This window comes from Chaetodon auriga, chromosome 9 (assembly GCF_051107435.1).
Source record: "Chaetodon auriga isolate fChaAug3 chromosome 9, fChaAug3.hap1, whole genome shotgun sequence".
Taxonomy (NCBI): domain Eukaryota; kingdom Metazoa; phylum Chordata; class Actinopteri; order Chaetodontiformes; family Chaetodontidae; genus Chaetodon; species Chaetodon auriga.
In genome coordinates this window covers 20,513,120-20,738,477 of record NC_135082.1, presented here as the reverse complement: position 1 = coordinate 20,738,477, position 225,358 = coordinate 20,513,120, and the positions used below count along the sequence as shown (strand labels likewise).

At 41.7% G+C, this 225,358-nt stretch overlaps 1 protein-coding gene across 2 annotated transcripts; it reads left to right on the top strand.

The window, feature by feature from the left end:
* Nucleotides 1-57,200: 57,200 nt before the first annotated feature.
* On the top strand, nt 57,201-222,905 carry enox2 (ecto-NOX disulfide-thiol exchanger 2). Of its 2 annotated transcripts, XM_076739048.1 has the most exons (17): nt 57,201-57,317; nt 69,845-69,936; nt 93,442-93,531; nt 136,007-136,153; nt 168,428-168,559; nt 183,345-183,500; nt 191,855-192,061; nt 194,453-194,686; nt 196,436-196,648; nt 199,575-199,681; nt 203,962-204,076; nt 207,211-207,398; nt 209,419-209,559; nt 214,399-214,455; nt 215,280-215,385; nt 217,948-218,033; nt 222,097-222,905. In XM_076739048.1, exons 3-17 carry the CDS (start codon nt 93,498-93,500, stop codon nt 222,226-222,228), a joined length of 2,055 nt encoding a protein of 684 aa, XP_076595163.1. In that variant the 5' UTR covers nt 57,201-57,317; nt 69,845-69,936; nt 93,442-93,497; the 3' UTR covers nt 222,229-222,905. The 2 variants fall into 2 exon arrangements, with proteins under 2 accessions (XP_076595163.1, XP_076595164.1); XM_076739049.1 differs by lacking the exons at nt 57,201-57,317; nt 69,845-69,936; nt 93,442-93,531 and adding an exon at nt 102,473-102,701.
* Nucleotides 222,906-225,358: the final 2,453 nt, after the last annotated feature.

Here is a 225,358-nt window from a genome sequence, read left to right as displayed (position 1 = left end):
CTGGGGTCAAACGGTCGGTCCACCATTTTGGTCCTGACTGATCGGACAAGGATTGGACAGAATGCAACAACATTCATGGTTCCATGACTTAATCTAATGACGGCAGTGATCCCTTGACTTTCCTTAAAGCACCAGTCATAAGGTCAAGCTTATAATTTGTTCAATACTTGCTAATGTGAGGAACATCGTAAATGCTAATCCCCATCATGTTAGCACTGTCATTTTGAGCATAATAGCTTTCTGACATCAGAATCTAACTCAAAGCAACACTGTACCTCAGTACAGCCCCACAGAGCCGCTGTGGCTGAAGTCCTCATTTCTGCCTTTAATGTATGAGCATTACATTTGAGTCGTAGAGATTAAATCCTTTTCTTTGGACGATAATTTCCTGGTGATGTTTAAAAAACCCTAGAAGGTATGATAGCACAGACTATTAACCCGTTTCTTACGCTGCTTGCTATCCAGTTATCCACCAGCAGCCATCTTTGTTTGGATTAGGAAACAGAGTCAGATCTCGGAAACTGGTTGAAAGTGTTTTATCAGATAGTCAGAAGAGTCTTTGAAGACTCAGGAAATACCTTCAGAACAGCAGGTAATTGAAAGGCTTCCCCCTGGGCCACTAACTGGGCCTAGCATGGTTGAAGACTCTTAATCTTGTTTCTATTAACCCCTCTTGATCCCCATTGGTTTGTAAAGCACCACAAGAGTAAATGTGTGGAAATAATAAATTTTTAGCTTCTGCTGACCTGCACACCCGTCCCACTTATCCACATCGTCCTTGTTCCCTCTGCCCGCCCTCTCGCAGCCTCAGCATCCTGTCCATCGTATTTGTTGCATACCAGAAATCCAGGCAGAGAGCTAATGGTTCAGGACCACTGATCAATAACCTATCTCAAATTAGGATAGGCCTAGCTTCAGCTCCAGCACAGGGCCCAAGTTGTTCATTACATGTAGCTTAGTTGTCACAGTGAATAATGGCCAACAGGACAGGAACACAAGCAGTGTTGTCAAGGTCCTGACTCCAAACAAGTTTCCTTTGTGTGGGAGCCTGGTCAGAAGTACAAGTTGTGAGATTGACAGAGCCTTCCCAGACATGTTTTATGGCTCGACATCTCATGAGGAAAACGTCAAAGCATTCGTTGTTGTTGCTATTAATGTTGATGGCGGTTCTGAGAAACATACTGTGCCAGAGCCCATTTAATTTAATGAGAGAAAATTGCAAAAACAAGATCATCGTGGGAGAAGAGAGGACTTTAAAGCTTTTGTCTCAGTTAAGAGGAGGACCCAGGAGCTTTTAATTTTAATAGAAAAATGTACACCACTTCTCTTAATAGCAGGAATCATGGAGTGGAATAAGGGTTTTTATTTTGAAGTGTGAATTTTCAGGCAGCTGCACAATTGTTTTGTGTATCACAAACATGAACGTCTGACTTCCTGTTTAATGCTTGGTGTTCAGAATCCTTATTGGTTCTGGTCCTTGCACTTCCTTTAGTACAGCCTATTATGGTTTTCAGTGAGTGTTTAGGAGGTCATGTTTGCCAAAGAAACTGGGCAGCGAGTAGAGATGTTAACTAGGCTAATAGATGTTGATAAAGGCTTATACCAACATCAGACTACAATGCATGATATCAGCCGGATAATGGCCCGTGATATCCCCTGATGTGCATCATAGTGGAAGATGTTAGCCCAGAGGTGCACATATGCTCTTCTTTACACAACTGTAAACAACAAGCAAATGAGCATGTTTATTTTTCATTTTAACAAACATGTAACCATTAGACTCATCCTCTGGCTAGAAGCATTACGCCAAATTAATCACATCTGTGATTACACACCTGTGTTTCATTTGCACATGAACGCAACCATACATCTCATTTCTACATACTGGAAAGGAACAAGGCAGATCCCATCTTGATTGTTCAGTGACAATGAATGGTCCCTGCATAAAATCACCATTGAAAAGAACCTACACACTTGTTGTTGGCAGGTGGAACAGTGAAGTCAGTGGCACCTTACTGATCACCCTGGTACAACAGCAAGTCATGAGCAGCAGGAAGCTATGATTGATCTGTGTCTCAGAGGCGGTCTGCCATATCAAGTCACATCATTAGTTTCTGACTCTAAGGCTTTGTTCAGGCTGCCAGTCCAAATCCATTTTGGGGGGAATCCAGATTGATCAGATCAGGGTCAGGGTTAGGGTTAGGGTTTGGAGGTGGTTTGAATTGTGTTTATGATCAGATTTCTGTAGACGTGTCTCACTCCAGCTGCTCTGGCCGCTCAAATTGGACTTCAATCCGCCTTTTGCATCATGCAACCACAAAGTCAAACTCAGAGGGATGAATCAATGTTCTGCAATGTGACTTGACTGTACAATTGTTTGGAGAGTGAGATGCCACATCTCCATTTCCAGCGCTTCCACATTAGAAGTTTGTATCATCAGTGTCTGTAGTTACTGACTCCAACATTGTTAACGCAGTAATCCATGCAGATAGGTTGTGATGTCTGCAAAAAAAAAAAAAAAAACAATGCATCTGGTTTGCAGTCTGAATGTATCCTGTGTAAGACTGCCTAATCTGATCCCGTGACCATTTTAAAAGACAAATATGTTGCATCAAGAGAGCAGGGTAGCAGGTGGACCCAATTGCAGGAGATGGCAGATAGAGAGGATCAAAAACAGAACAATTTATTGAACATGAACAGAATCTGAGACACAGGAACAGATAAGCCAAGCAGATAACTCGACAAAAACTGAAGTGAAAACTGATCTTTAATACAAACTAAACTGACAAGGAGATGAGGTGCAAGTGGAGAGATGGATGGGGAAGCTCAGGTGAAGGGAATGATGTAATGAACCAGGAGAACAGGAGGGGAGATGACTGGTTGAAGAAAGCATTGGGAATAAAGCAGAGCTAACAAGGCTGATGCTGGGCAAGCGTGGAGTGACACAAGCTGGGGAGGAGCACCGTTGTTGCAGTACTGTATGAATTATTTGAATGCATTTCTTTCCACGTCACCAGGGTGCATTCACAAAACAGAGATCCCCCTCTTAGAAACAGTGCATCAACATAAGTGAAGAAACCTTGTAATCGAGCATCTGTCTACCTAACAGACAAGTACATGTTTAAAACCACCCGCGATATTACGAGGAGGTCTTCAAATGATGTGATGCTGTCTGCCAATGGACTGCACTGGCGGAGGATGTTTGCTCACACGTCCAAAACAACTCAATATTATTGTTTTGGAAGAATGGTTTACAACCTTTTCATAAGCTGCATTCTGTCAAACATGTATTATTTTGACAGTATGTCTATCCTGTCTTCATGTATGACATCTTATGAGCCCAATTCAGAAGGATGCTGGAGCAGCCATGGTACTGCATTGTTCTAATAAAAACCCGACACACGAGGAGCTCTTTGCGAGTGCAGCGGTTTCTCTTAAAAGGCATATTATCCCTGAACACATCTGTTCACAACTTCTCCTACTATGTCAAAAAGGAGAAAAGAAGAATACAGTGCCATATGGCAAAGAAAACCCTCTGAAAATCACAGTTGTCCACGCTGAATTGGCATTTACAAAGGCGCTTCTCAAAAGGCAGTGCAGGATGAAAGAAGCCCACACAAAACAACATCAGCAGCATCCATTCATCACAGCCAAAATACCAATTTTCTCAGAACGTACCTATGCTACTGAGATTTTTCATTCATTCTGTCGGATGAGCTTTCCTTTAAAGGGCTTCTAACAAGCCTGAAGTAACAAATGTGTAATCAGTATTAATGGCATAGGATATAGGAGAAGAAAATTCCAGCATGTGCTTCTGTAATCTGTCTCTGACTATAAAGAGCATGTTTAGATTTCAGCTTATATATATGAAAGTGGGGCAAATACGTACTGTGGCTCCAGTGAGAATCCTTTAACAGTCTTTCCAAGCGCATATATTCCATTAAACATACAAATTAACCATGAGAAGAGGATCTAACTTTCTCCTTGAAATGTAAAGATATTACATTTATTCTGCTTTGAGAATGAAATGCTGTCACAGAACTGCTATGCAAATGGGCGGCATGTATGTTCTTAGATTTCAGTTCTCTGCTTGTGACTTTTGAGTTTTACAGCTAATTTACGGGATGGGAAGTGAGTCATAAGATAAAGTGTGTTTAGGATTAAACATTTCATCATAACTTAACTGTAATTTTGCACCAGGTAGGACATGCACAAAGCCAAAAAGCGTGATGAAGAGCTGTGGAGAATGCACTCTTTCACTCATCTTAAAATGTTTCGAGTGGGCCTTTCAAACAAGCAGAAAACAGACAAATCACAGCTGTGCCTTGAATATTAAGCACAGAGGCCAGAAACCTGCTTCAAACACTCATCAGAGGACCCCCTCCATGAACACGAAATTACCAGTGAAAGTCAACATGCGCACACTGTGATAGAGAAGCTTGATTCAACACCACAACACATCTGAGCCCATTCATCTTGACTGGTTGCACAGCAGGGAAACAGCAGCCCAGCGAGGCGCAGAGCAACTGACTCCGCACCAGCTCCTCAGCATCGGATTAATCATACTAACTTTACCAGAACTAATCCATACTTCACAAGCAAGACTCTGGTTCCTTACCTTTCCTGTGGCCGTGCCTCAGTCTGCATTCTTATCTGTGTGATGAAGTACCCCATCCCTTTCACTTGGAAGCAAGAAGGAACTTCTTGTACACTTCCCACTAAGAGCAGAGGCTTGTTGTGGGTCGTGCAAAAGTATCTGTGGGCAAAATGTTCATTTCTGATTATGTTCTCTCCTAAACAAATTCTTATGTATTAGGAAAAACAGTTATTTTAGAAGGATTCACACCAGGTACACAGTGGCTCAGATATTTTAGTTGTACTTAAGTAAAAGCACCTCTACAATAATGCAACCAAAGGTCCTGCATTCAAAATCCTACTTAAGTTAAAGTACTTCGAGTATTGTCAGCAAAATGTTCTTAAAGTACAGTAATATAATGGTGGTGTAGTCCAGCGCTTCCCAACCGAGATGTCAGGCCCCTTCAAAGGCTCACAAGATAAATCTTAAAGGTCATGAGCTTATTAAGAGGAAAGGAAAGAAGAACAAGAAAAATTCTGCCAGAAAAATCTGCTTTCAGTTTTTAGACCTTTCTCTACTCTTTTTTTTTTATTTCATTTTTATTTTTGAACATTTGAACACTAATTTGAAAGTTGAAATGTTTCTTTGGTGGAACCACGAACAACTCATCAACTCATCAGAAATGTTTTTAATCGAGGACAGATAAAAAAGGTTTAATCTTTAACTGTATTTATTGGATTTTATAAACTGAGCATGTCAAATGTTGATCTGAAAATTAACTGAAGGTGTCAAATTAATTTTGTCGAGGACAAAGCTCAATAATTCCCTTCAGAAAGCAGTGGAATAGAAATATAAAGTAGGAGAAAATGGAAATATTCAAGTGGCGGTACTTCAAAACTGAAGTACAATATTGAGTGATTGTACTTGTCACGACTGATCAGAGGGGATAATCTTCACCAAAGCTTTGGTATCAAGCTAAACTAAACAGGAGGCGACTACTGAAAACGTTTCAGTTGAGCTGTTTTGCATTTGTTTTAAATGATCCCACATTGAGCAGCGTGAACAGAGAGCACTTTACTGCTCCTCGCCTGTTTATCGTCTCCAGTGTTTTAAAAAGCTCATGAAGAAATAACTCATTATGGGCATTATTCGTCGAGAATACAACTCGACCTCAAAGTGGGGAGACGTCTTGTACTGTGTTTCACTTACTTTTCAATGAAAAACTGACCACATACACAAGCACGAGGATGATCAGGATGAATCCACACAGTCACGTGCTGACATGTCTGAAGTATTATCATGGTTACCAAAATGTACCAGTTATGCAGATCACTTACAAGATTGCCTATAAAATTGCTTCCCGAACAGTTCCCAATATCAGAAGACAGATTTAATGGTGGTTTAGCTTTTGAAGTCATATTGAAATCACATATCTGGCATTAAATCCTGCTGCTTCGCTTTCACACCACTAACAAACTGAACCAGAGTCAGCTTGCAATCAGAGACCCATGTTTTCAGGTGGTGTCCGTCCAGTTGTTTACTTTGCACCGTAGTTTGAAAGCTTTAACATCAGCCCAAATGAACCAAAGTAAAAAAGGGAAATGCCTGAGTTTGTTTGAACTGAACCAAACCGCTGAGGTGTGAGAGAATTCCAGCGTCAGGATGGCGATCACCTCACACTTGGCCGAGATGAGAGGGGGAAGACGATTTTTAATCTATCTTTAGAGAGGGGCTGTTCGTGAGACCAGTTGGTCCTTTGTTTACAATTCCTCTCACTCACTGAGGCTGGAACTCATGTTGGACTGCGGGGTAATGGCACAGATTTGTTTAGTTAATGAGTCCCCGCTGACGCATTTAAGACATGACAGGCACTGTCATGCTTTCATTCGCTCAAGGAACCAACAACCCAGTGCCAGAAGCAGACGTCTGCTTCAAAGCTGGCAGAGACTCCACGCTGCAAAGCAGATGCCCAGACATAACAAATGGATCCCATCAAAAACAAAATAACAAAGGCTGAAATGGTCTGAGGAATAAAATCAGGGTTTGACAACAATTCAAGCGATTCCAGTATTTAATTGGTAGAAGTCTCATTGTTTGTGACCAGAAAACCATTCCAAAGTGGAAAGTGACTCCTCGTTTACATGCTAAACAATAGAAAAAGGAAGTGCAGAGTCCCACAAGAAAAGTGTTAAGTGTCGGCAACAATAATTAATCGCACAGAAACAATTTTAAATGAGGCTTGGGAGCAAGTGTCATAAAAATGCTTTGTGCCATAGCTGCACCCTTTGGCGAGAGTGCAGGGACATGCCATGTCCATCTGTAACTAATTTACTTTACAAACAACTCACGCTTGACGAAATGATTTCATTTGTCTCTGCTTATTGAATTTGCCATTCGTTACCAACATTTCTTTCTGACAAAGGAGAGCACCACTAGCTATAAACAACAGGTAATCTTTCTGAAACGTTTTGTAGAGGCATATAAGTTGGCATTTATAAAAAAAAAATACCCCGACACTGAAAGCAGCACATGCCTTGCATACCTCAACACACATATACATATAGTCAAGGCTGCACACGATGTATCTTAAAGTCACCACCAGGCAACCACTTCAAATGTAGCATAGCAACAAGGGTTGTGTTAAGTGACTTAATTAGGTGGTCAGAATTAGATACCCGGCTGAAGGTGAAATGCTGTGAACATCCCTGCATTATTTAGATGAAAACACACAGATTCAGCGCTTAGTTTATTCATGTATTACTTGAAGGATTTGTACACATCACTTCCACATTAAGCTTCAGTTGTGATTCTGAGAGAGGCCATTGATGAGTGAGGCAGTTGGTCGGAGAGGGTGATCATGAAAATAGATGGCAGAGACAGTTTGAATACAGTCATTGGTGGAGCATGTTTCTGCCTCTCTTGGGTGCACTTATGTTTGCCAGGTTTGTTGCCTCTCCCTCCATGTGATTCCCTAAAATCTGTGTGGCGTATGTTACAAAGAGCATTTGACAAACGTTGCACTTCACAAATTATGGACAAGGCTGCTCCCATCTGATGATATATTTGCAGATTTTTAGCCTTTTTGGCAGGTACTCCATCCCTCTCATGTTTCTTCTTCTTGTTATAAGTCTTGTTTTATTGGTGGGTGGTATTCGAATGACTCATCACTAGATGTTACAGCAAATGCTCCACATAGTGACACCTGCTGTACCGGAGGGCGATGTGCCAAACACATCAAATTTGCAGTTATGCCTCCTGCTAACTCATTTTTTAAGAAAGGTAAAAAATACAGGAGATTTATGAGAAAGTGTTTAAATTTGAGGGCAGCAGGAGAGAAGGGTGAAACACAGGAAAAACATAAGGGTTGACAGGTCTGAGTAATATTCTCGTGAGCTCCTGTAACATGTTAAAAACTATTTCATCCTCTACAGATCAAGTCAAAAATCTTTCATGATGAGTAAGAAAAAATGACAGTGATGTTGAATATATAATCAAAAATACTCAAATTCCTTCTGGCAATTTGTCAAGTTAGTTGGAGACCGTTGACAGTCTTCGACTCGGCGTTCTCAATCAAACAGCTCCCTAAAGTCTGGCTTGGAAAAGAGCTTCACTCCTGCTTTTTTATGAGCGTGCAGGGAGCCTGTGCACCTTGTTTAACAGCCCATAGCCACATGTTCTCTTTGCATCCATTTCCAGTTAGTAAGATGGGGAAATCATTCCAAGTCTTTTCTCATTTTCACACGCGCACATAAACATACATCACATAGTGTCGCAGAAAGGATGCAGTTTGGCAGCACCTGCCTGAATTTTCTCACAAAACAGAGGAGGAAATAAATAAATGCCACCAACTCAGGAAGAAAAGGAAACCTCTGAAAAAGTTTAAATCATTCCTGACAGCAGAAGTTACAACGAAGAAGGTGAGAGGAGCATAACAAATTGAAAATGAAGCAGTGCTTGACAGGTTTAGTTCTAGTAGTATCCACGTCGCGGGGTTGCAGTTTGATTACTCAGAAACAATAAAACATCGGCTCTTAGTCTCTTGTGTACAGCTCAGGCGCCTCCTCGCCAACATAATTTGCACAGGAGTGAAGGACCTCGTTGTCCTGACATCAGTGTCAAGAGAAATTGGCCTCACGTCCATAGTGAAGTGTTCCTGCAACCAGTTCTGAATGTGTTCTTTCATTCAAGGCTCCAAATGCCGCCATTAGCTTGACAAGCAATTAGCCCTCTCTGTCACTAACTGTTGTTAACAGTGAATCATTACCCCCCCTTCATTAAGCGTAGACACCTAATTCTCATCTAACTGGAGGTGTAAGCCAATCATATTGTTGCGGGGAGGTGCATCAGAGGCTGCTACTACTTTGATGAATCACCTTTACCAAGCGAGCACTGGTCTGCACAGGTTTTACCACAATAGATTCTACTTTGGACACGGGCTAGCAGAGAGCTGTGAGCAGGTGGCTGTTGATGCTGAATAATGCTAACTGCTCACACCTGTGCCTGCCAGTGATGCCAGCAGCTCTGGCACTGACTGTCCTGGACCAGAAAAGTGACACCACCAAAAAGGCACAATGAGGAAAGAAGGCAGAATAACACAGCCCTGAGCATGTAGCCTGCATCTGGAGTTGCATTTGTTGGGATTTATGTTATTTTACATCACCGCAAATGAAGATGTCACTTTACATCAGGTTGTTTGCGGCGCAGTAACAATGGAACTGAATTGCAAAACAAGCTTTTCCGAAGATCAATAAGTGTAAAAAATTTCAGTGCGAGTCGCTTTGAATCAAAGAGCACAGCTTCTCTCAAAGCTAACCGCTTATTTTTTTTTTAAACAAGCACACAGAGAAAAATCCACCATTGATTGATTTCATTACCATTTGTGCTGAATTTACTTTTACTGACTGTAAACTTTCTCCTCTGTTGGTCTTGCTATTGCACTCTTTAACACTCTTAATGTGTTGATTTCAGCACATTAATCTGTTAGCTCAAAGCTGTCAGAAGATATTTTGCAAAATGCAGAGCTGTGTGTACACTGAACTTTTGAAATACGAAAGAGTCTGTAAAGAATATAAAAAGTATGAGCTCTCAATGAGAAGAACAACAGACCTATTCTCACATTGAACTTAAAGCTGTGCTGTCACCTACGGCAGAGCTACACAGTGAGACAGTGCAGTGAGGTGACGGGGAAGTGAAGTTCGGTTTTCAGCAAATAGTGCTTCTTCCAGCTCTCTTGTGGATTCAGACAAAGCTCCAGTTGTTCAACAGTCGGGGCTGAAAACTAAGTCTGGGGACACTCTGGAGGATTATCTAAAAGACATACCCCAGTTTGTTCTATCCCTAAAACTGAAGGAGAAAAGCCAAAGGGAGGCTTGTTAGGAACATATGTTCACCACAGGTTACTGTATGGTTTGAGAGGCTTAATTGTCTCCAAATAAATCAAGTCTATTCCATGCTGTTTCTTAGGGGACCTTTTGGGGTCCAATTGACTTGCAGACTCATCTCACTCAATATTTATGAGCTAAAGCTAATGCATTTTTCTTTCAAGATGTCAGTGGTCAAGCTTTGAGCCTTACCTGCCTTATCAGCGTGAAAATAAGACACAGTGAATGCACAATGACCGGCACCGCCCCCCCCCTCCGTTCTCATATAGCTGCTTCTGGATAGATGCTCCATTAATATGTTAATTGAAAAACAAGTCAGGTTGGACTTATCATATTTTCTATCCTGTTTGAGGAGAAAAAGGTCATGTCGATTCAAAGGGAATCAACTATCTGCTTAAGCCTTCTCTTATACTGGCGTTGTGGATGTTAGCTGAAATAAATGTGCTAAACTCATCAGTTATTCTTCAACCTTGAAGGCGCTTTAGGATTAAACATCGGCCCGTTGTTTGATATGAATCCTTCATCTTCAATTTTAGCAACATGGTCACACCCTCTCCTGTCTTCTGTCAATTTTGGGACCAGATTTTCTCTTCAAGACGTGTTTTCTGGGACCACCAACAGAGGCAAAAGAGGCAGACAGAAATTGGACTGACAAGATGGAGGCTCATTACTCAAACAACACGCATGTCGTGTGTCGTATTGAAGTTCATTATTTCAGAGTTTGTTCAGGGTGAGGAAAAAAGTTTGATGATGATAGCAGCAAACCTCCATCTCGCTGGTTTTTTCACGAGGTCTTTGTCTCTCTTTTGGCTGATCCTGGATAATCACTATCATAAAGCTGGTTATCACCTGTCTTTGTTAACACAGGGGTCTCCAGCTGTGAGCAGAAGAGGCTACATAACAAGCCATATAATCAGAGCCATGAATGAAGTACTGAGATGAGATTGTGCTGGTTTTAGGTTTTAGTTTAGTTATTTCCTGTTTTATGTTGAAAGGGTTTGTGTCGTGTTTTGTTTCACTCTTGTGATTGCGGATTAGTTTCACCTGTCCCTCATTAGCCTCCCTCATGTATTTAGTCAGCGTGTTTTCCCCTCAGCGCTTGTTTCCTGCCTGTGCCACACAGGTTTGTTATTAGTTTGGTCATTTGTATTGCTTCTTCTTTGTTTTTTGGATTTTGCCCCTGCCTGCTCTGGTTTGGTTATTAAAACTCACCTTTTGTTCTCCAGCCTGCCTGATTGTCCCTCATTTAGGTCTTTTTGAACTTCCAAGCATAACAGAGATAAAAGAAAAAAGATCAGTCATGGCGCACACAGTCCAGTCCGCTCCTAGCTGTATCCACACTTCATCGTGAAAGTGCCAGGCTCAGTGTGAAACACAGGAGCTGCTGTCCATATAAAGAAAAAACATCTGCTGGCGTTCATAATGTCTTGTCATTAAACATTACTGAAGCTCCCACTTTAAACATCACTGTGTCTTTGTGGTATTCCTATTTATAGATCATTTAAAGAACAGGGGAATGGTAAGGTTTCTGGAACATCTGAGGTTACACCACAACAGGCTTTATCAGAATAATCTCAGTGGCATCACTGGGTGAAATCCCGCCCTCGCCGAGCTGCCCACCGTGATCTTACTTACCACTGTGCAGTCCCTCATGACGTGTTGCAACGCTGTTTTATAAATCTGCTACGATTAAAAAGCCCTGTAGCCTGAAGGCAATCACACCATCTATCAGGGCTTCTAACCTCTGGTGCAAGGCGCCTGATGAGAGCCCAGAGACCCTTTTAGTCTTGGTTTTGCTCAACTGTAATGTAAATATATTGGGTTGGTAGCTTTAAGGCTGCATGTGTGTTAATCACACTTTGTAGCTCAGGTGCATATTTAATTTCAGCTACATTCTTTAGTGGGAAAAACAGTTTATCTCACTAAATGAAATAAATGCTCATCTGTATGTGGTCAGAAAACAATCTATGGTGATTGATTTTGGTTTGAAAATCTGATCAGCATTGTTTTCATGATCATCTTACAGCTTAAAACACAGAAGATATGCAGCTTGATATCTTAGCTCTGATCCGGTAAACGTCATTTAGCCAGAACAGAAATAGTGATGACCCACAGCCATTAATGACGGCTGAAGTGTTTCACTGTTTGTTCAACACTGCCTTAATGAGAATAAGAGATAAGGCTCTCTTTTTCCTTTAACATTCTTGTGTTTCTCCTCTCACCCCTTAGCCTGCTGCAGTCATTCCTCTCTACACCAGCTCAGCAGTAGCTTCGAGCACCCATAAATAATTCATTGTTGAAACGGACACAATGAATACCAATTCTCTCATATTGCTTGGCACCATCATCAAGGCTGATTGTTCAACCTGAGGTCATTAATGTTATTGGTAGCAATATCTCTGAAATATTAAGCGGCCAGTCTGGACTGTTGACACCAAGGTTAGCCAGAAACCAAGTGGAAACACACTGGTTTTACATAAGCGAGTTGATACAGTTGTAAAGCCTATCACTGGGAGTTGCATGATGAATCTATCATGGTGGAGTCGGTTGCCTGCCTGCTAACTGGCATATTACTGTAGCATAGTCAGAAATTATGTGCTGAGGGTTCCATTTTTTAGACTGTACACTCTCAGCCAGAAGTGAATTTGAGATCAGTGACAAGATTGGCATCAACCACTGGAACAAGCTCAAAAATAGACTTGGCATTGTGCAAGGACAGCCACATGCCCTGAGCCATGCGATTATTAAATTTAGTTACAGCCTTTCAGTTTGAACACTAGCAAGTACCATAAGTGTGTGTGGACACAATTTACCTTGGCTGCTGGATTCATAAATGGGAAACAGTCTCTGAAGTCCAACTCAGCCTGGACCAGCCATGAGCACCTGTTCACAGCATCTGACAGTTCACCAGCTCGGCTCATCCATGCTGCCAATTATTGGCTCAGTCTTTGGAGGAAAGTTCATTTTAAAAAAACAAACAAACAAAAAAAAACTATAGCAGAAGTTTACTTGCTCTTTTTCATGTTGTTGGTCCCACGAGTAATGTAAGCCCAATATAGTGCCTCCTGTTAGCTCTGATTTGGTCTCCACCAACTCCCAAGCTAAATTTCTGTCTCTCTAGCAGCTAAATGCATCTCAATGTTCCCGTTCATCAGTTGCTAGGTGAATTATTGTCTGCTTTTAGCACTGGCTGCATGTTTACTGTGATCTCAGTCTTCTAACTCATAGCAAGAAAGCAAGTAAATGTACTTTCTTTTCCTTCTACAGTTTTTTCCTTTGATTAGCTGAACTTTCTTTTGTCACAGTACATCTTTCTCATCTAAAATGCTTTGATATTGCTGTATAAGGCCTTTAGTCCTCAAATAAATTGTGAATCTTCTCTTAATCAGTCTCTCTATAGTCATGCCTCCATCAGATGTTAATGCAATGCAATATTCTGTCTCGGGTGGACTAGGGGAAATAAACAAAGATGCGTCTTTACAATTGGAACAATATGATCTGTGCTGCAGAATCGCTTTCAGTATACATTTGGTTTTATTTAGCATACGGTGATTTAGAGTGCAAAGTATTATTAACACAGACAGAAGGCTCACATTTCCTTTGACGCTTTCCACTCTGCTTACCATCAACAGACCATATCACATTCACTTGGTCAGCATCTCCACGACCTCCTTTGATATTTGACTCTTCGGTTGACTCTTAATACTCTGAATATCAGAAGAACTGAAACCTGCACAATCTGCGGCATCACCTGTGCGCTACAAACCAAGAAGTGACATTTTACTGAATTGCATCCATAGACGGGCGCCTCCATCCGGAAATTCAAACCACAGAAACTCTGACAACTGTTTGACTCTTAAAGCAAAAGAAATGCTTTCTATCACATTCTTTTCACAATTTAATTGAAGACTAGGCCAAGAAAGAGGAAGAAGAAGAAGAAAAGATTCATGACTTGGAGTACGCAGAATGACATATACAGTCTTTTATTCACAAAGACTTTGAAGTTCCCCTCCAGCAACCTCACAATCAATTTGAAAAACCTCAAAAAGCCTGCAAGTAAATTGCCAGTTCACAAGACAAAGCATGAGTAATAACTGATTGCTGCCAAGTGAAAGAGGCAAAGCTTTATGTCGACTTCTGCACATCTGAAACTTATTTTGACTCGGATTGTGACTGGTTTCTTCTTACTTTGTGAAATGAGTGGTTTCAAAATTTGATTGTGCTGATGATGGCTCTAAAATGTGCCTCCAAGTACAGCAATATTTTTAATTCAATTTGCGTGTGATTTACAGTTTCTGCTGTTGATATTGATTTTCCTCTGCACAGGACTAACCACAGAAAACGCTAATTTCCTCAGATATTTCTGTTCATTATTTCTTTCATGGTAACACTTTTATCACGGTCATCTTAAAAAAAAACTGCAGTCGCAAGGAGTTGTGAAAGGAAGCAAACAAAGTCATTTGTCATGTTATCTGTCACTTGAATAAGTAAGTCTACACAGTCGTATGACTTTATGTTCCCAAAGCATTTTGTTTTGTTTTCCCAGTCCTGCTTGTCTGTTGTATCTACAGTATATCCTGACAAGATAATAACCTATATTTGCAAGATGTTGACATGACAGACTACTCAGACATTACTCAATACCAGAAGGATACAATAACACAGATCCTGCTCTCCCAAGTGCAATATGAATTTCTTCTTCCATCAGCACAGAAAACTCTCACACAGACAGGAAGAGACGCACAAACACACATACACACGTCCTCAGGCGGCAGCTCTGTCAGTGAAAGGGACAACAGGTGTCCATGTCCCGGCACCGCAGTGGTCCTGGAGCAGCTGCGTTTGATACAGCGGGTCAAAAGGTCATGTGACTTCTAAGGCCTTTCTAAAAAGAAATTACCAAAGACATCCTTTTATCCTCCCTAAATCCCCACTGACACCCTGATGGTTCAGCGATGGCAAAGGTGCATCAAGGCTGAAATCTAGCAGTGATCCCAAGGTGTCCAAAGACACCAGATCTTGCTTCCCAGAATCGTGCACCCACAAAATATGGAGTCTTGGGGTGAAAGATGTGGGCGTTGACTAGGCGGGGGTGGTCTATAAGCACATTCGTGTCATTGAGACTGTGATGAACAAGTCAGAAATCCCTTCATGTCAGCCTCCAGGTGTGATTCCAGACCAGAGATATTGGGAACAAAGTGACCATCGCTGGCAGTTACATCTTCAGAAAATTCAACATTAATGCTGACGTAATCATTCAGCTGCACAGTGTTTCATTATGGTTTAACTCCTCAACAAACTCATGATACGTACCAGCAAATGTGACCAATGTGGCAGCTTTTTCTACCCACTCTGCCAACATTGCCTAATTGCAGTATAACAACAAATGGAGGTACGTAATGGGAATTGTACATTCAGGTGAATATGGAGTTTTTCCTCAATCCAGCCAACACATCTCACCTCTATCAGATCCCTATTTCTGACCCAAAACTTCACTGAAGTGCAGTTCTCATTTGCTGCAATGCTACTTTTAAAAGACCTGTGTTGTTACTCTAAAGCACAAATTGCATCAGTGTTGACTCACAGAAAGCATCAGCCTCTTCTCCACAAAGTCACAAAATGAGCATCATGTCAGCATGAGCATCAGCGAAATGTTTCCCAATCCAGCAACTGACAAATGGAAATTAACCCATCGAAACACACACACAGCGAGTCGCTGCTCGATTCTGTGCTGTTATCACACATTCCAATGTGTTAATAGCCCAAAGTCTGAAATTCAGAGTTGGTGCTCATTTATGTAAAGTGCAAAGACTCTGCTGCAGTGTGTTTCCACCTTGTAATCTAATTCTGAATGAGAGATCCTGACACTGAATGACCTGAACTCATGATGAGGACCGGTCCATTGTTTCCTCACTGACTGGCTGTGTAGCTTTGCAGGCTCCTCATCTCAGTCTGGCCCAGTTGACTGATGGATTTCCAAACTCTGCATCAGCCAAAGCTATTAAGTGGTCTGCTGGAGCGAAATGGCTTAACCGTTGCTGAGGTTCTGCAGTTGGCTCAGTAATTCCCGCCTGCTATTGTCTCAGACCTCTGTGACTAAGTTAATTTCTTGCAAGACAAGCACAAACACGTATATGCTGACACACACAACAAATAACAAGCAAGAAATACAGTGAATCCCATTCCTAACAACGTCTTTTGTTCCCCCTCATTATTGGCGCAGGATTCAGACAGAAGAGGTGACCCAAACCGAATGGATTCCCCTCAGAGACTCTTTTTCTGTTCAGCTGCATGTCTTCTGCTGTAAAAGCTTCTTTCATTATGAATCTGCTGCAGGCTTCATCCATCATGTGTTTGAAATCTCCTCGCTCATGATGCTTTTTGTTGATTTTAGATTATTGTATTCCACTCCCACTTGGAGATGATAGCAATAAATAAGATCTGATGATTCAGTGGCATCGTTCCACTGACTTAATATCTAAGAGGCGTGGAAAATGTAACGCTCCTCTGATCCCTCTTCAATACTTGCTCTACCTGCTCCTACATTATTCATGGTCATATTTAAGTCTTGGAGATAAAGCCTGACTTTACATTCATGGTGACAGGCTGGAATGGCCCAGAGGAATTCAGGCCCTCTGTGATTTAAGTGCCTGACATGGTTGGCCAAACACAGAACTGGATTTCCCAGTACAGAACACATTGAATGCAGTTATTTCCCATAAGACCTTGTATACTCACAAGGGGCTCGCAGCAACAGTGATGAGACAAAAGAAAAGCCTGGAAAGGAAAGACAAGTTTCTTTTTTTATTTGAAATGCAGTATGATCACCTCTGCAATGAAAACAGTGAACACTGCTGTAGGTGGCAAAGCAAACTTACATGCATGTTTTTGCAGGTGCAATAACTAAGAATTGGCCACCTTTCATATTCATACTCAGCAACAAACAGAGGGCATTGTATCAGCAGAGTAACCGTTAGCTGTGCAGCTAGCAGTCCCATCAGCTGACTCTGCCCAGACTGTGAGCTCGGAGCACTGGGGGAATGTTGGTGTTTCCACTGTTAGCACAGCAGGCATCAAGGAGGTTTTCAAGGCCCAGACGTCTTTCAAATTATGTCAAACTGTTATTTCTTCAAGTTTTGTTAATAGTTTCAGGACATTCAAGGACCTCCTTTAAAGACACGCTACACGATTCACTTTAAACACCCTGCTGGAAACAGAAAGGATGAACATAGCTCCTGGATGTTTCGAGAGGTTGAAAACTGCACAGGGAGTTTTTAAGTAGTACCCTGTTTCCATAATATCCATGAGAAAACTCAAAAAAAGAGTCTTTGGGTGGTAAATTAGAAATTGCTGTTATCTTTATTCATTGAGGACAAAAAAAAGTGATCAATACTGTGATATTTTGTCTTACCTCTGTATTAATCAATAATAATGAGCGTCTCAACACTTTTTAAGGACAGATTTAGCAGGAGTCATGTGAAGGTGAGAAGAGGGGAGGATGGTCAGAGTTGGTGGTCACGTACTGTCTCTGGTCTGTCCCATCCATTGTAGTGAGTGGGGTCTAACTACAGTGCTGCTGTGTCTGGGGGCCTTATCTGGCTGTGGAGCACCGGGCTCTCTTCTGCTGCTGTCTCTATTGGCATGGTGATAGAGGGAAGGCCTGCCTTCCCAGATAACCCCCCCCCCCCTCCCACAGCCTGTCCGGCTTCCTGTTTGCTGCAGGTGTTGTAGAAAATGCTCCCACAGCCATTAGACATAAATATGTCTGCTGGTGACAAGTAGGCCTCCATGACTGGAAGATAAACGATGGAGGGGGAGAATGGAGGCAGGTATACAGGTATACAGAAGGCAGGGGGGACAAGGTAATGGGGAACTGATGGAGGCATAACGAGAAATATGTATTTTACCGAGTAATTTAGCTTAATATTGAGTCTAAAAATCCTATTAGTTGTGACCAGCAGCTACCACATGTCAGTTTGTTGGTCTGTCCCAAAAGTTTTGGGAAACTTTTCTTTGCATATGCCACCAGATTACTTAAAGGTGCACTGTGGACTTTTCTGGTAAACAAACCAAAGCTATGTTTACATCCAGCGTTACTTACCAAAGAATGTGTATCCGCGAGGACTAACAAACATGTCAAGTGCATTTCCTTGCTCATTAAACATCTGCAGAGTCAATTTATTCAGGCATTTTAAGCTCAGCATTGTTTACATTCATGTTTACGAGCTTGTAGTCTTCTTCTTCTTCCCGGCCTTCTCTGGCACATTGATACTTATGTTGTCGTGTTACTGCCACCTATTGATCAAGGTTTACCAGCACGCAACGTTGCACGCTCATGCACGAGTCCCATGGTGCTACAAGACGTCTAAAACTCCACACAGAACCTTTAAGGTCAGTGATATTGAAATACTTCGGATGACTTTCTTATTTCTTTTAAATCATTTACAGTTAAGTAATTTAAAGCTGCACTAATCAATATTTTTGCATAACCAATGGATCAAATGATGCAACGTGTACACATGACTTCTATTTTTGGGACTGTAATGACAAAACAGCAGATTTGGTTGGATTTGTCACCATATATCTTCATCCAGGTGAACTCGTGTGGGAGATCTTAGAGCAGCGTGTCAGATCATTGTCTGCCAACATTATCAAAACACCAAATGAGGGAATATCTTGAATCTTGAACAAGATTCCAGCAGAGCGCAAAGCCTTGGATAATCTATATGCTAAGTAACATTAAGGGCTTTAATCCTTTTAGGGATTGCTGTGGACTTAGTAAGAGACTTTACGTTGGTTTCCCCTTTAATTTGTTATCCATCTGTACGTTTGGTCGACAGTTCAGCATGTCTGACCCTGAATATTTCCACCACTAATCATTCCGAAATGAGCACACAGATCCTAAAAAGCACAGTGTTCCGGGCCAGAAATCCCAGACTGTATCGCAAATTAGTCAATGTTTGTGAAGTGACTCTTTTTCAAGGTTCCTCAAATCGCAAAAAAAAAAGTATGAAAATGTCCCCAGTTGGCTCTTAGAAGAGTTTTCACTCGTTTTGACACAAGAAAAGTGGAGCTGCAGACAAACTGACTGCTGCTTTATATTGCATTAGCTCAGCATTCAAAATGTCCCTATGTGGAAATAATATTTCCAGTGTAATTGTATTCATCCAGTGCAAATGGTAGAATTGAGTAAGAAACAATATTTTAAGACCCAATAACAGTCTACAGCCTGTTATAACATAAGTTTCTGTAATTTAATGAAGAAAGACAGACTGAGGTCAGACAGAGAAGGAGACAACAGAGGGAACCCCTGGAGTTTAGGATGGAGGAAGAAAGAGAGGGGGATCCTAATCAACGTCTTTCATGAGACTCAGACTGAGCTGTCAGTTTATTAGATCCACCTTCTCACCAATTATACAGTCCAACAAGTCCAGCATCACATGACTTCTGTGGGTTGTATTAATCAGACAAATGAGCACTTTCACTTCTACACCAGTTCTAGCACCTCCCAAACAGATCCGGTCTATTGGCCTTTTCAAAGGTTTACTGGTGTGAAATGACCAGTGATCATGCTCCTGGAGACAAAAATAGCAAGAAACCACAAGTGCGGTTTTGCCGTTAAATGAGGTGGTTTGTTTCCCGGCTTCTTAAGTCCACTTGTTGAGTGTACCTTGAGTATTAAACCACAAATCCAAATGTGGGAAAAAATGTGATTCGCATTTGAGATAAAGCCTCCCAAATGAATGTAACACAATGTAAGAATCATGCAAACAAACACATGGACCACAAACAAGCTAATCACTTCTCAGTACAGTGTTTGTTTTGCACCATAACATCTAGAATGCACAAGGACTTTGTCTTGAATGTACCAGCAAACCGTCAGCTGCATTCATATCTCTGCCACATAAGGCCTTATCAGAAAAACATGCTGCAGACATTGAGGGTAATTTCTCAACAGCATAATTGTGACCTTTATGGATTAAAAACAGATACAATCACAATCAGCAGGCTAATCAATTAAAAGGTCAAGATGAACGACAATCTTGAGATATCAGCTGCACGCTGTAGCTAAGCCGCATAACAAGTGTGCTGATTTAAATACAAAGACAGAATTGTAAAACCAAATCCAAACTTTTAAAGTTGTCCTGACTTTGAAATTTCTCATCTCATCATTTGATACCTTCATGGTTATTTTCCCGTGTTACAAAACAACATTTTTGAGAGCGAGTTAATTGTTTTAGAAGTCAGCCATTCATCAAAAGAGCTGCAGCGTTACAGTTTGCCAGGGAACCGTGCCATCCGTGGACAATCTGAGGTCACTGTGAATGTGGGGGGAAAACATCCACTTCAGTGCCACATCGCTGTGCCAGGCAGCGAGCAGGACACTGAACTGGCAGATCAGGCAACCAGGCCCTGCCAGACTGTCAGCCTATTTATACACAGGACAATAATTTGCACCAGGACTGCTGGTCGACAAGGAGATCCAGAGGGGGCAGGCTGTGTGAAGTTAGCATGGTGTGGAAAAAGGTGATGTAATATAGATTCAGATGACCTGCTGTGTTTTCCCAGAGGAGTGAGCCAGGGACAGTGTTTTCTCCTGTCACCTCCCAGAGCCACAGGGGAGACATTCATGATGCTGAAACATGATGCTCAGAAAACACCTGATTAAAACAAGCATGTACAGAAATCTTGTCTGAAACTGTGCTCACATGTTGGCATGAACAATATCCTCGTCTCCCCCTTAATCCTTCCTGTCTGTCCTCATCTAATTAACACTGGTCGTAGGTAACTAAGTACATTTACTGAAATACTACACATAAGTGCAATTTTAAGGTACTTGTACCTCTACTCAATACAAACATAACAAGCAACATCATCATCACTGTGACTAAACCACTCTACAGTATGTGGAGCAGTTAAAATGAGCTCCACCTTGACCGGCAGTAAAGTATTGCTTACATCTTACATGTTAATGCATCAATAATAATTATCCAGTAATATAATAATATAACACTGACAGTGGCATTTTGCATAATGAGCACTTTCAGTTTTGCATCATGGCTGCTAATTAAGACAAAATGACCAAAATCTAAACAGAATGTCTCACTTGGGGATACATTTGCATTCAAGAGGTTCCCCAAACTACACACATAAATATCACTGAGGGTTTTCAGATCAGGCACCCACAACAAGCTAAGTACAAAATGCATATTATTCTTACGGAGATGATTAATGCATGCATGATGCTTTTTTGACCTGACACCACAGAGATTTGGTCAAATTTAGCAAGAAAAATAAATAGTAAATTAAGAGATAATGTTGACTAGTGGCATGAAACAAGCTGCCAAGTTAAAGTTAGATTATCTGCATGGTCGACTTCACAACCTGAGGCGCTGTAGCTACATCATGCTAGTTCCTGCTTTCTCCTTTCAGGAAAGTGAACTGAAGCATGCTCTGAGGAAGAATTAAGGGAAAAACACTATTTAAATGTGTTTGATTCTCAGCAACATGCACAAAGGAAACTTAAACCGTGAGCTTGGCAGTGTTAGTACATCACCGTCCACCTGTATGCTTTAGGTTTGGTGCTTCAGTTCATTTGAAACCCCTGCTAAAACCGCAGACACAGTTACTTAATGTGCCACGATGAGCGAGTGAAAGGGGGAGTACTTGCTAGAGCTACTATTAGTCAGCCTTTTTAATTAATAGACATCCTGTCCTTTGGCTCTCATGTGAAAAGGAGGAAAGGCTGAAGGTAGAGAGGAGGCAGAGGAGGCTAAAGACATTGTAATTAGTTATTGAGTGGGGTAGGCGCTTTGCTGCAGTGGACAATGTCAGTCAGTGTAACGTAAGAGATTCACTGGGTGGGTGACATTAGTCTATTTGCTTTCTGTCACCTCTCAAGACACACATGGCAGTTTTAGATAGTGTCAGGCTGTCTGGCTTTGGCTGTCCATCAACTGCATTCTCAAATCCAAATGTGGAAAACAGAGCTTAACCTTAAGATCAATGAAACCTCATACCTTTGTAATAATAAATCGATAGTTTTCTGCTGTTCAAAGGAGACCTTGTCAGACCTTGCCTTTCACAGACCTCACAAACAAGACACAATTATTTCAACATGTCTATAATTCAAAACTTCCTCCAAGTAAAAAGTTGAAAGTTCTTCACAAGGCCACAAAAAGTGATCTGATGAACGCGTATTCAGTTAAAAAAAACAAAAAAAAACAGCATATGTTCAGCTAAATTAATCTGAATACTGGCAATATTGCACAAAGCGAAGTAACAACATGTCTATGGGAACATTTTGGCAGCCACATTTGTTATGCAGAGAGAGGGGGGAGGGGAGCTCACTGTTGTTAAGCAGAGAGAACAGGTGGGAGGCTCGTATCTGTGTGTGCACACGCACATGTGCACAGGTGCGATATAAAAATATGTATTCAGCTTGTGTGTGTTCGTGCATGTGGGTGCATGTGGATGCATTTGTCTGCAGGTCCCAGAGGTGCACAAGTGCAAAGGAGAGAAATATGCAGTGTTGGCAGAGCGGACGTGACTAATGCCTGATGCTTGGACGCTTGTAAAGTTTCTGTTTCCCCTTTGGCTCAGAGCTGGACAGTGATCAGAGGGAAGAACAGCGGAGGCTTCCGACTCAGTGAAAGGAAAGATTTGGGGATACAACAGCAGTAGGTCCTGCAACAGCTACTATTTCAAGCCGGGCCCTCATTGTAGACCACCCTAAAACTGGGTTTATTTACACTATTTCAAACGCCCTGAAAACATATTTAAGCTCAAATGACATGATGGGAACAAAGGAGGAAGTATGGAGACCACTTTTTGTATCCCATTTTCAACATGAAGACGAAGCTCCCCGAACATTAGTGAAATTGTGATTTTACACATAACTAAATATACTTTGACCCTTCATGCCTGTCCATCATCACCACTGTGCCTCCTGTTTGTACTGTGTATGATCACCACTGAGGTCATTGGCTGTATCTTCACTTAATTGTTCACCATGTTTATGTAAGTTTAGACACTAGCACGTTAACACTGTATTTCTACTCTATTTATTACAGTATTACAACCTACAGTATTTCTGTTATATTTATATCCTACTTTATTTGACTTTTAGCACCTTGGGCCCACGAGGAACAGCATTTCCTTCAGCTGTGTACTATCTATATGAACGAATCACAATCAACAAACTTGAAACGAAAGCGTCGTTCATGGACGTTCGTGTGTTGTCGCCATGCACAACCAATGAATTTCGTTGTTCAATGTGGACGACTTCTCAAGCAGCTCAATGATTTGGACAGTAAAGTCAGCGTCTGGAAATCTTTACGAAACCCTCGACTGTAAATCAGAAGCCTTAATGATAGCAAGCATTGAACTGAAGCTCGATAACGACAACAGCCTGATCTGACACTCCAGTGTGAGAACAACGTCTCCTCTAAAACCACTACAAATCACATCTGCCTCCTGTATGGTTAATAAAACTGCTTATCGTGATGATGGTGATCAAAGAAAAAAAACAGCATGTTGGTCTCAGGAGAGCCGGGATGCAAACAGCTGTCTCCACTTTTCTTTACACATACAGTGCTATTATGTTTTCTGCAGAGGACAGTCTAAACCATGGTATCACTGTCTCTGAGGCACTCTTTGTGAAGAGCGTATAAGCTGTAACTAATGCCTTTCTGTACGGGTAATAAATCATTTACTAATGCTATACAAGGCATAGGTCCAACCTTCTAATAAGCCTTCAAATCTGCAGTTATGAATGATAATTACTTGTTATCAGATGTACATGTTGGTCCATTCTGGTGGTTTCTCAAAGAGTCATACTGGAGGAGAATTAACACCACCAGGGGGATTTTTCTCAATGTGCACCACAAAAGGTTTTTCTCATTAATGGTTTATTGATCTATAAAGCATTAGCGAATTATTTGTTAACCAATAAAGTTAATAAAGTTACAATGTATAAACCCCTGGCATGTCAGAGAGTGGTACCTTTGAGATATAACGTTCCTCTGAGCTTTATTAATCCAAACACAACACTCCCAGGTGTGAGTCAGTCATAGTATCCCACTACTCACTGCCTGTGGTTTAGCTGTAAATTACATCGTTACCGCTGTCTGTCTCACTGCCGTTGAGCTTCGGGAATGACTGGTTCAAATTCGCACATCAAAGCTGAGCTGTTGGATATATTACACTGGATTTTTTTTTTTTTATGAACTTGCAGTAACATTACTCTGTTTTTTTTATGACCTAAAAAAAAAAGAACCTCAAATATTTGCTGACAGAAGCTTGTGAGATTATTTGCACAGACCATCCCGAGATCTGTGTGTTTATTTTGGGGGAAAAGAGGATTTGGAAAAAAAGGATGTAGGGACGGGCACAAAATCCTGATGAAGTGAAGAGATCATCTTCCTCGGAGAGCAACTCGTGCTTTCTTCTCAAGATAATGTTCTGATTTTGACATAATGAGTTTTCCTCTTGAAGGAAATGCTTGAAATTCTTCTAACCTCGCGACTTGATGCTTTCATTTCAGCAGAGGTTAGCGCTAATCTCACCCAACAAACCCTCACCCACCACGAAAGACGTGTTGTCTTGGACTTGCCGCAGGAGAGGGTCCTTTTCAAATCTCAGGTCAATAAGAGGAACTCTAATTGAAACAGACCAAAAGATCTGGCCGAGGGAAAAGTACTATGTTATTAACTGATCTGTAGATAGACTTGTTGGCTTTTAAATTGAGAGGGAAAGGAGCAGACCTGATGCTAGATAATCCATTGTTCCCCCTGGACATAAGACTGGCTGCTTGGTTTCATCCACAGCTAGAATACAGCCAGCAGGCCTGGTATCACCCAGCTGAAGCAGATAGCAGGTGGAAATAAGAGTGGAAAAGTGCTCCAAGAGACAGTTCAAAGTATTCGACACTAATAACTTGACAGCTTTAATAGATTAAAAATTGACAGGGACGTCTTGCAGGTTCCTGAGGAATAAATGCCCAATGGTAACTTGACAGTAAATAATATCTACTCTGTTACAGACAGGAGTGTGTGTGTCTCTCTCTTCCCAATGTCAAATGAGATAAATATCTTACTGCTGTGTGTGAGCATGCACATGGTGTGTGTGTGTGTGTGTGTGTGTGTGTGTGTGTGTGTGTGTCAGAGACTGCATCGACTTGTGATGATACATGAGAAAAAGAAGCAGAGGGGGAGGGAGAGCGGAGCTGGGCTTGGCACAGATGGGACTCCAGTTCATCTGACGTGAGACCTTTTCACCTTGAAATTCTCCCCAACAGAAGAAAAACTGAGTAAACACTGCAAAACAACACCCAGCCTGGAATCCATGGGCTTAATTTGCTAGAACTTATAATTTCCCTCCTTGTAAAGCAATACGTTTTGGGACATCACAGTGTTGTCCATATAATATTGAAATGTATCCAGGGTAAAATTAGAGTGTGGAATTAATCAGTAACAAGCCAATATGTGGGTCCCTGATTCTATTTTCTCTACATAAGGCAACATAAATCATGGTGAACCTCATTAAATACCCAGCAAGCTCAAGGTAATTTCCCTGGGAGGCCGCTTGGCTCGAATCCGGCAAATCCACACGACTGTCTCTGGCCTCAGCAGGTCCTGGCAATGCAGAGAGAAAGAGGGATAGAGAGGCAGAATCAGAAAGAGGCAGATATAGACAGATTCAGATAGAGATATAAGGAGGGAGAGATGGATGACTGGGTCCTGAATGATGAGCTCTCCTCTGTCTCTCTTCAGCCACTGATAGTGACCAAGGGCACAGCGGACCTGCAGTGATCACACTCTGCTCCTGACTCATCTTATATAATAAGCACTTCAAGCTTGCACTCACACTGTCAGCACATTTTGTACAGTACTCTGCTTTATTTATTTATTTATTTATTTTTTTTTTTAATTTTTGCATTATCTTGATATCAAGCGTTTAGTTTTCTGAACGTCTTTGTGGACGTTATGCTGCATTTACTCATATGGTAAAAACAGAAAAACCTGCTGTCATCCCGACTTGGGAGCATTCATGCATTATTCAAGATGATTGCACCCATTTCTAGCCTTGTAGTAATAATATGCTACATTAGCTCAGTCAGAGGCACTAATGTCAAAAAATTGACTGTTTAACTATATGTTTATACAGTTAGATAAGACCCGGCTCTTTAAGGGAGCTCTCAAAGCTGTTGGGACGATTAATATTTTCTTCATAGCGTAATGAGCGTAATCAGCAGAGTAACAGGGAGAAGTCTGAGTTCATAATAACTGTGCTGCACACCTGTATGTGCGTGATTGGACGTTTCTAGTCAGCTGCCACACAGCTGTGAATGAGCCAGTGATTGTGAAGCATGAATGGAGCAGATGATGCTAATCAGCAAATGCAAGCGCAGTTTCACCGTTCCCCCTGAACTAATGCTGTGCTCCATATATTATCATCATGGTTCGTTGTATTTATTATTCGGCACCTGTTGAGGTGTGGTAACATTGGAAAGATAAGATAAAACAAGATAATCTGTCACTGCAGCTAAGTAAATTGTGTAAAAGTAAGAGGCATCAGTAAAAAAAAGATGTGATAAATAGATAAAGAATAAGTGAAATAAGTTGATTTTGCACAGTTTAGTATGCACTGATGTTTCACATGAGTGAAATTGTCAGTTTTGCTGTGTGTGGTCTGCTGGAGGCAGTGTTGATTGTAAGGTCTGACAGTAGCATGAATGAAGGATCTGCAGCATCTCTCCTTCACACACTGTGGGTGAAGCTCCTGCTCTTAGCTTCACCACCATCCTCCTTTCTCCCACCAACTACATTTTCCAGGTGTGCCAACATTGTTATGTATATTCCTTAGTGACAAACTGTCCTCCACCAATGGTCTGTTGTGCAAAAGTTGTCCTCTATCATACTGTATGGCATGATGTGAAAAAGACAGAATAAATGAACAAATCAAAAAATAAAACAAGACAAAGGTGACACAGCAACTGTCCTCAGCGCCATCGGACCACGGAGAATCATCTGCCTTGTGGGCAAACCTACCTGAGATAAAAGAAAAGACTGAAACATTGTTCTGAACTGAGAACAAAAAGAGCGACAAACATGTTCTTATTGAAACATCACCAGCTGATTGCGTGCATTAAGCATCTGAACACCGTTTCACCCGATACAGACTGTGCTGCTGCTTACTTGTGTGACATGCAACAAGCTTTTGAACAAATCCATAATCCTGTTTTTCATCATTGTGTAAATCTTGATTTGTGCTTGACTGTTTTTAATCTAAAATGTTTTTTTTTTGTTTTTTTTCTGCCTAAATCCTATTTCCCCGCTCTGCAGCTGTAATGTGAAATTTGTGTTTTGGGCTGCTGGATGCGCCTGAATGAGAGTCATTCACAAGTTTGCCAGATTTCTGTCTTCAAATCAACTGCTTTTATTAATTCATTCCACAGTTATGGTTAAGATATCACCAGAGGGTAGAGAAGCGGTCATGAAAACGCAGCGACTCTCAGCAATTTGATCCTTTCCATTAGTCACAAAAATCTGGGCCAAAACAAATTCAAAAACAAAATGCTTGTTTACAGTTTATCACAGCACAATATAAAAGCTGCCTTTGGAAATCATTTGAATTCCATCAGTCAAACAAGACCCCGACTTTGTTTCTTTAACTGTTGCCGCTGTGATTCATCACGAGGCTCCAGCCAGCCCACTCTCACTGGAGACACAGGTCACGTTCACCCACAGAGACACAGAGACGGTGGCTTTCACTCATGTGAAGATTATTACTAGAAAAATGCAGGTAGTGAACTCTTGTGTCATCCATTTTTAATCCACATGTGGTTTATTTGAATCCATCAGGTCAGCGTGTACTCATGGATCTAGGTAACTGCTGAAACCTTGCACATCTCATGTATGACAATTAATATAGATCAAACCAGCTGTAATAAGAGGAGTGAAACCACACCACTGGACTGGATGGCAATAATTCATCATTGAATTTCAAGGCAGTTTCAATTTCATTGCGCCCTCATCAAAAAACATAGTTTCACAGGCACATGCTCAGTTAATATCTCATTCCTTAACTGATGCTCCACAAGGTTATTACAAGGAGCATGCCACAGTATGTGTGTGTGACATATATTATGTGAAAGAAGTAATATGTTGTGGAGTGTTAGTAATAGGCTTCTGAATGGGCTCTAGAGATCTGATGGAGGACTTGTGTTCCCAGATGACATTCACAAAGACAGTACATCCAGTTCGCAACATATTCTTTTTTTTCTTTAACAGCAAGGATGATCAGCCGTTCGGAGATTCACGAAGCCATGCAGGGTGAAGCCACCCGAGACAGGCATCCTGCAAAAATGTCCATCTTTCAGTCTCATTTTCTTTGTAAAGGGATAGTTCGATATGTTCAGACATACGCTTATTTGCTTTCTTGGTGAGAGTAAGATGAGCAGATTAATTATTTCTTGTTAACCATTAAGTTAAAGCTAAAAGCCGGTTAGCTTAGCATTGAGACTGGAATCAAGGGGAAACAGCTAGATCTGTCCAAAGGTAGCTTTGCCTCGCTCAACAATCAACAAGTAAGATCTTGTTAGTTTTTAGTTGTTAGTTATTGTTTTTACACTTTGGTTTTTATGGTGATTAAACAAACACGATATAACATGTTCATATGTGAAGCTGAGAGCGGCTGGTGGGCAGATTTTGCATCCTTTTAACACAGTCAGGCTAGCTGTTACCCCCAGTTTCTACTCTTTATGCTAAGCTAAGCTAACCAGCGGCTCACTACAGCTTCATGTTTATCATACAAACATGAGAATGGCATCAATCTTCTCATATAACTCTCAAATTTTCTTTTAATTGTCCTTCTTTATATTGCTGCTTTCTTTTTTTAAGCTGACTATCTGGAAACAATTATAACTCCACTACAGTCAAGTCGCTGATAGTTTGACAAATGACAATCTTGAAAAAAGTTGATTTCCACATGGCAATACCATCGATGTCACAGAGTGAGGGCATTTTGGCACTTTTTAAATTAATATCGTTAAAATAAAGAGGACCTACGCTGTATAAGTGCTATGATTTGTTTTTAGAAAGCACTGAAAATGTCTGTTAAATTAAGTGCATTTTAATTGATTTTGTTCGATCAATCATTTCAGGATAAGGTGTCACTTTCAATTTTCTGCTTGTGGATATCTGACGTGGGAGCACACTCATCAACTCTAAATTGGTTTGTTGTGACTGACAAGCCATATTGACCAACCGCCGTGGAACAGCTCAGTCCTGCTGGCTGCTCGGGGATTGACTTCCAAATGATCACAGCGTGTCCACCGGAGCCGTTGCCGTTGCAGTAATGACAACAGCGTCATGCACTTCTGCACCCTGCTGAGGTTGCAACCGGCCTTTCCGTACCTCTGTCATCACAGAGAGGCCTCGTTGTCTCTGTCACCTCAGCAGTGGCATCAGTCTGCAGGGACAGAGGAGGAGTGGATGAGGAGGTGTCGGGGGGGCTTTCTGGAACAGTTCCACATCAACACCACTCAGGCCTCCCTTACCTACTTTCCTGTTCGTTTTGTATCGTCACAATGAAATGACCTTCGTGCCTCCTTAATTCATTGCATTGCTCTGAAGAGCTCTAAAAGACGTGGGCATTGAGCATTGAAATTTCAATCATTCAACAGACTTGAAAATAAATTTGATTTGAGCGATAATTGATCACACTCAAGGTTGTACATATTGCACAGTGTGTACAATTAAGTTAATGAATACATTACTGATTTTCAATAGGTTCCACATCAGGACAAAAGTGATTAGTACATACATCAGCACGCATCAGGACAGTGAGTGAATTATTAGCTTATTGATGTGGTTTCGGTGTAATGAGCACAGGTCATTGTGGAGGACTGAGTACCCAACATCTGCGGCTAATAACAGCGCATGAGGACAGGGAGGCAATATGAAAGAGAATTAAGAAAAAAGATCCGGTCTGTAAGGTGATGAAATGCAAATTGCAACAGGAATATGGTTAGCATAAAATCTATTAACATTGGGAAGATGGAAAAATAAATATATAAAGAGGTTTTTATGGAGGGGATGAAAGGTAATGCAGAGTTTAAGGACACTGTTCGGCATGGCTGGTATCATTCGCAGTGTGGTTCACAGGCACAGGGGAAATTAGTGGAGATAGTGCTGCCAGAGTTTCAGCTGAATCGCAGTGAAAATACATTCCAGTTACAGCGGCCTGAGAGGCAATCGCATCGACTCATGCACTTGATGATATCCTGCCAGGTTGGCAGCGGTAGCATTTGAAATGTTGTCAGTGGAGGAAACCTTTGCCTCGATGTACTGTGGTGAAAACCCACAGCGGACCTTTAATTTAACTCCAGTGGAAATCTGTGACATTTTTATCTATACTGTACATGATTGTGTGCTTTCTTTTTCCCTATTTTTCGGCTTGGTGTTGTACAAGCCTTTGTGGGACGCAGTAATGCACCGATAACACAGAATTACGAGGAGAAATATATAAAAATGAAAATGAAAAAAAAGAAATTAGGTAAAAGCGTTGAAGAGGCAAATGCGGTCCACTCTGGTGATTTAAGAGGAGCAGGAGAGACCAAGGACTGCTCATGTCTCCGAAAAAATTACATTTATATACTGCTACAGGGTTCATATACTCTAAAGTACAAAATTAGTTTCTGATGGTGGAACACAGACTGCATTAACAATCAAACTGATCACTTCACATGAATTTGCGTACACTTTGTGACATATTGTTTCAAGATATTGGATAAACATGAGTAATGTTGTGATATTGTTGTCATCCGTGTCACCCTGTGTACAGTATACCTCACGTACTACGGATTGATTAAAGGAAAAATAGTTTGATTTGGAAAAATTGAGCCGCTGTCTCACTATCAGAGAACAGCTGAAAGAGCTTTAAAGTACACCTGTCGCTGTTCACAGGAAGTCAGTTCAATATGTTCATGTTCGGTGGACGTGTGAGCAGAGCAGCTAACTCGCAGATCTCGTGTGCCTCGATATTTTTTGCTGAACTGGTCCGCCTCACATTGTGTGAAATGTGGTAGTTGTTTTTTGGCACCATTGATGTCACTGTCCGAGCTGCGTGTCATTTGCCATACTTATATCATTATCTTATTAAAGGCAGTTGGAGGCACCAGCCTCACATAAAAGGAAAAGATATTTCTTTTTGGCCAGAAGCTGCAGCTCTCATTGTAGTCACTGGAGTGTTGATAAGTTATTTCATTTAAATGGTTTTGCCTAATATACTTTGAAGGAAACCTAATTGCTAAACACTTTGGTTATGAAAATTATTAAAATAGTTTGATTCGGCTTAGAACAAAATGTGGATGTGGTCAAGGGAGTACTCCAGAGATCTGTGCCTCGACAAAGTTGGGACGCTTCCAAGACTGCAGCAGAGACAGGTGTCCTGACTCTTAGTCCCTGGTTTAGATCAAGTTCCAGAAACACAGGATCCTACATTTCTCACAATACAGCTTAATAGCATCTTTTGTTCGACTTACCCTGCCTGGTAAACGGCAGCATTTTTCAAACCCCATGCCCCAGTTTGTAACATATTTTCCTAAATAACTGTAGTCTGCTGAGATAACCCTGAAGGCATCATCAAGATTATTTTCTCTGAGTTTAGACAGCTCCCTGCAGATCCACAAAAGAAATGAAACTACTGGGTAGTTTCAACCTGTTCTCATTCCCAGGTCGTCTGGTAGCGCTCGCAATGGCAAGCAACTATTGACAAATGAACACACTGCCTTATGTCACCATTGGCTTTTTCAACAAAATGTAACTAACCTTTAAGAAGTGCGCTGAGTTTCCTAAACATAACCATGAATATGTTAATCGTGCTGCAGTCAACACAAGTGAAAACAAATGGCACACATTGTCAGTGAACGTTTTGCAAATTTGTGGATCATTACAAATGCTTAACATATATTAGCACATTTGTATGTAAACATATGCAAAGACGGACAATCAGACAAAATGCCAGACTGACAGACACACGTCCAGAGGTGGCAGCATGTGGTCAGAGAACAGAGGGATCCGGTGCTTTGAAGACCCATTTCCTCCCAGCACACATCATGATCCTGTTACAACACAAAGAGCAGCACAGCAACCATAAATTAACCAGATCCTGTCAGCAAATGCGTCACTCACCAGTACAGTACAGCTGTGTCGTCACTGAACAGCACTGCTTTGACCATGAATTAGAGGCTTGATCCCAGAACTATGAACAAAGAAGTGAAGGCCAGCAGTGATAAAGGAGACTGTGAATTACGCTCACTAAACTCAGCTACGTGCCCCCAAAGTATTATGTTCCACTCTCTCAGCTAATCACTAATTACAGCCAAAGGGGGAATGTAACACTCAGTTCACAGCCCAGTGAAATATGCACAGCTATTTATTACACTAAGAGAGGGAGAACAACAGTATTACAAAGCACTGTAGGGGAGAATACTTTCTGTGGACTGAAAAGAGGGTGCTGCTCGTTTTCGTTTTCCTTTTAGTTAGCATATCACATTGGGGTGTTGAGGGATTTGTTTGGATAATCCTACAAATATGCAAATATCCAGGCTGCTTCCTCATTATTCTGAGCATGATAACCGCTGGCACATACTTGGCTTCTTGTCTGGAAGCCCTGTTAGGTAGGTAGTATCCAGGAGCACGGCCTGTTGCATTATTAAGCATTACATTATTAAGCGAAAGCCAAGAGAGGCCCTGCTTTTAACAGTTCAACACTCTACATGAAGCCTCTCTCCAAATCTCAGTTTGTACCCCTGCCAACCCGTGCTGCACCAAAACAGCAGGTTAAACTGATGGCTTGAAACCACGAGCAGTGAGGGGAATTGATGTGGGTGTAAAAGGTATTGATAGTCCGGCCCAGAAGCACATCCCTGTGTTCCCTCTTGGAGCCTGTGAATGGAGCACAGGTCCTCACTCTGCCAGCTCCAAATGGCAGTGCATTGATCAGAAGGTCAGAGCAGATTTGATTCAACTGTCTTATTCACTGCATCACTCCATTTTCTCGCTCTAACAGCTGTCAATTATGCTTCTGGTAACTGAGGTCAGGAGCAACCATGACGGCTCATTTTAAACTAAGGTTTGTAAGGCTGGTAAAGGATGGAGAAGGACTTTGAAGGGAGACAAATAAAGCTTTCTCAGACTGCACGTATGAATGAAAAATGAAATCCAAGAGCAAAATTCTTAGTCTTTTTTTTTTTCTTTTTAAGAAATAAGGTCCTTGCTTTCAGCCAGAATCACACTAAACAGTCTCATTTGGTGGCCATTGATTTGTCAGCTATAAGAAGTGTTGCAAGCCGATGTTATCAGCTGCAGCTAACAAGCTAATCAAAGGTCCAGTGCGTGAGATTTACTGGGATCTATAAGGCAGAATAAGGTAGAAATGGAATATAATATTCTGAGTATGTTTTCATTAGTGTATAATCACCTTTATCACCTCTTATTTCGCTCTTTATATCGTCAGAGGGAGCAGGTCACCTTCCATGAAGTCCACGTTGAGATTTTTGATTTAATTTTCAGCTGCAGAAACAGTAATGTGACTTGAGGAAGGACTGAGCAAATGTTCAATTCCACAAGAAGAATCAGAGAGAAATTTCCAAAATAGTTGGGGCACTGTATAAAACATAAGTAGCCTTTAACACACTGTGATGATTTGCTGATGCATTTGACATATACTCAATTTAGAACAAGATATTTAATGTTTGACCTCATTAAGATATGGATCTGTGATGATTTACTGCATAGTGCATGGATAAAATATTAGGAGAAGGGTTGAGGGATGCAGGGAAGGCAGGATGTAGGGAAGGAGGGATGAATGGATGAGGGTAGAGGGATGAAGGAGTCGGGGAAGAAGGGCGAGGAAAGACATGATGAAGGGAGTGATCCAGGTCACGGATGGATGGATGGATGGATGGATGGATGGATGGATGGATGGATGGAGTGCGACGATGGACCAGTGTGAGCTGCCAGCGTGGAGACGGGATGGAACCGGGGAGCCGCCTCTTCAGATGGTCTTGGATTTTTAATTAAAGCCCCCAGTGGTTGCTGCATTCAAACAAGGGACAAGGGAAAGAGAAAAAGAAAATGGATTGGGGGGAGGGGTGCAAAGACTGAGTCGAAGGGGGAATGAATGAATCTGGCGAGCTTAGGTACTTCTGTGTGGAAAAGAGATGTGTTCGGGGCGTGGTCTCTGTTCCCAAACCTAACTATAAAACGTCATTACTTCATCGACACCTTCGTCAAACGTAGTTTATTTGCAAAAGATCGCATTATTTCTATTTTACACAGCATCTCAACCTTTTTGCAATCACGGTTGCTCCTCTCCTACGCTGCTCAAACGGAGCAGCCAAAGCATCAGTAATGTCGCTGTCTACTCGATGAACTATGCATGCATACATAACCTATAAAGTACGAGTCCCATTGATCTCCTATTCTCATTCCAGTGTTTCAGTCTCATGTTTCTCTGCAGGGGGGCTGTTGGCATGCCGGGCCACAGGCCTGAGAGCCATTCAGCTGTGTCTAATGTGCTCCCCGCTTGTATCAGGTGCCACAGTGTTTACACAGACAGAGGTGAACATTGAGAGTGTCCTGTTTGGTCATGACAGCCACACGCTCCCTCCTTTTCACAGCAGATGAGAGGCAGATGACAGCCAGTGATGTGTCAATCGCTCAGCTATAGTCTCAACATTCCTCCGTCGAGGAGGCAGGAAAACAGGTCGAATCCTTCTGCACGTTAATCCAGATGGCTGGCTGCAATTTCAAAAGCCTCATTGTCATTCTCTGACATTTCACAAGCCCCCCTCTGAGTTTTTGCTTATCTGAGTCACGCCGACTGAAATGAGGGTTGGAGCAATGTGGAATTCAGATGCCTCACCGGATGATCAGCTCTGTCTCTTGACACAAGGAGGACCGTTTTTCTGCCCTGATCGTCTTTGAATGCTCAGACGGAGTGTCAGGCATGAACAAATGAAGAGTATAAACCAACACATTAGCTAACATGAGTGCTGCATAATTTAACACTGATATTTTGAAGTCATTACTAATAGATGCCAGTTGAGGTGGGCGACTAAAGGCTGATTGGATTTCACCAATACCTGTTTTGAAGTGTCCTGTGAAAGCTGAGATTGTTTTTCTTTAAGTCAGGAACAAACTGTATCAGAGCTTTTAATGGAGGTCATGGCTGCAGCTAGCTGGCCCTGACCCCTTGTCCGCTGCCTCTTGAAGTTGTGCATTGAAGATACAGTTTGCATTGAATGTTTGTTGAGTCATCTGAAAGACCACATCTCCTAATGTCTGAATCACTCATGCCCTATAGTGCAGAACGCCTGATGAAAATGCTCAGCTGAACACCAGATCAAGCTTTTTTGGACACTATCCAATATTCTAATTTTGGTTTGACATTCATTTCAGGCAAAATTTTTTTATTATTTCATCGATTTTGTCTGTATCACTCTTAATTGCTCGTCTCTGTTGTTCAGTTTTATTCTTCACAGCAGACAGTTCGACTTGTCATAGTGGGAAAATGCACAACACATCAAAATGAATTTGTAATTCCTTGCAGTTGCCAGATAGGTGTTACCCATCTCTCAGGTCCATGTTCATCCTTTGGAAAATTGGGAAAATCCACATTTTTAATTTCTCTTCTTTTAGTACAGAAGGGGACGCTGCACAGTAGTGGTGGTTTGTCATTCGTTGTGCAATTGTTCACTTCCAAAACTGTAAACTGACTATGTATTACATACATACTGTATGTATGTAGTACATACTGCATGCTGTAACAATGGGGTACCTACTACTGTGTTTGTTGGTAGTATGTAGGCATCTCCGCTGCACCTGTTAGGGTGGGATAAATCACCATGTCATCATTCTTACTGGTCCTAAGGGTTCTGTGACATCATGAAACACACTGACTGGTGTGCAGGGCCTTTAAGTGGTGCAGTAATGTTTAATTATTGGTTTTGTACCATTTAGCACCATATTAAGAGTCGAGTAATGATTTATTAAGTGGTCAGTATGCAGATTCACAGATGTTTTCAGAATCATACACATATCAATTTGTTCTCAGAAAAGTATCATTAGCTTGATGTTGTAGTCTCTGTTTCAGAGTTAATCAGAAATTTCTACTTAGCTATTCACTAATCAGCAGTTAGCTCCTTCGTTTCTAACTACCTTCATGGTAACGAAAAAAAAAATCACATAAAATATCAGATGTTCCACAGTTGAAGGGTCAAAACACAGGTTTGGCCAATGATTTAGCATAATTTAGTAATTAAAAACCAGTCAAGAAAACCAGGTGTTGAACCAGTGGGGGAGCATCGGCACCATCTGCACCACGCGCCGAAAAGTGCCCAAGAGGCCGACGAGGTTTATCAGCTGTCATGTGATGATACATGAAAAAAAAAAAAAAAAAAAAGCAATACCAGTATAAGACAGTGTCAGCTTTAAAACAATCACTTCACTGTACCAAAAGTGACACTGTAATCATGTTTAAAGACGGTGGCAGATCCCTTCCCGTGGGGCAGATATCTAACTCCCATTAGCTTGCGCTGAAAGGATGCCCTCCAGGTTATTTACGACCAGTAAGACTGACCAAGGTGAAAACCAGCAATGATCTCCTTGTCACTTTCGCTAGTTTATATCAAACAGCTCATGCTTCATCACCACCACCACTGATGGCTCAATTCCAGCAGCAAAAATACAATCAGCGCCAACATTGACCAGCTGTCTGTGTGAAAAATATGGTGTTTATGAGCGTGAGGCCAGTAAGTTCCAGGGTCATAGTGAGCAGAAACTGAGTTAAATAGCTCACAGCATTCAGGTCAACCAGTGACGGTCGGCAAAGGAAAAAAATTAAAGCGCAACGTCTCAATTCATGAACATCCCTGTGCAGTGAAATCAAACATGTATGGGTGTGCATAACACCACAAAATGCCTTTTTGCTGTGCAGGATTAGCATAGCACAGTTACCCACATGTCATCCTCAATCAGAGTGACTGCTCAGTCAGAACTGAGTTTTCAGGCTTACTGGTGTATGAAATTCATTTACTTCACACCTCTTCTCAGACTTCATCTTAAATCAGTGGCCATTCAGCTCTGATGGGAGGACTCATGGCATGTGGCTGCCTGCAGCAAATTCAACAGAGAACTTTGCTCTCTAGAAGGAAATATTGGCAGAACTAGATGTAATGTTAGCAGAATCAGATGTGTCTTGTGTTTCATCTTTGGAATAGGAATGAATAATCCTACAAGTGTGTGTGTGTGTGCGTGAGTGTGTTGACACGTATTACTCATGTCTGTGGGGACACAAATCTGTTTACACAGTCACAATGAGGGAACTCGCCTTCCTCATAATATAAATCTTTAAATTTTGGAGTGAAGACTTGGGTTAATGTTAGGTTTAGGTTAGACTTTGGTTTACACAAGTAGTGGTTATGATTATGGTTAGTTTAAGTCTGCAGGAAATGAATGTAGATCTATGTAATGTCCCCCAAAAGTGATGGAAACCCAACCGTGTGTGTGTTTGCGTGCCAGCAGCAGCAGGGAGCAGAGGATAAAAACAAACTCTGGCTTTAGCTTTGTCAGGGACATGTTCATGCCAAAATCTTTTTGCACAGAAAAGCATTTAATGATATATTTATTTATTTATTTGCTTGTTTTGTTTATATCCAGGCACTCTGTTCATTTGCCTGCGTGCTCTAAAAAGGAGCAGACGTGCAATTGATTTGACAAAGACAATAGATTTGTGTCAGCGCATGCATTCAGCTGACATCAAGGGTCAGGGTGGACGGTTGGGTCAGCAAAAAATTTCAATTTGATGTGATAGTTCGCCATTTGTGTCTTTGATGAAGAAGCTTATATATCACAAACAACCCATGACTTTTCCCCTGACTCTAATTGTGCCTAAATTGAGTGAAATTTTAACCAATTTTGCCAATCTTTCTTGCTCTCTGTGACAAATTCAGATTCATGTTATGGTTTGTAGGATGGTGAAGATTATGGAAAAGTTACATAATATTAATAATTATGTGTCTCATGATTGAAGTCACTGCAGATTTTTCTATATGAAACCAGAGCACAATCACTCCCTAACTTCAACCCAGTGACTACATATAACCACAAAAACAGGTTCATAATGTGGTCAGTGAACATTTCACCGATACACTCGCTATTAACATTCTGCATCTCACTCGATATGTTAATTAACAGAATGTTCTCATTATGTTAATAGAAAACTTAATCCGGTTAGTCTTACATTTGCTTCAAAATCGATTTGCTCTTGCAAATCAGTTGTCAGTTCTTGGAGTAGTTCAGGTAAAACAGGTCTGCTGGACATTAATGTATGCATGTATATTAGCATTTTGCTCTAAAGGGGAAAATACAAGACGTGCACTGACTGATGGACGCTGATCAAACCGCCAACTTGGACCACTTCCTGAAAATCAAACTAGAGAGAAATCCAAATGTTTTGTTTTCCCAATGATTTAGCACTATCTAGTTTTCTTTTTGGAGCTGTTTCACCACCATCTGCATTTTTTGTTTTAATACTTTCCAGCAACGAGCAGCTCCTCCATTTCCTTTGTTGCAGTACCTTCTAGGACAGTTGCATCAACCAAGAGCAAGCATGAAAATCAAGCAAACATAATTAGTACACTGACACCTTTGAGCATACTTAATTTTGGCGCTTTTCCAGCGTGAACACCATCGACTCAAAACCTGGGTAGAAATGGGCGTATTGAGCTGAAACACTGCGAGAGAATTTTCAGATGTAGAGGAAAAACGTTCTCGCAGCTGCTGCCATTAGAGTGTGAGATTATCTCAGTATATCTTCAGCTGTTGATGCCTCAGTTTTAACACTTCTTTTAAATGCTTTCACTTTTTAGAGTCACCAAATTTATGAGGCTGGCTGTGACACACGGACTCAATGTGGACTCAATTTAACTGTTCTGGGTCACAATCTGAAAATATTTAATAGCTCGCATCTTAACTCGTAATGGTTTCTCTAATTAGCCGCACATGTCTTTATTGAAATGGCGAGGGCTGCTATCGACTGGTTTTGCTGGAGATTTTGTTCCTCCTGTGGCTTCAGTAATGAGATTTGTTATTGGATGGATCATATGACATGTGATGCTCAGGTAAGGGTCTCTGCAGGCCCTATCGCAGACATGCTAATCCTTTATGGGACAGAGCACAATCATTTCTCCTCAGGCAGCGTCCTTCTGACTGCTGCAAAGTCTCTCTCATGTTGACCAGGCTTTTGCAATCAGGGCAAGTAGCCTTTGGACCGAGGATTCAAGGCCGTGTACTTCATCGTCTGAAAGCCCTTCCACTATTTTATAGGCTTGATTTTAATGGGATATGTCAGCCCGCATTTTATACCCATATCATTACTTTGTGTTCTCTTGTCCTCTTTTTTTCATTGGTTGTGTAACACTGGGTTTGAAATAGTTTGGTAAAGATATATCTTAATATTATATTTCTTATTGTCATTTTATTGCTATGATGACTGGAATATACATAAGAAGGTGAGAAAGTGACAAATTTTACTTCAATAAGCTGTAAATTATCCAAGCAATGGTGGGCTTCTTTTCATGTGAACCAGACCGGTGACACACACTTCCATCGAACATCATCTGTGCTTCGTCACCAGGTTCATGCTGTGGTCTGAAATCAGGGCACTCTGATATTAATGAACAGGATTTTGGTCCAAACAGCTCAACTGTGCATCTTCAGCCTCAGACAGCTGCACGTTAGACCACCCTCCAAACTTTTTGAGCAGAAAAAGGATTAATTAGAACTTGCATGATTTATTATTTACATGTTCTTCATTATTATGTAACTGAATACAGTTGGGAAGAAATCAAAATTACCTGGAGTCTTAATCTGGTGAGTCAAATTCAAGCACCCTCTCTAAATTTCATTCCACCTCTTTGTAATTACTTGTGCAATTAACTCAAACATGCAAAGCTAACAAAAAAATGTAAAGCATTTGATAAATAGTGTTTCAGAGGAGTCATTTTTCTTTGCACCTTCATAGGAAATTAGAAAAGGTGAAACTTACGACGGGAACAAAGAGGGGCCAACAGCTTTGTGTAGTGATCCACTGTACGTGAACAGCAGCCTGTTTTCTGTGATATTCTGAACTGTAATGCTAAGTTTGTTGTGAAGTGACTTTTAGAGTTATTCAGAAGCAGCTGCTCACACAAACCTAAGCTGAGTGCAAACTGACCTGCATGCTTTTAATTTCCTGATGTGTTTGTTTTATGCTTACAGAAGCACCTTGTCCCACAGACACAGTGCAGAGGACGGGGGACTCGTTCAGGGTTGACGGTGCACATGTCTTTGAAAGAAGTCTAGAGACAGACGCTTAGAAATGGACAAAACTTCTAAAATTTGGAGAAACAATTAAGGTTTTGTGGCCCTTGTTGTTGTTTCAGCAGCTTTACTTTCGTTATGTTTTGTCTAATTGTTTGAATGTAATGCAGGTCCTGAGTGACTCCATGAAATCCAGTGCAATAAAAGGTCAGTAGCATTGTCATTAAGGATCATTATCACATCTTTGCTTGTTCCCCAGCTTGGACAACCATGACAGTTTGTAGCCTTGTCGTCACATGACATTAACTGAAAGAAAATATGAATTATGACTCAGCAAGCAAAGAGCATCAGGCTGGTTGGAGGTTTTTGGTTTTTTTTTCATGCTGCATTATGGCTTCCTCCACATGAGTCACAAGATATTTCTTGTGAACTGCTGCATGGCAACCTGAGAGAGCAACATGCCATATACTGAATAATGAATGGCTTCATGTAAATACAATGACAGTTTAAAAGTGTTGGTGTTTGGTGCAGGGAGTGCTCTTTTCAACAATTTAACATGTTTTTCTCCACACTTCACAGTCCCACTTCACAATATTAATGAAACAAGGTTCTGAGGTCACATTCATTTGGGTATCAGCTCATACAGGCTTTCTGGGCAGTGAGAGAGTGGACAAACTAACCATACAGGCTACTTCTGCTCTCACTTTCTTTTTCTTTTTTTTTTTTAAATCAGAGGGAAAGGGCATTGTATGGAAGAAAATCAATGAAGAGTGGCAACAGCACTGGGATCAGGAGAAAAGGTGAAGAGATTTAAATAAAATTCAAAATAGAGCAGTTATTGTGAGAAACAGGGGAGGAAATGGACAAAAAGAGGAATAAAATGGGACCGTATTTAATCCTATTGGCAAATCCACATTGTGGGTGCCCGATGCGGGGCGGGAAACTCTGCCTGACCCCTCCCAGAGCCGGTCCACATACTTCTTGCTAGTTGTTACATCTTGGTGGCCGTCTGTTCACAAAATAAACCAGACACAGGCAGTATATGGCTCCTTTGTGACTGGCTGAATTAATTGCAATAGCCATTAATTACCGTTTTTGCCTCCAGATTTTTGGAGACTTTGATATGAATGACTTTCCTGCTCATAATTACAAGGTACATGATGAGAACGCAACGTATGTCCTCATTTTGTTGTCAATCGGCCTTTAACGTAACCACTGGTTTGACTGGTTTGCATGTGACTTTAGTGAAATCAACCTGGATATTATGAAAAGAGCAGGTGGGTGTGATTTCGTTAATGTTGTAATTAAAATATCAAGTAAACAGCCTTAAATATGTCACATTTTCATCAGAGTGGGTACGAAAGCTGGGCGAGAATAAGCTGATGTAAATATTCCACTTCCACTGCAGAGTGCTGATTATCCTGTCACACTTTTTGACAAAATGTTGGTGATGTTGGATTGGTGGAGTCACCTTGTGTACTGTGCCAAACACTGAAAAATCTACCGGCTTAGCTTTAAATAAAGAAGCAATACTATATAAATAAGATCTATTACACAGAGTTCAGCCGGGCCACTGCAGATGTTTTCAAACTGTGAGAGACATGAGGCAAAGACGCCGCTGCTCTAAGAACAACGGGAAGGTAGTTACTGTAGTTTGACCCATTCACCAATAAAGTCAACATAGTTGCTGCAGCAGCAGCAGCAGCAGCAGCAGCATTGGCTGTGAGATCTATTAGAATTAAGGTACTTTAAAACCCTCAGCTCCCGATATAACTCAGTCAAATCTGAACACGTAGACATGCATTTTTAAAATCAGAGTGACTTAAACTTTCAAAGCATATCACAATATCGCTCGCCAGTGTCCATAAATCCTCTCAGACAAACACCTTCTGACAGCAGAACTTGCCTGAGAATCGTCACATTTTGAAGTTTTGCTCCAGTGGCAGCTGCCTGCACCTTCTTGGGTATGTTGCAAACAGGACCAGCCAATAGCCAATTTGGCATACTTTTAATGGTGCTAATTTGTCAGAATATAAACAAATATAGGCTCTCAAACAGAAACAAAGAATAATACGGCACACAGGGCTCACAGCGTCAGACTCTGAAAACCTCTGGTCTGCTTTATTATAGTAAGTGGAAGTGATCTATTCTTCTTATGCATAATTTCTATTCTGTCTTTTTTTTTGTGGAATCCTGCAGAAATAAAAGTGTCTTTAATACTTCGATATTTCTTATTATAAGCATTTACCTCACTTCACTTGGATCCATGGCCTGGCTCACCAGGTTCAGAGCTCTACCTTCCACACAATTAGTCAGTCGACGCTCCATCACCCAATCAAAAGGCATCCATAATAACCAGTGGGATACCAATTAGAGCGAGGTGCTCATATCTCCTACGCCAGGTTTCATCCTCCTATACTGAGGTACATTAATATGGCTGAGTGGCTGTCACAGACCAGTATATTACACTTTCAAACCGAAATGGGTTGGAGGTTAGAAAATCAAACGGGATTTTGAAGTTACAGAAATGGAAACTTGTGCTATGAATCTGCAAACGTATTCCGGTGATGAAACAAGTGCCTGCACTCTGATCCGCACGCATCATGTCATGATTCAGCCTGCGTCAGTGATGTTTTGCAGAGGCTAAAGATACTGCTGTTCCTCAGACAGACGAGCACTGCCTATAAAAAGTATATTGATTGAACAGAATGGAACCTCCTCACATCTACATCTTTTCTCATCTTGTTGATGCCCTTGAGGGTCAACACAGTGTCTTTGGTAATTGGAAATGCAGCCGAACCCTCACTGTGAAGGACAAAAACAATTTCGGCCAGGATGGGTAATAAATGGGACTAATGTCTCTGCCGTTCAGATGCTGTCTGCAGGGCTGAGTTTTGTGTATACAGCCTGCGGCGGTGGAAATGTTGCTCTTCTGAGGTCAGCTTTGACAAATCTCTGAACCCAGCCTGGCATAAACCTAGAGGCAAAATGAAACAGCGGGCAGCAAATAAAGAAATAGGCACTATGAAAATAACCTATATCAATAACATTGACTAAGACATGTCCACACACAAAACATACACCTCCAAAAATAAGCTGCACCGTTGCAGTCTGTGGTATTTATCCGAAGAAGAGTTGAATATATGGCCAAAGAAAACGTCACATTATGAAACTCATGAGCCAGATGGCTTACAGAGACAGTTTCGAAACCCAAGACACAAAATTAAGCTAATGGAAGGCAACATTTTTTATAGTGAATGGATCAGAGTTTTTACAGGAGGTAAGCAGCACAACAGTCATGAATTAAAATGACCTCCTTTGAGATTTTATTTTTTTTGTAATTATCAAAAATCCCATGATAAATTGATGCTATGAACAAGCCAAAGTCTGATAAAGCGTATTTGTCACACAAGGACACAGTGAGCCACCCCACTGCAGAAAGTGCTCCTTCATTACCATGAACACACACTCCGAAACTTACACTGAGCCTGTCGCACAAACACCATCCTGCTGCTGCATGTGGATTAAAGTTCAGTTTGAATCTGTCTGAAAATAGTCCCCAACAAATAGACTATTTACCTCGGTTTGAGTAATGTTTGTTAAACTCTACAGTGCCCCGCTGTTTTAGGAAATTACTCAGACTTTAAAAGTAAAACTATTAATTCATGACCCGTTTTTAAAGATTTATATCTTCAGTAAGAATGAATGAGCCGGGGCCTGAGTGCCACAGACACAGAGTAGGGAAGCTGGAAAGTTGAGAGATCGACTAATACACGTTGCTTTTGGTCTTTTTTTTTTTGGATCTTGCTGACAAAAATATAAGTAATGCCCACCTTATCCTTTAAGCTTCACTTTTATTGACACAGTCTCAGAGTCATTCTGAGGACACAGTTTGTGGTGGTGTGTTATTCTGTGAAATGTACAGGATAATACAGTGCACCTATTATTTTGCTTATAAACAGATGTTTACCCCACAAACCCCCACTCATCTTTAGAAGCAACCGCTTGGAACAGAAAGCCAATACACTGCAAAAGCACTGCTGAACAACCACCAAACAATCCTCCATCTATCAACTCATCTTCTAGGTGCTTATTATCCTTGTCAGGGTTGCAGTTGCAGCAGGGCGAGCACAGCAGTTCAGGTCTCCTTTGCCCTGCCGAGCTCCCTCCACCTCTCCCCGGGGGACCTCAAATGGAGATGTAACCCCTCCAGCATGTCCTGGTCTGCCCCCAGCCTCCTACCTGGCTGTTCTCCTCCCATTAATTTGTGCTTGAAACACGTCCAAAGGCAGGTGCTCTGGGGGCATCCTAACCAGGTGTCTGAACTTCCTCAGATTCCCTTCTTGTTATGTTTAGTGCGTATGCAGCTCCAAGAGGCTTCTGATGGTGCTGTGCAAAGCCCATATTATTACCATATGTCCAGGCTTACACATGGAATGCTCTGCTCAACAATTAAAAGCCAAATAGTTTGATTAACAGGGAATAGTTTGTCATTTATTGCTTTATTTATTAGCTTTTTTTTTGCTGAGAACTTGATACCACTCTCATGTCTGCACACGAAATCTGAAGCTACAGCCAGCAGCCAGTTAGCTTACATTAGCTTAGCATAAAGACTGGAAACCCCCAGTTAGTTGATTTGGATGCCAGAACCACAGATTTCAGGAAGTCATCACACCTAGTCAAGAAATAGCCCAGCACATAAACTGCTGTAAAACCACAACACACTGTTTTAATTTGGATTAGATTCAATTTAGACTCTGTATGAATAAAACAGAGATATTACATGGTAATTACTGAGCTTCAGAGGTGCTGACAGGTGCACTTTGTTACCTTCGGGCAGAGCCAGGCTAGCTGTTGCCTCCTGTTTCCAGTCATTATGCGTAGTTAAGCTAACTGGCTGCTGGCGTATTATCTTACAGACATAAGAGCGGCATCAATCTTTTCATTTAATTCTCGGCAAGGAAACATAATAAATGCTAAATGCTGCTAAATTTGTATGTGATTGAAGTGATGCAAACAGCGCAACATGTTCAGGTAAAGGCTTCTGCTGTATCAGGTCTTCCTCGGTCTCCGTCTCTAGTGTCCACAGAAAACTTGCTCGGTAAGACTGAATGATAAAGTTATCATGTTGCTGAATTCAGTCGTTCTGCTGCGATCAGTGTGATCATAGGGCTTATTGAATGAGAGAGGAGTTTATCTGTAATCCAGGGGCAATGATTGTAAGATTAGATTGTTTATTCAGTTTTACAGTGTTGTCTTATAGTCTGGTTTTGCAGAGAGAGTGATTTTTGTAATTGCTTTGAAATGAATTTGGGGGGAACGATGAGTTATCAGTTGTACTGGAGGGGTTTATTTTCAGCTGCTGCACATTATTTCTACCAGTAAGACCCATTTCAGTACGTGTCATTCTGTTCAGAGGAAGGATGAAACTCACATTTTATAACTGAACTTACTAAACTCCTATACAGCTCGAGTAATCTTTCATATGTTGCAACACACACACATAAACCAATTAATGAGGATTATTATTATTCTTGATTATTATATTAAGTAATAATAATACATTATACTTATATCGTGCTTTTCAGGACACTCAAAGACGCTTTGTTGTCAATAAAAGATCAGGTGACAATGACAAGGATGCACATCTCATGGTGCAATGGAAGGTCATGGCGCCACATATGCGGGATCATCAGACAGATTAATGAAACACAGCCTGCTGACATGACAGATTTGGACACGACTACTACATCAAAGTCCTCAAAGAGTCCGATCATTTATAGTATAGATGAATATTTCAGAAACCAAACAAGCGTCTTGGTCTGTAACTTTCCAAGGTCTACATACTACAATTACATTTCTGGCTGAGAGCTGCAGAGAGTTGGCACAAAGTCGACACTGTGTATCATCTTTTATCAACTCCAAAACCAAAAACTTTTCCATGAATTCTGGCTAGAAAATAAAAATGCTGCTCTGCACTGATACCAGGTTCCTCCAGGGAAAAGAAGGCAAGGTTGGCCCAAAACAACCTGGTGATGGAGGTCTCGATTGAGGCAGATCATCGAAGCCTTATGTCCCATCAAGGTCAGACAGGATTGTTAAGCTCACAGTATGTCATTTCCTGTGCGAGGGGTCCGGGATTGCTCTGGGTTTCCCGTCATTTTTAGACATTTTAATGCAGACATGTTACATGTTACGCCTTTGAGTTTGACTTCCTAAACATTAACCATTAATGACGTCCTGCTACAGGCAGATATTGCATTGCAAGAGCAGAAACTGCATGAAAACAAAATGAAATTCATCATAAATATGATGCAGATACATTCAGGAAGAACATCTTGTGACTTGACAGATACCTTCATTAAAAATGCGGCCTCATATTATTTGTATCACTACGGTAAATTAATGATATAAATGCAATTTCTTGGAGACAGGGTTAAACACAGAGCACGGTGCCATGAAAGATGAAAGTGTTTGTGCACTGAAGGTGCCACAATATAAAACAAGTATAGCTCCAGAAAATGAGTTTACCAATATCTTTTCTTCTACACAGATATCCAATAGAGAGTATGATGCAGCAGGCTATAATCTGATTTGTCCTGTCTGTCAGGAATGAAAACATTTCTCATAGTGATTTGTGAGAGGAACTGATCATTTGCAGCGACATCCTCTATAGCAAATGTGCCAGCGGTTGATTTTCCAGTGACAGTTATTTGTTGTTGGAGTGTTTGTTTGCTTGCAGAGCAGATGTGGCCCCGGGGCAGCGGTTCAAAACTCTCTGAAAGTGTTAATAAATGAAGTGTGATGGGTGTGGAATTATAGAAACTCTGGTGAAGAAACAGTGATGAATGTTACACTGTGAGAGAAATCTGCACCTTTGTGCCGTTAGTTAGTTATCAGGGGCTGCTGCGGAGCTTTGCATACACAGCATGAAATAGGAAAAGAGGTAAAAAATGAAAGGTGACAGTGAAATATTTTACATCCTGTTGTGTCCTTTTATAGCTAATCAGAAAAGGCATTGCTTGTAGGCGGCTGTGGAAGGTAGATTCGAGTATTTCAATGACATGACACTTCATACTCCTACACATTTCGCACAGAAATATTGCACTTTTCACTCCACTATTTTCATATGATTACTCGATACTTATAATAAAATTAAACAAGTGGTTGCCAAACTTTTTGACTCATTACAAAAAAGGTAGTGTCCCACCAGACTGGGTCCGACCCATCCTTTACAAAACTACCCACTTCTATATACAGTCATCAAAACTAGTCGCACCTCCACCAGCTGCAACGGCGATCCATCAGTATTAACAATGTAATAATATAATATATAATAATTTTTCACATTTTCCTCACAAAGAGTACCTTTACTTTTGATTCTATAGTACTTCTGTGCCTCCCTGTAAGTATGACTTTAAAGGTCATACTGCTTGTAACAGATGCTGCTGTATTGATACTTTAAGTTTAGCAAAGGATGTGAATACTCCCATCACTGCCTGTGGGGACATTTTGCAAGATGCTCCTTTTCGGTGAATAATGTCTCAGGTCTTTTTTACAAAAATATCAATATTTTACCTGTTCCACAGCAAGCTGCTTCACTGCAGCAGCTGTCATGACTTAATCTCTGCGTCCCCTGTAATAACAAAACTTATCAACACTTTTAATTAAACCTGAGAAAATATGTTGCTCCAGTTCTGGTTTCAGATCTACAGGTATGTATGACATCCAATATTCCACCAACTTCAGCTGTAATAAGCCTGTATTACCACAGATCTCTTCAAAGTCATCCTGGCGTGGGTTGAATTCACCTCATCATGAGCCCACTTGCAGGTAAATGCGGGGGCTGCATAGGTAATGATCTGTCATGTTTTTGTCTACGCGTGAGCTCTTGGATTTGGTGTCCTCATCAAAGACGTATCTTCCAGGCATTTTGGGAAGTTCCATCTTGAAAAGCTCTCCGCTCTCAGATTCTTATATTCCCATGCTTCAACACATTATCCACAATTTGTCACACTGCTTAAGGACCCAGGACACATGTTCTGGGACTTTCATGCAACAGAGTTTTTCTTATCGCTAATTTTTACACTTCCCTGCATCTGTCTGTGTCATTTGCGTCTTGCGTGATACATACATAGCTCATGTAATGCACTCTTTTTTATTGCTTTTGCACTAGACTGTCAATTAAATCAATTTATAGTTGTAGCACTGATTTTGAGCCTGTGCAATAAGAAATGATGAGGAAAAATTAATATTTTTGTAGTTAAATACAAATATATGAGCTGTTATCTGGAGTCATTATCATCTGAAAAAAAAAACATGGCTGTGCATTTGCAGATGTAAGTGTCTTTAAACACATAAAGTCATGTACTGAATTATGTTTAAAATGATATGGTCTCATGTTACACAGATCAACATACATATTTTTATTCAACAAATGAACCAAACAAACGAGTCCTTAATAACGCTCAACCTTTTTGATCTCCAATTATTTGGATTACTAAAATGAAACGCACTTCATGCATAACAAATGCAAAGAGAAATGTTGATCTGTCTTGATAAACTGTGTAATTACCCAATTATGCAATAAACCGAATTACAAGTGATACTAATGATGTGTTTGGTCACTTGAAAATTATTCCATCCAGGGTGGCAAATTACTGCTCTGAGGTTTCAGATTGCCCACCGGAACAGCCGTTTTTCTTCCAGTGTGTCAAATGTGTGCAGCAAAGAAGAGTGTGCGATCCGCTGAGAGCAGAATATGTGAAAACGTTAAAAAGGAAGACAAGCGTGAGCTTTCATGTTATAGTCTTAAATAATTCTCCTTGATGGAGAGGGAGCATAACAAACCGGCTTTACATAGCCTCATGTTTTCTTTTGTTCTTCAAAGTACTGATTCAAATGAAATCTGAAAAAATGTAAGCTAGTTATGCAGTTGGAGGAGTCTCTGTGTCTTACTGTGCTGAATTTCCAGTGTTCCTGCATTCGAAGCGCTCTGACCTTCAAATGTGATGAAGTGACGCTCTGATAAACACAAAATAACCAAAACATCTTTTTAGTTTCTATGTTTGCATCAACATCCTCTGATATTTCAAGCATCGGTTAACTCGCTGATATGGAAGGACAGACGTACACCATCTACATGAAAAGGTAAAAGCTAACAGAGGCAACAGTTTATACTACTCAGCATATAAAGAATCCAACCGGTGCCCAATACAAGATACAGGTACGCTGACAACATATCTAACAATATAATATGAAAATATTTATCAGATGAAATATGACATAAGGTACAGAGGTTTATATCTGCTGATGGAAAATGCTTCTTAATGCCCAAATATTTGGACATTGTTCGTAAATGAGTGTTCAGTTAATGGAATTTTCCTCTCAATTTTACCTTTTCCTGTCACTGGAAGGCTTTGTCCAATTTCAGTTTTACCATACCATTTTCTGTCTTTCTTGGGAATAAATTTAAACCTTTTTCAACTGGAAAGGTTCAGCTGGAACTGGAAGGGAGTCGAGTCTTTTGGCTTGAGGCACAGGCATAAGTGATGATGCCATGACAGAAGATTTGAAACTGGTGATGTGATTGACAGTTGTTCTGTGACGTGTCTTCTTCTGTAATACAGAGATCTCAAAGTGAAGTCTGAAAAATGAATAACGTCTGTACAGTCAAATTAATCATATGCAAATCTGAGCCGTGGATCTGTCTAAGCAAACATAGCTTGAGTTGCACCAAATGGCGTGTATCAGCAATTAATTAAACCTTATGAAAAACCAATATCAAAGATCCTTTTTCATGAATATGTTCAAAAGTTGAAAGATGAAGCTTCTTTGAAACCTTGTACACTGGAAGCTCCACTGAACAATGACAAGTAACTTTTAAAAAGCTGAACTTCGCTTTAGTGTGAAATCCACTAAGCACATGTTTACCAAGCCAGCTGGTCTGTGATGGCTTTTTACCTGAGAATACCAGAGGGACGAGAGGTGGGAGAGAGTTAATTGGCAAGTCAGCGCTTCCATGGTTGCTCAATTTCTCCTTTTTAGAAGTGAGCATGAATGAAACTTTTTAATTTTTGTGCAGTTACTTCGTGTCCATATCAAACACCGGCATTAAATCTGTGCAAACATGGCGAGCCTCGAGAGTTTCAGCTGGACACCGTGGGACTCTCTCTTCTCTCGAGGAATAACGCTTTGGGTTACACTGAGAAGACAAGTTTTAATTTTCAAGTTTCAAGCTTGTTAAATTTATACAGCGCTTTAAAAAGCAAACAGGTTTTGCGTAGTATTGGCATAGTGCTCCTCAAAGACAGGCAGACATATATGTGCAGAACAGGTGTTGTGGCCCCTTTCATACCCAATCATGATACCCATGAGCCTGTTCACCTGTGGAATGTCCCAAACAGGTGTTTTTGGAGCATTCCACTACTTTCCCAGTCTTTTGTTGCTCCTGTCCCAACTTGTTTGAAACTCAGAATAAGCTTATATTTGCAAAAATCAGTGAAGCTGATGAGATAAAACACGAAAAATATTGACTTTGTGCTGTTTTCAATTGAGTTTATGTCAAAGAGGATCTGCAAGTTATCACGTTCTGTTTTATTTATGTTTTACACAGTGTCACAACTTTTTTGAAATTGGGGTTGATGAAACAAGTTTAGCATAGTTTAAACATAATTTAAAGCCCTATAATTTTCTATAATAAAGATGTAGCTTCGGGCTAGAAGACTGCAGACAATTCGGCGCCGCCTTGAATGCATAACAAAATTATTCTCTCTCTCTGTGGCACACAGGAATTCTTGCTGGCTTTTTTTTTTTTTTTTATGGCTTTTCCCTGTGCAAGTTATTGTTTCATCATAAATTAAGTGTCATACGTGTAAACACAATAAAAATGGAAGCTAAAGCGGCAAAAGATGAATTCAGCTCCCTCAGCACCTCAGGCTGAAAGAGTCTACAGGGTTTTCTTAGATCAGTGTCTCGGCATAGACGCCTAGAGAGTGTGATAAATCCACAAAGGACTTCACATTTGCCATGAAATCCTTCTCACACTGAACACTGGCAATCAAGGCGCAATCAGATGCAGTGACGAGCGATGAAACCTATCCGTGAATATGACCCTCCAGTGTGAAAGACAGTCAGATGGTTTAATTCAGCAATCATCACCCAGCTCAAATACCTGATTGGGTCCATTTTGTCTGCGCTCACACTAAAATCAACCGTTTGGGAAGAAGGGATTACGTGCACTTCAGCCCCCATTCAAAACAAGAAAACCCATTATTTCTATGGTTTACCACAAGCTGGTGAGAATGATTAAAACAACCTCTGATTGCTTGTAAACACTTCTCATCGGTTCATAGTGAGGCGGCCCTGTTGACTCTTAAGTTATGATGGCCACGGGCTATACCCAATCAAAAGTGGCCTTTATTGGCTGTTGCTAGGATACCAAACTTTCCATATGTGAATCACCCTGGACATGATGAGATTTGTGCAGGCTTGACACTTGAATGCATTGCATCATTCCACACACTATGCACTTCAAAAATACTTGGGATGCATAAGAGTGGGAAATCTAATGAGAAAAGTTGAACAGACTGGCGGAGGGACCACAGACAGCAGCTTGGAAGGAGATTGGATGCCTGCAGGAGGGCTGATATTGAATGCTCTCACATACACTGTTGATGAGAAACGACACGTTTTCTCTGGTCAACAGCAACTTATGTTGTGGAGGTAATCTCCTTTTTCACGTCTCTGCTGGGATGTTTTACCATCAAAGCCCCGTAGCTGACAGAAAAATCTTTTTAACAAATGTTTGAAAGCAGCCTGTCCATCATTAGCCTAAATCAGTATCCTTAAAATACTCCTACAGTTTGGGTAAACAGTTTCTCCCTTTTTCATGTCCTCAAAGCTGCGAGACACATATTACCATTCACGTCACGCTGGAATCACCCAGAATATCCTTTCAAATCTGTGTCTGTCTGTGATGCTACAGAGTGGTTTACCATACATAGCTATGACCCAGCTCAAGTGGGGACGAAAGAGCCACCCTAGTGTGAAATGACCACCTTAAAACACAGGGGCTTCAATTACAAGGCCACAACAGTCAGTGTGGGCCATGCCATAACTGACTGTTTATTAAGAAACTTAATAAAAACCCTAAAACAACACAGAAAATAAAACAAAAGGATGGACAGTCGCACCACAACTGGGGGGGGGGGTCTACTACCCACTGGCAGAGCGCTACGGGTATGCTACAGGTGAATTAAGACAACACAAAAACACACCACAAATAAAACACCACACTAATACACCAAATCAGATCACCTGGTAAAGTGAGTGAACCCCCAGCACCCCGACCACACGGTAAATGGAGGACACCACCAGCCGTGGCACTAGAAACACAAAAGACAAACTTAAACCTACATAAAATCGTACACAGTAAAACAATAAAAACAAATCTAAAAGATGTAACACTAAGACAACATTAAAATACTAAAATAAACAGCAGTCAGTGCTTTGCCTCTGTGTTGCAGTCATGACTTTCTTTTTATCTGTACCACAGGTTATGGCAGACCACTGTATTAATAAAAAGGTTAAAAAACAACTACCTCAGGGTGCTCACACCCCCTACACTACCCAACAATACAAATTATATAAAACCAAGTTAAAACAGCTGTGCAGCCCAGCTTATCAGAGCCACAGATTCTTAACAGTCACATGGAGAGCACAAAGGATAGTCTGAGGAGGATGAGACCTGTCGTCCCTCACCTGCTGCCCTTCAGCCTACTTCACCTCTCCCATGCCTTGCCTGATTGGCTGTCTGCCCCTGCATGGTCCTAGTGCCCACCCTCTACATAAGTTTATTTAATTTTACTGGAAGCCTGCATGAAATGAAGATAAAGGGTAGAAGTCAGGGGGAAAGAGGGAGAAAGAGAGAGAGACTGAATTAGAAAACAAATGTGAACAGAATATACAGTTTCAACATACTGAGAAAGCCAAACCACACAGCTTCCTCATGCTCATCCACCCTTCTCACATGTCCGCAACCTTAGGAGTTGTATTTAAGACTGGTGGGACAGACACATAAGACTGGAGTGGGTATAAGCAGAGCAAAAATACATGTGGGACAGTGCACAAGACACTGGTGTGTGTGTGTGCCAAGACCAGCTCCCTGACCACATGACACTGAAAACAAAAATCTATCAGAGTCTTCAACAAACCTGATACAACACAAAACAATGCTGGTAACCCAAAATATCCACAAAGAAATACTTTTGGGAAATGTGTTTATTTCCTTTCTTGCTAAGAGGCAAAGGAGCAGCCAGATCTCAGATCTGTGCACTAAATATAAGGCTGCAGCTGTACAAAAACAAAGGCGACGAGACTTCAGGAGGTCACCGCTCCCGGCTAAGAAAGTCTAGCATATAACCTTCTTTAAAACCCTTTCAGCCTTTGTATGGATAAAACAAAACAGTCCATCACATTGCTTTCATACAGAGCCAGGCTAGCTGTTTCTTCCTGTTTCAAGTGCTAAGTGAAGCTAATTGGCTCCTCAGTTGTACCTTCAACTTCAACCAGAAACTCTGGCAACAAAAAAGGACAAAAACCAAAACATAAACTCATGTATGGGCCTCCTGAATTTTGTAGTAAACCACAGGCTATGGGCAAACAACAGGCTTACAAGCACTGACACGGCTTCTGTATTCTGATGTAGTTAGAAAGCCTTAGGCTGTGTCATTGACAATTTGGAAGAAATCTGTATGCGCTCTATACAATATATCCACATTATATAACCACAGGCTTGTGTTGTGCAGCTGAGGTTGTGCAGTAGGCGTCTAATTGAAGCAACCTGCTGTGAACCAGGTAACGGTACATCTTCCAGCTGGGAGAGACATGTTAACTGGGATTACTGCTCATTCGGGAATATTAATGGCTCATTAAGCATTAATAGATCTCTCAGATCAGTATTTACACTGTACTAGTTTCTCCCTCCTTGCCGGAGCGTCTGTGACATAGAGACGTGCACTGATGTTTAGTCACACAGAAGAAACAAGACGTCTGCTACAGAGCAAATAGTGATTACCAGGTAGTCCGATCCAGTGCAAGTAAACCAAGGAAGATAATACTTACTGAGCTGTCAAAACATGTCAAATATCATCATCAGCCTGGGGGGAAGGGTGGCTGCAAAAAAAAAAAAAAAAAAGCATTAGCAATGGTGTAATTGGCTGTAAATGGTCCAAAACACTTAATGATGTGGGAGTGGAATGCATGCTGGCACATATGATAATCCCCTTGTAATGAGAATTCACTAGATATCACTGGCTTTGTTCATGCCCCAGCATCTCTGAAAGAGCTTAGCCACCAGAACAGTAACAATAAGCCGTAGAGTAGGAGATGGCATGCCATACAAGTGCGAGAAAAGTGAAATTACACACAAAATGAAATCATTTGCTCAATAAGGAAAGAAAAGTGATATTAGAGGCTTTAGATATCCATTATTGTCTGCTTTTGGATGATTAAATCAATGACATTTTGGTGGTTGACACTGTCATCCCTCAACAAGGGTGTAATTTAAGTGGCGGGAGAGTGAGAAGAATCAGCTTTGAGCTATGGTAGTTGTTAGAGATTAGGATACAGACAAACTAAGCCTTGTAAATCCCATGCCTAAGGTGCCACCGGAACAAAATGAAGAATGAGGAGTGAGGATAAATATGTCACAAAAAAAACAAATGTTTGGAGTGACGTCACTGCCGCTGAGAGAGAAAAGTTGGAAAAAGTACTGAAATCCTTTGCTTAAACATATATAGACTGTATATCTCAATAGATTTGTGTAAAATACTCTATTGCACATAAAGATCCTGCACTCAAATACGCACAGAAGTACAAGTACATAAGTATTGTCTCACAAATATATTTATGTGTATTTGTATACAATTAGGTAGAGCCCTAAAGGTCACTCTGAGGGGCTGAGAGATGATTCTCTTTGCTTTGTTATCAAATAATGGTTTATTTCATCTCTTTGCATCCTGAGCAGTTTTTCAAATGAAACAATCTGAGAAATTTAGAGGATAAATCACTTTTTGGTGTAGCTACAAACAACTAATAAACATCTGAAATGTAATAGATGGCCCCACACAAGCCAAAAGGGTCAAGAAGCACCAGCTGAATCTTCTGCAACAGACTGTATTTTATAAAGTTATCACCTGATTTTCATCATATGCAAAATAACTTGTAACTACAGCCGCCATGTAGTTAATGGAGTAAAAAGTACAACTCTTCCCTGAGGGTAATGGAACAGAAGTATAAAGAAGTATAAAATGAACATACTTAAGCGAAGTACCTCAATTTGTGCTTAGGTGTATTTGACTAAATGTCACTAAATGTCAAACGCCATCACTGTCACAACTGAACATTTAGTTTCACCACGAGCACATACAGACTTACATGGCTGCTTATGAACTGTAAGATGCAGCATATATTCTGTGGAACATGTATGCTTGGATTTTCAGTGAAGAACTAACTTCCTCCTGCAAGGACAACTCATGCAACTTTCATCAAACCCATCTCCATAATATTCTTGTATTAATTTGAATTGGAATTTGAAGGGAACCCATTAAATAACCGTAGAATAATAATGACAGCTGTAAAAGAGGATAACGACTTCTGATAGATACAGCAGATGGACAGAAATGAGTCTTGTGGGTCTTTAAAAACTGCTACAGTTAAAACTTAAAAGAAATTTGTGAGCTGCCAACTCCAGGAGGTTAAATTATATATTTTTGTATAATTAATAAAAGAAAACCGTCCAAAGTCTTCCATATGAAATAAGATGAGAAATAAAAACTGAACCTATCAAATTTGTCCAATCTGGAGTTTCTCAGACATTTTCTGATCTATAAATTCATGCACTAATAGCAGAGCTCAACATTCATTACCAAAAGAGTCAAGACAAATACCTGCACCGTTGAACTGTTTTCAAAAGAGTGAATCATTTTGGACAAACTTTTTCATTCATTGCAAAGTGCACAAACACATAAACAACAACAAGATCAACAAAAAGCAGATTAATCTGAATTATTCATATGACAGGGAAGGAGTTGACATTGTACTGTTTACTAAAATGTATTACTCTGCAGATTAAGACTTTACATACAAAACATGATCCCTTGTTGGAGATTAATCGTCTCCACAGATTATGACATAGTTTGAATTAGCTCTGCCTCAACTAAAACATTAAAATGCTGCTGAGAGGAGGCTACATGTTAGTCTAGTAGTAATTCAATATACTCTGATTCTGCACTATCGGTACTTTTTCCTTGATACATGCTTTTGATACCTACATAATATCACTTAAGTAAAAATTTGAATGCAGGACAAGAGTTCACATTTGTATTCCCTTTAACATGATGTTGTTTTAAAGTCTTCTCTGCCAGCCTTATTTTTTGTGTAAAATACTAAATCCCTATATTTAGCCAAAACCATGCAAGAATCTACTAAAAAAAAAAAGTGTTGTGTATATGTGTATTATACAAACTCCTCTTTATGCCATCAAACAAATATTAGCATAGACAAACCAACTCTGCTAGTGAAAATCCCTCAAGTAAAGGATTTGTTATTAAATCATATTGAATAAATGTTTGGTTTGCCAAACAAAAAGTGCTTATTTGTCTCCAGAGTACTTTTATTAGCTCTAAATCTGTTGGATACACTTATTTTGACCGCAAATTATTTGACAGTAAGCATAAAAAGGAAACCATCCGTAATATTTCGCCCATCTGGGGCCGCTTAAAAACGTCAACAAAAAGCACGTGTCGGCCTCCCGCTTGCCGTACTTGGCTCCGCCATTATTTGACAGGTCTCGTTGCTAACCAGAGGCTTTCCTGGTTACCCACTCAACGAGAACAACAGGGAGACACTTCCAAGTTTCGTGTGGATTTTTTCGGACGGTTTTTAGCGGCACAGCGAGCATGAAGGAGGACAGACGGGTACAGCCAGGTACTTTTACAACATTACTTCCTTTTAGCTTTCGTCTTTCACTTCCGACTACGGTAACGGTTGTTAGCATTAGCTTCTCTCACAGTGTGTCTGCCATGGGAAGTTCACAATGAGGCATACTCTGATAAAAGTTGACGGCGTATTCATATTGTTATCACATACAAACCGCTTTTTTATTTGTCATCGTAAGAGTTGTGTGACCACGAATTTGGTCTAGTTAGCTGACTTTTGTGCCGATACGGAACGTGAAGTTAGGTGACGTAAATTGACTGCTGATCTGACATTAGCTAGTTTGATTGAGCAGTGTGACAGCTTACGTCCCTTTTGAGCATCTGCAGTAAAAAGTCCGCTGTTAATGCATTTTTTCTATTTCACGTTTATGCATGAATCAGTCATACCGATGGTTAGTCCCTGTTTGGAGGTTTGTGCCTTTAAAAGGGAAGATGAGCAAGGAATAGTCCTGTAATGCTCACAACTATTTCCTGTCATGCAGATTGAGCTCTGAGAACAGTTAATCGCACCAACCAAGGCAGACACTTTAACTTGAGCCAGTTTTGTACCTCACCGTTTGTAACCTATAATATACAAGTTTATAGAGGCTTTGCTGTAATAATAAATGCATAAATGTTTGTAAAAGACTGCTACTGTTGGCACAACTTGAATTTCAGTATGTAGCACCCACATAGTAAGTATGGAGAGTGAGGTTTGCTGTTGTTGCTTGGTTGTTTACTAAAGGCTGATATCTGGTTACAGCACTGATCATGTCCGGCTGTGCAGGGCCTGTAGTAGCCTGACGCAGGTCAGCTGAGGTAAGGCTACAGAAGGGTCCATAAATGGTCCTATTCTGGTAACCTGGTCTGAATCTGGATCACTAATGGGCCTTGTTTTAAGTGGGCTGAGTGAAAGCAGAGTGGATGTTTCTCCCTGTTGCATTGCACCATTTCAGGACAATGCCATTGCACTTACTAACCAGCTCATGGAACAGCTGGAATAAATAGTCTGAGTCATACTCAGAGGATCAAGTCACAACTATGAGTATTTTAATTACAGATCAAACTATTAATCAGATTTTAGATTTAATGATTAATTACTTAGTCTACATAATGTAAAATAGTTGAAAATGCACAGCACGTGATATGTTCAGGCTTGTTTTGTTCATTCAAGATGGCCCATTTTCATTATATTTATCCTTGACATCTTCTTTCTTTTGTTGTGTCTCTCAGCACTTTAAAGCACTTTGAATCATCAGTCTTGGCTTTCAAGTGGCATACGAATAAGGATGAGTGGAGTTAAATGGTTAATTATCAAACTGGTTTTCATTTAAGCTAATCAGTTAATTCATTATTTAACTAGCTTTTCAGTAGTGTGGTCTGTAGTCAAATTATTTTGCTTTGAGAAACAGGTTTGCTCTGTGCTGTAAGACAGTTTTATAAGGGCTGTGAGTGATATGGAAATAGTAAGAATCATCATGGTGGTACTTATCTAAATGTTCAGAAGACCAGTGAAGGCAAGGAAGTGAAGAGCTTGCCTCTAAAAATATGGAGGATCATTACTGAAGACACCTCTGCAAATACATTCATTTCCAGAAAGGCTCATGATGAGGTGCATTTCTTTGGAGAGATTTGAAGGATTACTGAGTCATTAATGGTAACCTAATGCCAGTGATATATGGGGTGTCATACAGGTCTGAAGATCTAAGTCCAATAATGAGCTAAGGCATGTCATCACAGGTATAATCCTAAATCTTGACTCCACATTTTACCAAGAGAGGAGCTGCTGATAGCAAAGGTTAATCCTCCTATTGATTAAAAATGGAGGATGCCATTTGTTCTGGCCCACTTCAAGTCCCCGTTTTCAGAAATACAACCAAAATCTGGGCAGGAAAAATGACGTTTGCGGTGCGTTGAGCGTTTCAGTAAATTGGCTCATTCGGTAGAAACAACTGCCGAGTTATTTTCATCTGCTGCAGAGCTGTGATGTGATTCTGTCATTTTATGTACTTCTTACAATCCTGTGTAACCTCGCTAAGACCATGCAATTGCGCCAATGTGCTGAAGTTGACAGAAAACTTGAGTATTGATTAAGCCATTTCTTAGCAAAATTGCCATTTGCTGTCGGGCTGCAACTAACAATTATTTTCATTATCGATTAATCTGCCAGTTATTTTCTTGATTAATCTTTAGTCTATGAAATATTGAAAAATAGTGAAACAGTGACAAGTGACAGTGATGTCTTCAGTTAATTTGTTTTGTCCAACAAAACAGAATGATGTTTAATTCTGATATTTTGGCATTCAGTATTTTCTTGGATCCTGTTTATCATGTGAAGGATTAGGTTCAGGAGTTTACCTGCCTCCTTCTACTTGGACCTGATTTATTTAAGCAGGGTTGAGGACTGCAGGACCAAGATGTAATAGGGGTGCCAATATTCGTCATGTCAGCAGGTTGCGCTTCATTAATCTGTCTGATTGATCAAACATCCATGTGGTTCTGTGACCTTGCTTTGCACAAATAAGAGCTGCACCCATGCCAGTGTTACTTGATCTACTGCCTTGTTGATGGATTTTAGCTCGACTTATTGAAGGCACAGGACAGAGACATATAGACACCAAATCGGAAAGCGCTCAGGAGATTGTACGTGTAACAGAAGAGGAGGCATGATGTCATGCAGTCATGGCTGTGGCAGTAGGATGAAGTCAGAGCGCTCTGTTGCATTGTTTATGTCTGACCAGCTTGGAAAAATGGTTGGCTATTTATTATAGGAGACACAACAGAGAATTAGAAATATGAGTGTCAGCAGCTAACAGTGTTGTGCAAGTTCAGCTCAAAGTTCAGTTCACACTGATTGAAATGAACTTTCATTCACACTCATAGTTCACAATTTTGAGCTCACAGTGAGTCAATGAGGTATTCGACAGATAATTGTCTTGATGAACTTATCAGTCATTTGGTTTATAAAATGTCTGAAAACACTTCAAAACCTAAAAAGATATTCAGTTTATTGTGACAAAAGTAGAAAAATCCTCACATCCGAGAAGCTGGAATTAGGATTATCAATTACATTCATTCAGTCACTCTGTACCTCTGCGTGACTGATGCATGATGTTGTTTTATTTATTACTCAATGCCAGAGTCTTAAAAAAAGGCAGATTAGCCCACGCCTAACATAACATTTTTTAACCTATTTTGAACTAAACCTAGCAATTTATAATCTTCCACTATAACTATCTCGCTACATGAATATCTAAACAAAACAAATCCTATACAACCTGTAAACAAACTGCAGACAGCCTAGGATGCAGCTATTAACCCCATCACATGACTGATGATAACAGCGTCATGATTATAGTTTATTTTCCAGCGTTCAGTGCTCATTTCACCATTTAGTCTCGTGGATGTCATGTCAGTGTTTTGGCTGATGTCCAGGATGGTGCGTGCTCGTGTCTGTGGCATGTGAGCGTGAGCAACAGGACACTGATGGCAGATCACTTAACGGCCATTAATGATATAAATTTTCTGTGAGTTCTCACTTAGTACCTTAAAATGAGGTATGAGTTTTTTTTAAAAAAAAATTGCTAAGTTTCATCATGAATGGCTCTAAGTCTTCTTTGTGAGAGAGGCCTTTCAACTTCCATCGAAAAGAGAATTTAAGTTTTTGTTACAATACGCTTTTGTACTAAACTGCCCCGGCAATCATCGTTTCGTTAAAAAGGCATTTGTCTGCACTGCATTTGAGATCTGTCGCTTCATTTGAATTTTGATGTTAGATAGGGTGACCCTGGTTGCTTGAAATAGAGCTAAACTTGAATAAAAATGCAATAACCTTACATCTGAAGTCAGACACCTTCCCTGCATACAAATTTAGGTTAGTTTTTCACTTTTGAATTAAGGTGTCCTGTTCATAATATGTGGACTGTCAGAGGAGATTAGCAGCGGTGGCCGGTGGTTTGTGCTGTGCGTCAGTGTGTGTGTGTGTGTGTGTGTGTGTGTGTGTGTGTGTGTGAGAGAGAGAGAGAGAGAGACTTACATGAGCACAGAAATCAATCGTTTTGTGATTAAGGGCTGCCTCTTTTCAGGATCAGTGACAGCTTTGACTGAATTAGGTTGCCATTGACCCTTACAACTGCATGGAATAGGTATGTGCATGGATGTGCCTATTCACCAGTCACTGTCTCATTTATATTGTGATGGACAGCACACATTAATGCGTACGCCTTGAAGGGCCAAGCAGTGGAGTTATTGATGATTTATTTAAAATAATCCTTCTTCTGAATGTCTCATCATCGTGGACACAAGGAGAAATATGTTATTTCCTTCTGCAATCCTAATTCTATTTATTAAAATGGATTAGCACAACAGCACACCCACTTTCCACCATATGGTCAATGTTTTTATTACTTGAAATTGCTGCGAGTGGTGGGCAGTCCGTCTGCTTTCAGAGCCCACATATAAAGTGTGTGTCATGTCCTTGATTATCAGTGTGCAATATTAGAGTAGCTGAAAGCTTGTTTAGGAATATTAATGAAGTATACAGGTTCAGATGTGTAGCATAAAATGACTGTTTTTATAGCACACACCATCATAAGCTAGGCAGGCATTTGTAGGTGTACCAGCTGCAGAGTGCTGCCATTGTAAAAATTGCAATTTAACATCTATATTTTGTTAATGCTGAAGATGAAGAGGCTGTCAAAATCCTGTCCAAACCAGACCAATATGTTCTTATAGATCATCACTCATCACTAAAGTGTATGTCATGCAAGAGAGCCAATAAAAAAAAACATGGAATAGGCAAACTTGTCATTTTGACATTTACTGTGTATCGATTGATTCATGTCATCGACTCATCCATTGAGTAACATGCAAGAAAACATTCCACCTTAAAAGTTGCTGGTTGCTGCTGGTAGCCTTTGAGCGGCACAGTGAATAAAAAAATGCCTTCAGTTTATAGCTAGCTAATGCTATCAAGCAAAGACAACATGGCATCAAAACATCCTTTCATTCATCATTCAGCCTTCTGTCAGTTTCTGTATTTGCGATGCAGACATTACTAAACCTGCCTTTTAAACTTGGCCAGCTTGTGCTGCGTCCTCAATACCTAAATGAAAGCTAGCTTAGCTACGATTTCTTAGCCTATTCGATAAGCTTGACCTCTGCCTGCACTGCAGCTTCTCCTCAGAATGCATATTTGAAATGCATGTTCACAAGTAAGTTAATGAAATCATTCAAATTCTGATTGACAACTAAAACCAGATATTGTTACATATAACAGTAGAGTTTCTCCAGAAAGGACAGAGACACAGTTGCAGTTTCAAGCAACTGACATTGTTGACATGATGTTGAGCAGTGGGTGCTGACATATGTTGATGTTTTATCTTCAAAAAATTACGCCTCTGACCAGGACTCCATTGTCCTGGACGAATACTATCTGTGTTTATGGACTGTATTTTCCCATGTTTTTGTGTTTGAGTGACTAATGGGGACAACAATTTTTGAAATTGGTCCGGTATTGAGCGAGAGTGCTGCAGCCGGCAGCTGCAAAGCGGGCTGCAATGTACTGCGCGCCGTCAATGTACGTCCACTAAAAATGCTTGTTTATGTCACTGACAGGCTCAGATTGTTATCCTGAGTGTCTTATGCAAAGGATCCCTGCAGAGATAGACCTTTTTGTTGAAGAGGAAGATCCTTTTTGTGCCGCTATTTACAGGAACAGTAATTTTTATCATCACAAGACACACTTCATTCAAATCGGGCACAAAATAAAACTTTCTTTCCACTGTTCCACCAACAATAACCAACTCTGGTTTGGTTGAAATAAGCCATTAATTCACAGGTTCAGATATGAAAATATTGGGAGGGGAGTAAGAGGGAGGGTGGAGAACAGAGAGGCAGCAGGGATACCTGGAGAGCCAGAATATTTTGCTATCTAATTTTGGAATTATTTTCACCAGGCACAATGACCAGAGAGAGACCAGAGAGATAAATATGTCAGACTTCAACAGATTTCCATCCTAAAATATAAATAGCTGCACCCACAGCTGTCAGTTCCTTATAAGCTTTTTGACCACTGTTCCAGGAAGGTTTGTACCTGCTGATGGCTACTTTGGTCAATGATGAACGTTTACTGTACAAGCAGTGTAAGCCTGTGACATCATCAGCCTTATAATGTAACTGGAAAAACAGCTGGCAAGCCTCATGTTTTTTAGCTGTTTCCCTGCTCTACTTATTGTAAAACTTCTGCACTTTTCTGTGTTTTAAATGTCAGTCCATCTCATCCTTACATCCTTGTATGTTATTTTAATAATGCCTGCACATGATCTCAGTTAATCCCGTCATTAATGTGAATGCTTGCCACCCTCTAACCCTTCACTGACCCTTTGCTTGTTAATGTCAGTCTGATGTTTCTTGCTTCAGTGTTATTTACTTGCTTGTTTGTTGTAAATTAAACACTGTGTCATTGTGTTAAAGTGCCCCGGCAGTATTTTGATTTCATTCGCTAAATCTGTCTGACTAGACTTTCCTGCCTGTGGCCACTTTGCTAAACTTAGCTTAGTGGATGGCATCATGTTGAAAACATTTCCCGTGTTTTGAACCAAATTGTTTTTGTCCCACTTCAGGTGCGGAAAGGTGACATTTCTCTTTATGAGATGTTGTATTGACCCTCAAGAGAAGTTAGCAGCTGGATAAGAGGAGGCAGGCGGTGAGAGGTGCCATCTGAGTGAATCAATAAGCTCTTGTGTATTTTGGGTCTCTACATACAGGATCTACCTGCCAAAAAACAACAAAAGTGAGCGAAGAGAGTCGGTAATAGCGAAATAATATCTATAAATCAGTGCATGGGGATCTTTTTTGTTGCAAAACTATATGAGTAATTTATGTCAGACACAAAATTAGAAACTGAAATGTTATATTTTTGTTACTTCACTGTTTAGTACTCTCCTTTAAACTCAGACTTGTCCTCAAAAGTACTAAAAAGATTCCCACTTCTTTGTTACAGCCACTAAACTAACAAAACATGGTTAAATCCGTTAGTCACCACCATGAATACCTGCCAGCACTTAAATAAGATTATGTCTCATTTGTCTTTAATCAGTACGATGGGGGCCATTATTTGCTTTAAATACACTTAATTATATTTAATTAAGTCCTCTTATTATTAAATATCACGCAGTGCTGAGATCAGCTGGACATTATTTATATTTTGTTATGCAAGAGAACTGCATAATACACACTTGATTTAGATTAGAAAAGTTATATGGACATGTTTTATATGACATCATCAACAGATGGTTAAAGGCATTGTAGGTTAATAATGTGTTGTTAAGATGAATAAGAAACAAAAAAGCCCAAAACAAAACCTTCTTAACCCAAAAAAGATTATCAGGAAAAGGCTAAATTATGAGCATAAACCGGACTGATAAAAGGACTGATCAAATATATTTCCCTTTAAATGGCAATGAAATGTCTTGTCATCTGGGCAGAGTGAATTTTTTTAATTAACTGTTTTTTGTTGCACATCAGTCCAACAACACTCGAGCATATGCATTGTCAGGATTTTCCTTACTTGCAATTTTACATGCACTGCACGGTACAAACGAGGACAAAGAAAATGTGCACATGAAGACATTTTGTTGGCATAGTAACTTAATTATAGTCACCTCCCTCACAGAGGTCTTATGTTACCTTCTGCTCCACTTCACTCAAATGGCTGTTAAAAATAAATCTATTTCGCAAGTTTTAACATCACCTACCTTTTTGGTACAAAAATAAACTAGCTTAAATGACAGTATGGGAGCATACGCTATACGCTTCCCAGGAGGCTTAAAAAATAGAGCAGTGGACTTACTCACACTCTAAGTGCCACATGGGATGCTGTAGGCCTTCGACATAGGGGACGACTGAACAATTCACAGTGACCTTGCAGCATATACTCAGGATAAACATAAGTGCATTCATTGCATTGGTTTTACTTTCAGGGCATCGCCCAATGCTTGAGAAGGCACCTATTCAGTCCTAAACACTGACCTGCTAAACACAGCCTATTTTCTCCTCGGGCAGGCTGAATTGCTGCTGAAATTGGTCCAACCACCTTGCTACAATATCCTTTATCACTCCCTGTGGTCAGTCATTTAGGCTATGTGGCTTTCAGCTTTCGGCTAAATCTCCTCATCAGATCTCAATGGATGTTGATCTCATGTGAAATCTCCGAAAGGTGTGAAGTAAATTAATTTCATACCCCAGTAAGTTTGGAAGCTGCAGTGACATTGACAAGTAGAGGGGTGGATGTACTTTCATTTTAATCCAGCGCATGAAAAAGTGCTGCGTTCATCACAGCCAAACATGATCAGATTTCCGACATGCATGGCTTTTCAAATTCATGTGTGCTGAACAACAGCGTGGGCTGCGTTTTACACCTTGTTTTGCACTGATTACCTAATCATCTGAGGATGACCTCAGAGCTTATAGCCTTTTGGACGGGGCGATTACTTTCACAAATGCTGCATTTTTCATAAAGATGAAAGGCACACTTTTAATCAGGCTGAGCTGATGATGGGTTATAGTTTTGGTGATTGAGCTAAATTTCCAGTTGTAGTGATGAGCTGTGAGGACTTTGATTATGGCAAAAAGTGCTCACAACATCATTCCATACTTTACCCTTGGCTATCATGTCCTGAATGAATGACATGTGCATATTTCAAGCTAATGGGAACTGGAATTAGATCTCACTGTGAATTTCCAAGCCCTTGCATGCCAGGTTTCTTGGGATTTGATTCGTTGTCATCTGCCTGTCGCACGTTTGTGGTTTCATCTGAATATGATTTCATTTGTAGGGTTACAGGAGTAACATACGAAACAAACCTCCTTATGTTACATCCAGAAGCAGGCCAGACATAGTCCTCACACTGGATTTGTTCACGTGGTTGCACTCAAACCTATAAAACACCAAAGCCTTGAATGACTGTACAACTGAAACACAATCTTACCCTGGTAGATTTTTGTATAGATAGGTTTAGACCCGTCACTGTGGCTTTTTGATGAAAGATAGCGGCTGATTAGCTGCCAAGACATTTGAAATGACTCCAGCTCTAAAGCCAGGATACAATTCTGACAGAGCTCTGTGTCTGAAGCAGCCAGACATCTGGATTAATGTGTGAAAGGATTTGACTGGTTTTCCTCCCTTAGAGCAGGTTCTGCAATCAGAGATGGATAGACTGAACCAACATAGCAATTTTTATCTTTTTGTTTCAGCAGGTAACTCAGTGAAAGTTTCACTTGCACCATGAATATGTTTGTTTGCCTGGTGAATTATTTGAAAGTCTTTTCATGTCAGTACAAGACTGAAACTTCATAATAAACAAGTGAAATGTTTTTCAGAGCAAATCATTTCGACACAAAAGTAAGAGCTGTTACCTAATATCAGATATTTTATCTGGTTTCTGTATGGGGGGAAACTAATGTATGTGGTTTGAGGGAAGAGGTGGGCAAGTCTGTATTCATCTATCAATGCAGTAATTAGACTAAATGAGGGATTGCATTTATCTGCTTTGCCAGCAAACTACATGCAGGCTGGGTGCTGCCTGTGTTGTGTTAACTGTTGGTACTATTAAAAGGAAATGTGTATCTTTCCTTCAGCTTTTCAACAGTCCATACAAACAGTACGACTGTTTAAAACTCATTGCTATCATGTCTTTGTCAGGCAGAGCCTTGGACCTTGATCAGGAATGCTTCAGCAAAACCTTAAGAAGACATGCAAATTGTGCTGTACCTTTCAGTGGCTGTTCAGCAGTAAGACAAATGCATTCTATGGTTGAGGCTTGGGGGGGGGGGGGGCTGCCCTCTCTTTTCTCTTGCCATCAGACTTTTTCTTTGTTATACAGAAGCAGCCTTCTGCCTATGCACTGTTAAGCTACGTACTCTATAGAGCTTACCGTTTAAGCAGTGATATCATGCACTCTCCAGAATTTCAAAAATGCAGTAAATTATATTTAATCACTGCTTTAATATGCAGTGTGTGTCTTATATATATAATCTACGGTATGTTTATGGGAGTTGCAGTAGCTAATGTTACTTACAAACTAAGTAGTTTAATGTTACCATAAGTGAGATGCAGGGAGACTGCTTTGTAATGTGATCTACTGTATAAGAAGGCATTAAGGACTGTAAGGAATCTGTATTGTGCTGAGGAAGGGACATCCTTTGAGAGGGGTTGCCAGTTGTGAGAAATTCAGAGGGCAAATACACCAATGAGCAGATTAATAGGGGTGCCTAATTTGCTGAGAGAAACCAGACGTGTGTGGTGTTTATTCTCGCGCTCAACTGATGAAGATGAATATGATGATTGACTCTGATTGGAAAATATTCTGTCTCCTGCTGAAGCTGTATTCTGTCCGAGCCTTAACCTCTGCCTCCGTGTTAACTGCCAACTGTGATGGTGGCCTTGGTTTACCTGGGAGATGACTGGCAGCTGTTGGACTGACAATGAGGAGTGACACAGACAATTAAAGGGCTGGATTCAGCCTGGCTTGACCTTCTGATCAATGCACTCCTATTTAGAGTTGGCAGGCCAGAGAACAGCACTCTTTTTCCAGACTAATAAAGACGGCACAGAGAGCAGCTCCTGGGCTGAACTGCCAATACTTTTAACACCCCCATCGATTCTCATTACTGTTAATGGTTTCTTTGCTAGTGTGAGCCGGATGTTGAGGAAGGTGTGGGTGGGCATGGGTGTAGTCAGATATTTGGCTGGAGGCAGAGTCATCATATTATGACCATGGTCAGTGAAATGGCTCAGACGGTGTTACTTTTCAGTCCTGTAATACGGTGTGTAAAATCGCTATGTGAATTTTTGCAATAATCCTCATTAGCCTTGCTCCAGACCTTTGAATTGCTGCCCCATTTCTGATGTGTTCAACAGTTGAAATAGGTCAGGTGATCTGCCCATTGACCGCCTTTTCACATCTTACACATCTTCGATTAAGAATGCAGACATCATCTATTTAGCTAGCTCGCTACGTAGTTACGCTTGTGAAAAATGGCAGCTGAGAAAAGGCGCCGAATGTGGGTGAGATTGTAGAAGCTGTACAAGTTGTTTTCAGTCCACACACAGAAATAATAACTCTTAAATCAACAGTCTTTCGATGAACTGTTGCTAGCAACCGAAAACAAAACAAGAAAATGAATGTAAACCCAGCTATCGTCATTACATCTTTGTCAGCTGAGAGCAAAAAAATAACACCACACAAGTTCCCTCAGCAAACCAAGCACACCTACTCATCCCTTCATTGTGTTGTGTTTGTGTACTTTTCAGCGACAGACACACTCTGAGTTTTTTCCGATCCAGAGGGGTCCCTTTATCAACACAACATGCATTCTTAACAGCCTGTAGGAATTTGATCCACATCTGAAGAAGCAGCGTTGTGTGTTGCAGTCACACAGACTGTTGTGTGATTATACAAAACACATCAACTCAAGCCTCCACTCTTTGGAGATGTAACCACTGTAATGGGGCACCAAGGAGAACGATGAAAAATGCATCGCAGTGTTTTTAATCCCCTGAAACGATCCACTTCCTGCTGGTGTGTAGCAGTTTCTGGTGCCGTCGAGCTCCCACTCTTACGCTGCAGTAAATAACTCTACATATTTTAGTGGCCTATAGAGCTGTTTGTTATATTCATTCTTTGGCTCTAATTAGTAAGCAGCCTGGATTGTAATGTTTCTTCTGGGGTGTCTGATTCTTATTTTGCTTATCTCAGGACAATCCTCCATACAGTAGTCTGCTGTGGGAGGCTGCCTGAGAGTTTCTCTTCCCCACTCAAATGATCTGGGATTACTGAAACATTGTCTGCTCATCATTTTGGATTTCAGTGCTGCGTTAGAGGCCTTCACACCGACAATAGAACCATGGAAAAGCAATGCAAAGGCTCGTGTAAGTGTGGGCATTTTGCCACAGGATGCAGGTGAAATATAAGCGAACAAGCCCAGGATAGAAGCTTGAAATGCCAAGACGGCGGTTTATGTCCTTGTTCTCCTCTGAGGTTTAATTGTACACCCATGGAAAGTTAATCACGGCAGGAATAACTTCTGCATCATCTCAATGCTGGCCAGGTAGGCAGCAGATTACCACAAGGCTGCAGTGTCCACCCTACAAGGTGTTGTGTCTCATATGTGGGCTTGCTTGTATTTGAGCCCAGTGTATTTTGTCTAATGACCTAACATTGTGCTGTGTGACAGAAAGGGCCAAAACCAACTGTTGGGATCCCTTTGCAACAGGATTTCCCACTGAGCCAAAGCAGTGGGCTTATTGAAGTCAGTGGAGAAGCTGGAGCTTTTGCAGCAGGGCTATTGTCAGTGTGGAAGCCGCCTTAGGCTGCGTTTTAGCATCCAAAACTGAAATGTGCTATATCAAAATGGACTTTATGGTGAATGCTTTAGTGCCACAGCTCTGCAGCTGACTGAGAGCCATGAAGGTAGAGATGTATTCAGGTTTTTTTTAACACTGTGGGCTTCATTTTCCACGTTTGTGTTCTGCAGGCCCAAAGACGGAGCCAGACTTCTGCAATGTGGTGTTCGCCTGTGTGAGGTGGCCTGGTGCTTAGGAGAATCTGTTCGACGACTGCAATGAGGTACGATCCACCGCCGCTTTATGTTGCGTACATGTTTTTTTTGTCTGAGGACGTGGTCTTTCTCATGAATTAAAACATTCAGTTAAGCTAACAACTCACCAGTTAGCAATCTTGCATTTTCAGTATTTCTTTCTCACCTCACCTTTCTCTAATTTTGACAATTTCCATACTAATTTCCAAATTGAACAACTTTAACGGCACCTTGCATCTACAGTTATGGTTAGCTTAATAATGTAAACCAGCTGTGGAGGAAAACAAAAACCTCTGCATGTATTGAATGATCAATTGACATTGTTTCAGTCCTTTTGAGTGACATTCTGCTGTGAAAGATTTTGTTGCTTGACTTACGGTTATTCTTCAAAGGCGGCACTTGTACCTGTAAATTGTTCCCAGCCAAGAGTGCCTACACAACCAGCTGTCATGTAGTTATTGTTTCATGTCTTTATGTTTCGTAAAAGATTTGAAGCGGTTCAGTCTAAGTCGAAAAGTCCTTCACTAGAGAGTAGTACAAGGGGGTAAAACAGTGCTTAAAGTATTTTGCTTGCAGGATATCTACTGTTCTTTGTTGTCCCAGAGGCTCAGGTGCTGCTTGCCTCTCAGGCTGTTAATACTGGAATCTGCCTTCAGATTCAGCAGCAGATAACAGCAGCAGTATCTCCTCTAATTGCCTGTTGCCTAAGAACTACTAACTACAGGAGATGTGGGCTGCATGTCAAACAGTTTTCCCCAGCTACATTCTGTGCCTGCATTTGGCCACGTGCACAAATTGGAGCCCTGCTCATTTGAATATACTGTAAAGTATTTTTCTGTCCGTGGCGTAATTATCTAACCTCTTTTTTTAGTCTAGGAATTGAAGGCATATCATCATAATATCTCTTAGAATTATAAGCTAATTAAAAATGCATGGTGAGGATGGCTGAAAAGCTACACTACACAGGAGACGGATTTGGCATTTAGATTATGTTTCAATTAAGTTTAGGGCTGGGATGGTGCACAGAATTCACGGTTTGGTATGTAGCTTTGATTTAGGGTCACGGTTTGGTTCGTTTTCGGTAGCCTACAGCAAAGAAAAATGCAGAAAGTGACATTTTGTCAGTTATTTTGAAAAATGTTAATGTCAGCAGTTGGTCATAATTCGTGCTGTGACAGTAAAGGCACTCAAATACTGTCATATTGTGAGTAAGAAAAAATAAATAACAAATGTCAGTATTGCTCCATCATAAGACTGTCGATAATTCCTGAACAGCTTGTGTGCAGCCCATCAGACTGACTGCACACGGACATATCCAGGAGATAAACACTCCTCTCGCATTAGTTATTTCTTTGGTCTGAATCTGCAGTGAGAGGCCGCCTGAAAGCTATGAGGAGAGGGACTCGCCTCGCAGTCTGTCTTTGTCTCGTTCCACGATTGGGTTGGTCAGGGGTTGGGGTGGGAAGGCAACACCGAAGATAGAACCGCGACTTGAGGGCCTGGATGTTTGTATGCAGTTTCTGCCTCGATTCCATAACGGTTACACCCATAATTATGTTGTGAGGGAACAGACAGTACAGTCCTATTTGCAATTTTGAAATACAGCACAGTTTTCTCGCAGCCATCTGAGTCCATGTGGCGTGTGCATTCCAGTTGTGGCGGATGCACTGGAGCCCATATGGATTGTATTTGCATATGGACTGTGTAGACTGTAGCACATGGGGTGCAGTTCAAATGTGGACCATATGACACTGGGATGGAGTGTCATATTTAAAAATTTAGTGAGATCATCTCATTGTTTTTCTGCATTTAGCTTTTTAAGCTTTTTGAACTGCGGCAGCTTGAGCAGCAGTCAAACTCAGCATCCATTTTTTTAATAGAAATACTTCTTTTCAAATGTTTTATCTCCCTTTTGAAGTTTAAAAGATTTCTCTGACCGTGATCTCACAAACCAAGCCGAGTTTTGAAGGGAAAACATTTTGGCAGCATTGCACAGTTAATGACTGTGCATCGAATGCCAATTCTCAACTCCTGCTCTCGTCCAAAACACGCAGTCAAGCTCATTTGCGGAGGAGCTGGAGTCAACAATGCTCGTCGCTACCTGTTTCAAGCAGGACTCATTAGCATGAGTCGTCTCTCTCATTCATAATCATGCCGAGTGGGAACTTGACAGTATTAAGCACTGAAATGAAGAGTGACAGTTGTACTTAGCTGTAGTCTTGGTGGCTTGTAGTATGTCGTAATTACATTACATTTGGTATAGCTCACTCTGCCTTTACCGCAACTTAAGAGTGATTTATCTCGCCATCTGTAAAGAAACTGAGATCCTCAACTCCAGTCTTAGCTGGTTGCTTTAATTCCTCATTCTAATTTTACATATGCTAGATTTCCCTGTGATACTCAGTAGACAGTATAATGGCCTAGTTTAATACCCAGTGTGGAAGCAAATGGGTCAAAGCGCCCACTTTTCACTGGGCACTGAAGAATGTCCGTCACTGCAGCTTTTGGGAAAGACTTTCAAGGTGAAAGATTGGATTAGAGCGGGGACTTTCTTCACGCTGCTAGTTCTGCATCGCAGCTTGAGTGCTTTTGTTACTGCAAGTTATTTCTTTAATTTCTGGTCATCCTGTCTCGAAGAACACCCACTAGAGCCAGCTGTAAGATGTGATAAGAGCTTTTTTCTGTTCCCTTTCATCTAAATCATATTCAACACACTGATGCTGTTGTCTTAGATTTTTGCTTAGAGCAGGTCGCGCAAGTCAGCACAACAACTTGGCCACACACACATGCACACACACAGTGCCAGAGGAATGTTCGTCAAACTCTTTGTGGTTATTACTGCTAACAGCTATTTGACATTTGAGAGCAACCCAGATCCTACCGTCTGTCTGAAATGGAGAGGATATTACCTGTTATTCAGTTACTAGTGTAGACGTTTTACAGACCAGGACAAATCGCTGTCAATTTCCAATTTAACATAGTGATGGAGCCATTTTCTATTGAGTGCTATGTGCATTTTTCCCCCCACTGCTGTTCTCCATCATCTGTCTGTTTTGCAAGGTCTACACTTCAATACTCGACTGTAAGAGGGTGAAAGCGTGCGTTAAGGTGTGTAGGGGAGTAATTGTTGAGGTCCATTGCTCTGTACTCTGAATGCTGATATCTTTTTCAGTGAATCTGTAACAAAATACCACCTCCTGTTTAACCAAAGGGACCAACAGCTCTCTTTTCATACCTTATGTCTTGAATGTGGAGCCTTACTGAGTGCCTTAGGCTTTCATTTGGGATTCCCAACAGTGCGAAATAGAGACACATCATTTCAGTAAAACGGCTTCTCCTTACATAGGAGAATCAAAAAAGTGTCTTGATAATCACAGTGTTATAATTATATCAATTTAATTCTGATTTATTAAAGTTAATTAATCATATTATGTCAGCATGCAGTGAGATGGTGCAATTGAACAATGATTTTAAATGTGTGAAATATTTGATCCTATTTATTCCAGTTTTCATCACCTCCTCCTGTTTTTATTAAGCAACAACAACTTTTACTCAGAGCTGAGCTTTTTACTTCGATGTAGTGATTTTTTTAAAGTAACAGTGCTTGAAGAAGAATTTGCAATCAATGTTTTGGGGTTTTTGACTGTTGGTTGGACATATCAAACTACCTGAAGACATTATATGGGTTGAACTATTAAGCCAAAAACTAAACAAATGAATGATATTAATTGTTACTGTCAGACTTACAGACGTGTGAACTTGGTAGAAACTGCTGTAACTGCCACTGATTTATTTTAGAGCAAAGATTTCTTTTCTTAGGATTTTGGTACATATTGTTCACCTCTCATCTAAACCAACATGTCATTCACAGCAGCAGGCTAATATTAGCACTCACCTTTGCTCTTTGTCTATCTTTTTCACAGTCTCTCATGTGATACAAACGCACATACAACACACACACACACACACACACACACACACACACACACACACACACACACACACACACACAGACACACTCACAGTCAGTAAATTAGCTCCACTTAGCTCCACCTGTTTTCCAGGCTCAGTACTAAACTCTGTTTCACCTTTCTGCCTACAGAGAGCAGAACAGATGTGATTGCCAGCATGCTCAGCACCCTTTCACACCAACTAATAGTCTCATTTTCATGACTGTCACTCAAGAACAACATGTAAGTCGAATTAATAGAGTTGTCTCTATTTTAATTAAGCATAATAAATCTTGGTCATTGAGCTGTAATTCCTATTTTTAACCTATTTGCATCATCAGTGGAGCCTGCTGCCAATCTCTGTTTTGTTTAGATATATTGTAACTGCACAATATACAAAGTCAGACCGTCTAAGAAGCAGAATAGTCGCCACTTAGTTCAGTGAACAAATCATGAGAATCTCTGATGTGTTTTTCTCGAGCATTTTCCACAGCAGCAGTTTTGTGATGGTGGTAGCTAATTACAATATCTTCGACTCATCTCTGCCTCCAGCCTTTTGTGTTTTCAAAAAGAAGGCTGGGGTTTGGATATCTAGTAGGCTGAAACGGCTGTTGAGGCACCTACACACACTTCAGCTCGCTCTTCCACACCGACACATTTGAATGCACATAGAGCATCTGTGATTTTAGTTGTTCGAATCAGTATTTGTGACAATGAGCAACACTCTACCAAATTTACGCTCTCATCTAAAGGAGAGTTTGTGGAGCTGAATGGGGAAGGAATGCGAGGACGGGCTCCCCTTCAGTCAAAGAAACTCCTGACAAGTGGCTCTCTGCATGTTTCCAGAGCGATGTGTCCCCACACATTGTTTTCAAGACTCGGGACCGCTTTGAAATTCAGTCACATTGAATGAGGAAGCCGTTTATTCTGAGAATCACCCTTTCTGACATTTGTTTAACGTGCTTTTACATAGTTGAGTTGGAGCTAACAGCTCAGCTGCTACCTGTGCCTCCATTTCTGGAGGCAATCAAAACAAGTGCGATTGGTTGTCTCCGGGTCATCGCTCCTGCAAGTCAGAGGACATTTGCATAAAGTTGAACCTTACTCAACCTCTCCAGGTCAGTCCGCCGGGAGAGTTGAGGGTCTTGAATGCAGCCAAGAGGCTATTTGGAAGTTTTATTCACAAAGAATGTCAGTCTGCGCCTCTGTTGTTTGAGTTCAAATGGCAAGAAGCAAAAAAAACGGTTGCTCCCAAAATGTCAAACTATTCCTCTAAGGTTTTCTCTGAATGTAGTAGAATTTGGTGGATTTTAAGTGTTTTCACCAAAGAGTCGCTTCATTTCAAAACTGTGGTTATATGTTTCTGTAAAATAAAAATACCCAGGGTGCGACGTTGCAGCCTTTAGCAATAACACAGCTCCAAAAATCATTTATGATGGCATCAAACTCCCGAGACACCAGGTGCTTCTACACAAATTGAGACTAGTGAGTATAGCATGTAGATCCAGAATCTCGAGAGTGTGCGTTTGATAGCATCATTCAAATGTATCTGCAAAGGCTTTTTTTTTTTTTGTTATTCATGTAGCAGAGGAGCACAGTTTGTTCAGCATTTCCCACTTGTTTACTTCCACGCATAATCTACTAAATGTCCTTTTCCTCTCCAGTCACAATATCACAGTCTGGCCTCTAATGCCCAGCTGTATAATTTGGGTGAGAATACAATGTGTTAATGCTTGAAGTGAATTTTCAAAGTTCACGACATTAGATATTTGTACCGCTTCAAGTTGAGTAACAGAAAAATAAACTGTCACCAGGGTTGTATGAACTGTGATAATGGGTCTGATATGTAATTTCTGAGTGATTCAAATTCTTTACTTTTATTGGATCTGTTAAACACAGTGACACATTAATTTCACTTGGTGACATGTTCATTACTGGGTGAAATGCTCTCTGAAATGAAATATTGGTGCCACCAAATTATGCGAGCACGCCACTAATGGGGAAATGTCAGCCGCGGCAGGAGCAAAAAATAGTGCTCTTTGGGGGTTTAGTGTTTAAACAACTCATTGCCTGGTTTAATTGCAGTGTGGTTTACTGCAAAACTTGCTACTTTCAGATTTTACAGAGCAGATATGACACAAAGCACATTTTAGTTCATGTCCATGTTCGTATACCCACGAGCCATTAAGCTAGATATGCTGCTGCTTGTCCTGTGTAGATATCGGTTGATCTTGTGAAGTTGCCTCTTGCGCTGTTTTTGATGTTTGACACCAACTTCGACAGCATCACAAATCAAACTCTGACGTGAGCGTAATCAAAGGCTTTATTGCGGTCCTGTGCAGCATCTACAGTATATAGGCCATGGTGTTATTGCCAGCTGGGAGGAGTATTTGTTTTTTAATATTGAGTTGCCATCATAAAATATGTCACCGGTGTCACATTTAATCAGATGCTTGGAAATCCGTTTACAAATCCACTCAATCTTAAAAAAAGGTCACAGCACTGGTATATATTTGCTTTTATGAAACATACACGATCCAGGTCATGGTAAAACAGTAATTGCTTTGTGTTGCTCGGACACATTGAGGAGATTCTCTGGCCGATGAAGGAGCATGCAGTGGGAGAGGAGGACACTGTCATTAGTTGACTCCTCTGGGAAAGCCTTACAGGGAAAAAGAAGGCAGAAGGTCATAATAGTGGCTTTTTTTTTTTCTTTCCCACACAGAGCTGCCTCCCCTGGGTCTCTGTTTCTCTGCTACTGGGCAGTCGTGGTGTAAATTATTGTCCTGGGTATAAATAGGCTGACAGTCTGGCAGGACCAGGTGGTCTAATCTGCCAGTTCAGTGTCCTGCTCCCTGCCTGGCAAGGTGGTGTGGCGGTTGTTTGTCCCCGCATTAACATTGGCCTCAGTACCCACAGATGGGCTGGTTCTTGTATATTGATGAAAAGATGGCCTCAGAGATACTTTTTTTTTTTTTTTTTTTTAACTCTTATACAGAAGAGATACTTCATCTTTCAGTAATTGGAAGGCATAATTTCGGTCGTGATATTTTGTGGAAATACAATATGAGCTAAAGATAGAGCTGCAATGATGAATCAATTAGTTGATTAGTAGGTAATTTTGATTAAACATTTAAGCCATTTTTCAATCTGAAATTGCAAACATTGAATGGCTTCAGCTTCTCCATTGTAAAAAGAATAGCAGCTATTCCTTGTCCTAACATTATAGTAAACTTCATATTTCGACTATGAACTGTTGGTCAGACAAAACAAGGCATTTGAAGGGGCCAACAAACAAAAATATTTTGCACATCAACCGATTATGTCTGTAATCTTTGGTTGCAGCCCTCCTAAAAAACTCAAAGTAATTCCATGATTAGGGCTGCTTTTGTTTCTCAGGACCACATTTGTTTTGATTCCCTTTCTCAAGGCAAATTCTGCTTGTCATTCACGTGAAAGAAGTTGAGGGCTGGTTTCTACTGTTTTCTTCTGTCTCCGTGCTGCTGTAAATTCTTATTTTAAGGAGAGAAACTGTTAGTGCATTCAATTATGCCTCATTGTATCCAATCTCTTGCCACCTGGAAACAGTATGGCTGCTGAATATTCAGCATAACAAGGTTTTCCCCCTGGTGACAGTTTTGGAGCAGCAGCAGCAACAACCATCATTACTGTGTGGTTACAACAACCTGTCTGCCACAGTTTTCCATTTTTGGATTTTTTTGGGGTGTACAGTGATCATTACATGCATTTTTTTCAAGCTTGACTACCTCTGTGCAGTTTTTATGGAGTTTTAGTTCGATTTCTTTCTAAACCAGTGGCCTTTTGTTCAGCCTTTTGTTCAGCCTCGCTTCTAAACATGCTGAGGTGCTTGGCATGTGAAAAACTTCTGTTTGAGTTAATAATGCTTGAGAAGACGTTTCTTTTTATCTGTGTAAACGGCACTTTGAGGAGAAATATTTAGTGTTCTTTGGTGGCCATCTCACAACTTTTCCTTCTCATCTGCCTTGTCCCCATGTTGTCTGTCTCCATCTCCCCCGTCATCTCTTTCCTCCATCTTCAGTCGTTTCCCATCAGAGGTGCCAACATGTCACCAGCAGCGCTTCTAAGTCTAATAGCTATGGGGACATTTTCTGTGACACCTGCAGCAAACATGAAGCCTGCTGGCCTGCTGGGAGAACAGAGGGAGGTTTATCTGGGATGGCAGGCCTTGCCTCCATCACCATGCCAATAGAGACAGCGGCACAGAGCTCGGCGCTTCACAGCCAGATAAGGCCCCCAGACAAAGAAGCACTGCAGCTAGACCCCACTCACTACAATGGAGGGGCGAAAACAAGATATATGACTAATAACCCCTGACAGTTTGCTCCAGTTAAATACTTTACTTTTAGCCTCTGAGTTAGCAGTCTCTGTTGCCTATATACGTTACAGGTGTTAAAACTAAATGTATTCATTATGCTCAACTGAAGTTCCTTAAAGAATCATTGAAGTTTGCCAGAAATGTTTCTACCTGAGCTAAATTTACATTGTGGGGCAGAACTGAGTTGGACGCCATTTAGATGGAACATACAGAAACCAGGAGACACAGCATGCAGTACATAGTCATGATGTGATCAAGCATGTGTAGGAGATGACTGAACTTACATTACTCTGTCAGGCACCAAGGTCAGAAAGGCTGTAGACTTAATCACCACCTATTAATTATTATGATTAGCATTTTTTAGCATTTGCCATTTTGTGCAATTATGTAAATTGCCTAATCACATTGGTGTTTGACTCTGGCATCTGATTAATGGCCACTATATTGTGTGTGTGTGTGTGTGTGTAACATGGCTACAAAACATGTGTGGCAAACATGCTTCATAATAAAAGTCCAGTACATATTTGTTGTTTTTTTCAGATTTCTTCTACTTTTTTCTTCCAATTAGTGGGTGCAGTCACCTAAAGGAAGAACTTTAGGTGTCACTGGTTTCCTAAGATGAATTTATAGTTCTGTCTTAATCCTTGCCTTGGCCATGGAGATGCCACATGGGGACTGTAAGAGCCATGATTGGCTGCCTGTGTTCTCCCCTGCGGATTTCTGTTGCCGATATTGACTGAGAGAGATTGTTGACAGTGAGGTCAGCATGAAGCAAATCTAGCAAAGCCATCTGGACTGCAAGCCCTCCCCTCATAGTGATAGTTGCTCTCCATCACAGTGAAAGAAACGATCTCGATACAAGGGAAAGGAAGTTTCACCTTGTCTCGTTACTACATGAGGCCGCTCCAATCAATCGTCATACCACAAAATGAATGAAAGTATGTAAGCACTTTCACTGTAGGGAATATAATTAGAGCAAGATGCAGCCTGATCATGTACAGTTCATCCGTCTAGCGTTGGGGTGGTAATATCAGCAGCTGAAATCCATTGCTGCTGCTAGAAATCGAAACTTAAAATGTAGACTCCAGCTATGAGAGTCAATCTTCATTTATGCTCTCCAGACCTTGTTTGGTCCGGACCTTCAGACTTTTCGGTTTGATCCGAACCACAATTACAGGCATGAAACCTCTTCCAGACCACCAAACAGCAACCTTGGTCCAATGAAAAGAGGTGGTCTCAGGCCAGATCAGAGTGTATACAAACTGCATGTATGCATACAAAATGTATACAAACCAATCACTTGCAAATATAGAGAGACGTAGCTCATGTACACTAGATGATGACGACAGTACGTAGTATATCATGTTTAGTTCTTTAGTGCATTCATGTAATTGCTATGTGAAAGCAAAGCTAACCGGATCAAATGTATACAGTGTAACAAAAACACAGACCTTGGTTCAGACCTTCAGGTATAAAAACACCTTTGAAGTTCCTTCCTATATGTCAAAAAAATGTTAAGACGATTTGATGCTGCACTGAGCTGCATTTAAAGTCTTGCCGATGTACCACCACACACTTGATTAAAAAAATAGGGAAACGCTCAAGTGTGTTTTCTTTGGTCAGGCAAAAGATGGTGTGTAGACTAAAGTGTTCGATGCATGTTGACACTTACAAAGATTGCAGCCCATTATGGATGAAGGAATTGAATCACCAGGTGCTCTCGCTTGTACTGAATAATTGCATATTTACAGTTATGTTGGCAGCGCAGATCTTTAGTTCTTTTTTCCCACATTTGCAAGGAGCTTACATTAGCCAGTGCCTTCCTAGATCTTCTTTTTGCAGTGTCCCTAGGCTGTGTTATGTGCACTGCACCTTCCTCGTGGGATTTAGTCACAGCCAGAACTCTGGATTTTGGAAATCTTTGTTTGGCTAAATGTGGCAGGCAAACATGAATCACAGTGCCACAAGACGCCAGGGCCATCCAGTCTGTCAACATGAATATAAGGAGTGGATTCATCTCCAAACAATCGGATATGACCAGGAATAACGCAGGGAAGGCTAAGGTCTGCATCCTTTCATGGCAGCACGGTGGCTCAGTGGCTTACACTGTCGCCTCACAGCGAGAAGGTCCAGGGTTAGATTCCAAGTTTGCATGTTCTCCCTGTGCTTGCATGGGTTTAAGGTCAATTCTCCTGTTATTGCCCTTGACTAAGACGCTAGCTTAGAGCTGGAGTTGGTCCTGCACAGTGGCTGCCCACTGGGGTGGGTTGAATAGCAGGGAATGAATTTCAGTACATTCTTCAATCTTTCTAGGTTTGCTTCCTTTTAGTGCCCATTTTCATACCAAAACACACACTTTTCCACAACAGAGCTTGTTCTTTTTCCATTGTTTATAGAGTGGAAATAATGGTAATCAATTTATGTATATGGCCATGAGCAAAATATTTGCAATGCAGACTGTTTTCTGGACTGGGTTAAACTTTCCTAAGTAGATCAAGCCTTGTATTAGGTTCTTGCTCTGAGATAGTGAATGGGTAATCCATTATAGGTAGTTACCATATTACACAGAGCCTCGGACATAATTTTGGCCTATTACTTCTCCTGTGCCAGGGAATGAACAAGACATTCACTCAGACTCCTTGAGGGAAACTCATTTAGCATGGGTCACCTCATCTGACCAAAGTATTTGCTAAAAGCAAAAAACTAGAGAAACTAGAATCATTCAGATGATTCTTTTTTTGTTTTGTTTTGTTTTTTGTTATTTATTGTGCGTGTCGGCATAAGTGTTTGTGCTTGTCTGGCAAGAAATTAACTTTGTCACAGTGGCCCCAGACAATAGCAGGCAGGAATTGCTGAGCCTGATGTTGCACTCGGGGAACAGTAAAGTCATTATGCTCCAGCAGACCACTTAATAGCTTTGGCTGATGCAGAGTTTGGAAATCCATCAGTCAATTGGACCAGACAGATATGAACAGGCTTCTGAGTGCCAGTATGCTTAGTATGTGAGGAAACAGGTAGCAGGACAATGGAGCTACACTCATTATGAGCTCAAGTCATATAGATACAACTAATTGCTTTTTCAAACTATGTGATATCAGCCAATAATGGTTTGATCAGGCGTTACTTTGAGCATTAGGAATGTCAGTAGGTTGCTTAATTCTGTGTAGTGTGCCATGGTATAATACAGCCAAAGCAGCATCTCTGTACTGCGGATCTACCCACTCAGAAACAGGTTTAAAAATCTGTTCAAAATTCTGATTCAGAGTATGTACCGCCAGAGCCCAGAAAAATGACAGCCTTGGCCATTTGTTCAGAGTAAAACAACAAGTTTCCTGTCACGCAACCTGTTGTTTATATGATTATCCTCTCCAGCAACACATTGATGCTCGTACATTCAAACAGCTTACGGTACAGTGAGCTTCGTTTACATCTCACATCTGATTGTTGTCCTGTTGTGGCTCCAGAGGGAGCTGCCGGAAAATGTATAGATTCCCTGAAGAAATGGCCGCACGTGATATCACTTGAGCCAGCGTCGGGTTGTGGAGTTAGAAAGAAGGGGGCTTACCAGACGCCTGCAGCTTGAGGCTCGTGGCTCAAGGCTACGTTAGCCACAACTAGTATAACACACCTGAATCTCCAGCTGAACTGTCCGAGGTCGACTTACATTGTGAATAATGTAGGAGCCAGAGTTTGGCAAGGAAGAAGAATAAGTGGAATAAAAAAAGGCAGTATCTCTGGTTCTACTGCATTGATTTTTATCATTTAATATATAAAAAAAACAGCAACTGTCCACTGTGAGTCCAGTAGTGTTATAGGAGTGCAATGCTAAACGAGTGAAGTATTCTTTTAAAAGTTGCTTTGTGTATGTGTATTATACCAACTTTTGTATTTATGAACCGACAGTTTCAAAAGCTTGAATCCACACCCCATACAGATCTCTACTGTGGTACCTCAGCTCTCAATGAGTCTCAATAAATTATGGTATCACTGAATGAGAAGGTTTTTGCTGAAACAAGTCAAACCGTACATAATTAAAAATTCCGACCTCATACGTGTGTAATTCCCTCCATCTTGTCATCACGCAGACAGGAGGGCAGGCAGCTTGGCCCATTGTGTCAGTCTGTAAGGATTGCTTGTCAGTCAGCCAGACTCCCGGCGATCCTCAGTGTCAGCACTCTGATCTGTCTGGTTAGGATTGCAGACACATTGCCACCAATTAAGTAAATGACCTTAGGTAGCTTAATCAGCCGCGATAATGGTGCTTGGCAATATGCGGGAATTGGTATTCACTGTGTGCCACAATTACAGTGTTTCTCCTTGCTTGACTGCTTTGGGGTGGCGGCGGATGAGCAGGAGAATTAAACCCTCGTTCGACCACCTACCACCGCACCTAATTCTATTCTCAAATTAAACACTTTAAAGTGTCTTTAAATATTTATCAGTTACTTTTTGAAATCCACATGAACCACTCTTCACATTGGAATAAATTAGAGCCACCACACACCAATTGCTTAAAAAGAAAATACATCACTTTTGAAGCTGGTTCGTTCGTTACTCCTGTTATTTGCTTCTTCCAAAGCAGTGGTGAAGAGCACTAGGAGCAAATGCCTGGAGTTGAGTTTTCATTAAAACAAAATTATGACCAGAGTGTTGATTGCATACCAAATTAATCAGAGCACACAAGGCCAGATTGCCTCCTAAGTTACCATATGATTGGTTGCAGACAACGGAGGAGGCCTTTAAAAGTCTATTTTTGACAGGGAGTCCGGCACAGTGCCCGCTCCACGTAAAACACACCAGGGCTGCATTACATCACTGCCAGCAAACTTCACAGAGAACTGTGGCAACAAAACGGCGTCACTGATGTGTTTTAACTGAATATTCTCTGTGTCTAGCTCAGTTAAAACCACAAAAACACAGAGTCCATCACCACGTTAGTGTGTCGTTCTTCACCAAACCTGTTTGCAATCAGTACTGACACAGTTAGCTTTACTTCGCCTGTTTCTCCCCTGCTTTGCTGTATGTGTGGACGGGCTAATAACGCCGCCCTCGGTCAAACACGAGGACAGCAATGTTTGTGTTGCTGCTCCAGAGTGAATATAGGTGAAACACTAGTCGTGGTGCTCACATCACCTGAAGATTGTCCCAGATAACAACACAGAGGTTGACTCTTGTTTTGGAGCAGCGCCGCTCAGAGGCCACCACAAATGCTGATCATTCATTTTCCAATGAATGGATATTTGGTGTTATTTCTTAGCATTAGAAATAAGATTTTTTTTTTTTTTTTTTGGCCTGATGGGGGGTTCCTGTCAGCTGCCTGCCAGGCCTGTGCAATTATAGGGGAAACACTGCATTAATTATGTATACTTTGCTTCGAGGTATGGCTAGATTTGGTGGAGAGAGTAATGACTGCAGCAGAGTAAATGGTGAAGAAGGTAAGTTTTATTATCAGTAGCTTTAAACAATCCAGCTATTTGGTGGCATGTTTGTGTGTCATTTCTATTATTATTCATTCTAATTGTGGCTGATCTGATCAGTCTTTTGGTGTCAAACTATATTTTAATTACGAGAGTGCTTTGCGGAGGTTAAGAAAGCAGAATGTATTATGTAAGCAGAAATATTCAGTGTTCATGAAAGATTCAGCTGATGCAAAATTTCTCGAGCCGACTGGAATAACTTGACTCTTGAGACTTGGAAGCTAGTCATATGTTTTGCAAATGTTGTTCCTGGTTTTTCAGTCCTGATTTAAAATGTAAAATGAGGTAGGATATCTGTGTTGCTGGCTAGTTGTTTGTATGAATTGTTATCGATGCCTGCCGTGAACCTTGTCACAGCTTCATTGCAGTAGATTCAGATATTCTTTCAAAATAAGTGAATTCAAGTGCTGAAACAGTTTCCACAGTTTATCCGTTCAAGTCAACAGAAAAGGTTTCAAATATCTGCTGGTTCAAGTTTGTTTTTGGACAGACAAAACAAGACATTTGAGGACACCTTGGGCCCTGTGATGTTGTCACTTTCTCCACTGAATGATTAATTGATTCATGGTAAAAAGTAATCAGCAGATTACTTAATAATGTAGATAATTGTAAGCTGCAGCCACAGTGAATTTCATGAAGAGCAGACGGCCTTCTTTAAAAGGAGTCCAGTTCTTCCTGCATCCTAAACACCTCTCTGTGTTTGGGTTTAATTGTCAGCATGCTGCGCAGTTTCTCTTTACCTCTAAGCAGCTCATACCTCTTATCAGTGGCGGCTTCGGTGTTGAGACAAGGTAATTAGCTGTTAAGAGAGGAGCCTGCATTGAGGAGCAGAACCGACTCATCTGCTTTTCAATCAAAGGGTGTGCACTCTGGTCAGGGCCTGGAGAGAACACAATGGACTCTCCGGATGAGTCATGCACTGAGAGAACAGATAGTATTACTTCATTATTACGACGAGTGACAGCCAAATTTGTATTCTTTTAAATTGTGGATGCTTACAACATGAAATACATACACTTGAGCACTAATCAACAAAGGACTTTGAACGTTCTTCCACCTCTTTATTTCGCTCTTTATTCTGCATGCAGAGTGTGAACACATGGAGCGGTGCACACTCGGTCCATATGCTGCCACAGGTAGGACCGAAGTCTGTGAAACAGCTGCACGCTCGGCTTTAACTGCATGACAAGTAATTCAGGACACAGACAATTAAACCTATTTTAGCCTACTTTAATGTTAATTCAGCAAAGGATGACTGAGGTAATAGAGTGAGAAAATGGTAGAGAAGTGCTGTACCATGTTATGTTATGTTTTGTGCAGTGCAGAACAGAATCTCCTGCCTGTGGTCATTGATTCACAGCATCCCACACACATTTGCTGTAATACAAGGCAACACCCTCCTGAGGTCAACGATAGTTTTGGTTGCCTAAAACCATTTCAGTCATGGGCATCCTCGCTACAAAGAGCGCCAGCTTGTTTGAGCAGCTTTTCAGAGGTTTCCGAAATCCTTTAACAACTCAATTTCCAGTCGTGACTGTGGAAGGGTTGTCTGTAATCTGACTGTTTGGAATGTGATTCTCTGCAGATGAGCTATCATTTCGACCTGTTTGCACGCTTCCATTTCTGACTATTTTCGTACTTGATGCGAGTTTAATATTCTAGTGCCCTTGTAGGTCTAACCGAGACATCAGAGTTAAAGTTAAAAGGGGGTGTCTGCCTGTAGTGGCAGTATTGGCCTCCCTGTCTCATCCTTTCCCCTGCGTACTTTAGCCTGTTCTCCTACCTTTGCTCTCTGACTTAAGTGCTTGTGACAGGGAGAGCTGAGCCCCATCTACGGCTTCACATGCAAGGCTGCTTTTTCAGCCCTTATTTACCAAAGGTTGGTTGACTCAACACCTCTGCTCTTTTCCAGGAATACCCTGCTGCACATTCACCCAGTTGCCCGTATTCAAGCTAGGAATGAGCCGTGTATTTTAACAGAGGCTTTTGTTTTACAGGATGGAGACAGGAGATAATTATAGAGACCTTAAAAACAACACAGCATTCCTCCTTTTATTACCATGTCTACGAGTCAGTCATTTACTCATTTACTTTAATATTCTCATGAAGGTCCCTCGTTGTCATACTTTCCCTAATTAACATAAAAATCTAATGGCGCACACTTTTTCTTTTAGATTTTTTTCCTGGAGGGAAGCTGATACGCACATTAATACTTTCGCCACCAAAACACTTGTCTCTGCCTCTCCAGCTGATATTAAATCCTGTTTATTTTTCCTCTTTTTGAGTGAAATTCTGTGGGGTTTTTGGTTGTTTTGGCACCACCAAATTATTTCCTGGGCTGCAGCTCACTGTGTCTGTGAGAGGAGAGGAGAGAAAATGATTTCCCCAATCTCCTCATTGGCCATGAATGCAAAGACAGCACGTGTCTATGGCTGTTAAACAACACACACTGGCTCCCTGCCCACTCGTAAATTACGGAGCGAAAGCCTCTCCCAAGACTGCCTTTAGTGAAACAGTTCAGTAAGTGAGGTTGTTTCCCATAACCAGCACCACGGCTGTCAGTTAACGGAGTTTTGTGGCTCGGAGACCAGGACTGTATTTTCAAATGATGAAAAGCGGCTTGGCTATGTTCATTAGTTTCTTTATTGCTGGTATTTTGTTACGTGTGAAATGGTTTTCCTTACTGTACTCATGTCTGAGAGACTCCATTCACTCATCAGGAGTCTAATGATTCAGTGGTGCTGTTGTAACAGAACACAGCATTTAGAGGTGCAGCAAGTTGTCGTTTATCAATTGGTCGATCGACAGAAAAATAATCAGCAACTATTTCTATAATCGTTTGTCATTTTTTTAAACAAAATTGACTATTGGTCGGATAAACTGGTAAATCTGTAAATTGTGATAGGCATTTTTCCCGGTTTTATAAACCACACGATTAATTGAGAAGTAGTCATCAGCAGCAGCTCTAATACTGTAATATCTGTGTCTTGTTCATGACTAAATGAAAACCACTTGAGGATAACGAGCACTCGATGGCCTCTTAGTCACCGAGGGCTCCAGAATGGCTTCACTGGCTGCAATACACAGTCACTTTTCATCGTGTTGCCCTTAAAACTATGATTACACCAAAGCTGTAGACCTTGTGTAAACTTTTCCATACGCCTAAGATGCAGTTTCATTTGTTATTTGAGGATGTTCAAATTGTTATTTGAGTTACACATTTTATTGCTTCCCTCACACTCTGGGGCTTGTTCCCTGTCTTGGGGTGATAGAACACGGTGCAGTTTTGGTCCTCTGGCTATGTCTGTTAACATTGTAGAAGAGTGTTTTCCTGTTCAACATCAGAGTGTTCAGACTGGGCCATGTCTAAACGATGGAAGATGCACCCCACTTGTAACCAGTTTCTTTCTCTTTGATCGTTGTTTGGTGGAGAACAGTGGGCACGTCTGATACTCTCTCTCTGTCCTCTACTTGCCCTCTCTTTGCTCTGTGGCTGTCTTGTACTGTAAATCTGTTGTGCATTTTAAACATTTTTTTTGTGACATGTACAGAGTTAAATCTATAGTTTAACGTCAACACAAGCACACAAGCCGCTCATCAGTTGGAGGAAATGCTATGTGAATGATTCACAGTGCACATACTTCTTCTGTTGCACCGTTTTTATCACTCACTGCTGAATAGAGTGAATGTAAGTATTTTTTAAAATTGTTTACCAAAACTGTTTCTGGATCAGTTCACTATCGGAATGAAATGATTTGAACATTTATGACAGAAAAAGATCGACGACCGTATCTTCAAGAAAAGCACCCACGGGGCACAGATGACTGCTTCAGCGTTTCTCTGTATTTGTTTTTTGTGTTTATTTATGACCGTTTTTGCAGCGTGGCCTCATATTGCAGCATAGTGCTGCTACACATCTCTCCAACATGTTGTTTCCCTGTGTGGAGGAAAGCTTGACAGACTGTCATCTCATCAAACATGTCAGCGGGGGCTCATTAACGACCAAATACTGAACCACATGATTGCATGTTTGTAATGGCGTAGGAAGAGCGGTGGTTATATTTTTAACATATGCTACACAACTGTCATTGTATGCAGTTAAAAATATTAATTACATCGACTGCCGAGTACCCACAGTTGTCAGAAGGAGGACAGAAATAAGGACATCACTGCAAACACGACAATGTTTCTATCCAGTGAAGTGTTTTCATTTCTCACAGCCCACATGTGACATCTGACGACTGCAGATGTTGTCTCGCAGCAGCCATACATGCATCCAACCTAATATATAAAACTGAAGTTCTCACTGAGAATCTATTCTCGACTGTTGATTGTAGAAAAACATTGAACGTGCATGTTTTTACTTAAATTGTCTCATCTTTTTAGCGTTAACGACACCAAGGATCTGTTGGTAATTAGCTTTGAACTTCCTGCCCTTTACATAGAATATGTTTTTAATGCTTATATAAAGGCACTATACTTAGAGCACTTTAAAGCATTGGAAACTCTTTATAACCTTTTCCTGCTCACTTGGTAATGGAATAATAAATTATGGAATGATAGAGGTTAAAGTATGTCTCCAACTAACCTCTCTGACCTTTGCTCACAGCAGCAGAATAAGCCATGAGCACAATGACGATATAAGTAATGACGAAAAGATGTGAAAGATTTGAATGATGTTTTTCCAACACTACCAATTCACCAAGACGACCACACAACTTAAAGTTTAAAACACAAACATGTGGGAGCAGATGCACATTTTGAACACGTGTGTATAATGAAGTGACTGTGGTGGTCAGGTTGTGCTTTTTCCCCACACCCGATGTTGTGGACATATTTTTGTGATTTCCAGACAAATGTAAACACCTCCAAGCCTTCTTTTTGCTGCCCCTGTGTGGGAGATGAGGTACTTCATCACATAGATAAGAACACTGGCTGAGGGACAGCTACAGGAAAAAAAAAGGTACACGAGAGCTGCTTGTGAAGTACCGATCAGTTCTTGTGAAGTTCGTATGATTAATCCAACGCTGCAAATTGTTGCAGAGGGCGATTTGGTTTGTGCCTTCCCGGGCTGCTGTTTCCCTGCTGTGGAGACAAAAGATGAATGGACCTATCAGGGCTATTATGGGGTATCTTCCTTCTCCATCACTATAGAGGCTGGTTGACTCTGATAATCTTCTCCTCACTGAGGAGATCCTCTAATCCCTGCTAGACACAGGTGTCTGGCCTTGCGCTTTCGTCAAGATGACTAATGCTCTGGACTGCGTGTGAAAATATATATGAAAATACATACATACCTACACGAGGCTAAACACATTGTCTGAATGATGAATATATGTAGGAGGAGATGCACAAGAAACATGCAATAGTTTTGAGGCAGTAAAGCTGACATTATTGCCCATTTGCTCTATTGATTTACCAGTTAAACAAGCACAGCCATGAATATCAGTCTTGCATACAATGCTACTGAAAGGTTTTTTTGACTTCTGAACAAGTCGTCCGTCTGGCTGATTGCTTGTATCTTCTTCCTCATTTTGACAAACAATTCAAGTTGCTTTTGTGCTATGAAGAAAATCACATTTTTTTATTGTAATAACGCCCCTGGTCTCACAGGAAGGGTGTCTACATCAGCCTCCCCAGATTCTGTGTTTACGCTGAAGCCTGCGCATTGCTAAGTGTGCTGTTTTTCAGAGACTGATTTCAAAGGCCAGTGTGAAACTTTTCTCTTCCCAGCTTCTCTGCTTCATTCATAATCATTAGTGTACACATTTCCTCAAGTTAGCAACTCGAGCTTTTTCCTCTCTATGGAAGAGTATTTTAGAGCTAAGTGTGTGGAAATGAAAAATGTTGGTAATAACAAATATGATGGGGAACGTGGGTGCCTTAAGAGTGATGAATGCCATTTGTTGGTGTGCCCATAAAGGACTTATAAAACGGATTTCCTTTGCACCCTCCCCATTTTATTTGCCCAAATTAAAATAACTGTCATTATTCTTCCGAAGTTTAGGCTAATGCTATTCTGATGGTGAATAAGTGGCCTAATTTTCTATCCTCACAGTGAGAGTGTGCATTTTCTCGTTGGCCTTGATTTTCATTTGTGGTTGCCATTGCTGTGGTGAATAGTCTGCTCACGTTTGCAGCTGTTTTACTGGCTCTCCGTCGACCACCACCTGTAGGTCCAAAGGTCTGTCAGTGCAAGGGCAAAGCATACCTTTATCCATTGTTCTGCTTTTGTGTTAGACTGCAGATAATACAGTAACAATACAGTAGGGCTGATTTTGTATTTGCTTGGCTGCCATACATCTGATCCTTTAGTTTGTGCTCAAATTTGCACTCATGTGCCCGAATAGCTCACCTGGTAGAACATGTGCACCATTGCCCGGGTTGATTCCAACCTGCGACCCTTTGTTTTGTGTCGTCCCCCCGTTTCTCCCCCCTTCTTGCTTTTCTAGGTTAAGAACCAGAACTCTATTCATTTAATGAGTAACCTATTATCACAAAATCATCTGTCATTGTTATTTTAGATTTTTACAACAGCGTCCTAACAAGGCATTATGTAGAAAACAAAGGCTGCACACCATGATGTGTTAAAAATGGGTTCAGCTGTGTTAAAAGGGGGTCTCGTTATGGGAATAGGATGCTTTTCTTATATAGTTCATTATGAAAATATTCATGCTTCGAGAGCCCCTATCTGAACACGAGCCAGTGTTTTAATCCTGTGTCTCTTTTTCCTAGTTCCACAAGCATTCTTTTATTTCAGTCTGCATTGTTTTCTGGATTGAAACCATGTGGCAAAAAGGAACCAACTGTGCATTCACTCATAAACATCCCCTGTGTTCCCAGGGCTAATCTAATGTTATCACATCATCTCCACTGAATCATATTAGGAGGTCACTAGAGGTCAAAAGTGTTGATAAGGACACCTTGCTCATGAATTTGATTATACTGCAGACAAATACAAGTAAAACTTGGGTAGAACTTTGGTCTGTATTCACCATAACAACATAACAACACAGTAACTGTAATAAACAGTTTTGTTGCTGTGTAGCAGCAGAACACAGGGTTGTTCTTGCTCAGGGGGCCATGGAGGAGATGTGTCTTTGAACCTGAGTTTTGACAGACTTCAAATACAACTGTGATTCCAAACAAGTTGGGACGCCACGTAAAACATAAATAAAAACAGTGTGCACTCATTTGCAAACAAACTGTGTTTATCGACAACGACGTTACAAGTGTTCCCGAGCTCATGTAGTAACATCCTTTATACAATTCTGTGTTTGACAAAGTGGTGAACCTTGTCGTGTCCTTGCGTGTGAACGACTGAGCCTTCCAGGATGCCCCTTTCATACCCAATCATGATACTATCACCTGTTACCAATGAGCCTGTTTACCTGTGGATTGTTCCAAACAGGTGTTTTTGGAGCGTTGCACAACTTTCCCAGTCTTCTGTTGACCCTGTCCCAACTTGTACTTGTGCTTATACTGTATTATCTTTGAACTATTTTCAGCTGAATACATATCAATATGGATTAGCAACTTATTACATTCTGTTATTTTTATCTATCTTTCACACAGTGTCCTACTTTTTTGGAATCGGGGTTGTATGTTGGAGAAGTATAATCCAAAATACAACCCCTGATGCTGAAAGAGGTGCAAATTGCTGAGTTAATCACTGACTGTGATCTAAAAAATTTGCCGATAAAAGATGGATTGATGCATTGTTTTTAGATCTGGGGGTTTAATGACCACTAAGCTTTTCAGCTGTACCAGCTACAAACAGGCAATACACACACCGAATGCCTTCACTGCCAGCAGCAAGGAAAGATGCAGACCTTACCTGTTTTACCTTTTATTGCCTCATTGAAATGAACTGAGACAATTCATTTAACTGATTTATTGAACTATTTACTTTTAACTTAGCTGTACCCAGACTGCCACCAATATGGAAAGAGCAGGCTGCAGTATAACGGTTACACAAACCCATTTGAATGTTCAGCCGTGTCTCTTATGAATTTTGTACGTCACTGCTACTTTGCATAAGCACCTTTTGAAGGAAACACAATACCAGCCAGATTGTGTTTTTATCAGCATGATGACAAAATGTTCCTGTTGAATTCACCTGTAAAGCGTTCATTCCCAGATCTGGATGTTCAGAAGTTCCAGAAGAAATTATTGCCAGTCGCATACCTTGGAGATGTACATAAGCAGCAGTGCCGTACGGTCAAGGGAACGTCTTTGTTCGTCGGGGTTCATGTCCTCTTGCTGAGCTCTTGCTGTTCAAGCCTTACTCTGTGCGTGCTCATCTATTGTGTAGGTTTTAAAAAAGCAGTCTTTGGAGACATACATTCATAGTGGTTTGCAAAGATGCCTTGAAGATGCTATAGTGTGCCAGGATCTTTTTGTGTTCGTCATATTCGGTATGTGTCCACATGTACCTACATGTCAGGCAGCGAGAAGTGATCAAATCCTATCGCTGCCTGCCATGTAAGGAAGAGAATAACTGAGCCGATGCACTAAAATCCTCCTAAAGCTGTGAGATACGATCATGGATGGCTGCTACTTTATGTACGGATGTGTCTTTTTTTTTGGATAAGTATTGAGCTGTGATTATTTTCACTGTCCCAAGTCCACACAGTTTCAGAAAATGGTGAAAAATGTTCTTCACCTTTTCCCAGAGTTTGTCCAAACAGTTGTCCAAATACTAAATATTACAGTTACTATTATCCTCATATTTGAGAAGCTGAGACAACACATGACATAAAGTAATAATCTTGAAGGTTTTCATTGAACTAAATGCCATTAAGTCTAAGTCGATCTGTTGCAGCCCCCCGAATTCTGGGACTTGTAGTATTAAACTACACTTCCTGTTACCACCAGTAACCAAAAGTGTAACCAAATACATCCAAAACTGAAATGTTAAGGATTACAACTTTAAACAGTGATCACAGTTGCTTCCTAATCTTCATCAGTTGTAAATTTCTCAGCTAATTGTTTCAGCCTTATTGCATGATGTATCAATTACGTGTCGGCTGTTTTCAGTAAACGGAAATTCAATTCCAAGTCGAAAACAAACGTATTGATGCTGAAAAAGTCGACACACTTCGTCAAACCCTGAACTAAGGGTAAAATTCCAAAAATACAGAATAAATGTCCTGCTTGTGCGTTCCTTCAATAGGAATTCAGGGCCTGCTGTCAGCAGAGAGGAGCGAAGGTTGGGGATCACTGTGACCTTCTCAGTGGCCTGAGAGTGTGTTGGCATGGCATGACTGATGCAGATTATCATAGCTAGAGAAAGCCAATTATTCTGGTCATCACGGCACCCTCAGGGTCCCTCTTGGTGGAATGAATTGCATTACAGAATTCTCTATGCATCCTGTCTGGCAGCGTTTTGTATTTCCTCTATGCTGATCCCCCCAGTTTGAGTGTTAATAGTGCAGTCAATGGGACCCTCCCGCGCCTCAGAGCCCTCTCTGGCTCCGATGAGCTTCTGCTCCACAAAGCAGGGAGGTCGTGCCTCTCGGAGAAGCGGATGAATTACATTCTCCTCTGTTTGCCTTCTCTCTCTATTCAAGACAAAGCCCTTTTATTTTAGCCCTTCTTAACCGCTCTCAGTCAGCGTCCTTGAAGGACGACGAAATGAAAAAGGCGGGTTCCAGAGTTGTGGTGAAAGAGACTCGTCCGTGGCATTTTTATGAGCAGAACAAACAGCAACTGATCACTTTGTTACCATTGATTTTGTTTCCAAAACAGATTTGCTGCAAGACCAGAGAAGCTGGGCTCACACGCGATGACGCCGCCTCTCTAGGATGTACAAAGACTACAGATCAAGCCGAGTCACAGGTAAGAGGCTGCAGTGTGTGTTAGTGCCGGGCCGTACATTCTAATGAATGCGAAGGTTTCACATCACAAAGAGGATTTGCTGGTCAAATCTTTGCTTCACACACAAACAACCTTCCAAAGCTCTCATTTTATATCTGTCTCAGATGATCTTCACCTTCTTACTTCTTCGTAACCTTTGACCCTGCCTCACACTTCCCTGGATTTGAATTATTCTCCTTTAATCCTGTTAATTTTTGCCATTTTTGTTCACTGTGGTCTCTTTTTGTGCAGACATCAAAATCTGCAGCGTCCTCTGTGTTATTAGTGTCAAGACTTCTGATTCAAAGTGTTAATCTCATTCATCACACATATGATTCATACAGGACATGGAGAACAGTGACACACACACACACACACACACACACACACACACACACACACACACACACACACCAATATCCCATGACAGCTCATTGTATTTATGAACCTAAATATGCAAATACAGCACTGTCATTTGAAATGTGCTTTTTTTATCCAAAGTGACTGAATAGAGTTGGGGTGCTTATATGAAGGGGCAACTCAATATTCACAGCACACCCACATCACCTGAGAAGAGAGTACACTGACTGGGATTCTGGCTCAGTTTATCTTGTTGCAGCCTGTCTGAAATTGTGAGAAAACACACGAGCTTGGGAAAATGGCCACCAATTGCACCAGTTTACTGCCCTCACACTGGATGCTTTAGTCTAGTTATGCCATTAAATACTGAAGGCACTGGGCAATTTGCTTTGCCTGGGTCCAGACCTTTTAATCCAACCCCTCCACTGAGCTTGATGCTTCATAGTCTGGTATCGTGGCATGAAGCAGCGGTTTGTCATCTGAAAAGCAGATGATCCTGCGAGCGCCGCCGGGGGACTAACGATTAGCCGATCAGTGCCATGGACGGGACTAACGCTGTTGTAAAGCTTTAAGCTGTCTACCGGAACCAAGGCAGAAACTGACTAACTAGGCAGTACTGATAAGATATGAATCAAGACAGCTACTGCATTGTCTATTTCACGCCTCAAATGCTTTCAGAAACATACTTTAGTGAACTGTTTTTAGCTGAACTATAAGAAAGTTTGTGACACGGCAGCCATGTCGTAAACGGACAAGCTAAAACCAAGCACAGCCCAACTCGCAGTACGTCATCCACTGACAGGAGCTGTTATCCGGTGTGTCCAGATACATTAGTCTTTAGTGGTTGGTTTGGGAAAATCAAGTCCACCTCTCCCACAGAAATCGCTTAGAGTGCAGGCAATGTCAGACTGAAGGTGGAAACGGAGTGTAACTGGTTGATTGTTCTAATATCAGGCAACGGTTTGCTGGCTGTCCAAACCAGCTTTATCTCCAGTATCCATTCAGACATAGTTTCACCTCTTCACTTTTACAGTACTGCCAAGCAGTTTAATATGCCTTGCATCTCTGACACTTCCCCTTGTTGTAAGTAACATAGACAGTAGCAGCATTGCTATCAGGGTGGCAATGTTGGTCTGTCAGAGGTCGGTCGATCCACCACTTTGGTGCAGACTCAAACATCTCAACAACTACTGGATATATTGCCACGATACAGACATTAATGGTTCCCAGATGGCAAATCCTTCTGACTTTGGTGATCCCTGATTTTTTTCTTTTAACATCAGTATGTTAGCATTGTCATTGTGAGCATGTTAGCATGCCTACGTTAGTATTCAGCTGAAAGCATCTGCAAAGCATTATGCCTTATTAACTGCCACTGCTTATAACTAACACAATAAGTGCACAATACTAAAGAAAAGGACAACAGATACTCATTAAATGCTCAATTAGCTGTAACATAACAATCTTCAGAGAAAGTGCAATACCTGGGCTATTCAATATGCATTTCATTAGGCATGACATTACTGTGTCTCTGCAAGTTGTTATTGTATTTTCAGAAACAATGGGATCCTACAGTGCATTGTCTGCGAATAGAAATTGAACCGAGTAAGAAACTGACAGATTGCTTAAGAGAGAGGAAAGAGAGGGGGAATGAAAAGCGCCTTTCTTGCTGCGCTTTGGCCGATGAGTGTGTCCTTTCCCATTACTCTCACACAGCGCAATATGCAGGTCAGTCAGGTGATAATGAATGCTCTGTCTGATACTTGGCCTTTCTCCCTCCCTCCTGCTTGTCTGCTCTGCTCGCTCTTTCTTCACACTTCTACACTGCAGTTTTCTCCAGTATCTAGCATATTTAGCCTTTAGTGGTTTAATCATCTAGCAATCTCTTCTGCCTCGCAGCTTGTCGTATTGGGCAGTTTAAAGGTGTGAGACAATGAAAGTGTCAAGTTTGTCCGTCTCTTTCTTCATTATTTAAACTGACGAAAGGCTGAATTCTATTCATTGTGAAACCTTCATACAGACCTTTGTCAGGTCTGTGTGAAGAAAAAGAAAAGACACTGTTCATTAGATCATCTGCTTTAGTCTCCGCGGTGAACATGGGATTGGATGAACTAATCAAATTCTGTACACACCAACCCCCCACTGCACGCCCGTCTGCAGTGGGAAGGGATGTAATCATGCATTCAGCCAACATTTCACTAAAATCCAGGCTACTGGGTTCAAGGTTTGATACCTTGAGATTTCTAGTAGACAATAAAATATAAATGATATCAATTATGACAAAAGAACACATGGCAAAAGAAATGAAATGCAAACTACATGTAAGGTATTCAGTCTATTCAGATGGATAAAGGACCAGTTTCTGTTGGTGACGCCTTTTGAATTTAAAACTCTTCTCTCTCTACTCTACTCTGTCTCGTAGTTTTCTGCAGGAGTGCACCAATTGACTGGCCAGCAGTCACAATCACTATTCACTGGGTGAATATTTAGAGAAAATTGGTTTCTTTACTCTGGCGCTTATATATATATTTTCTTGTTTTAGTGAGTGATGAAGTTAGTACAGTTAGCTTGAACCTTAAACAGCCACTTCAAAGGTATGTTTGCCACATAAAATGTACCAATGATGGGAAACATTTTTCTGTGTTTCATCAAATGACTGATGACAGTCCATCAAATCTAGATAATAGTTTCTGCAAATGTCAGGTTTAAAAATTCCACATGATGAAGCAAAGTTTTGGGCAAAGATTATTTTTCTTTCTTTTTTTGAGGATTTGCACATTACTATTGTGTTACCAACTGGGCCATAGTTTGAAGGTTTCTCTCCTTCCCAGAATCAACAAAAATGTCTTGGCCGTAGAATATTTTAAAATCACTATTTTGGCATCTTCTTATTCTTAGATTTATAGTCACTGTTCACAAATGACTACATATTTCACTATTACAGTCATCAGAAGAGAGATTACCAATGCTATGACTAATACTTGGCAAGAAAATAAACTTTAACTACAACCTGCTGAGAAATATAACATTATTTGACATTTTCTGGTTTTCAAGCAAGGATCTCTTCTAAGATTTACAGCTGTTTTCTATCTGCCAGGTATGAATGAATGGTCTGTTGTCAGAGTCAGAGGGAATCAGATTTCCATGTTAAGTTCTCCAAAGTCTCTTTATCCCACAGCCAGATTTTTTTTGTTGACTTCTTGATGCCTGCGTAAGGCTGATGGTGCATTTGGTGCCAGGAATCACAACCAGCTTGCTGCACAATACAGCTGCCAAAATGCACAATGGTGCCCACTTGCTTTCATAAACTGCTTTTGCTTGTATTAGAGTACCTGCGGCATCCCAATGCAGCGTGGTAATGTTGTAGAACAAACTAACACAACATGTCATCTCCTCTTCTTGTGGCCATATTGGTGGCAATGCACGAGTGGTTTTGAGTCAAGTGATTCTCTGGCTGTGAATGATGGTGGGGCAGCAAGTGCTGTTCATGACAGTTGAACAGTGCAGAGGGGTTAACAGTTGTTTTGCGCTCTGTTTGAGACCCATTTCCATCAATATTCATGCCGAGGGAAAATTCTCCAGTTACAGGCCTGGCCTCCTTTTGGATTTAGCCTAATCCGGTTTCCAGAGCAGATGCTGCCGTCACCAGGAAACCTTCAGTAACTCCCTCCTCTTACATCAACCTGAAAACTCTCTCAAACATGGTTCTGCTTCTCAAAACATATCGGATCCAGTTACTTTTTATGGTGCCTTGTTACTCCTCCACAACTCATTAAATTCATCCAAGTAGGAATACACCAGTACGTGCACTGGGACACTGTGAGGCTCACTTAATGAGGTATGACTTAAGCTGGGGAGTCACCTCAACCTTTCCTGTCCAGATGATCATCTGCTAACCATCAGTCAGGGGGCAGGGGTGTGAGGTAAGGAGGGAGGAGCAGAAGAAGGGACAGATAATTAGAAAGGGAAGGATTAAGGAAGATAGAGGTCAAAGATAACTAGCAAGAATCCAAAAGACAGAGATGTACCCCATCCTCATGACACGTTTCTGTGCTGGCTGCCTTCCTCCATAGAGGGCAGTGGAGTTAATGACATTTTTCACTCGTGTCTGGCCGCAAACACACCATTCATTGATCTCAAAATGGATCACACCAAATACCACTGCAGACACTTTAAACTGATAGGCTTTCTGCTGAGCAGAACCTTTTTAAATATCATCCTCTCTCCCTTGCCGAAGGCCTCGTGGAGCAGCTACCTGAACCCTGTTGTTTGATTGGAAAGGGCATATTGATACAGCATGGTTGCACTCTTACCAAGTGAAAACAGGGGTGTTTGATTTGGCAAATTGCAAGCAAGAGGCAGCCAAACAGTGCCAACATCTCAGAGGACGAATAGTGATAAATGTTGTTTAGTGAGAAGGGAAACACTGACTGAAACAAATGCTAGTTAAGAAGAGCACTATGCCTCTCAAAGCACTTGTTAGATTTTTACAATGATAGTTGTTGATGAGGCCAAGCTTTCATTTAATATGCAGTAATTGAATTTGAATAATTCATTAAATGAACCCCTGCTAACTAACAAATGTATTGAGCATGAGATTAGATCTAACTGGGTCGACCATTCTATACATTTCTTCTTGGATATATTAAACTGGGGTGAGCTGGACGACATGGACTCATGATTTATGGAACAGTGAAGTCTTTTTTTTTTTTTTTTTAAATGGAGAAGTCTTTCAGCCAGAATTACTTACTTCACCTTGCATTCAAGTCAGGCAGTTCATTTGACTTAAGAAGGCTGTAATGTCACCAAGCACAGGCATTCTCATACGAACCCATAAAAGCAAACGAAGGCTGCTTTCATCTGCTGAGGCACAGAGTCAAATTAGTGTTTGATTTGAATGTTTTGCTACACTAAGCAAGCCACAGAAAGAACATCATTGTTAAAAAAAAATCGAGACATCAGACAAACATCATTCCCTAGGGACACTGAAATTGAATGAGAGCATGCACTGGCTGTTACTCATTACTACTGGCTGACAGGGGTAATTGAATTCTGCCTGGGAAAAAAAAAAATCTGTTTATTTATGACAAGTCCTTTCTGGTGAAAACGTGGACAGCGAAAAAGACAGCTTTCAGTCGGTTGCTTTGTTATTTTTAATATCGCTAAATACAGATGATAAATAATACTGTTTGTGTCTGCTGATGTACAACTGTCTCTTGAATTTCCTTAAATGTCCCTCCAATATTTTTCAAAGGCTAGGCTGCGGTCCAAGTGTTAGAGGGAGACAGGTTCCCATATTATTGTGTCATGTTTCTGAAGTCTTTCCAAGTATCCTCATTGTAACACAGCCTGAATAATACATTTGGAGCTTTTGGGTTAGCTGCCGAAAAACAGGTGAATTTCACCTCGATTAGTCTTCAGGACAGTTTGTGGGGGATTTGCATGAAAAGTCTGCAAGAACTTTAACTGAACGTAATGAAAAAATCAGTGAGAGGAGACCAAGATGCTCCCCTGTAGTTGATCTTGAGCTGCCTGGCTGTTTAGATTCTTCTTCAGTCGTACCTGTAGAGGGAATCTGCCATCGGTGATAATCTTTTAAGTCCACTTTTCATATTTGAGATGGATCTAAGTAAGAACATTATATGTATAATCATAATCTTCCTTCAACAATGGCTGCCTGTAAACATGCAGTTTTAAGTCCAGGGAATAACAGTGCACATTGAGCAAACAGAAGACGGTTTATTCCTCCAAATCAGTTAAAGTTGTTTATACAGTTAATTTAGGTGTATATCATCAATGGGTGAAAGACACAGTATAGGAAGTTACTGTCATAACAGTTTTTTGTTTGTAGTCGTTTTCTTTTGACTTCACAGTGGAAAAGAAATTGAGAGCAATTTTTAACTTTGGAAAACAGGAATGGCACTCTGGCCTTTGGTAAATACTTTTATTTACCGTTGAAATCATTTTGTGATAGCACTGGAAACAGACTTCTAGGTGGGGCAGAGGAGAAAATAATTTGACCCAGCAGATATTTTCTAAGAGTGTCCGAGGCCTTTTGACCCGAGCTGCATGCGTGTTTGAATGCAGCCTTTGAAACCACAAACAGTCGGTTGCCAGTTTATTAGGTATGTCTAACCAAGGCAGTCTAATACAGTTGTTTCAGTAAATCCCACAGTGCCTTCATGAAGGTTAGAATATACTTATTGATTGTGTTAATGGTTAATCATTTAGTCTACAAAAAGCCAAAAGATTGTGAAAAGTTCTCATCACAATTGAGCCCAAATTGACTTGAGTAGTCAGATTGCTTCTTTTGTTCAAACAAGAGTTCAAAACATCAATGACTCTTCATTTACTTTCACAAATGACATAGAAAGGCAGCAAATCCTCATGTTTAAGAGCTGAAAATGGCAAAGGTTTGGCATTTTTGCTTGATAAATGTTCGAAGGGATTATCAGTTATCAAAAAAGTTGGTGATTAATTTTCTTTCAATCAACTAATCGATTAATCAACTAATCGCTGAAGCTCCAATATAGCTATGGTGTCATTATTGAAAGTTTTAGAGAAGTGTTTGTTAATCGTTAGGGTTGAGGTTTAGAGTTCATTCTTGACCTTGAAAACCTTGACAAAACGAAAAGTTTCAACCTGTTTTTATGCACTTTGATGTGGCAAAATAGTTTTTAACTCATTGCTGAGGCATATCTGTAAAAGCTAAATGTGACAAAGTGCAGGAGAAACCTCTCAATCATGACACACATGAAGCACGTGTCTCAATGTCCACTGAAGCCTCTGCTCCATTGGAGAGACTGAAAATCGCCACAGATAAAAACAACGGATCAGATCTGTGTGGGCTCCTAACCCTAACCCTAACCCTAACGCTTTTACCTAAACCTAACCTTTCCCGAACTGATACGTGACACAAACATCAATGACATATTTAACTTAATGAATGAGAAGTCCTAGATGCACTCAAAATAATGGAAAGTTCGAACATGTAGAGCTCTGGACAACAAGTTTCTGGTCGTTTCAGAGGCAGAACTTTGTGGTGCTGTTGAATTATATTATGTGTTTCTAATATTTTGTCCACCACATTCATATGAATGAGGATTAACGATAGATTAAATATTAGAAACACATCTCAGTGGTTGAGACCTGAATCAAGACCTCAATAAAAATTATATTATAATATTCATAGGATTCATTGCAGGGCTGTTGTATTAGACTGCATTAGTTGTCTCTTTAATAACCTGGCAACTAATCTGTGTATGCTGACCTATACGTGCTCTTAATACAAGAAACAATTACTCAGGAAAACTTTTTCATTTTCTCATGGGAAGATGTTCCCAAAATGAACACACAGCTTACATCAGCCTAAATGAACAGTAAAGCTTTTTGACACGCTGTTACCATGAGAAGCTGGACTGAATATTAACATTGAACAGGCGATGTGCTCCAGAAGCCAGTCTGAGCCAGACTGAAGGGACTTCATGAGATCAGGAGTAAACGACTGGGCTGACCACTGCAGTGATACAGTAGATATGACTCTCAAGCACATTTTTCCCTGTCTCTGTAGCCTACACAGCTTGCATCTAATTATGGAAGCATAATAGTGTTTGCTCTGCTGTTTTCCTTGTGTAATTAATCTTTCGGCTGTGTGTTGATCAAACCAAGACGGTTCTCATAGTCTCAGAAGCCTCAGTCATTTGAAAAAAAAAAACCAAAAAAACAAAAACATATTTATTGTTAACCACATGAGCCTAAGATTACATCAGTATTTGAGTATAATGCTTGGTTAGGTTATAGAGCTGAATGCAGGTATTATTTTCAAGAGGGCAAACAAGTACTGGTCATTAGACGTAACAAGGTCTGACTGTCATAATTCACATGGGTCCAGAACAGCTCTTAAAGAGACTGCAGCTGGAGCTAAATGACTGGAATCCCACTTGTTTCTTTAAATGAATACTTTAATCACTCACACCAACTTGAACAAGGACTCTCCTACTGTATTCATTTGAAAACAGAGCATATCTTTAGCCTCGGGGATGACAGGAATGCCTCTCATCACAGTCTGCACTGGTATTGAACTGATAATCTCCATGCTTCTCCTCCTCCAACTGGCAAGCTGCAGAATGACACCTTCTGAAAAGCACCGCTGTCAAAAGTTTTGGACAAATTGCCTCACTTTTTCGTGTGGAATTCATCGCTTGGCTGCGCCTCGTAAGATGCCATCAAAATCTTAAAGCAAACTCGGAAAAAAAAGAAGAAGCATCGTATTTTAGAGTTCAGCCTATTTGACATTCAGCTGAAGAGTGGGCAGCGTGCGGAGAGATGCCTCTTGTTCGCACGGGGTGACACGCCGTAGGGGCAGCTTGGCTGTAGCTCTACGTGAAAACGACATCCTCTCTTGACAGTTCACCAGCGCTGCTCGGATTCGCCCGTACAGCAGACTGAGTTTTTTTTTTTTTTTTTTTTTTGGACGGTGACTGTAGAGCCCACACCGACACAGCCCTCCACAGTTCGCCTGCGCTTCGCACGTAGCCGAAGCGAACTCGTCTCTCCGCTTCAGTCGCGAACCGGGCACGTCGCGAGGGCGGGCTCGCCTGCCGTAGCTAAAAGGTCCCGCTTCGACTGGCTGCTTTCATTGCAGTCCAGTCTGCCGAGCGGAGCGGACTGACTGAGGGACGAGCCCCGGCTCCATTCAAGGATTTTACTTCGTACACTTCGTCCTACAGCAGAGGACCGACAAAGACCCGCACCTCGCCCTCTGTGGACAATGTTTCTCTTGCAGTACACAGGTACACGTTTCAAGTTTTATCTGTCCTCTCGGTTATTTTGACAGCGGAGATGTGATTTTTTTTTGTCCGTACTTGTCGCTGCAGGCTACAGTGTATCACCGGACGTCAGTCACCGCACGACTTCTGGGGCGTTTTTGCCTCATTTTCTTAATCGCTCACCTCCGCGTTGTTTGATAGAAGTTGCAGCAGAAATGTGAGCTTTTCACGCTGGGTTGAGTTGGTAATTGTCGGGCGTATACCAGCTGTTGAGACCGCAGAAGAAGAGCGGTGCTGCCTCTCTCCCGTGTGGCAGCGTTGTGGTTTTTTTTTTTTCGTGTGGCTCAGCATTTGATGTGTAATGGTGTGATTTATGATGGTAAATGCTCAACAATGATTTACACTTGCTCCTCAGCACAATGGACACGGACGATGGCCGTTATCTTGACTGACAGGCGTCTACCGCGGCTGTTTATGGATGAAGTTTTCAGGATAGGTCTAATCCACGCTGACGCCGGATCACTGCTGGTGAAATGCATATTTTTCACATGCTATTCAGTCCGGTTTCTGTTCTGTTTGGGCAGCATGATCGAGCGTGGTGAGTCACAGTGTAGTGGATAGGCCCATCATGCAGAGGCTTGTTTATGGATGTAAGTTGTTCGGTTTCTTTGCTGCGACGTCAAACTATGAAGCTTTCCGCGGCATTTATTCCCGAATCGCCAGAACGCATGAACAGCTCCATTTGAATGTGACATTTTCTCTGGGCTCACAGGATCTAATTAAGCGAGGATGCTGTTTGAACTGAACCTGCTTACTCTGCTTTATTCTGGCACTCTGTTCACCAGCTTCCTCTGTTTATAGTCATGGCAAATTTACCTCAGATGTCCCACAGCTTTTTAGTTGTGTGTGTGTGTGTGTGTGTGTTTGTAGCCTAATTGCTGCTTTCCTTTAGCTCATAAAAGCAATGACTTGTCAAAGATTAGTCTCATGACATTAATTTGCCATTTGTCAAGGCAGTGAGTATATTGACTAAAAATAAACTGCCACCGGATTGTTTCCTATCCCTCGCTAGAACTTTACAAAATATAATATTCTTCATATACTTTTTGGCATTCAGAAGCAGGCTCCCCAGCTGTCCTAGCAAAGCAAGGTTTCATTAATTTTTTGAAATGAAGCATATAGTTAAGCTAGAAGTTGTTGGGCGCAGTAATTAGAATAATTTCACAGTGCATAATTAATCATTCAGAATTCAAAACACGGCATGTCATCTGATAAAAAATATAGTTTAGGACAAAATGACATAATGCTTTGGTGAAAATAAGCTCTGTCTGGTTGATGAAAATGTGTTTCTTGTCCCTCTCTGATTACAAGGTTTTTGTTTCTCTCGTACACTGTCATTTATCTCGCGCAGACAGAACCGATCAGTTCCCCTCTCGTCTTCCAGAGGCACAAACATGCTTTGAATCAAATTGAGTGAATGGGGGTCGAGCGCCTCTCTATGACCAAAGGTCCATCAGGCCTTGTGACAGCTATTTACCTCCACACTTTGGCAGTTGTCTCTGATCAATCGGCAGAGCATCTTTAGATTGCCTTTAATGGCGCGAGGGAGGGGGGTACTTTGCTTAGATCTGTCAGACGGGAGAGATTTAAAGGTTGTACATAGAGTGCTTGAGAGGGAGCTTAAATATTTCAGCTCTCTTTGGCATAGGATGGTCGTGCTGCAGAACAAATTAAGACTGAATACAGAGCAGGCTACTGTACAATACCAGGAGATTTGGCAGCTTTGGAAACTCTCAAATTTTAATTGGTTGGTGCATGACAATTTGAGGTTACTGAGTGGGATTCCTGTAGCAGGAGCTGTCGGAAAAAAACAAAAGTGACAAAGACAAAAGAAAAAAGTAGAAAAAAAAGCAAAGTGAAAATATGAGTCATGGATGACCTGAAAATGTCAGATTTAGTGAGACCAGCTATCTCAATGAGAGCTCGACTTAGTGGAAATTTATTTGTGACACAGACCCTCAGGATGGGCGGTGGATTAATTTTTATATTCTGTCTGTCCTCATATTTTGGTCATTTATGAAAATGGAGCCCAAACAGGAAACTGTCTCAGCTCTTCAGAAGCTTAAATTACCGCCCTGACAAACAGTGCATCGTGACTGTAAACCTCCCAAAGTTTATTTTGATTGAGACTATTACCATATTGAACACAGGATTGATTTATTTTATTTTTTTATTTTCACATCTGCTGTACAGAATTAACATAATAACCAGTGCAGTGAGTGAGCATCCTTCTCAAGGCTGAAAGTAATACATGCCCACCCACTCAGCAGCAGTGATTCTTTGAATAAAATTGAAGTTATCCAGGACCAGAAAAAATAAATGTGCCAAGTGAATGTAGACCAGCTAATTTATTCATCTTTCTGTTACAATGACGATCACAAGCACTTAACCTGAAAAGAAAAAGCAGTTGGCTTCTGTTTCATCCATGCTTGTGACGAACTCCCAGAGCTATTCACTGACTCAGCCTGCCCATCGGTATTCTGCACCGTCACTGTCACCAGACTGCTCCAAGCTGAGCTGACAGACAGGTAGGAAGCGCTTTGGCTCACTGTCGATGCAAGTTTTCAATCACCTGTTTCTATAAACTGGATGTGGGCTAAAGCAGACCGGGATGCAAGTCTGGGGGAGCCAGTGTTCAAGCTGTCTCTCTCTGCCTGATATACACTAATCAGCCACAGCATTAATCCCACTGACAGGTGAAGTGAATAACTTTGATCATCTTATTACAATGCAGTGTTCTGCTGGGAAAACTTGTGTCCTGGCATTGGTGTACCCTAACCCTAACCCATCCCGCAGTGGTGGTGGCCTCCCCCAGCAGGACAATGCATTGTCCAAAACTGCTCAGGGATGGTTTGAGGAATACAACAAAGCACGAGGTGTCATCCCGGCCTCCCAGTTCCCCCCAGTTGAGCATCTGCGGGATGCACAGGAATAAATCTGATCCACAGAGGCCCTACCTCCCCAACTCACAGGACCCACAGGACCCAAAGGACCTGGTGCAAGACACCACAGGAAACCCCCAGGGGTCCCGTGTCCATTTTCCAACGGGTCAGAGCTGTACACAGTATTCATCAGGTGGTTTTCTTGTTGTAGCTGATTGGTGTACGTACTTTGAATGGCCACCTCTGCTAAGATGCCTGAAATCACAGATTACAGTTAAAGAGAGTTTTTGTATGAGTCTAGCCGCCTTCTTTTATTTTCACTTATTCTGATGACATCTCAATACAATAAATATTCTTTTTTGAGTACATACTAAAATCCATTTTGATACAGAGTTACACCACAGGATGAAGTCTGTTAGTAATGTTCCATAATTTTCCAGTGAAGCCAAGTACAACTTGAAGTTGCTGCATGAGGATTGTGAGATCTCATGACATTGGTGACCAGCTGAGTCCCTTATGGCAGTCTGCACATTACTGAGGACACGCCACATTTAGACCTTTTAACCAAATGGATGCATTTTTCTGCTGAAATGTCAATGCTTTTCCACAACAGGATGTCCTTGTAGTCCCCCTCTACAGCTCCATAGCCAGCACCACACTCAGCTCTGCTTGTTCTTATATCCTTCTCTCTCTAAAAGTAATCCTATAGTTTGGTTTATGAATTTGAGATAAAGGCTACTAACTCTTTTGTCTGTAGATATCTTTTGCCTTTCTTGTTTCATACTGCGTCTTAGTGGTAAAAATATCAATTCTCTGAGGATGGACAATTGATTGTTTGTCTTAACCAATACAGCTGCAACCCATTTCTGGTTGGTGCTGAGTGAATGTGTCATCGAAGGAACCTCGAAGAAGCTTCATGTTTCTCCTTTAACAACCACTCTCATCTTGTTTTAGGGGAAAAAAGTTGCCGTAGAGACTGGTGAAGTTGGTGTGCTATGTTACACTTCAGGTGAAAGAAAGAGTCCTCAGTGGTTCATATTTGTGGACAGAAGTGTGAAAAACACTTGTGTTACCCTCACGAAACAACAGCCATTCATTACAAACACTTTAGGAAGCTCCCGATCGAAACATGCTGTAGATCCTTCCTTGCATCACTTTTTACAAGATGCTTGGCTGCTTTTGTCAAGTTATTCCCCTTCATGTGGTGCTATCGCTGCAGCACACCATCTGTTGGGCTGATGTTTAAGACTGGTGGTGTAATAACTTGATTGTTTCATTGCCTCTCTGCTCATCCTAAATCTCCGTGGCAGGCTAATGTAGGGTAATGATTGTTGTTTATTCCTGTGTCTAATGCTCACTTGTATGTGCCCTCCAGAAACGCCATTTGACTTGGTCTAATTGTTCAGCATTTGAATTACAACAGCAGCATTAAAGTGAGGCTAAAATCCGTTCAGGTTGAAGAAAAGTATATTAGCTTCTGTGGAAGATCCCTTTGAGGATCAGCGGTGTTGGCAGCAGCAGTTCAACTGCCATCTGGTATTGAATAGCTGAGAGAGCTTGGCAGCCTGTAGGCAACCAACTCAGGGGCTCCAACCATATCACTGACAGAGCTCTTCATTTCTAATCACTTTCATGATAAGCAGCCACGCAGGGAACTTTGAAAATGGAGTTAAGGACTCTGCAACTGCATGTTCAGGAGCTACATGAAAGACGAAGTAAGCCATCAGCCTCATTCTGCATTTGCTGTATATGAGCAGTGTGTGAGACGGGATTGTGGCTGCAGTGCTGCTGTGTTAAACCCTGCTGACAGTCCCTTTGAGCAGAGGAGAATAGAGGAGAAGTTTGAAGAAGCTGGATTATGCTGTTCACCAGGGAGTTGCTGTACATCTTCTCTACATTTTCAGATCTCTCAAGAATATATAATGAAAACTTCAGTCTTCTGCATTGGTCTCAGTGTTCATTATAATCTGTATTCCCATGTGTGTTGGAGTTTGTAAAACAAACATTGGAGGCATGTATTCTACATTTGACGCTCTGTCACAAGAACTTTGCTCTCCTGGTTAATGCTCATAATCACCTGTTTATCTCACACACGTGCACACACACTCTTTTACATGCAGTTTTAAAACATGAATTCACTGGTGCTAAATCAGTTCAGCCCCTTTTACACAGTGCTGTTCAAACTCTGTGCTATCTGACTCACCATAAGATGATACACTGTGTCAGCTCTTGATCTTTCTTTTCTTGATCACCCTTTTGGTTAATTTTGATGGCTTGTAAAGAACTCCAGAGCGAATGTTTTTCTTGTTTAGCGAGGGCAGTTGAGAATTGAGAAGTTGAGAGTTGGTGTCTTGATTAGTGCTTTGGGTGACAAACATCTTATCATGAACACAAATATTTCAGTGATGTCTCTGCTGGTTAGGTGAATCGGGCTGCAACTAATGATTTTCATTATCGACTAATCTGCCAAGATTTAGTCAATAAAAAAGTGAAATTGTCCATCACAGAGTCCTAGAGCACAAGGTGACATCATCAAATTTCTGATTATGTTTGACAAACAGTCCAACAGCTAAAACTATTCAATTCATCATAACGTAAGACGAAGGAAAGCAGCTTAATTCTCACATTTGCGAACCCAGAAGGATCAAGGGTTTGGTGTTTTGAGTTGAAAAATGACTAAAACGTTCAGTTATCAAAATAGTTGCCGATTCATTTTCTCTTCAATCAACCAATCAATCACCTCCCTATTCCTGGCAGCTCTAAAATAGATTATCTTGGGTTCACAGGGTCAAAATTAGACTCATCTTGTTCTCCTAACATGAAAAGTGACATCTGTGCTGCACGCTCTTGAACACATTTTGCTGCTCATCCAAAATGCTTTTTTGTAAAAGTAGGACAGTATACAGTAGCTCTGGATGTGTAACCAAACATGTTTTATACCAAGCATCAAGTCCAACTGCTTTTGACTTCTGAAAGGTGTCCAATGAGCTGGGTGACTGAGAATCTTTACAAACATACCATCAGCCTTGACAGTCATATTTGTCTGACTGTCAAACCCTTACATCTCAACATCCCAGCTAACCTGCAGGACTTGTGCTTATGTTTATGTTTTAGTAATGAAGGAATCCACAGCTGTCACTTTAGTGTGCCGACTTACATGTTGCTCTGTCTCCTGACTGTCCCACTTCAGTGTGCTGACGCACAAGAAGACTCTGTGGGTGAAACAGTCATAGAAATATTGCACCTACCTGGCAATGTGACATTCCCTAGAGACAGAATGAACCTGAGTTTTTGTTTTTACGGTGGCACTTTTTCCCTTACCAGCAGTGCCAAGAGAAGCAATTGAAAGCAGCGGAACACGTTGCGTGATGGATCACCAGCGGTATGTAGGACAGTAGTGCTGTATGTCTCTGAAGTAACCTGTGTCCATTGCTGCTTCGGAGACTGTATTACAATACATTTTCTGCCTTAGCACTGAATGATAAATTGAACCACTAAATCTGTTCTGTAGGAGTTGAGCATTGGTTTTGTTGTTTTCTTTAAGTATCAAAAGAATTTGCAAACGCATATACTGGGAATTTATTTGTAAGGACCCCAAAATTTATCGCCGGAAATCTCATGATACTTACTCCACTTTTGCCGCTGTCTTGTGAATATATGGCTGTGCAGGAGTTGACCATCTCAGTCAAAATCTGTTCGTCCAAATATTGATATGTTGAACATTTCCCCTATAGAGTAAATGCAGGAAGCTGAGCCCGTGGTTCAGTGGTTTGGACCAGAGAACAGGGATGTCCACAGAGATTGCTTGTCTGGAAAGCAGCCATCACTCTACTGTAATAGAGACTGAGAGCCCAGATTTATGTGGCTCTTACTTTGGGAAGAAGGAATGGCTTAAGGGAGGAGGGGGGGCAAAATGGTACCAGAATGGATGGACAGAATGTAACCATGAATGCATTATTAATAGAGTAGCAGAGGTTCTCTGTATGCTGTCTGTCTTATGGGGGCATTTTGCCTTTAGTGAAAGACTGAAAGAAAGTGCTTTCATGGGTCAGATGGTAGAATATGTCTGCAGGACTAATAAGTTCATATTCGTGTTTACATGATATCTTGGCCTTCTGTGGAAAGGAAATTTGGAAGCGTTGGGGTAACCCAGGAATTTTCCATTTCCAAGACACATATTTTGTGGTGAATTTTGTTTGGAGCGTTTCTTTCCATTTTACATCAACAAACTCACACTCACAGATCCCCACTGTGCAGAACCTTTCATAGCACCGGAGAAAAAAAACGATCTGAAATGTCATTGGAACTGCTCTGAAAGGTTTGGTGTTTGAGCTCAAAGGAAGCCCTGTACTTGCATGTTTACTGCACTGAGCCTGGCTAAAGTCAGAGCCCCACTGCTGGATAAATTCAAGGCTTTTTCTGTGCTCAGCACATCTTTACTGGCCAGTATTAGTTCACTAGGTTTTTTTTGCCTCTTTCTGAGGAATTGGAGGTCAGCTTTTATGGAAGGATGATACAACACCAGTGTAACATTTTGACCAGGGAGTGGGGTGTAGTTTTCAGCCGGGTTCTTTGAATTATAGCTGTTTCTATTTTGGACCATTGGAATGCCAGTTGAGGTCAGCCTTTGGGTGAACTTCAGAGCTCTACTGGTGACATGGTTGTGGTGAGTTGACTTAAGGACATCCACATGGACAGCTTCAGTTCAATACCAGACTCTTGACTTTGATGGTCTCTTATATTTTTTTAAAAGAAATACAAACTTAAACTATACCTGTATGGTCAATACGTTTCGCAACATTTTGTCACTGAAAGTACACTTTCTTCACATCTGTCACCCCTATTATCTGGACATTATTTTTGGTGGCTAGCTCCTCATTTCATTGTTATTGTTTTGGTTTACTGTTTACTTCTATTGGTCTACAGTAATGATTAACAGTGACTATTTAATGTCCACAAATGTTTCACAGTTTAGTGTTCCTCAAGCACTGGGTAGCAGCCAGTTGGACAGAGGACTACTTTCCAGGTGGTTACGTTTAAAAAAAATACAAGTGTTTATTTTCAATGTGAATAGCAGTCTTCAGTGCGGATGCCTGAATCTGATCAGTACACCATTAGTCTTGTTTTCTTTAAGAACACATTCTTGCTATTTGTTAACCCATGTTTCAAGAAAGCACCACGAGTCTTTGTGGCTAAGGCTGAAATTACGCCATAACCCCTCAGGCAAGTGTCAGTGAACTTTTGGGGGATAATGTAAAACAGGCACTCGGGGGAAATGGTTGGGGAAATAGCGGCTCGGGCTAAGTGAAATACCACTGCACCTGTTTGGCTGTTCTTTCGGGTTTGCATGCTTCACAGTGGTTTAGCAAATGTTGGAAAACTGTGAAAATGGAGTGCCCTTTAAGCACATATCACACAGAAGTTGTTTCAGTAAACATGGGGCACGAGCAAGTAGCCCTGCTTTATTTTGTCCATCCAGGTGTGGTGGAGACTGCATGTTGACAGAGATCATTTGCATTAGGTTGAGCTTTTGTTGACTTCTCCCTGTTGTTCCACTGGATGCCCTTTTAAATTGTAGTAGCTCAGCGGGCTGCAGCGACAGGTCCCGTTCAGCCTATTGCTGTCGGAGGTTTTCAGGGTCATCCTGATGACAAAGGGGTTTAAGATGCGGATCATGTAATCACAATGTCTCCATTTCGAGTCCACACAGGGGCCTTTGTTGCATGTCATTAACCTCTCTCTCCTTATTTCCTGTCAGATCTCCTATAAACTTTCCAATAAGGAAAAAGTGCCAAAAAGCTACATAACCTGTGAGGATATACTGATATTGATGTTAAGGAGTAAAAAAAATATAATCCAATAATGATCTGTCGGCAGATATGTGATCACATGTACTAAGCAGGACGTTTCACAATTGGAAAAATAAACTTGCCAGGGCTCTCTAAGGGATGAACTGTGCAATTGCAACACTGCTTGTAAATGACCTCAAATATGTCTTTGATATTTCTGCACTGCAATTTCTTTTTCCCTTATCTTCCTACACTGATAACCTTCATACCTGGATCTATATCTGCCTCGTCCAATTATCGATCTAGATCTAAAATCTGTGGACTACACTTTTAAGCCTGAGAGTTTCACAGTTTAGGAGAATTTATCTGTCGATGGAGTTATGTTACAGTATCTCAAAAATAATTGAATAATGTAAATGTACCCAAAATCAGTGCCCAGCAATCCATGCCCCCAGCTCCTTGCACTGCATTATTATCAGCACTTTCTCCCAGCAGGACATCTCAATCAGTGTAACATCTTTAAATGCTCTTTGACCCCTCTCTCTTTTAACTTTTGTTTTTGGCTCCCCATGGCCCCTCCACCTTCCTGTACTGCCATACATCAAGATGGTTATTTGATCTGCCCTAGAAGCTGAATGTCGTTTCTCCTGCAGGCTGTGGCCTTAAAGGCATATGCTGACAACAGCTGACTTAACATCATGGCACTGAACACAGCCATTACAGACAGGGAGGTAATTGGTTTCACAAATCAGCCATGGCTCCGGGTTTATAGTGGCACTGGGCTTTATGGGTCATATTTCAGTGACTGGTGGGCAGTTTGTCGAATAGGGGGCTTGGTGGTAACGAGAAACTGGTGCAGGAGGAAGAGTCAGAGCAGCGTCTGAGCTCTCGTTTTGCCTCAGAGAAACTGGTGGAGAACAAATGTGCGGAAAAAGGGTGGATCCTGAAACCTGAAGGTCCCAAACAGCGTCTTGTCAAATATTAGCTCTTGGGTGAAATGGACTGTAATTGAAATGGACTGTTCACTGTCCCTGACCTTGTCTTCTTACAGCCATTTTCTTTCGGTTTATGTGGTCCCCTTTTTGTGCTTCATGTGGAACCTCTGCCTCTTAAGACACGCATTCTGTATATATCTATTTATTCCTGTTCAGTTGCTTTCTCCCTTGTAGACAAACTGAAATTTCTCCTGAGTCACACACAGGTCGATGATAAAGTGTGTGTGTGTGTGTTTGTGAGACTGGGTGGGAGGAAAAGCTGAGGAAAATCCTCTTCCTGTCTCCCTCTCCCAGACCTGAAACAATACTGCAGGTTCTCAGTCATGCTTTCTCTTCGTGTCCCAACAGAAGTCAGGGAGGTAGATCGATATGAAGATTAATTATTGTGTCCAAGTCGAGGGCTGCACCAACAACCTGCATTTTTCAGGCCTCTAGTGAGTGTCCAAATGCTTTCCTTTCTGACAACCGTTGAGCTTTAGCTTGTTAGTGTGGTCTCTGGACCGAAGCTGTGCGGAGAGAAAATTGGACCAGGCTTCAGGGTAACGCACTGGGGCTCAGTGCAGCTCAGCTCAGTACCACCAATCGACAAACCAGGGGTCCCATAGCTGTGTCTGGGCCTAATAGGACCTTCTGGATGTTGGGTATTTGGTGTTCTCTGAGGTATCAGAAGTGGTGGGGTGACTTAGGCTGTGGTCAAATGACATGTTTCTCTGAGGCACCCTGCCTTAAAATGAACCATTTCCTTGGTTTGATCTGCATTAGATCAGTTTTATAAGTCTTTTCCAGTCACAACTCCATGCTAAGAAACTTCTATTCTAATGTATGAGCCATAAATAACTTAAAATGGAAATGAATCCTAATTTATAATGCATTGTACTCTTTTGGTCCGCTTGTCCACATGAGGATTATTTAGAGGGTTTGAGCAATATATATCATCAATGTGTTTCCCTTGAAGCTCATTGATATATTGTGTCCTGCAATGTGCTGTATGTCATGCCAGTAAATCAACAGCATGTGTTCGGGGCAGGGAAAAATTGGCCCACAGCAGAATGATAAATTCCGAAGGCCACTGGAGAATTTAGATATTTTGTAAAGGCGGAGATGTGTTGAAGTAATCTGATGAATCTGAGTAAATCACAATCAGGTGTCAGCGGTGATTATATAAACGGCTGCTGGGCAGAGCAAAAAAAAAAAGATGATGTAAAGGTTGTCAAAGTGGCATTTGTGTCTCAACTGAGTCCATGCAAAAAATTTGCTCTTCCATACCCTGCGATCTTATGGAACAATGACTAACAGAATTTCAGTTTTTCCTGTCAGATTTAATCATTTTAGTGAACAGATGTGGTCATGTTAGGTTCTGTTATGTTGCAACTCACATCTATATGCCTGCATTTACTTTGTTTATGATAACTTGCTGGAGTAGAGTCAACTTGAAAGAGGATACCACTGAATATATGCTTATTATAGTTTAGTACTATTTTTCTACAGTTGAAAAATTGACCATGACAATAAGCCTGAATGGAAAACAGCTGATGGCTTTGGCTTTGATTTGATACAGAAACCCACTTTATTGAGCATCTACAAAGTACATGTTTGATTCAGGGTCAGTGGAGTAGCTCAATGTTGTGCAGAAGAGCCTGTCAATAATTTGTGTCTTTGATCCGCTCCTCTCTCGCTTCTTTCTCCTCTTGATCGGACTATTCAGAAATGTAATATAATGACAGTAATTCTGCAGTTGACATTGTTGAATTCTGGTTAATTATGGACCAGTGTTAAAGTTGGTTCACTGTCTTACATCTCATCAGGGTGACTTAGCAGGAGAATGATCTTTATGCCGACAATATCTGTAATGAGGACTTTAATATCTTTGGTCTTTCTTGATGGAGACAAATGTCAACTTTGATGTTCACATCATTAGTGTCAAAGTTTTGAGAATTTGACATCATGCCGTGATTTTCCCTGTGGCGAAGCATCATGCTAATCACACTCTTGCATGGCAACAGGAAAAAATTGGGGTTTTTTGCAGGAACTTTGAGACACAACACTTGTCTCCATTTGCCAGTTCACACACAATCCCATTTTCACTGTTGGAATGAAGCTGCCAGCACCAACAACTGTGAAAACAGTTTGTGATTGTGTGTGTGTGTGTATATGTGTGTATGCGTATGCATGCACACTTGGATGCTTTGTGTATTTACTCTGTATATGGGAAATGTGTGCTGTTGGGATTAAGAATTATTGGTCAAATGTTTGTGTACATGTGCTTTTAGAGATGAAGGATTCACAGCAAGGAAGTAATAATTGTGTATGTGTGAGTAAGGATGTTTTTCATGATGGATTAATCTGCCAGTTATTTTCTTAATTAATCACTTGGTCTAGACAGATGGCCACCACACTTTTCTGTGGGCAAAGGTGATGCCTTCAAATCACTTGTTTTGTCTGAGAAAAACGGCTCTAAACCCAAAGATATTCAGATTACTGCACTCCACAACTAAAAAACATGAGACGCAAGGAAATGTTTGGGATTTTTGTTCAACAAATGACTTGAACTATTAATTGATTATCAGAATAGTTAAGGACCAATTTTTATGATCAATTAAGTGACTAATTGTGTTCAGGTCTAAGACAGAGAAGAGCAAAAGGTGGAAGAGGAAAACATCCTAATGATTCATATTAGTAATTCGTGTGTGTTGATCTTAGCAGAAATTGTTGGACTTTTTAGATTCTCCATTTATTCTGCTTTTCTGCTGTGTAGCTCCACTTCTCAGGCTATATTTTTTAGCTGTTCTAAGAACCAGACAGAAGCGTAGAGGGTTGGTAGGATATGTGATAGGTAAACATTACTAAGCAAACTTATAACACCTTACAGCAGGTTTTTGGGTTTTTTTTTATGCAGTAAATAATCAGTCTGATGTTACCATCTTGTTCTTGTCAGACCCTTTCTTCCCTGTTTCCTCCCTCATCCCATCAGCCATTAATAACCGTGAGACGACAGTCCCCAGTCTGTCTGCAGTGATGAGTGATGGATGGATGGAAGGCATGAGGAGAGAAAGGAGACAGAAGAGAACAGAGGAGTGAAACCTGGCTCAGCTGGATCATAGCCTCCGGAGCTATCCCTATCTATGGGGCTTCATTTGTTTGTGCTGTTTTGGTAATTAAACAGGGGAGGCCCACTCATTGGAGTCTGGCTGTTGGCTTAGTTTCTCTCCCCTAATCTTCCCATAAGACCAGATAATTAATGGTGGAATGGCAGGAGAGCCCACAGTCCTTCTGTTAATGGAAGGGATTCATCTTGTTTACTCAACTTACTCCTTGTTTCTTTATTCAGAGCTTGGCCAGGGTGTCCTCGCTGTGGTGGTCAAAGATATTGAGATTTGGCATTTGTCCAGATGTCTAATGGCAGATGATATCGTGACAAGTCCTGGAGCAGACATGAATATTCTTAGCTGGGGTTTATCCCTCATCCTAATTGTCTGACTTTATCACTGGTGTTTGTTTTAGCCACGTATTAAATGGATTATGAGAGTGCTGCAAGTATTAGAATCCCACTTTGTCACCACATCATCCATCTCAATTTATGCATGAGGCACTTTTATTGTCGTTTTAAAATGGTCTTTAACTGAGCATGTTACAGGATATGGTTGGTGATATTCCATATTGTAATTATTGTCCACAAATCCCATGAAACGACCAAAACCAGCAGTACATCAGTGTCTCTCAATCCTTTTGCGACCATCCTTACTCTGTGGCACTCAGCCCATTTGTTCCTGCTGAACACTGACATCTTTAAAAATGGATCACAAATATATATCCTTTGATTTTCTGAAGAAAAGGCTATATGATGTCCTAAAACAGCTGGGAACTGCTTTTTTTTTTTTTGGCAGACATTACTCCACAGGAGGATTTGTAGGGAGATTTGTAGAGGACTATTTTCAGCTGCAAAGTTGTTGCTTTAGTATTTACCCTGTGTGTGTTTTTGTCTTTGTTTTAGTATATCTGTGGGGTCCCAACACTGAAAGGCCGCTCACAGTGAGGGGTCCCACAGCTTCATGAGGATCAAAATGCTTGACCCCATGAAATAAATAGTTGAATTTGAAGACTTAGGGTTAGGCAAGTCATCATGGTGAGAGTAAGTCTGTGGGAAATGAATGTAAGTCTATGTAGCATCCCCTCAGGTGATGAAAGTGACGCGTGACTCAAAATAAAGTACAGTGTCCATGCTAATCGTAATGGCAGAACATATCACCAAGTGCATTGGTGTGCCTCACTGTTTTTAAGGGTTTTTTTTTTTTTTTCCTACGTAATGGGGATGATGTTTCTAAATCCTAGTTGGACATTTCTGTTCTGCCATTTCTAGAGACCTATCAGCCGCATAACAAAACCAAGATATTTGTAAGACTAATGTGGACTGAATTGGTTTAGGTCTGTTGGTGGAAATATCTGCCAGCAAGTAACGAGAAATTGCACTACAGACATGCATGAGGTAAATTAGAAACAGCATCGTTAGTGGGTTTCTTAACCCCGCAAGAAAGCGAAAATATTCCCAGACACACCCTTTAATAACAAAAACCTGATGTAAGTCTGTATAAACTGTAGACTGCTAATTTATCTCAGTGCTGCTCCCTCTGACTGTGGACGATATTAATATCAATATTAATTTTATGTGAATTCCTTCCCTGTTATTGACAAGTGCCAGGCCAAATGTGGCTTTTCACATACTGTTCAATAGTTGGACATGTAGCCTGCAGGTAAACAAAGCAGTCGGGGAATGAGAGACATACCCATGATGGAACTTTTCCTGTGGGCAGCTAGCTGCTCAAATCTCCCCCGGAGCAATATTTTGACAAAGGCCTTTTGAAAGGCTGAGCTGTCAGCATCCGCCTCCTGACCAGACCCTCATTAGCCAACACCACCACCAAGAGAGCAGGCGAGATGGAGACACCTCTTCAGCGGCACTCAAGGGAAAATGGCTTTCTAACTGCAAATTAATTTTTGGAATAAGGCATTCATTGGGTGAGAACAAAGTGGGAAGCACACTTAGTATTGTCTGTTGAAGTGGGTTTCTCTGTATGAGTGGCATGCCACACAAGTTGTCATATATGGATGTGGATCCTAGGAAGAGCTTAATCCCCGGGAGCTGCTTAAAGATAAACAGAGCAGTCTGGGCATGAGAAATATCCCCGTGCTCAAAGAGTTGCTTGTTTATAGGTTGTGTTTGTCTTTGCACAAAAAGTTTTGTACGTGTTGCCCGCTGCTGAAGACTCCCATCAGGTCCTGGAGTCTTTGTAACAGGGAGGATAGCGAACATGCAGAGACAAACAGGAGCAACTGCTCAGGTACCTGGCTCCAAAACTTAAATGGGAGACTCTTACGGACTTATAGATCTCGAGGGTGCTTTGTCCTGGTGAAGTGAAAAATGTGAGACAGTTATTGTTACCTTACTGTACTTCTCTCATATACTGAACTGAGACATTTGAGGAACTTATTTCAAGTATGTGTGGTTGGTGTTGGTCAGGTTTCACTGCATTGGGCAGTGTTTAGAGTCAGCTTGATGTGACCACCTTGGTAGCAGTGTGCATTTGTCAGTAATTTTAGTCTAAATCTAATGTCATCCCATTTTTTGTTAGTCAAGTTGTAGTTGAGTAAAAGTTGGAGCATTTTATTATTTTTGTCATTTTAATCAAAAATCACAGATTGAATGATTAAGAAATGCATCTTGGCAGAAAGTGTCAACAATTCAAGAAAATGTTTATCAATGAATTTGATGTGACACAACATTGCATGACACTATTTTTTTATCAGACAGATCTTCTGCAGCCTCCATGTGCAGCTTGAACACACCGGGGAAGTGAGTCTGCTGGAGGCTACACGCACATGTGTGTAGCGCTCCTCCTTGTTTGTAATAAGAGATCGGAAACTGACGTGGCTTTTTCATTTCACGTTGGCAGCCCCCCATGTATAACAGTTGCGACACCAACAGATGCACACACACACACACACACACATACACACACAGCCAGACAACAGTATGACGGATGAAAACATCTATAAAGTCATAAAGGCTACTTTGCCATTTTCAGCTTCTCTCAGTATTCTCAATATTTTAATGTGGTCCTTAAAATAAAAAATTCCAGTTTCGTCTTCAGTCCACCCCCAGTGGTTCCTTGGCTTGAGTCTTAGAATTTATTGTTTACATGATGTAATGTGTTTCAAGTAAATATTTGACCCAGGTCAAATACTCAGATATATTTCCCTCTCCCAACAGGCATTGGGTGAGCTATAGCAGTTTGCTGCCTGCTACCACACAGTCTATGGTGCAGTGGTGAATAGGGACCATGGTTTATAACAGTCATAAAATGGCACAAAGGGTGCTGGTGCAGTAAAATTCCATATTTCAGTTTCACATTCATTTGCATTGACAATCATAAGTGTTCTGGATCCTGTCCAGAATAACAGAGAAGCCTGAACATCTTGTTAAAGTTTAGAGGGTGTCCTCTTCCCCGCTGAAGCCCTGAGAAGTATATTTCAGCAGTATATCAGATGAAAGTGTTTGAATTCTTTTTTTTTTAAGATGTATTGGGTTGTGTGTCAGTCTAAAATGAATCAGAGTTACTAGATGTGTCAGCAGTTTTAAATCATCAGATTCCATTTGCATATGTCTCGAGGCTCTGTTGCAAGGGAATAAAAACAAAGCAGCTTTCATTTTATATTTCAGCATCTCCACGACTTTACAGCACATCATGCATAGATGATACTTTCTCAATCTTGCACCATCCACATTCCAGAGATGAAGTGGCATCATGACATTCGCTGTCATTCATTAGTAATCTTACCGTGGTCCTCTGAGCTTTTCAGACCAATGGTATGGAACTGGGTCTTGTAGTACAGACAGGATTAGGGTTCTGCTGTGGTCCATCATCCAGAAATAGCACAAGCTGTTTGCTGGCTGCTCTGGGACTGAGTGGTTACCAGTGGGCTTCAAGGCATTCAGAGGTCGGACCATGTTGGAGTTTCACTGAGGCTGCTCCTATACAAAGAAAGGTCTTTGCTAATCTGTCCATAATTCTTCCACAAATCATGAGTGCATCCATGAAATCCATTTGTACTGTTCAGTTTTGACATCCAGATCCTGCCTTCCATGTCGTTTTAGACTAAAGCGATTAAAACGCTCATATTGGCAATAGTAGTTTACCTGTTTGGGAATCATGGCTATGGACCAACCTGGAGACTTAGCCTGTCTATAGATGAGACCTATCTACAGCTTTGGAACGCCACAAAGTCAAATTGTTGTCATTCCTATGCCAGTTTAAAGTGTTAGACATCCCAGTTTTCTAATGAGAATTCACCGTGCTCTGTCCCCTCTTGTCACTTTCCACAGATTTTACCCTCTCCGAATGCCGTAAGTCTTGCATGTGTCTAGTGATGGCATTTTTCTTTCTGTTCATTAATTTTTGAAAATGTTCCCTTTCAAAACATAACCAGAAGTGAAAAGTGAGAGGAGATAGGAAAAAAAGGGGGTAATGAAATGTGCCAAAGGCGCCCGAATTTAAACCAGGAGTCTTTGTGACTCCAGCTTTTACATTAAGACGACAGAAAGGAAGACCTGTCCAGACAGAATTATTATTGCAAGACAACACTGTTATTCTAATTTGATATTACTCTGGACTCTACTGTACCTGATTGAATGCATTGTTGTTTCCCTTCCATGGACTACTGATGGAGCATTATCACTGCTGCCAGATACCAGCATGCATCTTTGTGTCAAGTATGTATAATTCATGAATTACATGAGGAACATCAGACATGGGAGTTTTCTGAAAAAGAGTGTGCCTGGCAACTGCTTCTCCTGTTAGACAAGTGCTCTATTGATTGAGAAGGAGATTGAAATTGATTGAGAAGGAGAGAGAAATCACTGAATCACTCCAGTTAAAATTATGTTCCTACTCTCCTATTTCAATGATAATGCATTCTGCACAGGCCAAGTATTATTCTGTGGCAACCCAGCAAGATTATCTTTGCTGAAAACAAACCAGGGTGACAAATTAGCACCAGCCACCAACCAAATGCTGCTAAAATATGGAAGTGGTTGGTCGATTTCAGACACCAAGTAATGATTTACTATGGAGTGGCTGGTCAGTTTGAGCATTTTATCTGTCAGTGGCTGGTAGATGTTCACATTGTTAATTTCCCTCCCTGAACAGTCTGGTTAAATTTTTGGGTATAATTTCTCTGATTTCTTATGCGCAACTGCAAGAGGTCGCATACTGACTAGCGATGAGACATGGGAAGAAATACAATAGTCTCCTCACATACTGGTGTTATGCGTCGGAAATGTTGTATTTGTTTGGAGAATTCTGGTAAATTTAATGACATATGTTCATGTTCTGGTGGGGAGCTTAAAAATAGAGACTGCCGAACTGTAGCCTCGTTTAAAACGCTCTGCTTCCACCTTGCCACAGTTCTTGAGCAGTCCCTGTGAATGGAAAAAGTGTTTTTCTTCAGCATCCCATGTGTTTTTTCTTTTCTACTGAGTGAGTTATTTTCTTTAATCCAATCAAAATCGAACCGAACTCAAATAAAATTGTTCAGTACAACCCGCACAATAGCTGTAGATATAAAATCAAATCAAGGAAGTGCTGCACTGTTAACCCTGCGTCAGATACTAGAAGGCTTGCTCCCACCGTTGCCTTTGTCCAATGCATTAGATGTCTTAATGGATATATGCTTCGAATGGAAGTAGAACTCTTTATTCATTATGTTGTTTGAATGGCCTCTGCTGGGCATGGTTGCCTCCTCTATAGCTGGATAAGTGTGATCCATGAACTGGCTAATTGCCTTTGTCTTGATCGCTTCCATGACCAGGCAAATGGCCTTGCTGGAAAGGTCGTTTCCTGTCCTATTTCTGTCGTATCCATCAGGGAGACTCAGCCACAGCAGAGAGAAAATACTGCAGATGATATTATAGCAATATTATTGTTTGGTGTATTTGTCAAATTATTGCAGCTAATCCCCTGAGAGATGACATGGAATGTGCAAACAGCTGGGAATGTATAACCGATTTCAAAGAGGCCAGCAGATGGTTATCCGAGCACTCAAAGCTGTCATGCTACATTTGGGCAATACAGCTCGTCCACTAGGCCTGAATGAGAAGAGAATTAGAAGATTAGCCGAGGAAATTTTCGTTCTTCTGGCCTGTTTTGGAGCTGAAGTTTGAGAACGAAAGCAGCGGGGACTCTTCTTAATCTTTGTCAGAGAAAACTGAGATTGACTCGACATATGACATGAATACAGAGTGGACACATTATTATTCACCCAACAGTTTTTACCCACTGCTGAATAGTTGACGTGGCAGGAGATGGCTGTGAACTCAGTGTAACTGAATCCAGGTAACTTGTCCTTTTTTTTTGCCAAAGAACATTTAAATAGCAGACTTTTTTTCCTCTGTCTCTGCCTTCAGGTTATATGAAGGGCTTTGTGATTCTTTTGGATCCATTAGGAATAGACATAAGTGACAGGCAGTATAGGTTTTGACATTTGACAAGGAAGCAAAGGTAGTTAAAACACAAATGAACAGATAACTTGGTTTATTTACAGCCTGTTTTCACACCCAAGATTTAGATTTCAAAAAGGGGTTTTGGCTTCGACACAAAGACACCAGAGTCACAAAATGTGTTCTATTCTGGTGCTTGTTGGCACGGTAGATAAGCAGGAAGAAGACAGATTTGACAAAGTAAAGCTGTGATGGAACATCAGTGGGTAGATGGGAAGACAGTTTCTTGAGTAGCAGCCTGCAGATCATGAGTCTGTAATGACAGTATCTGAACTTGATTTTTGTAACTGATGTTATTAATAGGGTATGTGCAGTCACAAGTATGCAACTCTCTAAACACACATTTTGCAAGGTATACGTTCTGCAGCGACATTTTCTTTTTATTTTGATTCTTTGTTCAATTAATCAGTTTATCATTCTGTCTATTACAGTTAAAAATAGTCAAAAATGCCCAGGGTAACCTTGTTTTTGTACTTTCTTCAATACATGTTACCTACAAATATGAGAAGTTGAGCATCCACGCCCCGTCTCATGTTTTACCCATAAACCCTGCATTTCAATGCACTTGCTCTTCACCTGTGGTTCCATTTCCACACAGCCAGAGAAAGTAAAAGTGTGCGCCCTGCTCGTTGTCCAGTTCGAAAATCCAAACCCACCGCAGAGCGTCTCTCCTGCTGGGCTACTGACAGCGCTGTCAGCCGAACACTCCGTCACACTGGACGGCAGTAGAGGAGGTTGTACCAGCATCTGGTTCAAAAGTAGTTAAGCCGACTTCATTGGCAGTCGATGCCGGAGCTGAGAGCGTTGGAGCAGCAAACAGACATGCGTCACGCTGCCCTGCCCCAGCTGTCTGGCATCACGCTGCCCCCCCGTTTCCATTACCCTTCTCTTCTTCCATCACAATTATGTTTGTGGTCATTTTGAGGAAAGATTGGGTTTTTGAAGTTCACAGCCTGCCGCGCTGTTCCTCCTGCATTGCTCTGTGTACAATGACGCAGCTAAAAGAGTTTTTTGAATTGACAAAATTAGAGTCAACTCGGAGGTTTCCACTGCTAATAATGAAACATTACATGTTGATGCTGTCTCATATTTAGTCGTATTCTGTCCAGCTTGCCTGATGCTTGTGTTTTGCCTCTACTCCAATATGCTCTTAATATTATTCTACTCGCCTATGCACTCAGGAAAAATCATCTCTTTGTAGATATTTTAAGAGTATTGTCAAAACACAAGAGAAGTAAATTTTGGTTTGGGATATTTAATTTAAGATGATTGGACTATGCGGACACTGCATTAATCCTGCTACTACACACCCGTATCGCTCTGACTTCAAAACATTTTCCTCGACAACACCGGTTATCGACTCTCTGTGTGCTGCTGCCATTTGACTTCATGTTCAGAATCTGATGCGTTACTATTCTTCCTACAGTGGCATACTTTGCTCGTGAAGTTTGCACCAGGGGTCACATTAAAAAGATGATTCACTTTAGCCTTTGTCACTATGATTCTCCCTTTAAATGAGTCAGAGCTTAGCTTTAGCATGCATCAGTGGAAACCCAAGGCATTTGAATAAATCAAATAAATCATTGTGTTGGTAAGTGGGTGTTTACTTGACTGAGTGCAACCGTTGTGACCCCAACTGCTCCCAGTCTCCCCGAAGTAAAACAAAGATGTTGTTTTGCACTCTTGTGCCCCTCTTTGGCTGTTTGCTTTATTTATGCCTTAAATTTCAGTGTGGCAGCTTCTCCTGACTTGTTCCCTGGTCATTAGAGGAAGAAGTTTCTCTTGCTTCACTGAATAATTCCTTCTGGCGCACTAAAACCCTCATTGCCACAAACACATCCCCTCCCATTTTCCAGTGACAAAACAACAAGAGACTTCAGACAATGAGTGATGACATTTTCTGCCACAGGGTCCATTAGCACTCTCATGTGTGACTAAATATTGCTTTTTTGCACTCACAGCTCCAAATGTTGGCATGTCTGTACTCAGCAGAGGCAAAAAGAGACACAAAATCTCTGTATGGAACACTTTAAATCTTAAACGTGGTCACGGCTTTAGTGTTATGTCATCAGAAACAGTACTATTGATTTTGAAGCTGAAACAGTGGTGCCAAGTACAGCGAAGGAAACATTATTGATTCATTTTATTCTAAGTTAAACATTCAAGGGGTGTTTCACTGGTTTACGCATGAAGCCCAGTTTACTCATCACGACGATGGCCACGATGATTATTTCAGCTTGAGCTTCAGACTTCAGAGCCTTCGTCATAAAAAGCCTGCTTTACAAACTGGGGTAATGGAGTTTGAAAGACATGGGCATTTATCATATGATGTTGAGTTGCATCATGGGAAGTGCTTTGAAAGATTTTTTTTGGAGCTTGACCCATATTTGGAACTAAAAGTCAGATACCGCAGCCTGTGTGGCCGTCCCCCAGCTCTGTGGAAGTGCAATACGAAATCGCCCTTTCAAGAAAAACAATGGTTGAATGCAGCTTTTTGTGTTTTTATAGCTCTGGCTATCTGTTATATCAGATATGGTAATATGCTTAAGACGATTGCAACACTGCTTGAATTTGTTCCATTGGAGCAAGAAACACAAGCTCTTGAGCAGTCACATAGGTTAGAGTTAAGTGACAGTTCAGCCAGTGGATCTGAACAGCTTCACGAACATAAAACCCAGGTTCAAATAAACAGTACCTTTTACTCTGTTACCTTTTTTTTTTGTGCAAAAACAGCAGTCTAAACACTGTAGACCGCAATTCCACAGTGAAAGCAGGGACGGCTGAAATGACAGCCACAGGGATGTGGACAGATGACAGCTGTGACAAGTGAAATCAAAGAGTATTATCCCTCATCCTGACGCTGATCACAACAGAATCCGCACATGCAATGCTGCATACACAACTGTCCACTTTTGAGCAGGATTTCTGATTGGTTCTCACAAAACCGTCAAGAAGTAGGAGCTGTAACTACTGAAAGCTGAAAGTATTATCACTCGTAGACTAATCAGCGGCTATATCAAGGCAGCATATGTGTCCCTCTTAGCAGTGTAGATCGTGATCAACATCAGACTTCACAGTGAGGACTTCAGCTCCCTGGACCAGAATTCAGAGCTCCAACTCATGGAGAATGACAAGTAGCCATCTGGTAATTCTTCTCTTCAGACCTGTACGGTTGCTGCATCCCGAAATAGCATCAAAGGCATAGAATTGTCTTTTGAAAATCGTCTGTTGCATCTAGAGCGCCGAGATCTCACTTGTATTGTCACTCAGGGGGTCTGATACATTTGGATACGGATTCAATCACACTCATTCTCATTTCAGAGAGGAAGCTGCGTGCACAATACAAACAACTAAGGAGCACTTTTTGCAAGTATTAATTGACACGCAAGGGAATATGGCTTCTTATCTCCTCTCCTTGAAACTAAATACAGCCTCTGGGATGTTCTGAAGGGTACTGACAAGGTGTGGGCATGCTTTTCAAAACCAAACTAAAACACGGTTCACAAAGGAACTCCAAGTTGTGACACCGACTGTGACTCAGGAAAAATTACGTTTTAAGAAGCTACTGGCTGATTTAGCCAATGACGCAAATTTCAGTGTGACAGTGGCTGCGAGGCTCAGTCCGTTTTATTATGAATGTGTTGTCTTTTCCAAACTTTTACCTGTTTTCTGTATTTATGGACTGATGTGACGTGATGATGGCCTGACGTTATGATAGTCTTCAGTGCAACATTTAAAGTGAGAAAACCTTCAAAAAGCTGTTAAAAAAGGTACTGCAGTAGAGTGACACATTCAGCAGCAGCATTAGTAAGTATAGACAGCTGAGGCAGAAAATGAAATTCAGAATGAGGCTGAATGGAAGAAGAGCCTGGTGCTACACATTGTATGTGAAGATAATGACTGTAACATTATAGTTCCAGATGCTTGCTAAGCTTTACAGTCTTGTCTAAAAACAGATCATTGTGGTTCAGCTTTTTCTCACTGTTTTTTGGGCTTTATCACCAGCAGCATTAAGAATACAGGAAATTAAGGATGCGAGTACTTGCTCCCATTTCAGAATAAACACTGACCCTTTTGTGTTTTGTCCCCTCGCTTTCTCTAATTTATTATTCTGTCTCTTCTCCTTGCATTTTAAATATTAATAAGCCAAGATATATGTCCTGTAGCATGTGAGCTGCAGTTATACAGCATATGAAGAAACAGCTGCTATTGAAAGACAAAAGTTGGACTCCTGCAATCAAAGGCAAAAATCCAGAGTAGGAAACATCTTGCTGCTGTTAAAAGCTTGCGTCCATGATGGCAGCTGCTCATCATAAATCTCTTGTGTCCTCTGTCCCAGTCTGTCCCCTCACACAAATGAAATATAGGTGGTTTGAAGCAAATTACAGAGCAGTTGTTATTTCAGAAGAGGCAGCAGATGAGACGCAAAAAAACACAAAAAAAGTTGGTGGCAGCTAAGCAGTGGAGTGAAGAGAAAGGCGTAATTAAGAGAAGCTTATGTGTGAGAAGACAGATGGGAGAGAACTAGAGGTGGTGTCAAATGAAGTGGAGGTTTATGGACAAGCAGGCGATGCCAAAAGATGCTGATATACATATGAAGCTCCAAAAGGACAGCTAGTCCCCTCGGTGACCTAATCCCATTTTAATTTGGTGGAATGACTTGCGACTTACTCTTCAGGATCGCCCATGTTTGCATTTAAAGTGTCTGTCACAGGTCTTCAGTCAGCACCAGCTCAGATGCTCATTGTAAATGCACACTTGGTCAGCCACAGTGTGAATGTCCAACCTCAAAGAGAGACATCTTTCAACTCCTCAGCAGTTTGAGTCACCATGCTCAAGTCTCAGAAACTGAAGTTTTAAAGCGAACCCCCTGATGTGCAAAGACTGGATGTACAGTAAAGTCAGCTGTTGGAGCGGCGTGTGCTTTAGAGATGACCGTTCACAGCCGGTCATGGCCGCACACAGACACACACAGCTCTCCCAGCGTGTCATTGTCGCAGCACATTGGAGCCAGTAAGCCCCTCATTAGCCATTCCTCTGGAACACAAAAACACATCGGCATAGGCTGGATGTTTTTCTAACAGACTGCAAATAGCTTTACCAGCTATTTAAGGGAAGGGCCAAAGCGTTCCCAAAGTCATTTGCATAGGAGCGCTTGTGCCAGTTGTAGCGCGTGCCATGCTGTAAAAATGACACAGCGACTGCCCACATAGCCAAGATATCCTTTGTACCGCCGCCTAATTGTTGATATCTTGATCTGACCATACACTGCATGCATTAAAGTATCCTGTCGTTCAAAGGAGAGGCCAGATGGTAAAAGCTTAAACACTGTGGGGCTTTGAGGACAGTAGAATAGAACAGCTCTCCAGGGAGGACCCTGCATTTTGACTTCATTGCCTGCCACCATGAGCATCTCGTTGACTTTATTAGACCTACGTGAAGTATTGTTCTCAGAGGACATTGCACATGCATGTGTAAGCTAACATGACCTTATCAACTGTTATGTTGTCTTGTTAACACACACACACACACTTGTTCACTGACTACATTGCAGAAAGGCCATGGGCCTTTGACAGTAGAAAGCAGATTAGACTGCAAACCAAAGATTCTTAGTGAGTTTAATGGAATAGAGATGAGTGGATGGGAGATTTAAATAAATTAACCTTCAGTAAATTCCCTGAGGCTTGGAGGAATGACAGAGGGGGTCTGAGGAAGAGTTTTTTTCCTTGTCACTGATGTTATGAATAGTCATGACATAATCGTGGTGAGCTGGTCTTCAGCGGGCATGCTAACGTGAGCTTGTGTTTGAGGCACATGAGAAGTGAACGCTGAAAATATTGACAGACTGTAATGTTCACACGAACAGAAAATGAAAATGAATTACCCTCATTTCACATTTCTCGTTTAATAACCCTTCACATTTTGTGTTTTGCCCTTTGTGTTCCAGCTCCACATGCCCGTGTATTGGTAAATTTCGTATGACACGCAGCGCAGAAGGAATTTCGTAAATGCACAATGAGATATTTCAATGCTAGCGTGGTTTCAAAATGTCATCACAACATCAGGGAATAAATTAACCTTTACCAAACTCCCAACTGTAAGAACATAATTCTTTCTACCTACTTATCATGATATTAACCGTGATTGGTGCCTCTGACATTTATTTAAAGGTACAAAATGATGAATATTCAGGATATTAGCACTTCTGTATTGATTAGGAGGTGATAACAGCGTAAAAGTAGAGGAACGTTTGCTCTGTGTTTGACGTTATTTTGTATGGAGGGGCTCAGGTTGGGGTCTTGGCTTGACATCTTATGAATGTTAAATCTAACTTGGAAAATGTCAGCTCAGGTTTGTTTTTGAGTAAATGTGAGTATTAGTGATAAATATTCATTTCCATTTCCAGTTTTCTCAACATTTGACTTTATCATGAAACTGTTCACTGAGCTGAAGTGCGTGTGTGTGTGTGTGTGTGTGTGTGTGTGTATGGTACATCCACCATACAGTGGAGAAATTCTGTACTTTGCATATGTGTAGCGGCGACTCTGATGTCCTCTTCCACCGACCGAGCTGACAGTTTACCCAGCAGACGTCTCTCAGCATTTGGCAGATCTCCATGGAAATGGTCAAAGTTAACAACAGCATCTTGTACCAGCTCTGGTGGGCATACGTCACCATGGGTAACGGTGTCACTGTCGCCACGATATTCAGCGAATTGAGTTAAGGATGCACAATATGTTGGTGTCTGATGTATTAAGTCAGCATGAGAAAGATATTTGAATGATTATTATTGTTTGGATAATGGATTTTCAGCTGATGATGTCTGAGAAGGGATGCAGACGATAGATGGAGGCCAGAACCCGAGTCTGGGTGGGGATATCTGCCCCAACCCCCCCCCCCCACCCCCCACCCACACACATACACACACACACACACACACACACACACACACACACTCATAGGACTGACAGCAGGCCAGAGGCCGGAGGTGAAAAAATGACAGACTTGAGGTCATACTTTGAGTCCAGGACAACAATGCTCGTTATCAGTCAGTAGTGCCACACAGTCCAGCAGTAAAGGAGACAGTACGAGCAGGCAGTGAGGGAGCATGTCGCCTTTAATGTTGCATTTTGTAAGACTGATATTATCGATTGTTGTTATTTCCCCGAAATTTAGCATCGGTGCATCGTCATAATCCGTCCTCTGTGAGACTCGTGACGCTGAAGCTTTTCCAGTCCAGGATGCCTTCTTAATGGTAGATACACATATACTGGTCTCTATGGCAAATTGTTAACATCTGCACTGTGAAGCATGAAATCCTGCTGACCACAACTACAAGAGTCAGAAACACTGCATGGTGCTCTCTGGCATGTTTTTGTTTTGTTTTTTTTTTTTCATTGAAATAAGCCTGAGGGATAGTGCAGCTGTGCATAAAATGGTCCTGTGTGTCCACCACTTGTATGAACTGCCTGTTGTTTTAACTGCTTTTTGTCTTGTCTGCTATAAATACACAGGAAGTGAAAAGCTTGGTTAACACCCTTATGTGAATACCGCAGCTGCTTGACATGCTTTGCCATCCATCGCTAAGCCACGTCAGTCAGACACCTTGTTTATACATCTGCTGAGGGCACTCATAACTTGACAGTCTGCTACCTTTTTTTTAACAACCATGGAGCATGTGCCCATAGTCTAGGGACCATGCTCTGTTGTTCTGATGGACACTGCAGGCTATGAATAGAGGAATAACTCATTTAATCGTGGTGACTGATGTGTGCAGAAGCATTTTTAGCGAGAGCTAATGAAGGTCTTGTGACTTTGTTTCATCAGTAACCTTCCAGGTGACTAAAGGCTAATTTGGGATCCCATTTGTAGACATGCCAGCTGCCACCCAACAGGAGTTATAGCCTGTGACTGTCACTTTACTGTGACCCATAGCAGCCGGCCTGGCAGTAATCACAATGCAGCATGATTTTGAATGTTATCAGAATGTGACTTGTGACCTGCATTTTTAATGCATTGGTGATGGACCTCTTTTCATTGCTTTTAATCCATTATTGGAAGATTTTAATGCCTTTTCCATCCCAACCACACAGTTTTGTAGTGACTTAAATGTTAACAAATGAACTCTAATTAGATAGACTGTAACTGGAATTATTTCTAATTTGTTGATTGATACAAAATGAATCATATATTGTTGATTAATGAATCATTTTAAATCACTTTATGAAGCAGTAATGTTTTCTTTTGTTTCATATAATTGTAAATTGAATATCTTCTTCAGTTGGACGAAACAAGCAATTTGAAGAAGTCACTTTGGACTGCACCATATATACTGACAATTTGAGCAGAAAGAGGACTGTACACCAATTTCACATTGTTTCTTTCTTTCTCACAAAGATGGCTGCACAGCGTTACCATTCAGATGAAACTCATCGTTCATTCCCAGTGGATTGTCTGTATGCACTTAGACTGCTGGTCAGTTCTGTGGACTAATCAGTGATGTCAGTTCTTGGTCTAAAGTTTAGAGAGAAAGGAGCTCTACTTCATAAAAGAATAAAAACTAGCAACACTTGGCTTCATGTTTGTAATGGGACAATGGCTCTGGGAATTCTGACTCCCTGTTCTTGTTCCTGAGCTAAATCTGAGCGAATCATGAATAAATGTTTTCCTTTCACGGCATTAATTCAGCAGACCCAACTGTGAGCTCATGACCTTGTAAAACTAAGGTTTTATTTGTGGCGGCAATTTCCTGTGTGTGCATTTGAGTTTGTTGAATCTGCTAAGCATTTGACCATATTAACACAGTAATTTGTACCATCCAAACATTTATGCTTTAATTGCTCCTCTGACAACATCCACCTCTTCCTTCAGCTGCAGACTGACGCCAGACTTTGTGATTAAGACATTTGTAGGTTCCAATTTCCTTTATACAGTACCGCTTCCCTTTTGAGGTTTTTGCAGTTTGGCATGAAAAGTTGATCCTCTAACCACTGACTGTCAACTTGCGGCCTGTGGGTCACATCCGGCCTGCCAAAGCTTCCCATCCGGCCTGCAGAATATTAATGAATTCAGGAAATGCGTGCATCTACTTAGTCACCGCTGGACGAGGCCCAGTCCATCCTTAGAGTGACGGTCGATTAGCTTGCAACCCCTGGTAATGAGCCAAAAAGTCCATCATTCATAGTTCATCCTGTTCCGTAGAATCAGATGATTCTCCAAGTCCATCCTCTCTACTCCGTGGACCCACCATCAAAACGCACAGCTCCCAGGCCGGCCGTTCCCTGAAGCCAGCAGCATTGCACTGGCCGGACTAAGCTTGTCTGTTATTTTCCATGGCCTGTTGTTGTATTGAATCTCAAATTGAGTAATTGTGTTTGCTTCCTGAGATCCTGAGGAGCAGTTTTTTGTTGAGTTAAAGACTCATTCATTGGTAATTGAACTGTGGATTTTGTATTGAGCACTGACTGCTGCCTTTGTGGAGGTCTGAGAGCATTTTTTATCTAGTTATTGTGGCTTTTCCACATTCTTTAGGAGTATGTTCACGCTGGTATTAACTGATGAAAATAACTAATTTTGAAGAAAGTTAAAATATTAAACAATAATAGGCTGATTAGGTCTAAATGAATTTATTTTCTTTTATTTGAAAGTCCGGCCCCCACAGTGTCTGCTTAAAAGAATTCTGACACTTGGACAAATCTAGTTTGCTGTACACCCTGTTCACTTGTGTCCTGATGGGTGAATGTGCTCAACCACTTAACCTGTTTGATTACACAAGCCACTGGAGCTGAAAGGCAGTTTGTTTGCAGTTATGGTTTAGTAATGAAGTGGAATAGTCGGAGAAACAAATTTACTTCTGATGGGAAATATTAATGTTGTGTGCCACCGTTTGACCCTTTGCCTTGTTCAGATGAATGAACGTGCAGTCGTCTACATGGCCTCTATATGTTTGTCAGCGCTATTATAGATTAATAGTCCACTGTTTCGGCCGTACCCCCACTTAAGCACTTACCTGCGATGTTGCACTGATGCACCTTTCCGTAAACCCTGCATTATTCATACCGTTGGCTTTATTAGCTGATAAGAGGTAGATTAAGGACTATAGGAGAGCTACACAAACATGTTACCCAGAGAATCAATGCAGCAGCATGCAACCGTGGTTAAAGCTGTGATCTGTTCGGAAAGATCACAGGTTTGATCCCCACAGCTGCCAGTGGGTCTTCAAGTCATTATCAAAAAATAAAATCTGGATTGATCGTGTAACTGCTCGTACTTCATGGTTTTGTGTTGCAGCAAACGTGATTACCTCTGTGCCCTTTAATTAGTGTATCTGACCCATACTGTTACATATTGTTAGAGATGCTTACGCAGAAGAGTCTTTTTATAGCACACAGTACAGTCAAGAATTCAACAATTAGTCAGACTTATTGAAAGTTGTACTTATTTTTCTTCTGCCAATGAACAGTTAATTGACTCATCAGTTCAGCTGTCTAAAATATACAGATAGTAATTAAGGCTATTAAAAGTTTGTCGGCATCTATTTTTGATCAGATAATTCGTATTTCTACACAAAAACCAGGCTCGCTCTTTAGTGCTGTATGTTACACGGTGAGTTGTGTGACTCAAGCTAACGTGGTTCATTTTAATCGTTCAAGCCCAGCCTGCAGATTTGGTTATTGGTTAATACAGGGACATGATATCCAGCACACATTTCTCCATAGTGTAGATGTGCTAGTCGGTATCACTGCCACTGCAGTTGAATGGTGTGTTAATGACCCACTGAATTTCATTGCGTACTCTAATAGTCCCGTCTTTTCCTGGCTCTCTGCGCCATTAACGGGGCATTAATGCATCCTTGACGTAAGACCGGGTCACTTTCATTTGTGATATGTCTCGTATTCCATCCTCCAGCCACAGACCATAAAGTTTGTGTCTTTGTTCAGCATTTTCATTTCCTTCATATACTCTGTGGCCCTTGTGCCCAAAGCCTCCACCTGTCTCCACCCAGCCTCCTGGTATTTATTTCCCGCCTCCCCTGGGGAGTGATGCTCACTGACATCACTCTTCCCTCTGGCCAGATGTTGAAACTTAAAACATACCATCCATCAGCCGACAGACAAATGAGTAGCGCAGCAGACAGGGGCGATGACCCAGCAAAGACATCCTCAATTTACAGGTTTACACACATACACGCACAGAGAAGGAGACTGCAGTCCTAAACTGTGTTCCCACCCTCCGTTTTTAAATCAAAACATATTTCTGCTGTGGGCCATAACCGTCCGATTACTGGTTCAGCTGGTACAACTGTTCCAAAGCTCAAACCCAGGGAACCAAGCGTCTGATGTGATAAAATAACGATGTATAGCCAAAAGCTCTTTCATTCATTGAGGCTGCATCTGTAGAACGCTTTTCATCACTTTTCCCTCAGAGCAGACTGTAGTAACGCTATCACTCAAGAGCCAGATAAGGTAACATAATTCGTATGAAATGTACTTGCAGTAAGTCGTGTAGCTGCACATCAGTTTTAAATCACACATCTGAGTGCGACAAATTTCTTCCTCCTGGATTCATCCTCTGTCCGCTCAACTTTACGCCACATATAGAGGTCCTGTTGTTTTCCTGCCTATTTAGGAGACAGTTGAGAAATTTTTCGGACAAATCCGCCACTGTGAGCCAAAATATCTTCTTAACGCAGTAACTGCTGGAGCTGAGTGGTATTTCCCCGTCAGCTGCTCAGCGCTGCTTCACTCTTTCCGTGGTTTCCTCTTGGCCGTTCTTCATGGGAACACTCGTGCTGCCGACTGAGAGGCCGTCTCCTTGAATATAAATTGTAGCTGTTTAGTGGTGACGGAGTTAACGCTGGCAGAGCAATGAATGCACTTCACTTGACAGACAGATGCTGAGTGGTGATAGACTTAAGAAATGTGTGTGGGATTGTGTGCGTGAGCTCAGAAAGAAGATCCGTTTAGAGCCATGTTTCCATCAATGTTTTTTACGCAAAGACGTTTTTATGCTCCCTTGAGATGGTTGAGATGAGTTACTACGCTGAAAGGGAAGTGGAAACACCTTTTCTGAATAAATTCAGACGTTTAAACATTTAACTCCCAGGACTGAACAGCTCTTTCCACTGTTAATATGAAACATGGCCATTACTAGCCCACATGGAAAAACTCATTAAAGCTCTCTGTTACTCTCAGTAAATGGCCAGGGCGACTGGTTTTGTTTCTTCTTCTTTCAGGTTTGTTGGTGGCTGTCAAACAGCTGGTTTTGTTTCTGGTTTTGCAGCCATGCGTAAGGTAGCCGATACCAACTTCTGTCAAAACTACGCTTAGCATAGCCCAGTTTATTCCCTCCACACCAGTTGATGGAAACGCGATGCCTGTTCCTTTTTTTTTTTTTTTCGTTTGAAAAGTTGATTTCAGGTGGAAACATGGCTCCAGTCCCCTCTGCCTAATAAATCTGCCACACACAAGTGTAATGTATTTTAAGGCCTCATTTCTCGGCGTGTCTTGTCTTATTGCAGGCACGACCTTTGCCTCTGCTCTGGCACAGTTTGTCCTCTTTATAGACATGTTTCTTCAGTTTCTCTCTGTGTGCAGAAAACCCTGATAAGCTGCCAAATATAGAAAATACTGTAGCTTACGCAAAGGCAGAGTGAGTGAGCGAGCATGTGTGTCTGATTGAGACAGAAAATATGTTTTTGCATTAGAGCACCTTCTGCCTGAATTGTCTGCCTCTGTTAAACTTCTCATCAGACTTTTTTTTTTCTATTGACCAATTTGAATTCAAGGAAAATAAAAGACGCTTTGACACAGAAATCCATGCTGCCATCAGATCCAGCCTTCCGTGGAAACAAGAAAATGCAGCAACACACACCTTGATCAAAGTATTCTTCCAAATTGGCAGTGTATAAACATCATATAAGAGTCTTCATTTCCTAAAAGAAGATTTAAAAAAAAAAAAACACAGACGACAGTGAAAATCCTTAATGATGTTGTTGACATTTAGAGCACTGTCTGAGTTTGATACCGATTAGGGTCCTGGGGACCTCTGATAGAGCCACATTAATGTGGGGCTCCTGATCTGTTGTGCGATGGAGGAAAAAACAAATCTGTGCACAAAGAAGTGTCATGAATTTTTCATGAATGTAGACTGAGTCTCCCCAGGACCCTGCGCTGAATTATAAACAAATACACAACTCTTAAAGAGTGGAGAACAGCAGATGTATTAAGCAGGAAACACAAGTTAAGTTGTTTATCATTTATTAGGACTCAGGAGCAATCTCGACATTGTTTTTGTTTTCATTACTTTTCCTTGTAAGTGCTCTTATTGTCTTGTATTCATGACACGACTGTTTATTCTGCTATTGTAAGATAACAGTGAGCGAAATAGAAATGCGACAGGAAACGCTTGCCTCCTCTGAGCTGTCTGATAAATTATTATACTGTATATCTCAGTTTTTATGGGGGAGCTATTTGCTATGAAGCATCAGATTCTTTACAGTTCGCAGCGTTCTATCAGAGGAACATTCATTGTGGTATCTGCACCGAATTTTATACATTTACAGATTTTTACTGTTAGTTATTTGCTTTGTGAAAGTTGACCTTGATTGGACGAGAAGGAAACAGCTCATGTGTCTGTGATTCTGTGCATGCTCCAAATATTGATTCAGGAGTCAGCCAGCTAGTGTATCATCGTGCCTCTTTTGTATCTGGGATCAGGACAGAAATATTAGATATATTCTGGTACAATAAAATCCTTTTGCAGAGGAAAAAATCCTGAAATTGATTTGAATATCTCCAAGTTTTTTGTCTCCACTCAGTCCAAAGGTTTTTAAAATGGTGCATTAAAAACCAGACTGTTTCTTGACTTTGCGTTGAAAAGTGCCATTAATGGTTATTTCCAGTAGTGTCATTGAAATTAAAGTGGTTATGAGGTCCTGAGTGATGTCTGTCTTAATTCCCGCAGGGGTTGAAGATGAAGCGCACAATACCTCTGCGCTTTCTCCTCATGTGTCATTGACTTTAATGAGGCTTTTTGTGTTGGTGTCTTGTAGGACTCAACGCTCTGCCCTTTGATCCAGCGACCAACAACGACCCTCTCCAGTTCAACGGTTCCAGTGGGCCACTGGTGACAGAGTGTCCTCCTCTGGAAAACACTGCTGAGAATAGCAAGAAGAGGAAGAGGGCCAGCCTGCCTCCAGGTACTGACAACCGCTACCTCCCAAGTATTGCATCACTGCTGCAGGATTAGTCCGTGGCCTCAAATCCTCACCGTTTTGCCTTCAGCCATGTCGAATTCTGAACGCAGGTGCGCGTTAAGTAAATGGAGTATGCCGCCCTTTATCCAGAAAAGCTTTGATTCAACAGCTAGATTTTTTGTTACCTTGAGGTTCCTCTTCCCCTTCCTCTACTTACATCACATAGCTGTGATGGGAATTGTTACATAATCCCATCATTTGATGGCGGTATGGAGACAAAAAAAAGTAGCTTAGTTCGGTCTTTGTTGTTTTCGATTAGCTTGCCGTGTCCTGAGGCTCTGGTTGTCTGGCCTGTTTGGAGGTCAGGCGGCTGCAGCAGGAAACTGCTCTGCTGAGATTGTATGTCTGACTGTCTGTTACCGTGCCAACACCACCTGCCAATCAAAGCCGCAGCACGCCTTCAGCTTCCTCACACACACACACACACACACACACACACACACACTGACCTGTCACACAAAGAGGGACGTGCTGAGCGAAGTGTGTCTGTGTTCGTTTTTGTGTTACAGAGTGTGCCAGAGAGTGTGGTTTCCCCGGTAATGTGTCAAATTAAAGAGGGACTTTCTAATTAAAGAATTAAAGAAGTACTGACTAATTAATTGCTTTGTAAGTAATAGAAAGAAGAGGGCCTTTAAGACGGAGAGGTTGTTCCATGTTGTCTGCCTTCTTGGTAATGCTAATTGGACTGGATTAATACTCCACATTAACACGGCCCTAATCAGCAATTCATCTTTTCTTCACGTCTTCACATGGATGAGTTCACGTCGTGATAAAGTTTAATTTCATTTTAATTCACTGACCATGTCAAACTCTAATTGGATAATGTATCATGGATGATTGTCAGACAAATAACCAAGGCCTGGTGGCAGAGTTCCTTTAAGTGTTGTAAGTAGAACGCTTACAGTAACTTTCGCTCCCTTGTCATACTTATAATAAAACGTTCAAAACTCATGAAAAGTATTGACAGCAACCGTAGTGATGGTGAAAGTAGTCCGACCCACTGGTGGACAGACCATCACATTTTCTCTCAACATGGCAAAAAAAAAGACCACTCTGTGTCTCAGCCATTCTGCACCAAGTTATTTATATCAGACCTTCAGACAGGAGAACTTTCTTCCTCTAATATTAAATAATGCACGAAGGTGAAATGACTTCTTGTACAATGTTATAGTGCTTTTTCGATTCATTTCCGTAGAAATGTATATCTTCATCCAGCTCGCTCTCCAACTGTTTGGACTTGTATTCATACTCCAACTCCTCCAAGCCATATGTGCATCAAACGCATGTTGTTATGAGTTAATGTGGGCACAGAAATGTCAGTCAATACAGTGCACAGCTGAATGTGTCGACCTGCCTCCACCTTTATGGTCAAAGAACTGTCCAGAATTACACCACATCAGAAGTGTATTCCTTTATCACGCTAATTACGACAAGTGATTACAACTTAGCATTTGTGACCTGTGTGTCTGCTGTTAGTCAGTGTCTTAACATGCATGAGGTTACTCAGAGAGACAAGCTTACAGAAGAAATAAGACAACATGTTTACAGACATATGTAAATGGTCTTAAAATTGTCTTTCTTCAAGACCAGTGTAGCAGGAGAAATCAGATTGCGTAAGTCCTTCTACCCCAGTTATTGAAAACCTGCGTCTGGTTTACATGATGTTTAAGGAGCCAGGCTGCTGCAGAAAGTGGACTCTAACTCGGTCACTTAAGTGCATGCAGTGTCATTGCTGTTGGCCTGCTTGAATCCAGCGCCTGAAGAATCAGCTAAACGGTAATTCTCTCGAACAGCTTCATGATCGTCTCGTCTCTATCCAGTCCTCCAGCTTTCTGCTGCCGCACCAACTCATTAGCAGTCATGTTTACTGAGACTTACTTAAGGGCCGGTAATGGATCGATTTTTCTCATTACAATTGCTATTACACTTGATAATCCGTCATACATGTGTGCAGGCATCCATAACAACACATGCACTTTACTTGAACATTACACACATTACACAGCTGCATTTTTTTTTTTTCTTTTGCACTAATTGATGAAGAATTTAAAAAGGTAGCAAACAAAACTGCCTGTTTGATGTAGCCCATGAGGAATCCAAGTCATTCAATGTCACCCTGCTGATGGATTATTTACTACTGATCTTTAAACCACCACACCAAAACTAAGCAGCAAGCAGGCAGACACACGGTTAAGAGTCTCTCACCTCTGCAAACAGCTACAATAAACGTCTGAAGTTGAATTGATATTCTGCTCACTCTGCCACAGAATAGACATTGTTCATCAGAGTCCACTCACTTCACACTCAGACTGTCTCAACAGTTTTATTTAGTTGAGTATGAAACCGCTCCAGAGAAATGAAGTTCACTGGAAATCGTGCCCAGTTGGAAGGAAACTTCCAGTTTGTCGTGACTCTTTTGCTAAGGCATGTAAAAAATTCATTGTTGTGCGTCTCCGTCCAGGACCCAGCAAATCTGAGGCACTGAATAGTTGAACATTTTACCATGTTTCCTCCTCCTCCTCCTTTTTCTTCAAACACCACTGTACTATTAGAGACGGTGCACTCAGCCACCATCTTTGCTCTTTATCTTTTTAGTTGTCTGTGTTCGTGTGCACACACTGTAAGTGTGTTTGCACGCCTGTCTTTTAACAATCTATAATAATAGGTGGTGCCTTGGGGCAGCAAGCACACTGCAAGGATTTCCCTTATTCTGTTTTTATCAGTTTTACAACACAGCCAGAGATGGCCATTTCCCCCCAAGTCCTGCTGTGTTTAAGCTGCAGGTGGTGAAGAGAATGAGATTTTGAAATGCTGCTCGTTTTTCAGTGGAGCAGGATTTCCCCTCTTACAATGAATATAAATGTCAGTTTGGTCGCACCCACACAAGCTGGATTTCATTATCTCATGCCTGTTATTGCTAACCTAATACTAGCAATAATCTTTATTTGCAAAGCAGTTCAAAACAAAGTTACGTGTGATTTACAACGTGAAATGGAGATGCAAGGGAATTAAAAGGTATCATAACGAGAACACTTGTAATGTCAAACGAGAAATAGCAGTTTGAAAAATAGGATTACTGGGAAATATAAAACATCCGATATAAAGACCTTGGTAAAAAAAAAAAAAAAGAAAAAAGAAAAAAAAGAAAAAAGGTCTTTATATTTAAGGCACCCCTGTGGATTTTTCCACACGGACTGTAAACATAACTTTTGTTTGTTTGCATCCAGTATTACTCACCTAAACACATTGTTGTCCTTGAGGTCTAACAAATGTGCTGAATGCACCTCCTTTGCTCATTGTTCACATCTGTTTTCATGCTAGCAGTGCCTTTTTGGTGCTCTGCAGCATATCTTGGTGTGTTACTGCCACCTGTGGATCAGTGGAATAATGTGAAACCGCTGGCAGGACTTTGTATTCTTCATGCACAAGACAAACACAGCACTCACAGAAAAACAGTGCTACTAGAGGTCAGAAAGTCCACACGGATCCTTTAAGGCTGACGGTGATTTTGCAGGCCTGAGAGCGAGGGCTTCCGCAGCTGGTGTGTAGCAAAGGTCCTGTCAACTTTGGTAGTGAGGTGTGTTTTCACTGAGCACTGCGCCTGCAGCACTTTGCAGTTTCTGCTTTTGGTTAATAAAAGCACAAACGTTAGCCCAAAGCAGCCCTGCTTAAAGGAGCATCATGACCTTTTGGGAAATTTGATCACATTACTCGAAACACATGTGCAACACGTGTTCATATGTAAACGACTGACAAGGTCAATTGTTAATGACTCCTAAAACAACATGTATGACCACTGGAGAGTATCAGCAATAGACGCACCAGACCTTCGCCTTACCAGATCTGGGTCATCATGAGGTTAACGTGAAACAGTCGCTTATGCACCACAACTATTTAGTTATTGAGTTAGGCTCAGGGAAAGCTCATGGTTTGGGTTTAAATAAGTTCAGTACTGTTGGGTACGTGACACGAACAGCGGTCTCCTGGGTGAAAGTCCTGTGTTTGTTTGACCGATCCGTCCAGCCCACCTCCTCCACATGCAGACTGTTATGCTCCTTATGCTACCTTCTGACTTCCTCCATTGCTCACGTTATAATTACTGTGGCCACTGGAGGTTGCAACCTAACAATAGACATAATTATGGGTCATAATAACCTACTTGCACAAATGACTTGTATAGCAGTTTTTCTGTTCAGGACAGGTTGCATATGTGACATGAGGACATGCATCACTCTCTTGGAGAGACTTCTTGGACACAACTCACCAAGCTTTTTCCCTGTTTACAGTTTACCATATAGACAGCTTGCACTGGAAGCTGCCTTTGTCTGTGCAGTAGCAAATGATTTCCTATAAAACTGCGTTTATATCAAATAGGTCTTTGAGGAGAATGCTTGGCCTTTGGCTGAATGGGTTTCAAGCACCCTTGTAACAAGGTTGTTTGACAAAAAATATTGAGTAGTGATTAGAATTGAAGCATATTTTCAAACCTAGGGCCATGTGTATGGATTCATCCAAAGCACCTCCAATGCCGGGATTAAAAAAATACCCTCACTCGTCTGTTTTCCTGTGCATGAAAATCAATTAATTAAATTGTATCACAAAGGCCAGTTCAAAGCCGTAGTTTCAGCAAATAAAAGAATTGTTCTCTCACCGATCCAATCTCTTGTGCTTTGACCTTTAGTGGGAGCTAAGAGAGAGGTGTTGAATAAAATGCTATTGATTCTTCAGGAGAAAGGTTAATGTCATTGAGCAAGGGGAACTGCGGACACGTGTAGGTAGAAAGCAGCAGTGTCAGCCAGCTGAACATGATGACATGACATGTCGCAGCAAATGATTATTTGAATCCACATTATTGGATCCCAGCATTGTTTGTATCATTGAGGCCTGACAAACTTGTCACAAACATTTGTTAGATTTCCTGCACGGTGCTTTACATCAGGGATCAAAAGCCTGTTTTTTAAAGCTTTTTTCATGGAAGATTAAAAACCTAGTTGTTGTAATATACAGCTGTTTATATTTTATTCATGTGTGTAGAGTGAGAATATAATTTAATATTAAAGTGCATTTTTTGATATTGGCTCCTGTCCAGAAAGCTCTACATAGCTCAGAGTTTATTACTGTATCTGCTGACTGTACACATCACAGTATGGCTACACCTATATAAGATATATATTCTGCATGTGCATTCTTTCCCCAATTGCATTCACATCTGTTTCAAAGTATATCCAAGTCTTTAATCTTGAACCTCTGTCGCCTCAACTACGGTTCAGCCGCATTCAGACGGACTCCTGTATGAAAAAATTCCGCTCTTTCATTCATTTGAAAAGGTGCCAGTGCAGGGGTCACCAACAAAAAAAACGAATCACCCAGCAAGAAAGTTGCACCATGTTGAACTTTGGCTGCAAAGCAACACTACATGAATCAGGCAGTCGAACTGCAAGCGCACATTCCTGGTGGATTACTTTTTAACTTGAACACTGCTTCTCGACTGTTTACTCCAAGACAATCGATGAAAGTTGGCGCTATTTCCAGAGTTTTAAAATTCTGTCAGTGTTCTGTGTTATGGCATCTAATAAACTTAGAAATGTATTAATCTGCTTCTCAAACTGGACTCATTTCATCGTCTTGCTGGTTAAACAAAACGACCCCGCCAATGATTTTAATACAGGGCTTACTTCAATCCGATTCCCTCCTAACACGCATCTATCAGTATGGCTTTCGGTTAGTAACTTATGTTTCACTCAAAATGGTGTTTTTTCACTTTGGCCATAAAATTAATAGAAAACCACAAGCTCTGAAATTTTAATTGGCTGCGTCATTGTTGCATGAAAAAAAAGGGGGGGAGGGGGGTGTCATAAAAGTATTTCCACTCTTCCCCTGTAAATTTAAAGTACACATGCTAGCTTTAATGACCGAGGGCAGCATGCTCATGAAAAATACCCCTTGTTGTTTCCATATGCTTGTTAGCTACTGCACGTCTCCAGGTTAGAGCTGTGAAGTGAAGCAGCCCTCACTGACTTCATTTGTGGTCTGGGTTTGTATTGGAGGTCCTGAAACCATTTTGTCAGGACAAGGTTTCCAGTGGGAGTGTGTAGTCCACACCCTGTCTTTTTACTGTGTTTTACTGTGGCCTCCTTATGATGAATGGTTTTCAGTCTAACTCGCCTTTTCTGTGTGGTGCACCGAAACCCGGGAATTAAACTGCACTTCAGTAAACTGAGTGTTGTTTCTCTTTTGAGAGAGTTCTACACAATAGCTTTCAATGTTAAATGCACCAGGATTTCTTTTTTGTGGCTTTTTTTAATGGATTTAAGCTGGGAAAAAAAAATAATGTGATGCCACTGACTCACTGCTGGCAGGCAAAGAGCTGCTGTAAGGTAAATAATGTAATGGACTGCTTAAGCTGTCTGAGGTGACAGTCCATCTAGATATACGGCTGTGTCATTGTCCCAGAGAGGTGTGTGTGTATGCGTGTGAGTGTGTGCATGTGTACGGACTGTCCTTGTTGCTGTGTGTTGGTGCCGGGGGAGATCTACTGCTGCATGTCAGTCTCTGCGGCGCTCAGACCACACAGAAGACTTTGAGTGATGCTGATGGATGGGAGACACAGGATGGCAGTTAAAGTTAAAAAATGAACTCATTAGCTCACAAACAGGATGTTCGCAGGCATGCAGGGGAGCATAAACGTTAATGACTTGGTGGCTCTCGAGTATTCAGTCCAGAAGGATCAGCTGTGTGCTTCTGCAGGACTGTATGTCTGCACAGTATATACATTACATTATAACTGGAGGAGAGAACAGTGATTGAAATGTATGACAAGCTACAAAGGGGCCCGCCTCTCCTTATTCATCTGGGATTTCTGTGCCTCAGTCAGAATATAAGAGGACACTTGTCTGTACTGCTGCTCTGGGAGACATAAAAAAAAAAAATACATGAAGAATATGTGCTTGCAGAGGCATATCAAGCCTTTTTTGAGTGTTTGAAAAGTGCTATATACAGCAGGGCTGCATCTAATGGTTATGCGCATTATCAGTTAAGCTGCAGATTAATTGTCTGTCATGTGAAAATAATGAAAAGTAGATCTGCAATATTATCTTGATTTTTAACGGGTGTTTCGTGATCCAAGTCAAAGTGGGTATCACAAGCGTCATTCTCAATCCACTCTACTGACGATCCTCAAACAGCGAAATTAAACTCACCCCTTTTCCCATTTTTCACCTCCATCATCTTTAATTGTGCTCCTTTGCTCCCTGTCACTCTTCTGCATGCTGTGCCGGTCAGGGATTTAGCACCACTTCACCCCATCTTGCAAAGCCTACAAACATGTGAGATCTAAATAATTCACAGTGCCAGAAGGTGCTCTGCTCTGTCTGTAGACTCACACTGAAGCTAATGGCAAAGCCTCAAGCAAGGCTCAAGCTCTGACAAGATCCTAATACGAAACACAAAATCTTCACCTAGTTCTTATTTTTCCGCTTGATTAAAGCAAACAGGGCCGGCTTGTTTTGCGCATGATCTCCCTTCAATTATTACCTTTACACAGCAGCAGTGTAGGGACGACAGACAATTAGCCTTTAGATGAGTTTTTCTCTTCAGCCTCAGGGACGTAGCTGCCCAAGGAAAACTCAAGGCAAATAAGTTGTCTTCTAGCAGCATTTTTCGTCGATTTATTCATTATCTCTGCAGCTTTACCAAATTGATTTCTAATCAGGATATGGCCTGTGGGCTGGAGTTTTAGATATTGGCTTTTCTGTATCAACATCCCTGAACAAAAAATGTTTTTTTTGTTTAAATCAAACTGAATTAGTAACTGTTGAATAACTATACAGTATGTTTACTTTGCCATTCGTACTATACTGTAGATGTGTTTGTACTTATGTTATCCAGGCTCTCAAATGTGAGAATTGCTGCTTCTCTTCCATTGTTTTACATTATAGTAACTTGAATATTTGGGGGTTCTGAACTAGCGGACAAAACAAGACATTCATCACCTTGACCTGAATGTGTAATTGACCAAATTATTTGTTTTAAAAGAGGGCTGTGATCTATCCCTCTGTCTCTCAACCCCCGAGTTGAAATAGGATCTGCCATTTCCTCCTGTTGAGGGCATGTTTTCTGACAGAGGAGGCTGGCCCAAGACCGAAGGGCTCAGAGGGTTCAATTATGAATGTAAAGGCTGTTTTATAGGTTTTATCTACGTTTTTTCCATAAAGCTACCAGAAACTGTCAGATGTCACGTCTTAGACAGCCCCAAAACACCAAGGAATAACCACTCGCTCTGATAGGTTGGACTATTTCATTAACTATTTATATCATGGAGGTGGGCGAGCTGGGTTTCTGCTATAAATGAATCAAAATTTTGTCTCACCGAACATCTGGTGTCATTTAAATTGCACTCAGAGACTGCTGGGCCCGTGTTACATTGCATGTTTCCTCTGCTATAACTGAAGATGGACGTGTTGGTATGACGTGACCTGACACAGTATTATACAGGATGTGACTTGTTCGGCTCCCCGTTACATGCACAGAGGGCTCGAGTAGAGATTTTACATCAGTTTCAGTCGGAATCGAACCAGAAGAAGAATGGACTGAACCGCGGAAAATACTCTCTCTGACACCTAATGTTGATTTTTATGTCTGCTTTTCTTTTGCTCTGTGCTGCCTCACATCCGTTACCTCAGTGAGAATCTGTAGAAATGTCCCTGTTTTTTTTTTTGTTTTTTTTTACTCAGCGCTCTGCTCACAGCAGCATGTTCATCACAGAGACCCTGCGGCTCTTCTCCTCCGCCATCAACACCTCTCTCCATCCATCCCGCCCCTCCTTTGTCCTTCTTCTTCTCTCTCAGCCTCCAGCCGGGTTAACTGATCCACACCAGCTGCCGCTCACTGCCTGACATTAGTGCTTTAAACCAACGTGCTGAACGTCTCCTCTGCCTCTCCTCTTCTTCATCATCCTGCCACACTGTTCCAGCAACCTCATTTCACATGGCTCTGTGAGAGGCCTCAGCACAACTGCAGAAAAGATCAGGCGACTCCTAATTAACCCATTTTACTGTCCTAATTTACTTGACCAAACTGTGGGCTGATAGATGAGTGGATGCACTTTGAAACACTTTTGTGTGTGTTTGTTTCTAATTAAGGAGGAGGGGGAAAAGGAAAAAAGTAGTAGCATCAGCCCTATGATTAGTGCTGTTGACTATGTTGTCTATAAGATATCGGGGAATGCCCGTTTAATCTCCAAGAGCCCAAGGTCAAACCCTGAGAATCCTTGTTTTACCAAACCATCAGCCCAAATCTAAACTTATGGGGCAAAAAAGCAGCAAACCTTCACAATGGACAACCTGAAATCAAAGAACATCTGGAGTTCCTACTTGAAGAATGACTCTAAAAGGTTAATTGTTGATGAAAATGATAAATTACGCTTGTCATTTCCACTGTTCAGCTGTCTCATTTCCAGATGAAATCCACATCGTATTCCAAATACCTTAAGTTATACTTAGCCACGCATTCAGTATGTCTCCATCGACCACATCCCAGATCTGATTACAGTCTGTCTTGGTTTTCCCACAACGCCTTTCCAGGGTCAGCCCTACCCCAGTCCAGAGGGTGGTGGTGGTACTTTTTAGCTAGAAATAGCTAACTGTCCATAAGATAACAGACACACATGGATTAATTGCATTTACTGGCAGTGTTCTTACTCATGCCTCTCCCTCAACCACAGCACCCGCTCACCCACACTGACAATGCAGTTCTAAAACTGATCGGGGATAAGTGCTATTACACGTTGGTGCATTGTCTCTATGATCACACGTGTTGAAATCGGAGCCATTTGGGGATTAAATTAGCTGTTGACAGCGAGAATGACTGCGAATGCCAGTGTAACTTTAGCTGCCATTGTCACAGGGGGCAGATGCTGCGAGTGGCTACTTCCTCAGACCACTCACTGACATGGTTACAGTTTGGAGAGCTGAAGTGGAAGCTGAAGGGGTTTGTGTCATGGACGTTTAAACAGAATCTAATTGATGAACAGAATAATTGTCTCAGCTGTACATGTGAGGACGATTGCCTGCTGAGAGAGTATGAAAACCGTGTCCTCCACTTCTTGCTTGGTCGTATTCCTTCACTTCACTTTAAGTTTTCTTCAGAGCCGTTTGAGAGGAAAAACACAGGGATGTTTTGTACTCTGTCATCCTTACAGCTCACTGGGCATCAGGAGGCCTGTTTAGGTTTACTCATAGGGTGCCACCCAGCCATAATTAATGCATGATTGTACCAGCCTATACACAAGCGAGGGAGTGTTTGTTAATGTCAGTGCTTCTCAGCGCAGGAGCAGTCTATCAGAACGACATACGAGGTTACACAACATAAAACATCAGAGGGGATGCAGAAAGTGGGATTACAGTTTACAAGCTGGACTTATTTATTATGTTTGAGCAAAGCCTCTGAACCCCAAAATGTCATGGGAGAGCTGCACAGTGGCTAACCGTGTGCTCTGGCTCCTTTGAAGAAATGCATACAAGCATGTAAGCAAGCAAAACTTTATTTATACATCACATTTCTTGTCAAGGGAAATGCAGCAGACTTCAAAAAAATTGTCTTATTCTTTTAGTTGTGTTTTGATGACCATAGCTGGTCCGAGACCTCACCCCACTCTTACAGCTGCATCCCTCCCTCTGCCTCCTCTCTGTAATATATTAAAGATTAAGCTCCATTTTGACTTTGTAGCGGCCAAATGTGTCGAGCTTTCAGTGCCCCTGCTTGAAAAAGTAATGTACTGGAGAAGAACTCACCTCAATTTTAGAGGGAAAAAAGGGAAAGGAGCACCGTGCAAAGGTTTGGAGAGATTTGGGCTGTCAGATAACTTTTACGAAGGTCTCTGACCTTAATTAGCTTGATAGTGCTACGGCTTGTTCATAATCAGTGTTAGGAAAGGTCAGGTGATGCAAAAACCTTATAAATACTGTGACTCCTCAAACCTTGTCCCAACAATCAGCAGCCACGGGCTCCGCTAATCAGCTGCCTTGCACTCTGAAAATTTGAATAATTGATACCCACAAAGTAGGAGAAGGATCTCAAAAGATAGCAAAGCCTTTTCAGACAGCCTCAAATCAGCCTGTCCTTAATTTTTTTTTAATGTAATTAAGAAATGTCAGTTAACAGGAATGGGGGAGGTCAAGTTGAGGTCTGGCAGACCAAGAAAGCTTTCAGAGAGAACTGCTTGTAGGATTGCAAAAAAAAAAAGGTCAATCAAACCCCCCATTTGACTGCAGAAGACCTTCAGGAAGATTGAGCAGACTCTGGCACAGTGGTGCACTGTTCTGCTGTGATGCACCTGCTCTAGTATGACCTTCATGGAAGAGTCATCAGAAGAAACCTTTTCTGCATCCTAACCACAAAATTCAGCGTCAGAAGTTTGTAAAGTCTGATGTATTTTGGAAACAAGTCTTGCGTGCTTTCTGGCTGCAATGAGCAAAGGTCTGTTTGGAGAAAAAAGGGTGCAGGATTTCATGAGAAGAACACCTTATTGCCAAACACATGGGTGGATTGATCATGCTTTGGGCTTGTGTTGCAGCCAGCAGCACGGGGAACATTTCACTGGTAGAGGGAAGAAGAGAAGAATGCATTCAATTAAATACCAGTAAATCCTGGAAGCAAACATCACATTGTCTGCAAAAAAAAAAAAAAAGCTGAAGATGAAAGGAGGATAGCTTCTGCAACAGGATAATGATCCTGAACACACTACAAAATCCGCACTCAACAGGTGCAAGCTGGTTTTGTCATGACCCTCACTCAAAAGAGACCACAAGTAGAAACCTTTTGCAAGGAACAATGGCCGAATGACCATGCAGGGTCCCAAACTTCTGCTTGTGGCCCTTTGTTTTGAAAATAAAAAAAGTAATACTACTCATAATATTAAAGAAATGTGTCATCTTTAAATTAAGGATGTTTGGAAATCAGGTAACCTTTAACTCGCTTAGTCATTCACAGAAATCTAAATTTTGACCAGACCTTTGCATGCCAGTGTATGTGCTGGGCGAGCGCCTTTCTCTACACTGCTCTGGATCTGCCTGTTGCTTTCGCCTTCCTTTTATTCAGTGTCTCCTCCTCCTCTCCTAGTTGTTGTCTGAGAGAGGATATCAACCTCACAGGGGCTTTGCGCAAAATTCTCTATGGACCCCTCCCCGCTTCCAAGGCTATTCGTTCTCGTTTCTTTGTCAGCTTTCCTCACATTAGGGCCCAGTACACTGTACACCGGGAGGAGAGGTGTGTACCTCTTACACCCCTGTGTCTGCTTACTACCTCATTTTTAATATACATGCTAATTAAATTGATCAAATGAGGAATGCAGATGGATGCTAATCTAACTACAGTTTCGCTGACTGTACAGTGAGAACAAGTCTCTGCCTTTTGAAGTGTCAGTTCTTATACATTGTGGAAGCCGCAGGGTATTGTAGCGTGATGATGTTTGTATCAACACAGCGGTGGCTTTGTTAACAGCCTTTTGACGTTTCCCTGCTTGGCTTGACTTCTCCCTCAGGTGTTTGTATTGTATAAGGAGGGCTAATGGGTTTAATCTAAAGTCAGCACACCAGATGATTAGGGTTGTTAAATTTCGAAGTTTGTTGTAATGGCATTGACCGAAACAATGTTTGAGCCATTTGTCAAAGCCACTGGGAGGAAAGCTCTGGGTTTTTGTTACAACTTTATACTCCCTCTCTTTCTCTTTTTTGCCTATCTGTCCACCCCACTATCCTACAGTGGGCCTCCCCTCTCTTTTGCCAAATTGTATATACTTACATTAACTGCACATTGGCTGTGTCGAATTTACATTCAATGTTTTTGGCTCTTCTTCTTGTTGACTGTTCCAAGTTGGTGGACGAGAAATCAAAGGCTTTCTCTCCCACCTATGTTGACATGTTGTATAGACAGCAGATATATAATATGTCTTGTGATATAAAGTAACGACTGCAAGAAGAACTCTGACTCAGTTATCAGAGATATGATGGAAATATTGGCAGAATGGCTCTAGAGATAAAAGTATGCCAAATGTGTCAACAAATGTACAGTAATGCATGACCACACGTTGAGCACATTCTGGCTGAGTACAGAGAAAGTCATGGTTTCGCCATGCTCCCACTCAAAGCCATAATATGTGGGGTCAGCAGTTGACCCTTGCTGCAAATGTGGAGTGGATATAGTAACAGCCACTCAACACCGCACAAGAAAAAGAAAATGTATTTACTGTGGTGTTCTTATGTTAAGCCAGTGAATAGAAGGGTTTGTAAGGAATCAGATGGGGATTTTTTTTTGTCTGCCACAAGCTCTGTGTTGCTGCCACTGCAGGTATCTGTCATGGGTCAAGTCAACCATACTGCCATAAGAGAAAAAATGAACCACTGAAATAACTGCAATAGCCTCCATTCTGAGCTTTATAAGAGAAAGAACCAGACCAGGATTCATTCAATTCTCCATGACACTGTGGAGGTCACTGTCTGCTCGAATCTTGGATGCAGTCTGAAGCCTGACCATACCGCTACAAAATGTAATATCTTGAACTTTCATGACATCCATCTTATTAAGGACACTAGTGGTCCTTAAGCGTACTGCAGTCACAATCCATTACATCATTTATTGTTAGCCAAAATTAACACTATCAGAATACCTAAATTAGCATCATGGATCATGCTCACTGGTGAAGAATATGGCACGTTGCCACTCAGATAGTATTTTGCTAGCTATAACGATCGGGAGCAAGCAAGCTCAGGTTAGCGAGCTAGCTGTAACTTAGCTAAATTGTATGAGTCTGGCATTGGTTGCTTCATAGCGTTTGCTGATAAAATAATTTGCAAATTACAAGCGAACCAATTTAACATTCATCTGCATTAGCAAGTAAGCTATGATTTGATTGATAAAGTGACAGAAATTTGCCTTTCTGCACTCACAGCCATTGGAGTGACAGTAAAGCCAACATGTCTTGTCATCCCCCCTGTTTTCTCTCCACTCTTTCAGAGGTCTGGATCATGTTTGTAAGATTTTGACTTTTGTAACAGTGCCAGCCTAGATATCTATTTACAGTGGTACAAAGGAGGAAAAAAGTCAATATTAAGACACAGTAGGAATGTTAATTGCAGTGACAGATAGGCTGTGGAAGGATTTTGTTAAATGAAATGCAGCAGTAAGACAGTCAAGAGAAGAAATGTAGTCTTAATCAGAACAACTGAAAAAAAAATCAGATCAGCTGTCACTGTTTACTGGCCTTTGATTGCTCTAGAAAAGAGATGCAGAAGTGTGTCACAGGTAAAGATTGGTGAGCAGATGTTTATAAGTAGAAATAATGCATCCTACCTATCATCCATGTCAAGGATAAAGTCATCTCTCTATCTCTTACACTGTAATCAATCTGTCTTATAAAGAAGCAAATGCATCGTGTTTCACACTCCTCAGTTATCTTTGATGTAGTTTTTAATATATTTTGTAAGGTAACGTATTCAGTCTGAACACACACCCAGCTGGGGCCATGTGAATAATGAAAGAATTTTATAGGTTTCTCGTCATCAGATGTCAAGAACTTACATTGCAGGTTTCAGGAAGTGTGAAGTCTGTCTTGGAGGTTTGCGCTTTAGAAACCCTGCTGTACCTCCCGCCCGTCTTGTTACAGCATTGCACCAGCAGTCGTAACTGACAGTGGACTCAAAGAAAGCTGCCTGGATGAAAAGGCGTGGCCAGATAAGAGCGCTGGCAAGTTCACTGAGCTGTTGACATTTCCTCACAGCAATTCCCCTGGTTCTAATTGGCTACCGCTGATAAGATTCCCATGTTGTAATTGGCAGCTGCTGATAAGATGCTGTCAGCTGCTGCAGTAGTCAGCAGCATGGTGAGATGACAACAGCTCAGGAGCTGGTGGGCGGACAAGGCTAAATCCAGGGCCTGAACCTTGTTTTCCAGAGATACTTTCCAGTCAGAGGTTGGCATACTGCCTATGACGACCTTGTAGACCAGGAAAATACTGCTTAAAGGCCCTAAAAACGTATTCTCTCAACCAGTTTATTTACTATAAATGATGGAGTCCTACATCATCACAGTTTCATTGATTTCACATGAGAGGTTTGTCAGTGCTGTTTTATCTGTGCCTTTTTTTTTTACTGCTTTCATTGGGGCAGTGCTGCTTTAGAAAAAGGTGAATCAGAGAGTCTGTTGTAAATCTGAAATGTACTGTATATTAAAACCTGCAATAACTGATGGGGTTTTATTGGGCACTTGGATGCAGCAGAGACCAATTAGCACAACGTTGCCTTATCATCTTTTAAGGTGATTTGGTGAACATGTCAGCAAACAGTTGCTCATTTACACATCAAGCAGCAACAGTAGCTTTCTTTTTGGAGTTGTTTTTTCTGGCCAACTGGCAAATTTAACTCCAATAGTCACACTCTTGTAGCTCTAGTCGTAGTTTCTACCAACTCCTGAGGTAAATATGTGACCTTTTAGCTGCCAAATGCTTCACCATGTTGACCAGCTAGTTGTTAATTGTGTCTGTTTGGTGCTGAGCAGCTAAACAACGAGCTGAAACTCACTATGCAGCGCCGTTCAGCCGAGGGTAGCTGCAGTTTTAGGTGAGAATTTTCAAAGTTCATTACTACAAGCGACCCCTTTCATCTTTTTCACATTGTCATTTTGTTGCTGTAAAAATATGCATCATAGCTTTGATTTTATTGACAATTCAAACCACTTTTCAGTCAGCTTTAATGCATAGAATGAATAGAAATAAAGTGGATAGAATGGACATTGCCATTCATAGCACCACTCTTCTTCCATAATAAACATGGAAAAAGAGATAATCAAACCACGGTGATGTACTTGTCTAATGCATGTTATGTAGATCTCGCTTGATAATGTAGAGCCATTGAGTGTAAGTAGCACTGAGGGATACTGGATTTGCCAGCTACCCAACATTAGCTAGTGCTGCGTCCATAAGTGCAATTCCGCTGTCACTGCCAGCTTCTAGAAAAATCCATTCTGCTTCCAATTAAGATAAGTTGAGTACAGTGTATCGCTAACTGGCATCAGATGCACTGTTTCTAGAACTGAACAGAGTCGAAGCAACACGGCCCGTCCATCAGTCCCAGCTAAGTTGGAAAGTAGGAGGTTGTGAACAGGGAAGAATGGTGTTCATGGCCCGTATATGTCATTATAAGGTATATATGATAGCCCAATTCCTTCATTAACTAGCCACGGCGTCTTCTATCCAGGTCCTGGGGGCACTGGGCTAGTCGTGTCACAAAGATTAATTTTTCTGCTGTATCCCAGTTCTGTACTCAGTAATATACAGCTGACTCTGCTAAATCCAAACCACTTTCTATTGAAATTTCAGGCCAGTTGGTCATGTTTCAGGCCATACTCATAGATTTAGCAGATGTTTTTGCTGGCAGAAGTAGCCTGAAGTCTCTTGGGCTTGAGCTGGAACTGCTGATAAAAGATTTTTGTGCTATTGTGTCCTTAGCCTAGATCTCTGTGTAATTAATACACTTGGAGTCCCTACTTCTCTCCTAACCTAACTTCCTGTCTGTCCTCTTTGAACTCCAGGCCATTACTCCTTATTGTCTGTATCATCCACAAGAGCATACAGGCACATTTTTGATTGATCTGGAGGAAGTAATTATGCTTCTGTTTTTAGTTAATGGAATGTATAAGAAGCTTTGCCTGGCGGACAAACTACTTCATGTGATATTTTGCCACAGTGTAACAGTTCCCAGAGCGTGTCTAATGGGAGGGTGTGTGGGTGTGTGTGTGTGAGTGTGAGTACTAACTGTGGGTGAAGGTATTTGGCTGAGGTCCTCTCCACCCAAGTAATAGGAAGATAAAAGCCAGAGAGTTCACAGCAGATTGTGTGCGCAGGCTTTCCAGCAGCATGCAGGCATGTTTTAAACCATGTAGGTATTTTTTTTTTCTATATTTCTGTTTTTAAATTGAGTTGTTTTAAAGCTTTAAGCTTCATTCTTGACCTTGGGAGTAACAGTTTGACAGAAAATTGTGAAGCTTTCAAATCAAATCTCTCTTGTTCTGAACTGAACAGGTCAGTTACAGGATTCAAGCTGAAATAATTCAACAATCTGTTTGTCAGTTGACAACAAATTTGACCCATTTAATTAACTTTTAAAAGGAGAAGTGCCACAGATGATCTGGTCCCAGCCTATAAAATATGAACAGGTGCTGTTTGTCTTAGCCTTTCTTCATAGTGAACTGTCTCTGGCCATTGTCGATGACATGCAGTCATGTAGTTTTTTGTGATTTCAAAAAGGCTAATGTGTGTTCTTAAGACAAAGAGAATATGAATTGCATGAGCAGAACCATAAAGCCTTTTTTTTCTTAAATGTGTCGAAATCTACTTCTTGAACAAATTCTATTTTAAGTGACTTAATGTGATGTAACAAAGATTGCATGCTTCGCAATTAAAAGATTGAGAAAATGTCTGTACTTTCAATGATATTCACTGGACATTCGCTTCATTTTTAGGAGTCTGTATTGTGGAAGAAAGCCGTGTCTGTCATAGACTTATAATTGTTTTACGGTTTGCTTCAGGACTTCTCCAGCTGTTTATTAACCATGACCATCAAAGATGTTTTCTCTCCAAGCATGGCATAATATAACAAGCTATGAGGACTTGCAGCACTGCTATTCCCTTTACCACAACAAAGAATGACAGTCCCACAGCTTTTTTTCTGAGGCCCTGGTCTCTTGTTCTGACAGTTTAAACTTCAAAGGAGAGAGAAAACAGATTTAAAGAAGCTCTCCAGCTTGTTTTTCCTCCTAGAGGGTGTCAAGCTGTCCTTCAGGCATCAATAGACATATTCAATTTGTGTCTCTTGTACTAAACAAGGGCTAGGCTGTGTAGTGACTACTTGTTAAACAGCAAACTCCTATAAGACTGCAAACTGGACACAGGCTGTCTGGATACTACAGAGTCCTGAAAACACTCAGGAGTTTATACTGTACAGCTCAAGCATTCTGATGCCACTCAGTGTTTTTTTTTTTTTTTTTAAACACAATTTTGTGTTTCAATATTCACTTCTTGTATCACCCCAGGAGGCCTTGTTAACAGGCACGAGGTTGGATTCTCCATTTTCCATCTGTGCCATCATCTTAGTTCAAGTCCTTCAATCATCTGATGGGATTTCCCTCTGCTGCCTGGTGTTTTCTCAAATTTCTTTAGATTAAAAAGATATGTTTGAAGTGCACAGAGATCTCCCTTCCCTTCTCTCTTCCATATCCTCGGGAGAACAATGAGGACATGAGGACTGACTGCACTGAGGAGGAAATTAATCAGGCCCCCAGAACTTCACACTTGGTCACTGTAAGGATTTCTGTCTGTGAATCTTCTGAGGAGAAGATGTGGATTTGTCTATGACACTTCCTTTACTCTTACAGAAGAGTTTGCCTTAAAAAATTGAGTATCAAGCTGCCGTTTTGTCACTGTAAAAATGAGGTTTTGGGTCAGCGGTTTATTGCTCGTCAGTGTATTGAAGACAAAGGATAGTAAACACTGCAGGCAGCCAAATATTAAGCTATTAGCGTGCTTGATGCGTCTAACCCCTTCTTGATTTGAGAGATGATGTACACAGAGTTATGAAAGGGCAATGAAAGGCAAACACAACAAAAAAAGGGGTGTTTGCACTGTGAAATGAAGTTCTCAGCAGGACGTGATTGAGTTCATTGTATCCATCACAGCGTTTTTCAGTTCAAATTTTCAAATGAGTTTCATGTTGTAATTATGACCTTTTTAATGAAACTGGTTTGAATAATGAAGCTTGAAGTGGATGAAGGCTGCGCTGAGGAGTGCAAGAACAGTCAAATCCTGAGTGTCAACACTGAGACAGGGGTGTCAAACTAGGCATAAGTCTTATGCCCCTGCTATAGGTTGTTTTTGAGCCACGGAGCTGAGCACAGAGAAGGATTTTTAGTCAGAGACGAGCTGCTTGCTTGACATCACACGTGGGATCAATTATATTGCACAGCTGTTCAGTTTCCCATCTGATTCAACTGGCCCTGTACAATAGACTACAGTACAGCTTGGATCTGATGCATTATTTGCCTGAATCTGGAGGCTTTCCTTTTATTCTCCTCATCCAAGTCACCATCTGATCCATCCTCAGTTGGTAGGCAAAGCTTTCAGAATTTATATTGATCCCCTGTCTTTGCTTTCTGTTGGTTTGGCTTCCTGTTTTGGTCATTAGAGGCTTTCTCAGATACATTACAGGGGACTGAGCCAAACGAAAAAGCCCCAAGATGTCTCGTTGCATGTGCTAATATTATTATTATTATTAGTAGTAGTAGTAGTGGTGGTAGTAGTAGTTGTCGTCATAGTAGTAGTAGTAGTAGTGGTAGTCGTAGTCGTCTCTTGTAGGTATTAGAGAATTGTGGAAACATTGAATATAGTAAGAAAGAGCGATATGACAGGAGGCAGTCCACTATAAAAACATCACGCTTCTGGGGGAAAGCACAGAGACAATGCTTCACGCATGGCAGGTCTTAACGTGGATTTACTTTAAGAGTGTCCATCATTTACTAACTCAGCTGAAAATGAGACGAGATCCATCAGGGAAACCCGTCATTCCTCAGCAAAACCCTGCAGGTGCAGTATTAGTCAAAAGGACTGCAGAGTAGAATCTGGATAGAGTAAGACTCAGTCGGCACCAGTAGCATAAATGTCCAGCACCCTGAGCTGCTCCTCTGTAATGCACCTTGTTCTTGTGTGATTTTGAGTTTAAATGCGTGGCAGTCTACTGAGATGGTGGCAGAGGAACAGTGACTGCACTCACCTACCTGTTCCTCGCTGTTTATTTCTTTTCTGGGCCTCTGTATCTCCTCATGTCTGCTCACGTCTGCTCACTTTAACCAAAACCGGAGCTCATTAACGGGTCCGTTCAGTATCCACTGGTTTCCACTGAATCTGTGTGAGAGCAGCGTGACTCTTTTGGTATTGAATGTTTTCTCTGTGGTAGAAATGAAGTCTCTGTTTCATTGTTCTGTTTGTGTTGAAATTTAATCGTTTTGTGGACAAGTTCCTTTCTGTTTGGAGTACACTTATCGTGTGATGTTAACTTGAGACGTACCGCTTACTTGTTACATCTCTGATAAACTGCTGCTGTGCCTGCTGGTTGTTCTGGTCTGTCGTAGGATTTTTGATTTTTGTTGTTGTTTTGTCTGTTTGTCTGGCACTGCAGGAGAGCTGAAAGTCATGCAAAGTGCTTACGATAAGTCACATTCTGACGTAATGCATAATAGATGGGTTAAATTAATATAGCATGTATAAGAAACTAGCTGTTTTTTTTTATTAACCTCTCCATGTTTATCTAAATTCACCACCATGACACTCTTGGTTCAGCATCGAGGTTTGAAATCTCAGTAGATTAGCTCATATGAAAGTTTAGCGCCCTGTGAATTTGTCATTTTTATTTTTCATTAGAACATTTAAGTTTTTCTCCCCGCCGTCATGCTGCTGTGAAATTATGCACTTTGTGAAAATGCTGCAGGATTTTTTACCAATTACTTCTTATGAGGGACTTCATTCCATTTCCATTCTAATTAGACATGCTAAAAGTTGTAATAGTTTTTTTTAATTGGTGACATCAAAGCAGAATTTGTCTGTAGCAAATGTGTCTGAAATGAATATACATTGTGTTGTATAGTTGTAGAAAAAACAAGATTCTGTAGCCTCTGTTGAAAACATTTAGGCCTTCAGGCTTTTCTGCTGTGTTACACTTTAGTGGACTATTTATTCATATTTCAAACTTGATTTAAGTTTAATTGGTAACACTTCATTTGAAGGGGTGTGCACCAGACTGTCCGTGACATGAAGGAGTTTTTATGAATGTTTATGACTGCTGTCAAATATGTCATTTTTAATGCAACGTTGACATCGTTTGAGATGTCTCTGTTGTGACAACTTGACATCAATCAATACCAAACAACCCGTCACTGGGCGAAGTCAGCTATTATAATTTGCTGCGTTGCAGGGGGTTGTAACACACATTAAGCCCTTTTGGCTACTATAATACTAATCAATATCTGCTGCAGTTCCTCTCTAGCTGGCTGTTTTTACAGGAAACATGTAAACATGCTCAATCAGCTCTGCTAGCTCCCAGTGATCACAGCTGGACCACAGCGGATCACAGCCTCAGAGAGCAATGGAGGCCGGTTTGATGAAGGGGAATACAGCACCGAGGTGGTTTTCTTGCTGCGTGACGTTGTCTTGATTAATGCTAAGTCGTCATAACAAAGACATCTCAAACAATGTCAACTTTGCATAGGAAATAACGTAATTGACCAAATGACACTTAATGACAACATTGATGAACGCAAAAGAGTCTTTATGATGTTGATCACTGTTGTCCTGTCACGGTAATGACGGGGGATGCTTTGATTCTACACTGATATCAGGCCAACATGTTGACAGATCTACTCAGTTCAGTTCTATGTTTACACCTGTGTGTGCTGACAATGTCTTGCATCTACAGCTTGCCTGTAGTATTTAGCTATAATACAACAGGGGTCAAAAAGAATGTAACAGTCACCTCACGAATGGTTAAAACCATAAACCAGCATGAAAATGAGAATGACCAGCATAAACCACCATGTTCTCAACAGACATTACAAGCACTAACAAAAGGCAACACAGCACTTTTGAAGAGCGCAACAGCATGACACTACGACACTAATACCCATGTAGCCAACGCTATGTGGGTGTAGGGATTGCAGAGCCAGTGTTTATTTTGGGGGATTAGAACCGTTGCACACTGGACAATGTTCTGCCATCGATTCACAGTATGTGGACGTTCCCAGCAGATCAGAGATTTGTCCTACAGTAAAATTACTGACACGTTTCCTGCCTATTCATACCCACTGTAAAGACCCCCCCCCCTTCCCCTTTTAACCTTTAACAGGAACTTAAATGTTGCAAGCCACAATCCTACAACGCCTCAACACCTGGCATGCTTATTGTTGCAGACGTTTTAATTCCTGATGAATTAAACACTTGAAATATAATTTCTATTAATTTTGAAGATTTTTTTTTTTTTTTACAAAGTTGCTGATGCAGCATTATTTATTATTTTAAAAATGAGTAACAATTCAGCAAATTTATGTCGAGCCTGATGAACGCTCCACAGATATGAGGTATAGCATCTGTGGTCTGACCGGTGGGACCATTTAGGAGTAGGTGATCTGTGACTGCTCTCGTGGGTGTGTGACATTGAACTCAGTCCACCTCGATGATCTGCACCAAAACTGTTTAGCTTTTCAGCCCGTGGGCCCCAAACACAGACACAAGAAGAGACACAGTCCAGGCCTCTGTTCCACCGAGCCAGGTCAATGGGAACTGCATCATGCTCCCAACTCGTGCAGTTCGACTGTGTCTGCGGCCTTTTTGAACCTAAATGTGAACCCTTCACAATAAGAGTCAGTCGATCAATCAGCAACTATCTACCAAGTTTCTAGTAGATAGTAAACTGAATATAATTGGACTGTTGGTTGGACAAAACAAGACATGTGGAGACATCGCCTTGGGCTTAAGGAGACTGTGACCAATACATAACATTTTATCCACCAAATTGATTAATTAAGAAAGAACATAATTGGCAGATTAATTGATAATGAAATCAGTTTCTTAGCTACAGCCCTAATGTCCTGTTCATAATTTAGCGCACCACATATGCCAGTGTCATCTTTGCCCTTGCTCCTGCTGCTCGTACTGTAGCTCTGTCAAGATAAATGCTGATGAGGTTCTCTGTGTTGAAGCTAATTTCAGACTCCTCTATGTTATCTCACGTTAATAAAAGTAATAGAGTGCGTTATTGGTCCCTGGTTGATGAGATAGTAAATGCATACAGGCTTAAACATAGTTCATCTGGTTGAAGCGGCTTGTTTTTATGCGCGTCATAAATTACTGGCCCGGCTCCTGCTGGATTTGAAGCCAGGTTTCATATCTTCCTTTTTCGCGCAGCTCACTTTAAATGATCAAATGGCCAATTACCTCCCTCCTCGTTAGACTGTTGTTCTGGTAATTGAGTCAGTTTCTTCATGACTGTACCGCAGTGTGTATTAGATCACATGCTCACAAATCACTATTTACTGATGTGACAGCTTGGCCATCATAAGAAATATTTCAGGTTTATAGTGGCTACCGCTGTCGCTCATCGACCCCCTCCAGTACAGTGGAGTAGATGTTCATCTTTGGCACATTAAGATGAGAGAAGCCATTTCGCCAGCTCAGTAATGAGATCTGTTGGACTTGTCTTTTTTCCCCCCGTCTTTTTCTGAACAGCTACTGTGTAAATGATAAGAGGTGTTTGGAATTAAATTCACATCGCAAACATTGATTATGGCACAGAGGCACATTTTTGCATCAGGCTTCATGCAGTTTTATGCTTCAGTGGTTCAGTGCGCATGTTTGAATTAATTTGCCAGCAAATGACAATAGAGTTTTACATTATATAATGCTTTTGTGATTCATTGTGCATGTTCAAATTAATAAGCCAAAAGGAGATGCATAGACCTGTTCCCATGCTTAACATTTGTTTCACAGATTTCCCAGCTGTGAGGCATTTCTCTGTCAGGTGTGACAGAAACACGTGACAGTAATCTGCGTCTCTTCGCTGCTGTCAGTGTGGACAGAAGGATATCAGTAGACATCTCAGTAAACTTGTTCATTAAAGTAACTTCCTGTCTCTTTGAGCTCATCATTCTAACAGATTAGTAGCAGCTGGTTTGTTGCATCATTAAGATCAATGCCACAGTCGGTGTGCTCCTGCCTCCTGTTGGTCACAGTCGTTTTCCTGCTTGTAGATGTCGGTAGTGTCTTTGTTTAGGGTGCTTTGTGTATTGATTATTCACTTATTTCATAAAAAAAAAAATCTCATGTCACATGATCTTCCTCAGCAGATGGACTGGACTCAGTTGACATGAAGTTGTAGATTTAAAAAGAAAAAATCTGAGCACTTCAGGGACTTCTCAAGAGAAGCTGAGCTACAGTGTGATACGAGCTTCAGAGCTGCACAACAGCTGTTTCAAGGTCAACAACCAACTTGAATTATGTTTGCGTTTACTGCTTCTTCCTCTTAGTTTTTCAGCATCCGTTCTTGGATTGCCTCGTCTGAGTTTGTGCGCGTTTTCATCATAAAACATGCATATAAATCGACTTCCAATCAACCCCCCCCACTGCTTGTGTAACCAATGAGGAACGTGACTGATGCGGATATTGTTTTGCATTAATATGACTGGATCCTTCTCGAAGATAAAACACGGCAGCCAGCAGGGATCGTGTTTGAGAAGAGTCCGTTTACATGGTGGCGATCCCGGTGCTAACTGAGGATATGCTCAGGATGACGCTCAGGAGCTGCCAAGCCAGCTGTGCTGCAGCACAACTGGAAACAGTTTCTTGGTTCTGCAGCCATTCAAGTTGAACTTTGTCCAGGCGGAGTTGCACCTGGTGTTACTGGCAGATGAAGACTAAGCATTTTATTATTATTCTGACCAATCAGAAATGTCAGAATCCAACACCACATCAAGTCAAATCGACACCAGTAGAGGCCAAAGTTTGATTATTTCCACCTCCAATCACTTGCTTTGTCCAAGCAGAGCAGTGCACTCTGCTGCTTCCACCTCACCCTCACAATGCGTCCGCTGTCTGATGCATTCAAATGTTAGCACCGCAGAAACGTCACGAGGCAGTGTGTCAGCCTTATGAATTTCCTCACCAAACACCGGTTTTACTGCCCCATGTGTTGCATTAGAAATTCCCCAGACAAGCTCACATCATATTATCTTGAATGCTTTTGTAGTATTGGTTCGGTGAGGCTACAGCTCTGTTTGAGATCTCATTTCTTTCTCTCTCTCTTTCATGCACTTTATCTCCCATCCTTCTTTCTCCCCCCTTACATATCAGAGTAATCTGTTCTTGTCTGTCACCTCTCTCAGCCCGATAAGGAAAGAAAGAGTCATGCTCCTGTCCAGGAACGGATGTTCCTCCTTGACAACATTGACACAAACACAAGTGCCTCTGCTCCATTTGTATAAAAATAGCCCCTGATAAGGCAATAGAAACTGAGGTTGTTTACCATAACTAGTCTGCCCAGGGAAGTCTTCTGTGAGATTTCTTCCCTTTGTAAGATAAATGCTGATGCCCACTGAGCATCTGTTTTTCCTGTCATCTGTCATTGTCTGTAAAAGACTATAAATTCATCCATCAAGAAAACAGAAGTCATATCAGTTGGTTTATGGCTCTGCAGCTTTTGATGTACAAGAGTTTCCCATCAGTCTTTGCGTCATTTGCTTGAGTCTCTGCTTTTTAAAAGAGTCGTCTTCAACATTCAGCCATTTCAAACCAAGAGCTGGAGCTCAGTTTGGGAATTGTAATCAGGCGTTTAACTGTAGCTGCTGAGCAAAGATTGTTGGAGTCAAGACCGAGCATATTTCATTTGATCTTTTGTCACGTCAGCAGTATTATTTGGCGCCTCTCAATGTGAACGATTGTCTGGATGAACGCTTGTAGGGTTGATTTTCTCATGTTTCTCATGTTTGTTTGATTGCTCTCGACTGCTTTGTGGTGATCGACAGTTTGATGAGGCGTGTATTTGGTCTGCTTTCATTGATCAGGTACAGACTGACACGTCTTCTCTAAAGCTACATGAATGTTTTCTTCAGTCTGCTGGGAATGGATTTATTCATCAGGTAGAACAAGCGAAGAAATTAATTAATCATATTCTGATGAGGGACCCGTCAGTCAGAAGAGCAAATTGATTATTTAAAAAATTGATCATTCTTCAGTCCTGTGAAGCAAGCAGGACTCGCTGCACTTTGACTCACAGGACTGAATCATGAGTGTCGCAAATGGATGCATTTTTATGAGCACGAGGGCCTGATTGGATTATAATATGGGCTGGATATGCATTACTCTTTTAGTATGTTGTTGGAGTTGGAGTTTCAGTCACCTCTGCTGTGGATTGGGTTCAGGTTAGTTTTTCCAATCCAATTTTGGAGGCAGTAATTTGATTTGACAACCTCTGCTGCCGCCGCTGCACTGAAGCCATGGTCACCTGTTAGACAAAAAGGCAACATAGATTCACTCCCAGCCATCAAATTGTAATGGAATTATTTGCAATGAACACGAGTCTCTGCACGCAACTCATTTTTCGGCAGATCTTTAGGGACTCGGCGTTACGATCGTATTTTTAAGGTAGCACAGAATTTGAACGAGGCATTGTCCCACAAATTCTTTGTGCATGAAAAAAGGCCCGAGGTTGTCTCTCACCCAGTTTTGGAGGGTAATAGAATTACTTTTGTCCATAACAGTAAGAAGCCATTGCTCTTTCAGTTTCAGTAATGACATTATAGACAGCCATTCAACAGCAGGTCATTTTGTTTTCCAGTGTTCAGCCTCTCAAACCTATTTATTGTTGTAACATCTAACAAGATTCCTGTCAACTTAAAGGCTCCCTGTGGAATTTTCTTGTAAACAAATTTTCTGTTTGCACTCAGTGTTGCACACCAAAACACATAGTGTGAATCCTTACGGCTAAAAAAAAAAAAAAAAAAAAACCCACCTCATTCCCTCCTCATAAAACATCTGCAAAGCTGACCTCCACGTTTGCTTGATAGCAGTCAAGCATTGTGGCATTTCAGTGTTACCATTATGTCTATCGTGTGCTCTGCATCTAAAAAGGAAACAAAACAAAATAAAAAACTCAACCTAAGTACATAATTAAAATGAGGGAATCCATGCTTTGACTAATATTGGCCTAATACATCCAGAAGTATTAAAGGGGTAAACTGTTGGTAGACAATTTACATTACTTTACATATGTGTTGTCCAATTGTTGACTCATACTAGCCCCAGTCAAAGACAATAGCATAGTCGGAGCATTGCAGGAAAACGTCACAAATTCATACAACCTTATCAAACGTCACAATAAAATATAGTATGATGAATCTATCAGGCTAAGCTAATTCCTAACCATGTATCAACACATTATACATGCCAAGTGCTCACAACTGGTTTCTGTGAGAAACGTGAGAGAAATTTGTCTCAAATCTGAATGAGAAAATTGTGATTCTCATCCAGATTTTTGCAGCTTTAGTGTGAATCACGTTGTTTGTCCCTGTGATAACCGACACAGAGCATGAGACGGTCAGCGCGGATGCCTCCTCGGCAGGAGTCGATGTCCATGAACTCCACTCATGCTAACAAATGTATTTATCAGAATATGTCGGGGTGATTTGGAAGAGGAATGGCGGTGAGTTTCTCCCCACTGTTTTTATTTAGTCCCACGAGGCTCGGGTCTTCAGGCGTCTTGTCATCTTTACATCTTCACTTTGTTGTCCTCTTTTCGGTCCTAAATGAGACGCTGTGTAATGTAACACTCAGGGCACTCTTCACTGTGCCATCACTAATCACCAGACCCCTACCAGTTTTATCATAATTAACAGATCAAAGAAGCGGAGAGAAGGGCACTTATACATTATTAAACAGACAGTGTGTGTGTGTGTGTGTGTGTGAGTCTTATGACTGAAAAATAATATATTGATCTTTAGAAGCACATTTCTCTACTTTCAGCAGGCTTTGATGATTCATCAGAGATAAGGTTGTTCACATTGTCCTCTAAACAAGGTTTTCTACTGATCATCTTATCCTTATGTTCTTCTCACATTGTGATGAGACTTATTTTTCCAAATGACCCTGAAGGTGCCTTTTGACCCACCTCTCTACTCACACACACAATGCACAAACATACAGACCTGCATTCAGGAGATTAAGGTCGAAGAGGCATCCGCTCTCAGAGAGCAATTGTGCGCCGAAGGCATTTTTTCTATGTACTTTCCATTCATAAGTAAGGGCACTTCACATACACCCTTCCAGAAGGAAACATCTCCTCCAAGGCTTTGTCTCAAACCTCTCAAAGAATTCAGGAAGTAGCCAGCAACAATCATTTGAAGGTTTTATTTTTTCCCCTTTGGTTGGAGGACACGTATTGGATCTTAATTGTGCTCATTTGTCTGCTCAACCACTTCATGTCCAGCCATGACATTATATTATGCACTAATTGTAGGTTTTTGGACATAATGGCTGTCATCAGGCCTCTGTGCTTCATTCATTACTGCAGTGTTGGAAGTTCAATTTGAGGCAGCTTCCATTTTCTACTTCGCTCTTCCTTCTGTCATTCTGTCTCGTCAGCATTGCATCTGTCTATTAAAAGCGACCTTTTCTTTCTCTCTTTGTCTCCGGCCCTCATCTTTTTAGCTGCCTCTTGATTTGCTCTCTCGGGGCTGTAATAAACCTGTAGTTAGCTGTTAACACCATGTGCGTTTTAGACTAAATGGGCCCTAGCGTCTCTCTGCCTGCTGTTGGGGCTTACGGCCAATGGGCCTTTAAATGACCTAATTTCCTATCTGCCTCCTGGGGGAGCTTTCAGGGAGGCTAAAAGCTGGTCGCCGTCCGCAGAGAACGAGTATCAGGAAAGCTATGGCCTGGGGCGGACCTCTGCTGAATCAAAATTACTATCACTTTAATTGCCATGGGTAATATCCACGCAGAAATGTATCATGGTGATAGTGGTGCAGTGAGTGGCACACAGGGTGGTCTAGCAGCACTTCAATTAGTATTTGTCACTTTTTATTGTCATTGTTTAGGATTATGCTCCTTGAGTTCCCTTTGCATTCAGTGGTATTTTGTCGATTATCTTCTTGATGAATTAATTAAAACCAGAAAATATTCACGTGTGAGAGGATGGAACCAGTGAATTTTTTGGCATTTCTGCTTAATAAATGATTTCAGTGACTGATCAAGAGCTGCCAGTTGAGTTCCTGTGGAATGACTAATCTATTAATCAGCTAATCATTTCACCGCTTGCATTATTTGGAGTGTCAACATCTCATCTTTATCCTTTAAAATCAAATTTTGAGCAGGTTTATGACCTCGGTGGCTCGTATTATGCAACAGTGCATGGGATTTTCCTGTTTGAGTTGCTTTCACATGATGTTATTTTCACAATAAGTCTCTAGATTTGGTAACTGTGAACTACCCGCCACATTTCCACACGCGAATCGTGACATCCAGTCAGAAGAGATAAATGTAACCTCCACCTGTGGCTCTACTTAAATCTAGCCGGGCTTAACCTGACTTATGTATATTAAGCTTGGCTCTACAGAGTTCTACATTTGGATCTCTCTGTCATGAGGTCTTAGCTACACATGATTAGATTATTCAGGTTGTAAAATTAGACGTGGCATTTGTATGAACTCGGGCTAAATTGAGCCAACAGCTGAAAATAATTTGACTTATTTTTATGATTTTTACCTTTTCTGATCTCTTGACCTTGGATTAAACAGTTAAACCGCAGGGATTCAATTAGGTACTTTTTATTCCACGCCGGCGCCTGGTGTCAAAACGGCAACGCAAAGTGCTCTAATCCATGTTTTCAGTTAAAAATATTTACCAACATTGATTCCCTCATTGGCAGTATTGTCCCTGGCTCCCATTCCTCCTCTCTGGCAAGGTTAACTTGTGTGTATCTGTGCCTGGGTGTGTGCTTGCACATGTGTGTATCCCTGTGTTGATTTTTTCTTTTTAGCTGCTGCTGTTTGTCGTTCCTCCCTCAGCTCCATATATTGATGCGATGTTGTAGGATAGTTCCTTTAAGGGGAACAAGGCTGACTCCTGCCCTCAAGGTCATCTGTGCTGTGCAAAAATCAAAAGCCCTCAGTGATTGACGCACAGAGCTGCAAATCTGAAAAGTATAATTGATTCATGGAGGAAAGAGAGAGTGTGTGTGTGTGTGTCCATCCATCTGTGTGTGTGTGTGTGTGTTGGGACAACACGAGACAGTTGAATGCAGTTGAGTCGATGCTCGACTGGCAACAGAAGAAAGAACAGTACAATGAATAGAGAGGTTGACACAGGAACTGCATAAATTAAAGGGAGCAAGGGGCAAACATTAATTGGAGTGTGTATGAGTCAAATGCAGATTTGTCGGCCGGGTCAGAAGGCTACTGTAGAGGAGTTGTCTTGACCCAGCACTTACAGTGCACTTAAATGTCGATGGCCCACCCAATCAAATGCACGCCTTTTCACACATGAGCCTCATAATCAATAAGGACTCCAGTGAGGAACAGAAATGAATTCTTTTCAAATGTCTTCGGAAATCCAATGACCTCAAATCATTTCCCATCAAAGGCAATCCCATGTTGGGTTTTCAGTCACAACTCAGTGGGTTAAATGGGAGGACAAATGGATGTATGGATTTTAAGTGAGGTCCCATTGCGTGGCGTTTAACTGAAGACTATTTGTTGGAGACTTAACTGTATATGGATCAAATCTGCCATGGGACCGTACATATAACATGTGCATTTAAATCACTGTAGACCGCTGTAACAGTATATATCCTGATACGGTGCATTTTCTGGAGAAATGAGTTATTTTTGATTAATTAGCACATATATGATATTGGTAAGCAGAGATATGAGATGTTGTGATCATTGATTTGTAGCTTTTTATCAAGCAAATGTTTGCTGGTTCAAGCTTAGCAAATAGAAAGCTGTTTTGTTATAATATGCATTACAAGTGGCACTCAGTGACTGTAGCACAGCATTAAAATTTAGGATATATCTCAGTATTACAGATAGCAGAACCCAGACCACGCTGAACTCTGCATCATAAAATCAACAACATGAATTTTTTCCAGCTCTAATTATCATTGTTTTTATTAGCCAAGCCAGAGTAATCAGTTATACTGAGGACATCACCTGTCAAACCCTGAGTGTGTGTATCCATCAATACTGCAGTGGCGGCAGTTAATGTACTGTAAACTCTAATAAAACTGCTATAAAACAGCTCGCCACCGCTCCTCTCCTCCTCATTTTAAGTCCTCGAAAGTGTCCCAAGTTAATAGGGTTGTGTTCGTTAACACGCCTGTGAAGTCCTCGTCAGCAGCATTATCACGGCAACACACAGGCGGTTTTATCAGGCCTCTCTATGGCAGTGACAGCAGACAGCCCTGAAATTAGTAGCACGGAGAGGGAGGCAAAGAGGCAAATAACATTATTACACATTGCCAGCTGTGTCTGAACACCAGGAATACCAATATAGTGGTTGTTTTGCAGGCTGACACACACATAGAGCAGAGTGTAACCTCCACAGTGGGCCCTGCCACAGACCTTCTGAGGTGTGAAGTGTGTGCGGTGTGCAGCGCGTCTCATTATTAACAGTAGTGTTGGCTCTGGCATCAGGAAAGAAGAGGGCAGCTTGGCTAAGCCAGCAGTCACAGCAATTTACAGGTCCGTCAGAGAGAAAGAGGTCGACCAGAGGAAAGAATTAAAGAGCATTTAGAGCTGTGAAATCGACTGCAGATGGGGAGAATGAGCCGCTGGTGGATGTATGATGCGTTCATGTTGACTTTACTTCAGGGTTTTTATTATGGGATCTAAATGTGTTTGCTTTATTATGCAACACTTGGCAGAAAACCACGAGTCTGGGGTTGTGAGTTTGAGATGATGTGTGTGTATTTGTCGTGCTAAGTTGGAGATTTTTCCAAGGTTTAGTCGCAGAGCGCCTGGCAAATGCCTGATAGCATCAGGATTTGTGCTTAGTGCCATGATAATCTTGTTTTACGCTGTATTATTTTCTTACTCTGGCTTGCAAATGAAAGCCCTGATCTTTCAGTGGAGTACTCACTGGTGTACATTTTGTGTAGGTATATGAATACGTTACTGTTTTTTAAAATCTGCTTATGCCTATATGAGCGTGATGCTGCATTCGTGTGACAGTTTTTTCAGTCACACTGCAGCATTTCCAGCAGACTCTCAGTGCAGGTCACTGAGATGGGAAGTGTCAAAAGGCCGGGGTGTTCTAGCTCGGTGCAGAAACTGAACAAACATCGGGATGAATAGACTCTAAATGACAGTGTTGTTGAAATTACTACGGTGTCAGACAGACTGCAGGGTCACAGTGGCCTCCCCCACTCCTCTCCCCACAGACAGACCACAGAATTAAAAGAACGATTTATAGAAAGGAGGCAGCTGGAGATGATGGCACCCCATGCTGCTGAAAATCCTCTCCCTCAGTCTTTGCCGTAGCACGATTACTCTTCTGGAATGACTCTATATCATGATGATTTAGAGGGAACAGGAGCGGTACTGACTCTTCTCTCTGTCCCTTGTTGTTTTTTCCTGCAGAGGGGATCTGTAACATGACAATGGACTCCAACTCGATGACAATGCCCATGTCAGACCCCAACGCCTGGGCAACAGCCATGAATAACCTGGGGATGCCTCCCATTGGAATGACTGGGCAGCAACTCCTGCCAGGTACCACACTGCCGACCACACAACACCCAAAGCAGAACCATGAGTTGAAAGTATATCTCAATAACTGTGTTATTATTGGAATTAGATATCTAGTGACGGGCTTCCTTACCTCCAGATGTTGTGATTTTGTCATGTTAAAAAGATGATTATACATACAGTATCCCCAGTTTTGGCTGCCCTGTAGCTTTAGCTCATAATAATTAGGTTCAGTCATTTTTGCCCTTGTATAAACTGTTAAGATTATAAAAAAAAAATCTGTATTTAAAGATCGCTGTCTCTTTTTGCATCTAAGATGAGTTTAATTATGCATCTAAGATAATAATAATTGACTTTCTGTTATTGTCTAGGATGAGGTTTTAGATCTGTGAAGTGGCCCATCTGTAGATCAGCAGCGTTGTCTCTGACTGCTTTCGCGTTCAGGAGTGGAAACTATCTGCTGCTGTGGCTTTGAGGGATTAGCAAATGGAGGCTCATATGTGGCTGCGTTGGTCATTTAAAATATGTATGTTGGTGACTCAGCTCATCCTGTTTATTCCAAGTTTGGATTGCAATGCTGTAAACAGTCTTAGGATGGCATGCACCGACACACAGGCTCCGTCTAACAGAGGCTGGTGTGACTCAGTACGATATCAGTGAAAAGCAGCAGGTTTTGTTTTCAACCTTTAAGGCTCCACATTAAGTTAAAAAAGTCAAAACCACGGCTTATCTTTCTGGTTGTTAATGGTACATACCAATTATCACTCTTTTGTAGTGTTTCATTAACTCCTCGCTTTTCTTCTCAACTGTTTATATCGGCAAAAACACTTTGATAAAATGCACACAAACAAATAAACAAAAGTGACTGATGCTTGCATACTTGATGTTCAGTCCATGCTACCGACAGCCTTAAACTTGCCGTCACATGAACCCCTCATACTCGGTTTATTTTCCCAGCGCTGTCTGCCAAAAGCATATAGATCATCATATAACAGCATATAGAGACGTTATCCTCATCTCTGCTCGCTCCTCTAAACAGGTAATGTGCACCGTAGAGAGCTGAGCTCAGCTCCATACAATGACAAGAGGTGCATTGTCGATGGTTTAATGGCGTCTGTTTAACAGTTTGAAACAGCAGGTTATGGGGATTGAAAGAATAAAATTTCCCTTCATTTGACTGTTCCTCCTATGTTATTGCAATATTACTTGGCATCTTGTAAGCACAAGGTTGAGCCACTGTATTCTGATCTAGCTCTATAATATTCAGCTTTACTGATTGTTCTGCTATCTATCTGTAACATTAGGTTCAGCAGCACCCTCCCACTCTCCATCTCTGAAGAGTTATTCTGCCATGTCTTTTCTCTCTCCTCAGTAGAAAGCCTTTCCCTAAAGCCTTTTATAAATCACTTCCCACTTCTTAGCTGAAATGCACTTTCATATTTGAAATATGCCAGGCTTGTGTGTACGTGTGCGTCGATGCATGTGTGTGCACACTTGGAGACGAACAGTCATCCAAATGCAGTCCTCGAGAAATATTAAGGAAAGCACACACACACACACACACACTCAGGCCTGGCATAATTCAGACATGGTAAACAAAAGCCTTTCTGCAGAGGAGTGAGGGAGAAAGAAGACACAAGCTGTGGAGGAACTTCTCAGAAAGGAGAGGGAAGCAGAGGGACTGAACCTAATGTTAGAGATGAAGACTGCATGCTGGACACGCACACATCCATTCAAGAGTGTGTTTTTCAGATGAAGCGTGCTTTGAGGGTACCAATGAGCGTCCTCCTCTTGACCTTTATTTACATATAGAAGAGTGTGGAATTTGATTTTTAGTCATGTCCAGGTCTGGATAAGTAATAATAAGTGATAATCGCCTCTATTCTGTTTGCTAAAATATAAAATTCAGAGTTTCTTCATGCAAATTGATCTTGAGCTGCCAGCCAAATGTTCACCACTATGTCAGAGAGCAGAGGCCAGAGCGGGCTGTATGTCGTTCAAAGCAAGGCGAGAAGATGTCTCTACGCCTGTATGTCACAGCTCTGACTCAGGTACCTTATAACTGTACCAAATCCAGACCTTCATTAACCAAATTAGTTTGAAAGAAAATTTCCCAATATCTTAACAATAATTTTGTAAGAGCTACAGTACCAAGCTACAATCTTCTGGGAATTAGCTGTCAGCACAATAGCTGATGTAGTCAGTGTAACATAGCCTAGATGTTATTTTTGCATAATAAACATTGAACTATTTGTACTCCAATGTCTAATATAACCATCTGGAAATTTGAGTCTGGAAAAGTATGGAATTTTTCAGGTGGAAAATGTGGAGGAACCCCGTCTGCAGTGCTTTCAGGGCATTTTTAACAGCAGATGTTTTAACTTGTCATAGCAGGAAAATAGCATTAATGATGGCTCTGTTCCATTTTAAGGATGCCATTAGGCCGGGGACGCAGCATGTATAACTGAAGCTGGTACACATGAAGGGAATGCACTTATTAGTGATGTTATTGGCTGCAATTGTGTTTGGCAGGTCAAAAAGTCTGCTGCAGGAAAGGTCAATTAAACTGCTCTTACACTTAATCAGACCCTCTGTCGTACTTAAACCAGGTGTGTATACTCGTTGGTTTTGGGCTGTGTTTGCGTAATAGGAAGGAAATAAGAGACCTTTGTCACAACAGACGTTTACTCTTGTCACAGCAGGAAAAGCGCAGGTCAGACCAATTGTGTTAACAATGCCTCAGTTCCATCAAATCCCAGTAATTTATGCCAGTGAGCCAGTATGCATAATACCAGAACACTGGAACTCCCTCACCTCAATGGCCTGCTGTCGATTTTGATGTTATCAGTTCCACCTGTGCTTTTCCTGCTTTGACATGCCAAAACGTCTGCTGTGAGAAACATGAGCAGCCCTGCATGCACACACAGGTGTTTTCACTTACTCTGTCTGACCAGATCCCTGCGCGTGCTGTGTTCACGTCGTATGGGATGGATGGGAGAGATGAGAGAGATTTATTCATTCATCAAGATTGCAGAGCTGGTCGCGTGAGTGTTAAAAATACCATGCATACACTTTACAGCACCGTATCCATTAAAGTTGGGTTTAATTACCGTGAACAGTGGACTTTGACTGACATCAGGTACTCGTGTTTTGCTGGATATTCTGTATTATTCGGTGTCAAGTCATTTCTATAATGCAGATAACTTAGATGTTGACTTGATCTCACGTACTAATGAGACGGATAAAGGTGAAGTTTGTCCCATCAGGCGCAACAAACTGATTGAGGTAGATGTCAATCAAACACACACACAGTCCTGAGAAGAGCTCTAATCAGGCAAAATAATTAAACTGTCCTCTGTGGGCTTACTGTGGGTGTGCAGGACCTTTCAGCCTCGTAATACAGCAGGTATCAGAAGCAGTGATGGAGAGGGAGGACACTCGGGTTAAGGGGACAGCTGTGTCTCCCCTAGCGGATCACCTGGAACAACAGCTGGTGTCTCCCTACCTTTCCGTCTTCTTGCTTCCTTTCTCCTTTCCTGTTCCCCCTCGCCAGCCTAAATTATCCAGCATCTCATTTATATCTCATTACAGCTGAGTCAGCCACTGTAACCCACAGCCGCATCAGAACACACACTGTTCATTTGCTCTGCACAGAGCTGAGCTCCTTTACACCCTGAGCTGAGCTGAGCCACTCTGAAACGCTCATCTGTGCTCATACACTACATAATGTAACCCGAAGGTGAAGCCAGTCCAGCAATCAGTGTTGTGCAAGTTCACGCTTGACAAGAGCTCGCTCAAAGTTCAGCTCATATGCGTCAAAATGAACTAGTTCGCGATCATAGTTCACAATTTTTAAATTTGATAAGTTCACAGTCCCAAAAAATGAACTACTTCATGTTATTTTATTCTGTTTTATGAGCTGCACAGGCTGCAGATCTCTTACAATGTAATCTTGTAAGTTACAAATGTCTAACCGGTCCTTTACAAAATGTGAGTTTGATTTGGGTGGAGGAACTCTGCGGCTGTTGGCTCGTGGTCTTACCTTAATGATTTCTTGTGATCATCATTCACTCACCGATGTTTTCCAAGACCCAGCAGGTGCAATTTACATAAAAATGTGAGATTTGTCCTTTGGAATCTGTACTGATTTGTTCAGAAAACTCCCCCAGGATTGCAAAGTCATGAACCGGCCTGCTCTGCTCCTGATTGGCCAGTGCTCGTTGCCTTCATTGGGGTGGGTTGTTGGGGTGTAGGTGTAGGTGTTAGGCAGGTTAAGGAGTGAGAATGGTCTGGGGAAGAATATCGGTGTAAGCCAATCAGAGTCAGAGTACAGGCAGGTCAACGTGGAGAGAGCTGCAAGACACACAAACATTAATGACTTTCACTTTCATCAGCTGCACACTGATATGTTCAGTTCATCATTACCCAAAATGAGCCCATTCGATGTATGTGGTCTTTCAGCACTCATGCACAACAGTTGACAACTGAGGTAATTTCATGGTGTATTAATAATGTAACTGTGAACACATTCACAGCTTGTTTTCTCTCCCATACGAACAGTAAAAATACATACAATATGCAAATTTCAGCCATGCACTGCGGTTTGATCATCCCTCTACACTCCAAAGGAATTTTACATACATTACTCACACGCCTATATTTTCCACCCCGGCATTTGTCACTTCTCTCGAGCCAAAAGAACTTCACTTGTTGAACCCCAGGAGAAATACGTAAGTGGGAAGAGATCCACTTAAACATTCTCCTCTTGCTGGCCTCTTTTTCTGGGTTTCCAACAAAAAATGAGTAGTAGTTCAAGGTTAGCCGCTAACAACTCTGAAATATTCATAAATTCAGTTTTTATAAACTATTTAGTTGTGCATTGTATGGACTTTGAGCGAAACATGGCATCAACATGCCTTTGCTTTGTGTAGTCCAGCCGTTTCCTCGTGAACTCTCTTATGAAATCTGTGGGCACAAAGCTCGAGGCGCACGCTTTACCATGTCACAGCCTTATACTGTCAAGCAGTACTTGTTACCAGAGCACCTTGTGCCTTTGAAGTAATCCAGGTGGATTAGTTATTGATTCCCCTTCATGACCGAACATCATCTTTGTCTCCTTTTTGTTTCACCTCCGAACAACAGAAGAGGATTCGCTGTCACTCTCTTTGCTCTTTCCTATATGATCGGTCAGCGTCTTTGTGCTCGAGTACAATGGGTCATACGTTCCCTGCACATACGTTTAAAGTGGGTTTTTATGTGTCAGTTTCAGCCTCATTCATTACAAGAGAATGCCTGCACCGGAGTGTTTTCATTACACATTAAAGTTTGCCTCCGTTTCATCCACTGTGAGCCTGGAATGTATTTCTCCACCACTGAGTCCTTCCCAGCCAAGCGGATTCATCCAGACAGACAGCTGGATAAACAAACCATTGTGGGCAGAGCCTCCAACAGTGCGAAGCCTCACAAATCCCCGTGCACGTCTCCGATAATGACAGTTTTATTTCTATAGATGGACCGGGCAGTGCTTGTGTATGTTAGAAAGTTATCATTGTATATTTGTGTTAGTGAAGTGTTTGGATAGAGGGAGACTGGACTCAGGCCGCAGGCAGGAGTCAACTTTGGATTAACTGTATGGTGTTCAAGGCACAGAGGGGCTTTTGTGGTGCAGTTCTGACCAGCTCTTGATGGCACCTGGAAGTTGCTTGATGTCCTCTCTGATCCATATTCTTCATATATGTTTGTACTTCATTTGCATAGTGTTTTCATTCCACTTGATAGTATCATAGTTTTCATCACTGTTTGTCTTGGTTTTACTGAGATTTTCCCTGTTAAAAGAGTTCATTCTTATCTGAATGAAGGCTCTCAGGACGGGTGGTGTTGTGACTGATTGTAAAGCCCTCTGAGGCTTTGGCTTGTATAGCCCGATGTGAGCAACGTTTTCTCAACGAGGCAGCAGACCCGATCGAGTCCTCAGACAGCAATCAAAACCAGGTGGGGAAATGGAAATAACTGGAAATATGAAGTTGGGAAACTTAGCAGAAATCCAAAAACAACTGTGATTTTAATAGTTCCACTACTTATATAGTAAGTCCAATAAAGTCATGAAACAAAGTATTAAGTACAATATACATTCTTCATATTGGACTTTAGTCTGATGTGCCAAGTCAGGGGAAAGGTCAACATTCAGGGCAGCTGAGATGATGACAGTCACAGTGACTGAGGAGGACAAAACTTACTTTTGAGTGAATGTTGTCGATAGCAGAATCATTGATTACATGAACCCACTGGGCTGATGCTCAGACAAACCACGAGGAGAAACAAAATGGCTCTTCAGATGCTCAGAATGTGTTTTATGTCATAGGCTTTACATGCATATGTCATGCCATACGCTTAGCAAGCCCAAAAACCTGGTGTGTAAAATCCCAGATATGGTGTGAACTGTGAGAACGGAGCAGAAATTTTATTAACAGCAGGAGTCAACATCTGGTTTCAACATCTTTGACATTTGACAGTGACAGAGAGTATGTGCTTTTCCAGAAGTGTTCACCCTGGATTTCCTCTACCTTCATCAGTGTTCTCTCTAGCACGTCCAGACTATAAGTACAACCAGATGGGAAGCTATAGAGTTCCTCCTCTGCATTTCTTTCAAAATACAGACCTCCAAAGACGATTTTTACTACACAAGGCTCTTGACAGTATGTATTGTGTCGCCGTTCTTGTACATTTAGCCAGTTCCTCAGTACATTTGTCTTTGATTGAAAGACTCCACCAGCCTTAAAATGAAGCGGCTTTATAACATTTTTTAGAGAGGTGCTGTAAAACTCCTCATCAGAGGGTATGGTCTCGGTGTGGGCATGAGCTGAGATAGTGGTTTTTCCTTTTCATCTTATTTTATTTGAATGAGTTTTGGGGTTAGGGGTTTGGGGTTTAGATAGATAAAAGTCAGAAGAAATAAACAGAATTTTGCTGAACAGAAATAAATATTCTCTTCTATGTCTTTAATCACCTTGTAACCCTTAAAATTTATCTTACGCTCCCAAATTGGACTTCACAACCTTCAGAGAATAAACTCCAAACCACCTCTCGGGGAGGCTTAGAGAAAAGTAGCAGTAACGCTTGTTTTTTTTTTTTTTGGTTTTTGTTTTTTCTGGTACCAGGCTTTCTGATTTTTGTGTTTGTCCGACCTTGAAAATTAAGTGTGTCTTGCCTAACCAGTAACTACACAGCAGCCCAGTCCCTCCAAGACATCTTCGGCATGTGCAGTACGCTCCTCTAATAGTATCGATGTCTGTTTTCACAGGAATGGTGGGAACGATTAGTCATTTCGGTTTTCTCACATTTTGACACAAAGCTCCTCGTTGGACAAAAGCAAAATTTGTGAAACTGACAAAAGATGCTGAGTGGCCACACACACACACACACACACACACACACACATTCCACCAAAAGGAAAACATTTAGCTTTTTCCACACATGTATTTGCAAGGTTATCAGAATTAATTTAGATGCACATTCTTATGCATGGATACACACACGCACGCACACACACACACACACACACACAAACTCACCCTGGAGAATAGATAAGCAGGCTCCAGGGACAGACGACTGTTCCCTGAATAAACAACCACTCCTTTGTCTGCTGCATCCCACTCGTCCTCATCCCTTCCCCACGGTTGCCACAAACCCCTCCACCACAGTACACAAGTACACACACACGTACACACTGACACAAACCCACAGTTGAATATATGAAAACTTAGTGTCATGCCTCATAACCACCCATCTAAACAGCGCTCCTTTTATGAATTTAGAGGGCACGAGATACCCCCCTCAGATATGGATTAGGGTCGTCTAATTCTCGTACATTAGCTCACCTGGATTAACATCAGGGAATATATTAACTGACAGTCATTCCTTTGCCGTAAGCGTTTTCCGATCCTTGGACTGAGCGCCGGGTCTCTTTCTGCTGACTGCTCAGGAGCTGCAGTGGGACGATGCCAGAGGTTTTTGGCTGCATGTAGGCGGACAGAGTGGATATACTTCAGATATACAGTGGCTGGGGTAAAAAAAAAAAAAAAGTGTCGTTATAGGAGGACAGAAATGGGACTTTGTGACAGTTCCTCCTCTCCATGGCAGCCATATTAGATTACAGGCTGGATATTTTTAAAGACTAGATTTGTTAAGGAGATTTGACTATGGAGGTGTTAGATAAAGGAGGCTGATTTTGTAGGGCAACATAAGGCAGATTCTAATTTAGATGTGGAGGGTGAAATGGAGATGGAATAACTTTTTAAACAGGAAAGTTTTTTACGCCTGTCCTGCAGGTGGGAGAAATGTTCCTGTAAGAGAAATTAAGTCTGAGATGTTCATACGGAAATGCAAAGAGGGTGACTCTTGGCAGAGATTGAGAGAGGCAGATTTCAGCCACTGGTGGGGTTCCAGGTGGCATGGCTAGCGCGCCTCATTAGAGAATATTATCCAGCATGCCTCATAGCAACCCCCTATGCCCCCCTCAACCCCCCCCCCCCGCCCGTCGCTGGCTGCTAGAAGGGACGTTTACCCTGGAAATCAGAGGGGAGAAAGACGGGAAGGGGAAAGGAGGATGACATTAATAGCCAGGAGCTTCACAAAATCAAATGTCTTCTTTCTTTTTTTTTTTTTATTTCTCTCTCCTGCACTTCCTGATTGATGGGCGGCTCAAAATGTAATTACCTTGAACAAACCTCCGGGAAATAGATTGTTTAACATCAAATGAACATAATGGAGAAGAAATAGAGGGAGAAAAACGGAGAATTTGTACAATAACCTTCATAGGCCAACTTTGTGTGTGTGTGTGTGTGTGTGTGTGTGTGTACGTGTGTGCACGTCCACTCGCGTCTGTTAGTGTACAAGTACGAGGCGTTTGCAGGGAGATGTGAATTTCAGTTATCTAACATGAGAGAGAGAGAATATGGGCTCATAGACGAGCACCGTAAAAAGGATCAGACAGATGTGTGGCCATGTGTGGGTGGACCCAGCCCCAGGTTTCTATTGTTGTTCTTCTTCAAGAGGACCCTTGGGCTCTCCAAATCTCTCTGTGAAGTTTCCACTGAGTCAAAGAAAACCTACTCTTCCTCTCTCTCATTGAGTGAACAGCATATTGGCAAATAGTACATGCAGTATCTCAGTCGGACTGTTTCATTTGCATCATTTACGACCTGAGAGGATTGTTCCTTTCAAAGAGACTGGAAGAAAAAAAAAAAAGAGATTCTTTTAACGCAATGTGTATTTTATTATTCAAAACAAAATGTCTTATTTTGAATGTAACATAAGCAGAGTTTTTAATAATTGTCGATGTTCTCCACACCAAAACAAATGCAAAGAGCAAATGCAGTTCTGAAATGTTCCCAAGTTAAGGCTGCAGCTAAGGATTAGTTTCATTATCAGTTGCTTTGCCGTTTATTATTATCCTTGATTAATTCAGTTTCATCAGGAAATGCTTAAAAATGCCCATCACGGTTTCCCAGAGCCCATCGTAACATGTTTAATAGCCTGTTCTGTTCAACTAAACCTGTAAAACCCAAAGTTTACCATCAGAGAAGACTTCAGAAAGCCGCCAGATATTCACATTTGAGACGCTGGAATCACTGCATTTCCTTAAATTATGACTTCAATGTTAAACTGATAATGAAGTGTTCAGATTAATTTTCTGTTGATCAACTAATTAAGCAGCAGACTAATCATTTCAGCTCTTCTCTCAAGTACTTAACCGCCAGAATCATTCTTGCCCATTTGTACAATTGACGACGCTCCCCTTCACGAACCCAGCTCTCGTTCTGTAATCCATCCCTGGCTGCTCTCTAAATTACCATTCATCTAGTTTGTTGGTTGAATAAATTAAACATCAGTAATGGTCTCATAGAACAATTCAGTGTCTAATCATGTTCTCATTATTTGGTATGTGCTACCTTTCAGTGTTTTAATTCACAATTAAGTACCATTCCATTACACGTTTATAATACCTACACCCACAGCGCTTAGGTATTCAGAGGCGTCTCCTCATTTGTTAAAACTAAATTGAAATAACTCTGGAGGTATTTTCTGGCTCACTGTTGTTTGTGGCTGAATCCATTCCCATGGTTTACACGCAGGGTTCACAAACCTGTCACTCAAGGTTTATACTCAGGGTCAGAGGTCTGAAGTGATCGCAGATAACAAACAAAGCATTTAATCAGTTCATTAACGTCACCTCTCTTGCGATTGGGCCAGTACCAAACCCACAGACAAGGCCGAGACAGTCCATTTTTATTTCTTTCTTACAGACACATTCTTACAACTACCTTTATACTACTGTACTGAAAAGTAAAGTACAGCAGTTCCCTCAGAAAGGACGAGTACTTACACTTGACTTGGATAACAAAGCTTGGTGCTGCTGCTGCTGTTCACTTTCTGCACTTAGATGAGATCAGGCTTCTTTGAAGTGTCCGATTTCTCTGAAATGTGTCTCATTTGTCTCGTCTCAGATAATTTGGAACATTTAAGCCACAAAAGTCAGATATTTAGTTTTCTACTTTCAGTACAGAACATGTAATGGAGGGAATTTCTGAAGCTCGGTTGTGTCGATAGAGTCAAAATAAACACACAATATTTGTAATGTTGGGAACTATAAAGTGCAGGTAAGGCTACTGTTTGCAGCTATAGTTGTACTTGTGTCCAGCGGCTGTGGAGGACACTGGTTCTGTGTTGCTGTAAACATTGTTTGAGGCCTTTTGGATTTGTTGTAGTATCAGATGAAAACACTGTGATGTAGGTGCCCTGATGATCTACTCACCCACTCATCCCTGTAGCATTACAGATCAGTGTTTGGTGAATGGAGCTGCCTGACTGCTTGTCCTTTTATATTTATGAAAGTGCAGCCCAGCGCTCAGTGGCAGCCACTGCTTATTAACCTCATTCTACCTTCACATGATCAGCCAAAAATGTAATTTAGGATTGATTTCAAAATCTCATTGATCTGCGGTAATGCTCCTTTTGGACCAGCGCCTGGCTTTATTTTTTAACTTCCTTACTTCAGCATTTTCACTGTGGTGTTTACACCACTGAGAGAGGGAAAAAGAAATAGATGGGGACAGGAAACCAATGACCCAGGTCAGCTTCAAACCCCAAACGTTGCCATTACATTGAATGCATCTTATTGAACTGAATTACCTCAACAAGAGCAATATAGTAATTTTAACAATTTTCTCTCTGGAGTGCAGGATGCAGGAGCCAAAAGAAAACCCAAACATCCATCCCCAGCACAAGTGTTAAAATTGCACCAGCTGCTAACCTCCTTTACCCGTAGGTGACAATATTTCTACGCTTGCCAAAGTCCTGCTGTCATTTTCCTGTTCCATGGATGGCGCGTTGGCATTTGTGGGAATGGTCTAACTGCACTGCTCCCTCTTGTGGAGAGTCTGCAGCCTTCAGACCTGGACGTGTGAGTTTGTGAGCGACTTGCAAAAATACCAAGTTCTTCGCATCTGAACCACTGATAAAAAGACGGACACGTCGTATCTCATTGACTTAAGTGGAGCTGCTGACTGTTGTGATGGTGCTGCTAAAATTTTAATCAGGTGGTGTCACTTAACTCGTGTCACTCGTGGAAAGCTGTTTTTCTGGAGATTCGTATTGTAAGACATCCGTAACTTTGAGATTTTATCCTCTGAAAGCTGCTTCTCTGACAGGCAGAAGATGACAGGGAAAGTGTTTTTTCCTGTCAGGCCCCAAACTACAGGATGCACTTTTCATACTGGCTGGCATAAGAGTCAGATCCGCTCGTACAATACTTTCTCAAAGCGGTACAGTGTGCTGTAATAAATATTTAAACAACGAAAAATACATTTCCTCAGAGAACTGCATAAACGCGTACATTGGATGAACTGCACCAGTGTGATGTACATGTTCGCCTGTATCTACTTACAGCATACACTGTAATGAGTAGCACTGAAGGAGGGAGGAAATAATGGTATGTCAGAGATGAAACATGTCCTCAAGCTACACTGTTGAAACTGGAGATGAGAGAATTCTGGTGGAGCTGGAAATCCTAAGGAATAAGTAAATAATCTCCTTTATTACGCACAGCTCTGCTACATGCTTGCTTCAGGTCTCAGGGTCTTAATAGACCGGGATAAATACACTGATGCGCACATGCACACACACACACACACACACGCAGCCACACACACTCCAGAGGGAACATGAGCAGCACTGCAGTGAAATTGAACCAGCCATGCCCTGATGCAACCAGATCGTTTCCTTCTTGTGAGCTGAAATCTAGCTTGCTTTGCATCAGTATACAACATATGAACTTATAAGCATGTTTGCTAATTTTACCACTGCAACAGTGGAGCATGCAGAGAATGAAATGTGGCTTCCGGAAATATTGTTTCCAAGATATTTTTATGAGGATTTCGTCTGTGGGGCAACCTCCCACAACACTGAGCGTAGTCCTGGTGGATGCTCTGTTGTTTCCTCAGTGCAGTTCTATGCAAAGTGTTTGGCATTCAGGTTGGTTATTGCACCAGCCTCCCATCTATCCACCCCTTCTTATCTTCCCTCCTGCTATCAGTCTTCTTTTCCCTCACCTTAACGTGCAGAAGGAGCCATCAATTGCCTGGCAACTATGGTCCTTCTTATCACCTGTTCCCTCTTACTCTGACACCTGGTTAGAGACTGATGGTGAGGTCATCAATAGACATATAGTCTCCATCCATTTTCCTTGAATGTAGTTCGCCCGGCCCCATTCTTTCACTCTGTTTTCTTTTCTTTATCTGGCCTCTGTTTCTCTTTCCTCATTTTTGTCCTTCAGCCATTTTTTCATCAGTCTAACGTCTTTATTACACCCTCTCTGGCTCCAGGGACCGATTCTGAGTCTTCTGTAATGTGCATATTTCTTTATTCTCCTTCACTGAGTGTCATTCAATTCATCCATTTTCTCTCTTACAGCAGATTTAGAGGAAATCACTTATGAGGAAATGTAGTATCTATTTCCAGTTAATGGTGTATACTGTAGAACAGTAAATATTATTTCTCCCTCCCTGGATTTATTGCTGTTGAAGATCAAAATAGTCAGAATTGTAATGGAGCCCACGTAATGTTTGCTCCTGTTCTCCTCTTTTGGAGGGGAATGTCACAGTGAACTTTAAGCACATATTTAATTAAACACATAAAAACTCAAAACAAACCAATTCAAAAGTTAAATGTGAAAGTTTCAATGGAAAAACTACAAAAATGAACATCTTTTTGCGTTGTTGTACGTTGTGGTTTCTCTTGTACAGAGCACCAAAATGACCAAAAAACCACACGAGTATGTTTGAAATCTAAAAATGAAACAGTTATCTGAACAAACATGCACATAAGGGCCACAAGAATAAAAGTAGATTACAAAACACTTGTCTGTCTGACAGCAGTTTTGACTGAAAATGATTCATTAGCAACACATTGGCTCCAGACCGCTAGTATAATGGCTAATTGATTAGCAGTGAGATGATCAGAGGAGCCTATAGATAACACTCCAACAAGGTCATTCGGTGAAAAGAAGAATGAAGGATGTCTGCTTGGCGACAGATCTGAGAAAATGGTGAATGTAACTGCTGTAGTGTGGATGTGTGGCAGTTGTGGTTGCTATAACTGCAGGACGTTCGGCTCAAGCCAACTGATGGTGGCAGAATAGCCATTATGAATTAAAGCCATACTTTCAAAAGGGGTGTTTTGAAATGATGGCTCTAATAAAGAAAGACATCTAGTAAGATTGAGTTATTATGAAAAAAGATTTCACTTTTGCAAATTGGAAAATTGAGGTTGGAAAAGCTAAAGAAACATGTCAAATACATGCTCCCTGGCAACTTGACACCTGTACAATTTAATGCAGTTCAGTGCAACAGCTCCGCCTTAATGAAGCTTATGAATTACAGCTTTCCCAGAGGTGTTTATTCAGCTTTATAATTCAGCTATATGAGCTGCTGAGGTCGTCGTTAGTGGGGGGCGTTACGCTGGACTGCATCATGCGGCATGTTCCTTGTCTCTTAATGCGCTTCCTGCTTCTGATTTCATCAGCTGTGTCTTACCATTAGCAAATAATGCCTCCTAGAAATTATTTAGCCAGTGTGTCAGTTTGATTTTGTTACTCGTCTGCTACATTTTGTGTGTGTATAATCTCAGCGAGGGATTTGTTTTCGTGAGCAGTGCTCTCGCATGCTCGTACACAGGTGCATAAACATTACACACCCCGCGGCATAATTGTCATCTCCAAATCCTCTGCAGGTGATGTTGAGGCACATACTGGAGGGCAGCGTCATTTCCATTTCAGAAAGCTCCATCCTGGGACGCATGTGCACTCAAAAGCACACGTGTTGGCCATGGATGCCAGTGCTGCAGCGTAAATCAATTTGTAAAGAAAGCTTCTCTCTTACATAGGGTTTAGACCCAGCTGTGTACATTTTCTATAAGGTTATCAGTCAAACAGCAGGAGTGACAGAGAGAGGCTCACTAAAAACTTCTTAAAATATGCATGTTGTTTACGAGATGATTTATTCATGAATGGCTGTGTATTCCATTATGTGTGGGCTGCTGGTGTGTCGCTGGTGTTGACGGAAGGATCACTCAGGGAATGAGTACACAACATGAAATGGAACTTAAAAGATAAACTATGGGGTGAAGCGATACCTGACCAAAGCTTGGCTGCTGGAAACGACTCCGTGTTTAAATGTTACTGTGTCAGTGTTTCTTCTTTCCCAGGGAGGATCTGCTGAGCGATCTCATTCATATTTTTCTCTTTTGCCTCCAGATTTTGATCCCAGCCTCGGTATGATGGCTGGAATTACCCCCTTGAATCCCATGATGCCCGGCCTTGGTATGGTGCCGGCACCCCTCTCCCAAGATGTGCCACTTGTTAAGGAGATCATCCACTGCAAGAGCTGCACCCTGTTTCCACCCAACCCCAGTAAGTCATGATATCTAACAACTCTAACCTGCACTGTCGACCCCCAAGACGTTGTCCTTTACCAGCATCTCCATGCAAAACAGTCACACCACAATGAAAGGTTTTGGAACATTATCAGACCTTGGAGGCACTTTATTGATCCAAAAACACAAAGGCCACCTTACTTTCCATTTCCACCAATAACCCCCCAAAATCTTACACATTGGTCCCTTAAATGTTGAATCTATAATTTTTCTCCTTGTCTTTCATCGTTTCAACTGTAGACGTTTTACAGCTTTGCCCAAAAGATTTGCTTGATTTTCATTGGATACATGAAGTGGCAGACGAGTGTGGTTGTAGCCGATGTCAGCATGTATGTTTGAATTCTTCATCTCTGTGAAGACTTAACAATGTGCTTTTGTTAGATATGTCAGCCCGTTAATTTTAATATGTTTTCTTCCTACTTGGTTATTCCAGTTTGGGAAACATCAATGAACAACACCAGAGCAAAGAGTTAATCATCTTGTGTGGTTCCTCTGTAATTTTTTGTCCTCCTCTTCCTGTCCAACCGTTATCCTGATCACCACGAGCTGCATCAGCATCCACACAACAACTTGTCAGGACAAGTCACTTTGTGGCATCTGAGTCGCTGGCACAAGCTGTTGTTTATATTTATCTCACCTCCACCTTCCAATTACCCAGAGTTAGAGACGAGGTAGTGGGGGGTGCTTTGATTGATCCCACCTTCGCTTTTCAGATTTCCTGCTACAGAAAAGTTTCTGCCTGGGGACTTCACTCAAACAAGTCATGTCATCTTCAAGGTGAACCGACAAGAAAGCCTCCTCACCGCTGTAGCATTTGGGAGTTTACAAACCTTTCACAAAACAAAACCCACACTCTTGTATTCTCTTAGGCAAATATCATTCTTTTAGCACACCTATAACCCTGTTTAAAAGCGATGCTTGTATATCTACAGTGTGCATTATGGCTCAGTATAAGCTGTCACAATATGGTGCAGAGGGAAAAGCTGATTAAAAGTTTAATGTCTTTCTAGCTAGTCGTCAGTATAGGGAAATGAACTAGGTGCTCGGTGCACTTATAAAGCCTGAGGCTGTGTGAGGGATCAGCTTGTCAAGACATTACCAAACAACTTAAAAGCTTGTCACTATCACTGTGCGACACGAGTACAACTTTTTCTGTGTTGTATGTGGCCTAGTATGTGTACATGGATTGGAGAATTTACATCTCAGTTTAATACCATGTCTAAGATTGTCTTGGCCCCAGAATCTGAAGCTTTTTCAGTCCTTATTGATGCATGGACACAACACTTAATTGTGGACCTTTCACATCTTCACATTTAATTTTCTGCTTTCCGTGCCTTTCAACTCTGTCCCAGTTACTGTTCACTCACTTTTTTGATCCCCATCTCTACTTAAGATCTTTTGCCTGTCACCTATTTCAGCGCAACAGAAAAAGTTAATCTCTAAGCCAAGCATTTTGAATAGGCAGACATCTGAGGAAAACTGCTTGGCCTTGATTCTTCTCATGAAAGTCAAGTAACTCTGTAAGATTCAGCTCTACATTGTACACTTAAGCCACTAAACCCTGGGAGTTGTGTTGTTGGGGCCAGCAGCTCTTGGTAGCGTCTATAAAGACAAATTGGTCCCAGACGAGGGGTCGGAAAAGCAATTCAATTGACTTGTATGGATTGGTGTATCTGCAATATTGATTATGTCCATGTACTGATTTACATGGACAGCATCTCTCCTGTAGGTGGAGTGGACTTCTAGAGGGACCTCTTTGGTTATCTTACCTGCGTTTGTGGCAGTGATGTAGTTGCGCTGACCTCACTGGACCATGAACCCACCGTGGACTGTGGTGGTTTGCAGCCAGATGTAAAGCACTTGGGCTTTAGGCTGCAACTAACAATTAATGTCTTCTCAATAAGTGATCAGTGAAGATGGAGCGTGACATCCAGAGGGGTGAACTGAAGAAAAGGGAGCTGCTGTATTAGTCAGTCAGAAGGAGATTGGAGTAGAACTGGTGCTTCTGTGCATCGAAAGGAGCAGGGATCAAGCATCTCCTCCGGATGCCTCCTGGACACCTGTAAGGGGTGGTATTCCGGCCACGTCCAAATTGAAGGACACACTGGGTCAGAGTCAGGAAATGCTGTAGGGATTGCATGTCACACCTTGACTGAAAGCGCCTCAGGATCCCCCTCCAGGACCTGGAGGACATTGCTGGAGGGAAGGACATCTGGGATATAATAATAATTAGAATGGTGATAATGATAAACCTTATTTATCTCGCACCTTTCATACAGGGATGTAGCTGCAAGTGATTTACAAGAAAGTGAAGAAACGAAAAAAGAAAGAAATGTGCAAATACTGTCAGCAATTAAATAAATAACAAACAAAAGAAATAGTAAATAGCAAGAACAGTTATGCTCAGAACGATATGTGAAGGAAATATAGCAAAGGAGGGCATAAGAACTAAAAAATGTGGACAAGATAAGAATGAAACAAAGGAAGAATGACAGCGGCAGTGCTGAATGAATAAGTTTTCAGTTTCCGTTGAAACGTGTTCACAGAGGTTGCGTCTCTACAGCCTTGGGAAAGGAATTCTGTAGTTGCATTTTTAAAGACTGAGCTGCTGTTTTTCTTATTTGTGTGATAGTTTGTATTTAAAAAAAAAAAAAAAAAACTGGCAGCAGGGGATCTAAGAGGCCGTGAAGGATTATAAAACAAGAATCAGTTGGTAATGTAGGCCAGTCTCAACCCATTAAGAGCCTTGTAAACAAGGAATAGAAGTTTAAAATCAATCCTAAGGGATACTGGGTGATATAGAGCCAGCACAGGTTAGCTAAAACAGCCTGATAATATACTCTGTCTTTCTTGTTCAAGTTCAAAGCCTGGCAGCAGAATTCTGAATTAATTGTAGTTTATCAGCTCAGGGACTGTTTTGGAAGACCAGTGAAGAGCATTACAGTCCTCTAATGGACCTCAAATTAAATGCATGATAAGTTGTTTGGCATCTTGAAACGGCCATACCTCTGCAATATTTCTTCAAGCTGCTTCGGTCACCTTCCGTATGTGGGATTTAAGATTTAATTCTAGAATAATGCACAGGCTTGTGACCTCTGATTTGACCCGATTTAACAAGAACTAGCTCTCTTTTTGTCTGGGAACCTCTACAGGCAACACAACCCGGGCCTGCAGAACACAGAGGAAAACTGATAAATAGAATTCCCTGTGGGGTGTTTTCCACCCTTAGGAACAAAGCCTACACAAGCACTTCATGGAATGGGCACATGTCACCAAGTTCTGTCGCTGTAAGAGTGAAATTTCTGGAAATGAACAGTTTGACAAATTATTGGTTACACCAGGTTCTTGAGCAGACGAAATCCACCAGGCCTGTCACATCGAAAAGCTGAAATGCGGTAAAGTAAGTGTTATTGTTGAGGATCGTTTCAGCGTCTGTCTCACTAAAGTTGTGTCTCCTCTCAGTGGGGTCGGGCTGAGCGGAAGAATGAGAGGAGAACATTGATTATAGAGGCCAATCATCATGTAAGAGGTGAAGAAAATGTTCTCTGCCAAGCTTTTATGGCTACAGCTAAAGATTATTTTTAGTGTTGATTAATCAGTTGATTGCTCTGCAGAATGTCCCAATGCAAATAGCAAAAACTGCCCATAGGAAGTTCCCATGGCCAGCGGTGATGTCTTAAAATGTGTAGTTCAGTCTGACCAACAGTCCACAACCCAAAGACCATCAATTGTTGGGCTATAAAACAGCATGGGGTCTACGTAAAACTTGGTGGTACAGCAGCCCTGTTGGTTTTAGAGAAGTAAGACTCTGAACCAGAGATGTGTTAGCGATGCTGCTGGTTTGGAGGGTCATACAGTTTGTGAGGAAGAAAAGGAAAAGAGCATTGATGCATAGGGGCATTCAGCAAATATCACAGGCAAAGCACTGCCGCCTAGCAACACGGTTACATATGGTGTCCGTCACAAGCAGTCATTACCCTCTAGCTGCAAACACTCAACCCGACACCACGTGCAGCATCCCCTCTCACTGACCTGCAACTGAGCAGCAACAACCCTGCAGCCCTCCCCCGGCTCTCGTGCCCCCTCCCTCTTCTCCTGTCTCCTCAGTGTGCGTAACCTTTACGATCATTCTGCATCCTCATCATTCCTGTCACAACCCTTTCATATTCAGCCTTAACGCCTCTCTCACCTTCTCCACTGCCGCTTCCCCCCCGCCTACCCGGTGCTGAAGTGATGTGGAGCCTTTTCTTTCTTTAGACTCTCTGGACCTGTGGACTCAGTTTGGCAGTCAAAACTATCAAACTCTTACGCTGTGTGTCTTTCTCACTCTTTTAAACTTCTGAGGCTGTCTGAGAGAGATATTTCATAATTACCTGTAAGGAAAGATGAAACATATTCTTTTCAGCCTTGAGGATACCGTCCAGTGTGTCCAGTGTTAAATATGCACACATATAGCTTGTCTGAGGTAGAGCGCCCAACTACAGGAGTGCTTTGCTGCTTTGCTGATGTCTTTCGATCTGTCATCGAATCAATCAATTGTTTGTCATCTGAATTCTTGGATTAATTAATTAGTTTTAATTGAAAAATCTTTTCTGGTATTATTGCTCCTCAGCAGATAAGTGCAGTCATGCACAAGGCTGCGAAGTCCCAACAATGACTAGTAACTTTGAAAATAATCAAAATTCATCAGTCAACCGAGACTAATGGGCAACAGACAACTGGACTAATAGAGTACGGCAGGGAAGTCCTCGTCCTGTGCTGCCCCCTCCGCCCGTGTGATAAATCTTCATGTGTGCAGGTTCACGCCTTGTGTTTGTCCGTGTGTGACGTGAATGAACTGAATACGTTTACTTGAGCGTGTGTAAATGTAGTTTGTCTTCTGAATAACAGTCCTTCGAGGGTTGAAGCCTCCTCCCCAGCAGTCAGTGATGGATGGTGATGACCTGTGTTAGTGTAGCAGACCAGCGGGTGGCCGCACAGACGGCAGGCCTGTGGGACGGGGCCGGACTGAGAACCAGCCTCTGTGTTTGCTTCACAGCATCTTCCATATTTGTCCAAGTGACATGTCAGAATAAAAGCACATCAGCCAGCTTGTTAGTCAGCCAATGATTCGTCGTATCTCCAAATGCAGTCTAATTTTCCCAGGATTAAAAATCAATAGCAGAAAAACAGAAAGTCTTGTACATCATAATTCAATCTAGTACACCAAATTCAATTATGTGGCAGTTTTTTTAAGGTAGTTTGTTGTGCTTTAGTAATTATTGCCTTAGTTATTGCTAATACTTGTATCCTCAGTATTTGCAAAAAGGTTGGGCAAAATAATCATATAATAAAGTTTCCAAACACTTCTGGTCTCTCTACCCCTCTCACACGGACCCTCCATCCTCCTCTCTCTCCTCACTGTGTCGGTCTGTGTTTTAAGATTACCGGCCTTGTGTGTGTGTCCGTCTCATAGCTCCTCAAAGGGACGCCCAGTCTGAGTTAGACAGAAAAAAGCACTTTTCAAACTGTCTGGCAGCAACACCCGCAAGTTATGATTTCCACAGTGGATCCTGAGCTGCTCTCTCTGTCCTCTTCCTGCCTTTGCGTGCCTCAGGTTCAGCTGCTTTTTATTTGCATAATAAATGCAGTCTCGAGGACTGTCACATATTGCATAATATCATGTGTTTATTTTAATTCAATCAGGATATCATGAATAGTTCATCCGAATCTTGTGCTTAGCGCATTTGCATAAAATGTCCAAATGTGCAGAACAGTGGGGTTCAGCGGCACAGCAGGTAGCTGAGAGGAGAGCAAAATTATCTCACTCCTGCAAACTAGCTACTGGCTACTAACAAATTACCCAACTGAAGCCAAAACATCCAAAACTTTCGACTGCAAAAACAATTTTTTACTGAATTTACAACACGACACACTGGGTTGCTGCTGCACTGCACCTGTTCTCCTGTCTGTGTCCTCCCCATCACCACCATCGCCACCATCAGCCACTCGTGGACCGAAAAGGTCAGTTAATTTGGAACTCTTTGTTGCACCTGCCAACAAAGCTTTTTCTTGCTATCGCAAGCTTTTTCTGCTCCACCTTCACTTTTTCCGTCCCTCTCAACTCAAAACTAGTTTAATCCGCCAGCTGTGGAGGTCAAGCAATGAAACTTCAGTCAGTATTTTGCTTTACCAGTCACTTTTAATGGAAAGAGGAGGCGGTGGGAGGAATGAGCAGCGGTAGCCTGTGTGTGTGAGACAGACAGTTAAAAGAAAGAGGCAGTGCTGGCTGGGACTCAGGGACTGAAAGTTTTGTTGCAACTCTTCAGAGTACTGCATGAGAGTACAAGGAGCTCTGACAGCAGGGGGATTATGAGCTGATAAATCTCTTTAGCCAGGAGAAAACTCTGACTTTGGATTGCGGTGTTTTCACTGCTCGACATCCCATAAAATATTTATTTTTATTTTTTTTTTGAAAAGTATGCATTCCAGTTGGTCGATTGGTTTATTTATTGTCATACGATTAGGATTCATCTTTAATAGGACAGCTGGTTCCACTAAATGTGAAGCATTAATACTGGCTCAATACTGAGGATTTCATTCTTTCTTTCACCACCTAAATCTGGTCCCACAGTTGAGGTTTGGAGCAGTAAATTTCGAGCATTTTATGTTTTTTTAAGTTTAATAAAATTAAATTATAAGACTTTGAGTCCTGAGTTGGCTTTCCCTCGTCTCACAGAGTTTAGCTGCGATGGCAGGGAGTATTAAGACTGTTTTCTATATTTTTCTTTTGGCTGATTGGAGTCAAAAAAGGGAACCAGAAGGCGAGATCTGTTTCACAACTGTTTGTTATCCAGAACAACAGACTTCACTGTTGAGTCCCAGTGATTTCGCCGCAGAAGTCAGAAGTCACTGAAGTTTTTTCAGTTCGACAGCCTTTTGATCGCACTTGCATAAACCCCCAAGATAACTGAATTGCTCTACTTGGTGCTCCTCATGATGCACCTCAGGTATCCAAGCAAGTTCAACCCAGCTTCTTTCCGGAGCGTCGATATCTGCAGCGGCGGGAGCATCAGTATCTGTGATTGCAAGGCCTTTCCAGCAGACATCCGGAAACGCAGCGTTCTCAGCGTTCCACTGATTAGCTGGTTCACTCCTCATAGACCCGGCTAATCACATTCATCATGGATGAGAAGCCTGATCTATTGGAGATTAGATCAGTCAACACTCATCTGTGTTGAATAAGTGATTTTTTTTGCAATGCAGGGGACCTTCCACATGAGAGGATTTGCAATCACTTTGTGGCCAAAAAGGATTTCATTTTCATGCATGGAATGGTTTGATATTAACATTTATCTAACAAAAAACGATCTGAGCATATTGCTCCAAGTTATCATTATTCATGCATTAAGCTTTATCATTTTTTTAGGTCATAAGTGCTATGTTTTAAATATGACTTAATCAAATTCTACCAGCGTCGAGCTCCAGCATGTGGTATGTTTTCCAAATGACATTTTCTGCCTCTTCTTTAAATGTTTATGTGACCCGGCCCTCCTCTTCTCCGCCTGGGTTTTGAGTTTGACCGCAGGTTCTTTTGGGGATTTACAGTATTTGTCATTTATGCCTTCTGGATATTATGTATTTGCTTTTGTTTTCCTCATTATGAGGGGATTCGATGCTTTATCATGGCAGACTCCTTGTGTGCCACTTTACCCTCTTAGAAGTCTTTCCATGATGGCTCATTTTTATTGTATATAATAAGGCTCAGTTTGTGGTTAAATGGCTGGCTGTCAGTTCTGTCATAGTCTCGTCTATATTTTTATGCATGTTGAATATACTGACACACCTAGCAGGCAGATTGTACAGTATAAATGGCCATTCGAACGCAGCATTTAAGGTAAGAATTGAATAAGTGCATTTCTGGGTTGGGTAGAGCAGCTGCTTCTTTTCCTCCTCTGCTCTGATAATGTTGTTTTTTGGATTTTCTGTTATTTACTGTACATAGACGCATACATATTTCTGTGGGTGAAAACAAAAGACAGGAAATGAAACCTGCTCCTCCAGTCTGCCAGAATGATTTCCAGCAGCGATTTAATCAAAACAGTATGTTCTTACCATTGAACATATTGTTTTCAGCATCTCAAAGAGCATAATTCATACTCAACATGAATGAGTGTCAGTGTTCCGGGACAGCTGAGTCATTTCTTGAGTTGTTTGTACAACCTCTCCATAAATGTGTACACAGTTTCATCATTCAACTTTTTTTTTCCAGCCTTAATATTTAAACCTAGCAATGGCTGACATGCTCACATAACTGTACTTCCTCTCCTGTGTTCCGCTACTTTTGCTCAGACCTTCCTCCTCCGGCCACAAGAGAGCGCCCTCCAGGGTGCAAGACGGTGTTTGTCGGCGGTCTGCCCGAGAACGCCACCGAGCAGCTCATCATGGAGGTCTTCGGACAGTGTGGCGATATCACCGCCATACGCAAAAGCAAGAAAAACTTCTGCCATATCCGATTTGCTGAAGAGTTTACTGTGGACAAGGCTCTCTTCTTGTCGGGTAAGCCTTCATCATTCCTCATCTTACTAACTGTCCAGCTGCTCATTGGTATAATATTTCAGTGTATTTATGTCAGTGTCACTTAGAGTAATGTCAGGTGACGTCAGGTGAGTCACAGTTAAAGCGCTCTCCCGGCTGACAAAAGAGCAACTGCATCAGAAAATATCTTGTCCCTTGATTAAAAAGTTGGTGTGTTTTGGTGAGAAATATCCAGAGCTTAAAATGATATTATGTGCACTGCTAACTGTGAGTGAGAGCTTAAGATTGCACTGTTGAGACAAATGATTTCACAGTCTGCATCTTAAATGAATTCACTTTTGGTTTCTGGGTAAAGTCTGGATGAATCCAGCATCAGCGGCGCCGTGTTTTGTTCGCAGCTGCAGCGACAACACATTCTGAACCACAGCAGCTCTGATCCGTGCCGTCTTCTCCATAGCAACCAATGCCAAGGCTCATGGGTATTGTATTATTTAGAGCCGCCCGCCATGCCAAACGTACCCAGAAAATATGATTTCTCAGAAACAAAGTAAATAATTAAAACTGGTGGCCACAGCGCAAACCTAAATGATCATTAAATTATTCATGATACTCCCATTTCCGTGTTAAGAAGTTCATTCAAAGAACGTTTTCAAATGGGAGTTCAGCTTCTGCTTCCCTCTTCACAGCTCCGTTGGGTTAACAGTTGGTAGACTCACAGTGGTTTAGAATAATGGCGGCTAGAGATGGAGTGACACCAGCTTATGTTTTTCTATCTTTTCAATCTTCATTTTCACAGTCCAGACGTCTTAAATCTCTTTATGTTTCTACCTTTTCAGGTCCCAACTCAGTAGCATTCCCAGCAATATTAAGAGTGTGGCCATGCATTTCCAATCTGTGTGTGTGCGTGCGTGCGTGCGTGCGTGCGTGCGTGCGTGCGTGCGTGCGTGCGTGTCAGAATTAGTTTGAATGAAAGATCCTGTGATTTCGTCTGCCTCTGTTCTTACAGTGAGATGTGGGAGCTGAGGCCCATATATTAGCCAGATGACAGAGCTGCGTAGTTTTGCCATAAATAATACCCCACCTACACACACACACACACACACACACACACACACACACACACCCTGTGCAAACACAGTACCCAGAAAAGGACACACACTCCAGCAGCCCCAGCACACTGAGACCTCCTCATATGAAATATTGACGTTGTGTTAGATTGGGAGCCTGAAGCAGAGAGAGTGGACTGAAGTAGAACCCCCCCCCCCCAACTCACATGCATTTCTTTTCCTGTTTGCACTGGCATCCACCGCTGCCCCCCTTTTGCTGTGACGAGAGTGGGTGAATCGCACCGGGCATCATTATTGTGTCCAGCTAGAATACACACAAACACGCACAAACACTCTCTGATCATTTCAACCAATTAAATTACAAAATAGGCATGATTTCACTTCAGCTCCGCAACCAGCCATTAGTGAAAATTGAGTAAGGAGGAGGGAGTGAGGATAAGAGGGGAGTAGTGAGGTAATGAGGGATATTCTGGTCTTTCAGTGCTACTAGAGAAGTAATTGGCCTTCCTAAGTCTCTCTCATGTATTGACAAAATGACACAGGCCTTCTGTACTCCACAGCAACAGCACATCCTCTGAAATGACAGCGTGCAACAAGTTAAAAAGGAAGTGACAAGTGTGCAGAGAGACAGGTAGACCCCCATAAAGTGCTGGCTCAGTGGTTTGCCTTCATCTATTAAGTGGTCTAAATTCATATTGTGGAAGCTGGTTGACAACTGGCCCAGAAAGACACCCTGTAACGAATCCAAAGAAAAGCTCGTGTGTACCCTCCGCGGTCTCCCGCTCTGTCTTTACTGCACTGCTGTTCAGTTGACTCAAATTCATGCTTCCAGGCATGTTTTGAATTTACATTGAAAAAGATGCACAGTGTCCCTAATTCAACCCCTCCGTTTTTATTTTTGTTTTTTTTCATTTTCGTCTGGAAGATGTAGGACTTTAGTGATTATCATATCGTATATATTTTGCCGAGAAATGAATATTGTATGATAAAAGAGTGACTGTCAGATGTGAGTAGGAAGTGTGAAGTTGACAGCTGTCAAAAATTAGAGGCATTCAGGCTTCATCAGCCTCAAATCGACTGGGGACCTTTTGTCACGTCACCCTGTTCTCTCTCTCTCCCTTTGTTTCCTGTTGCTCTCTACTGTCAAATACCTAGTGAGAGGCTACAGCCATCTTCTCTGTGAGAGTCCACTCAGGCGTGGCAGTGCTTTGAGCTAAATGCTAACATGCTCACTGCTGAGGCTGATGTGAATGTCATTAGTTTAGAAGGTATTTCATTCCACTTCCTCCCACCTCCTCTTTCTTTTTGGTTTTTAATTTGGACACATTTTGCACCTCTCCTATAGGTTATCGTGTCCGCTTGGGCTCCAGCACAGACAAAAAAGACACCGGCCGCCTCCACGTGGACTTCGCCCAGGCCAGAGACGACCTGTACGAGTGGGAGTGTCGCCAGCGCATGTTGGCCAGAGAGGAGAGGCACCGGCGCAAGATGGAGGAGGATCGGCTCCGGCCGCCCTCGCCTCCTCCCATCGTCCACTACTCCGAGCACGAGTGCAGCCAGCTGGGAGACAAGATCAAAGGTCGGTAGCCGTGGTAAAATACAAGGCATACAAACACAATGCGTGCATGACACGATAAAACCGACATAAGAAACAGAGCTTGCTAAAGAAGTAAAACCCTGACACAAGTGGAAGAAAAGACAGAAATACATTTGTGTGCTTGGAGAGGACATCCGATGTGAGCCAAGGCATTACAGCAACGGCCCTAAACTGCAGCCTGTAAAACTGACGAAGCGGCTTCTCTGATCTTCTAACAAATTCAGGGAATTTGTTTTCAAAAGACTTTACACAGAGGCTGTTAAACACAGTATATCAGTTTACTCTCCCCTCAGCACATGCTCCTCTCGCTTATCTTGTCCTTTGTCCTCTCCTCTCTGCGCTCTCTGTTCGTCTCTGCTCATCCTTGCTGTTTCTCTTCCCGCTCTCCTTTCCTCCCTCTTCTCGGCTTTTTGTCGAGTTTCTGGCTGAATAAACTTGTTCCACTAATGAGCAATGACACTTCCAGGTCTCAGTCACAGTTGCACGATAACAAAATGGCTGTGACTTTCTACCTCTTTACCTTTTGTGAGTGTCTTTTTTAGCTCTGCCTCCTCTGGCATTGGTGTGAAGAACACCTTGGTGCTGTTGTAGCCGTCGATTTGTCTCTGATCGCTTTTGGCTATTTCCTGCAGATTTAGGATTGCTTTTTTCTGAATGTTCCCCGTTCCAAAAGGGGGTTTAGCACTTTTCAGTTCCAGTCGTATTCCTGTCCTGATTTGTGCTTTTGATGACAAGAAGCTCAACTTTTCACTCAGACTGCCTCTTAACGGGTTTCACGCCCTTTTTACTTTTTTCTCCGTGTCCTGCAAGCGACATAGGCCACGTTTGCATGCACACTAATATTTCACTATTATTCCAAATGTGACAATATTCTGATTTTTCTAAAGGTCATGTAAACATCGTATTCTGTTTGCATATCATGAAACGGACATTATGATGGAGCATTATCCGTTTAAGACGCACACAGCCTCTTGCCTGTTTACAGTCAGCTCTGACCGTGGAGAGGCGGGCTTAGAGATGCATGCACAGAATAAAAGCCCACGTTTCTGGTCATCTTAGATCAACAGGTATTTGGATATGTGCAAATATCACAACGCTGACCTTCTTCCAGAAGGTGGTTGAACGAATGAAAGAGCGAGGCTGTGTTTGTTAATGCACAGCTGCACGTGAACAGGAATGTTAGTGGAATATTAATTTCCATTAGCCACATAAACAGCTTCGTAGGAACGAGGGCAAGAAGCGTGAATATTTTGTGCATGTAAACGTCGTCAGTGTGTTCTGTGAAGCTGTTCTGTTGGTGAAGAGTATGACAGTCTGTCACATGTTCTCTTCTTTCCTTTCATCCAATGGCACAGAAGTCTCTTTGTTCCCTCGTCCTTGTTCTCTTCAGTTTACTGTGGTGTTGTTATTTTTAATCTTTTCTCCAGTGTCACCTTGCTTTACTTTGTCTACTTTTCGCTCAACAAAATAAAAATTGCTTGCTACTGTATTTAAGTTGTCCGTGCTTGCCTTTGTAGCGTTGTGAATATCTGCTACCTTCCAGAAAGCAGGGCTGCGTGGTCACAATTTACAGCCTTGTCTGACATGAATTATGATTATCATGTTTTACAAGGTTTTGCAATCTTTTTTGGCTTGCCAGCTGTTGTGTTCGCTGTCCTGGGACCGTGCAGGAATAATTTATTTTTGCCTCCCTACATGGAATCTGACTCTTCCTTTCTGTGTCCTGGCCAGACGATGGCAAGTTCCCCGAAGCGGTGCGTGTGCTCTTGACCTGGTTGGAACGGGGTGAAGTCAACCGCAGGAACGCCAATAATTTCTACTCCATGATCCAGTCCTCCAACGGCCACATCCGCCGGCTGACGGGCGAGAAGAGTCAGCACGAGAAGGAGATGGAGGAGGCAAAGGACAAGTTCAAGACCGCTCTGGCCGGCATAGTGGCTCAATGTGAGTCATCTGTTCCCAATCACACACACTACAGACTAGGATGTGTACTACAGTTTGTACTGTATATACTGTAAATGCACAACAGTGTATCATCATTTTTGTACAAAGGCCAAAGATAAGTTCAGGATCACTCACACTGAGCGAGAGACTAACTCATTTAAAGTTTATGACCAGAATACACCATACTTGTTGTGCAGTATATTATGTACAGGAGGAGGAGGAAAAGCATGAGTCCAATCCATGCTTGGCCAAGTTTCTGGTTCAGTGTAAGTTTCCCTGTCAGACGACTAAACACACATCATGAACATACTGTAGATCGGAGGGCAGTATACAGTCAGGCATTCACAACGGAAGACAAAATCCCATCAAGCCTTTTTGTGCCTGAAGTGCTTAATGCTGCAAATAAGTAAGTATGATGTTGATCACAGGCCTCCATTGACACTCACATGATGCACAGAGCATGTGTGCACAGTATTAATCACTGAGGAGTTCACATTGTGGAGATCAAGATTGAGTTTAATAGCGTCATAGAAGCCATCTTGTTTCATGCTAGTTTGTTTTTGGAAGGCTTTAAGGTAAGTTTCATTTCTTTCCTATCAGTGCTGTTGTATCACTCTAAACCACGAGGCATTCAGTCTCCTGCTCCTGAGATACAAATATTTTAAACCTGAGAAGGAAACAAAAAATACTGGTGCCAGCGGCTTGACTGGAATATTATTCAGGTTGCCTTCAGATGAAAGTAGTAAGTAGCTCAACACATTCATTGCATGCATACAAACATATACAGTACATGCATGCTTGGCTCATTTCGGCTGATGGAAGGCCGAAGGCAAAGTATGCGACCTTCCCACATTTGACGGCTTTGGCTGTGCAGCCTCTGGTTTACACCGCCGCCTGCAGCACACCACATGCATGTTAAAGAGAATGTCAACATCCTTGAAGAGAAAGCCAGGTACTCAGGTGTTGTTGTGTATGAGTATTAGGTAAAAAATATATAGAGAAGGTGTGTGTCTGTGCGTGTGCAGTTTAAACTACACAGAGAGAAGTAGAGTTGCTGTCCTTGTGTTAGCTATCCTCCATCATTTCAGCCCATACAAACACATTCCTATTCATGACTCTGTCTGCCTCCTTGTGCCCTGTGGGTCATGTTAATGATAACATGGAGACTGGGCTCCTCTGAGGAGGCTTTACTCTCTGTCCATACCAAATACATTCAGTCCGTCACTGCTTTTATTTGCCGTCCACATAAGTCTACCATTGACGCGAGGCCTGAAAGGTCAGTTCACCCAGGTCACAAAAACTTTGTTGTCACTTAATCTTTCGTGGTGTTTCAAAATGCAGATTGCTTTCGTTTTTTGTGCCCAGGTTTTAGGTATGAGCTTCTCAGTCTCCTGCTGCTGCACGGATATAATAAAGGTGCAGAGAAATTTGCTCGTGGTGCTCAAAGTATTGAGAAAAAAACATGTTTCAAAGACTCAAAAGCATCTTGCCTCTCCCGAAACAATGTCCCTTTCTCTAAAGATAATCCACAGACCTCACTGTGAAGAGTTTCTGTTTGAACTGCTTTCTCCCACATTGAAAACAGCTAGAATATAAAAATGTTTCTCTCTCTCTCTCTCTTCTTCTCACACACAAACACACACATAGATACTTTCATATAAGCTCACAGGCCTGAACGTCTACCCTTTCCTCCCTTCTCTGACTCCACCATCGATCTGCTCCATCAAATTACAGGGTGCTGGGAAGACGCTATTGATCCCTGTACTGTTCTCTGCTTCTCACACACTCTGCAAACACGTACACACACATAGACACTTAGCTGGTGGTCATATTGACTCCCACCACCCTTCCCTGTGTACATTGGGACCTCTGGGATACACAGACCACCCATGCACTCCTCCATGACCACCCACATGACAACATGGAATAACTATATCAATACACTGAGCTAAGATGGACTCAGAGCAGCTGTCGTCTTGCACAGGGAGACGGGTGGGAAACCTCAGAGTTAAAGGTCTGGTCTAAATCAGACTCAGTCCAGTGTTCAGTTTCTGCATCGTCATTTTCCTGCTGCAGCTGCACTGAAGGGTTAACTGCAGAAGCTTGAAGCGGTTCCTTTTTAAAGAAGAGAGAAATCTGCATAGGCAAAGTAAATCAGGAGCACTGTGCTACTTTAAAAAGGTGTCCTTGGGCGAGATTCCTAACAGCCGACTGCTGTGGTGGAGCTCCACAGTGGTCAACAGTGGCACACTTAAGTAGGTTATTTTTGGCAGCTGCCAGTTGCTTAGCAAAATTTCCCTTGTTAAACAAATATGAAACGAGACAAAGAGTCTCCGGCCTGCACTTAGGCACAGAGCATCTTTGGCGACATGTGCGTGTTTAGCAGGTGTAATGTTTGCCACTGGCACACTCTGAGTTTAGCATGTTAGCATGCTCATGTTAGCTACACAGAGTACAGTGTAGGTGTGAGAGGATCACCAGCAAAAATCAGAGGATCACCAGCATCAGTCATATTCAATAGGACGGCCTTGGCAGTATATCTAGTCCCGTCAGTGGAGCCATGCCACCGGCTAGTAAAAATCAAAGTCAGTCTGAGCAGAGCTGCAGTGTTAAGGAGCTTTATTCTAAACAAAGCAGTACATCGTATATGACTGAAGTTTTGCGTGTGGGAACTATCTGACCAAGCATCCACGAGATGATGCATTGGCATCAGCTGGTAAGTAGATCACACTCTTGCACACACACATATGAACACACACACACACACACACACACACACACACACACACACACACACACACACAGTTCTTGACATCCCTAGTTGACTCCACTTTCTCACTCCTCTGCTCCTTCCCACCTGCCCTCTGTCTTTCTTTCTCTCTCTGTCTCTGGATGGTCTCTGGTCCTTCCCTGCATCCCGCCACAGTTGAACAGATTGTGTCTGTATTCCAAGCTGCTTCCAAACAAAAGGCATGGGACCATTTCTCCAAAGCTCAGCGCAAGAACCTGGACATGTGGCGCAAACAAGCGGAGGTTAGTACACTTTTGATTTCATTCTGTTGTTCACATGATTTATGGAAAATTAGACTTTATCCCACACCTGTTTCCTCTTTTACTCTTTGTAAAGTTCTTTATTCTTCTATTGGTAGTTAAAATGCTTACAATAGCGTCACTTAATGATACTCTTATTGAAACAAGTGAAGAAAAAATGCAATCAGAGGAGTCAAAAGAGCAGACTCCTTGTTACAGTAAGTACTTTGAATGAAGCCAGGCTGCAGCACAGGTGCCTGCTCACTCCAGCCAGCGTGAGATACAGACAAAACCAGGTCACAAACCTCTGCCCCGACCCCCTCCCCTCCTCTCCCCCCTCCTCTCCCCTCTCCTCTCCTCTCCTCTCCTCCCTCCACCACTGCCCTCCCCCCGTGATACAAACTGCTGGGTGAGTTTTCCATCTCTTCTAAGGGTGTCCAGGACACAGGTAAATAATCTGCACAAGATTTTAAGATTTTCTTTTGAGTGGATAATTAAGGTGGAACATCTTGAGCCATAAGAGCGTATTTATTTTCAAATCTAAAAGGGTTTTTTTTTTGTTTTTTTTTTTCCCTCATCCACTATCACCATTTTTCCTCTCTGCCAAATGGAGCATTAATTAGCATGATGATGGGTTGTATGTAATGGAGGGTCTGGAGTGTGGTGCAGTCCTGGGTCTAATGGACCATATATGATCATATCCAATTGGTAAGTTTCTTTGAACAGATTTGAGATGTAATTTAGAGTAATTTTAGGCACGCGCACACACACACACACACACACACACACACACACACACAAACACACAATAATGACAGAATCTCAGACAGCAGGAGCAGCAATCAACTTGTACAAAAACATCTCTTTAAAGGTAGGTGTTTACAAAGTAAAATTGTTGCTCTAATGTTCAGGTTTGCTACAGAATCATGGAAACAGTGAAATTACCCATCTTTCCAGCAGCCATTTATGAGAACTTATCATGCTTATAATAGCTTGTGTGGAGATCTTTTAGCACACACATGATGAGTAAGTAGGAAGCTGGATGATGCATGTTTATTTGCAAATGCTTGAGTGCATGTCTGGGTGCCGTGACGTCAGTAAAGACCACTTTTGTATTGTTGTCCTCCCTCACTCAGACCTTGAGGGTCTCTCAGGGATCTACTTGTTAGGCAATCACTCTTTTCTATATTTACACTGTAGCACAAGTAAAGTATTCACTAGTATTGAAATCTCTTATGTGGGTACCAGAGTGTTTTCATCAAGCCTCAGGGATCTGTCCATTCTTTCTCAGACTTTCTTTATAGAGATGCTGTATACACACCACATACACCAGGGAGTACAACATGACCATAGACGTGAGCAAAAGAGACCACTGTGGGTGGACGGTTTACTGCAGAATATGTCCTCATTCAGAAAACATTGTTATGAATAAATCCTTTAAAAGACATCCTGGTTCAAACGTTCTTTGTAGCGTTTTTCTCTTGCAGCTGCTTTGCCGTGTGTTATACCTGTGAGAATAGGCTTTATTCTCATTCAGAGTGCGTTTTTGTGTGTGTGTGTGTGTGTGTGTGTGTGTGTGTGTGTGTGAGAGGCGAGCAGACAGCTGAAGTCATTTATACTCAGCATTGGCCCAGCTTGAGTCTATATCTCTCTATAGCTTTCTATAAGTTTATACAGAGCAGGGAATTGCACATTCAACAGGTAAAAATTAACACATTCAGCTGGTAAAAAGTATTTTTCCGCCCATGCACCGTAATCACTATTTATATCTTAACAATGGATCATATCACTAATTGCATGTAGCAGGTTGTTCAAAGTGACAAACCTACCGATAATTATCACTCAGACTCTGGCTCTTCACCGGCTCTCAGCTCATTGTTCTCGTTTTACGACTGAAACAACTTTTTTGGTCCATCTCTCTCGCTCAGCATGTTTTCTTTTAAAGCATTGTCAGCTCAAAAAGCCACCTGTTTGTACAAAGTCAGCGACATAGTGAAGCATTTAGCATCTAAAGAGCCAGTTATTTCCCTCAGGAATAAAAGAAAAAAAACAGCTTTTCACAGTATTTACAGCTTGTTTCTGCCATCTATCAGTGGCCAGAAATCAGTCATAGCAGGTTTAAAGCTTCATTTAACGTTTAAGCTACCAGGAAGTCTCCAACAAACCATATAAAACCTAACCTGTCAGCAAACAGTTGCAGGAGAGCATGAGCTTCCTCTCTGAGTCTTGATCGAGAGGAAGTCCAATATTCACTCGCCTTTTAGCTTTGTTTGGTCGCCATCAACTACTGAGGGGATATTCTGGACTCTTGGCTTGCTACATGCTCGACTTCCTTCACCAGCAACGTGTTTACTTGAGCTCTCTGTCATTAATTGCCAGGCTGGTAGAGTGCACTCAGCTTGCCTGAGCTGGGAACTGCTGCCTTTGGGTTATATATATGGCTTTAATAAGAGCCGTGAGATGCAACCATATATTCTGTGTGAGGGTCAGAGAGCCAAAATAATGAGCTGAAAGTGTCAATAAGCCGCATAGAGCGGCAGGTGTAGGTGCTAATTTTCAATCACTTTCAGCTCAGGTCTTTTTTTTACATTACGTGGAGGGATTGGATTCAAAATCACAAATGGGGCTTCATGCAGATTTGCTTTCATGTTGATCATACAGACCTGCCTCAGAGGCTGCCATGTATAGGACTGGCAGCCTCTGGCCAGCATAAGGAGCATAGTTAAGTAAGCGCAGTTGCTCAGGGATAGTTTATCATCAAATAGCCAGCCAGTTTCACTCTCAGTCATTGTATATTCAGTATGATTCTCAGGCCTGGAGGTGAAATATGGAACGAGCACCAGTGTTGAGTAGCTGCAGCTTCCAGGCAGAATCAGACAACAGCTGCCTCCCTCTATCAGTGTTTTTATGTGTTGTGTGCGCCTGTGTGTATGCAGCGGATGTGTGCGCGTACACAACGTGCCCCACACACCAGATGGTTGTGTGTCTGCATGTGGTTGTGTGTGCAGAGTACCTGTTTGACCTCTGCCATGGGCTCAGGCTGATAACGTCCGCTGACAGATGGTTGTAAGTTTGCTTACTCCTGGGCAGCTTTTTGCTCCCTTTTGCTTTTTAGGAGTGTTTTGAGCCTGTCATTGATCAAACGCTCCTGTTTCTAGTGTTTGTATATATGTGTTTCAATGCATACTGGTTTGCTAACGTGATGACCAGATATCCTTGTGTGTATAGTTAGAATTTGTTTGTTTTGGTTTTTGATTGGTTGGATTTTGATTTTGTTCCAATATAACATTTAGCTTTTTCCACCCATGTTTACACGCATGTCTGATCCTGCCTTCACTGTCGATGGTCATCTTCATTTTTCTGCGACTTTCCACCCTCTGAGTGTGCAAGAGGTTTCTCTGTGTCTCTTCGCAGGTTAATCAGCTGTGATGTCTTCCTCCTCGTCTTTTTAATAGAGACACTGTAGCTCAAACATCTACTCACCGCGGGGAATGAAAGCTTGAACGGTGTTTAAAGCCCCATGCAAACACACTTTCTCCCAGACAGGATGTTCATGGTTCGGTCTAAGCTTGAATGCAGTGTGTGAAGTGTGTAATGAGGGGTTCGTTTGTTTGTTTTGCATTTCTCTTGACACGCACCTGGAAGGTTCGGGCTAATTTACAGCCAGTTTAATTCAGCGGGTTGACCTTAATCTTCAAACCATTTTTGAAAACTGCTTCTGGTTCCTGCTCTCCAGATGGATGCAGTCATTAGGGATTCTGTATGTAGGGGTGAAGTGAATCAGAGAAGAGTGGTGTTGTACAGTTACTACTGTGGGTTTCCAGATGTGCACTCAGTAAGAATAAAACATGGGTGTAAAGAAACAAACTACGACACATTTCATGCTTTGTTGTCCTTAATTGGGCGTCTTCTGAAGTTGTCGGAGCCGTGGTTTTCAGAGCCATGCTTCGTGTATTTTAGCTGCATGAATGTGCTGTTTTCTCCAAATAACACGTACAAACTGTGGGGTCTGGCGAAATTTGTGCTACCACCTGCCCTATCGCTGTGCCAGAGGAGGTATTTACAGCAGCTCTGAGACCATCCTTTTCATCTTTATTCATCTACACGCCTTTGTTCTGTACCGATCTGTTACAGGCATTCTTTACAGCTATTGCTGAACATTAACAATGAAATCAAAGACGTGCCTCACTATTGATCCTACTCCTGCTAACACCTGCTAAAACGTGCATCACCCATGAGTCTCTGCAGTTCTGACCCGCCCCTCTTTTGGCTGTGTTTCGCAGGAGATCAGAAACATGCACAACGAGCAGCTGATGGGCATCAGGCGAGAGGAGGAGATGGAGATGTCTGATGATGACATGGAGGACGCCCCTGACAGCAAGGACTCGGAGGACTCAGGTATGCATATGCATGGACATATTCACAGTTCAACACTTCTGTCAACATGACAGGACGTACACTGATCAAGGTCTCCAGAGGATGAGCACAGAGAGCGTTGAATAACAGAAGGAGACAGCTGTGTTTGACTGAAATGACAGTAATCATCCCCCAAGCATGTGACAACTCTACATGAATAAAAAACACATTCAAAGTACGTCAAGATGCTGACACCACACACGCTGTACTGAGTTGATGCTGAACATGACTGATAAAATGACATCCACCCAAGTCCACCCTTGTGAATGTATGCAATTCCATCAAGTGTGTGTGTATGTGTGTGTGTGTGATGATGTGGCTACACCTGCCAACTGCCATGTAATCTCAGATCGGGGTACCACTGAAGTGCTGTAATCTCCCGTTTTTCCCTCAAAGGAGTCTCTTTGTGTTTGCTGAAGCAACAAAAACTAACAGTGCTGCTAATCTCTCAACCCCCATAACAATAACCCATAAGTCTAGAGTAGTCACCAGGGCAACATGCCTGTAACCGTAACCACCGCATGTAAGGCCGTGTTGTGTGCCTCAGTTCGTGTCGTAATGCTCGCTCCACGTACTCTTTCTTCTTGCCTTTTAGTAATTCCGATCTCTGCCATTTGCTAATATGACAGCCTCTCTAATCAGCATGCAAATGTATGTAAATGCAGTCATCAGCTCAGCCCCTTCTCTTTTGCAACCTTGCTATTTAGCTATCAGTAATTAGCATTGCTGTCAAAGACCTGTCATTTCGCTCGATGCTACAGGATTGGCTGAGGTGACTGGTGTTAATGTGACACTTCTTGGTAGTTGTGTTAACAGGCTGACTGTTACACCTCCTTTACTCGCTAACCTCTAAGCAAAGGGGCATATTTACACGTCGACCAGCCTGCTGAAAACACCTGTGTTATGACTGCAGCCTCCTAAAAAGTGAATCGATGCGCTGTATCTGACTCATGTACAGAACAGAAAGCAAAAGAACCGCCTGTGTGGATGACTCTACTGCCTGTAGGTGTGTGTGTGTATACATGCACACTCATGGATATCTGCAGGTCGATAGCGTTGCCTGTTATGTAACAGAAGGGGAATTGCTCAGAATCTGGCCAAGTGGTTGACATCTCCTCACGCCAAGTTGATGAGGCTCTCAGATCAATACTCTTCTCACCTCAAACCTTCATTTTGCTGGGAGAGAAGTACCCACCAACATAACACGGACACACACACACTCACCCAGCAAGAGTTCATTAACACTGCCAATGGTCCTCCTTGATAGACTGGAGGCAGCACTCGTGAACACCCACACAAAACCTAACCAGACATGCATTCATGCACGCACACACACACAGAGACACACACACACACACATGTGCACAGGATGGGGCTTATCTCCTCAGTCCAGTCAGTGTATTGCACTTTCCCAAAGAGCTTCCCCTCAAGGCCCACAGGAGGAGAGCAGAGCTGATAATACTGGACATCTCTGGAGCTGAGCAGGTCTCGTATAGTAATAACTCCCACTGTCTCCTCTCTGCTCAATATGTCAGGTCAAATGTCCAGTAGAGAGCTATTGGACAAAACACTCAGGGATTATCGCAGCTTTCAGTAGTTTATGTTAATACACTGTAGTTACTGATTGATTAACAGACATGGAGTGAATATCCAAACAGTATGCTTTTATGGCTCCTAAATACAAGTGATGGGATCCTGCATGAACACACTATTTTCTGCCAAAGCGAAGACGATTTTAATTTCACATGAGAGGTTTCCGTTTCGGTTTTGTCCAGGCTCGTCTCACTGGTTTGAAGTGAGCAGGGCTCCGTCAGAAAACGGTGATTTTGCTCGCACCATTCAGGACGTAGCAGCGTTTGAAACGGAGTCTGATGACAGCTGCGGAGTCGCTTGCTCATGATGCCAGGTCTCTGTCAGCGGAGTTGTGAAGTTGTGACAGGACTCTCCCTGATGATGTTAAGATCATGTGGGTTTTTGAATTCTGGGTTTAGTTTTATTTATTTCACCTTCGTTTCTGAGGAATCGTGTCTGGTTCATCACTTTGATACAGCAAATGGCTACAAGTGCTGCGATACCCATGAGTTTGGCTGCCGTGGCTCTGAAGAGGAAACCATCCTGTTTGCACAATTAAAGGCTGCCAATCAATCAGTGTGTTTCAGTCCCTTTTTTTTTTTTCCCTTCGATGGTTTGTCGCTGACTCTAGGTGCGAATCATAGGTGCTAATTAATCCAAAATTGACCCAGAATTGAAAAGTAAATTGATTTAAGATGCAGATTATATTGTCTCTACATGGTGATTAGATTCTCTCCCCGAAATCTTTATCTATATAAGCTTGTACCTTCAACTTTCCATCAAGGAATCGGATTTTGTAATGCAGTTGTTTACTTTTTGCACTGATGAGCTAAAAGAAATTCTATCCAAGATGTAGAAAAGCTCCAGCTGTGAGTCACCAAACTGTCTGAGAAAAATAAATTTGGGCTTTTGTATCCGGAATCAGGGTCTCCAAAAATGGCTCCAACTCAAACCAGATCCACGCAGTGCTAACGAAGATGATTAGATGAGTTTTTAAGGGTTTAACTGAAATAAATTACATCGAAGGACACTTCAGTTTGTATCTGCTGTTACAGAGAAATAGTTAAGATTTAAACCCACAGTCTCGGGGGCTTTAGTTTGACCTGGCCTATCCACAGATGCACAGATGTTTTTCTGCAATACTTCTGCAGGCATGGGCAGAGATATATTTATCTGCAGACATCTATCAAGAGGACATTTTGTGTTTCAAGATGCCTGAAATTTGCATAAAAAGTAATGTTTAACTCTACTCTTCTGCCCTTACGCTTGGAATATTAAGACGCTCACCAACCTGCAATCCTGCTCAGTATTTCTGTGCCTGCTCTCGCTCAAATGAGCAATGAGCGATCCCATCACAATTGCAAATGTCATCGGGCAAGAGCCTTAATGATGTGTATTTATTTTAATGTGTGTGTTTCCACGAACGACACAGATCAGGGATAACTGCAAAACAGTTTGTAGCAATGAGGTGTAAATTGAACACAGTGTTATACATAATAAACCATATTCCGTGCTGTTGTCTATACTTATGTCTGAACCTGTAGGTGTTTCCCAAGCAGAGGCCTTAAAGGAGGAGAATGACTCCCTGCGCTGTCAGCTGGACGCCTACAGGAACGAGGTGGAGCTGCTCAAGCAGGAGCAAGGCAAGAACCAACCAATCAGGAGCGAAGAGGACAACACACACTCTCAGCAGCTCAGCTTCCTGCAGCAGGCTCTGCAAGGCATGCAGAAGGTAGCACACACACGCAGATCTGCCCAACATTACGTTTAAACTCCTATTCTTCAAAACTGTTCTGCTTCAGGGTCTGTATAAGGGCGAGGTCGCTCAGGTTAGGCCATTGAGTTTTCCATGCGAGATGAGAAACCCGGCTGTCATTTATTCATCACCCAGCACTTTAAAAGAGTGCTATGTGGGAAGTGAACAAGTCGGAAAGTACAGCTGTTTGCAGCAGCCGTTCGTCTTTTCTGAGGTCCATTTTCAGGTTTAGTCTAGTTAAAAGGAAGCTTATTGGCAGGTGGAACGGGTTTTACTCGGGGTTGGAGGGTTGTGTGCTGCGATTCAAACAGCGCACAGATAATTCTTGGAACAAACCCAAGGCTATTAAAACAATTACAGACCGTTTATTCAAAGAAGATAATGAAAAGTATTGGAGGTGTTTTTTTTTTTTTCTTTGAGAATGTGCCTTGAATATCATCAGTATGTGACCTTCCCAGTGGTTGGGATGGCCGTCTTTGGTTTGCATTATAACATTTTCACATATTCAGAAAGTACAGCGTGTCAGGCTTTGACGGGGACAGCATGTCCGTATTTCTGCTGTTATCCCTGGTGTTTTTACAGTCCACCCAGACAGAAGCAGTAATTCAGTGTCTGACATTAAGAAATGTTCGAGAGTGCAAACCAGAAAATGGAAACAGATAAACATATAGCAAGGTAAAGAAAGTACATCATGAAAGACCACAGTTGTTTGAGACAGTCGAAGATTTAAATCCATTAAAAGTAAAACATTAATATTGTGATGAGTGACGTTGTGAAGCAGATTAATGATTTCTCATGACGGCAGTTGAGAAAACTCACCACAAGGTCCGTTTAGCAGCTGTGCTTTCAGTCATATCGCATGATCTTCATCAGCAGATGGAGAAAAAACGTCCATCACTGACAGTCATTCATGTCGTCGTCAGGGGGGAAAAGCAAAGAACGGACATTTTGGTGACATTGTTTTCTTAACCAGTAAATCTTTACAGGATGACCAGCTGTTCCACATTCAAAAGAACCTTTCATAATGTCAGAACCACTTAAATCTGCTTTTTAAAAACCAAAGAACGACTAAATTGACTCACTCTGGCATTTGTCAAGTGTCCTCACTTATCTGGCTGTCACAGGTAATAGAAATTCTGATCGATTCACATTTCGACGAAGAAGAGACTCCATTAAGGCCCCGCTGTTCTTTCCTGCTCGCAGGGACTAATTAGCTCTCCAGCTTACGTCTCTCATGATGTGTTTATGAAAAGATTAGGTGAATGGATTAAATGAATTGGAAGACACTGAAATTGGATACCTCCCCTTGCCAGGTTCCACATGTTGTATCACGCAGACTCACAAATTGCAGTGAAATATTATCAGCGTGCACTGGCAACCCGTTTCCTCTTTCCCTGAATTATAGCGCATGTAATACAAAAACACCCAATGCGTTGCTCTGCGTATGAAAATTCCTGGCTATAAAGACCCCCCCCATGCCTCGCGGACCCTCCTTGTGTTGAAATGAACACAGCAGGAAGTGAATCGTTTCATCTGTGTTCAGCAGAAAACTTCAGAGGACGAACTGGAGACGAATGTAATCACCAGCTATCAAAGCTTCATCAAACACCAGTTTTTGTTTCACCGTAATGAGTGCTTCCTCTATATGTGTAGTTTGTAATTTTTGAGTGTTTACAAGCAAAGGATTTGCCAAATTACTCCTTTTGGACACATACAACAGAATAGAGTGAGACAGAATATGATACAACAGTTGTTTTCCGCCTAGAAAATGTTTATTGGAAATATAATTCACATCAGTGTCGAATGCTTTTTTGTATCAAGCTGAAGTTCTAATTGCCGGTGTCGGGATTTCACGCTAAATATTAATAAAACAAATGGCCGATTGTTCCTCTGCTTTCAGAGCTGTTTGAGTACGAGGTTAGCATTGTCACGGTTAGTTAGCTCACAGTAGCATTAGCGGCTTACTATTCTCCCCTTTCTCTTTTCTTTTTTGCAGCAACTGTTAAAAATGAGGGAAGAATTAAAACAGCGAGAGGCAGAGCTGGAGAAGAGTTTGGACGACAAACAGCAGCTGAAGAGCCAAGTCCAGAACCTGAAGGAGGGACTCCAGAACCTGCAAAACACACACGCGATGCAGGTTAGTTTGACAGGACGCACGTGTTTTGTCAGCTGAGTTTCCTCAGAGTGAAGAAAGGGCGAGAGTCTGCCGTGTTCCCGGGCTGTGTTTTATTAGAAAGCTCGTTTCTGAGTTTGAAAGTAAACCCTGTCTAATTTGCACTTTAATAAGAACGAAATGAGTTCAAGATGAGTTCCAATGCGCGAAAGATATTGAGGAAATAAATCATTAATAAACAGAAGGACAGAGTGTGATAGTTGTAATATGTAGTTGTGGGTCGAGACAATGACTCAATAATTAGTAAATAGTCTAGAACTTCTTTCTAAGCTCATCGCATCTCCCCAAATAGCTATTTTGGGTGCATCTTTATAATATCAGCACTGTGGGGAAGGGCCCACCGCAGTGAGACAGACAATTTCTAACTTCAATCAGTGTTCTGGTTTTCCCATTTTCCTCCCAGGGAGCTTATTTTGTTCTTCTTTAACACACAGTCTAATCGACTCTTAAATTTCTAATTTCCTCCCAAAAAAGTTAATAACAGCTTTGAGTTTTAAGATTATCATTTCCCTTCATTTAGCTTTTATTAGTGTATCGTAATGCATCTGATAGGAAACTTACTCAAGCAATAAGCAGCTGAAGGACTGTTTGCTATCCGTCGTCACAGTTTGTTCTGCATTAGTGTGAAAATCCCTCATGAACGCTTCATATTGACTAAAACATAATCACTTCAGGGTCACATGAGGCTAATAAATTACGATGTGTTGCTAGACTGCATCGTCACTGCTGGAATGATAAATCTGTTAATATGTTGGTAGGTAACAGTCAGTAACTTCGCTCATTTTGCAGGCAAAAATGCCAAACGCTGATCAGTTCGACCTTCCAAAATGTGCCGTTTTGGTGCTTTTTCTTATGCTATGTGAGGGTAAACTGAGTATCTCTGGGTTTTGGAGTGTTGGTCAGATAAAGCAAGCAACTTGATAATGTCACCTTGGGCTCAGGGAAATTATAATTTCCACTGCTTGTCGCATTTTAAGGGACCAAGTGATTGATCGATAATGAAAACAGTTGTTAGTTGCAGCCCTGCACATCTTTATCTTCATAAATCCGTATTGACTATTGTTTGCAGCCTGTCGCACCTCCTGAGCGTAGTGAGGAGGCGTGACTGTCAGCACTAATTGAAATGATGAAACTCGTTGGTTTCACACTGAACTCTCCACTCTCACCTTTCTAATCAATGGTGATCAAAACATCACAGGTAGTGATGTTCCACCTAGTTTATCACTCTAATATGGCAGAGAGAGACGAACGAGGGATCAGGAGACTCAGAACAGGTTTTATTTGAAAAGGGAAACACACGTATGCTGTCAAGTGTGAACGAGAGATTAAATATGTTAGCGTCAATAATGCTTCAGCCATCATTTATTATTCGCTTCTGCTGGACTTTGCTGATTATTTTTACTAAACGACTGTACTGTATGTGGCATAAATATATTCAGAAATGATGTAAACATCAACAAAAGCATCAGAAAACTACCTCTGGCCAACAAATTCCTCCAAAGTTAACTCCCTAACAGTTACTGCATTCTGTTAACTACCAGCGGCAAGTCCCATTTCATTGGTGTTGAGTCCCAGGTAACAGTCACTGCACAGCACAATACCAAGCATCCATGGTGGTGCACATCAGTGTTATAATGACTGTAAACAGGTGTAGTCAGTCATAATAAATGTGCTCCAGGTGCAAATCATGAAAAACCTTTTCCTTCCTCATTTTTTGACCCGTTCCAAAAGGGAAACTGGAATCATTCATCCTGTTCATACTGGCCAATAAGAGACCCCTCTCTGATGTGCTTCCTCTGTAAGTGCAAAAATCCATTTGAAAGTTTATCTGAAGTTAATATGAGGCTTTAACAGTCTGATCAGATCAAGTGAGCAGCATCCAAAGTTAAAGTCTTCTGAGTATGAAATTCCCGTTTTGTGTTCGCGTCCCTCCTCTGCAGCTCAGCACAGAAGCACAGATTCTGTGTTGATTCTGCCTGCAAAATATTTAACTTGACTTGTAACTTCCTTCAAATCAACTTTTGAAAGTATTTTGTATTTTTGTACTGTGGATTCACTTCCTTTGGAGGCATGTTAGAAAGGCATTTCTTCAATCACCAGCGTGACCAGAAGGAATGATTACAGCCAGTAAAACCTGTTTTAATGATGCACATTAAACTTACTTGCAGGTTTAAATTTGGAGTTAGATCTTAAACTCTATGTTGAGCCTAACTCGATTTGTGCAGCCCTCTCACTGTGGGCCTCCTCCACAAAGTTCAGACTAAGCTGTGTATGTAAGTCAAATACATACAGTAACAGAATATAATGTGTATAACTTAGTCTCACGCCATTTTTAAATGTCTTCAAAAAAACACACAAACGAAATGCATTTTCCTTCAAATTTGCACTCCTCTACCAGGCAGGATGTTATTTTGTTCACTCCTCTGTGACTGCATGTTCTCACTGCAACCACATAAAGAAACCCAGACGAAATCCATCCATTTCCTAACGAGAAACATCTTGCGATTGGGTGACCGCAGTGAAACTATTTCCTTATTTGTCTGCAGCTGAGATTTTATGCGACATCAACCACCAGCAAGCCAGTCACGTCCTCTCATTCCTGAACATTTTGCCCTTTGGGTTACATCTGCACTGGCATCACACAGAGCAATCATTGTGTTTGAAGATCAGTTTGATATCAGTGTGTAGACACAGCAACACTGCGATCGCCAGATAGGGAGATATCACCTCCACGAGACACTGCGCTAATGTAAACCACTCGTGCTTTCTTAGAGCTGTTCTACAAAGACGCATCATCAGTTCGAGCCACTCCTGCTGCATTATTCATCCATCCCAGCATCGCATTTGTTATTTGATTGAATGCGTTGCTCACGTTCAGACGTGTTTTTCCCAACAATACTCCGTCTCATATTGATTAGCAGCGACCTCCATTACTACAAGAGTACATTGCTAAATACAGTGCACCGTGATATAAAATCTCATTAAACAATTTCAAGTTTCAAGGGTCATTTTTCTCTGTTAGACTTGTCATGTTTACTAATGTTTCAGGTGTTGTCCCATATTCCCAGTATTCAAGTGCTAATGTTTGCTAATGTTCCTTCTGGCTCGGTATAATGAGAGGAAGGGCTGTCATTAAAATGAGCCTCAGGTTCAATCGCCTATTAAATTGGATAATAATACAAACGAGAGGCTCTCAATCCACGTGGGGAGCCGCTCCGTGTGTCGCCTGTTTGCTCTGCGACGTACGAGCCGACTGCAGGTGCCACATAACGCAGAGGTGAAGCGGTAATTTGCCAAGGCGTAGCCTTCCTTCACATCAGCCAGAGAGTTGTCTGAGTTGTCAATAGCGCGTTAATGGTGATGAGTTTGATTAGAAATGTTTCCTCACAACTGTGAGCCCTGGGAAATATGCTAATTAAATTCCTGCATGTGGGAAAACATGAATCATGTGAGGCAGTCTCATTAAAGGGGGAAAGACAAATCAATTTTTGGGTGTAGGTTTCTGTGAAGATTAGCGTTGTTGTGGGGTGATTTGTCCTGATGAAGAGCTCCCTTCATGCCATCAGTTCTCCTTCGCTGTCGCCACACATCACTGGACTGACATCACTGCAGGTCGTTGGGGTTATTAACCTTATTTCTATTGTGATCACAACGAAGGCCTTTCTCATCTCTTTTCAGCGTATATTTTAGTGCCTCCACTCATGATTGTTTTCATTATCGATTGAGCTGTTGCTTATTTTTATGAATAAAGGAGTACTCCAGTGATTATAGAATTTTATATATGTATATACATACGTATTTTATGTATTTTTATGTTTGAGCTTCCACTTCCTGTGCATGTCCCTCAAACTCCCCGTCCTCAGTTGGCCAAACCTGCTCTGTGGAAATGTCTTAAACTCAGCTGGTACGAGCTGAGTGGTCACGAGAACTGATGCTCATGTGTGAAACTGGTAGACCGTCATGGTTTCCCAGAGCTCACGGTGTCTTTGTCAAATTGCTTGTTTTGTCCAACCAGCTGTCCAAAACCCAAAGATACTCCATTGCTAATGTTATAAAACCAAAGTTGGAACCAGAGACTGTTTAGCATTTTTGTCTGATAATTACAAATAAATTGATAATTAGCGGACTGGTTGTTAAAACTGCCGTCAATGAATGTGTTGTTGATCGTGTTAAACCAGTGATTCCCACCCAGGGGTTCTTGTGCAGTGACCAGTGGTTTGTGAAAAGACTGTGGAGCGCCTCCACTGATTTGAACAAATAGAAATTGGGATTTTGTTACATATTTATTGTCGCAATAACCAATAACCCCCCAGCTACAGCAGGGCAGCTGCACACAGACACGGCTCGGCTTCCCATTGATGTGACTCCCTTTTAACATCAAGGTGCTGCCATTGAAAGAGTAGAGAAACTAGTTAGACACCGAGCAGAACAGTGAAATGGATAATGAACGTTATGAATTGAAGGGGTTCAGTGAAGGGGTACTCAAGCCCACCATACGGGGCGTTGAGCGTACGTCAGAACAAAGAGGTTGATATATTCCAGAGGAAATCAGACCTTAAAAGTGTTGCATTGTCACAGATATAATAGCTGACTGTGCTAATTTTGGCGCACAGAGTTCAGTTTCTCTGCTTTCTTTGTTCAGAATAAGCACATTTCTGGACGTTATTCTAAAAATCAAACAATGCTTGTGTTTGTCTGCTTTTGCACAACATGCTGTGCTCGATCACGGTCCCCCGTCTGTCTACATTAGCACTTAGCTTGTTTCTCAGCGGCTTTTCCTCATATGTTTATAATGTGCCACAGCTGGAGATGTCGAAACAAGATGACAGAGGCAGCGAGGAGAGCGCTAATCAAACCAGTGTAAGTGGAAAAAAAAAAAAAAGTTTGAGCCCTCCTCTCCAGATATTGTTTTGTGTCCTCATTCTCCCTCCTTATTCGTCTTCCTCCTCCTCTGACTTTCCTCTCTAACCTCTTCCAGCAACATGACAGATCATTACAGGCCAATCCAATTCACTGCAACTGCATTTGTCATTGAATAAATCACCCAGACACAACTGGGCTACGAAATAAAGGAGTCATAAAGTCAAAATGGCTCGCACATGTGCATATGTCTGCACACCCACACGCTGACACACACTTGCAGGGTGTTATGGATAGATTAAAAGCAGAAAAAGGCCACCAGGCATCCCACACACACACAAGTGGAAATAGTACACACGATACTATGTAGGACAACAAACAGACAAAAACTCCTCTGTTGTTCCTCTGCCATTTTTCTGCCACCTGTCAGAGATCTGAAACAAACAGCTTGATCATTTGCCTTCCAAGTCTCTTCCTCTCTCCCTCTATTTGTTCTTCTTACGCTCCTCTCTTCTTTGTGTGTTGGTGTGTGTGTGTTGGTGTGTGTGTGTGTGTGACAAGCATTTCATCCCTCCATCAGAAATATAGCTGCTGGCTGAGAAGTCTCCCTCGCCTCATTATCCTCATCCTCATTGTCTGCCCGTATTAGCATGTTGGTGGTGAAACTTTCTGATGTGTTCATTCTTATTCGTGTTTGTCTTCTCTATTGTGTGCCATGCATCAGCTTAAGTTTAAGCTTGTTTACTTCAAATCAGCCGCAGTCAAACTGGCTGGGACCAAGTCCATTAGTAACTCTGCGTGTGTGTGTGTGTGTGTGTGTGTAGGAAGCCACGGTATCAACAGTGGTGTCCTGCAGTCAGGAGAAGGAAGGTCACACGGAGAAGAATCCACCGAGTCCCGTCCACTCCGAGAGGGAAGCTCTGCTTGTTGGTACGCTGACACGGATCTTCCATCAATATCGTTTAGACATAAATGTATTAGCTGTATGTGTACCTGTGATCTGCTTAGTGGAACTATATACAAGCAACCATTGTTATTATGCATTTGTAAGGATACGCGCTCGTTGGTTTGGGAATATGCACCACAAAAGCACAATATGAACAATGACATCAAAACTCAGACGATAAGCGCATTTAAAGCATCGGTGCGCTTCAAACAAGCTTTGTTGTACAGCCAATCATCTGATGACCTCATCTAAAGGCGGAAGTGTTTATACCAGGTCGAAATAGCTGCGCCGCTCTCCTGAACCCTCTCCAGGCTGCACTCCGCTGCCTCCCTCATCTCGCTCCAAGAACTGAGGTGCTTTCAGACACAGAGCGGCTGCTGCAGCGTCGTCGTTTTCTGTTTTGAATTGACATCAGCACATCACCACCACCACCACCACCACCACAGCTCCCAGCTACTGTATCTTCAATCCTACCAGTCTGTACACCACAGGCAGCTGCTACCACCTACTATAATCTCATTATGCAGCTAAGTGGAGTAGGTTGTAGCCTAAAATAGAAGAAATGGTTTGTAAAATGACACCATTAATATGACGGGTTTTACTAAGCAGTAGCATTGTTTATTGTTCCAGACCAGATGATTAGACGTTGAAGCTGAAGCGATACCTTTTCTCTTCATTTCTGTGTCTGTTCTTTGCTGCTGGAGAAGTGTATAATTCAGGGAGCGCCTGTGTCATTTCCGTCGCTGTGGTTTCCACGGCCACACAGCGAGCCGCGGCGGCGATCTGAAAAAGACCAGCCATCTTCAACTCTGAAAGCGAAAGCTGTGCACAGTGACAGGCGTAGCAGCCGACCTTCCTCCTCCTGCCGCTGCTTCTGCCGTTTACGTTGAGAGCAATGGCAGCAACCGCTCGTTGTCTGAAAGCACTTGGAATTGTCTTTTTTGTATCTCTGTAGTACAATTAATTAGAAAATTGGGGATAATGGTACACATGATTGGACAGTCTCTACAGAAGGGTCAGAGTGACAGAGGTAGTAAAATGAAGTAGGAATATTATATGGACTCATTTTAAGCATACAGGAGCCTCAAGCTGGGCCCTGCAGTGTTTGTACTGGGGTCTGTTTTGAAGGGGGGGGCTGTGTCCAAATCTGGGTATGCAGACTGTGATTATTTCAGATTATATTATGATTACGTGGTGCATATTCCAAAGAAATGCATATAAAACAAAAGCACATTTAAGTGATCGACACCCAGCGAGCCTGTGGCCAGGAAGCGTTACAGCAGAGGTTTATGAGTCGGTTTCTGGGGCTGCAGGTGCTGTACTTGATGGATAGTCGCAGGGGCCCAGATGATACAAAAATCACAGAATGGTGGGGCCCACCGCTCAGTGTTACCCCAGGCACTCCAGCAGGCTACCATGGCCATGCACTGTTGAAAGCTTGTTGCAGGTGTGAAAGCTGTAAAAGCTCAAGCGAACCTCTTTCAGATGCAGCATGAAGCACAAATGCATACAGAGTCAGAAACAGTCAAACAGAGGTGAACAGACTGCATTTAGCCGCCTAATCTCATCCGCTGCTGTTTGGGAATGAGCTACACATTTGCATGACACTGCATTTGTCCTGAGATGTAAGACTCAAAGGAGGAAATGTGCTGTAAAATCAGAGGAACAGTTGGAGTTTCTGTTAACGCTCAAAAGTATTTAATGATCATCGTTCGAAACATTTGTTGATAATGAGTCTGAGTCTCAGTATGAGCTCCGACACACATATTCTGGCAGTCTGCACACACATGGAGTGGGTGCATGTTGTTACAGCGAACGTCTGGAGGACATTTTCATTGGCTCTTTAAGGCAAATGGATACAGACAGCAGAACCGCTCCAGTGGGCGATTCCATGCAAATGAACCAACCTGAAACTCCACTTGGTGTCGGCGTATCGCAGTGCTTTAGTCGTTCTCTTATTCATCGCCAACGGAGCGGCTCAAGGCCAGCTCATTGTTTGTGTTCAAGTATCGACTGACGTCCTGCAGGTGGCAAAAATGAAATCTCTGAGTAATAATTTCCTCTTGAAAAATCTCAAGCGACTGCGGCGTTGTTGCTCTCGCGTTCGAGCCAGCGGAAAGCTTCGTGACTTAAACGCTGTATGTGTTTGTTTCAACCGCTGGTCCCTCGGTGAGCTGTCGGTGGTTAGTAAGCAGGTAAGGCGGAGGATTATCTCTCTCCTGGCCCTATCTGTGAGCTGATAGCAGATGGTTTGTTTGAGCGGGGGGAGAGTATGGCTTTGATGAGAGACAACGGCATCAAAGCTGTCATTAAACACTCCCTCTAATCTGGAGCCACAATATACAAGAGGCTCTTAACAGTGCTGGGACTCTGGGAGAAGTCACTTGAAGCTTGTGTTAGACTCAGCCAGAGGAGAGGAGGAGGAGGAGGAGGAGTGCCTCCTCTGGCAGGTTGTCAATGTTTGACAGGTGACAGAAACTGGAGGTATTGGGACATGTCTCTGCGTTAATATCTTTGCATGACTCGTTTTTTTTTTTCTACCTCAGGGATCATTTCGACGTTCCTGCACGTCCACCCGTTCGGAGCCAGCATCGAGTACATCTGTTCCTACCTGCAGCGTTTGGACACCAAGGTAACAGGCACGCACCATCCAAAACTTCCACTGTGGAGTAGATTAGCATAGCAGCGCTCAATATCACTTCAGACTACATGCACCCATACAGACACAGTGTCAAGCCCCCCCACAGGGCTGACATATGGGCTTGTTGTATGCCAGGGTCCTGCTGTGTAGTTGAGACACAGCACCTTGATGCTTTTACAGCCCTTTCCATAGAAAGTGATGCTTTAGGAGGAAGTGTTGAGGTGAAGCCGAAGCATTTGCGAGGAATAGTTTGACATTTTGGAAAGTAGTATTGATATTCTGAGACGACTCTCTGACAAAATGTCAAAGTATCCTTTTAAACAGACAGGAGCTAGATTTAGATTCTGTGATGTTTCTTTCCTTTTTTGGGTAATCTCATTGAGATTAAGATCTCTGGTTTTGTAAAGTTCCAACACTAACTAATCTCTTATCAGACCTTCTATCTCTAATTATTCTTTTTTATTAGCAAAGACCAAAGGAAAGCATGGGTCGAAGCTTTTTTTTATGTCACTGCTTAACATGACAGACATCACTGATGGCAGATTAGAGCAGATGGGAATGATTAGCATTAAATTCTGCTTAAATGTGCTCATTAATGTGCTCTCCGCAGCTGTTTGATCACCTCTGATCACCTTGTGGCAATTTAAGAATCTCCCAGTTAAAGTTTGATTCGCATCATATTAACTTTTTAATCTGAGCAACTAATAGTGAATCAGGAACCTTCAGTGTTCGGACTCAGGGGCTCGTAAAGTGCAGAAGGCCGCAGCTATTGATTGAACATTTTTTAGGCCGTTAATAAAAACACAGGATTCTTTTTTCATAAATGGATTCGATACTGAATTTTAATTCACAAAATGCCATTGAGCCCCATCCCAAGACCTGAGTGCAGCAAGAGAAACATTCACAGAGAAAAAGGCACACAACGAACGTAGTCACATAAAGGCACATACACAAGCAGCATCAGAATTAATTCGACATCTCCTAAATGTACGTTTGGTCGGAAGCCGAACGCAAAATACTTCAAAAACCGTTTCGGAGAAAGCTTCTCTCACTTCCCTAATCTGAAATTTCACAGCTATATTTCCAGCCGTATCTGGCTAGTTGTGTGATTTCCCTTGATGCCGCAGCATATTAAAACTAGATCCTTCATTCTGACACTTGAAGCCAAACACCACCCTCAATCCTCAGACACCCTTAGTTTTCACTCTGTCTGGCAAAGCACAGCTATTTCATCCTCGTCTTTCTGTGGCGGCATTTTAGACGTATTATCGCTCTTCACTGCCGCTCACACGAGGCTTTCAAAATGCCAACTTTCAATGTCACCTCCAAGAGGTAACACTGAGATTAATGGCCAGTCCTGCTCTCCGCCCAGGCAAGAAGACCTTCAGAAAGAATGGCCGCTGTCACCGCTCCCTTGGAGTCGTAGTCGCCGTCAGATTTCAGGCTACTTCTACGTACTCATTTTTTGGACGAGCTAAATTGCCATCTGCAAAAACTTTGTCACTACGTCCACAAAGTCGCCCCAAGAAACTACTGTTCTCTGTAGCAACTCTTTGAGCATGTTCATCACCACCCTGACTCATTCTCACACATGCAAAGAATAGAGTGTGACTGTCTTCTCTCAAGCCTTTTGGGGGTTTTGTCTAGTGTGTGTGTGTGTGTGTGTGTGTGTGTGTGTGTGTGTGTGTGTGTGTGTGTGTGTGTGTGTGTGAGCGTACGCCCACGCTTGTCTGTCTGTGTGCGTATGAATTCGCCTGAGCTGTGTGTTGTTCGCACGCCGACTCTCCGCTCCACACATGAAGCAGCCCACAGAGTTTTGTCGATATCACTGGCTAGACTCCCCAACAACAAGCCCAATCCTCTCTGCTTATCTAGAGGCTCCACACGCAGCTTCATTGTCTGCAATGACACACCAGTCATATCTCCATGATAGACCTTAATGCACCCCGACATCAGCACAGGGCTCGAACAATACTCGTTAAAGCGAGTCACTGTGGCTCGTCTGCAGCAGCTCGTACAGGAGATTTTGACAGCGTCACTTTAGGATCTCAATTGACGAATGATCCCCAACCCGCCCGAGTGGCGTGAGCCAGATTACACTCAGTCAGGTGGCTGCTATGTCGTCACACTCTCCCTTAAAATTTCCTTACACTATGATTGTGTGATTGCAGTGGAGGTGTGAGGGTAGTGAGTGAATGTTTTGAGAGTGTGAGTACAGAGGAGGTGTGGACTGTGGAAGAGAATAAAGTTTGGATGAGTCTAAAGTTAACTCATTGGTTGGCTGGTTAAAAGTGCCTTATTCAAGCAGGAAAAACAATGACTAAGCATTTTTCATAGCAACATGGCCTAAATATTATCTGCAAAGGATGTGTTTATTTAAAAATTAACAAGGAGCTTGAGATGCGCAGCTCTTTGGAAATCAATGAAATGAGCAATGCCTGCGCAATGATTCCAAACCACACATTTATTTCAACGTTTCATCAGTCAGATCTCATGGACAAAACGTTTATCAGAGACTTTGTCAGTGATGGACGATGATCCAACTTGTTCGGATTGTGCAGGTGTTCATATGCTAAGGAAAAAAAAATCCCTATGCCCTTGAAGGCAGCAAACCAAAATCTTGTTTTTGGCTTTGCAGGAAGAGAGCAGAGGGAAATTGTATGAACCACCTTAACGAGCGCACATTTCTGAAGTTGGTCTCGGTCACAGAGGTGATAGTAAAACAGGAGAAGTGATATGTTTGAGTTAAATGCCACGACTGTTTCTGCTACTACTTTATTCAGTCGTCCTCAGTTCTCTTCCACAACAGAAGATCGTCCTGACAGATTCATATAATATTAATATTTAAAAGCACTTTAAAGTGTGAAAACAAATAAGTCTAACAAATGGCTCGAATCTAATGGAAATAATAATGAGTTCATGAGATTATAATTAAAAACTGTAACAATTTTGAGAGGTCCAGGAGATAAAAATTAGTTTTAAGTGGGGATTTACTATAAAAAATGATATTGTCTTTGAATATTCAAGAGTCTAAGCTTTAATGTGATACACAAGATCCTCTTTGATTGCAATTTGTATAAAAGAAATGCTTAAAAATTAAAAAAATAAAAATAAAAAAATACACACACAGGCCAGGGGTAAGAAAATCACCCCATCACTGGCATCAGGCAGGGGCTTCCACTCCCCTCAGTGAGGAGGTATGATATGAGGACCACTAGAAGGGCTCTTCAGAGTCTATCACGCTACGTTTAGGCTCATACAGGGTTAAAATAAAAACATGGTTATAAGCAGCAGCCTGACCATGCAAAGCTTCAAATCAGAAAAATCTTAAAATGAATTGACAAGCAGCCAGCAGCTGATAGCAAGGGCTCGGGTAATGTGTCTGCTTCTGTTGGAGCGTGAAGAAGTCCGGTGGCAGGGCTCTTCATTAGCTGCAGTAGCTGATATTTTAGAGCATGTTGCCATAATCAAGCCTGGAGGAGGTACAAGCATGAGTGATCCTCCCTCTGGGGCAACAAATAAAAGAACTGAACTTAGTAATGCATCTTAGCTGAATAAAACACACTTCAGCTGCCTGAACACTGAGCTGACAGCTCTGAAAAAAACCTCAAGATTATGGCCTTCAAGCTCCACATTTGTTGACTGGCTATCCAAACTGGACATCAGATAATTGACAGCGCGAGTGCTGTAGCTGTGAAGAGGAGTTAGAGAGAAATCTGACTTTTAATCATTCGGCTGCTGAAAATGTTGGACATCTTGGAGGGACGCGACACAGTGCAGCACATGTCAGTGAAATCAGGCCGTGCTTTGTTCATAGAGCTGTCTTTCTCATTACAGTGAAGGCCTGTTTTGTGTCTGTAGCTCATATGTCCCAGTGGTTGGAGTACGAATAGAGAATTAGAAGGGATCAAAGTTAGAGCCTTGTGGAACCCCTTAAGTTTGTCGGCAGCTAGCAACAAGTCACTGGCGTGTAACTCTGTGCAGTGTCTGTTAATACATGAGGACGTCCCTTTGGTCTTTGTCTTACCCTGGTCTGATATGTGTGTGTCTGCAGATCAACCCCGGTGAGGTGGAGGCTCTTCTTTCTCGGCTGCCCTGCACCTTCAGACAGGAGCTGACCGGCGTCGGAGCCAGTCTGGAGAAACGCTGGAACTTCTGCGGCTTCCAGGGCATCAAGAGCACATAGACTCTGCTGGTGACGCCGCTGGGACACGGAAGAGACGGCAGGCGGACGAGGCGACACGGGGACACTGTAGAGATGTGAATGACGCAGTATAAAGCCCACAGATATCAAAGACTGGACTGTACCTCACTGTACAAGGACACCGAGGACGGAATGTTACATGAACATTTCAGGGACTCTGTGTAGGCGGCAGAGACGTAAAAGACGCAGCATTTCAATGGTTACAGGAATGTTGACACCAAATCACGGTGACAGTCTTCATGAGCTTCAACCCTCAGTTTCTCAGTGTCTGCAAATATTTTTAGACATAATGACTCTCTGGGAGTCACAGAAGAGCACCGATTCCTACAGTCACTGGATTATTATGTAGTTATTGCCCACACGGGCCGGGCATTGTACTCTCAGAGCCTGCAGTTGGCTCTGTGTGGTGTCAGTGTGGGCCAGGACTACAGGGCTAACCAAGGAGGACTATCAGGGTCTAACCGAACACTCCAAACCTCCAAACCCTTCGGCCTCCCTCTCTTCTCTTTTTGCTGTTCCCGGTTTGTAACATAGATCAAAATGGATATATTTCTTCATTTTCTGTAAAGGCTGTTAACAGTTGCATAGAATCATTTGTTGTAATACACTGTAAATGCTTGGATGATATTTTTGAGTATAAAAAGACGTTTTGAGTATATAAACACGAGTTTGTTTGTTTTTTTTTATATCTGATGCTGTGAGAGGCTGGTTGTAAAATGACTGTGTGTGATTTTGGTGCAGTTGTACAAATATTTTTAAACCAACCCGTCCTGAGAGACACAGACACACCTGCACAAGACAAGCTGTCGTCTTCTAAGTTTGTGCCCGCTCTGGCTTAAAGGGCATTGTCTTTTGTGATGTCTGCCTCTTCTGTCCTCACAGTCGCTGTGCTGGTTTGAGAAGCGTACAGAAGGGCATTTGTGTCTTTCAAAGGCCAATTAAACCTGGCTCTCAGCCTGGCTAAAAACATAGCACAGCAGCCTCACACTTAACTTGGAAACACACCTGGGGGATCATGTTAATGATGTTTAATTGGTGAGGCAGTTGGTGTGTGCGGTTGCTGCCGCGGCGCATTCGCAAAATATTTGTGTGTGTTTGTGTGCTACTTGCCTGGATCCATATATTAAGTGGTTATACAACACTTCTCTACAGAGGGGAGTTTTCTTCTCCATCTTCGCCAGATAGAGAGCTCTCGCCGCCAGGACTGAAGGTTCCTCCCAAAAGCCCAGTCAAGCATTCTTAATGCTCCTCCACTGGGCCATTTGGCGGCATGCTCTCTTCCCCCGTTGCTCTGAGAAACAAAGGTTTATTATTACACATGATTTGCTCTCATCGGCCTCCTCCGTCTCCTACAGGCATTGCATTTGAAAAATTAGCGAACATGCACTTGTCAGCGTACTAGTCCTTGTACCTGAATTAATAATGTGGAATGAGTATGTTTTGCCTACAAGCTCCTACAAGGCTTTCCTACCTTGTGCGTGTATCCATTATTAACAGAACTAGTTTGAAAGGGAAGAGGGTTTCATGGGTGAAACGTAAACTATCTGTCGTAGGAGTGGAGTTGTTTGCATGTTAAATACAGTATGCAACCTCCAGCCCACTTATTCAAGCTTCTGTCAAGTGTGATTAGGAGGAGAGTGAATGCTGGTGCTGTAATGTAGTGCATGATTTTTTTTAGTCATAGCAGTGTCAAAGAGCGAAGATCAGGCCTTCCTCTCGCTCCTTATGAGGCATTTTCTAGTTAGTTCTCGTGATGATGATGTTACTGATAGATGAGGAACTGCAAATCCATTCTTTTCAGCTTCTGCCTGCCTGATGGCGCACTTGGGATCATGAGAGATGTTGCCTGTGCAGAGTCGTGCATCACTACACTTCCTCTCCACATTATAAGACTTGATCTCAGCAGAACATCCCTGATGACAAACTGTAGCGCACCTCGCACCAACCTCTCCTCTCTCACTCGTTCGCGCTTGCTCTCCCAACATAAACAAAACACTAATGTGGTGCATTCTTTTCTTTCAGATGCTGCTGTCTGTCTAGCGTTTCCTCCCAACTGAGTTGCCATTCCTACGCTCTAATTTACTGGAGATACTTGCAATTTATCTCTTTTAGAGCTGTTTGTGTGAGTGAGCGCACACGCACAAACATGCTTGTGATTTTGCATCAGGTTCTCAGGCATCACACGAGGAGGTAAACACAGACTAATTAAATCCAGCAGCAGTCCCTTGTGAATGTCGCTCTCCATTCACTGTTGTCTTCTCATAGCTGTGACACAGCAAGGAGCCTCCTCATTAATTCAATTCAAGGTGTATGCAAGCCAAATCTATTCAAGGGTGTGATTTACCTCACCAGCAGCGACGATGCCGCAGGACGACCCCCACCTTGTGAAGTCTCTGGGAGACATGTTTGAAGATGTCCTTGGGCATCTGCTGATGTTAAGCTTTAGCAAATACAGAGTCTGAATTTAAAATTTAGGGGCATTAGTGTCATTCCAGAGGGATTTCTTAAAATGAGTTCCCAAATCCATTTATACATACTCACATCACGTTTAAGATATAATTGGACGTGAGGAGATAAGCAGGTTCTTTTGGGTGATATCATGATGCTTGAGATACCCTTAATTACCTTTTCCTCTCATGTTGCTTCCTGAAGGCATCCCCATCTACTTAATTATGATTATGGCCTCCCTTGAGTGAGCAGGTGAGAGGCTGCTGGCTGAGTACATAGCGCATGTGGTCCAAAATAAGATAAACAATCACCTCGGAAAGTGGATTAAGAGAACAGAGTGGCATCACTTCCCAGCGTGTCTTTGTGGGTCTTTGACAAACAGGTTTGCAAGAGTTTGGACACTGACAGACTGACATCTCACAGAGCAGTGCACTGCTGTTTTGTCACCAGATCTATCACTACATATCCAGATCTTAACTAGCTCAAAAAGCTCATTGACACGAGGTGGTGAGTCAACAGCTCCTCCTATTGAGCACAACTGCTACTACACATTGCACAACATTGTTTTCAGCCAGTGGGCCAGCACCAGGGGTGTTTTGGACTGGCCACAGTGCTGGGGGACATGTTCATGTGGGTTTCCTTCTCAAGGAAAGCTCCACGGTCC

What these genes read in the sequence shown, in the direction of transcription:
- enox2 (XM_076739048.1), top strand. Translation starts at nt 93,498, where the DNA reads ATGTACAAAGACTACAGATCAAGCCGAGTCACAG. An exon ending in CAGATCAAGCCGAGTCACAG is followed by an intron (nt 93,532 to 136,006) that starts GTAAGAGGCTGC and finishes GGTGTCTTGTAG; the next exon opens with GACTCAACGCTCTGCCCTTT. An exon ending in GAGGGCCAGCCTGCCTCCAG is followed by an intron (nt 136,154 to 168,427) that starts GTACTGACAACC and finishes TTTTTCCTGCAG; the next exon opens with AGGGGATCTGTAACATGACA.